General features: G+C 42.6%; 3 protein-coding genes across 27 annotated transcripts; 2 read left to right on the top strand and 1 right to left on the bottom strand.

The window, feature by feature from the left end:
* The first annotated feature begins 133,284 nt into the window (after positions 1–133,284).
* SUPT20H (SPT20 homolog, SAGA complex component) lies at positions 133,285–191,524 on the top strand. Of its 22 annotated transcripts, none has more exons than XM_039498649.1 (25): positions 133,285–133,422; positions 134,850–134,946; positions 139,551–139,586; positions 140,708–140,766; positions 140,846–140,912; positions 159,969–160,095; positions 162,344–162,447; positions 163,165–163,281; positions 163,475–163,528; positions 164,415–164,554; positions 166,238–166,394; positions 166,503–166,559; positions 166,962–167,033; positions 168,385–168,542; positions 170,980–171,012; positions 172,248–172,365; positions 174,766–174,871; positions 175,127–175,285; positions 177,331–177,400; positions 178,994–179,148; positions 182,265–182,320; positions 184,177–184,323; positions 189,366–189,471; positions 190,047–190,174; positions 190,977–191,524. In XM_039498649.1, the coding sequence occupies exons 2-25, from the start codon at positions 134,944–134,946 to the stop codon at positions 191,112–191,114; spliced, it is 2,367 nt and encodes a 788-aa protein (XP_039354583.1). In that variant the 5' UTR covers positions 133,285–133,422; positions 134,850–134,943; the 3' UTR covers positions 191,115–191,524. The 22 variants fall into 22 exon arrangements, with proteins under 22 accessions (XP_039354583.1, XP_039354595.1, XP_039354492.1 ...); XM_039498661.1 differs by having other exon boundaries at positions 174,763–174,871; positions 184,177–184,305; XM_039498558.1 differs by having other exon boundaries at positions 174,763–174,871; positions 177,088–177,400.
* Positions 191,451–213,161, bottom strand: EXOSC8 (exosome component 8). The gene is made up of 11 exons (XM_039498683.1): positions 212,891–213,161; positions 208,358–208,394; positions 203,662–203,725; positions 201,568–201,641; positions 200,179–200,224; positions 199,554–199,659; positions 199,421–199,466; positions 196,132–196,228; positions 195,033–195,153; positions 192,267–192,373; positions 191,451–191,664 (listed from the first exon to the last, which is right to left on the bottom strand). The coding sequence occupies exons 1-11, from the start codon at positions 213,136–213,138 to the stop codon at positions 191,549–191,551; spliced, it is 1,062 nt and encodes a 353-aa protein (XP_039354617.1). The 5' UTR covers positions 213,139–213,161; the 3' UTR covers positions 191,451–191,548.
* ALG5 (ALG5 dolichyl-phosphate beta-glucosyltransferase) lies at positions 213,076–260,384 on the top strand. Of its 4 annotated transcripts, XM_039498701.1 has the most exons (11): positions 213,126–213,209; positions 216,109–216,170; positions 223,524–223,695; positions 230,810–230,856; positions 231,650–231,718; positions 233,229–233,321; positions 236,667–236,780; positions 238,219–238,278; positions 241,596–241,747; positions 258,082–258,167; positions 259,025–260,384. In XM_039498701.1, the coding sequence occupies exons 3-11, from the start codon at positions 223,557–223,559 to the stop codon at positions 259,135–259,137; spliced, it is 873 nt and encodes a 290-aa protein (XP_039354635.1). In that variant the 5' UTR covers positions 213,126–213,209; positions 216,109–216,170; positions 223,524–223,556; the 3' UTR covers positions 259,138–260,384. The 4 variants fall into 4 exon arrangements, with proteins under 4 accessions (XP_039354630.1, XP_039354642.1, XP_039354643.1 ...); XM_039498696.1 differs by lacking the exon at positions 216,109–216,170 and having other exon boundaries at positions 213,076–213,209; XM_039498708.1 differs by lacking the exons at positions 216,109–216,170; positions 258,082–258,167; positions 259,025–260,384 and adding an exon at positions 257,232–258,028 and having other exon boundaries at positions 213,076–213,209.
* Positions 260,385–288,358: the final 27,974 nt, after the last annotated feature.

The raw sequence follows: 288,358 nt of genomic DNA, 5'->3' as shown, positions 1-288,358 counted from the left end.
AGATATCCTCCCAGGTTACTGTTTAGATAGTAAAGTTAAGTTCTTTTTCCCATTTTTCATTGAGGCTGAGATTGAGAAGGTACTGTAAAGCATTAAGTAATGTTGACAAAGTGACTTTTGGTTCCATAATTCTTAACATGCTCCTCTAGAGATGAAAGCGTTTAAATGGACCAATTGTCCCCTATCCTTGCATACCTGCTGAAAGAAGGAATTGTGAGACAGTGGTAGCTGATATTTGTTACGCATGTAATCGAAGGAGGTCAGTCCCTCAGCTTGTATTATATATTTACATTTTGTTAATCCTTTATCTGTCCAAATTGTCTTAAGCATGGAGTTGGCCTTGATCCCATAGTGGTACAAGAGTAGAATTAGTAAGATCAGATGCTGTAATTGTCTTAATGGGTTGCAGGATACCCCATGTGAATGCAAAGACTGGATTTTTCCTTAAGGGTGTGGATAGCCTTTTAAAATATATAAAAGAAGAGAAGGAACCAAATGGCATAGCTTAAGTTTCTCCTATCTCAAACCAGACCAGTTTGTACACGGAGCCACTGGCTGGGAACCACCTTACAATAGGATGCATTTGGAACCTAGATAACATAGATACAATATGGCAACCCTATACCTCCAGTTGCCCAGGATTTTTAAGGGCAATTTACATGGGATAAAAAACAGCCTTGCTTGTCACAAAAGACTAGCAAGGCTGTTTTTTACTCCATATAAATTGCGTGATAAATCCATTTATTGGAGCAAAGAGTGAGAGACCTTGAGAGGCAATAGGCTAATGATATAAGTCATTCTTTGGCAGATATTCGTTTTGGTTATTTCTATTCTCCTCAGTAAGGATAGAGGGAGGAGATGCCATCTTTCTACATCTTTGGAATTTTTTCTCATATTAGCAGCAGCCAATCTTCCTTTAATGGAACCAACCTGTTCTGCATGTAGAACTGATGGCATGATGGCATTTAATTGTGTCACTAACATTTTTGCAATTATTTTGCAGTCCATCTTAAATAAAGATATGGGTCAGAAGTCATCACAGTTGTGACCATCTTTGTTCTTCTTTAATATTAAAGTAAATTAAAGAAGTTCTCATATCATGAGATATGGTTCCTTTTTTGGAAAGTTTCAGGGAAGACCTTTGAAAAAATGTTTTGTAAAAATCTGCCGGAAAGTCATCCATCCCAGAGGCTTTGCCAGAATTTATATTTTGTATAGCTTGTTCAATCTCTTGTGTTATGAAAACTTTGTCCCTAAACAACACTTATTCTGAAATTGGGGTATTAAAAGGTAGACTTTCAAATTCATTAGAGTCAAATTGGTTTTCTGATTTATATACAGCTTGATATAGTTGCTTAAATTGATTATTTATACCTATTGGTTCAAGGATGGCACTCCTGACTTCTTGTAATAAGGAATAAATATTGTCCTTGACCAGTTCCATCTTAGGTCTTCTGGCAAGTAGTTTACCTGGTTTACCTTCCCATTCATAATATCTTTGTTTGACCCAGTTGAGTGTAAATTCAACTTGGCTAGATAAGTGTTCATTATATTTATATTTGGCATTGATTAGAGAACATAGGAGGTTTTCATTATTTGAGTCACTCTTATGCATTCTCTGCAAATCATCTATTTCCTTGGCCTGAAAGTCCAGTGACTCGAGTCTTTCTCTCTTCCTTTTGAGAGGCATACTTTATGCATTCACCCCTTACAGTAGCTTTTAGAGTTTCCCAAAAGATGGTGTTTGAGGTTACTGAGTGTTTATTTTCTTGTAGGAAGTTAGAGATGACTGAATCAACTGTGGAACCAAATTTTGCATGTTTTAGTAGCAGAGCGTTCAGCTTCCACCTAGACTTTAATAAAGTCTAGCCAGGGTCGATGGTAGTATAATTGGGGCATAATCTGAAATTAATATATTATCAATAGTTACTTCTAGGCATGCTAGAATCAGTTCTGAAGACATAAGAAAAAAATTAGTTCTGGAGTAAGATGAGTGTTCTGTAGAGAAATATGTATAGTCACACTCCTTGGGGTGTCTCAGTCTCCATAAATCTTTAAAGTCAAGTTCCTTCATTAATAATAAGAGTTGGCCTATTGTGCTCTGATATGGCTCTGGATGTGACTAGGTCTTTGGTGGTGTTATGAAAAACTTTCCTATGGTACTCACACGTCTTACAGGGATCTATCTACAAGGCTACACATGTTTATCTCACTAGACTGGGTCTCAAGAGTTTTTCCTTCCTAAAGTTGATTAAGGCTGACTTTAGAAGACATAGTTATAGATCCTTTGAACTTAAAATTCTTTTATTTATTTGATTATATTATATATAAAACTCAGCAGGATCTAAGCCACATAATTTTATACACTCAACAAGAGATCATTTATATTCTAAACAGACTAGAATTTTTGCTTGATAGGAGTCAGTCAATCAGCAATAATATGTACAAACATTTTTTTAAGCACAGCAGGCAGGCAAAGATCTGACTGAATTAATTTTATCAGATCTTGGATTAAGCTGGTTCTAGATAAAATATAAATCAGATTGACATGTCACTGTTTGAATTACAATTTGCTTACTAAGAATCTTTAGCCATGGCTTAGCACAGTGTATCAATATTGGATTTTGAGTGCATAGATGGTCCAGCTGTGAGACTTTAAATTAATTTCAAGGTCTGTAGAGAAAAAAAATGTGAGGAGGGAAACAGTTGGAAGGAGTCAATGCTAGCTGGAAGGCCTTTTATATGTTAGCAGACAAGATGCATTAAAAAGAGAAAGTATGGTAGGCTCATCAGTAAATGAGGAGGAGAAATCTAATGATGAATCAAAAATTACTAAGATATTGAACTCATTTTTTAAAGATCTGTTTTTATTAAGAAAAAAGGAAAGAAGTCTGGAAAATGAGTAAATAATAAATTGATTGTCCAAACAGTTATTTATAGCGAGCAGGAAGGGGGACACTTGGAAAATGTGAAGACATACAGATCAGCCAATGTGAATGACCTGCATCCTAGAGTATTAAGGGGAACTGGCTTGTGAATTTACCAGAAATCTGCCAACTTGGAAAATAATTGAAACTTGGGAAGTATTGGGAGATTGAAGAGAAAAGCAAAACTTAGTACTGATTTTTTAAAAAGAGATGAAGAATGTTCCTGGCAAACAGGTTGATTTAATTTAAATCCATAGAGTAATAATGAAACAAATAATACAGGGGATGGGGGAGGGAACCACTAAATATCTAGATTAGGCATTGCAAATATTTTCACTGTGTGGACTATACCTCAACAGAGAGATTGTGTCTTGGAGCACCTCCGCTTCCTTTTGTGATTCCATAACTTCTCTGGGCTAGCTACTACTTACTTAGCAACAAATCATGTTAATGTTCATACGCCTACCTGCTTTAATATGTGTTTTGTCCTTTTTGTAAAAAGTGAATCACATCTGTTCATTTTATATTCCTCCTTCTATCCATTCTATCTCTTCCTCTACCTCCCTGCAAAAACTTCTTTACTGTCTGGTTCCCTCTGCACATGCTCCCCTATTTCCGGTATGATTCCATTCTCTCCTGCACATACTGGCCAGCCACTTGTTCCTCTTGGCCTTCCTCACATTCCCCTCATGCTGGTGACTCTTATTTTCTCTCCTCCTCCTCTTACAGCAATGCCTAATAGACACAGTTACACTAGACTTCTTTCTCTGTGGCTTTTTTTAAACGATCCTAGACACTTGTAGCAGCTTGAAACAATGGAAACAATGAAGAAAGCCAAGATCATGTGGCCTGACATCTCAGTAGACCACCGGTGATCTCTGGCCACAATTTGAGAACCACCAGATCTACAGGATCATGTGAGAATGTGAGTTTGTAAATATCACCAAACAGACTTAATTCCTTTTTTTTTTTGATAGAATTACAAAATTAGTGGATGTCATGTGTTAGATGAATTAGACTGTAAGCTCTTTGGGTCAGGGGCTGTCAATTTGTGCTGTGTTTGTACAGTGCCCAGCACAATGGGGCTGTAGTCCATGCCTGGGGCCCATAAGCACTACCACAATATAAATAAATAAATAATAATCAAAGTGCAGTAGGTGGTTTTAAATTTGGAATTTTAATAAAGAATCTGAGACAGTAAATCCCAAACTTATCTGCAAAAGTAGTTCAAATTGGGTTGGATATGACCATAGCCTGAAGAACTGTCAAAAAAGGTAATCGAAAACATATAGGCTGTTTCTGTTCAACAACCCTAAACTATATTTCATAGTGATAGTTTCTGCTATTCTGTTTAATTACAAACCTAGAACTGTTTTTTGCACTCTTTTGTATCCATTTAGTGGGTTTGCATCTATCTTGTAACAGCCACCTGTGAGATGATGCCATAAATCAGCTGGCTTCAAAATACTGGTAGGGAAAGCATTAATCTCTGGACTCTTCAGTGTCAGGAAAAAAAAAAGATTTTCTTTTTCCCCCATTTTTGTTTCCTAGATTTGAGTGTCAGTTTTAGAATCTGACAGTTAGCCCATTTGCAATGTGTTTCATTCTCTCTCTCTCATATCTGTAGCAATAATTGCCAGTGTGTGTTGGCGTTGGCTGGTACTACCCAATGGAGCCTATATATAAACAGCAGAATTGCCCATTTATTCTCTCCTGGCCATCAGTGTAGCTTGCATCCCTAAGTGGATTCTTCCAAACATTGCTCATTTTCTGCTAGCCACACTTCGGAAAAGATTGTGGAATAAGGTGACCAATTGACTTGTACTGTACACATTTCCAGAAACAGAGTTTTAATAAATAATCTGGGTGTTCTTTCTGTCTTTACTTTCCTGCATCCTCCAGTGCCTAGGGCATCCAGCAGTTTCTGCTGGTCTGTTCAAGCTTCTGAATGTCATGTGTTAAAAATTCCAAACCTTTATTACTGAAAAAACTTGGTTCTGAACATATTAAACTGAATATTGTATTGAATAAATAGGAACTAAGATAGCTCAAATGAAATAGAGGAAGGTAGTTGTGTAAAGAGATAATGGTCCTTTTAAATAGCTTATGGACTTGATCATATGGAAAACTGTGGGCTTTTGGTATAATATGCCAAAAGGTTTTAAGCCAAGATTTTCAGGTCACTAATGATTTTGCCATCTCAAGTTTTGACACACTCTAACGGGGCCTATTTCCAAGTAATGGGAAGAGGGGTGAGTTTCAAAATCACATTAATGACCTAAGTCTGGAGCACAAGTCCCGTTGAAAGTCAGTGGGATTTATGAGACTTCTGCTCCTTGGGCACTTAAGCACTTTTGAAAATCCCACTGCTCGGGCCCTGCTCTTTCTGAAAAAGTCAAAGAGAGCAGAGAGTGTGGCCTGAAATTTCAATATAAGCACCTGGGGTGAAATTTTGGCCTTATTGAAGTCAATGGGAGTTTTGCCTTGGACTACAATGAGATCAGGATAACACCCATGGTGGTGATAAGCTACTTATTAAAACAACCACATCAACCTGTTCACACGTTTTAATGAACTAATATGTAGGTTCTGAATGGCATTATTTTCCCAACAACAAATATATTTTGGTTGCGTATGAATATTTCCAATTAATTGAGAATATATTGTCTTCTCATTTCCCCCCCATAAAGGGCCAAGTTCATTTCTGGTGCAACTTCTCACAAATGCCACTGAATTAATTTGTCCCAAACTCTTAGGCATGTGAAGGTACACTCATGTAAATAAATCTTCAGAGGTTTCTTTTACGACTCTCTTTTCAATGTACACATATCCTGGTTTCCTTATTTATTTTAATTATGGGAAACCATGAGTACAGTACCACGTGTATGTTTGGATGAAGGATGTATTCAAAGTCTAGGATGGAATAATTCAGTTGCAGAGTTTAAAAACTTTATAATCTCAGCAGCACAACTTCAGCCCTAATATTCTATGTTCTTATTAAACTATTTCTGTGCTTCTACCTACCTATAATTTCACAGTAAGTGATGGTCAATGCAGTATCCATGGCATCTTCCTCCACAAAACACTCGGAATTCCCATGCCACAGGCTCATCTGCAGATGGTATTGATATTGTAAAAGGCTAGGCATAGTTTTTATGAAAATAACATGGCCATTAGCTGCTTTGAAACTGAATATGAACTGTCTTTATACATCTTTATATTGCCTAAGATGAGCAATGATGTGATGCAATCATCAGGGAAATACCCATTAACATATCGTAGAACGAGCGGCACGGCTAGCTATGTAGTTACATCATCCACTGCAGGTCTAAATTGGCAGAGTTCCACAGAAGACAATAGATCTTCACCATGTTACACCAGCAGAGAATTTGGCCAATATCTGTATCATAGTAGCTACCAAAATGGCCTAGGCACTGTTGAGATACAGTCCCTCCCCAAATGGATAGTATTTTACATGTGAAAAATTGGGACACTGTGGTTGAGGGTGTCACATGAAAGCGTTTTGGTGAGGGACAAAAGGGGTTGGTGGAGAAGGGGGCAAAAAAACAAAGGAACATTCTTTTCCTCTCTCACCTCCTCTCCTTCAGAATGAAAACCCTTTACCACATGAATTGTCACAAACTCCTTGGAGGGTCATGAACAGGTTTCAGGGGCTGTAACAACCCTTCTTTTCTTTATGTAATTTATCTTTTGTGCTATTGTCACTTGAAGCTGGTCCTGGAAAGCATGAGCAGAGGCAGCAAAGAGCATGATCGAATTAGCCCAACAGCAGCCTGTATCCCTTGCTCTGTGCCTCCTGCTGTTGCCTGTAGTAATCCATGTGCAGAAGTCCCCCAGAGGCAACAGCTGGAATTGTACCTACACAACTATGATATTATTGGTGGGGTTTGTAGTGTTCAGTGATCACTCAGTACTTAAGTTTATTGTATGTCTGATTCGAACTGGCTGTGAATAACAGGAGCTTTGCAGCACCCCAGCCAGATTTTCGATCCGGGAAGCTCAGACCTTAAAGGCACAGTACACAGTACCATGGAGCTTAGTCCTATTAGCACTAATGACCAGCTGCCCTAATTTAGACAAAAGACAGAAAATACTAGAGATGGGGTATGGGAGTGCAAGGGTTAAACATCAGGAGAGGGGGGTATTTTGAGTGTTGTGCAGGCTTCCTAAGGGATTAAGGTTTTTTAAATTATGTTAGGAGCTAAAGTTGCGCTTATTTGTTCTTTCACAAGTGAGGGCTGGAAAGATGAGTGATGACAGGAAAAACAGGAAGAGTGTGAGGGAAGAACATGGAGAGAGAGGGAAGATGGAGCCAGAGTGAAGGGGAAGTGGAGACAGATGGAGGGGATGAGGAAGATGGTGGCAGCAGTGGCTCTGAGAGCAGTGAGTTGTGTGGTGGGAGTGAAGCTAGGCAGTGGAAGATTCCAAAGTGCAGATGTAAAAGTTCCATTTTGAGCCATGAGCTGATCTCAGGAATGCTGAGTTAAAGGCTTTTGCCTCTGCCACTGAAATTGGTGGCAGCTGTTGCTGTCTTCAGCCCCCTTTCCCCCCTCCCACCCGCAATCCAACTCCATCTCAGAGCCATGATGAGCCTAATGGTAGAAGGTCACACAAAGGAGGGGAAGGGGGGCTAGGTGTGGTGCTCATAAGCAGCTCTTTTGTGGACTCAAGGGAGCTAATCAAGAGGGAGGAAGTGCCCAGCCCACTCCCTGGCTTCTGCTACAGCTGAAGGCTGGTGCCAGTATACATGTATCTGATTAACAGCAAAAGGAAAACTTGTTCAGAGGTTTTGACCACAGAGCTCTTTAATCATTACACCAAGCACCTGTCCTCTGCATTATTACAGGTAAATCAATCCCAAATGCCACACCTGTGGAGGGCCTTTGTGTGAACCAGTGCAGTATGATGGAAGAGGATGAGAGCGGAGGGCATAGGCTGGACCATGTCTGAGAGATATACCACTGCATGGAAGCTCCTATCTTCCAACCACAAGGAAAGGGAGTGTGTGAAAAGGCCCCATAAAGGGCCCCATAAAAGGCCTTCAGTGGGCTGAAGTAGTCACCATGAAGCAGCTTGGCAGCTGCTCCATGGCCCATCTTCCCATTTCTGCAATGCAAGTGTCGGGCTACTTGGGCTTCAAGCTGAGGGCTCTAAATACAAATTGATACCTCATCTGAATAGGGGTTGCAAACCTCTATACAAAATAACTCCATATTGTCTCCATGACACTTATTTCAATTAATTGTCATAAAAAAAATTGATGTGGATTGAAATAACCATTTTGTCCAAGGAAGTGACCAGCATCACTTAAAATATAGGATATTTTGGGTGAATACTAACACAGTAACACAGCACATGAATGCCAACACTTCACTTGTCCTAGAGGAAAACTAATGTGGTTCTTTCTCCTTGGAATTCAGGTGTGTGCCACTGAGATGAGAAAGGACACAACAAACAATATGCTTTAATTTGTCTCAAGGCTTAAAGGCAGCAGACCCCAACGCGGTGCCCGTGAGTGCCATGGCGCCCGCAGGGGCATTTAAATGCACCCGCGTCCTAGCCAGCGGTCGAGCATCCACCGAAATGCTGCCAAAATTCGGCGGCATTTCGGCGGTGACGCCTCTCGATGACGCCGCTTGCCGCCGACAAGCGATGTCATCGAGAGGCATCGCTGCTGAAATGCCACCAAAATTCGGCAGCATTTCGGCGGATGCTCGACTGCTGCCATGGTCCTTCGTCTGGTGCTTGCCAGACGAAAAGGTTGGGGACCGCTGCTTAAAGGGATTCCAGTATATAAAAGTTCCCTATTCCTATTCCTGAAAGCACATTATTAGAGTTATACATATGCATACATGGAAGGGGAAATAGACCACTAAGGGTTAAAAAGAAAGTGTGGTATTCTCTATTTCTTCAGCCTGGAGTACAACCAGAATTTCTGCTGTCATTCAGAACAGCAGATGTTCTGAAGAAGAAGAAAAAAAAGGTAAGGTTATGAAATTGACAAAGATCAGGACACTCTCCAATGTATTGACCTGCTGCCAAACTACTTCTCAGTTTGTTAATGTGCTGTTAGAATAGACCCATAAAATCCACAATAAACAGATAATGAAAAACTCAGGGTTAGATCAGTTTTGTTTATGCTATTTTAGAAAGAAAGAAGACCTGCGTCTTAAAAAGAAATATCAGTTCAAGGGAAGAAATTTGTACATAGGTTTAAAAGGAAATTGAATGAAATAAGCAACTTTCAAAAACATCTGGCTGCTGTTTTTATACTAGGCTACCACTCAACTTACAGGTATCATAAAATTTTAAAGAACATATGACCCTGTTCTTCCAATGAGCCCAGGGAGGTGGACCCCTGGATCCACATGGCACAGAAAGAAGTATTGGAACCTGTAGCCTGACTTAGCAAGGTACTTAAGCGTGCGTCTAACTTTGAAGTCAATGAGAAAATTCACATGCTTAAGCACATTGTTGAATTGAGATCTATATTTGTCATAATATATGTAAAGGTAGCAAATATGGAAAGTCAAATAATTGAATAACACACACTTCATTTTCTCCCATCTAGAAAATGTTGTTAGCGTGGTTTTGGTTTGACATGCTCTACCCTTTGCAAAAAAACTTTTACGTTTCCAATTTAAAATTTTCAATTTTAAAAGAAGATTTTAAATAATTTACAACATTAAATGTGGCCTGTAAAAGTTAAAAATGGGCTTGTGCTTTTTGTTGCTTATTTAAGATGTATGTAGAAGGCCTGAAGGATTTTTGTCCAAAATATATTTTTCCTACATTTTGCTCTCCCCCAGCCCCTCAATTAGAATTTCAGGTTTTAGCTAATCCCAAACCCAATTTAAAAAAAAATCCCTTTGTAGGTCACCTTTCAGAGGTAAAGTCTGGCCTGTCCTCAGGTTAGACGAGGGGACTAGGAAGCTGAATGGGAGCTTCTACCACTAACAGAGCACTATCACAGGACCCTGTTGAAACTGTCATACTAGTGGCTCCTCAGTGTTAGGGGAAGCTGGCTGATTTATCCAGCAACACTCTGGGTAGGTCTGCACTGCAGAGTTAGCCTGGGCATGTACTTGGGTGTTGCCCCATCCTCCATCCTGCGCACACACAAAAACTTCTCACCCAAGTTAAGTGATGCTTTCAATCCATACAAGGGTTGAGGATGTGGGTTAGAACTGGCTACCACTTCACTCGGGCTAGTAAGCCACCCACTTTGCAGTGAGGGCACAGGCTAAATCACTTTCCCACAATTCCCCCCCATGTGCCCAGAAATACAAACAAGTTCTCCCACAATTCACTAGGAAAGTATCATAGAATGGCTCAGCTGACTACAGCACAAAGAACTATGCGATATGCCCCCAAAAGTTCTAGCCACTGACATAGAAGAATTACTGCATCCTCACCGGTGCTGCACTCGAGTGTTGCTTTGTAGTGTCGCTTCTCACACTCGAGAGAAGGCAACTCGGGTGCTGAAACCACAGTGCCAATCACCTGGGCTAACTGCAGTGAAGACATACTCTGCCCATGGCCTAAGAGGGCATAATCAATGTCCTGCACTCACCTTTCCCATTTTTTCTAACATTGGGCAGCAGGCCTGGGGTGGAGGATAATGCATACTGCGCCTTCCCCAGAGGCAATAAAGAATGCTACATATTGTACTCCTATTCCTGTCCTCCTCCCATTCTTTCCTCTACCATATCTTGCTAAGGCAGTCTTCTTCCTCCATAAGCAGAATGTCTCAGACTATCTACACCTCTGCAAAACATCCCCCCCTTAGGTGTTTTGATAGCATGGTAATGGATGTGGTAAAATAATTTAATTGGATAAAATTAACATTCCAGAGAGGACTTTATTTAGCTTACAGTGTGCTATGAAGATCAAAGAAACCATAGGGAAAATTCTGGATTCAGTGGGACTAAGGGCCTCAGGATCTGGGCGCCACATTTCTGGGCACCACATCTCAGGAAGGATGTGGACAAATTGGGGAGAGTCCAGAGAAGAGCAACAAAAATGATTAAAGGTCTAGAAAACATGATCTCTGGGGGAAGATTGAAAAAAATGTGTTTGTTTAGTCTGGAAAAGAGAAGACTGAGATGGGACATGATAGCAGTTTTCAATATGTAAAAGTTTGTTACAAGGAGGAGAAAGAAAAATTGTTTTTCTTAACCTCTGAGAATAGGACAAGAAGCAATGGGCTTAAATTGCAGCAAGTGAGGTTTAGGTTGAACATTAGGAAAAACTTCCTAACTGTCAGGGTGCTTAAGCACTGGAATAAATTGTTTAGGTAGGTTGTGGAATCTGCATCATTGGAGATTTTTAAAAGCAGGTTAGACAAACACCTGTCAGGGATGGTCTAGATGATGCTTAGCAGGGCCAGCTCTAGGCACCAGCAAAGGAAGCATGTGCCTGGGGTGGCACATGCTAAGGGGCGGCAGCAGAGTACGGGCAGCATGCTTGGGGCAGCAGAGTACGGGCAGCTTTTTTTTTTGCTTTGGTTTTTTTTTTTTTTTTTTTTTTTTTTTTGCTTTTTTGCTTGGAGCGGCAAAAATGGTAGCTCTGGCCCTGATGTTTAGTTCTGCCATGAGTGCAGGGGACTGGACTAGATGACCTCTCAAGGTCCCTTCCTGTCCTATGATTCTATGATCTGGCCCAATTTGAACCCATATTAATCTTCCAGATGAAAATTAATTAATAAGAAATTAAAGAGAATATTGCACTCTCTCTTGGATGCGATAGACAATTTTCCCCCAAAAAACCTCCATAGCAGGTTGTTGATTGTTGACACAGGTTAAACAAACAAACAAACAAAATAATGTGAAAAGATAACAGGACACACTGGATCCGAGAGACTGGAGTTCAGTAATGCAAACCATTGAGTGCTAACTACAGAACAAGAGATGACTTCCTTATGCTCCTAGTAACCGCCTCTTTAGCCCCCTGCTAAGAAAGTGACAAGTATTTAAAAGGTTTCTTGCCTGCCTCTTTGAAACCCTCTGTCATTACATTAAGAAAAGCAATTCATATTACAGCTTATGCTTTTACCCTGTCTTCTCTTGCTTCAAGAAAGAAAGAAAGAAAGAAAGCAAGCTCACTTTTTCCATTCTCTGTCTCACATGGAAGGAGAATTAGTTTGAGAACAAAATAAATATTTTTCTCATTATAAAAAATTATCACCATGCTAATTTTCACCAACAAAACTGAAAGAAACAAACCTTGAAGCTTGCTAAGCAAGTGATGCTCACTTGAGCGTAATATAAAGATATGTCTATTGTTCTGTGATGGTAAATCCAGGCACACACATAGTTTTAGACTGAAAGCTCTTTGGGGCAGTGTCCCTCTTTTTATTCTGTGATTGTATAACACTTAGCACAGTGTAGTCCTGATCCATGAGTAGGGCCTTGGGGCACTAAGGTAATAATAGGATAAATGGTCTTTTATTAACAGAGCGCCATCAGTCTGTTTTGTTTTCTAACAGCTCCTGCATTAGCAGAACCACCTAAAGTGCTTGTGTTCTCAGATTACACTACAGTGGCCTAATATAATTATATCCCTCTCTCAATGCTTTGCAAATCTAAATATATGCCTCTATAGTTTTTTTCTTATATTCCTATAAACAACACTATCATTATTGCAATCCTGCAGTCTTTCATTTCTGGCCACCTTCTCTTTACTATTATCACATACAAAAGATGCCGTTTCTATTTGTATTTGCAATAATATCTTTGCAAAAGGTTCAGATGGATGATTTGGAGCCTTTTCATCACTGACAGTCTTTCCAGATTCTTTTTGGCTTTGTGAAACTTTTTCCTCTTTAAAGAACTTCCTTTTGACTTCTTTGGTGTCTTTGTATGACCCGGAATGGAAGACAGGGTGTATAGGTTGAGGGCTGTTCTAAAAAGGGCAGTGATCAATTGTTCTCCATGTCCACTGAAAGTAATGGGCATAGTCTGCAGCAAGGGAGATTTAGGTTTGATATTAGGAAAAACATTCTAACTATAAGGGTAGTTAATTGGCCTTGCCACAGTGCAGAGGGATGAACTCAATGACTTCTCGAGGTCCCCTGCAGCCCTACATTTCTATAATTCTATGATATATGTCTTTCAGTTCTGCCTTTTCTCTGTCATGCTTCCAGTGCACAGTGAGGGTTCTCCATTTTTCCTTCGTCTATATTCTCCATCTCAGACTGTCTGTATTTACCACCTTCTTGAGACTTGTTCTGTGGAGACCACCTTTAGCAGACACACAGGATGTACAATGTTTTCCATTCTCAGGATCTGTGACCCCACCACTTCCATAGCTCATCCAATGGCCAAAAAACAGTCCAACTTAAACTCGAGATTATTAACAAAGTTCTCTGAAACTTGACTGATAATGTTGCCCAATTTGCATTTTGATCTCACAAACCAAGTCAACACATTCACATGAGTGCTGATTGGCATAATCTGGCATAAAAATTATCATTATCTTGTCTTGTTTGGCTGATGATAAATGCTTTATATATTACATTCTTTTGGGGGGGATCAGTGGTCAGTCAGAACTAAGAGCTTCTTCCAGGCATTTTTTTCTCTGCTGGGTGTTTTGTTGTGTTTTTACTTCCTTAACCACAAAGGGACAGATTTTATAAGATGCTCAGCTCACTGCTGGGTGATGAATATTTTAGAAAATCCGTCTCTTATTTACTTGCCTACATGGGAGCTGAGCTCTTTTCATCTGGCCCCAATTATGGGTACTGAGTAGAAAAATGCCAACAAAACTTTTTTCTGTTGGAATTTGCTGATTTATCAAAATTGAACTATTCCACGGAGACTTTGAGATTTCAACACGGGTCCAATAGAACCCAGGCAGTTTTTGAAACCTGCCAGATTTCCTGCCAGCTCACCTACCCTGCTACTTGGCAGCCCACCTGCTGAACTGCTTCAGAATCAGGGACCCCAGGGCTTCCAGGTTCCACGGCCTCAGGCCGGCCTGCCAGGCAGACTCCCTCAGAGTCAGGTACCCAAAGCTTCCACAGTCTATATTTCGGGGGTAGCCCCCCCGACAGACTGCCCCGGAGCCAGGGCTCTACCTTTCAGGGAGAAATTAGACATTTTTGTTTTCATTCTGAATCAGAATTAAACCAATTTTTGAAATATCAAAATATCAAAATCCTTATGAAACAGAATTACATTGTGTTGCACTGCTCTAGAGCCAAGCACTTGAAAATCAGGCCCTGAGGTCTTTGGAAAAGCTAGTCTGTACTGCAATGGAAATGAAATTTGTTTGGACTTCCAGTTTCAAATGCAATCAGCACAATTCTGAATCTGCATGTTCATTTCTGCCATTCCTGAGCTCATGGGTATCAAACGCTGGAAATATAGGTGATACAAATGTCATGTAGACTTTTTAAAACCCTTTTTATCATTCTTTTCCTAGTTTTGTCTTTCTATTGTTTTCTTTCAACTTTACATCTCAGTTACGGGTGTTTTTTTCTCTGTACCTTTGTTACTGCAGATTTTATTCCAATGCCACTGTTTCTAATAGCATTAAACTGTGATTTTCAAAGCCTCCTAGATTGGAAGTTGGCATCCAATTCCCTTAGTCTGAGGTACTTCCATGGCCCCCAGCACTGTTGTGTCTGAGCTTCACACAGCCGTTAGTGTATTTATCCTCACAACACCTCTGTGAGGTAGGGCAGTGCTATCCCCTTCTGACAGGTGGGGAACCGAGGAACAGGCAAACTACATATGTCTTACCTAAGGTCACACAGGAAGTGTGTAGCAGACCAGAAAATTGAACCCAGGTCTCCAGCTAGACCTTAACCATGGCACCATCCTTCCTCTCTTTTCTACAAACTGTTGCTCCCAAGCTTCTTTTGCTCTCAACACAGATGGCCGCTGCCACTTCATTTCTCCAAATCAACAGTGAGTGGAATGGTGCTATAGGAATGCAGAACTGAGGTGCCACTAAGTACTGGATTTCTTCTGGATCTTTTTTTCTTTCCTTCATGTTAGCCTCTTTTCTCTTTCAGTTGTGAGTTGTGCATAGGCCTGGTTTTGCACCCAAAAGAAACCTAGCTAATGCTTTTGTAACAGCAGAGCTTTGGCATTCTGCTTCTTGCTGGTATATGGACAAATCTCCAGCAGACAGTGCTAGGTCATCCTATCCAGATTTCCCATTTTAACTTATTTGCTGTATTTAGCTACAGTTAGAAAGTCTTACTGAGGGATACACATCAGAGATGCTATGCACCATATAGTAGAGATTCTAAATGTGTTTCTTCTGTTTTCCCTCAGTCTCCTCTGCTCTTTTTCAGGACTTTTACTTTACTCAACTTGATGATATCCATTCTTGGCTTAGCAAACACCGTGTCCTGCCTCCATTCTGTTTTCCATTCAATAATACTTTATTGGCCAACTTGTTATGCAAATATTGCCAAAGTATTTTAAAAAAACAGGCCCCTCAGCTATCTGTCTGAGGTACCTCCTTGCACTCTGACTGATGTAAGCCACTTTCTTACATCTCACCAGCCTTTGCAGATATCTGTTCAATGACACATATTCCCTCCTGGCTGGCTGTTTGCAGAATTTCTTCACCTTGAGCTCTCTCCACTTTTCCATCTGCTGCAATTCTTCATCTGAGCTCCATGATTTCATAATAAGCTTCCTTTTTTTTTTAAGTGATGATGGCATCTTTTGCCACATTAGTGAACATACTTTTCATCTCAAGCCACATCTCTTTTGGCAACTTTCTCCCCCTTACTTTGCAGCAATATATCAAGATGTGTGAGCATCCACTTTTTGCCTCTCTAGCAATGTCTGGTATATAGATCAATGTCTGCCGAGATCATATTAGGAATTTGAGACAAAACTTCATTTTTTTAAAAGGAATTGGTCATTTGAATCAATAGCAATATCAGCACCTGACAAAGTATTTTGCTGGGAAGAAGTCTGGTTTCTTTCTTTACTATATAACAAGACACATGTTTTCAATAATGGTGAAAGGGTGTTTAAATTAATTTATATAGCATTATCAGCAAGCCGCAAGTGCTTTATATAATTACATAGGCATTTGTCAATGCACTTCAGCCACAAACTTATCTATGGGGCTACATTCTACACATAGTAATACAGCCACTTCTGGGGTGGGATACAGCAGCCATTTATAATAAAACCAGCAAAACTCCACAACAGTTTAGGGATAGGTGATGAAGAAGAATTTTTATCTGGATGATGCAATGGTGGAATTTAGCTTCAGTAGGCAAAATTGATCCATATTGGAATTTGACTAAAACCTAAGTGCAAATCAGTGCTCCCAATCATACGAAAAGTGCCATGAAATATTTAATGAGCACTTGCGATCAGGATCTGTTTTGCATATTTTTGCATATTTGCCTCTTTTCTTCTGGTGGGGATTGGTTAATTTCCTACTTAGAAGGAAGCATGACACTACTTCCTGGAGCATATTCCTTGAAGATTTCTCCATCCAAGTATTAGCCAGAGCCAACCCTAAAATAAGGGGATCATAGCCCAAGATAGTCTGAAAGGGATGGATACATGGAAGCTTCATATGTGTACACCTGAAAAAAGTCTAATTGGCAAGAGAGAGTTACCTCAAATAAAACAAATGTCCTCAGGCCTGTGGAAGCTCCTCCCTACACAGGAGCAAGGGGCGGTGTATTCCTTAGCATATGCCCCCACACCAGTTATGATTCTTCTTTTTTTAATAGATGTCTAAGAAAATTTTATTTGGCATCACTAAAATGCATCAGAAAGTAAATAAAGAAAGGCTTAACTTAATATATGTTAATTTGCTTACATGACACCTAGAATATAAGAGCTATATTTGCATAAAATGTCGAGTATGATGATGTAAGCAAGGTTTGAATGAATGCTTCCCTGACAGCTAGCTGAGAGGGAGAGAGACTTTGGGTGTGTTTAATGTAAATACAGTTTTCTCCTGCTCTACTTAGATATCCAGCAGATAGAGCAGTGTTTTGCTCAAAGTAATCAACTTTGGCTGGTGTTGGGTTACAAATCACTTTAGTACTGAATGCAGGGATAGTGAAATTCTGTTACCAATGTTGTAATTATTGTAAGAATACAGGGAAGCAGGACTGTGCTTAACCTGTCCCAAATGAAGGGGGTCACCCTCAGCTGAAAGGACCTTGTTAAGCTAGGAGCTCAAATGCCAGAGCCCTGTGAAAGTAAGAGGGGTGGGGACAGGTGTCTTAGTGAGGAGGTTGTGAATCCTTCACATAAAGCTCCCTTAGTCTGGTTTAATTTGTTCTTACCCAGTGTTCAAAGAAAGCTAAATAGGCTTTATTAGGAGCCTCTTTGTTATTTGAAATGCTCAATCAGAGCTAAAAATCAGATTTGGTGGGACTGTGTTTCTGCTAAAGATCACTGAGAGCTGAAATCACTTGTGGTTGGACCATGTGCCTGCCCAAAATCACTAAGAGACTGACTGGAAGAGGTCACGACGGAGAGGTAGCTGAGCCAATGTCTGGCAGGCATGGCTGACGGGAGAGGGCAACTGACAAGAGGGAACCCAGACAGTGGAACAAGCATAGTGACTTTTACCCCCCCACACACACACTCATGGCAGGAGGAGAATTCATGCAGATGCACCTCTGAACTCTGGGTCTGCACTGACCAGGGACAAAACAACTGTGAGTAGGGTGTTAAGAGGGTGTGGGGGGGCACACTACAGGAACTTTGGTGTTGGATTCAAGAACCTGAAGCAAAATACACTGCCCAGCATACTCTGTGGAGGGTGTCTTGCTCATGCTTTTATGTTTATGAATACTGCTTGTACTGTTTTCTCATATTAATGCTAGGTTAATTTTATTAAAGAAACTCTTTCTACCTCAGACTTTGTGCTTGCGAGAGGGGAAGAATTGTCTCTCAGAGGCGCCCAGAGGATAGAGTGAAATTTTCTCAGGTGGGGGCTCGAGACGGTTCTGGTTATATTGTTGAAGAGGAACCCCCTATATATTGAACCCGGCCCTTCTTGCTGCCAACTCCAACTGGCAGAAGGGTTAAAATTAAATGACTAATATATTACTGCCTCTAGTCACAGGGGAAATTGCCTCTGGAAAACCTTAGGCTTTTTCTTTCTTATATTGTAACTGGATAGAAAGCAGAATAATTTAAATAGGAGGCTAATAAATCCTGAGATGCTCTTGAATAATCTGTTGAGAATGGAGTTCTGGGGAACTTGGATTAATCATTCTGAAGCTCTTTTGAAATGATTTCTGTGTTCTGTAACCTCAGTTTTCCTTTTCATCCCCTGTTCCTCATCAGTCAGCTTGGCTTCAATGCACTGTTACTCACAGTGAAACTTGATGACGAGATGGAAATATCATTCCCTGCAGTCAAGCCCTGCCAAGTTCATTCCTGACTTCAGCTGGGTGTTTTTAAAGAATATTATGTTGGCCAGTCCAATCTTTCTCTTACTCATATGGGTCAACCATGCCTTGTGCTTAGGGCACAGGCAACCTTTTATGTAGTACATAAATGTCATAGAAAAATGCAACCTCTGAGTTCAGTTACTAAAAACAAATTCATAACCTGTATTGTGTTTGAATGGACAAAGAGTGACTGTTAGCTTACGCTGAGCTGCTTTCCCCTTCGCTGCTATATGGGATGTTTTCCAACACTGTTTCCTTTATTTATCCATGTTTCCAGAACCAGTGGATTTCAACAAATTAGTCAAAGAGTCTGGAGGAATTCTCTTTTTTCAGTACTGTGGATGAACACACAGTTGGCACACATCTCCCTGTAAAGTTAATGGCCACTTAAACAGTGATTGAAATGCAAAATGTATGTCAAAATTATATCTTTCCCTTTCCTTGGTTAGTTTAGGAAAATAGGGCTTGCCACTCCAGAATAGAACAATGGGTCATCTTGTCCAGTAACCTTTCTCCAGCAGTGACCAAGACTGGCTGAATCAGAGGGGGTATAAAACATGCCTCTGACCATATAATACTTTACCAAAGGAGAAATTCCTAACCACAACTGCTTTTTCTAGAAATAAGGCTCACAGGAAATACTGCCTTATATCAAAGGTAATGAACACGCTAAGGAACATTAATCAGATCATCAACTCCTAAGAAGTATGGTCGGACACATTAGATAACATACCTATACGTTAAAGGACTAGAGGGATGAAAGTAGAAGCTTGTTAAAGGTCCCCAGGGCAGAAGAGATATGAGAATGTTATTCTCTGATGAAAGATAAAAAGAATGCCTGGGTAACAAATCTATCACCAGGACAATTTTAACTTCCCTGTTCTGATGTGGGACACATTTTACATGTCTAGTAGGCTGGAAAGAAAAGGAGAGTGTTAGAGGAAATCATTAATCAGTTACCATAGCTTATCACAATTACATATATATTCATGATATAGCAAAGAGCTAACAGAATTAAGAGAAATACTGAAGTCACAACCTGGGATTCAAAAACAACTAACATGAGCAAAAACCAAGTTAAGAGATGTTATAATAATACTTTGCACTAAAATATACAGTAATATCTTTCATTCTAGGACCTAAAAGTGCTTTTAGGGCCTTGTTACTAGGAGACAGGGGAAGCCTTGGAATAATCAGAGGTCTAGATTAACCAATGCTAGTTTTGTTCCCTGGGCCTTATGGAAGGATTCACCCCAGAGAAGGCAGACAGTGTCATCCATTGCTCTCAAACACATTATAGTCATAGTGGAGCTTGGATTGAGACAATATGCTGATGTGCAGGGTAGAGCAATGTTTCTGATGGCCCTATTCATTTCTTCTGAACTGAAGATTTCATTTTAAGATATTAAGTTACCCCTAGGGTTGCAGAGACAAACTTTCAAACAGGAACCCATATAGTGCTGCTTTACTGAGTCTTCACACAGACAAAAACAACCAAACTGCCTCTGATCTCACACCACACTGACATTTGTGTAATTCCATTGACTTCACAGGAGCAATTCTTGATTTATACCAGTGTGAAAGCAGAATCAGGCCCAATAGCTCTAAAACGTCTCCCATTTATCTTAGTGAGGTATTGATTCTGAAATGTAATGATGATTATTGAAATGTTGTAAAAGTTACTGGCGACCCCCTCACTAACTAGCAGGCAGCCATTAGGGGAAAGCAGAAGCCTCACGTACACAGTAACCTGAACTTTTGAACTGTCTTCTCTCCTCTGCCTTGAGGCAGAGGAAACTGGCTCCAAACCGGTTTTCACTGACCAGATAGCAGAAGTACGGGGTCTGGCAACCACCAATCAAGTGTTAACACAGCAAGGGTCTATTTCTAAATGTGTATAAAGGATCTGTGAAATTTGTATAAGACAGAGTCTTTTGTACCAAGGTGCAAGGCTCTCCTTTCTTCTGCAGAATAAAGCAACCTTTTCCTTATCCCTGTCAGACTGTTATTGGTTCTCAGCTAGACGGACCCGATATTTCGGTAACAGTTTCTGGCGACCCATATGGGACGCTCCTAGCTCGGACACTGGACTCCGGACAGCTGTGGCGAACTAGGGACGGCGCCAACGGGGTGTTTAGCCCCTCTTCCTCTGCTTCACCACGGCCCCTGGAGTTCGTGTTCCGATAAGGTGAGTCCTAATAGAATAAGAAAACGCTATCTGGTTCTGGTTCTGTTCTGTTCTGGTTAACCGATTACTGTTTTTTTTATTTATATATTTGGGTGTTAGATGCGTGGGCGGAACTGAGCCTCTCGTTCGTAATTCCTTAGGGTGGAAGCCATAGCGTGCAATAAAGCTCTAAGGTCAAATTGGGATCCTTCTGTCCCGTCCCCTGTAGCGGTCAGTGTAAGTAGAAGTAAAAAATCCTGGATTAGACCATAATTCCCTCTGTTCTCTGTTTAATTCTCAGTTTGAGTGTCAGAAGACAGATGGGTGGGTCTCAGAGAAAACCCTCTAAGGATAGCCCTTTGGATTATATGTTAAGTAAATGGCCCTTACCCGGTGTTCAAAAAGGAATGTCAAGGAAGCACTTTTTACAACTTTGCACCCAGGATTGGCCAGCCTTGGGAACTGCATGGCCCGAGTATGGCTCCTTTAATATTCCGACCTATTTAACCCCCTTGCGCCTGACATTGGAAAACCAGGCACCGGGGCAAATGGACTACTGGTTTTTGTGGGATGATGAGGCTCGTCGCTTAAAGAAAGTACAGATTCAGGCCCCTCTATTCCCAAAAGCGTCTGCCCCCCATGAAGCTGATTGTTGGGAGGATATTCCCCCCATGTATTGTCCTAGACCGCGGCCACCTCCGGCGGCAACATTACCAACTGCGGCGGACCCGGTACCTTCCTCTACAGAGCCCGAAGCAGCAGTTGTACCGAGACAGATCCCGTCAACAAAAATTGAGGATGCCACAATTCAAGTCAGTGAACCAACTAGTGGAGCGACCAGCAGTGGGTACACTACTTCCCTGTCTGTTCCCTTCCTTAGTCCGTCCCATACGAGAAAGGGGGCACTCTATGGAGAAGAGGTAGTTAATATCCAGGCACCCCTCCGGACCATCCCAGCTCCCACAACGGATGGGAATGTCGTAGACCGTTATGTTCATGTCCCATTTACCACTGCAGACCTTATGAACTGGCAAACCACTACGCCTCGCCTTAGGGACGACCCGGACGTCGTTCATAGGCGATTCTGCGCCATTTTCCAGTCTCATAATCCTAATTGGCAAGACGTGGGCCAACTTTTAAATTGCCTATTGCGCACGGAGGAGAAAGAGCGGGTCCTAAGGGGGGCACGAGAGGCTGCAGAGGCCTCCAACGATGGCCGCAACTTTTTAACTCTCGCCAACCCTGCCCAATGGAACCCGAATGATTTAACCCACCAGGCAGATCTAAAAAGATTCCTCAACTATATTTTAACAGGTATAAAACAAGCAGAAGAAAGAACTCTAGATTGGTCAAAAGTCCATAATATTGTGCAAGGGAAAAAAGAACACCCTTCCGACTTTTATGAAAGACTTTGTAAAGCATTTTGTACTTAGACTAACATAGTCCCCAAGGCCACGGACACACAGTCCACGGTCAGGCTTATTTTTATCTCTCATTCAGCCCTGGACATCAAGAAGCAGTTGCAGCAACTCGAGGGCGCTGAGGGAAAATCCCTGGAGGAACTGGTAAGCGTGACCACCTGTGTATATCACACAAGGGACAAGGTTCAAGAGACGAAACAGGTAAGAATGCTAGCAGCCCTTGTAAACGCTGGAAATGAAAAACAAGGAGGGTGGCAGGGACCCCCCAAGTGGCAACCAAAAACGGATCACGGGGGAACCCCGAGCCGCACCAATAATATGTGTAACTACTGTAAGCAGCTTGGTCACTGGAAGAGAGAGTGTCCAAACTGACGTACCGGATGACAGACCCGTCGCCCAGACCGACCCCAGCAACAGATGGCTGTGGAAAAAACAAACGCTGTTAATAGTGAGGAATGACGGTGACCCGGGGGTCCTCTTGTCACCTATTCAAATGATTTTACCACCTATGTTTGTTCCTCCACAAACCCCCAGGTTCGCCTAACTTTGGGAAGAACCACTTATTCTTGTCTTTTGGACTCAAGGGCTGCCCTTTCTATTGTTACTGCCAAGCCAAAAAAAGAAAGTCTCACAAATAAGAGCATTCCGGTAATGGGTATAGGTGAAAAGCCATTTGACTGTCCTGTATTACAGGAGGCTGCTGTAGAAATCTCTGGTGTCTCCGCCTCCCGTGCCTTTTTGCTAGCTCCTGACTCTCCAGTTAATCTTTTGGGCAGAGATCTGTTGTGTAAATTGCGTGCTCAGATTTTCTTTTCAGATGACAAAATCATCCTTCGGTTGCCTCAAAATCAACAGGCGTTCGTTATCAAGAGCAGTGGTTTCCCTCATTCCTCCCATTAGGCCCCATACATAAAACACATGCGTATTATATGAATATTTACTCTGGCGTTCTGTTGCCTCACCCATCCCTTAAAAGAATGTCTGGATGCCCAAAATCCATGGGAACGCTCGCAAGTTTCACAGCTAACTTATTTGATGTCACGTATTGTGAGGGCATCCTAAATACTACCCATGCCCTAGAACACTTAAATGTGTCCCATTGAAGGTGTCAGGACCGCATAATGGGTAACTCCAAGCACTGGGATGTGTGGGTGGCCTGGCGCCATCAGGTTGCGGGTAATACCTTTACCCTCTATTTAGAGGCCCCCGGCTTGTATTTTATCTGTGGCCATAGTGCCTACAAAGCTCTCCCTCCAGGTTGGCAAGGTCGGTGTGGTGTAGCCTGGGTGCTACCAAATGTCCAAATAAATAACACGTTAAATTCTAGTCAGATCCTCAACCTGGGAAGCTATACTCACAAGCTCTTCACCCCCTCCATAAGAACTCGAGCAAAACACTCCGAAAATCCCTTAGTAGTCAAACAAACGGGATTTCATTCCTTTGTTCGTGCGCTCATTCCTGGGTTGGGGGTAGCTGAGCTAAAAAAAGCAGTAGTAAATATTTCTGCAGAACTCAAGAAAACAGCTAATGCATCAATAGATGCTTTCCAAAAGCTGCAACAGAAAATTAATAAGGTAGCAGAAGTAGCTTTGCAAAATAGATGTGTGCTAAATGCCATAAATGCTGAATTAGGGGGGGGGCTTGTGCTCACATCAGGGAAAAATGTTGTTTTTATGTTAATCACTCTGGCTTAATTACAAAAAATTTACAAGCTATTAAAAATGCTGCTGTCGTTTTTCATGCTGTATCTCTTGATCACACCTTTAGTTTTGAGGACCTCCTCCCAGACTTGGGTCATGGTTTACGGGGCTCTTCCAAACAATTGTTAAATGGATTATTTTCCTTCTTTTCTCTCTATGTGTTATTTGGGTAATAATACAATGTGCAAAACGTCTGTGTAATGCTGTAACCAGAAGCTCTGCTGTCCATAAAAAGACCCAGTATCTGTCCCTCCAGCTTGATCGCAAATTGCGTAACGGGCCTGACAATTTGGGCTTGTCAGGCCCAAAAGGGGGGCTGTAAAAGTTACTGGTGACCCCCTCACTAACTAGCAGGCAACCATTAGGGGAAAGCAGAAGCCTCACGTACACAGTAACCTGAACTTTTAAACTGTCTTCTCAAGGCAGAGGAAACTGACTCCAAACCGGTTTTCACTGACCAGATAGCAGAAATACGGGGTCTGGCAACCACCAATCAAGTGTTAACACGGCAAGGTTCTATTTCTAAATGTGTATAAAGAATCTGTGAAATTTGTATAAGACAAAGTCTTTTGTACCAAGGTGCAAGGCTCTCCTTTCTTCTGCAGAATAAAGCAACCTTTTCCTTATCCCTTTCAGGCTGTTATTGGCTCTCAGCTAGACGGACCCGATATTTCGGTAACAATGTCAACATTGTTAACTGATTAATTGCTGATCATTTTAGCAGAAGCACCCAGCTGCTCTTAGATTGGGGTGTAAAGTTGGGTAGTTAGCCAATATCCTGGTTCTTGTGGATTGTTTTCCTTAGGAGGAAAAACTGATGATGGAGTCTGGTATTTCTTTGATGTAATCCTGTTTATTTACAAAGACTGTACAAAGTCCTGTTTCCTTGAACACAGTCAGAATCAAACTGCAAAAAACAGTTTTTGTTCACAGGTCAATGTCTCGTCCAGCCAGCACTTAGCCCAAATCACTGTCTCTCTCTCAAGATCATGGTACAAATATTTGACTGGCTGTCCTTGCAGCTTCCTTGCTGCCTTCTCTGTGTGCTTCTGTGGTGTTTCTGCAGCTTCTTTCTCACACAGCGCTCCATCAAACAATACCAAGTTTACACTAGCCAATAATCTGGGACAGAAAGTGCTAAATCACTGAAAGTATAAATCTGGAGTAACCATCAAAATCAATAGAATTACTCCAGATTTACATCAGTGGAACTGAGATCAGAATCTTGCCCAAATGTTCATAAATTAGTTGATTTTTGGAGCTTTTGTGTCTGGCCATCAAGAAATCCTGACTGGATTTCTAACCCTGCAGTCTGCATTGAAATGGAGCAAAACAAAGACAAATAATAAGGAAAAGATTGTGAACAATATTTTCTAATGTGGAATAGTCAAGCAGTGATTAATAAAAGTGCTGTGCATGCTAAGAACAGGGGAATGGAGCATGACAGAATTAAATCATCCATTAAACAGGAGGACAACCCAAACCCACCAACAAAAAAATGTTCATAGAATCACAGAGGTGTAGGACTACAAGGGACCTCAATAAATCATATAATCCTGTCCCCTGCACTCAAGGCAGGAATAAATATTGATTAGACCATTCCTAAAAGGTGTTTGTCTAACCTGCTCTTAAAAACCTCCAATGACAGAGATTCCACAACCTCCCTCGGCAATTTATTTCAGTGTCTAACTACAGTACCTTGACAGTTAGGAAGTTATTCCTAATGTCCAGCCTAAACCGCCCTTGCTGCAATTTAAGCTCATTGCTTCTTCTCCTATCCTCAGAGGTTAAGGAGAACAATTTTCTCCCTCCTCCTTGTAACAACCTTTTATGTACTTGAAAACCATTGTCCCCTCTTGGTCTTCTCTTCTCCAGACTAAACAAGCCTGATTTTTTCAATTTTCCCTAGTAGGTCATGTTTTCTAGACCTTTAATCATTTTTGTTGCTCTTCTCTGGACGTTCTCCAATTTGCCCACATATTTCCTGAAATGTGACACCCAGAACTGGACACAGTACTCCAACTGAGGCCTTATCAGTGCAAAGTACAGTGGAAGAATTACTTCTCATGTCTTGCTTACAACACTCCAGCCGCTAATACATCCCAGAATGATGCTCACTTTTTGCAACACTGTTGCACTGTTGACTCACATTTAGCTTGTGAGTCACTGTAACCTCCAGATCCCTTTCTGCAGTACTCCTTCCTAGGCAGTCATTTTCCATTTTGTATGTGTGCAACTGATTGTTCCTTCCTAAGTGGAGTACTTTGCATTTGTCTTTATTGAATTTCATCCTATTTATTTCAGACCATTTCTCCAGCTTGTCCAGCTCATTTTAAATTTTAATCCTATCCTCCAAAGAACTCGCAACTCCTCCCAGGTTGGTATCATCTGCAAACTTTGTAAGTGTACTCTTTATGCCATTATCTAAATCACTGATGAAGATATTGATCAGAACCATCCCAGGACTGACCCCTGTAGGACCCCACTTGATATGCCCTTCCAGCTTGACTGTGAACCACTGAAAACTACACTCTGGGAATGGTATTTCCAACCAGTTATGCACCCACCTTTTAGTAGCTCCATCTAGGTTGTATTTTCCTTATTTGTTTATGAGAAGGTCATGCGAGACAGTATCAAACACCTTATTAAAATCAAGATATACCACATCTACTGCTTCCCCCCTTTCCACAAGGTTTGTGCCCCTTTCAAAGAAAGCTATTAGGTTACTTTGACATGATTCGTTCTTGAGAAATCCATGTTGACTGTTACTTATCCCCTTATTATCTTCTAGGTGTTTGCAACTTGCTCTATTATCTTTCCAAATTGGTTGGTCTGTAATTCCCTTTTCTATAGAGTAGCATTATATTTGCCCTCTTCCGGTCCTCTGAAATCTCTCCTGTCTTCTGTAAGTTTTCAAAGATAATTACTAATGACTCAGATATTTCCTCAGTCAGCTCCTTGAATATTCTAGGATGTACTTAATTGGGCCCGGCTGAACTGAAAACATCTAACTTGTCTGAGTAATTTTTAACTCATTCTTTCCATATTTTAGCTTCAGATCCTATCTCATTTTCTCTGGCATTCACTATGTTAGACATCCAATTGCTACTAACCTTTTAGGTGAAAACTGTAACAAAGCACTTCTGCGATTTCCACATTTTCTTTTATTGTCTTTCCCCCCTCATTGAGTAAAGAACCTACTCTGTCCTTGGTCTTCCTCTCACTTCTAATGTATTTTTAGAATGTTTTCTTGTTACCCTTTATGTCTCTAGCTAGTTTAATCTCATTTTGTACTTTGAGTCTTCTAATTTTGTTCCTGAATGCTTGTGTTGTTTTCTTTAGATTCATCCTTCATAATTTGGCCTAGTTTCCACATTGTGTTGGACTCTTTTTTGAGTTTCAGATCAATGAAGATCTCCCGATCAAGCCAGGGTGGTATTTTGCTAAACTTCCTATCTTCCCTATGCAGTAGGATAGTTTGCTCTTGTGCCCTTAATAATGTCTCTTTGAAAAACTGCCAACTCTCTTGAACTGTTTTTTCCCTTAGACTTGCTTCTCAGAGGAACAAGCTTGCATTTGTGTTAAGAATAAGAAATCCTTGTTCTCTCAGGATCTGAGGCTAAAATAGGGAAAGAACAAGTTAAAAATTATTTAGACAAGTTAGATATCTTCAAGTTGGCACGGCCTGATGAAATACACCCTAGAATACTCAAGGAGCTGACTGAGGAAATGTCTGAGCCATTAGGGATTATCTTCGAAAACTCATGGAAGACTGGAGACAGGAAGGGGGCAAATATAGTGCCAAGACTGCCACCACTAGAGGATACAGGAGTAAAGGGTCACCTCCATCCCCTCTCCACCAGTCACTTCCACAAGCCTGGGTGGAGAAGAAGTGAGGCCTTGGCCCTCTCCACCCCATGTCTCCCCACCCCTTAGTGGGGTCCTAGATTTACCTATTGATTTAAATAAATCAGGGTACAAGGAGGTAGCTCTCTCTGGAGCCTAGAGACTCGGATGGTATCTGGTGTCAGGTGGGGTTTCAGGTGGGAAAGCCTTCTTGTGGCCTCCCGCTGCCTGCACACCCACATTAGGGTCAGACACAATCTACCCTTTAAGTGTTCAGTGGCATATTTCAGTTAAACATGAATATGATCAGCAGTGATAATTTTCTGAGGGCCAGATTGTGTCTAGCAGAACATGACCATGCAGGGCATTAGGAGCTGTGCAGATTCCCTGTCTCTTGTGTGACCCACATGGCAGCCCTGGGTGCTTGGGAGAGGATAGGAACAGGCACATGAAGCCCCCAGTGGGAGCAACAGGGCGAAAACCATGACAGCAGACAGAATTGTGACTCCACCCCCTGTACATGCCAGCCAGCAGAGTTGTCTAGATTCATGGAGGAAATATACTGCACCGCATAAAGGGGTCTCATAAATCCTTCCCTCCATTCCCCACAATGCAATAGGGAAGCCCTGGGAGAGACTGGCATTGGTGAGTCACCCTAGGCAATGCACTTGCACACTGCTCCTTACTACTGGCAATATGCATGTGACAGAGTGGTCTGTCCCCTTAAGGGTAGTGGAGCCTAGGGATCAGCCTACCCTGGGCATGTGGCATGCCCTTTTAAGATTTTGGAGGTCTGATGTATGCAAGGCCCTAGGAAGCACTGATAAAGTGGTCCCAGACATAGGTAGTGTTTGAAAGGCCTTCTTGTTACTGTTTCTTTAAGGGCCTACGTCCAGGAGTCTTGCAGAGTGGGTAGGGAAATAGTCCCATCTCTCACAGCCAATTGAGATGAACTTTGGGAATGGAATCAGCATATAAGCTGTCTTCTCCCTCATAGCAGGAGCCACCAGTGAGAAAAGGTCTGCTTGCTGAGTTCTCCGAGACTGAGGACTAATGGGGGAAGAGGCCAGCTGAAAAAGAAGCTGGCTAAGGCCCTACAGCTGGCCTGATTTACAATCCCAGCCACAGGAGGATGGCTGGGGGACCCCGTCTTAAGGAGGGAGAGACACTGCCTGCCTGAAGAGGCTGAGAGTAGCATTGTGGAAGCTCCTCGTTAACTGGTTGGGGAGAAACTGCATGAGGAGACAAGTCCAGAATGGGAACAATGGAAACTGTAGCTCTCTGAGATATGCTGACAAAAGGCAGGCACAGCCCAGAGAAGCAGAAGGGTGTTGTCAGGAGTAGTCCTTAGCTGCCAAATGCAGGGTCCCTGGCTGAAACCCAGCAATGAGGCTGAAGGCTTGTCTACACTACCTGACAGATCTCCAGGCAGCGATCAATCCAGCGGGGGTTGATTTATCGTGTCTAGTGTAACTCCTTTGGGGTTTAGAGAGCATGGCCCCTTTAAATCTTTTTCCCAAGGGGGAGGGAGAGAGTAAGAAAAAGGAGGGAAACTCCAGGGGGCAGCGCTGGAGCTCCAGGGAGAGAGTGGGAGGCAGCAGGGCTGGCCCTGGAGAAGGGAGCAGGAGAACCTGCCTGAGGCCTGAGCAGGACAGGCCCAATCGGGGACAGCCCAGGACAGGAGCCAGGAGGAGTCCTGTGCCGGGGGGAATCACCCGAGCAGGACAGGCTGGATCTGGACCCAGTATCATGGCTGCCCAGAGCTGCCTGGGGCTGTAAGTACTGGGGCTTGTGACTCTGCACTGGGAACAAGGAGGGAGGCTGCTAGCTAGTTAAGTGGGGAGGTGGTCGCTCTGTGGGACTTTGCACAGAGCGGCAGGAGAGGGCACCGGAGGGGTTTGCTGGGGAGAGTTCACTGGTGCCGAAGACGACCAGGAGCACCCCAAGACTCACCACCGGACTGGAACTTTGCTCAGGCCTCCTGAACTCTGTGTGCAGATGCATTGCTCAGTGTCTGCCATTCCAGACTGTGCTACCACTGGGCCCGTGGGGTTTTGGTTTGGATGCAGCCTGTTTTACTGCTCCCCCTATATTTCCCCTTGTTGTTTTTCTCCTCTCAGCCCTCTGTAAATAAATGTCTCCCTTTGTTATATCCATTGTACTTTTCCTGTGGGTGGGTGTGTTCACTCTGGGGGGTTTGGAACAGGTGCCCCAGGGGTGGAAGGGATTTCTCCTGCTGCATTCCTGCGCGCGCTGACTCTTGGCCAGAGCTGCCTGCAGAGCAGACTCCATCTTGGCCACGAGGGCGCTAAAGTTACACTCGTATAGATGCGATAAATCAACAGCTGATCGCTCTAGCGTCGACCCCGGTACTCCACCTCAATGAGAAGCACAAGGGGAATCGACCTATTCACACTGCAGCCAAAGGTGCATAACTTAGCTCGATTCCCCCACCCCATAGTGTAGACCAGTCCTGTGACTGGGTTCTTCTATTCCTAACTTAGCAAGAGGAGAAGTACAGGCCCTGGAACTTAAAAAAGCAAAGATAAATGAGTTCCATGTGGGGGCTAAGGGCCGAGCATAAAGACCACGAAACTCTTGCGTTTCTGATTTGGACTTTCCTGTTACCCCTGTTAACTGAGAGATGACCTAGCCAGAAGGCCAGGCCATGAAAGCTGCAGATTGTTAAGAAAGCAGGAGGATGGATGAGGAGGTGCTAGAATAGAGGAACCCCTGCAATACTGCATGCTGGGTCAAGGGGGTGCTCTGGTGGTGAGTGTGTCCTGTGACAATGCACTTAGTGGAATCTAGCTCAGTAATGGATCGCTTCCTCCTATACACAATAGCTAAAAATTCAACTCATCTGCAGCTGAAATCTGTTATAGATAAACATGAAAGGAAGGAGAGAGACACTAGTCAGCACTACTAGGGAATGGAATATTTCTATGAATGTATGAACAGAAGTTGATGAATAATTCCAGAAATACAGAATGTGGTGTCCTTCACAAAGTGCACTCATTAGCATGTGTATACACAATGACTATTGCTATAGCCTCTGTCAGTTGCTTCAGTGAGTAATACTAGCACTACAAGGATGAGGTACGTTTGCAGTCATTTGTATTATGGCCAAATACACACCACAGGGCTGAGACCTCCCTGGTCTCTGAGTTTCTGAACTGTTTTATTTTGGGTTTTAGAACCTCATTCCCAATACAACTACTTATTTCCCTCACCATATGGACCCCATTAAGAATGGAAATGTTTAATTAACTTGGGACGTTTCATAAGAGAGAACTCCTGGCCAGAACAGGAGTTGTAGCCAGAAAGCTGGTTGAAGGAGGATAGAAGGAAGGTAGTATTGAGCCCCTAGGGAGATCTCAGGTCCAACTCAGCTGAGTTGAACAAAGGCTTCAGCAGGGGCAGCAAGGGTAACCAGATACCACATAACATCCCTCTCAGCCTATAGGTTGGCAGGGAGCCAGTTTGCCCTACAGTATGATTTAGAGCAGCCCTAGGGCCACGTGCAAGCCAAGAATCACCAAAGTGCAGTAGTGCTCTGGGCATGGCTCCTTTCCCTGATCACACCTGTGCTGGGGCAGCTGGGAATCAGCTGCAGATGAGTTGAATCCAGTGATACCCCAACAGAAGGGGAATTGTTGGGTACCTAGCCAAGGCCAGCTTCATTATGGACTTATGCCTATGGAACCACAATGGCCAGGATTTGGCCTATTGTGCCTAAATGTAACTAGGACCATACTGGGTCTGAGATTCAAAACACCTTTTTATAAAAGGACTGGGGGAGCTGGCTGAAATGAGGAAAAGGAAAACTAGGACATGTTATAACAAAACAGTCTGCTACAAAAAAATCCACACCAGCTACAACAAATGGTGATTTGTCAGTCTTTGCAGGTGTAGCTGCCGTTTAGGTAGACGGAAGCCCCTAATCATGTCCAAGAACAGAATTTGGGCCCTAGAATCTAAATACATCCAGGCTGTGTCTACACAGAGTTTTATGAAAATCCCTCCCTGTTGCAGGGTTTATAACAGTGGAAGTAATAGTGTGTATTAGCCAGATGAGCATTTTTCTCATCAAGTTGTTTAATCCCATTCTGAGCAGATGCAGACAGCATGGTGAGAAAAATACCAGTGGCAGGTCTATGCTAGCACTTCCACTGTTGCTAACCCCACTGGAGTAGCACTAGTTCCAAGAAATCATCTCTGTAGACAAGACACAGTGTGATGGGGCTTAACCCCCATCACCTGCAACACTAGATAATGTACCCAAGTAGTCATGCTCTGCACCTGGGAAGGTGAGTAGCTAACTGGCTTCTGGCCAGAGGGGCCACAGCCAAGCCATAATAAATAGACTGAAAGAGTAGCTCCAGCAGAAAGGAGCCCAGAGCTAGGGTTTAATAGGAGAATAAGAGTGGGGCATGCTACAGGGGGAGGGTAGGCTCCTACAGGGGAAGCCCTGAGTTAGGGTTTTCAAGCAGCAAGAGAAGCACTGGAGTTGAAGATACCAGTAACAATATACCCAAACACAAGGGAGTGCCCCAAAGGTTAGTGTGCCCAGCCACAGACTGGAAGTTCACCCATTTGCCTACCCCAATAGGATATGAAGCAGTGATACCCATTAATAAAATACAGAAGTAAGGGGTAAGGTTTAGGACAACGTTCTCAGAGGAACAACATCTCTAGAGTGTGTGCTCACTATACAGAATTAGCAGTGTTGGTCACGTTATTCCACTAGTTGCTTAAAACAACTATCCTGCTTATTTGAGCAGACCAAAGAGGAGGTTGAGAGATGCTGTTACATCTCTTCCAGTTATAACTCAGACTAGTACACCATTATTCGTGTCACAGCACAGGGCCAGTGGGAGGATTTGGGGAAAAGGTTAATGAGATGCTTCTTTGGGATACACCCCAAATTTAACAGACTAATTAATTACATATAAAAAGTATGTGGGGAAGTCATCTGTAGGTCACTTCCCCCAGAAGCTCCAGCTGCAGAAATGGAGCCCAGCTGATTGTATTTTAGGAACCAGTTTACACTTTCAAAGCTAAAATTAACCTGTACCCTCACCTTCTGCTAGGGTTGCTAGGTGCCTAGAAATTCTGATAGAAAAGGGGACCTGGCAGTGTCCGGTCAGGTGTACTTAACCAGACACCAAAAGTCCAGTTACCATAGGCGGGGGAGGAGGTGCTGGGTCATCAACCCATGCCAGTCCTTGCTCAGCTGAGGCTGCCTCCTGCCTGCATCTCATGAGCAGGCAAGAGGAAGCTCTGGAGCAGAGGGAGCCCAGAATGGCTGGGGAGGCAGGAGGGAGGTGGAGAGGATCCAGCTGTGAGGAAGGAGGAGGAGGAGAGCAGTGAGCGATGGAGGGAGGGGGAGAGCAGTGAGTGGGGTAGAGATGGGACCTGGAGGAAGGGCCTTGGGGAGAAAAGGCGGGATAGGGGCAGAGTCTCGAGAGAAGAGACAGGGCAGGGGCAGGGTCTTGGGGGAAGAGGCAGAGCAGGCCAGGTCTAGTTGTCAGCAATTAGAAATTTGGCAGCCCTACCATTTTCCCTGAGTAAGGGTCAGTTGGTAGCTGCACTGTCTCAAGAGTCACATTTCATTCCCAACTTCTGTCCTTGCTCCAGGAGGGAAGGAACCTGCCACTGCCCTTACCAGCAACAGAAAACCTCCCTCTGCACACCAGCTCCATTCTGCTTGGTAACAAGTTGTAGGAACAGGGTAAAGGCTCTGCCTGTCCCCCACCAAACCCACCTATGGCATGCCTGCTTGTATGTATCAGTCCTAGAGTGAGTTGGGACTGCCAATGTGAGTAGTCCACGTAGGAGAGTCGAGGGGGTTGGATGGGGTGTATAGCTCCCACACTGCAACAGGCACCAGTGGGTTAATGGACAGAGCAGCCACTTCCCCATCTGCAGCTAATTATTTGACCAGCAATGGTTGGGATAAAAGTCTCCATCTTAGGCAGAGAGGGGAAGCTGACAGAGACTCTGCACTGTCCACAAATGGGGAGGAAGCGGTGCCAGCAGCTGGACCCTCCCAGGGCAAAGCACTGATATGAGCTGCTTTTTTAAAGTAGCCTGGAGGCAAATGAGGCCCAGGGAAGCAGCAATGAATCTGAGGGAGCAGACGAGAGCTGGTGAATACAGGGTCCCTGTGCTGGAGCCCAAAGGAGTGGGAGGGCCTGGGTTCCCCTACCTGCCTCCAAGGAAGGGGATGTAAAGTTTTCATGATGCAAAGAGGGTGCGGCTGAAGACCTGGCATAAGGTTATCAGACTATTTGTTTGTTGACCACTTCGACCCCTGGAAGCGGTGGAACTAAGAAACCTGGCTGGAAGGATGAGATGTAAGATGGGGCAAGCCACTGCAGGCTTGTACTGGCTGTTGATAGGGGATGTCAGAGCTGGACAGGCTGCTACACCACACCTGGCCATGAGAGTGTGCACTGGTCAGTGCGTGACCCCTCTTTGGGGTCCTTAAGCTCCTTTTCTCCCTTATGCTGATGCATCGCACAAGTAACACTCTTCCCTTTTCTTATAAGGGAAAGGACAAGCACTCTCCTTTAAATGTCTAGTTCCCGCAGTTACAGCAGCGGCCTGCTACCACAGGCTTCCAGGGCCCAAAGGCCAGCTCTGCTAGGACTGCCCAAACATAGTTCAGCACTGGAGGGAAAAACAACAGATCAAACCTCCAGAAACGTGCATTTTACTTCCGATACTGAGGTGTCAGAGTAGAGCCCAGGTGGATTACTACAAGTACTAGGATTGCAAAAAAATAATAATGATTTAGATAGTGGAAAGTAGACACACAACCTTTTCAGAAAGAATGCGTTGTCATATTGACTGAGACAGTACCCTGTAATATACAGATTGCAAAGTAAGGAAGAAAAGTTTGAAAATATTTTAAATCTGCTTATAATACTAGTCAGAGCCTGAAGAATAGTCCTGAATGTACTCCTTCCTTACCTTTTATATCCACTCTGTTTACATTCTCTCATTTCTCTTTTCCCATAAAAAAGTTAGTCCTTGATAATTTGACATATTAAAAAGTTGCTATAAACATTTTTAAATATAGTTATTTATAAAAATGTCCAGTGTTCATAGGTAAACAGTAATATAAAATGACTGTTAGCTGAAACTGGTGTAGAGCATATCTCAACTCAAAACTAATAAATGTTCCTCTACATAAAAGATTTTATTGTCCAACAATATTTTCCCAAGATCTCTGTATTTACTCATCCAGATATGATTCAGCATGCTCATACTCAAGTTACTGTTGTTTATGAAGTATATTCCTGAAAGATATCTTATGCTGACACTTAACAACTTGCCATATTATTTCAATGAACTCAGGGCCAGACCCTTGGCCCTGCTTCTGGCTGCATTGTGGTGCAATCTGGAGGTTCATCTAGCATAAGGAAATTTTCCAGATGGCATAAAAATGGCATACGTAGCTCTACATCGGCAGCTTTTCCCGTATCTCACCTCAGGGTGTAGGATCAGAGAACACTGTGATCCAGCTGATCTTGTCTGGCAATATGGCTCCTTATTACAAGGCAGAGTAAATGAGAGCAGCCCAGTGGTTGCTCTAACTTGCACCCACTGGCTGATTTAGTCCCTGATTGGCCCAGGACTGGAAGATATGAAAAAGCCATCTGTTTCCCCAACCTCACCAAATGCATTGAACTGGATCATGCCCAGAATTTGGATATTGATCTATTTTTAGATAGACAAACTCCAGAATATAAACCATTATGGCAGAAAGGGCATAAAATAAGGAAGTTGAATTGAATGGTTTAAGGAAAGCTCAGTAACTCTCTAGTATGGGATAGGCTTCTATACGTCTGTCTAGCTAGGTATTTATCCTGTTCCCATCACCATGTTATCTGTGCATCTCAGTAATATAGGGGCACCTTAGCACTTATTGCCAAGGTATAAATCAAAAACTCCCTGGGAAAAAAATTCCTTTAATTTGTCCCCCAACATTTTTAAGCACAAACAGATGGTTTTCAGACTCTACAGGGAAAAGTAATTTAGCTCATGCTTCCAAGTTTTTAATCAGCTATCACTGAGTGATAGTTCCATTATAAATGAGCAGTGAAGGTTCAGGAGGAATTAGACTGTCATCCTTTTACGGCAAGGATGCTCTGGTATGGGGCCCCTATGAGCACAACACTTCAATTTTGAATAGTATACTCAGCATAAAGAGAGACAATAAAAAGCCTTTCCTTTGAAAAGTAAATACCTGGGAAATTTGCCCCTTGTGGGGGGCATGGGGCATTATGACCTGGGCATAGGGAAGGTTCCATTGGCAACCAGAGAAACTAATCTGAACCTGTAGTTGGGAAAGTAGCCCATGTCTTATTCACTTGGAAACCAAGGTAGCCATGACTTGAGGGGGTTTGGTGCATCTTTTTCTCCCTATTGTAGAGAAGAAATAGGAGTTCAACCTCCTGAGATGAAAGGGGAGTGGGGGAGGACCTTGCCATCAAAAAATAACTAGATAAATTCATGGAAGATAGGTCCCATCAATGGCTATTAGCCAGGATGGGCGGGGATGGTGTCCCTAGCCTCTGTCCCAGAAGCTGGGAATGGGCGACAGGGGATGGATCACTTGATGATTACCTGTTCTGTTCATTCCCTCTGGGGCACCTGGCATTGGCCACTGTTGGAAGACAGTATAGTAGGCTAGATGGACCTTTGGTCTGACCCAGTACAGCTGTTCTTATGTTCTTATGCCATCACTAGATGTGAAATCAAATCTACCCATCACTACCTTTGGTTCAGTTCCCCCAGCACACTTCCAATCCACTTATTTGTGTATTATATGCACTAGTACAGTAGAACCTCAGAGTTACAAACCCCAGAGTTATGAACTGACCAGTAAACTACACATCTAATTTGGAACCAGAAGTAGGCAATCAGACAGCAGCAGAGACCAAAAATTTAAAAAAGCAAGTACAGTACAGTATTGTGTTAAATGTAAACTATTAAAAAAAATAAAGGGAAAGCAGCATTTTTCTTCTGCATAGTAAAGTTTCAAAGCTTTATTAAGTCAATGTTCAGTTGTAAACTTTTGAAAAAACAACCATAACGTTTTGTTCAGAGTTATGAACATTTCAGAGTTATGAATAACTTCCATTCCCGAGGTGTTCATAACTCTGAAGTTCTACTCTACTAAAACAACAATCAACACCTAGATCTCCTCCTTTATGTCCGTTTTTGTAAAACATACCAAACATTTAAGGAATGAAATTCCAAGGAAGGCATTTATATTATGTAAAATAATTCTGAACAGCTGTAGTTAATTCTAAGAAGGTCTCCCCCACCCCATGGAAGTGAAGATTACTCAAAGCATTACACAATTTGGAAGAACCAAACTTGTTTAAAAATATCACTCCCACACGCCTGAAATATTTCATGCCTGATATCCAATATCCCAGAATTGACCTACTTCTTCCTTCTTAAGTATCCCCCTGATATCCACAGGGTATAGAATCAGTATTTTGGTGGATAAAGAGATCTAGTTCTCATCCCCGAACAACTGGTGGACTTCATTAAGAATGCAGCACTGAGAAATGTATTTATTTATTTTATTTATTTTTGCCCTGATGGCAGAGGAACTGCATCACTGTAGCATGGGTCCTGGTCCAGCAAAGCACTTATGCACATGTTTACCTCTAAGCATGTGATCAGTTGCATTGATGTCAGTGGGATTACCCATGTACTTAAAGTTAAACATAATCTGAAGTGCTTTGCGGAATCAAGCCCTAAAATCTGACCATGAGCTACTGTTTGGTGATGATCCAAACCCCAGAGAAGTCAATGAGAGTCTTTCATCCGTGACATCAAGCCCATATGTCTCAAGGGAAATTCCCCTATAATTTAAAAACCTATTTCTCTGGGCCGAATCTGCGAACGCGGCAGGTAAACAAACCGGCCCGGCCCGCCAGGGGCTTTCCCTGCACAAGCGGCAGAACAAGTTTGGGAACCACTGCTCTAAAGCTATGGCCGGCAAAACCCAATAAAGTTTATAGTTATCTATATGCCTCATTCTTTTCCCAGCAGGCAATGGTGCAGGGATTCAGAGTCAATCCCTCCATTTCTGTGTGCTGATGGGACAGAAACCCAGCAGATTTCTGTGGGGAAAATATGAAAAGGGAAAGTCAATTATCTGTAGTATCTTTCCTTTCTCTGCAGGGTTTGGATCAGCAGCTGTGAGAGCAAGCTGGTGAATTTTCCCATACAGTCCCTGTCACAGTTCCTGAGTTAACTGCATATTTAACCCTTTTCTGGCCTTCTAGAAAGCACCGCACTTAGCTATCAGGCCATTAGCCATCACCTTTTGCTGGGCAGGGTCCCATGACTCTCTCTCTCTTTAGAGCAGGGATGTAGGCTATGATTCCTCATGCAATTGACTGGTCACCTTAGCAAATCTGATTTTTAGTTCAGTACCTGCTATCCTGTTCTGCCGGGGCAATGACAGGATTAGTCAGTAACCAGCCAGCCTTCATAAATCAGTTTACGGGCAGGTCATAGCCTACCAGGTTGTCACCCACCTTCCACAGAGAGATCCTGATAGGAACAAAGTACTTCAAACCCTCCATGCAGGGTCTGTCCCTCTGGGTCATGGTGTCATGTCAGTTCTTGGATTCATAGACTATTAGGATTGGAAGGGACCTCAGGAGGTCATCTAGTCCAACCCCCTGCTCAAAACAGGACCAATCCCCAGATTTCTACCATAGTTCCCTAAATGACCTCCTCAAGGATTGAACTCACAACGCTGGGCTTAGCAGGCTAATGCTCAAACCACTGAGTTATCCCTCCCCCACACTGTTCTCCTTAGACCCTGGACTTGGAGGGAGTGAGAGTGACTCCCTCCCTACCTCAGGGAGGTCACTTCATACAGTTCTCACTTTGATTGGTAGCCTTCTTCAACCAGTTCAAACCAGTACATGCAACTTCCCCCAGGGAGGGAGGCTTCTCCACACTTGTTACCTGCCTAAGGATTTGTATTAATTACCCCAGAGGTTTGAATTCCTGCAGGAAACTCCTGTTACTCCCTCATGGAGCAAAAATACTAACCTTCACCCATGCAAATCCATAAAACACATTAAAAGATTGATTCAATAGTCTACAATATATTCCATGTGTCCCTAATGTTTGTCCCAGTCCCCACATCTACTTTGTAACTCAAAAATTAATACCAAAGGAGTCAGTAACTTTTATATACACCCTCACCACATTGTTGAATGCCCTCAGAAGAAGGGAGAGGCATCATGAATTGAAGCCAAATTGTCATTCACCTATGGCAGTGAGGAATCAATCAGGGCTGCCCAGAGGATTCAGGGGACCTGGGGCAAAGCGGGAGAGCTGAGGCACTTGTACTCACCCGGCGGCGGTCCGGGTCTTTGGTGACATTTCGGGGGGGGCCCTTCAGTCACTCCGTGTCTTCGGCAGCACTGAAGGGCCCCCTGCCACCGAAATGCCACCGAAGACCCGGACCACTGCTGGGCCAGGGCACCCAGGGCCCCTGCAGGGCCTGGGGCCTGAGGCAAATTGCCCCACTTGCTCCCCTCCCCTCCCCCCGGGAAGCCCTGGAAACAATACCAGGAAAAAAGTCCCTTACACAGTTTCCTAAATAATGACCAACTCACCCATAGCTGGAAGGGATTTTAATTACAGCCAAAGACAGTCCATTGCTAAACACTTCTGAGACTGTCATTGAAATTATTAATGATGGTGATAGATGTGTATAGTTCTGTCTAAATCAGAACAATGTTTTCTATTAAAATGAAATTGTACTTATTGTTTAATGGGCGTCAATCTGGAAAAAAATAAAACAGTGCAGAGTGTTCTTGGTATGGTAACAAACATCCCCCAGGCCGTTCTCCTTGGACCCGGGACTTGGAACAGAACATTCATTTAGTCCAAGAAGAAACAAAACATCTAGCACATCATAAAACTAATATAGTGATTGAAAGCAGTGAAAGTCAAGGGGTTAACACCACATCTTCCATTATTATTGCAACGGTTTCACGGCAAAGCCATTGTCCTTCTCACTATAATGGTGAATGTGGAAGTATTTGTGTTGATAAGAAACACTCATCCTAACACAAGCCCTGACCCTCCAATTGATTACAAGTCACTGTGCCTCCACGGAGTCCATTGCAGGATGGGAGACATAATAAGCATTCCTGTAACATTACCATATCTGAACACCTTACAAATATTAACAGATTCATACAGTATGATGCCAGAAGGGACTATTGTGATCACTCTAGTCTGACATCCTGCGTAAAGCAGGACATACAATTTCCTCAGAATAATTCCTGTTTGAACTACAGCACATCTTAATATAGGATTAATCCTCCAATATCCTTATGATGCAGGTAAGTAATATTTATAGAATCATAGGACTGGAAGAGACCTTAAGAGTCATCTAGTCCAGTCCCCTGCACTCATGGCAGGACTAAGTATTATCTAGACCATCCCTGACAGGTATTTGTCTATCCTGCTCTAAAAATACCCAATGATGGAGATACCACAACCTCCCTGGGAAATTTATTCCCGTGATTAACCACCCTGACAGTTAGGAAGTTTTCCCTAATAACCAATCTAAACCACCCATGCTGCAATTTAAAACAATTGCTTCTTCTCCTATCCTCAGAAGTTAAGGAGAAAAAATTTCTTCCTCCTCCTTGCAAGAACCTTTTATGTACTTGAAAACCATTATCATGTCCCCTCTCAGTCATCTCTTCTCCAGACTAAACAAACCCAATTTTTTCAATCTTCCCTCCTAGATCATGTTTTCTAGACCTTTAATCATTTTTGTTACTCTTCTCTGGACTCTCTGGGAAAAGTTTTCCAACCAGCTATGTACCCACCTTACTGTAGCTCTATCTCAGTTGTATTTCCTTAGTTTGTTTATGAGGTCATGTGAGTGTGATAGACTCAGGCCAGTTGGGTACAGCAGAATAGCTGAAGGCAGATATACTGGCCACTGGATTAACAGTTTTCTGTTCCCTGACTGACCAGAGCAATGGCTGCTCCAAGCTAATGAGAACACCTGACTCTAATTAACCTGTAAAGAGTCAGGTGAGGCCATTCAGTTAATGTGACCACCTGACTCTAATTAAGGCCCTGCTGTTACTATAAAAAGGGCTCACGCCAGTCTGGCAGGAGAGCCAGAGGAGAGGAAGTGCAGCTGAAGGGCTGGGTACTGAAGACACCCTAAAACATCATTGAAGGAGCCCTAAGGTAAGGGTGAAGAAGGGAGAAGCAGGAGAGCTGTGGGGAAGTGGCCCAGGGAAATGTAGCAACTCTGGCAGTGAAAGGTTGGCTGCCAACAACTGCTACCATTAGGGTTCCTGGGCTGGAACCCGGAGTAGAGGGTGGGCCTGGGTTCCCCCCAACCCACCACTACGGGAACAGCTCCTGGGAGGGGAAGTCAGGCCCCTGTCAGGACAGGAGGCTGGACAGAGATTGTGGGAGTTCTCTCACCAACCTCCTTGCAGCCTATGATAAAAAGGGCTCAGTAGACTGTAACCCTAGCGAGAGAAGGGCTACATGGAGGGTCACAGTGAGCCACTGAGGCTAAGCATAAACCGCCTAGAAGCGCAGGACCCACAGGAGCAAGGTCAGAGCTCTGCCACATGAGATAGTATCAAAAGCCTTGTTAAAGTCAAGATATATCACAAGATATGCCCCCCGCAGCTTGCTGTGCCTTCCACATGCTCCTTTTATACTAGGTTGCATAGTTTATTTCCCATGCATCTGCTGTAATTACTGCCCGTGCAGGGTGCCTGGGATAACTAATGGTAGCTGTGAAGAAGAGTGAAAGAAATATTTCCCTCCTAAATTTGCAAACTGCAGTTGGAGTCCCCTGTTACACAGTAGCTGAAATGAAACAATGTCCTGCTTTGAGGGGCATATGTTGTTTCACACTTGGTTTCCAAGGAAATCACAGTTCTTAGGAAAGGCAGAAACATTCTCAGATCTGTGCCTTGATGTGTTCAGAAAAACAAAAGCTGAGTCTGACACAAGCTGATTAATGAGACAGTGCTGTTACTAACAGAGCAGGCTAATGACATACTCTCAAACTAAGATTCTCAAGTGTCCAATAATTTTGTGTAGCAAACTTGAAACACCTATGGCTGGATTTTTTTCAGAAGTGCTCAACTCTTCTGAAGTCAATATAATTTGAGGGTGCTCAGCACCTCTGCAATTCAACCCTAGTTGTCCCAAGCTAAGCACCCAAAAACGGAGGCAATTAGTGGACACCTAAAAATTTTGCCCTAACTACTTCTCTTAAGTGTTGGTGCCTTCCCAGAGCCTCCATCAATCCTCCAGCTCACCGATTCCTGACCAAAGGTTATGATGATTCCTGAGTGTGCTCATTTCCCTGTGAGAAGTAGTTCCTTCTGTCCACCTAGTCAAGCTTAGCATTTTTAATCACTTGGTGTATGCATGGTCTGATCTGCAGTTCAAGGGGAGTTAGAATCCCTACTACAGAGCATTCCTGTTTGATAGTTTGTATTAATACTAATATGAATAGTAATATTAATACTACATATAAGGGTCTTGTGGAAATAAAACAAAGCCCATGGTAAGAGGCAGTGCAGAGGTACATTTCCCTCTGTGCTTTCCCCTCAGCAGGAACTCAGGCCAGAAGAATTCTGCTTCAGGCAGGTGCAATGGCCCCAGAAGTAGAGGGAAGTATGGGCTCTCTGTGACACAGCAAATGCTTCTCCCCACGTCAGGCTCCACAGATCAGTGTGAAGGAGGTAGAGGAGGTGATGCCATGACCCAGCCTTCCCAACATGTCTGGGATGGTTCGTACCAGTGACAGACTTTGTTCCCAGGGGAGGAAAAGGACTGTCACTGTTACTAGACTATGTACAGATACCAAAGGGAAGAAGTAGGGTCCCTGAGCCTTCTCACTCCTTGCACCTCCATGCAGCACCAAGCAAAGTTGACCCCATAGCCTGCCAAAACTGTACTTGGCTACTTGGGAAAGAAATTCCTTTGGATGGGTGAGTAAAATATCAGTATATTTTTATTAGCATCTCCCTTAGGTAGCAGGTTTTATCCTCCTGCCCAGCACTGTAGAATCTGAGCACCTTTTATGTAAAATCAGCAGCAGCAGTGAAGTCCCTAGTGCACTTCATGGAGTCGCTGACACTTCTCTCTTTTCAGGATCAAAACTCTGCTTGGAGAGAGGGTTTGTGGTTTTGATTTATAAGACTTCATTTCTTTCCTCTTTTTTTGTTTTGTTTGGTAGGGGTTTGATGTCAGTGTGGGGAGTGCCTGTCTTCTGCTGGAACGGCTTTTTTGAAGAGCTGGTAATGTTACAGGAGGGAAAAACAGATTTGCACTGGGACTGGAGCACAAGGCTAGGCATTTTCAAGGCTGCAATAGCATTTGAATAAGGCTTGTAACTGACAACGTGGGACTGGTTTGTTCCAATTCTGTAAGAAGGAACCTTTTACCCACAGGCGCTGACTTTCTTCTTTCCAGGTGCGTGTCCCACTCCCACTCTCACTCCACCCCTTCTCTTATAGGTAGTGATCTAAATCAGTCCTGTGTCAGGAAAACATAGGTTTGTGTCTCTCACAGAGAAACACTGGGGCCACATCCTCAGTTTGCATAAATCAGCAATGCTTCATTTCAATGGACCTATGCTGATTTACACTGCCTGTGTGGCAGTCCATGAATTGCTCAGAGGACACCCCCTTCTGCAGCAATCATTATAAAAACACATGATGTTCATAGTGCTCAGTTTTGCATTTGGATCTCTGGCTTAGCTGAAATGTGTTTTTAAAAAACCCTATCACTGGAGAGTTCCCTGCTGTCTATGCAAATGGAGAAGCTTGAATGCAGAAGCTACTCCAGCTAGAGGTCAGCAGTAAGTTGCGCTCACTGCACTGACTCAAGATCCCCCTGTGCCAGACAGCAGAGCTACATGCCTGGCTGGTTTGCGGACTCCACCTGCTTTTGGCTAAACTATTCCCCTTTGGTGCTCTGCAGTCACATGCATTGCAGATGCATAGATTTGGAGATGTGCGGCCTTTAGGGGCTGGTAAATAAGCACGTTCTCCCTTTGATAAGTCCACATACAGAAACGGTCGTTGACATCAATGAAAGCAATGTGCCTGTATGCAGGAGTTAATAGACCTGTAAGTAGTGAGGCTGCTATTAGTCCCAATACATGTAATTTATTCCAAATTCCTAAGATCCACAGCATATATCCTAGAGGCAGAATCTGACTTTCTGAACTGAGAGTAAGTGATGCTAATGACTCACTGCGGACTCCCGCACTCCAGCAAACAGCTCAGATAAGCTGCTCTTGGCAATCTTGCCAGTTTAGCTGATTCAGATTCTTATACTCAATCATTTTACAAGGAAAATCCACCACAAGAGTTTAAGAGCTCATTTACAAGGATATGCCTTAAAGTCTGAGTTTTGCCACTGACTGGCTCTGTGCCCACCTTGGAGCCAAGCTGCAGTCCTTGGGTACAGCACATGCTGCCTGGGGGTCTGACAGTGGGGGAATGGAAACAGTGACTATCCATAGTTCCCATTTGTTCTGTATTACAACAAAGATGGGGATTTAAACATTAAAGATTTTGTGAGTCATATCACTGTTTATGGGGGATGGCACCAGCAGCTCTTTCTACATATTAAAACTGACCTATTACTAGCATGGTTTAAGCACTTTCAGGCTGATCCTGAAAAGCCTCGCTTGTAGGAGTTGTACTTGCAGATGCAACTATTCCCAGTGAAGTCACTAGGAGTACTTGGTGAGTAAGTGTCTGCAGGCCCAGGTCCTATAAATCTAGTGAGTAATGGGTGCCCCAAAACCTATTACCAGTGATTACTTGACTTTGTTTTTGCTGTACTAATAACAAATGAATTTAAGCCAGTATTAATTAATTTTAAAAATCAAGAGTGACTGAATTCAAATGACCTTTATTACATTGTATGATTCTATACTAGACAGTTTAGCATAAAAGAATCAGAATCTGGAAGAAACAACTACATGAGAAGCAGTGTTATCTAGTGGGTAGGGCACTAGCCTCAGAAGAGCTTGGTTCTATTCCAGGCTCTAGCACTGACCTGCTATGACCTTAGACAAAACCATTCTGGGCTTCTGTTTCCTGTCACTCTGTCTGCATTATCTGTTTAGACTGTTTAGAGCACCCATGGGAAAAAATAATGGATGCTTAACCCACTGGCAGCCCTGCTGATCAGCGCCTCCCTCTCCCCCCTCCCACCCACCCACCCTCTGGTGGCCCCACTAATAAGCTCCTCCCCCTCCTCCTAGCACCTCCCATCCACTGTGATCAGCTGTTCAGCAGCATGCAGGAGGTGCTGGGGGGAGAGGGCAGATCTAGGGTGGGGAATGCTCAGGAGAGGGGGTCGGGTAAGGTGGGAAGAGGCAGGGTGGGGTGGGGCCTTGGGGAAAGGGTGGGGTGGGGCAGAGTGGGGGTTGAGCACCCCCAGGGCAATGAAGAAGCCGGCACATGTGTACAGTGGGGCACCACTTGGTTGGGGACTCTAGGTGCTGCTGTAATCTTAACAGTGAAGCAGTAAGATAAAAATTAGGCTGTTTTCGTCCTACAGTTAATGGATGCAAAAAAGGGTTTTGTATTAGGGAAGGGTTTGAATATACCTGTGGCTTGCATACTCCCATAGCAGGCAATGCATGCAGCTAGCTTAACAGCTATTAGTTAATCCACACAGCTAATGTGCACAGCTCTTAATGTTCGTAAAGTCATTTTGAAAATGAAAGGATAAGTGCTATGTATTGATATTTAGATTCTTCATTAGAGGACTTAAGTACTAGTCTTGCCTGGTTGTTTGTTTTGGTTGGATGGTTTTAATGCTCAATAGTTACATTCTTGTTGCTTGCAACTTATATAATTAAGGTGGCTATTTCTTTCCTTGAATCTTCTGAATGCTATGCTGTTGTAGCTATGTCAGTCCCAAGATATTAAAGAAACAAGGAACAAATACAAATATTTAGCTGTGACACTCTGAGAACCTTTCCCAGCCCTGCGGAAGAGCTCTGTGTTGCTTGAGAGCTGGATGGATGGATCACTTCATGATTACCTGTTCTGTTAAATGAAATTAATAGGCAGCAGGTCTAAAACAAACAAAGGGAAATACTTCTTCACACAAAGCTCAATCAACCTGTGGAACTCCTTGCCAGAGGATGTTGTGATGGCCAAGACTATAATAGGGTTAAAAAAAATAGACAAATTTGTGGATGACAGGTCCCTCAATGGCTATTAGCTAGGATGTGCAGAGATGGTGTCCCTAGCCTTGGTTTTGCCAGAAGCTGGAAATGGATGGCTGGGGATGATGGATCATTTGTTCTATTCATTCCCTCTGAAGTACCTGTCATTGGCCACTGTCAGAAGAAAGGATACTGGGCTAGATGGACCGTTGGTCTGACCCAGTATGGCCGTTCTTATGTCTCTCTCCCCAACAGAATTTGGTCCAATAAAAGATGTTACCTCACCCATCATGTTTCTTGAATCTTCTGGCATTCAGGAAGGCAACAGAACTGGAGGGGTTATATGAAGGAAGTTGACAAGCCACAGTATATCTATTTGCTCTTGATTTCAGCAGTAAGTGGATGCCATGAAAGGGGGAAAGTGTAACAATAAGGCTGAGAGCTTGATTGCACAAAAGTCAGGACAACTGGTGTTAAGGTCCCCAGATGAAATGTAACTCTCTCATTTTAGGAAATGCTCTTTCTCCCCTATTTCTCCTCTGTGCAACTGCAAGAGTCCCTAAACCCAGCAAAAATGCTATGAGTCTGTGCAAATGGATCCCACATCCCCTATCTGTTATGGAGCACTGATCCATGGAACTCCTGTCCCAACTGTAGAAAGGGAATTGGGCATAAGTCACACATCCAGTAGGTCATGAATTATTCAAAATCCCTGTGTAAAACCAATGAGCTATGGCTGCTCTATCTATCTAGGCTTTAGGGTAGTGTCCACAGTGTGGCTGTGTAAATGCTCCATGTTTTGGCCTCACATTAATGGAAAATTCCATCTCCCTGCCAACTCCCATATAATTCCCAAGTGCAAAGCCCATTTATTTAGGTAAAATTCACCTGTGGTTCAAAGGGTCAGTGCAAGGCTGTCTGTTTTATTTAAGTATCAGAGGAGTAGCCGTGTTAGTCTGGATCTGTAAAAATCGACAGAGTCCTGTGGCACCTTCTAGACTAACAGATGTATTGGAGCATAAGCTTTTGTAGATGAATACCCACTTTGACAGATTCAAAGTGGGTATTCACCCACAAAAGCTTATACTCCAATACATCTGTTAGTCTAGAAGGTGCCACAGGACTCTGTCACTGTTTTATTTAAGACCCACATAGGAGCTTCTTAGGGATGACAGGGTGGTGACTGAACACCCTAGTAAGGGCTCCTTAATGACATCTTGGTACAGTGGAAGGTAGGCTACTCAGGCTGGTGCAGAGGATGGCAGTAGGGAGGCAAGGGGTGGGACCATCGGATCTGCATTTATGTTTATTATATGGCTCTACCACATGGTGTAAGTGTCAGAGGCATCTACTGATGCTACTCTAATGCACTTGTCCTGCATGGATTCTGAATATTCTGACTGCAGTTGATTTCACCCTGCAGGACTAAATAGCACTATGCAAGAACTATATATTCATTTAACTTTTAAAATGTCCCAAAAATTAATACAGAAGCAGCAGAAGCACCTTGGGGAGGATCTAGAAAATTCTTGAGTCTTACACTATTTGATGCTTCCAAATAGGGAAGATCTCTAAGTGTGACCAGCATGCCAAGCAGTTTCTGAATGTACTTATTGATGACCACAAGTCTGGCAACCTGGAATATTTTTCTGGACAAGAGGAATCTTTTTAAAAATAATATAAATAGTCTGAATAGCCAATTTTTTCTCAAAACAATTTCCGCTAGCTAAGAATCTGTTCTGTGTTTATTGCTTTATGATTTATGATGGTCTTTATGATTATAATTGATGAAAAAAATTAAGGCTCAAAGTTAACATCCAAAGTGTCTTTGTCTAGTGGATATTCTCCATTCTCTTTTCAACATTCCTCTAGATAATAAAATCCACCATGAAAAGATAGAGGAAATCAAAGGGAAATAGCCTAGTAATGATAACAGGCCAGGATACAGTTATAGCTATGAATGTATCTCCACACCATAACACTGTTCTGCTGAAGCAATGGGAGGATGGATAAGGAAATGAATAGAAAGTTTACCTAGTAGGCATATCACTCACTATATGATTAGACCTCAGTAATCCAGAGACACGATGTACAAAACTGATCCAAAAAACTGTTCAGTGAAAACAATTTGTTCCACAGGAAGGACATGTTGCAAAATTTGGAAACATCTATCCAAACTAAGGAACATTGTAATTTTTCCAAGTAGAGTATATCAAATAACAGTGGTCTGCTCAAAGTAAGTGGAGAGCCAACCATTCCTAGTGGCCCATATTGTTAACACCAGTTCCCAAAAGAATGCAGACCAAGGCTCCTGTTATACCAATATTTGTAATGTGAATAGAACCATCAGAGTCATAGGCAGGGTCATCACAATGGGAACATTTTTATGTTACATTAAGATATGAAAAAAGCAAACCAGGAGCCTGATCTGTCTCCCATTGAAATCAATTACTTACATAGGATCAGATCCCAGGAGTTTCATTCTCCTCTTACCTACTCTGGCATCAGGCAGAAAAACTGGTATGAATGCGGGGAGAATTACTCTCCAAGTTCCTTTTGAGAATCAGCATTTGTTCTATCATTCCATGACTCACAGACAAATAGAGTTTAGAGCCATTTTCTCTTTTACTATCCGAGGGGTAGCCGTGTTAGTCTGGATCTGTAAAAGCAGCAAGGAGTCTTGTGGCACCTTATAGTCTAGACTAACAGACGTTTGGGAGCATGAGCTTTTGTGGGTGAATACCCACTTCATTGGATGCATCTGACGAAGTGGGTATTCACCCACGAAAGCTCATGCTCCCAAACGTCTGTTAGTCTAGACTATAAGGTGCCACAAGACTCTTTGCTGCTTCTCTTTTACTGTTAGTTTTAGCAGCTGTATCTGTCACCTAAAATTCTTGGGGAAACTGGCAAAATAATAAAAGCATTCCGGGTTTGCAACCACCTACAGCCCAAGTCTGCTCTCATCTACACGGTATAAATCAACAATAACTTAGCTTAAGTCAGTTGAGCTACCTGGTGATCAAACTAACATGAGTGAGATCAGAAATCAAGACCATGCTATTTTTCCCCCTTTGCACTTTTTCTCTTTTTTCCCCCCACAGCAAAGATCAGCTGAGGACAGGGGCACTCATATGCAAACAGATCACACTAAAATATTTTGCAATTCATTTATTTGTTTTTGTTCTTTATTTGCTTAATTTTGTACCCATTGTACTTGTTATGCTGTATTTGTCTGGCAGCATGCAGGCACAACTGCCAGCATGCTAAGACGGAAGCCAGATGCTTCCAGAGGAGGCCAGATTTTTTTAAACTACATCCAGAGGGTAAAGATGTCAGACTGGCAGTTACCACTGCAATGGGGGGTGGGGGTGGGAAGGGGAGGGAGGATACAGAGAAACCAGAAGTGGCTTTCTAAACTTTCAAGTCTAACACTATGGAAGTCCTAAATATAATGGAGGACATTCTTGAAAGTGCTGGTAAAAGAATACAGTGATGTTATTTTGAGCTGACTATGGGCATATGTTGTGAGATGCTGAGCCACTGCAAAATTTTGAGCAGCCTCTACTACCAGAGATTGCACTTGGGATTGAGGGCACTTTGCAGTAGGCACTCAGCACCTTGCTTTATTACACCTTACGGATAACTTATATACTCCTTGTGGTGGCATTGGCAGTGGAATGTGACATGGATCTGTGCATGAGGACATTTGGATTCCTTTATTAGCTTTGCCACTGACATATTAGGTATCCTTGGGCAAGTCACAACCCACCCCTACTTTAGTTTAGCCATCTGTAAAATAGTTATAATATTTACCAACAGTACTTTACCTTACAGGGTGAAATGAGTGTTCAGGTACTTTAAGATCCTGAGCTGGAAGGCATTATGTTAGTTCAAATTATAATTAATAAAGACAAACCAAAAGTTCAAAAAAGTGAATCTTTCATTAGTATCATGACCAGTGCCAGCTAGATGAATGTCACTTGTAAAGGTGTTCCACTGAATGTTATGACATGGGGAAAATATATTTTATTTTGACTTTACAACTCCAAAGGTGTCAGGAGAAAACTTTAGCAGGGTTTTGTCTTAAGTTCACTGAACTAATCTCACATTCATTATGCTGCTCCTGAAAGTTTTGGTTTGTCATTATTTCCCCCCCATTTCTTGGTTTCAGTGTGTTTTTGTACAATGAGATCCTGCAGATATGTGCTCTTGTAAAAGAACAAGATGAATAGTAGAACTTTATGCCTGGCAGAATTTTCACTTCCTTGCATATCCGTTCCAGCCTTTCTAATTTGTGCTAGAGATCATTTGGCAATACTGTCTCTGGGTAAAATATTTTTAATCTACAACATTAATAACCTTCTGAGGGCCCACCCAAGATGTTGTTTGCATATTTACTGCCCATTTATAAGGCCAGATTCAAAATGTTGAAATCAATGGGAGTTTTCTCACCGACGTCAAAGCGCTTTGGATTAGGCCTACTACAGGGATAGTTACTGTGCTGGCCGGGTCCGTGTTTGTTCCACATACTCAGAGAGCCCCTAAAGGGTCTGGCCTCTCCCAGTCTTAGGAAGTAACTGAGAGGAAGTTGAACATATGTGCTTCCTGCCTTAGAAGCTGTTTCTACAACAGCAGGAGGGTGGAGGCTACTTTTGTCCCTTTGTCCATGAATTAATAGATAGTATTAAACTAATTGGGCCCCTGCAGGAGCACCAGAACCTGGGTAGAACCTAGGGGGTGTCTGGTGCTGGAACTGTGGCCCTGCCCCCTGTTCTTCTTCCCCCGTAACCCCACCCCCAGGACAGGCTAGAAGCTGGAGCCAGGCCATGGTAAGAGCTGCTCAGGGAGCCCAGGCCACTGTGGGGAGCCCCGGACCCTCCGTGTGCCTTGGGCAGGACTCAGCATGCCCAAGAACAGTCCCCAGTCATGTCCCCTCCCCGCCCCAAGGCATGCCCCTGCCAGTGGGACCCAGAGCAGGGGCTCCAGTCCAGCCTCCTACCCACTCCTTGGGACCTGCAGACATGCTCTGCAGGCAGAGGAGGCCCTGACCTGGCTGGAAGGCAGCGGGGAACCCCGGGAAAGTCACAGGCAGGGAGAAGCTGGGCACAGCTCTGGCACAGCTCCTGTTGCTACTAGCCAGGCCTCAGCAGCTGCCACATTCTACCTGGATTCACTCAGTGCCTGAGCCCAGCTCCCACTGCCAGGCTGTCCCTGCCAGGTCCCTCCTGCTCCTGGTGACAGGCTGCCCAAGGCAGCAACCACATGCGGCAATGCTCCTCCTGTCACCTCTGGCCTGAGTCTTGCAGTTTGGGGTGGGGGGAGGACAAAATTATGCCCATGCTGTTGCCGCCACTCAGCACCTACTCAAGGCTACTACACCCATGTTAAAAAATGGGATGGCATGGTCCTCCCACTTTTAAAAGTGGGGGGCATGGCTCCTTGCCCCCCCCCGGTTCTGGTGCCCTGGACCCCTTCAGAGTGTGGGGGTCCCAAATGTTCTTTGTGCCCAAGGCCCCAATAAATCTTAATCTGCCTCTGGTAGAAGGCATTTGCTGCACCCCACTCCAGAAAGCGGCTATTTAAGAAGAGAGAGGCAGTGAGTGTGAACCTCTGGGGTTGCCTAGAAAGGCCTCCTTGGGTCAGGCGCCGATGGAACCAGTGAGACTCAGCCCTCCAGTAGCTAGCATGATTGGACTCAGGCAGCAGCCAATCAGGGTCCAGGAGGCCAAATAAAAAGGGTTGGCTGCTTCTATCAAATGGCAGTTCCTGGGTAATTACCTACTGGAGGCGGTGCAGCTCTCTCTTTAGTCTGCTTTGGAGATATCTGTCAAACTATTATCCTGGGTTTTTTTTCTATGCTAGACTAACAGCGTTTTACTACAGATGACAGAGAATAATTTGTCATCTGAACCATAATGTTCACATTTCCTGACTGATTTCAGGAATCTCGGATTAGATGACAAAATGTAAGGGCTGATTTCCCTTCCACTAAGCATATTCCAGGCTGCTGGCCCTCAAGAGAGCTAAATCTGCCCCAATCACAAATGCTGCAGTGCAAGCTCCATGAAACTCCCCCACTGTGACAGAACCTGGGATCCACCCAACCCCAAAAGTGAATAGGGCTGGCCTGGGAGGGCTTCATGTCAGGTCAGCCAAAGAGGCACTGATTCAGCATGTTCTCTGGGTAGCCTCCACTGGCAGGGCTCCCAGGGAATACCCGCTTGATTTAAAAACTGCCCTCATCCTCCAGACACCTAGTGCTGCTGTCAGCCTCTCAGAGTTGAATCTTCCTTCCACCCCTATATTTACAGGGATGAATCTGGCTCTAAATATTTTTAAAACTAGAATTTACTCAGCTTGCATCATAAACACCACTTTAATAAAAAAAAATCCAGCAAAATTAAGAGTAACCCTAAAGGAATGCTATAGAGCAGGTAGATGCCTCATATATATGTGTATGTTATACCAGTTAAGGATGAAGCTAGCTTCCAAGCCTGATTTTTCAATACCTCACACCCAGCTCCCAAAAAGAAGATTGTGACAGTGGCAGACCAGGTGCCAGCTTAGGCCAAAGCCCCGGGCCCATTTACTTGTGTATTGGTATAGATCAATGTAACTGTTAAGTGTATGAGTGTGTTTGATGTTTAAACTTCATGAAAATTAATGGGATGTTACTTGCATTGTTTTCACTTATCTGTATCCTGCTATAATGTAATGAATATTTACATTGTGTATACCCCTGTAACTAAAAAACCCATCAAACGAGCTGTCAAATGAGAGAAGCCTTGTGGAATGGAAATGAAGAACTTTAATGGAAAAGTGCTAATTTCAAAACAAGTGGTCATTTTGTGTGATGATCAGCAGTCAAAGACTCTCAATGCATTCCTCACTCTCAGTCAAGGAAAAGCCCACATGGATAATGACCCTGTCATAGCTTCTTCTCACAGAAAAGAAGCTAAATATGGATTCAAGGAAAGATCCTGCATCTCTGGATTGTTTGTTTGGATTCTAACAGAGCAGAATAACTAAATGAGAAGACTGAGATCCCCAGTTATTCTGGGGGACCCCTGAGAAACTTTTGGAAAACTCTGCTAGCATTTGGAATTACAAACTCACTCACCTGTGCATATATTTTACTTGCTTTAACCTCTCAATAATTCTCCTTTCCTTTTCTTAGCTAATACACCTTTAGTTAGTTTACTATAGAATTGGCTACAAGCATTGTCTTTGGTGTAAGATCGAGACTACTAATTGATCTGGGGTGAGTGACTGGTCTCTTGGGACTGGGAGCAACCTGCTGTGGTGCGATTTTTGGTTCAAGTGACCATTTATCACTAAGTCAAATTGTCTGGGTGGCAAGATAGACTGGAGCATCTAAGGGAACTGCCTGTGACTCCATGGTAACACCGGTATAGTGATAGGAGTTCACATTTGGTACTGGCATGGTGAGCTCTAGTTATAGAACACATCGCCAGTTTGGGGTGTTTGCCCTGTTTTCTGTCAGTCTGCCTTGAGGTAGACAGTCACAGTTGTGAGCCACTCCAGACAGCATAGCAATGATAATACCTTTGACTTTCACACACTATCTCATCCCAGGGTAATATTTTGAGACATTTAGGAAAAATAAACAGTTTTCAAGCTATGACACCTGATTCTCCCGTACCTTGTGTACACCTGAGCAAAGTGGGCATATAATGCTACTAAATCAGAATGGTGGCATCTCACACCCACTTTGCATTGATGTAAATAACATCACAAGGGACAGGGCAGTAGAGAATCAAACTCATAGTAAGGAAGGCACCTGGCTTTATGGGTGGAGAGATACTAAATACAAGTAACATTTTTTTAAAACTAGCTAAAGCATTTTTAAAGTAGTTTCCAGAATATATGGCATGTACAGGACATGTGAGTGTGGAGAGCCTTAAAGATTTTATCTGCACTCATTTGATGACCTGCATAACTCATTTGTGCTTCCCACAAATATGAGTAATGCAGCTGTCCCATACTCACACCAATAAAATTTTCTACCACACTATACCATCACATATTGCCTATATACATTACATAACATACAGCAACACTGCACTACTATATTCTTAACCAATAAACGTGTTTACACAAAGGTCCAAATTCACTGGCACACTCCAGCTTCTTTCCACCAATCCAGTGATGAAATGAAGCTCTCATGCTGGCTATGTGTACACAAGGAGCTAGGGGTGCAATTCCCAGATCACAGAGACATACCCACACTAGTATTAGTAGCTGAGGTAGCATGGGCAGCCGCAAGCCTAGGCATGGGCTAGCCACACCATGTCCATACCACAAAGTGCAGCCGGGTCTGTTTCCCCACACACCACTGCCCATGTTACTGTGACTACACTACTAATCACCGAAAGCTGTCTCGTACTGTATGATGTTCCTTGCAACTACAGATCTGCCTACACCAAGCAGGCACATCATTTCTTAGATTCCAAGGCCAGAAGGGACCACTGCGATCATGGAGTCTGACCTTCTGTATAACACAGGTCACCCTAAATAGTTCTGTGATGGGATGTCTACAAGGGGTTAAGGGATTATTTTGGACCCAGCCAGCCCCACCCCACCACCCCTGTTGCAAATATTTCATCTGGGGAGTAATTGAAAGACAGGGAAACAGCTCATTTGGTAGCAGAGCTGGAAGACAGCAGACCTGCTCTTCACATCTCCAGCAGCGCAGTGCAGAGGGAAGTCTGAAATCTGACACAACTGCCCCAAAGGGGTCCTCCCAGAAATAGAGAGGGAAGTATTCCCCTCTCCTCCTCACGTACATTGGCAATCCCCTCTTATTTTCTTGATTTGGACACCTCCAGCAGGGGAAAGCCTTGGACTAAGCTGACCTGGGAAGGGTGAGGGGGAGAGATAGGAAGTGGCCCAGGGACAGTAGTCTTAAGCAGCCTCAGTTGCCTGACCACTGGTAGCCCAAAGGGCCCTGGGTCAGAGCCTGGTGGAATGTGAGGGCCCAGGCTCCCCTATCAGCAAACCCCCTGCCAGCAATGGGTTGCAGCCTTGACCACTAGGCCACACTTCCCAACCAAACCCCGACTGAGGACTGTCACAAATTCCTAGAGCATATCTTTTAGAAAAACATCCACTAAAAATTATCAGTGATGGAGAATCCACCACAACTAAGTTGTTCCAATGGTTAATTATGCTAATTAAAATTTACACCTTATTTCCAGTTTGAATTTGTCTAGCTTCAACGTCCAGCCATTGGATTGTGCTATACCTGCTAGATTGAAGAGCCCATTCTTAAATATTTGTTCCCCCTGTAGATACTTATAGACTGTAATCAAGTCATCCCTTAACCTTCTTTGTTAAGCTAAATAGATGGAGCGCCGAGTCTATTACTATAAGGCAGATGTTCTAATCCTTTAATCATTCTCTCAGTTCTTCTCTGAACCTTCAATTTATCAACATCCTTCTTGAATTGTTGGCACCAGAACTGGGCACAGTATTCCAGCAGTTATTGCACAAATGCCAAATACAAAGGTAATATCACTTCTCTACACCTACACCTACTTCAGATTCCCCTTTTATGCCTCTGTAACAGCACCACCACAGCACCTCCTGCTGGCATCCTGGGAATCAGCTCTTGTTTCACCATAGTGCCCTCATCTAGTGGTGTCTTGCCCATCATCACTCTCACCTCCACCTCTAGGACCCACATCACTCCCCAGATTGTGGCATCCTCTTCTGGACACAGACCTCTGCCTGTGCCCCACAACGATCTTTCCCCACTTCCAGGGGACCCGACAGTCCTCAGTCCAGCCACTTGCCTCAGTGGCAAACTTCAGTCTCTGGTCCAGCCATTTGCCTCAATGGCAAACTGCAGTCCATGCACTGGCCACTCCCCTCAGTGGCAAGTGGGTAGGGCAATGGGGGGGAAACCCAGACCCACCCACTACTCCAGGTCCCAGTCCAGGGACCCTATAGCCAGCAGCCATGTACTGCCCCTCCTCCTACTCTGCCATCTGTTTCTCTGGGCCACTTCCCAGCAGCCCTGGCATCTTCTTCACCCTTGCATCAGAGCCTCAGTCTGGCAGCTATCAGGCTGGAGCTCCCTCTTGCTCCTCTGACTCTGCCCTGCCCAGCACTGCTCTCTGTCTGTCTGTCTGTCTGTCTGTCTGTCTGTCTGTCTGTCTGTCTGAACCCTCCTACAGGGCAGCCAGTCCTCCTCCCTTGGCCTCACAGGAGAGACTGCCTCTGTTCTGCTCAGCAGCCCTTTTTATATGGGCCAGCCTGACTGACTGGCTGTGCCACTGAGCCTTCTCCCTATTGGCTGGCTCAATAAGCCCTCTTCTAATTGGCTGGGTTCTACACAGCCTCCCCAAGGCTGCTTTAACCCTTTTTCTGCCTGTATGAGGCAGCCCTCCCACCACAGCCTCCAAGGGTGACTGTAGCCCTTTTGGTCACAGCATCACAGTGGGAGTGCATGTTCAGATGATTATCGACCACGACACCCAAATCCTTTTCAGAGTCACTGCTTCCCAGGGCAGAGTCCCCATCTTGTAAGTATGTCCTACATTCTTTGTTCCTAGATGTATACATTTACATTTAGCCATATTGAAATGCATGTTGTTTGTTTGCACCCAGTTTACCAAACATTCTAGATCCCTCTATATTAGTGACCTCTTCATTATTTATCACTCCTCCAGTTTTTGTGTCATCTGCATACTTTATTAGTGATGATTTTATGTTTTCTTCCAGGTTGTTGATAAAAATGTTAACCAGCGTAGGGCCAAGAACAGATCCCTGTGTGACCCCACTAGAAACACACCCGTTTGATAATGATTCCCATATACAATTACATTTTGAGACCTAACAGCAAGGCAGGTTTTAACCCATTTAATGTGGCCATGTTAATTTTATATCATTCTAATTTTTTAATCAGTCTAACTGAAAACAGTGGGAAGTGGCAGACAACTTTATTTGGGGCAGCCTCACTTCCAGTGCAGATAGACTATGAGGAAATGGCAGCCATATTGCTGACTTCAGTCCATTGACAGTAATAGGAGATGGTGCCATTCTGAATGATGGAAAATTTGTGAGTTGGCAGCTTTTCATCCTATTTTCAAGGGACAGGCTTTAAAACAAACAAAATCACTAGAGTTGTAATAAAATCATGAGAGTTAGCAAAACTTTCATTCCAGGCATTCTGAAAGGCTGTGCTAACCCCCTATTAAGGGGACCACAAGGTCATGTAACAGCATCTGTAAGGATGCCTAAGCACTGCACAATAGGTATTGGTGTGGAAAAGTTCAAAGCCATGAAGGTCAGCTACAGACCTCCCAACAGTCCCAGGTCTCGCAGGACTGTCCCACTTTAACCCACAAAACTCCACAAAGCTCCTGTCCCATGGGGCTGGCTGGACTTGGCTCATTGCTCAGGTGTGGTGACCTGGCCCCTGGTTCATGGTTCACAGTGCTGTTTAGATGTGGCCTGGCTCCCTTGAGGGGGACATGGCCAGGCCAAATTTGAGTGAGTGGGGTTGTAACCCTGCATTCCAGGAGCTAGGTCGCAATGCCCAGAGCAAGGAGCTGAGCCCAGCCAGCCCCATGGGACAGGAGGCACCACTACGATGTGAGTACAAGGCATGGTCACTCTGTGACTCCCCCCTCTCTCCTGTGCTCTGACTCTCAAGGGGCAGAACCCGACACCCTCGGGGCCTTCCACATTCCAGAGGAAGCACCCAGGGGCAAAACCCATCCCACTTTATCCACTTGAAATGTTGGGAGATATGCAATTAGGTACCTTTTGGTAGCTCTTCATACAGAACTATCCTGGATTAAGACACCCAACAAACCGGAAAAAAAGAAAACAATGGAAACAAATTAGTGATCAACCAAAGTTCCCTGTAAACAAACCAATTACATTTAATTGTTTGAGAGGAATTGGAATTGTACGTGTTTTCTTTGTTTTCACCTGTTTGCCACAGAAATTTATAAAGAATTAATTACCTCCAAAAATGCAAAGGGAAGCTTAGTGGACCACCTGCCACTTGTTGTGTAATGTAATTCTACAAGATTAATTAAAGAATTTGGTTCAGACTATACACATGAAAACTGATCCCTCCACAGAGGCCAAATTCAAAGGACATCTCAGTAAAAGAACAGCTCTTTACTTGTCACAATACCCTAGAACAAGGGAACATACTGAAGCTGAAAGGCTACAAATTTAAAACTGAACCTCTTTTTGTGACATGCATTTAGCCTGTGGAACTCATTGCCACAAGACTTCACTTAGTTCAAGTGTTTAGTAGGATTGTAAATAGGATTAGGAGTCTGTATTTTCAATGAGAGCATCCACAGTTATGTTAGACAGGATAAAAAAGTCTAAAATTGTTCATACCTCAGAGCATAAACCAACTGCTACCAGCCAGGGTTAGGAAGAAACTTCTCCTATGGGCATGTTTTTCCATAATTGTTCACTATGGCATTTCTTGTATCTTCCTCTGAAGCATCTGGTACTGGCCACTATTTAAGATCAGATACTGGGTTGGATAAGTCAGTGGTCTGAGCTCCCCCATAGACGATACTGGAATTCTACCTCTATCCTTGAAGATCTCGGATATTTGCCAGGAGAACAAAACCTCTTGCCTACACATTGCTGTCTGACCCTCCTGCAATCAGCACCACTCCCCGCCTTGACAGCGTGGCTCCTAAATAAGTTATACTTCCAGGAGCTTCCCCACCTGCCCACAGAAGAAGAAGCTACTGTAGAAGAAGCAGTTTTAAATACTGTAACAGACGCTCATTTCCACCCCTTTTGTGAGGGAAGAAACAGACAGATTTGTTTGTAGTCCTGCCCCACTCTCCCTACATACAGAATTGGAACTCGGGATCAACTCAGAAGGGCTTCCACAACATTGGGTGGATGTATGCTACAGAAGTGGCTTTTTGTCAACATCTACAAGTGCAGACTTCCTTCAGGTCAAGAAAGTGGTAGAGAGCATAAGAGCATCCCGTGTAGTGGAGATGCATCCAAACCAAAACCCCAGATTCAAACATCTCCAAACAAGAGATGACTAGAAACCCAGCTCAGGAGTCATTTGCAAAATTTGGATTTATCTTTATAGTGGGCTAAATCAAATGCCCTTGATCTGAACACCTTATAAAGTGGAGGATGTTCAGAATAGGTCCAAGCTTCAGAACTTGAATCTGGATCCCGATCTCTAATATTTAGGCACATTACACTGACTGTGTAGCATCTCAAAGGTCAGTGTTTCCTTAGGGAGCTCCTTTTTAAATTGTTAAGTAACGCAATGTCATTTTGGAAACCAGTGTTTTAATGAAACTGGGGTCTCTGCCTTCCAAAATGTCTTTTAAAAAATCTGAATGGTCCAGCAATAGATAAAGTAATGTTTTCACTAAGCAAACAATCAAAATGCCAAGTTTATATGTCCCTGAGAAACCAGTGCCTGGCTCTCTAAAGGATGTAGTCACTACTAGTAACTTAAGCAACTACCACTACACATAGAACAAACAATTTTTCAAATAGGTCTCTATTTCTGCCCAGTGTCTATCCTCTAGAGGAACTCAGGCAGAGAGTGCCAGCAAGACTTTCCCAGAAACAAGTTGTTCTTAGGAATAGTGCTCACACTAGAGGGGGGATGAAATCAGGAGGCCAAAGGAAAATGAGTACAACATCCCATGATTTATAGCATCTGTCAGGAGGGCAGTGTTATTACAAGAAAATAAACATGGAAAATGGTAACCGAATGCACTCCAAGCACTTACTGAATATACACACATTAACACCTCATACCCTGCATGGAAATCTGAAATTTTAAATGATGGAAAAGACAGAAAGGAATCCATGACAGGACTGCGAGGGAAAAAACAGACGCCATATTGAGCAAAAGTACCAGTAGTCAACTACAAAAAGCTGGTCAGGACTTTGGTTTGATTTTGTTCTGCATATTGTTTAAAAAATGTGACACCTTCCCTCCTCCTATGGAATAGTGGTATAATAAAATATGGACTGTCTTGGTAATGGAAAAGTTCCTTCACCAACTACATATGCAAAAGAAGCACCAAAAAGAGGATAGGTATATAGAAATTTGGTCATCCTTTCTAGCACACTCCAGGGAAGAAGACTTTCCAGCCAGCAAGCCACAATCTGTAGCCAGGTTCTTTGACTATTAATCTGATCCTGAATAAGTAGCATACAATGTAATATGATGTATTATTGTAATTTTGCCTTAATAAAAAGTTTCCAAAAGAAAATCTGGTCAGGAAATCAAATGAAACCAATTCTGAATACACAATGAACTGCTTCCTAAACGCTCCATGCAGCTTGGAATGAGCTTGCTGCGCTGTCTCTGTTCCCTAGCTAATTCTTAGTCATTGGCACCAACAAGTGGCTTTGTTGACATAAGCAGCAAGGTTTTAGAATATATATTTTTTAACTTGCTTGGGGTGTGTGACGATGCTGCTTGAATTCAGTAACTCTGCTTTGTTGCATTACAGGAAAACTGCTATTTCTCTGCAGTAAAAAATATGCCCCCTAAATAAGAAGTTTAGGGAACTTCCTCAAGCCCTCTGTCTTTATTGACTAGAAGGAGACCTATTGCCCAGCCAAAGGAAATTATTTATGACTGATTGCACTAGAAGACGGTCCTTCTTGCTCTTTGGCGACTTGGATAAGCAGACAAAGAAGTTGGTGTAGAGTGGGTAAAAGGCATAACAGAAACACTAAGCTCTTCATGAGAAAATGAAGGACAACAATACCAATCTAAATTTAGAGGCAAAGCAGAGGCTGTAAAATAACAACACTAGAAGTCCCACAGCTGCCTTCAAGTTTACTGCAGAATTTGACACAGACCATAAGAAAGGGGGCAATAATATTGAATAATACTGTAGCAGGGTGCTGGTGCAAAAGCACCTAATTAGCCCCTGCCCAGTCAGCTCCAATCAGAGGAAGCAGATTGGGGCCGATGGAAAAGACCTGATTCTGGCCTGACAAGCCAAGGGCTATAAAGGCTGGGCCAGAAGACAGGGGGCAGCCAGGGAAAAGTCAGTCAGGAAGGGAACTGGAGGCCTTCTAGCCAAAGGCTGATTCTACCTATAAAGGAAGTGACTAATCCTGTAAAGTTTATATATAGATAGACACTGGTGGTGGGATCACCTTAAATAAATAAAGGCGCGGGTGTTGCACAACCCTGAAGCCTCTCTGAGCCTTATTGGGGCCAGCAAGCAGGCCCCAGGAAGAGGGGCGGGTCATGAACCCTGTTACAAATACCATTTTTAAAGGCATCCACTGCTTGTAATCATTGCCCATTGATAATGATCATGCATGTGTTGTACATGCCACCATTCAGGCTGCTGTTTGAAAGAAAAGGAAGACATAGTACTGAAATTGTACTGTGTAAAGTACCCTGTGGATGCCACTCTCCAGAGACAGGACTGCTCAACAGTGTGGGTCAAAGTTCTAGCATAGTTCAGTAAATTTCTGGTGCAGCAGAAATTCCAGTTGGTTCTTGAGGTTCAATGGCAGTGCAAATATGCTTGGTCCATCTTCATAGCTGACCCATCCATTCAGCAATAGGAAGAAGAATGACCATTAGCAGAAATCTCTCGGGCATAGATTGCCAGATATCCTCCACAAGACTGGAAAGCCACTTCTCTTTTCCATGCTGGTACCTTAACAATTGCTGTGTTCTCCAAACGTAAGACAGCTTTAAAGAAGAAATTGCAAACTGGTAAGATAGTCCTTGGAAGGAACTGTCATCTCTTCCACCTGCCCATCTGTGAAACATTATGAAAATTTTCACTTTTTAAAAACCATTAGTACATGTTGTCACACTGTCTGAAGTGTCACACTACTGAGTGCCTACCTTAGGACAGGCTGTCAAAAACAGGGGAGATACCATCAGTTTGGGGTATGTTCTATAATTAGATTTCATCAACACAGTAACAAATGTGAACTCCTGGATCACTGTTATTCTTACCTTGGAGTCACAGACAATCACCTTAGACTCTCCAGTCTATCTTGCCATCCAAGCCTCATTAAACAAATACTTTGCCTCAGTCTTTAATGAGGCTAATGAGAAGGTTAGGGATAATGGTAGGATGATAAATAGGAATGAGGATATGAAGGTAGATATTACCACATCCGAGGTAGAAGCCAAACTCAAACAGCTTAATGGGACAAAATCAGGGGGCCCAGATAATCTTCATCCAAGAATATTAAAGGAACTGGCACATGAAATTGCAAGTCCGTTAGCAAGAATGTTTAATGAATCTGTAAACTCAGGGGTTGTACTGTGTGACTGGAAAATTGCTAACATAGTTCCTATCTTTAAGAGAGGGGAAAAAAGTGATCGGCAACTATAGGCCTGTCAGTTTGACATCTGTAGTATGCAAGGTCTTGGAAAAATTTTGAAGGAAAAAGTAATCAAGAACATTGAGGTCAATTGTAATTGGGACAAAATACAACATGGTTCTACAAAAAGTAGATCATGCCAACCAACCTGATCTCCTTCTTTGAGAAGGTAACAGATTTTTTAGACAAAGGAAATGCAGTGGATCTAATCTACCTCGATTTCAGTAAGGCATTTGATAGGGTTCCACATGGGGAATTATTAGCGAAATTGGAAAAGATGGGGCTCAATATGAAAATTGAAAGGTGGATAAGAAACTGGTTAAAGGGGAGACTACAACGGGTCATACTGAAAGGTGAATTGTCAGGCTGAAGGGAGATTACTAGTGGAATTCCTCAGGGATTGGTTTTGGGACCAATTTTATTTAATCTTTTTATTACTGACCTTGGCACAAAAAGTGGGAATGTGCTAATAAAGTTTGCGGATGACACAAAACTGGGAGGTATTGCCAATACAGAGAAGGACCGGGATATCATACAAGAAGATCTGGATGACCTTGTAAACTGGAGTAATGGTAATAGGATGAAATTTAATAGTGAAAAGTGCAAGGTCATGCATTTAGGGATTAATAACAAGAACTATTGTTATACGCTGGGGGGGCATCAGTTGGAAGTAACAGAGGAGGAGAAGGACCTCGGAGTATTGATTGATCACGGGATGACTATGAGCCACCAATGTGATATGGCCGTTAAAAAAGCTAGTGCGGTCTTGGGATGCATCAGGCCAGGTATTTCCAGTAGAGATAAGGTGGTGTTAGCACCGTTATACAAGACACTGGTGAGACCTCAACTGGAATACTGTGTGCAGTTCTGATCTCCGATGTTTAAGAAGCATGAATTCAAACTAGAACAGGTTCAAAGAAGGGCTACTAGGATGATCCGAGGAATGGAAAACCTGTCAACCAAAAGAAGGCTGAGGGGAGATCTGATTGCTCTCTATAAATATATCAGAGGAATAAATACCAGGGAGGGAGAGGAATTATTTAAGCTCAGTACCAATGCAGACACAAGAACAAATGGATATAAACTGGCTATCAGAAAGTTTAGACTTGAAATTAGACGAAAGTTTCTAACCTTCAGAGGAGTGAAGTTCTGGAACAGAAGACATATCTGGCTTCAAGACTAAGCTTGATACGTTTATGGAGGGATGGTATGATGGGATAGCCTAATTTTGGCAATTAAAATATGCCCAATGGCATGTGATGGGATGTTAGATGGGGTGGGATCTGAGTTACTACAGAGAATTCTTTCCTGGATGTCTGGCTGGTGAGTCTTGCCCACATGCTCAGGGTTTAGCTGATCGCCATATTTGGGGTCGGGAAGGAATTTTCCTCCAGGGCAGATTGCCAGAAGCCCTGGGGGTTTTTCACCTTCCTCTGCAGCGTGGGGCATGGGTCACTTGCTGGAAGATTCTCTGCACCTTGAAGTCTTTAAACCATGATTTGAGGATTTCAATGGCTCAGACACAGATTTGATACAGGAGTGGGTGGGTGAGATTCTGTGACCTGCATTTTGCAGGAGGTCAGACTAAATGATCATAATGGTCCCTTCTGACCTTAAAGTCTATGATTTAATGATAAACAGTCACTTACACCAAAAATCACAAAATATTCAGGTTGCTTCCAGTCCCAAGAGACCAGTCATTTACCACACATTGATTTGTATCTCAGCTTTTGTCCTATAATGGCCCACTTAATTTTTGATGGGCAGGAGGGATGATTCCCCTGCCTGGGTTCACAAGTTCAGAGCAAACATTTTCAAAGTTATAAAGCAAAACTTACATATTTCCTTATAGAATGGAATATAAACATTACAAATTAGATTAATGCACACAGCAACATACAAGTATTGCATAGAATCTAAACAGTAAATACATTCTGATAAGACTAATATGTATTTTCAACAAAACTAACATATAGGTGAGCTGGTTTAGCTTCCAGCTATGAGTTTGTCAGTTCTTAGCTAATGCCTATGGCTGTGGCCAGAGCTGGCACTTGGTTTAGCCACGTCACACATGTATCTTACCATTAGCAGCCTCTGCTCCTTCCACAGGAGCTGCAAAAGTTGTCTGAGAACCAAGGACACATTAACAGTCACATTCCTGGAATGCTGAAAAGTATCAATATTGTGGCCTTCTTCAAGAACAGTTTCGCCTCCATCGTTCCCCATGGTCAGGGAAAGAGCAAGGAGATGTTTGCAGAGACATTAACATTCGGCTGTGGTTCACAGACTCAGTCCTGTTATGTTATGTTGGTCTACATTTCTTTTTTTAAAATTGTATTTTCATGTTCCATATGGTACTTCTAATCAATGTTATAGTTTCCTTGACTTGTGCGTGGACCCTCCTTCCTAAATATGATGAACCTGAGATTTTTTCAAGTTTGGGATGGGGCCTCACAATTCACAGCACATGAACTGGAATGGTGTAACCATCTGGTGCCATCATATTACAGCCACTTTTCTGTCTGTCCCCAATCCAGAATGCCACATTCCCCACTGGGTAAGAAATTCCCAAAGTCACAAGGATACAAGGGAGGGATGGAGAAAGTGCAATTAATGTTATGTGCTCACAGAAAGCATCGCTAATCCTAAATGCAGCAGAACTCACAACACAGAAAATGGGTAGATAAACATCTTTATGGCTTGGTTCACATGCAGAAAGATGAAACACGATTCAAGTAACAATATAGGCATCTGCCACTACCCAGTGATTAAACAGCCATTCCTCTCCCAACCTGGACCAATTTCAACCAGGGGCTTAGTGCACCATAACAGCCACTTCATAACAGCCACTAAGTGCAGTTAGCATTCCTGACAAAGAACTGTTTAAAAATTAAATTGGTGCACACACATGGGTGCACACCCACTCCCACAAGTGAATGTTGATAAGTTTGTTGAGAGAGATTGAGTGCTTCTAAGAAGAGAATTTTTTGCTTCAAATGTGAACCGTTAAAGCAAAAGCACTGCGCAATGACCATATTACACCACCCTCCACAGCACAAATCCAGCCCTTGTCAGAGACTGGGACATGGGCAGTCATTCCTCATGGTTAGAGCAGGAGTCAGGTCTTCTGGTAGAGCTGGAGTTGGCAGCCAGGAATAGGAGCCCAGGGCCAGAACCAAAGTGGGAGGCCAGGTGCCAGAGCCCAGGGTCAGAGCTGAAGTCAGACATTCAGAACCAGAGTCAGAGGCCAGATACTGGATCTAAGGGTCTGAGTCATAAGTCAGAAATTAGAAGCAGAGGGTCAGAACTGGGTTACCTAGAGTGAGGCAAGGCTGGGACCAAGGCAGGAGCAGGACCAGAACAAGGTGGGAGCAGGAGTGGGAACAAGCAGGCACAGGCTCTGTCACAGCCATAGGCAAATGTTGTAGCAACCGCTGAGCATCTGCTGCTGCTGGGCTTAAGAGCTGGTCTGCTGGCTCTTGCCACCAGTAAGGCAACCAGCTACAGGCCAACTGTGCCCATTAGTCTAGGCCTGGTTTGGCATCAGTAATTGGATATGGGTGAGATCTCATTTCTTGGGAGACGGGATTAGGGAGGTAAATGGATCAGCAGGCTAAAAACAGAAAGTCTGTATTAGCTAAGATAAAAGGGAACACTCAGGGAGCCATTTATAATGGACAGGATAAACCTAGAACATGAAATGAGGTAAAGAGTAAGTTGTGCCTGGACAGAACATGAGGTACAGGGATTGGTTCCTACAAAGCAGCCAATCTGAAAATGTATGATGCAATGTATAATAGAATCTAATCATAGAATATCAGGGTTGGAAGGGACCTCAGGAGGTCATCTAGTCCACACCCCTGCTCAAAGCAGGACCAATCCCCAAACAGTTTTTACCCCAGTTCCCCTAAATGTCCCCCTCAAGGATTGAACTCACAACCCTAGGTTTAGCAGGTCAAAAATGCAATGCATAAATGAATATAAAGGAAGAGGTTTGCTGTGTAACTTTGGATGTATAGTATGCCCTATACCCTCACCAACGCCCATGTTTGGTTCTGATCAACTCAGCTTAGCTTTGCCCTATGCCAAATAAAGGAACCTGAGTGACAAGACTGGAGTTGAACTGAGTTCCTCAGGAACTAAGTGGAGGCCTGGAGGGAACACTTGGCTCATGAAACAGGTTGGCCAGAGATTGACTCTGGTGCCAGCCCTGATTCCTGACAACCCTAAGGTTGATAACCCAGTGTAAGTGCCCTGTTCTAATTGTCTGAAATGTGTGAATTGCCACAGGAATGAGTGGCTAATGATTGTTGGCTACAGGGGAACAAAACCTTCACAAAGCTATGTAGCCCCACAAGTATGTGCCAATGTTCCCTCATGCACTTTTCCAGCAGCTACATGGGGTGTGAAGGTGTCCCTTAGCACAGGCAGATTGCACTATCTGCTTCCCTGCTATGCTAAGACGTGTGCACATATGGCAGCCCCGATTTCCCTTGTCCGCTGGGAACCAGGACCAGTGTGCGCATGGGTGGGATCCAGTTGCTAATACAAAATTTGTTAACCAGACATAGTGTGTGTCTATTTGGAATGGAACCACTCCCCTTTACCCTCACAAACATTATAGGCTGTGTAGCAGGTAATGATTATGCAAATAGCATTGGCCACACTGGCATCCAGACCGATGTTTAGGCAGCACCAGATTTCAGCCTACCAAAGAGACACTACACTGCCATTCTGCAGCTACACAGTTTGTCACTGATTTCCCTTTTTCCTGGGTCACTGATGTCAGGGTAGGGGTTCATAAGTTAGGAGCAGGTAAGCAGGGTCCCCCAAAATAATGGTTATCAGAGACATACCATGGAGAACCACATTATTCCTAAGGAATAAAATCCTTCCTTCCCCTTCAAGTACAATCCTGATCTCCTCAGCAACCTGTCATCATGAACCCTTCCAGTGTTTCCCACATTGGTATTAGTGAATCTGTCTCTATGGGCCACTAAGCCTTGCAGAACGGGTGAATAGTAATCTTTTCAGTTTACATACTCGCTCCTTTTGGAGAGCAAAGTATTGGGATATGGGTTCCATCGATTGTCCCTGCACAGTTCAGAAACCCTATCTTCTGAAATCCAGCTATTATTTCTGGAACTTTTCCTATGGCAGTCACCCATGGACAGATTGGTGTTAATTTCCTTGCAAACCTGCACAACCATGACCCTGTCAGTGGACTTTCCAACCCGGAAGTGGTTTGCAAGGGACTGACAGCTGTCTGGTGTTACCAATTTCCACAGAGCAATAGCCACCTGCTTCTGAACCATATGGATTCCCTGAATCTAATGTTCTGATGTTGGGAGTGGCATGCAAGCTCATCACCCAGCTCTGTGAAGGTCTGTTTTCTCATTCAGAATTTCTGAAGCCACTGCTGGTCATCCAAGGTTTCCAAAACAATGTGATCCCAACAGACTGAGCTAGTTCATCTGCACCAGAAGCAAAGATCCCATCTCAAAAAAGAAATATTAGAATTGGAAAAGGTTCAGAAAAGGGCAACAAAAATGAATAGGGGTTTGGAACAGCTTCCGTATGAGGAAAGATTAATAAGACTAGGACTTTTCAGCTTGGAAAAGAGATGACTAAGGGGGGATATGATAGAGGTCTATAAAATCATGACTGGTGTAGAGAAAGTAAATAAGAAAGTGTTATTTACTCCTCCTCATAACACAAGAATTAGGGGTCATCAAATAAAATTAATAGGCAGAAGGTTTAAAACAAACAAAAGGAAGTATTTCTTCACACAGTGTGCAGTCAACCTGTGGAACTCTTTGCCAGAGAACGTTGTGAAGGCCAACACTATAACAGGGTTCAAAAAAGTACTAGATACATTAATAGAGGATTGGTCCATCAATGGCTATTAGCCAGGATGGGCAGAGATGGTGTCCCTAGCCTCTGTTTGCCAGAAACTGGGAATGGGAGACAGGGGATGGATCACTTGATGATTATCTGTTCTGTTCATTCCCTTTGGGGCACTTGGCATTGGCCACTGCTGGAAGACAGGATACTGGGTTAAATGGGCCTTTGGGCTGACTCAGTATGGCCGTTGTTACGTTCTTAAGTCCACCTAAGGGCATACCGTTATAATATTGGCATATCTGTTCCATGGGAGCTGAATGGATTGTCATTCCCCGTCAAGGTCAGCCATATTCAATGTGTCAGAAAGTTCTGCCCAAATTCCATCCAGCATCTTGCTGATTGTCTGCTTCACTTCATAAACATTTGTCCTGCCATATATACAACTGTGTGAAGGCGGAGGACAATATCAACAACACACAGCAAAGCAGTTCCTAGAGTATCTCTGTGACACACAGAACCCTGCAATACACCCAAAATGTTGTGTAACAAAACCAGCAGCGTGGATGCAGATATACATGTGTATACTGCTTTACACTCATGTTCAGCACAGCAAATGTTGGGACACCGCAGAGGTATAGGGAACATGCGCAAGCATGTACACAATTGAGTAACATTGGCCAGTGAAGACCTAGCCAAAGAGCAGTTAATTCCATAACGTGAGCTAGCATGTTGTCCTTAGTTAACAGCATAGTAAGCATGGCAAAGGGTCAGTAGCAAAGGGGTTAACCTGCAAAGATAAGAGGGTTTCTTATCAAGATTAAGTCTCAACGATGCATTTAGCTGCTGGTTTACATAATTTGAAATGAACCATAGTGCAGAAAGAAAGAGCCTTGATCTGCTCTTTTTTTCCCCAACAGAAAATGAGTTACTATAATAACTGATGTGCTTCAGGGATCTGATGTCACTGATGGAAAATTAGATAATAGGAACTAGTAAAGAAACTCAGCTTGGATTTCAAACACTTATCTGCAGTATTTTGGCAAAAAAATATATACATATATATTAAATCTGTACTCTAACTAAAGACTGCACAGCCCAAGGGGATTGGTAATGGGATATTATGCACAGCCTTTCTCCTCTGGACTGCTGGTCTACGTCCAGCCAAGATCAGTAGTGAGTGAAAGTTGTTATCATCTGGTGGCTATTTAGTAGCCAATGTGACACACACACATGCACACACACATTAGGTAGTCTTAGGCCACTCCCCAAAAGACAAACTTTCATATCACATATGGACTTAATCTCTGCACAGAAACCATGCGAACCAGCATGGCCCAGATTGTGTCCCCTAGACCTGTGCATGTGGCGTCCCACAGAAAGTTTGCAGACGGAGAGGTCAGCTGCCTCTGCAGCAACATTCCCCTCACTGGGAACCCACAGAAGGCACCCAGGAGCAGAGAGTTGAGGGCAGCACCCTCACCAATCCTACAGAGATTATCCGGAAAAGGCTACATGGTTTCAGCCTGTTCTATGGAGCTTCTCCACACTGGGGAATCCTCTATCAGTGGGGCTCTAGGGTCAACAAGTGCCAAGAAAAGCCCTTGAAGTGCAGGACCAATGGAGCAGTGCTACCAAAGAGCTGGGGGAGAGATTCCTGTCGAGGCCCATAGCCAATGTGTGTGGTTTTGTGTCTCAGGTATATCCCCTGGACTTGGGGACAGAACCACAGCTCATTTTGCGGACACACCCCTCCAGACAGGATAAATTGGGGGATGCTTTGAATGGACATCTGAAGGAGCTTTTCTCCCCTCCAAACTCTCCAGTATTTCTGTGGGAAGGATGATTTAGTGCCAGCGACACTAGGGCACCTAATGGTACTTTGTTGGCAGTCCCAGTAGATAGGCCAAGGACTGAGTGGATACAGAGCCTGAACTCTCATCCCTAGAGTAGAGCTGCAACACATTGGCAGAGCACAGTATGAAGATGCTTGTAGTGCCACTGCTTGTGATGTGGATAAAGAAAGAACTGTAGTCTGTGGAGCTATCAGTCTAGCACCTTTCATGAGCTCTACAAAACAATTTGCACCTTTAAAAATAAGTCAAATCTGTGACTGGGCTGTCAGAAAAGGATAGCATCCACACTCTCAGTGTGGATGTGAGATTTGATTTCTAAGGCTCCAAACTGCTCGGGTGAGAGATGCTTAAAGCTCCTAGTGCAGTGTGATGATATTTTATGTAGAAATCTTCTCTACTGAGTGAAAATTCTTTAAAATCATCAATTTTGAGCACTGTGATGAAAATTGCCAGCTGTGATGAGGTGTACTCTCCACACTGGCCCTGCAAGAGCTAAATTAGGCCAAGTGGGCCTAATCAGTCAATCAACCTACAAAGGGGTGGGGGGAGAGGGAGGATTTAGGCTGTGTAGAGGTTGCTAATTAGGAGGAAGCTCACCTGAGAGGGAACAGGTGTGGCTTCTATAAGAGAGTGGGATCTGACTAGGAAGGTTGGAGAATGAAAAGCTTGGAGAAGCATGGGGCAAGAGCAGTAAAGTAGATGTAACCAGGGGTGACTGACCCTTCCTAAAAGTGGAGGGTCACAAGGCCCTGCTCCCTCTGCAGCCATGGCCCTGTAGGGAGCCAGGCCAGGAAGCCTGGGCCCTCCACCAGCTTGGAGTTGCCCCACCCCCCAAGAGCAGCCCCCAGCCTGTATCCCAGGCCCTCTGTCCAGGGCAGGTGGAGAGTCTATGCCATTCCACAGCTACCTGGGCTCCCCAGGCAGCTGTTAACAGGACAGGCTCCAGCTTCTGGCCTGGCCAGGGGTCAGAGCCATGTTGGGAAGAGGAAGTGCAGGAGTCTGGGCCTGTGGCAGAAAGTGGATGGACCAAGCCTGTCCACTTGCAAAAGTAGGAGGGACTTCCCCCAGGTGTTCTGGCACTCTTGGATGTACCTGTAGACCTTAACTGCTCGCTGTAGGGCTCTGGACTGGAACCCAGTGGAAGGCTGCTGGGAGTGATATAGTCAGGGCAGTAGGGTGAGGACTGCCTGATGCTGCTGGTGCAGAAGGACCTTGAAAGACTCCCCTGGAAGGGGAAATGACTGCCCTGGCCAGAAGGCTGAGTAGGCTTGCCAACCTTCTACTCTCACAAAACTGAACACCCTTACCCTGCCCCTTCTCTGGGGCCCCACTCCCCCACTCCATCTGCCCCCCATTGCTTATTCTCCCCACCCTCACTTGCTCATTTTTGCCAGGCTGGCTCGGGAGTTAGGATGCAGAAGTGGGTGAGGGCTCTGGCTGGGGCTGTGGGCTCTGGGGTGGGGCTGGTGGTGAGGGGTTTGGGATGCAGAAGGAGGCTCCGAGTTGTGGGGGTGAGGGGTTTGGAGTATGGGAGGCTTCAGGCTGAGGCAGGGGGTTGGGGTGTGGGTTCTGGGGTGGGGCCCAAAATGTGGGATTCAGGGCGCATGAGGGGACTCTGGGTTGGAGCTGATGATTTGGAGTGCATGAGAGGGCTCTGGGCAGGGGTTGGAGTGCAGGGGGTGAGGACTCTGGCTGGCCATGCAGATTCAGGGGTGAGGCTGGAGATGAGGGATTTGGGGTGCAGGAGAGTGCTCTGGGCTGGGATCAAGGGGTTTAGAGGGTGGAGGGTTGGGTTAGGCGGTTGGGGTGCAAGAAGGGGTCAGAGTGCAGGCTCCAGGTGGCACTTACGTCAAGCGGCTCCCAGAAACAGTGGCATGTCCCCCCGCCCGGCTCCTAGGCAGAGGTGTGGCCAAGTGGCTCTGCACCATGCCCTGTCCACAGGCTCTAGCAATTTCGCCGCCCCAAGCGTGGCAGCATGCCGCGGGGGGCGCTCTGGCGGTCGCCGGTCCCACGGCTCCGGTGGACCTCCCGCAGGCACGCCTGTGGAGGGCCCGCCGGAGCCGCGGGACCAGCGGACCCTCCGCAGGCACACCTGCGGCTGCGGGAGGTCCGGCAGAGTGCCCCCTGCGGCATGCCGCCCCCAAGCACGCGCTTGGCGTGCTGGGGCCTGGAGCCGGCTCTGTCCACAGGAGCCACCCCCACAGCTCCTACTGACCGCAGTTCCTGGCCAATGAGAGCTGCAGGGGTGGCGTTTGGGGCAGGAGCAACTTGCAGAGCCCCCTGGCTGCCCCTACGTGTAGAAGCCAGAGGTAGGACATGCTGGGAGCCACACAAAGCCATGGCAGGCAGGGAGCCCTGCTGCGCCACCGACCGGATTTTTAACAGCTGGGTTGGCAGTGCTAACCGGAGCCACAAGGATCCCTTTTTGACTGGGCGTTCCAGTTGAAAATTGGACACCTGGCAACCTTAGGGCTGAGTCATGAAGTAGCTGTACTGTGCTCCTATGAGTGGAAGGAAAGCTATGTGTTGCAAGAGACCAAAAAGAGGATACTGAATTGGGTGGAGCTAATCCCCAGAATCAAAGGAGGTGTCACCCAGCAGTGAGCAGAACAAGAGCAGAGTACCCCATGACACCCGCTAATCTCCTTTTCCAAAGTGTTTCTCTTGGCAATGATTGTACATGCAAAAATAATTAATGGTGTATTATTTAGCCCATTATCTTGCAGCCCTGTCTACTCCAAAAGGAATGCAGTCTAGGGAGAAAAGCACTTTACATCTTTAAAAAAATGAATGCAGTAGTCTAGGTCAATACAGTATTTCTGGTAATTTCTAGAAAATCAAGAATCCTCCCATTGGCAGAATTTACCATTCATTATCACAATAGAACACAAAAGGGGAAGTCTTTAAAAGCGTTACGCACAGTATCATTTATATGCATTTCTGTTGAGAAGGCAAGAAAAGCCGAAAGGGCTTTGGCTTTGTGCTCCTACTATCTGATCACAAAACAGCTGGCTCAGTTTTTTCCATTTGATTGAACACGGTCCCGTGAAGAAAAGCAGACAGATAATTCATGAGGGCTCCTCCCAGGAAACCGCCTGTAAAGTTAGAAATGTTATGTAGAGACATACCACACACTTAATTTAAACTGAATGCCAAAAATATAAGAAAAAGGGCACTATTGCTGAGTCTCTGAAGCAAGAGTTAATGCAATTGGGATGAAGTTCATTGTGGGGTGGTGGGTCAGTGCAGGCTCTTAAGCCCTGTGTTGGGGCTGTCTATCTAAGGTACTTCTGTGGCCTTACACACAATCTTTAATGTAATTATCCTATGAGTGTTATTGTGCTCATATAACAGATGGGAAACTGAAGCACAGAGACTGTGTGACTTGCCCAAAGGGAAATCTGTGTCTGCCCTAACCACTGGACCATCTCTTTCTGTGAGCTGTGCTCAGCCTCCACGCTCCTTGCACAACACAGAAGGGGTTGCCAAACCAGGCTCGTGCACTCCCTTGTGGAGTGGGCTGATGCAGGAAGATCAAGGGTCGGGCCATGTGGTCTATATTGAAATAGTTCCAGTGCCTCACCAAAGTACACAAGTGGTGCAGAGGGGCTGCAACTGCTGCTCCCACCTATACGGGGAGCAGCATGTGAGGCAATGCACTGTATCTCCATGTCTGGTCCCAGATTTGGGGATAGATTTCCCCATCCCAGCTCCTTCCACGTACATCACCTGCATAGACTTCAGTTACCTGAACTGTATTTGGGTTAAATTAATTTCACACAAAGGCCTGATCCAAAGCCTATTGAAGTCAATGGCAGTCATTCCATTGCCTTCAATGGGCTTTGGATCAGCCCCCAGGAGAACAGGGGAGATTTTATGTAAAAGAATCATAGAACTGTATGGCTGGAATGGACCTCAACATTATCAAGTCCAGCCTCCTGTGCTGAGGCAGGACCCATGAAACCTAAACCATCCCTAACAAGTGTCTTCCAACCTGTTACTAAAAACTTCCAGTGATAGGCATTCCACAGCCTCCCCTGGAAGCCTAGTCCAGAGCTTACCTACCCTTATAGTTTTTGTCATATCTAACCTAAATGTCACTTGCTGCAGATTAAGCCCATTACCTCTTGTCCTACCTTCAGTGGACAGAGAACAGTTGATCATAATCCTCCTTGTGGAAGTGGAGAAAGGGATAAAGGGAATTTGAACATAGAGATCTTAGGGTACGTCTACACTACGGGACTATTCCAAATTTGCATAAACCGTTTTTGTAAAACAGATTGTATAAAATCGAGTGCGCGCGGCCACACTAAACACATTAAATCGGTGGTGTGCGTCCACGGTCCGAGGCTAGCATCGACTTCTGGAGCGTTGCACTGTGGGTAGCTATTCCATAGCTATCCCATAGTTCCCGCAGCCTCCCCCACCCCTTGGAATTTCCGGGTTGAGATCCCAGTGCCTGATGGGGCAAAAATCATTGTCGCGGGTGGTTCTGGGTAAATGTCATCAGTAACTCCTTCCTCTGGGAAAGCAACGGCAGACAAGCATTTCGCGGCTTTTTTCCCTGGATTGCCCTGGCAGATGCCATAGCATGGCAATCATGGAGCCTGTTTTGCCTTTTGTGACTGTCACCGTATGTGTACTAGATGCCGCTGACAGAGGCGATTCAGCAGCGCTACACAGCAGCATGCTTTTGCTTTTGCATGACAGCAGAGATGGTTACCAGCCATACTGTACCATCTACCAATCCATAAATTGGTAAAAAGATGATCATGGTTACCAGTCCTTTTGCACTGCACCATCTGTTGCTGTCATAAGTGCCCCTGGCTGCTCTTAGCCAGGGGTGCAAAAGCCAAAATTGGGAATGACTCCCTGAGTCAATCCCTCCTTTTTGGTATCTAAAAATAGAATCAGTCCTGCCTAGAATATGGGCAAGTGTACTAGAGAACCACTGTATCATAGAACCAGAGAGCACAGCTGCTCTGTGTCAGATCCAGCAGAAATTATGAGCTGTATGCTATTCACAGGGGGTGCTCCTGCAACAACCCCACCTGTTGATTCCATTCTTCCCCCAGCCTTCCTGGGCTACCGTAGCATTGTCCCCCCACTTGTGTGATGAAGTAATAAAGAATGCAGGAATAAGACACACTGACTTGTTAGTGAGAAATGAGTGGAAGGCAGCCTCCAGCTGCTATGATAGTCCAGACAGGACATTAAGGAGTGTGGAGGAGAGGAGCCCAGCATCCCTCTGCTAGTCCAGGGGCAATTGAATATTTTCTTTACACATGAAGGGTGGGGGTTGATGGAGCTCAGCCCCCTGTTGCTATGATGAGGATGGTTACCAGCCATACTGCACCATCTACCAGGAAAAATTAGGGCCAGGCGCCCTTGATCGACCTCACGGATGCTAGTCGGCATGGTTACCAGTCCTTTTGCACTGCCCCATGTGCTAATAGGCTGATGATGACAATGGATATCAGTCATATTGCAGCCACCCATGGCGGGGTGGGAGCAAGGATGTTGGTGTTGAGTGCTGCAGCATCGCGTCTATCTGCAGCATTCAGTAAAGATAGGGTGACATGTAAAAGAGTCAAGAGAGGATTGTTTTCCCCTTCACTTCTGGGGGTGGGTGGGGGGGTGCGTAAATTGCCGAGCTTTGCCCTGACCCACCGCGGACACTGTGTTTGACCCTAGAAGCATTTGGAGCTCAGCCAAGAATGCAAATGCTTTTCGGAGACTGCAGGAACTGTGGGATAGCTTGAGTCCTCCAGTCCATGAGCGTCCATTTGATTCTTTGGCTTTCCGTTACGCTTGTCACACAGCAGTGCGCTGAGTCCCTGCTATGGCGTCTGTCTGGAGATTTTTTTAAAATGTTTTTTAATTCGTCTTCTGTAACGGAGTGCTGATAGAACAGATTTGCCTGCCCTTACAGCGATCACGTCCGCATGGTCCATGCGGGAGCTCTTTCTTTATTTTGATTTTTAACTGCATCACCACACGTGCTGATCGGAGCTCCACGCTGGGCAAACAGGAAATATTCAAAAGTTTGCGGGGCTTTTCCTGTCTACCTGGCCACTGCATCCGAGTTCAGATTGCTGTCCAGAGCGGTCAGTGGTGCACTGTGGGATACCGCCCGGAGGCCAATACCGTCGATCTGCGGCCACACTAACCCTAATCCGATATGGTAATACCGATATTAGCGCTACTCCTCTCGTTAGGGAGGAGTACAGAAACCGGTTTAAAGAGCCCTTTATACCGATATAAAGGGCCTCTTAGTGTGGACGGGTGTGGCGTTAAATCGGTTTAATGCTCCTAAAACCGGTTTAAACGCGTAGTGTAGACCAGGCCATAGTCTCTAGGAATAGAGCAAGAGTCAGGCTAACAAAGTCAGGCTGACACTGACTCTAATAACGCGAGACTTGAAGGCAGGGCCTAGGCGGGTGGAAGGCGAGTGGGAACAGACTGTAAGAGATACTGTTACTAGGAAGAAATATGTATAACAAAATGCAGCTGTTGTTCATTATTGTATGTAATGAAAGGTATAAAAGCTTGCCTAATTGTTTATCTAACGGAGACCTGCCTCAGGAGAGGGAGACCTGCCCATGTGTACTCTCCTGTGCATATTGCAATTGCTCAGAATAAACCTGCCTCCAGCTTGTTGCTCCAAACTCAGAGTGAGGACTCGTTTTTCTCCCACATCTTTATAATAGCCCTTAACATACCTGAAGGCTATCATCAGGTCCCTCCTGTTTTCTTTTCTTGGGACTAAATATGCCCAATTATTTTAACCTTTCCTCATAGGCCAGGTTTTTTAAACCTTTTATCATATTTCTTGTTCTCCTCTGGACTCTCTCCAATGGATCCACATCTTTCCCATAGTGGGGTGCCCTGAGTACAGGACACAGTACTCCAGCTGAAGCCTTTCACATTGCCAAGTAGAGTGGGACAATTACCTCCCATGTCTTACATGCAACACTCCTGTTAATCCTCCGCAGAGTGATATTGAGCTTTTCCACAGCTGAATCACACTAACTCATTCAATTTGTGATCCAGTATTGCCTCCAGATCCTTTTCAGCAGTACTACCACCGAGCCAGTTATTCCCCATTTTTAATTTTGTAGTTGTGCATTAGATTTTTCCTTCCTAAGTGAAGTACTTTGCACTTGTCTCTATTGAATTTCATCTTGTGCACTTCAGACTAATTCTCCAGTTTGTCACAGTTGTTTTGAATTCTAATCCTGTATTATAAGTGCTTGCATCCCCTCCAATCTTGGTGTTATCTGCACATTTTAAATCATACTCTCCATTCCATTATCCAAATTAATAAAATTATTGATTAGTACTGGATCCAGGACTGATCCCTGTGGGACCCACTCTATGCTCTCCAAGTATGACTACGAACCACTGATAACTACTTTGAGTATGGTTTTCAACCAGTTGCACACCCATCTTATAGTAACTTCTAGATCACTTTTCCCTAGTTTGCTTATGAGAATGTCATGTGCCAAAAGCCTTACTAAAATCAAGATATCACATCTACTGCTTCCCCCACCCACTGGACCAGTAATCCTATCAAGGAAGGAAATTAGGTTGGTTTGGCATGTTTTGTTCTTGACAAATCCATTCTGGCTATTTCTTATAATCCTATTATCCTCAAGGGGCTTACAAATTGATTGTTTGATAATGTGTTCCAGTGTCTTTCCAGGTATCAAAATTAAGCTGACTGGTCTATAATTCCCCCTTTTAAGGATATGTACTATGTTTTCCCTTCACCAGTCTTCTGGGACCTCACCCATCCTCTAGGCCAGGGATCGGCAACCTTTGGCATGCGGCCCACCAGGGTAAGCCCCCTGGGGGGCCAGGCCGGTTTGTTTACCTGCCGTGTCCACAGGTTTGGCCGATCGCAGCTCCCACTAGCCACAGTTCACCGTCCCAGACCAATGGGGACTGCGGGAAGTGGCACGTGCCAAGGGATGTGCTGTCTGCTGCCCCCATTGGCCTGGAGTGGTGAACCGTGGCCAGTGGGAGCTGCAATCAGACGAACCTGTGGACGTGGTAGATAAACAAACTGGCCCGGACCCTGGCGGACTACGTGCCAAAGGTTGCCGGTCCCTGCTGTAGGCATTCTCAAAATTGCTAACGGTTCAGAGATTGTTTTAGCTAGTTCCTTAAGTACCCTAAGATGAATTTCATCAGGCCCTGCTGACTTGAATATAACCAACTTATCTAAATATTCCTTGACCTATTCTTTCTCTATGTTGGCATGCATGAACAGTCTGCCAAAAGCAAAAAAAAGAAATATTTCAATGGTTTCCATGACTAAAATGACATCCTAGATTTCAATCTAATACTTTTAATGTTAATGAGTAGTCTTTTCAAACAAGAATATGCAGAGCTGTGAAACAAAGTAAAAAGGGAAACCTTTTCCCCCCATTTTGTGGCAGAAAATCTAGTGTATTCCAAGGAGGCCCTCTGCAGGTATCTTTTTTAAGCTACACTCACTAGCTCAAGCATTACCTTTGTATCCCACCCCAGCTGAGATGATTTAAGGGATTTTTCCCCTCAAAACAGGCTAAAGTTCAATGCATAAACAACTGTCTTTGCTATCTATATGTTAAAGAAATTATGATTCAGTTCAGGCAATAGAAATGGTGTGGCTTTTCCTTGTCATTCAATTCTGTTTATTTTCTTGACAAAGTCCAAACCACAATATGTCTCAGAGGAATCATCATCCTTTGAGACTAACAGAGATTGGGGAGAGGCATAATTAAATATTCCCTCTAAAAGCAGTTGTATTTTTTTCCTAGAAATGTATATGTAAAGGCACAGGACTCACCCCTGCAGCACCTCCTGCTGGTTGCCTCTTGGAATTAGCTCATCCAGCCTCCAGAGCACCCTCTGCAAGCCAGTGTCCTGCTGCCACTGACTCCTATGTCCCTCCCAGGACCCAGTGCCCCTTGCCTTTGGGGTGCTTCCCCCTGGCAATACCCCCACAGTCTCAGGGTCTCCCCACCTAGGGGAATCCCCAACCCTCTATCCCGACCTTTCCTCAGTCATGGGCTACTGCCAGTCACCAACTAGCCCCCATTCCCTGGGGCAGACTGCAGTATAAGCCACTCAACACTGGCAAGAAGGGTTTGGACCTGCTGCCTCTGCCTATCCGTGGGCTTCCCTCTGCAACTCCCCAGTACCCATTGGCTTTCTGCTAGGCTGCAGCCTGGGGCTTTCCAGGCTGGAGCCCCCCAGCTCCTCTGCCTTTCCCCAGTCCTGCTGTACTTGGGTACTCTGCTCAGGTCCCTCCCTCTCAGAAGCTAGAGGGAGTCTGTGCCAGCACCTGGCTCACTAGCCTTTTTATACAGGCCAGCTGTGGCCTGACTGGGACATGGCCACAGCTGCAGCTGCTTCCCCAATCAGCCTAGTAGCTGCTTTCTTCCAGCCACAGCCCTCCCCAGGGCTACTTTTAACCCCTCCCGGGCAGGAGCGGGTGATCACCCTGCTACAGTATAATGTATGCTGGGATGAGGGCAGCTAAAGACAGTGTGTGACTTTTGATAAGTGCCTGTCTTCTCAGAGAGAAGAAATATTGTGTATCATAAAAAGATTGACACATGCTGTAGATCTCCTCCCGCAGGGAAGAGTGCAGAGAAAGCATCTTCAAAGAAAACCAAGCATCTCTCTCACGCAAGAAAAAAATCAATCCACCTTTGCCTTAGTGAATCTGAATTGCCTTTGGTATATTCTAACGCTCACTGCTACCCACAGAGCTCTCATGACAGTGAAATACCTTCTGGCTCTGATGATTGACAGCCCAGGAGGAGACTGATGACACTAAGTGATGGGGGAAATGGCAACTCACCTACTGCACTGCAGTGATTGCTTGCCTGTAAATAAAATAGACACCTGAGATACAGTAAGAACATCCAGGGATATTGCTGTTCTATTATAGTATTGGATGCTGTTTTCCCATAAAAAGAGTATTTCGGCTTCGTTTTATGTTTACTTGGCATTTCCTTGAAGTTTAGCTGGAATTGATAAATTAAATTATTGCTAATTCATTTCCCCCATTGAGCTATGATGACAAATCACTGAAAGTTAATGGCAATGATCCTCAACTAGTGTAATGCCATAGCTCTGACTTCAGTTTAAACAAGCTGAGGATCTGGGGCAATAAATTTCAAGAAGAATGTATCAATGTCTTCTAGGAAGACAAGATAGGTGAAGCAATATCTTTTATTGGACCAACTTCTATTTGTGAAAGACACTCTTCCGAGCTTACACAGAGCTCTTTATTGGATTTCAGATATTACTGCAAAGAAAAGAAAAATGGTTTTATGATTAAAAGTGATTTAAATAAAATATTTCCCATGTAAATCCTGCCCTTTTAGGGCTACAGTGGTCTCGATACAGCCCTCTACCTAAGCAGAATAAACTGGATGGATATATAGGAAAGATAGAGTAAATCAAATAAACTTCCCTATCTTAAATTCTCAGCTGCAGAATAGGCTGAATGAGCCACTTCAGCTTGAGGAAATCCATTGCAGCTCAAACAAGACAGCTCCCTGGATCCAGATGGGCTTGGGTGAAAATGTATAGCTCTTTAGTACCAGTCCTCTTAAAAGTGCTCAGCTAGTGGTCTGAAAACAGCTTCCTTCCCAGGCCCTCTAATCTAGTCTTTACTAACCTTCTTCCTAAAGCCATGAGGGATCCTCAAGTGTGTGACTTTCACCACCCTGTCCCCTCTTCCTGAAGCTAGGCATCGAGATTCTTGCTAAGATAATGGCTGATTGACTCAACCCATTTCTCCTCATCTTGATGAAGCAGTTTTTATTTCTGACAATCATTCACGCATCACTGTCAGGTGACCATTGCATTTCCTGGCCTCTCCATATACTCCAAATGATACTGGTGTAGTGGCATCCCTGAGCTGCAACTTCAAAGTGCTGTCTATGCAGCTACTTTTAGAGCACTAGTGCAATCCCCACTAGCCCAAGTTTATCAACCTGGACTGGGAGGCTCACTCCAAAATGCAGTGTAGACATACCCTGCCAGGTGGGAGATGAGGCCTGGAAAAGCCAAAATTCAGATGAAAACAAATCAGTAAAACCCAAATACTGGCTGTTTTAAAACCCAGGAATGTTTTGGAGAAAACTGGTAAATACCAAAAACAAAGGACCCTAGAATCATATGGTATCACATTTTTCGGCTGCTCATAACTTTCTTAAGCATGTTCTGTTTTGCTCAGAAATTTTTCCTGCTTTGTCTCAGTCCGAGGATGTGGGGGGATTTGTGTTTGTGTTTGTTTTGAGTGGGGAGGGCAGGGCATGAAAGTTTGCCAAAATCTGTTCAACTGTTTTTGAGTTCTGCATCTGTATACTTGTCCCACAAGTTCCAATCAGAAACATGCATAATGGAGATCCAAGATAGTTCACACTAAGGGTATGTCTACACTACGGGATTATTCAGATTTTACAGAAACCAGTTTTTGGAAACAGATTGTATAAAGTCGAGTGCACGCGGCCACACTAAGCACACTAATTCGGCGGTGTGCGTCCATGTACCGAGGCTAGCGTCGATTTCCGGAGCGTTGCACTGTGGGTAGCTATCCCGTAGCTATCCCATAGTTCCCACAGTCTCCCCTGCCCATTGGAATTCTGGGTTGAGATCCCAATGCTTGATGGGGCAAAAACAGTGTCGCGGGTGATTCTGGGTAAATGTCGTCACTCAATCCTCCCTCCATGAAAGCAATGGCAGACAATCATTTTGCGCCCTTTTCCCTGGATTGCCCAGGCAGACGCCATAGCACGGCAACCATGGAGCCCGTTCAGCCTTTTTTCACTGTCACCGTATGTCTACTGGCTGTTGCTAACAGACACGGTACTGCAGCACTACACAGCAGCATCCTCTTGCCTTTGCAAGTTAGCAAAGACGGTTACCAGCCATACTGTACCGTCTGCTGCTTTGCAAGTTGACAATGATGGTTGCCAGTTATACTGTATCATCTGCTGCTGTCACGGGTGCTCATGGCTGGCCTCGGTGAGGTTGGTCAGGGACGCCTGGACAAAAATGAGAATGAATCCCCAGGTTATTCCCTTCCTTAAGTTTTGACTAAAGGGAGAGTCAGTCCTGCCTAGAGTATCAGGCAAGCCTACTAAAGAACTAGAGAGGCAAACGGCCGCTCCAGGTCAGAGCCCCAGACATCCCGCAGAAATGATGAGCTGCATGCCATTCTAGGGGTGCCCCTGCAATAACGCCACCCATTGCTTCCCTCCTTCCCCACCCCTCCTGGGCTACCGTGGCAGTTATCTCTCCATTTGTGTGATGAAGTAATAAAGAATGCATGAATTTGAAACAACATTGACTTTATTGACTCTGCAAGCAGTGATCAAAGTGGGGAGGGGAGGGCAGCCTCCAGCTACTATGGTATTCCAGGCAGGACTGAATCTCCATTAGACAAAGCTTAAAGAAGAGAATGACCTGGGAGTCATTCCCATTTTTGCCCAGGTGCCCCCGGCCGACCTCACTGAGGCCAGCAAGGAGCACTCACAGGATGTCAATGACAGATATCAGTCATACTGTACTGTCTGCCATCCGCAAGGCAAGGGAAGGGAAGGGGATGCTGCTGTGTAGCGCTGCAGCACCGCGTCTGCCAGCAGCATCCAGTAGACATACGGTGACATTGAAAAAAGGCGAGAGAGGATTTTTTTTCCCTTTGCTTTCACAGAGGGAGGGTGGGGGGCAACGACATATACCCTGAACCACCCGCGACAATGTTTTTGACCCTTCAGGCTTTGGGAGCTCAGCCAAGAATTCAAATGGTTTTCGGAGAGTGCGGGAACTGTGGGATAGCTACAGTCGTCAGTCGCCGCTCCCTCCGTGAGCGTTCATTCTTTGGCTTTCTGGTACGCTTGTCTCAGCTCCTTAAGTTTCAGCACTGTGTCCCTGTTGTGGCCTCTGTCCATCATAGCCTTGGAGATTTTTTTCAAATGTTTTGGAATTTCGTCTATTGGAATGGAGTTCTGATAGAACAGATTCATCTCCCCATACAGAGATCAGATTCAGTATCTCCCGTACGGTCCATGCTGGAGCTCTTTTTTGATTCTGGGACTACATGGTCACCTGTGCTGATCAGCGCTCCACACTGGACAAACAGGAAATGAAATTCAAAAGTTCACGGGGCTTTTCCTGTCTACCTGGCCAGTGCATCCGAGTTCAGATTGCTGTCCACAGCGGTCACAATGGTGCACTGTGGGATAGGTCCCGGAAGCCAATACCATCGAATTGCGGCCACACTAACCCTAATTCGAAATGGCAATATCGATTTCAGCGCTACTCCCCTCGTCAGGGAGGAGTACAGATATTGATATTACGAGCCCTTTATATAGAAATAAAGGGCTTCGTTGTGTGGATGGGTGCAGCGTTAATTTGGTTTAACGCTGCTAAATTCAAAATAAACTAGTAGTGTAGACCAGGCCTACGCTTTGTTTGTAGATTTCACTGAGATCTAGGAAAATAAATCAGGTTTCAAGGAAATTGGTTCAGAGTACTTTTGTGATTATGAGGGATACACTTTTTCATGGACATGCAAGGCAGCTTTATTGCAGGGTTTGGGGTTTTTTTCGCTCCATTTAATTTAGATCACACACTGCCCACTTTTGGAAGGGTGAGAACACTTTACAGTAAAGAGATTTTTATAATGCTCAGTGGGATACCAATGTGATTTTCTGTTTGGATTTTTAAATGGAGAGCAGTGTATTTTTAAAGGATTAAGCAGCAGTTCTGCAGAAAAGGACCTGGGGATTACAGTGGACGAGAAGCTGGATATGATCAGCAGTGGGCCCTTGTTACCAAGAAGGCCAATGGCATATTAGACTGTATTCATAGGTGCATTGCCAGCAGATCAAGGGAAGTGATTATTCCCCTCTCGTCAACACTGGTGAGGCCACACCTGGAGTATTGCATCCAGTTTTGGTCACCCCACTACAAAAGGGATGTGGACAAATTGGAGAGAGTCCAGCGGAGGGAAACAAAAATGATCGGGGGCTGGGGCACATGACTTATGAGGAGAGGCTGAGGGAACTGGGCTTATTTAGTCTGCAGAAGAGAAGAGTGGGGGGGAGATTTGATAGCAGTGTTCAACTACCTGAAGAGGGGTTCCAAAGAGGATGGAGTTTGGCTGTTCTCAGTGGTGGCAGATGACAGAACAAGGAGCAATGGTCTCAAGTTGCAGTGGGGGTCTAGGTTGGATATTAGGAAACACTATTTCACTAGGAGGGTGGTGAAGCACTGGAATGGGTTACCTATGGAGGTGGTGGAATCTCTATCCTTAGAGGCAGGGCCGGCTCCAGGCATCAGCATTCCAAGCAAGTGCTTGGGGCGGCAATCTGCAAAGGGTGGCAGTCCGTGTGTTTTTGCCCCCAAGCAGCACACCAAATTGCCACCGCGGACGGCGGGGGCAGTCCGTGTGCCTTAGGGCAGCTCGTGCATTTCTGCAGTGGCAGCAATTTGGCGACAGCTTCTATGTTCAGCTGTCCGCAGCAGCGCAGCTTCTATCTTCCAGCTGAAGACAGAAGCTGCCGCTGAATTGCCACCGCCGCAGAAATGTGCGTGCCGCCCTTACGGCGCATGGACTGCCCCCACCATCCGCGGCGGCAATTCAGCGCGCTGCTTGGGGCGGCGAAAACAGTAGAGCCGGCCCTGCTTCAAGGTTTTTAAGGCTTGGCTTGACAAAGCCCTGGCTGGGATAATTTAGTTGGTGTTGGTCCTACTTTGAGCAGGGGATTGGACTAGGTGACCTCTTGAGGTCTCTTCCAACACTAATCTTCTATGGAGTCGCATTTTAGCACTGCAGTAAAGATATAGGTGTCTTCTCATTACAAGGGACCTGCTGATATGACTGGTACCCTAGTCTTACATATACAATGGTGTAACTCCATTGACTTCGGTGGAGCTCCTCCTGAGTCAGATCAGTGTGAATGGGTAGAGAACCAGGCCCCTTGGTTCCTCAAGGCACTGAAAGCCTTGTTTTGTTCTTGTTTGTATAATTCCTTAATTTTAATTTGCTGCCATAAACTTGTGCCAGATTGCTCACGAGATTTGAACTTTTGCCTGCATTTGATTTAGTCCAAGAATTCCTGTTCCCGGAGTGTAAACTGTTTTTTTAATTAAATTATAAACTCTTCAGGCCAGGGACCTTCTCTTTGTTCTGTGTTTGTACAGCACCTAACATAATGGGAGCCTGATCCCTTACTCTGTCCATAAGTGCTACTGCAATACCATTTGACAACAAAACATGATAACCAGGCAGCCTTTAATGTGTGTAATGTCTTATTTCACTTTCTTCAGCCAACTTTTATCACAGGCAGCTCACATGCTTCTCAAGTTTTCCAAAAGACAACTCAGTGTTAAAGTGCATCCTGCTAGTTTTGAAATGTGAGAAGTAAACTATTTCATTACCTTTTCAATTTCTTGCATCAGATTATAATCCAAAACATCTTGACACCTTAAATGACTGCTTCTTGGTTTAGCTAGTCCTGGAACCCACAAAAGGAGAGGCAATTCTTGATTTAGTCATACGTGGAGCACAGGATCTCATCCAAGAGGTGAATGTAGCTGCTTGGTAATAGTGACCATAATATAATAAAACTTAACATCCCTGTGGTGGGGAAAACTCCACAGCAGCCCAACACAGTAGCATTTAATTTCAGAAAGGGGGATTACACAAAAATGAGGAAGTTAAACAGAAATTAAAAGGTACAGTACCAAAAGTGAAATCCCTGCAAGCTGCATGGAAACTTTTTAAAGACACCATAATGGAGGCTCAACTTAAATGTATACCCCAAATTAAAAAACAAAGAGAACCAAAGAAGTGCCACCGTAGCTAAACAATAAAGTAAAAGAAGCAGTGGAAGTTAAATCCGAGTGAGGAAAATAAAAAGGAGCATAAATCTGACAAGTGAAGTGTAAAAATATAATTAGGAAGGTCAAAAAATAATTTGAAGAACAGCTAGCCAAAGACTCAAAGTAACAGCAAAAAAAAAAAAAAGTACAGAAGCAGGAACCTGCTAAACAACCAATGAGACCACTGTACAATCAAGATACTAAAGGAGAACTCAAGCACAATAAGGCCATTTTAGAGAAACTAAATGAATTCTTTGCATCGGTCTTCATGGCTGTGAATGTGAGGGAGATTCCCAAACCTGAGCCAGTGTTTTAGGTGACAAATCTGAGGAACTGTCTCAGACTGAAATTTCATTAGAGGAGGTTTTGGAACAAATTGATAAATTAAACCATAACAAGTCACCAAGTCCAGATGGTATTCACCCAAGAGCTCTGAAGGAAATCAAACGTGAAATTGCAGAACTATTAATTCAGGTATGTAACCTATCATTTAAATCAGCTTCTGTATGAGATCATAGAATCATAGAATATCAGGGTTGGAAGGGACCTTAGGAGGTCATCTAGTCCAACCCCTGCTCGAAGCAGGACCAGTCCCCAACTAACTCATCCCAGCCAGGGCTTAGTCAAGCCTGACCTTAAAAACCTCTAAGGAAGGAGATTCCACCACCTCCCTAGGTAACCCATTCCAGTGCTTCACCACCCTCCTAGTGAAAAAGTTTTCCCTAATATCCAACCTAAACCTCCCCATTCTGCAACTTGAAACCATTACTCCTGTTCTGTCATCTGGTACCACTGAGAACAGTCTAGATCCATCCTCTTTGGAACCCCCTTTCAGGTAGTTGAAAGCAGCTATCAAATCCCCCCTCATTCTTCTCTTCTGCAGGCTAAACAATCCCAGTTCCCTCAGCCTCTCCTCATAAGTCATGTGCTCCACTCCCCTAATCATTTTTCTTGCCCTCCGCTGGACTCTTTCCAATTTTTCCACATCCTTCTTGAAGTGTGGGGCCCAAAACTGGACACAGTACTCCAGATGAGGCCTCACCAATGTCGAATAGAGGGGAATGATCACGTCCCTTGATCTGCTGGCAATGCCCCTAATTATACAGCCCAAAATGCTGTTAGCCTTCTTGGTAACAAGGGCACACTGTCGACTCATATCCAGGTTCTCATCCACTGTAACCCCTAGGTCCTTTTCTGCAGAACTGCTTCCTAGTCATTCGGTCCCTAGTCTGTAGCAGTGAATGGGATTCTTCCATCCTAAGTGCAGGACTCTGAACTTGTCCTTGTTCAACCTCATCATGTTTCTTTTGGCCCAATCCTCTAATTTGTCTAGGTCCCTCTGTATCCTATCCCTACCCTCCAGCGTATCTACCACTCCTCCCAGTTTAGAGTCATCTGCAAACTTGCTGAGAGTGCAGTCCATGCCATCCTCCAGATCATTAATGAAGATATTGAACAAAACTGGACCCAGGACCAGCCCTTGGGGCAATCCGCTTGATACCGGCTTCCAACTAGACATGGAGCCATTGATCACTGCCCGTTGAGCCCAACAATCTAGCCAGCTTTCTATCCACCTTATAGTCCATTCATCCAGCCCATACTTCTTTAACTTGCCAGCAAGAATACTGTGGGAGACCGTATAAAAAGCTTTGCTAAAGCCAAGGAGTAACACATCCACTGCTTTCCCCTCATCCACAGACCCAGTTATCTCCGCATAGAAGGCAAATAGGTTAGTCAGGCATGATTTTGCCCTTGATGAATCCATGCTGACTGTTCCTGATCACTTTCCTCTCCTCTAAGTGCTTCAGAATTGATTCCTGAGGACCTGCTCCATGATTTTTCCAGGGACTGAGGTGAGGCTGATTGGTCTGTAGTTCCCCAGATCCTCCTTCTTCCCTTTTTTAAAGATGGGCACTACATTAGCCTTTTTCCAGTCATCCGGGACCTCCCTGGATCACATGAGTTTTCAAAGATAATGGCCAATGGCTCTGCAATCACATCTGCCAACTCCTTTAGCACCCTCGGATGCAGCACATCCGGCCCCATGGATTTGTGCTTATCCAACTTTTCTAAATAGTCTCGAACCACACCTTTCTCCACAGAGGGCTCGTCATCTCCTCCCCATACTGTGCTGCCCAGTGCAGCAGTCTGGGAGCTGACCTTGTTTGTGAAGACAGAGGCAAAAAAAGCATTGAGTACATTAGCTTTTTCCACATCCTCCATCACTAGGTTGCCTCCCTCATTCAGTAAGGGGCCCACACTTTCCTTGACTTTCTTCTTGTTGCTAACATACCCGAAGAAACCCTTCTTTTTACTCTTAATATCTCTTGCTAGATGCAACTCCAAGTGTGATTTGGCCTTCCTGATTTCACTCCTGCATGCCTGAGCAATATTTTTATACTCCTCCCTGGTCATTTGTCCAATATTTCACTTCTTGTAAGCTTCTTTTTTTTTTGTTTAAGATCAGCAAGCATTTCACTGTTAAGCCAAGCCAGTCGTCTGCCATATTTACTATTCTTTCTACACATCGGAATGGTTTGTTCCTGCAACCTCAATAAGTATTCTTTAAAATACAGCCAGCTCTCCTGAACTCCTTTCCCCCTCATTTTATTCTCCCAGGGGATCCTGCCCATCAGTTCCCTGAGGGAGTCAAAATCTGCTTTTCTGAAGTCCAGGGTCCGTATTCTGCTTCTCTCCTTTCTTCCTTGTGTCAGGATCCTGAACTCAACCATCTCATGGTCACTGCCACCCAGATTCCCATCCACTTTTGCTTCCCCTAATTCTTCCCGGTTTGTGAGCAGCAGGTCAAGAAGAGCACCGGGTTCCTCCAGCACTAGCACCAAGAAATTATCCCCTACACTTTCCAAAAACTTCCTGGATTGTCTGTGCACTGCTGTTTTGCTCTCCCAGCAGATATCAGGGTGATTAAAGTCTCCCATGAGAACCAGGGCCTGCGATCTAGTAACTTCTGTTAGTTGCCGGAAGAAAGCCTCGTCCACCTCATCCCCCTGGTCTGGTGGTCTATAGCAGACTCCCACCACGACATCACCCTGGTTGCTCACACTTCTAAACTTAATCCAGAGACTCTCAGGTTTTTCTGCAGTTTCATACCGGAGCTCTGAGCAGTCATACTGCTCTCTTACATACAATGCAACTCCCCTACCTTTTCTGTCCTGCCTGTCCTTCCTGAACAGTTTATATCCATCCATGACAGTACTCCAGTCATGTGAGTTATCCCACCAAGTGTCCGTTATTCCAATCACATCATAGTTCCTTGACTGTGCCAGGACTTGTAGTTCTCCCTACTTGTTTCCCAGGCTTCTTGCATTTGTGTACTGGCACTTAAGATAACTTGCTGATCGTCCCACTTTCTCAGAATGAGACAGGAGTCCTCCCCTCTTGCGCTCTCCTGCTCGTGCTTCCTCCCAATATCCCATTTCCCTCAGGGCTTTGGTCTCCTTCCCCCGGTGAACCTAGTTTAAAGCCCTCTTCACTAGGTTAGCCAGCCTGCTTGCGAAGATGCTCTTCCCTCTCTTCGTTAGGTGGAGCCCATCTCTGCCTAGCACTCCTCCTTCTTGGAACACCATCCCATGGTCAAAGAATCCAAAGCCTTCTCTCCGACACTGCCTGCGTAGCCATTCGTTGACTTCCAGGATTCAACGGTCTCTACCCGGGCCTTTTCTCTGCACAGGGAGGATGGACAAGAACACCACTTGCGCCTCAAACTCCTTTATCCTTCTTCCCAGAGCCACGTAGTCTGCAGTGATCCGCTCAAGGTCATTCCTGGCAGTATAATTGGTGCCCATGTGGAGAAGCAGGAAGGGGTAACGATCCGAGGGCTTGATGAGTCCCGACAGTCTCTCCATCACATCGTGAATCCTAGCTCCTGGCAAGCAGCAGACCTCTTGGTTTTCCCAGTCAGGGAGGCAGATAGATGACTCAGTCCCCCTGAGAAGTGAGTCCCCGACCACCACTACCCGCCTCCTTCTCTTGGGAGCGGTGGTCGTGGAACCCCCATCCTTAGGACAGTGCATCTCATGCCTTCCAATCGGTGGAGTCTCCTTCTGCTCCCTCCCTTCTGGATGACTGGAGGATAGCTAATGTGAAGCCAATTTTTTTAAAAGGCTCCAGAGGTGATCCCGGCAATTACAGACTGGTAAGCGTAACTTCAGTACTGGTCAAACTGGATGGAACTATAGTAAAAATAGAATTATCAGACACATAGATTAATATAATTTGTTGAGGTAAAGTTGACATGGTTTTGTAAAGGGAAATCATGCCTCACCAATCTACTAGAATTCTTTGAGGGGGTCAACAAGAATGTGGGTATAGTGTACTTAGATTTTCAGAAAGCCTTTGACCAGGTCCCTCATCAAAGGCTCTTAAGCAAAGTTAGCTGTCATGGGAGAAGAGGGAAGGCCTCCTCATGGATCAGTAACTGGTTAAAGATAGGGAAAAAATGGGTAGGAATAAATGGCCAGTTTTCAGAATGGAGAGAGGTAAATAGTGGTGTACCGCAGGGGTCTGTACTGGGACTAGTGCTATTCAACGTATTCAGAAACGATCTGGAAAAAGGGGTAAACAGTGAGGTGGCAAAATTTGCAGATACAAAACTACTCAAGATAGTTAAATCCAAAACAGACTGCAAATAGCTACAAAGGGATCTCACAAAAGTGGGTGACAGGGCAACACAATGGCAGATGAAATTCAATGTTGATAAATGCAAAGTAATGCACCTTGGAAAACATAATAAACATATCAGAGGGGTAGCCGTGTTTGCTGCTTTTACAGATCCAGACTAAGAGTCCTGTGGCACCTTATAGACTAACAGATGTATTGGAGCATGAGCTTTCGTGGGTGAATACATGCATCCGATGAAGTGGGTATTCACCCACGAAAGCTCATGCTCCAATACATCTGTTAGTCTATAAGGTGCCTGTGATACAGCATGGCCAGAGGGCAGCAGGAGAGTCCTGGCCCCGAGATCAATGGTCTGGTATTCCTTGCCCCATTCCTGTGTGGGGAAGTCCAGAAGGTCTACTACGATATGTCTGCAGAGGCCGCAGCAGATTATTCCCAGCTGAAGGCAGAGATCCTGGCCAGGTTCAGAGTAACGACGGCATTGCAAGCCCAGAGGTTCCATGAGTGGCGGTTTATGGAGGACAAGACACCCCGATCACAATTGTTTGACCTGATACACCTGACCTGAGTCTCTTAGCTCTGAGAAGATGATGGAGGTACTGGTATTGGACCCATATATGAGGGGGCTACCACCAGGTCTCAGGTCTTGGGTTGGCCAGAATGATCCCTCTACCTATGATGAGTTGGTCTCCCTCGTGGAAAGACAGCTGGCAGCCCGCGAACCGTTCCAGACCCCAGGCGGGGAGACACGGCAATCCAGGAAGCCAACCCCAAACCCAAGGCCCCGGGCTGTCGAGACCTATAGGAGAACTGTAACCGGGAGGAAAGACACCGAGGAATGGCTCGAGGCCAGGAAGGGACCTGGGGGTTTGGGAAAAGAGGTGGGGGGCCGGCCAAATAGCCCCAGGCAGAGGGTGACAACCGGAATAAGGGGGCGGTGTTATGAGTGTGGGGAATTGGGGCATATAGCAGCCCAATACCCCAACAAGGAAGAACCTATGCAGTGTAATCTGGGGAATTATGGGGAGCAATGTGGCCTAATCGGCCTGGTTGGGGTCACAATGACCTCACATGGATATACCAGACCAGTAAAAATGAATGGTATAAAAACCATAGCATTAATAGATTCTGGGAGTGCTGTCACGCTGGTCTCAGGGAAGTTGATGGGAACAGACCAACTAACCCGGGCCAAAAACATGAGTACATGGCACCATGAATTTTTACCCTACAATTCCGGTACGGATTGAGATCCAGGGGAATACTACCAGGGTTTTTGCAGGGGTAGTCCCCAAGCTCCCCTACCCTGTTTTAATTGGTAGAGACTTCCCCGGGTTTGAGAGCTTACTTACCCCAATAGAGCCAGGGGAGGGTAGCAACCCCCAGGCTGAGTTGGAGGCAACTATAGATAGCCTCACCCCAATGTTTGCCAAATTTGCTCCAGAGTTATTCTCATCCCCTGGGAACCCCCAAAATCTAGGCGAGAACGAAGGGCAGATAAAAGATTAGGGACCCAGATTCTAGCAGAGAATCAAAAAACTTCCCTTGTGGGTAAGCGAACCTGCTCAGGAGACCAGGAGATAATTCAGGCCAAGGAAGACTCGAAGGCGGTTCCTAGCCCAAGTGGGAGCACCCCAGGGGGAAGAGTAGAAATAGGCCCCCTAGAATTAGGTCACTTTGGTACTGCACATGAGACTTTGGGGCAGGACCAGGCCGATGATCCGTTATATGCAAACGTGAGGGAGGAGGTAGTGGAAGTAAATGGTGTGCCTGTGGAAGGAAAGATCAAAGGCCCAAGGCCATATTATGTGCTCAAATGCAATCTTTTGTACAGAATAGAGCAAATACGAGGGGAAGAAGTAGAGCAACTCTTAGTCCCACGGAAACACATAAGGGCAGTACTAGAGTTAGCTCACAGCCATTTATTTGGGGGACATTTAGAGGTAGACAAGACACTGGATAGAATCCTAAGGAGGTTTTATTGGCCAGGGATATGAGCAGAAGTCCAGCGTTATTGTGCCTCCTGCCCTGAATGCCAGTTGCATAGCCCCCGACCTCACTTGCGGGCCCCATTAGTACCTTTGCCTATTATTGACATCCCTTTCGAGAGGATAGCCATGGACATAGTGGGCCCATTAGAAAAATCGGCACGGGGCCACCGAAACGTACTAGTCATCCTTGACTATGCCACACGGTATCCAGAGGCCATTCCTTTAAGAAACCCCACATCCAAGGCAATAGCAAAGGAACTATTACAGGTATTCGCCAGAGTGGGCATCCCTAAGGAGATCTGACAGACCAAGGAACCCCGTTCATGTCAAAACTAATGAAGGACTTATGTGCCCTGCTCCGCATCCAGGCCATATGGACCTCAGTCTACCATCCACAAACAGATGGATTGGTCGAGCGATTTAATCGTACCCTTAAAAGTATGATCCGGAAGGAGGTAGCACAGGATGGAAAAGACTGGGATACCCTTCTACCATATCTAATGTTCGCTATACGGGAAGTCCCCCAGGCATCCACGGGTTTTTCTCCCTTTGAACTACTATATGGACGCCACCCACGCGGGATATTATATATCGCCAAGGAAGATTGGGAGGAACAACCCAACCCAGGAAAGAATGTCATTGAGCACGTGACACAGATGAGAGAGCGAATAACTCGAGTAACCCTGATAGTATGGGAACATTTAGAAAAAGCACAAGAGTCCCAGCGGACGTATTACAACCGTCAGGCGAAAGTACGGAGATTTCAGCCGGGGGAACGGGTGATGGTGTTAGTGCCAACAGCAGAAAGCAAACTTCTAGCCAGATGGCACGGACCATATGAGATAGTGGAAGCCATTGGGGAGGTGAACTATAAGGTTAGACAACCAGATCGCCGAAAGCCAGAGCAAATCTACCATGTCAACTTACTGAAGCCCTGGCGTGACCAAGAGACGTGTCTGGTCATTCAAGGAGCTCCATCTCAGACAGACGACCCACAGGGGCAGGTAAAGATATCTCCTGAATTAACCCCAGAACAACGAACAGAGGTCATTGAAATGGTCCACCGGAACCAGGACGTATTCTGTACACAACCGGGCCGAACGACACTAGTCCAACATCATATTGTCACCAGCCCCGGAGTAAGGGTGACGATAAGACCATACCGAATACCGGAAGCTAAAAGGGAAGAAATTAGGACGGAAGTGAAGAAGATGTTGGAACTCGGGGTCATTGAAGAATCCCACAGTCAGTGGTCCAGCCCGATCATCCTAGTCCCCAAGCCCGATGGCACCCTGAGGTTTTGTAACGACTTCTGGAAATTGAATGAAGTATCCCACTTCGATGCCTACCCGATACCACGCATTGACGAGCTAGTTGATCAGTTAGGCAAGGCCCGATACCTAACCACTCTGGATCTGACCAAAGGTTATTGGCAAATTCCCCTGGCCAAGAATGCCAAGGAAAAGACTGTCTTCTCTACACCCGATGGCCTTTTTCAATACACTGTCCTCCCTTTCGGACTCCATGGGGCCCCTGCAACATTCCAACGACTTATGGATAAGTTACTACGACCCCATGCCAAGTATGCTGCCGCCTATCTAGACAACATAGTCATCCATAGCCCTGACTGGGAAACACACCTAGGAAAAGTAGAAGCAGTGCTGGACGCCCTGCGAAAGGCCGGTCTCACTGCTAACCCTCTCAAGTGCGTGATAGGACTAGCTGAGGCCAGATACCTCAGGCATGTAGTAGGGAGAGGTTTGGTAAAACCCCAATGGAACAAAGTGGAGGCAATACAAGGTTGGCCTCGACCAATCCGCAAAAAGCAGGTCAGAGCATTTTTAGGGATAGTAGGGTACTACAGGAGATTCATCCTTCATTTTGCCACAAGAGCAGGGCCATTGACGGATCTGATAAAAGCTCGGGGCCCCAAGATAGTTAAGTGGACTGATGCAACAGAAGAAGCATTTGCAGATTTACGGACAGCCCTATGCTGCCATCCAGTACTCATAGCCCCAGACTTCGAGAAGGAATTCATCCTACAAACAGATGCCTCAGAGGTGGGGCTTGGTACCGTCCTTTCCCAGATAGTAGGGGAGGAGGAGCACCCCATCTTGTACCTCAGCCGGAAGCTCCTCCCCAGGGAACAAAAATACGCTGTTGTTGAAAAGGAATGTCTGGCGATAAAATGGTCTATGGAGACTCTCCGCTACTATCTCCTGGGGCGGCGATTTACCCTCGTGACAGACCACGCCCCGCTCCAATGGATGCGCAGGAACAAGGAGAAGAACGCCAGAGTGACGAGGTGGTTCCTCTCTCTGCAGCCTTTCCATTTCCAGGTCCAGCATAGGGCTGGAAGCCAACATGGCAACGCTGATGGCCTATCGCGACGACACTGCCTCTCGTCCCAAGTAGCCCAACCCCTTGGTGTTGAGCAGGGGGGTGGGATATGTGATACAGCATGGCCAGAGGGCAGCAGGAGAGTGTTAGCAGGGAGCCTTATTCCCTGCAAGGGGTGGAAGGTTTGCTATAGATTAACTAGAGCACCTGAAGCCAATTAGAGTACCAGCAGTGAGTCACATGATAAACCCCTGCTTCAGGTCAGACAGTGTGGGTTGTTGGAGCAGGAAGGTTTGGTTGGAGCAGAGAACAGTTTGAAGAGAAGCAGAGGAAAGTTTGGAGGAGTGCTGCGGTGGGCTAAGAAGTCCAAGACCCTAGGTAAGGGGCACCTGGCTTGTGCAGAGGGAGGGCAGGAAGCCCCCCCCCCAAGCTGAAGGGCAGGAGAGGGAAGTAGCCCAGGGGAAGGAACCGCCAGTTCAAGTGGTTCACCACTATCCTCAGGGCCCCTGGGCTGGGACCTGGAGTAGAGGGCGGGCCCAGGTCCCTCCCTCTCCACTCCCCTCCTCAAAGACACTAGTGGGGCAATTAATATTCCGATTCAGGGGCAAGAAATGGTGCCCTGAACCCCCCCCTCCCTCAAAGAAGAGAAAGCGCGAGACCCATCATAATAGTGCCGGCAATTTGCCACAGTACCACAGGACTCTTTGCTGATTATAATAAACATAACTATACATATAAAATGATGGGGGTCTAAAGTAGCTGTTACCACTCAAGAAAAAGATCTTCGCATCATTGGGGATAGTTCTCTGAAAATATCCACTCAATGTGCATTGTTAGTCAAAACAGCTAGCAGAATGTTGGGAATCCACAAGAAAGTGATAGATAAAAAGGCTGAGAATATCATATTGCCTCTCTGTAAATCCATTGTATGCCCACATCTTGAATACTGCATGCAGATGTGGTCGCCCCATCTCAAAAAAGATATATTGGAATTCGAAAACATTCAGAAAAGGGGAATAAAAGTGATTAGGGGTATGGAACCACTTCTATATGAGGAAAGATTAATAAGACTGGGACTTTTCAGCTTGAAAAAGAAATAACTAAGGGGGGATATGATAGAGGTCTACAAAATCATGACTGGTGTGGAGAAAGTAAATAAAGTGTTATTTACTCCTTCTCGTAACACAAGAACTAGGGGTCGCTAAATGAAATTAATAGCAACAGGTCTAAAACAAACAAAAGGAAGTATTTCTTCACACAAAGCTCAATCAACCTGTGGAACTCCTTGCCAGAGGATGTTGTGAAGGCCAAGACTATAATAGGATTAAAAAAAAACTACATAAATTCGTGAATGACAGGTCTGTAACGATGCTGGTTCTGGCAGGACCCAACTGAAAGTGCCAATTAAGAACAAATTGCTTAAAACAGGGCAGTTACAGCCCAAGGCTGGGGTTTTTCTGCCTCTAAGGCAAACCAAACCAGCCAGACAAAGAGGACTTTGGTCTCACCCCACTGGCTAACCACAAGTCACCCAAGCAATTCCGTTAGACACTCCAGTTTCCCAGTATCACCACCAGTGCCGCTCGTTATGGGGACAAATGGTTATGAAAACCAATACCCCAGCAAAAGAAAAAAAGGGTTTTCTTGATCCCAAAGGACCAAGCCCCAGACCCAGGTCAATATACAAATCAGATCTTACCCACAAACCATGCTGTTGCCAATCCTTTAGAATCTAAAAACTAAAGGTTTATTCATAAAAGGAAAAAGATACAGATGACAGATAGAATTGGTTAAATAGAATCAATTACCTACAGTAATGGCAAAGATCTTGGTTTAGTCTTGTAGCAGTGATAGAATAAACTGCAGGTTCAAATCAAGTCTCTGGAGTACATCCCCAGCTGGGATGAGTCGTTCAGTCCTTTGTGTAGAGCTTCCATTTGTAGCAAAGTACCTCCAGAGGTATGAAGCAGGATTGAAGACAATGGAGATGAGGCATCAGCCTTTTATAGTCTTTTCCAGGTGTAAGAACACCTCTTTGTTCTTTCTGTGGAAAATTACAGCAAAATGTAGTCTGGAGTCACATGGACAAGTTCCTGCATACTTTGCTGAGTTACAAGGCGTATCTGCCTTCTCTCAATAGGTCAGTTGCATAGCTGATGGTCCTTAATGGGCCATCAAGCAGGCTAGGCAAAGCTGACACCAACTTGTCTGGGGTGTCACCCAGAAGCATAGCAGAAGTTTGAAATACAGACAGTATAGAGCCAATATTCATAACTTCAACTACAAAATGATACACATATACAGATAGAACAGGAATACCTGTGGCACCTTAGAGACTAACAAATTTATTTGAGCATAAGCTTTCATGGGCTACAGCCCACTTCTTCGGATGCATGGAATGGAACATATATTGAGGAGATCTATATACACATACAAAGAGCATGAAAAGGTGGGAGTTGCCCTACCAACTCTAAGAGGCCAATTAAGTAAGGGGAAAAAAAAACTTTTGAAGTGATAATCAAGATAGCCCAGTACAGGCAATTTGATAAGAAGCGTGAGAATACTTACAAGGGGAGATAGATTCAACATTTGTAATGGCTCAGCCATTCCCAGTCCCTATTTAAACCTAAGGTGATTGTATCTAGTTTGCATATCAATTCCAGCTCAGCAGTTTCTCCTTGGAGTCTGTTTTTGAAGCCATTACAAACATTGAATCTATCTCCCCTTGCTAGAAGCTGGGAATGGACGACTGGGGATGTTGGATCACTTGTTCTGTTCATTCCCTCTGAAGAACCTGGCATTGGCCACTCTCAGAATACAGGATACTGGGCTAGATGGACCTTTGGTCTGATCCAGTATGGCTGTTCTTATGTACATAGCTCCTAAAACCCTAATCCTGCAGTGAGCTATGTGCAGGAGAAGCCCTTCACCTGTGGAGATCATTTCATGACTGAGACCCAAGAAATTACACTTGGTACAACAGCAAATGTTTGCTTTCCCCAGAACTGCTTTTAAGGATTACTTTCCCTCCATAATGTCTCTTTATATGGGAAAATAGACTATACAAAGAACTAATTCTGAAACAGAATTCTAAGAATATTGGGCACTGAGGAGGGCATCCCAGGAATAGAAATAAATACTGGGAATTTATGATTCACTGAACACTATTTTTAAACTAAATTTGAACCCTCATTAAGCATTGAAAAATGCAGCTGCAGCTCTCTTTAGGCTGCTTTGGAGATATTTGTCAACCTATTACTCTAGAGGGTTTTCTGTCCTAGACTAACATAGTGTTTTATTGCAGATGGAGAAAAGAATAATTTGTCATCTGAACCATAATGTTCACATACTTCCCAACTGATTTCAGCAGCCACGGATTAGGTGACAAAATATAAAGGCTTGTTTCTCTTCCACCAAGCATATTCCAGGCTGCTGGATCTCAGAGGTGTGAATGCCCCAATCACAGGTGCTGCAATGCAAGCTGCTTGCAACTCCTCCACTATGATGGAACCTGGAGCCATGCAGCCCCCAAAGTGGGTAGGGTTGGCCAGGATGGGCTTGGTGTTAAGGCAGCCAAAAAGGAACTGATTCACTGGGCAGCCTCCACTGGCAGGGCTCCTGGAGAGTACCTGCTTGATTTAAAAACTACCCTCCCCTAGCCAGACCCCTAGTACTACATTCATCCTCTCGTGGAGTTGAATCATCCTCCTACTCCTACAGTTACAGTGATGAATCTGGCCCTAAATGTTTTTGCCATTAGAATGTACTCATTTGGGGCACACATTCTTAAAAAAAAATCCATCAAAATTCAGGGTAACCCTAAAGGAATACTATAGAGCTGGTAGATGCTTCGTGGTTAAGGATCAATCATAGAATCGTAGGACTGGAAGGGACCTCAATAAGTCATCTAGTCCATTCCCCTGCAGTCATGGCAGGACTAAGTATTATGTAGACCATCCCTGACAGGTGTTTGTCTAACCTGCTCCTAAAAATCTCCAATGATGGAGATTCTACAGCCTCCTTAGGCAATTTATTCCAGTGCTTAACCACCCTGACAGAAAGTTTTTCCTAATGTCCAAACTAAACTGCCCTTGCTGCAATTTTAAGCCCGTTACTTCTCATCCTATCCTCAGAGGTTGGAGAATATTTTTTTCTCCCTCCTCCTTGTAACAACCTTTTACATACTTGAAAACTGTTATGTCCCCTCTCAGTCTTCTCTTCTCCAGACTAAACAAACCTAATTTTTTCAGTCTTCCCTCATAGGTTATGATTTCTAGACCTTTAATCATTTTTGTTGCTCTTCTGTGGACTCTCTCCAATTTGTCCACATCTTTCCTGAAATGATAACTGGACACAATACTCCAGTTGAGGCCTAATCAGCACAGAGTAGAGCGGAAGAATTACTTCTCGTGTCTTGCTTACAACACTCATGGTAATACAGCCCAGAATGATGTCTGCTTTTTTTTCAACAGCGTTACACTGTTGACTCATATTTAGCTTGTGGTCCACTCTGACCCCCAGATCCCTTTCTGCAGTACTCCTTCCTACGCAGATATTTCCCATTTTGTATGTGTGCAACTGATTGTTCCTTCCTAAGTGGAGTATTATGCATTTGTCCTTATTGAATGTCATCCTATTTACTTCAGACCATTTCTCCAGTTTGTCCAAATCATTTTGAATTTTAATCCTATCCTCCAAAGCACTTGCAACCCCTCCCAGCTTGGGATCATCCACAAACTTTATACGTTTGTGTTAAACTGACTCATTTAGCTTGTGATACACTATCAGACCCCCGCCCCTGTTGCATCGCAGAAGAGCAGGAACAGAGTTCAACATTTAATGTGATCCCAAACAGAGAGAGAGAGCATGTGTGTGTATGCATATGCGTTTATTCATTCCCAGCATGCTCTTATATACAATATGGTAAGCAATCACAATTGCTAATTAATTAATTAAACCCACACAGCCGCAGCTGTAACCCATAGGGTAATTATCATCCTACACACCTGTCTAACTTATCATCCTATTTACAATTAGTTGGCCAATGAGAACAAGCCCAAGGCCAGCCCTTCACACACAGTTCCCAGCACAATCAGCTCATCCCAAAAGCCTAAACAATCTCAGCATCTCACATTCTATTCCCACATCTCCCCCCTTTATTCACAATCAAAAGAAGAGAGAAAAGGAAAAAAAGGATAAAAACATTCACCAAACATTTCCAACTTATAACAACATAACACCACAATCTATCACAAACCAAAATTAAAACTTTATAAAACCAACCCATATAACCATGCAATCCTTAACATATAACCCCAATAACACCAAACAAAAACAAAGCACAACAAATAAATAGTGCAAACTCTACAGGATTCCCCCCTTCCCAATAGAAACATCCCTCAGATGTCAGGTGATCAGACTGACACTGAGGGAGGGGGGGTCCTAGAGAAAATACATAAAAAACCACATAAAAATTTTACCAGAAGACATCACAAAACAAAACAAAAACACAAAACATAACTCTTAATAATAATTGCATGGTACACTAAATGCTATGCAACCAGCACAAAATTTCTTGCAAGCACAGCAAAATTATCTCAAACAAATAAATCAGTCACGGAGGATCAAACAGGAAAAAATCCTGGCATAACTAACAAGCAGTTCTCCTCCAGGGGCTCGGGTTCCGCGGCGTCCGGGCACGTCTCGTATGGCTCGTCTAACTCTGCCTGTTGTCACGCTCGAGGACGCAGCCAAGGCCGGACCCACTTCGCCGGTATCCACCTGGGACCGCCGAAAAACTCTCTAGCTCCGCTGGCCTGTACTTTGATCTCTCCAGCAGCAAAATAACAAAATTTCAAATCCTTCCTGATTGTGCAGACTGTTGTATTCTACTGAGACTCAATTAAAGGCAACTCCACTCTCACAGTAACATTCTCTCTGTCGGCAACACAAAGAAGCATTCCGAGCATTGGGCGGCAGAGCTCAGAAAAGGCCACCTGCACTCTTGCCTCAACCGCGAAAGTTTAAGTTTTCAACAGCAAAGCAACCAGTGCAGCCGCCACCGCCACCGCGGCTCCTCCTCCTCCTCGCCTCCCCCTCGCGGGGGAGCAGCTCGGACATGAGGGGCCGAGGCCGGGTCTCCTCCGCCGCCTGCCCTGCTCCGCGATGCATATCACCATCCTTTCTTCCGCTGATACAGCGGTTCCATGGTAGCTGCTCACCTCTGAGTTCAGGTGTGCCTCCCTTTTCAGACGCCCTGCAGCTTGCCGCTCAACACTGAGCTCAGGTGCGCCCTTCTTTTTTCAGACGCCCTGCGGCTCCCAGCCGCTCGACACTGAGACTCAGGTGCGCCTCCTTTTTTCAGGCCACCGATACTATTGCCCGCAGCTTCTCCACTATTTGTTGCATCGCAGAAAAGCAGGAACAGAGTTCAACATTTAATGTGATCCCAAACAGAGAGAGAGAGCATGTGTAACCCATAGGGTAATTATCATCCTACACACCTGTCACCCACACAGCCGCAGCTGTAACCCATAGGGTAATTACCCATAGGGTAATTATCATCCTACACACCTGTCTAACTTATCATCCTATTTACAATTAGCTGGCCAATGAGAACAAGCCCAAGGCCAGCCCTTCACACACAGTTCCCAGCACAATCAGCTCATCCCAAAAGCCTAAACAATCTCAGCATCTCACATTCTATTCCCACACGCCCCCCCCCCCCCGGATCAGTTAGGAAGTTAGCTTCCAAGACTGATTTTTTTTTTAATATCCCACACCCAGCTCCCCAAAAAGAAGATAATAACTCACACACACTATCTCATCCCTGGGTAATATTTTTTGGAGACATTTAGAAAAATAAGTACAGTTTTCAAGCTATGGCACCCGATTCTCCCCTGCCTTGTACCTTGTGTACACCTGTGCAAAGTGGCCGTGTAATGCTACTAAATCAGAATGGTGGCATTTTGCCCCACTTCATATTCAGTTTGCTGGTGTAAATTACATCACAAGGGTCAGAGCAGTAGAGAATCAAATTCATAGTAAGGAAGGCACCTGGCTTTATGGGTGGAGGGATACTAAATACATAAATATCAATAACATTTTTAAAAACTAGCTAAAGCATTTTTAAAGTAGTTTTCAGAATAGGTGGCATATACAGGACATGTGATGGTGTGGAGAGCCTTAAAGATTTTACCAGCACTCATTTCAGATGATCTACATAACTCATTTGTGCTTCTTGCAAATATGGGTATGGGATAGCTGCATTACTCATACCAATAAAATTTTCGTACCACACTACACCATCATATATTGCCTATATACATTATATCGCACACATAGCAACACTGCACTAATATATTCTTAACCAATAAACATGTTTACCCAAAGGGCCAAATTCACTGGTGCATTTCCACCAATCCAGTGATGAAATGAAGCTATCATCCTGGCTATATCTACTCTAGGAGCTGGGGGAGTGCAATTTCCAGCTCACACAGACATACCCACACTGGCTCTGCTCAAGCTAACATGCTAAAAATAATAGTAGCTGAGGTAGCATGGGCCAGCTACCCTGAGTACATACCACAGGTTTGTACTCAAAGTGGCTAGACTGTTTCCCACTCACCGTTGCCCATGCTACTCTGGCAACAATAGTATTTGTAGAATGCGAGTTCAGTGACCGTTAGTGTGAATGTCTACTTGAGCTGGGAATGACACTCCTACCTGCAAGTGTAGTCATACCCTTTGATGGCTTAACTGGCCAGTTTGAGGCAAAGTATCTCACAACAGCCAGATTATACCAATGAAGCTTGCCCAGAGTATGTAATAGGTGTATATACACACAACCAATGCTTCTCAATGTGCCACTCTTTTCCCCTCTAGTGGCTGGGCTACACACACAGGTGATCAGGCTGCTACAGCGTTAGCTTCACAGCTCCATCTTGTTTAGCTCAGGCAGTATAGGCCCATGTTTATAGAACCGGAGGTCCTGGGCTCAGTGACCCACCCATGGAAGATTAAGAACATAAGAACATAAGAAAGGCCGTACCGGGTCAGACCAAAGGTCCATCTAGCCCAGTATCTGTCTACTGACAGTGGCCAATGCCAGGTGCCCCAGAGGGAGTGAATCTAACAGGTAATGATCAAGTGATCTCTCTCCTGCCATCCATCTCCATCCTCTGACTAACAGAGGCTAGGGACACCATTCTTACCCATTCTGGCTAATAGCCATTTATGGACTTAGCCACCATGAATTTATCCAGTTCCCTTTTAAACATTGTTATAGTCCTAGCCTTCACAACCTCCTCAGGTAAGGAGTTCCACAAGTTGACTGTGCGCTGTGTGAAGAAGAACTTCCTTTTATTTGTTTTAAACCTGCTGCCTATTAATTTCATTTGGTGACCCCTAGTTCTTGTATTATGGGAATAAGTAAATAACTTTTCCTTATCCACTTTCTCAACATCACTCATGATTTTATATACCTCTATCATGTCCCCCCTTAGTCTTCTCTTTTCCAAGCTGAAGAGTCCTAGCCTCTTTAATCTTTCCTCGTATGGGACCCTCTCTAAACCCCTAATCATTTTAGTTGCCCTTTTCTGAACCTTTTCTAGTGCTAGAATATCTTTTTTGAGGTGAGGAGACCACATCTGTACACAGTATTCGAGATGTGGGCGTACCATGGATTTATATAAGGGCAATAATATATTCTCAGTCTTATTCTCTATCCCCTTTTTAATGATTCCTAACATCCTGTTTGCTTTTTTGACTGCCTCTGCACACTGCGTGAACATCTTCAGAGAACTATCCACGATGACGCCAAGATCTTTTTCCTGACTCGTTGTAGCTAAATTAGCCCCCATCATGTTGTATGTATAGTTGGGGTTATTTTTTCCAATGTGCATTACTTTACATTTATCCACATTAAATTTCATTTGCCATTTTGTTGCCCAATCACTTAGTTTTGTGAGATCTTTTTGAAGTTCTTCACAATCTGCTTTGGTCTTAACTATCTTGAGAAGTTTAGTATCATCTGCAAACTTGGCCACCTCACTGTTTACCCCTTTCTCCAGATCATTTATGAATAAATTGAATAGGATTGGTCCGAGGACTGACCCTTGGGGAACACCACTAGTTACCCCTCTCCATTCTGAGAATTTACCATTAATTCCTACCCTTTGTTCCCTGTCTTTAACCAGTTCTCAATCCATGAAAGGACCTTCCCTTTTATCCCATGACAGCTTAATTTACATAAGAGCCTTTGGTGAGGGACCTTGTCAAAGGCTTTCTAGAAATCCAAGTACACTATGTCCACCGGATCCCCTTGTCCACATGTTTGTTGACCCTTCAAAGAATTCTAATAGATTAGTAAGACACGATGTCCCTTTACAGAAACCATGTTGTCTATTGCTCAAGAGTTTATGTTTTTCTATGTGTCTGACAATTTTATTCTTTACTATTGTTTCAACTAATTTGCCCGGTACCGACGTTAGACTTACCGGTCTGTAATTGCCGGGATCACCCCTAGAGCCCTTTTTAAATATTGGCTTTACATTAGCTAACTTCCAGTCATTGGGTACCGAAGCCGATTTAAAGGACAGGTTACAAACCTTAGTTAATAGTTCCGCAACTTCACATTTGAGTTCTTTCAGAACTCTTGGGTGAATGCCATCTGGTCCCGGTGACTTGTTAATGTTGAGTTTATCAATTAATTCCAAAACCTCCTCTAGTGACACTTCAATCTGTGACAGTTCCTCAGATTTGTCACCTACAAAAGCCAGCTCAGGTTTGGGAATCTCCCTAACATCCTCAGTCATGAAGACTGAAGCAAAGAATCCATTTAGTTTCTCCGCAATGACTTTATCGTCTTTAAGCGCTCCTTTTGTATTTTGATCATCAAGGGGCCCCACTGGTTGTTTAGCAGGCTTCCTGCTTCTGATGTACTTAAAAAACATTTTGTTATTACCTTTGGAGTTTTTGGCTAGCCGTTCTTCAAACTCCTCTTTGGCTTTTCTTATTACACTCTTGCACTTAAGTTGGCAGTGTTTGTGCTCCTTTCTATTTGCCTCACTAGGATTTGACTTCCACTTTTTAAAGGAAGTCTTTTTATCTCTCACTGCTTCTTTTACATGGTTGTTAAGCCATGGTGGCTCTTTTTTAGTTCTTTTACTGTTTTTCTTAATTTGGGGTATTAAACACACCGTGTCAACAAAGCTTTTCTTATATATCATTGAGCTTCACGCCACAGTGCCAGCTTGACTGGTGCTTTTGCCATCTAAACCATAGTGCTAAAACTGATACAGATACTTTTGCATTTTTTTAAATTATCATCATTGTTTATCAGACATAATTTTATGGCATCAATGCCATAGCTATCTCAGTTTCATACAAGAAGACACTGCAGACAGGATTGTTATGATATATACACACACACTGTTTTATGTTGTTCATGACAAATAGTCTCTACAAAAGGTTCCCCTTCTAAGAGCAGAGGACTGAAGTAGATGGAAATAGACCAGAAATGTTCGAAGAGAATTAATAGATTCAAGGTTATAAAGTCAGAAGGGACCACTATAATCATCTAGTGTGACCTCTTGTATAACACAACCTATAAGACTTCTCTGAATTAATTGCTGTTTGAAATACAGCTTATCTTTAAGAAAAACATTCAATCTTGATTTAAATATTTCCAGTAATACAGAATCCACCCCATCCCTTGGGCAGTTGTTCCATTAGTTAATCACCCTCACTGCTAAAAATGTGTGCCTCACTTCTGATCTGAATTTGTTTGGTTTCAACTTCCAGCCTTTGGATCTTTGTCTGCTAGGTTGAAGAGCCCCTATTATCAAATTTCTGTTTCCCATGTAAGTACTTATTTAATTGAATTTGCAAATCTTGTATTTTATTGGCATGCAACCTTGAAATCTCTACTGGCTGTTAGAGTTCTAACAGCTACAGCCTGACAGTTGACAGTGAGCATAAGTCAAGTACCAACAGAATAGCTCGTGTTAAATCCAAGTTTTTAACTCCTGGCAAGAACTCCCAGCACTGGACCAAATTCAGAACCTGTCAGTTAGACTCAAGAGACACATAACTAAGTATTCTGTGCCTTAGCTTAGAGGACAGGAATGATATTCTGACTTTATTAAAGCAGAAAAGGCATATAAAGCAAACTAGGCATAAAACAGAAGGAAATACAAACTTAGCAGTGATATAACTGTATAGAATATTGGGGTGGGGGTGAAGAAAGGAGAAAATTAAAAGCATATAGCAAAACTACCTAGAACCTAGATTGTTTCCATAATGCAACTGTTATTCATTATGAATTTGAGACATGCTTCTATGAACTGATAAAATGCAGTTGCATTGTCTGATATATTGACTATTAAAAAACACTATTGGATTACTCTAACTATGCAAAAGAAACCTAGTGTCATGCACAAATCACAAACTGTAATTGGCTCTATTCTTTCAGAGTCCCATTGCAACCTGGGTTCAAACCAATGAGTAACATTTCTATTAATCAGGTGGCCAATGAGAATAAGAACAAACCTTTTAAAAAAAACCTTGAAATTCATGCCACTAAACTAGACAGACGTTCAAATGTTTTCAAGCTTAAGAGCCAATGCTATGACTAAAACAGAATAGAGTGGGGCTGATTCGGATCTTATTTACACTGGTTTCATATCTGTCATTTCAATAACTTCAACTCCTGCTGCACACCTTTGTAAGTGAGATCAGAATCTGTCCCACTGTTTGTTCTGGTTTACATGACACTAGAAATAAAAATTATACAGTTGAGAATTTTATTGATGCATTAGCCTGAATAGATTTCAGCAGGCCCTCCAATGGGAGGGGGGAAAGGGAGGTAAAGGGGGCAATAGCCCAGGGGCCTGGGCAATTTAAAAGGGCGGGATTTGGGGGGGGAGGCACAGGCCAACGTGATTGGCCAGTGTGCGCAGGTGGTCCTGGAAGTGACCCTAGATTCCAGCTCTCTCCCCAGAGGTATAGTGGCTCTTCAGCGAAAAGTAATCAACATGGGGTTTTTTTTATCCTCAAAGAAAGCAAATATGAGTCAAATTCTTTCTTTCTTCTTCAAAGCCCAACAATGGGTCAGATCCTCAGCTGATGGAGATCAGCGTAGTTCCATTGACTTTATGCCAGTTTACACCTGCTGACTACCTGGCCAAATAAGACTGTTCCTTAAAGTAATGGGGCTAGAGGAGAGATTTTTGGTTACTTTTCATGGAAAGCCTTCAGCTTCCTTGGTGATGAAGAATTGTCTCCATGAACACTTGCTGAGCAGCAAGCTGGGGTGTAAATCTACAGTGCTCCAGCTTGCCATGTACTAACTATCCATGTGGACCCTGCTGCTGAGCACTAAAAGTTCCCTAGGTTATGACCACACTACAGCTTAAGTCGACATGAGTTACATCACTCACGGGTGTGAATTAGCCCCTGTGAGCTGCTGTAAGCTCTCTATATAGCTGCTCTAAGCCAATGGGACAGAACTCTTCCATTGGCTTAATTACTGCAGCCCCCGTGAGTGGCAATAACTATATCGGCAGGAGAAGCTCTCCCGCCAACATAGCGCTGTCCACACCAGGGCTCAGATCAGCATTAATTATGTTCTCTGAGAAGCGGCTAATTCACAACCCCAAGCGACATAATTTATGTCAACTAAAGCTGTAGTGTAGCCATAGCCCTAGTATGCTTTGACCTACTCTGTTTCAAACTGCAGTAATAAAGTTCATGTTACCTCATATGCACTTTAAAAGGCAATGCAAAACTGCAGGACTTGATAGGTGAATGTGCCATCTCTCTACTTTTCCTGTTGTGAGTTGAAGAGGAAAAGAGCTAAGACGTTGCAGCAGAGCACCACTGTTTCATCATCCGAGCACAGTGTACTAGAGCCTTAGCTGGCATAAATCGGCATATCTCCATTGAAGTACATGGACCTGACAATTCTCATTTCTTTGGAGGAAGAACCCTAGGGTTTTTAAGTAAGTTATAAACAGTTTTTAAAGGATTTCACTTATGGGAAGAGTTATGCTGACCCTCTAAAACTGTAAGAGTAGTCAAAGAATCCTAAGTTGAGGAAAATTCTTCTTAATATGAAAACACATTCTTAACTAAATGGATAGTGATGACCCCAAAATAGTTTAAATATCCACTATCATCCTAAAAGAATTGTTGCACCTATCTGATCACCCATGTGCAATCCAGATGAAACAGAACAGATGGAAAATAAGCCCTGAATATTTTAAGTTCTAAGGCTTCTATCTTGGATCTGTTTACAGATATGTAGCTTATCTTACATGCATGGAAAGAAAAATGGGTTCATGGTACTGCAGTGTGTTCAATTTAAAACATATGCATGTGTCACCTCACTAATTCCTGAAACTCCACAGTCCTTGGTAAGTCATGAAGAAATGATAATGATGATGATTATCCACGGACCATTTATCCATTTTTATTTTTTGAAAGTAGAGGAAGCACAGAGGAAGAAAGAGGAAAAAAGAATGTTAGCAAAAAAACAGAAGAAAAAAATCACATAAAAATGTTCTGATTCACATGAGCTGTAGTGTCTAGACAGAAAATATGATAAGTTATCGGCAGCCCATTAACTTAACATATGGAGCTAATGTAGTCAGATGTGAGCAATGATTTTTTTTATATTTGCACCTGGCATTTTCACTATCATTATAAGCCAGTAACTGTAGACAGACATCAGGTTTGCAAGTAGCCTACACTCTTTGTTTAACCAGTCATCTGTTTTTCCCCCCTTGTCTGCTTTTCATAACTCTTTGTCTGTGAAACCTATGTACATTGACAGCTTGCTACATGAACTCTTCCATTTAATTCAGACCAGATCCAATTGAAGAAGCTATAGCGTAAAGCTGCTTCACTAGAGACTATAAAACCCCATTGAACTCAGAAATTGTAAGAAACTTTCCTTGTTGCCCACCTCTGGCTTTGGAGTTTTCCTGACTGAAAACAGGCCATTGGGCAGGATTCATCCCTAGTGTAACTTCATTAGGTCCAGAGGAGATACACCAGGGAAGAAATTGGCCCATTATGTGTCAATGGAACAGAGTATAGAATCATAGAAGGTACCAGCGATGGAAAAGACCTAATTCTTGTGACTGAAGCCTACGACAGTGAGATCTGGGCTCTATTCCTGGCCTTCCCACAGACTTCCTGTTTGACCTGGGGGTGGGGGGCAAGCCATCTGGGCCAAAATTTTCAAACTTGGGAGCATTAAAACAGGCACAAAAAGTCATATTTAAGTATGCAGCTTCATTCTTGAAGGATCTGAGCACTCAGCTCCACCTGACTTCAACTGAAAGCACCTTTGAAAATCAGACCACATATTTTAAATCATAGACTGTCAGGGACCTCAGGAGACCATCTAGTCCAACCCCCTGTTCAATGCAGGACTAATCCCCAACTAAATTGCCAAATGGCCCCCTCAAGGGTTGAGCTCACAATGCTGAGTTTAGCAAGCCAATGCTCAAACCACTGAGCTATCCCTCTCCCTCACTTTAGGTATCCATGTTTGTCCTTAACTTCCCTATAACTCAGTTTCCCTACCCATAAAATTGTATTAATATTCATCTGCAATACCTCATGGAGGGGAGAAAGGGAGAGTTGAGGCTTAATTTATTCATGTTTGAGATTCTAGGATGAAAAATGCTAAAGATCAAAGTTTTATTATTGCATATTATTCCTCTTATATTTTTTCTAGTGCTTTATGGAGTACAGTTTTTACAGTCTTAAGCAATGTGGTTGTTTACATCAAGCGTTTAAAATGCAGTGCATCTCTATTTTCTTGCCAAACCCAAAACTGCTAAATCACACTAAGGCATTGTCTACACAGGGTGGGGAGTTAGTTCACAAAGTGGGTTGACAAGCATCAGTGCACAGTACACAACTCACATTAATAGTGGGTGCACGGGACAGCTGTGCTCTCTTTCAGTTTGCATCGTTGTGTATACAGGGTGGGGGCTCACTACATACTAACCATGTGGCATTCTCAGAGGGTATCCCATGGTCCTTTGCTTCACCGCTGAGCTCTGTGTATTCTGGGATTTTTTATACTGTGCATTGTGGGATGCATAGTGGAAGCCAGGCAAAAGCCAGGGGGATTCTGGGACTTGGGGAGCAATTTTTTTTAAAATGCCATGATTCTGCTCTCTCCAGCCCATGTGGCCTCTCTTTCTGGGTGGGCTAGTGCCATTTTTGAATTGCTGTCAGCCTGCATGGACCCAACAATGCTTCACACTGATATGCTGGAAACTGTGAATAGGCAGAGGCTGCTTGAGTTGTACTGGAGGTCTTGAAGCTAGCTGGCTTCAGTTTTGGACTTCACCCACCTCAACACTGAGCTGATGATGTAGCTGCAGCAGCAGCTCCTTCTCCAACAGCAGCAGTTTCAGCAACAGTAACAGAAGGGGGACAAGGAAGACGAGGACAACACCACTACTACAGGAGCTTTGCCCCAAGCAGCTTCACACCATGCAGCACTGTTTCTGGGCCCAGGAAACCAGCATCACTTGGAGGAATACAGGAGTGAATGCACAAATCTGGCCCCATACCAGTTTTTAAAGTGGGGAAGCAGACATCCAGTCAACTTGCTCCAAAAGCAATGGAGGTCACACAGGTAAAGAGACAGTATTACTAGAAAACACAACAAGGAGTCCTTGTGGCACCTTAGAGACTAACAAATTTATTTGGGCATAAGCTTTCGTGGGCTATGAAAGCTTATGCCCAAATAAATTTGCTAGACTCTAAGGTCCCACAAGGACTCCTCGTTGCTTTTGCTGATACAGACTAACATGGCTACAACTCTGAAACCTGTCAGTATTACTAGAGAAATTCTCCAGTCTCTACCTTGTTTTTCTAATCTTTATTCTGAATAAGCAAAAATCACTCCCTGAGGTGGACGTTGCGGACCCTCCACTTGCTCAGTGAAAACCTAGGATTTCTAAAATGATGCCCTGGCAAAAAGTGTGTGTGTGTGTGTGTGTGTGTGCGCATGCACACGCGCACTAGCAGAATCATACCTATGAGGTAGACAACAACAGTGAGCATGTGCAAGATTGGCTACTGAGCATACGCAGTAAGGGGTGACACAGCTGGTCATACCCCAACTCATACCAGTCACAACTTGTTTTAAAGGTCAAAGCTGTCAATTATAGTTCTGAGATAATAGTTGATACTGAGCATGTGCAAAACCTGCCCACACAAAGAGCTGACAGCCAGTTGCACAGTATATAAAGCCAGACAGAGCAGGGCAGTCAGACAGGGAGAGAAGAAGAGCTGTACTGGAGAGAGAGAGAGAGAAATTCAATCAGAAAAAGACGACAATCAGCAAGAGGAGCCAAAGAAAAGCTGCTGCAGAGAGAGAGAAGAAAACCGGAGCAGAACAAAGCTGACTGACTATGAGCTAAACAGCAACAGTGATTAAAGATTCACAAACCCTCACCGGGGAGGGAGCACCACCTAGCCCTCCTCTGCCCCCAGCTCCACTCCAGGCCCTGCCACAGGTCTGGCCTCAGCCTCTACCACAGGCTCCTGGTCCAGATCCCAGCTGCGACTTTGCTCCCATCTGTGGCCTCCGGCTCCCATACCTGACTGTGGCCCCACTCCCAGCTGAGGCCCCAGCTGCAGCACCAGCCCTAGCTCCCAACCCTGGCTCCCACAGGACCAGGTAAGGGGTGGGTGGAGGGCATGGACAAAAAAGTTTGGGGACCACTGTTTTAAAAGGATACCAATAATTTATAAAGTAAACTTGCCAGTTTTTAATATAATTTTTAGTGTAGTATAGTTTAGCATAGTATTTAATATGCTTGAAGCGTGTGTGATTTAATTGTATCTTACTTATGTAAAACTTAGCAGTTCTTAAATTATACTTTATCAGTGATTTGTGACAAGTTGGCCACTCGTAACAAAGCACTTCATCTAGAATCATTTAAACTATATGCTATGGCAGTTTGAATACTCTTTAACTTGCAATAAAGGATTGTGTAAGGGATTTTGTGCATTGTTTAGGATTTTTAGATTACCCTTGAACTGAGTACATTTTGAAATAGGATTCCAGCATTCACAGAAAATGCGGAGTTAGTGCGCTGTAATTAACTCAAGTTAATCCAGAGTAAAAATGCCCGGTGTAGACAAGCCCTTAGAAGCAGACAGATGATGGTTTTATAATTAGGAATCAACCTACTTAGTCAGTTAGATAATCATTTGTACCAGAATATGTGGTTTCATGTTCATAAAAATTGGCATCTGGATTAATCTTGGCATTTAACTAACAACATTCTTATTTAAATAGCAGTTCACTCCCACCTTCCTCCTCCTCTACTGTCTTCTCCATTTCCTGAGAAAGCTCTGCTACCTGACCTGTTGCTCATTGTCCCCACTGACTGAGAGTTTGTAGCTGTAAAAAAAAAAAAAAAAAAAAGCAATTGGAAATGCCTGGGATGGTTGTTTCATTTCCCTTCCTTAAGAAGGTTTGTTACATAGGCAGATAAATATCATAAGAATGCAGACATGTGCTTTCACTAACTGAAATTATTTTCAAAGTCAGAAGATGCAAAAGAAATCATGTGAGGAAGCCATAACACAAAATAAGGATGATTCACACTACTTTGAGAAGGTTTGGACAGTCATCAAACCAAAGTATTCCCCATTGGTAAATATTTTATTGTTCACTCCACTTTCGCCTGTCATAATAAAGTCAAACTATCACATCTATGGACCATGTTCAGCCTTTACTCACAGCCCATACATCTTGGAATTTGTCAGAATTTTAGAACAGCCACTAGCTGCAATTGTCATCAATAGTAAATCTCCATGAACTTGGTATTCTGTTCTCTTTTATGTGAAGAGAAAGTGCACATCCTTCAACCACATACAACTAGGTGGAAATCTAAGGAAAGTGAGCCACTTACTTTATGGAAGCAAATTGGAAAAAGAGGCACATAAGTTAAAGCTGCTGCTCATATCATTCCTCATCCACTAAATGTAAGTCCTGTCCCATGATTCAGACATATACAGCTATATTATTTTTATCTTTAGTGTTGGTCCAAGTATTTTTAAATAAATATAGGCTAGATTGACTGTAGATCTTATTACAGCACCAATAAAGGGTTAGAATCCTGCAGAGATGAGCAGTCTAGGGTGATTTTGGATTCAAAGCCCTCAAGAATATCTAATATCTCAGGAATTATGTTTATCCCAGATTCCTCTGTGACTATTCTATTTGTGTCTTTACAGTTGCTTCTCCCTCTTCCCCTCTACCTCACTCTGGACCTTAAGAATTTCTTTTCTTAGGGTAGGTCCATACTTAGCCGCCAGGTCAACGCGGAGAGTTCGACTTCTCGGAGTTCGAACTATCGCGTCTAATCTAGACGCGATAGTTCGAACTCCGAACGCACTCCCGTCGACTCCAGAACTCCACCACCGTGAACGGCGGTGGCGGAGTCAACGGGGGAGCCGCGGAGTTCGATCCCGCGGCGTCTGGACAGGTAGGAAATTCGAACTAAGGTAGTTCGACTTCAGCTACGCTATTCGCGTAGCTGAAGTCGCGTACCTTAGTTCGACCCCCCCCCCCCCCCCGTAGTGTAGACCAGGCCTTACTCAGCATCCCATGGAATCATAAAAGTGTAGGACTGGAAGGGACCTCAATTGGCCATCATGTCCAGTCCTCTGCACTCAAGGCAGGACTACATAATAGCTAGCTTGCTTCCCCCACACAACACAATTGGCACTGAAAGTGTGGTGTTGGGCAGCTGTTAGCATGAATTCCTACAAGAACAGATGTTCTCACAGAATTTGTGTTTGGATTGTTGAAAGGATCCACTCCCTCAGTTATTTGCAAAGAACTGGGAAAGCAGTGTTTGGAAGACATCCTGTCCTAGATTGAATTTAGGTGAGGAAAACACACTTGAGTCAGCTCCGCAGAGGAAGGGCCACTCCCAAACCCTGCTTCTTAGAAAATATCAAACTAATGGAATCTGTTAGTAGTGATTACCTTATATAACACTGTACAAAAGTTAACTGGTTAATTTATTGTTACTTGTAAGACGGTAGTACTCACAAATCCCAACCAAAGTCAAGGCCCCATCATGCTAGGTACTGTACAAACACAAAGTGAGAGAAAGAGCTGGCAGTCTAAAGAGAAGAGCGATAACTAACAACGGATGGAAGTGGAACAGAAGCACAGGAGGTAGAGTGATTTTCCTGCAGTCGTACACCAGGTTAATGGCAGAGCCAGGAATTAGAATTCAGGCTCCTGACTCCCAGACCAGCTCCCCAAACCACAATGTTCCCCCAGATCATGCTCCATCCTCTTCAATCAACTGAGTTTAATAAGACTTTTCACTTAGTAAGGACAATAAATAATGTAGGTAAGTGATGCATATTGTATCAAAATACAATACATATTGGAACTACATAGGCTTGGCAGAACTTGATTTTTATTCTTTTTATAATTTTGACAACATATATTTAAAGCATTTTTTCCAATTTTATCAATTTAAATTTTCACAACTATGGGAAATTATGGGTTTTAAGCAAATTTGTTGGTTTTATTTATTTAAATTTTCACAGTTAGAGGAAATGATGGGGGGCGGAAGTGTAAGCAGGTTCCCCCTCCAGCCCTGAAATCCCTGGCTGGGAAGCCCTTCTGGTGATTAAACAGCACGCACACTCCACCAGGGTATCTTCACCAAGTGTTTTTATTATTTCTTGCCTTATACTCCAGGTACAATGCAATAGAGCACCAGACAGAAGGGGCCTCCTTCCTGTTCCCTGGTTCAGCCTTTTATACTGCTTAATTTCTTCTCTGAGCTATCCAGCCAGTGAGCTAATTACCTCCTTAGCTCATCAGACTCCCGACAGGTACAAGTGATCCCCTGCTAACCTTCAAAACCCGGTAAAACTACCTACCTTTTCCTACTCTAACTAACCAGTGCTTGTTGTGTTCTAAGTGACCAGGGTGCTGGCTCCCAAAAGGGATTCTATTTATCATTATCAGGCTATGATAGATGGCTTTTAGCAGCTACAAATAGAGCCCCTTTGGGAAGTCACACAATAATTATTTGATAGTAGATGTTGACATTCCAAAAGTTAGTTTTATAACTGGTAAAACACAAATTGTTAACATCATAGGTGAAAATATACAAAGTAAATGTCCTTAAATCAAATTCTAATAAGTTCTCAAGCAGCATTTTTCTTATTTTGCCTCATTGTAAATTTGATTACCGATGGAAATATTTTTTTCATCAGTTTGTGTGTGTATGGTGCAATTGAGGTTTACCAATAAAAATCGAATCCTTCCAAGCCTATACGTCATCTGGCCTTTCCCCAGCCCTGCTCCACTTTAGGTACTTGGTTCAGCTTCCCAGCAGCCAGGCCCTTCTCCCTCTAGAGACAGAGAGAGACTCTGCTCCTGGCCCACTGCCCTCGTATAAGGGCCAGCTGGGCCCTAGTTGGGGTGTGGCCCCAGCTGAGGCTGCTTCCCCAATCAGCCTTTCCCCAGCTATAGGGCTGTTTTTTAACCCTTCCGGGCAGGACCGGGGTGACCACCCCGCTACAGTAACAAGTAAATATACATGTGTACATTAGGTACCCTTCACTTTATTTCTTTTTGTGTCCATACCTTACAAATTAGTTTAAAAAAATCAAAAGGAACCTACCATATCAGGCTTTCAGATAGACACCACTGAGACTGGATTATGTCATGTTTCTATTTGTTTCACTATTGTAACAAAAGAAAATGTAAAGGCTCTCTTTCTAAGCTCTGATCTTAAACTAATGGACCTTGATATTGCAAAAGCTTCAGTAGATTGTGATAAAAAACATTACAAGCCATATAAGGCCTGATTTTGCTCCAATTGAAGTCCATGGCAAAACTCTGATTGACATCAGCAGTTCAGGGTCAAGCCCTCAAGGTTTATAGGCACCTACCCATGATGGAATTCTGAGCACACAAGAGGGATAGTATATGGCCATACATGTGTTGCTATTTTCAAGGTCCATTAAGGATAGAGTTTCAGCCTTAACTTTAAGAATATAAGAATGGCCATACTGGGTAAGACCAAAGGTCCATCTAGCCCAGTATCCTGTCGTCCTGCTAGGTGCCCCTGAGGGAATGAACAGAACAGGTAACCATCAAGTGATCCATTCCCTGTCACCCATTCCCAGCTTCTGGCAAACAGAGGCTAGGGACACCATCCCTGTCCATCCTGGCTAATAGCAATCGATGGGCCTATCCTCCATGAACTTATCTAGTTCTTTTTTTAACCCTGTTATAGTCTTAGCCTTCACAACATCCTCTGACAAAGAGCTCCACAGGTTGACTGTGCGATGTGTGAGGATGTAAGGATGGAGTTTTATCCTTAACTTTGCATTTCTGAGATTAGGAGTAATTTAAGTCAGATCATAGAACATAAAATAGATTTAATCTGGCCAAATTAGGAAAATTATAAATATTTTTGAACTAGTGAGACTGGGGATCAAAACTCCTGAGTATACAGGTCACCCCACCCCTAATGCTATCTCCAGATAATATGAATGCTGCATCTTCAGAAAGTATGTAATCAAAAAGCCCCTTTCAGGCACTAAAAAAATACAATAATAAAATAATTATTAATAACATGCTAATTGTGAGGAATTATATTACAGTGTCAAAAAATGCTCATTGACTCACAGGATGACAATGTAATTCCCAGAAATACTGTGTTCCCAAAAAGGACAGATCCAAATCTTTCTTTAATACAGTGCAATTAAAAAAACAAAGCTGTAACTAACAACATCATCAGTTATCCTCAAACTGTTTGAGACTGTAAAGAACATCTCCTTGTCATTCATTTGCATATTCAGCTTGTTTATAAATAACAGATTTCCAGCTAGCTTGTTTAATACAACAATCTAAATGTTTCCATATGTGAGTGACCTCATCTAGTAAACCCAGAAAAAGGCAAGGGATGCCAATGCATATTGTTAAGCTTCTTCCATAACAATATTTGTGCAGAGCAAATAATTAAACACTGCAAAAGAATTATTAGAGATCAGTAAAAAGGAACAGCTGTATGGTTCTACAGTTCAGATCTATGTGCAGCTAATTTCTGCACCTGTACTAACTTAAGTAAAACTAAGGAGCAGCGACCTGCTCACAAATGAGTCAAAACTGGTAAATGAGATCCTCAGGTTTCTCAAACTTTCTAACCTGAGTTCACTGCTGTTTAAAAAGTATGTAAAAAGTGAGTTTACATCAACCCTGCTAGAATTCTCACCATTGCTGTGCCAGGAAATATAAAATTCTCCAGGTCTGGGAGCCAACAGAGCTGCTAGAGTTATATGGTAACATGCAGAGTAACGAGATCACTGATTCATAAGCTCATTGGGCCACATTCTCAGCCGATGTAAACCAGTGTTGTTCCATTGGCTTCACTGGGGGCTATATCAATTTACATGAGCTGAGAATCTGGCTTTATTGTGTATTGATTTTTGAGGTAAATATGAACATCAGAGAGAGAGAGAGGAATGATCAAACCCCAACAGGATGGAGCTTCAGAGAAACTGAGAGAGGACTGTGCCCCCAAAGAAGTTGGGATTTGGGTGGGTTGTTTTGTTTTGCACGTGAGCTTTAGACTAAAAGATGTGGGGAAAGAGAAATAGACAAGTATGATAATGACTCCCCACAAAAAAAAACATATTAGAGATCTGGATAGGTAGTGAATTATCTGACACACCTTTTTGTTTGTAGGTTTTTACCAATACCCAATCAATTGTCTGAAGCCAAGTATATCAAATACACACGTGCTCAATGATACCACATCCAAAAGTGCCACTATAGGAAGCAACATGTCCTGGAATGAAGTCACCACATCAGTGATCAGCCACATCACTGCTGTCCCTCCCAGATGCACTACTGTCAGGAATAGTAACTATTTAGAGTGGTTGTATTCAAAGCTAAATCAAGTAACTAACCACTCAGCCTGCATTTTCCCAGAGAGGCTTAAGGGCTTTTCTTCTGAGGGTCAGAAAAACTGAGAACAGGGGGAAAGAAGTGCACCAAATACAGATCCATTTATATGAACAATAAAGGAAGAGAATAAATGTCTTCTTCATAACAGAGAGAGAACATTAATTGTTTGTATATTTTATTCTTTAGGATTTATTTTGTTTTATTATATTGGACACAAGTTCGTACACAATACAGTAGAGAAAACCTTACTGGTGATTACAGTGTAAACTTACTGTACATGAAGGGCCAAATTCAGACACGGTGTAAACAGATGCAGCTCCATTGACATGCAGACAAGACCTAAGAGGAGTCAATGAAGCAGCACTCTGCTGGACCCACTCTTTCATCTCAATCAGATTCCAGAAACACATAATGAGGGGCTACTCTACTGCCCCAAGGTCCCTCACATGGCCAGACTCACAAGGTTCAACGCTTTCACCCCCCATCTTCAACATACGTATATGAAGCTGCTGAGAGAGCTAGACAGACACCATGGATTCCATTATTCTCAATATGTGGATCACACTCAACTATATGTCTCCTCAGCTGAATAGCCTCAGCTATTACCAAAATGTCTCAGTGGCTGGAAGAAAAACAGCTGGATGAAAAACAGTTGGCTCATATTTAATCCAGGAAAAACAGATGTGATGGTGATAGGAAGAGGCAGCTGGTTGATACACTAATTTCACACTGTAACAGAGACAAGGAATGTCTTCTTCTGTCTTCTGCTGGCTAGGAGAATCCAATCCTTCGTTTCTGATGAGGTCTTTGCTACAGCGTGATCCTTACAGTCATCATCTCTGGATTACACTATTGCAGCTCACTCAACCTGGGGCTGAAAGTGCCTGCCACATAGACAACTCATTCTATACACGGCAGTCCACTTGTTAAATGACAAAGGCTGACATGAACACATCATGTCTGTGCATACACACTCCATGGCTCCTTCTGCACCAAATTTGTGGTATTACTGCTAATTTAAGGGCCTCAAGGTCATGATCCACTAAAACAGATGCCACTCCACATAAATACTGTGTTGAGAGAAATACCAGAAATGAAGACACTATGGTCAAATGGTTCTCAGCAGGAGGACCCCCACTATGTGAAACAGCCTAAATCTTACCATAAATGATAAAAATGCAAGATCCACATTTTTGCTCAAGCTTTCCCCAGTAAGAAAATTAGAGTATAAGAGGGAAGAGAGGAGGAGGAGGAGGAGGAGAAGACAGGTGTATTAAATAAAATCAAAAATTAAAAGCTTGGAATTGTGGAAAGGCAAAGGGACAAATTCTTTGCTAATGTAAATCAGCAAAACTCCATTGATGTTAGGGGACCTGGAATTTGAATGAAAAAGCTAATTTCCCTCCCAGTTTTGTTAATTATTGTTGCAATTATTATTCCAGCAGTGCCCACAATGTGCTAGGAGCTGTTCACACAAACAGGAAGATTGTACCGGTCCTGAAGCACTTACACCTACCGGTTTACATTTGTATTCATACACTACTTTAATGGAGTTCTGCCAACAAAGCATTTTGGCCCTGAAAAGACAAGCCACACACAAATGTGTGTGGCATAGGGATTCCATCAACATATATACATTTTCCTACACATTATACACATTTTTAAAGACAGTTGTTTTGTTTCATATCAGCAATACCTGGCTGCCCCTCAATCTATTCTTCAGCTAATTTCCTATAGACACCACAGGAGAGGTAGGTCTTGGGAAGAGATGTGAAGGAAAAGAGGGTAGTGGGTTTATGGTTCAGTGCAAACTATCTAAATTGATGGGGTCAGATCCTGGGGCCAGATCCTCAGCAGTAATTACATACCTAACTCAGATTTCAATGGAAGTTATGAGCCTGAATACCTTTGAGGATCTGGCCCATGGAGGGCCTAATCCTGTAACTGACAGCCGACACATGGACTGCTGTCCATGTTGTCAGTTGCAGGATTGAGGACATAAACACTACAACAAGTGTCTTATTATTAGGCATTATCTCTTGAATATCAGCGATATTCTTGGCACTGTACAAGACATGACCTGAAAACAGTTTATAATCTAAAAGACAAAATCAGAGAAGACAGGGCATGCTGGGAAACCTAGAGGAAGGAATTAATTTACATTTTTTTTCTTTTTAATGTGTGGTTTGTTTCATTCATGAAAAGGATTTTAAATTATGCCTACTGCTGTTCTTACCAATGCACCCCATCTCCTCTGTTTCCCCACCTCAGATTATGCCTGGAAGCATGAAACGAACACTACACTACTATCGTAGAATCATAGAAGATTAGGGTTGGAAGAGACCTCAGGAGGTCATCTAGTCCAATCCCCTGCTCAAAGTAGCACCAACCCCAACTAAATCATCCCAGCCAGGGCTTTGTCAAGCCAGGCCTTAAAAACCTCTAAGGATGGAGATTCCACCACCTCCCTAGGTAACCCATTCCAGTGCTTCACCCCCTCCTTGTGAAATATTTTTTCCTAATATCCAACCTAGACCTCCCGCACTGCAATTTGAGACCATTGCTTCTTGTTCGGTCATCTACCACCATTGAGAACAGCCTAGCTCCATCCTCTTTGGAACCCCTCTTCAGAAAGTTGAAGGCTGTTATCAAATCCTCCTTCACTCTTCTCTTCTGCAGATTAAATAAATCCAGTTCCCCCAGCCTCTCCTTGTAAGTCATGTGTCCCAGCTCCCTAATCATTTTCGTTGCCCTCCACTGTACTCTCCAATTTGTCCACATCCTTTCTGTAGTCGGGGGCCCAAAACTGGACACAATACTCCAGATGTGGCCTCACCAGTGCTGAATAGAGGGGAATAATCATTTCCCTCGATCTGCTGGTACTGCTCCTACTAATGCAGCCCAATATGCCATTAGCCTTCTTGGCAACAAGGGCACACTGCTGACTCATATCCAGCTTCTCCACTGTAATCCCGAGGTCTTTTTCTGCAGAACTGCCCTTAGCCAGTTGGTCCCCAGCCTGTAGCAGTGCATTGGATTCTTCTGTCCTAAAAGCAGGACTCTGCATTTGTCCTTGTTGAACCTCATCAGATTTCTTTTGGCCCAATACTCCAATTTGTCTAGGTCAGTCTGGACCCCATCCCTGTCCTCCAGCGTATCTACCTCTTCCCCCAATTAGTCCAATTTAGTTCCAGCCAAAACAGCCTCCCACTCAGAGATGGAGGCAGTTAGAAAACTGGATAGTGACTCAGTGAAAGGAGGGAGAGGAGAGAGAGAGACAGGGGGATGTGAGTCAGAAGCGGAGTCTGGTATACAGGCAGATTATTGACAGCAAACTTCTGCCTGTCTCTCTGGTAACAAAAGAAAAGGGATGTTGTGTCAAAGTGTGGGTTGCAAAACAATCTTCACTTCATGCAGCAAATAAAAAATGAAGTGAACATATTTCAGCCATGAATCTATCTTCAGTCAGGATCTGAAAAGGGAACTGTAAAGTTAGTGCAGGGAACTGTGAACTTAGTTAAAGCAAATAGTAATACACAACTTTCAATGTATAAAAATGGGAGTGTCCCAGATAAAAAGGCATTCAGATATGAGCATAGAAATTAAGGTTGAGGAATGCCACAAACCTATTTGAGGCATAGTACTAAGAAATAGAGCTTGTCAAAAAAAAATGGAAAAACAATTTTGTGGAAAATGTCAAAATTGGTTCCATTTAACAGGGTTCAAAACAGAATATATTTTTCTTTTTAAATTTATTTCTATAAAGTTTTTGTTGAAAAATTTTGAATTTCCAATTTTTTAAATTTTCTGTTTTTTCCCCACCACCACTTTTTTTTGCCCCCGAGAGCAATAAAATGGATGAAGTCCATGGTTTCCCCCCCCCCCCAACTTTTTCATTTTTCTTTTTTTCATTTTCCCTTTTGCCACTTTGTAACTTTTCCAAAGTTGAGGGAGTTTTGAAAATTTACAGAGGGGTAGAAGAAAAAATGGAGAGGAAAAAAAAAGTAAAACCTACAGAGAATAAATCTACCCATTCTATTGTGCTCATTGACAAAGAGGAATAAAGGACAAAAGAAAGGAACAGGGGGAGAAAGAAAACAAAATCAAAACTATTTAGTCCACCTCGTGCCAGGATTGCTGGGTTATTCTATTTGGAAAATCTGTCCAGTCAATCTCCTGAGCAAATAGGCATCTACCACTTATCTATCTGCAGTGCAACTACAATACAAGCCATATGGCATTTGCTTTTCTTGATGTGGGCCAGAAAGGGGAAAGTCTATTCAGCAGTAAAGTGTACTAGCAGAAACATTGCTGTTTTCCATCTAATGACCATTCCTCAGTAGCAGTAATTATATCCCTTCTGTAATGTATTTACTGTCTTTTGAAGCTATTGCTTTCAATTCTGTAGAGCTATATAAATAATTCTCTTTAATAAAACTCATCTTTTTATGACATGCCAGTTCTTTGTTGCTCAAAGACAGCCTAGTCATACCTCTCAAAATAACAAGGCCCAAACATGAAACGCAACGTGGGACATAGACCCAAAATAAGAGACAGAAAGATAATATTCTTGCAAGAAACTTCAAATACAGTGGGATTTGGTCCTTTAGTATAAATAATTTTCTATAGCTCAGTTTCATGAATAATTTTTACTGATGTAAATAATGTTTACTATTAAAAGTAAATGTCCTATTGGTGTGGGACAAGGGGAAATTTGGAAATAAAATGAGTGGTGTCCATCAAATTGTAGGATATTTAGACATTTGAGCCTAGGCCTCTATGGAACACTGCATTTTAGGCATATTTATACAAAGCAGCCTGGTACCTATAACAGAATGTGCTGAGCCTCTAAGGGCATTCTACACTGCAATCAGGGCAATCTGTGTAGGCAAAGCCAAGCTAGCTCACTAAAAATAGCAGTGTAGCTGCAACAGCATAGGTGGCATCATGGGCTAGCCATTCGGGTATGTACTCAGAGGCTTGGGCAGAATTGTACTTGGGTGGCTAGCTCATGCTGTCACAGCTATACGGCTATTTTTAGCAAGCTAGCTGAGGTATGCCTACCTGTGCTGCAATCAAACCTCCCGATTGCAGTGTAGACATACCATTAGGTTTACAAGGGGAACACTCCTGAGCCACTACTCCTCCATTCCAGGAACAATACCTTTTGGATAGAGGACGCAGTCACTGAGGGAGTGAAAGCAACCTCATGTGTGGAAGTTTATTACATGTATTGCAGTAATATTTAGTGGCCCTAACCAAGATTGGGCCCCTGCTGTGCTAAGCATTGTGCACACTTAAGAGACAGCTTGTGCTCAAAGAGCTTGCAATCTAAACAGACAAGACTAAAAAAGGGTGGGAAAAATGGAGCATTATTATTCCCATTTTACACACAGGGAATTGAAACACTGAAAGATTATAATGATTTGCCCAGGATGTCTGTGCTATAGCTAGAAATTGAACCTACATTTACTGACTCCCAGTCTAGCTTCTTAACCATAAGACCATCCTATCTCTGCACTTTTAAGTCTTTCTTGCAGCCATGGTAGCTTGGACTGTGATCTTATCTGCTCTCATAACCTAAGCAGGATTGGACCCACACAGTATTTGGATGGCCAATCTCAAAAAAACCCAACCAAACAAAAAAAGCCAAGTGCAATACGGCAAGTGGAGCTGGTGATTCAGTATTGAACCAAATGCTTCGAGATTTCTAGTTCTGGAGGTGTCACCATTTGACTCAGATAAGATATATAATAACCTAGGTCCTGACCATTTGCCCCTTTCATTGCATTTTATAGAAATCTAGGGGCATTAACCATAGGGTCCTGACCAAATTTCAACTGAAGTAATAACGTTCTGCATATGTTAATTCCCCTCTCTTTCAAATGGATGCTATATTCTCCAGCACTTACTGTCTTAAACTCTTGTCACATACTGTTGTCATGTGCTGTTAAATAAATGCTGCATTTCAACACAGAGGCAACTGCCATTCTGTGCTGCTTGACACTATATAAAAGTAAGTTATTGCAGGGACCATACATTTCAGACAGGAATGTTAAGGGACTATGCCTGACTCCTCCAGCATACAGCTGGACTAATTTCAAGAATTTTAATTTTATGTCTAGTGATTCAGACCAATGTTTGCTGAGGAGTGGAGAGATGTTTTATAATAAAGTCTTGTCACAAAACTTGCAGAACAGGCTGGTTACTGGAAACAGCTGAATTTTTGCTGGAGAGGTTGAGAAGGTGAGGTCATCTATTCAGAGATGGGCCATCAAGAATTTATGAGCTCTACAGCACTAAAATAATCAAGTTTTTGCTAAATCTTTATTTGTATTAAAATAACAATGACATATTTGGCTTAAATCTTTCCTATAGAATGATCCTAAAGCTCATTACAAAATTATGATTAATAATCACTTTATACACAACTGAAATGGAGCCTATGGCGAAATGTATAATAAATCATAAATCATAATAATGAATAGTTTTATTATTACTATTTTATAGCACCTAAAGATGTGCTTGGCACTTTGCAGAAGAAGACAAAAAGACACAGCTTGTCCTCCAGCAAGATGGCTGACCATCCCTGGGGTCAGGATCTCTCCCCAAAGACAAAGTGCTCAGTTCCTTTGTCTCCTTAGATAACTTGGGATTTTTTGCCCCTCTCTTTTATAGTCCAGTGAACCTTTGAAATGGGTCCTTCTAAAGGTTACCCCCCAAAATAAAGTTCATTCAGGCTGTGAGGAAGGAGACATAGAGTCTGGTGATGAAGGAAGTTCCATGCTGGTTTCTTTCCCCACTGGTGTTATAATGCAAATTGATCAGTTCCTGTCCCTCCAAGGCAAATGATGAGCACTTGACATGTGTGATGCTGTATGACTGGAACATGACCATTTATATCATTAACATTGCTACTGTTAGACAATTGCAAAAAATCTTGTAGAAAGCATATCAGGTGCAAATCTTGTAGAAAGCATATCCAACCCATGGACTGAGGACCTTCCAATCTTTTGGAAGTTACCAGAGACTTTACACGCCAGAAGTTTATTCCATCACTGCTTCAAACCTGATATAAGAACTCTGTAATGGTTGTGTTATTTGATTTCCTTAACCATTTTAACTCTCTCATCTTTCTTTTCTCTTATAAATAAACCTTTAGATACTAGATCAGGAGTGACCAAACTTATTGACCCTCCGAGCTGCATACAATAATCTTCAAAAGTTTGAGAGCCGCAAGACACACACAACCTGCCTCACAGGGTGGCACCTGCCAGGGCACAGGACTTCTTCCCCAATATCCCTCCCTGAGGCTAAAGCCCTTAGACCCTCGTCCCTGCAGGGCAGAAGCCCCCAGCCCCACCACCCCAACGCAGGGCAGAAGTGCCAAGCTCCCACTCACCTAGTCTGATAGGTGCAGAATGGGTGGGGGCGTGCATGGGGAGCTCCATGAGCCACACTTTAACTGTAAGAGAGCTGCATTCTTGGCCATGCCTGTAGTAGATACTAAAGGATTGGCAACAGCATGATTATTGGGTAAGATCTGAGTTATATATTGACATGGCTGTGTAGCTGATCTCTTGGGATAAGAAGGACCCTTTGTTTGATTAAGTTGGTTTTAAATAACCACTCATCATTAAGTCTAGTGTCAGGGTGGTGAAACAGGAGCTGGGATGCCTATGGATACTTCAGTTTGGACTTCTTGTTAACCAATGTGGTGAGAGAGAAGTTTACTTTTGTTTCTGGCTTGTTATGTCTAATAATAGAATAACCACCGGTTTGGAGTGAGTTCGCCCTATTTCTCAGCAGTGCATCCTGAATTTGACATCCTCAGCTGTGACCCACTGAAGCACAGTGACAACATGTGATTGTCAATCGATTCTGATGACACCTGGCTGGAGTGTCAGTTTGTCCAACCTGCTTACCCACTGCCCCGACTTTTCTGGTAAATACATTTTAGTACCACATTTCCTTCACATTTGTATCATCCCTTGGTCATTTATTGTACATACACCACACAAAACTATTAATTATCACTGTGTTATTAGTATTCTAAGGATACTTTACATAATATATATCAGATACAATGTATTACATTAATGAATTGAGGTACACTGAACTGGTCAAGCCAACTGAAACTCTCTACCAGATATCAGAGAGCCTCTTGCCTTCTGGCATTGGGATGCTCTTAGGGCACATATCTCCCCTTACAAAGCTGCAGGAGGGTTAGCCACTGGCTGAGCTAGAGAAAGTAGGTCTGAACCATCTCTATTGGATAGAGAATCTGCCACCAGATTTTCCTACCTCTTCATATGTACATTCTCCATGTCATATTCTTGGCACATCATGCTCAATCATAGTAGTTTCGAATGAGATCCTTTAGTTGTATGCAATCAAACCAATGGAGAGTGATCTGCTCTTAGATTACAATTATCTCAGTTATACATGCAGTCTGTCCTCCAATCATCCATCTAATCTGACTGAATTACAAGGTCATCCAGAAGCTGATGGGTCATTTTCCAATGGAGACCACCACTTCTGCCCCACATACAGGGCCGGCTTTAAGCCTATTCACCCGATTCTCCGGAATCAGGCCCCGCACCAAAGAGGGCCCCATGCCCGCGCCTAAGGGGGCCCCGCCCCGGGCGTCTTCAGCGGCATTTTGGCAGCAGGGGGTCCACTCCGGGGGTCTTCGGTGGTATTTTGGTGGCAGGGGGTCCGCTCTGGGTGCCGCCAAAGCCCCAGACCACCACCGGGTATTCCAATCGGGCCCTGCGGGTCATAAAGCCGGCCCTGCCCACACAAATACATTTATATTACAATGGCTATGCTGCAAGATTTGTAGTAGTTGTCCATATCGTCTCTGTTATGATAATCTATATCATTTTGCCCTGCTCCATCTGTAGGTAATTTAATTGTCTCCATATAACTTCTCTTAAATTTTGTCCCCTGGGAACAGCTTGATATACTGATGATGATAAAGCTCTGAGGATGGACATAAGGACTTCTTATGCTAGGTAACCTACTAAATGTGCAGACCGCTTAAATATTATTTCAGCCCCCAAAACATTATCATTAAACTGCCTAGAAGCATAACTACAACTTACACCATTACATTAATTAACCTCCATCCCTCATAGCACTTCTGCAAGAATAGTTATAGCAAATATTATGAAAGTTCGCTGATTTGTCCTGGTGGGTATGAGTTAGGGTTTTTAAGTTTTAAATTATTAATATTTAAAACATTAGGAAGCAGAAAAATCTTATTGTATCCAGCATTTAAAACACTTTTAGACATTTAATCATAGGGATGAAACCAATAAGTTTCAATAAGACTGAATCAGGGACCTATAGAGACACTAGAAACTTTAAAATGTATTAAAGGCTCAACCTTCCTCTACTTTTTAAATTGTTCTGCAGAATTCCATGGCAGGGATATAATTCTCTATTAAGTACTATGTGATGGTAAAAAATGGAAAAGTTATATTTTTCTATTAAATTCTATAGGATATTTTCATAAGGCAAAGTTATTTCTTAGACATGAATGTAATACGAATTCTTCAACCTAAAAAGTCTATTTTGCCATCATGAAACTGTTGGGGCTATTTAGTACTAACTGAATGAAACAGAACATTTTTACTTGTCTCTAAAATTTATAAACTGCTGATAAAATTATCACCTGCTGTGACAGCTTTTTTAAAAAAATTAATACAAATCGCTGGTCAACTGTACCTTCGTAGTACCGCCCTGACCTCTAGTGGGTTGAATGAGTTAGCTGTAACCGCAACAGTAAATGTTAGGTAAGATTCTTGAATATTTTCCTTTCAGATTGGAAAATACAGCAGTCACAATGCAGGCAAACCAGAAGCCAAAAATCTGTGTGTTGAATTACATGAAATGAAATTAACAACAAGACAACAGCATTTCTGCCCATGCCTTATGGCAACATCCAATTGGTTAATGAGATCTTTATGAGAGTCAACACATGAATGCTAATTCCCATTCTGAATTCTGTCTACTAGATAAATTAGCTACTTCATCATTCTATTTGCTTTCTACAGTGGTAGCACTACCTCTAGTTTGATTTGCTGATCTTTGACCAAGATTGGATTCAGGGGAATTAAGGCAGGGTAGGGAGTAGGATACACTGCAGGTTCTTAAAACCTTATCCCATAGGAGATGTGAAATAATCAATTTTCATTAACTTCAGTGAGAGTTGACAACACTTTGCATCTCCCAGGATACACCCCATTTTGCATAGTGACCCCCAGAGAGTACACCACACAGTTTTCTTACAGTTACTGCAGAACATAAGGACCTGTGGACTAGAACCCGGCTTGGCAGAGCCTATAGTGGCTTGTCTGTCCTGTAACCCAGTCCTCCTCCTATCTCATCTGCTGGTATGCCAGTGACATGTCCAGTTGATTGAATTTTTAACCTCCACCTAGCACTGCCAGTCTTCTGTTCACAGAATGAGGTAACTGTCTAGCTTAGGAACTTGATTCACTGTTACTTTATAATCCCCACAGATGTGTATGGTCTTGTAGGGTTTAACCACTAGTACTATAGGATAGCCCATACCAAAAACTGCACTAGTGAAATAATGCCCTCCTTTTCCAACCTGTCCAACTCGTCTCGATTTCTCTGACAGCATGAGGTGTAATGCTGAGCCAGCTAAGGTTAAACAATCAGCAAGCTAGGTGACCTGTAAGCAACCCTTAAGGACATATCAAAAGGGTATTGCAATAGAAACCAGGGACATTCCTTGCAGATAGTCATCAAATCTATGTTAAGCAGACTAGAATCCTTAAAGTTCTCTTGTATTGTTAGAGAATCAAAGGGTGGATGCTAAATGTATTTGTCTGTGTTTACCTATATATTATTAAAAGTTTACCTATATCTTATTAGAAAAACAATGTAACCAGAATAGCTTGTAGATGCTAATTCCCTTTCATGTCTTAATTGCCTTATATTATGCATGCAGATTGTTCAGTTAACCTGAGGATTAGAGATGTAAAATACTGCAGGAAACTCTTAGTATTATTTACATAGTTAAGATTAAGACAATCTATGCTGTAATTAAATAATGGCTAATTGCCTGATGTGAATGAATGCTCACCTTAACTGATCACTCTCGTTAGAGTGTGTATGGTAACACCCGTTGTTTCATGTTCTCTGTGTATCTGTATATCTTCTCACGGTATTTTCCATTACATGCATCCGATGAAGTGGGCTGTAGCCCACGAAAGCTTATGCTCAAATAAATGTGTTAGTCTCTAAGGTGCCACAAGTATTCCTGTTCTTTTTGTGGATACAGACTAACATGGCTGCTACTCTGAAACCTAGTTTATCTGTGTATGCATAGGAAACAAAAGATTAGCTTCAAAGCAACCATCCACAGACAATATTCTTCCTTGGGGGTGGGGACGGGGAGGTCCTGTTGTGACAACAGGCTTATCAGCTTGCTTGAGAGCTATAAAGAAAAGCCCCAAGCCTTATCCTGCCATCTGAGGTTGGCTTAACCCAGGGGTCGGCAACCTATGGCACGCATGCCAAAGGTGGCACGCGAGCCAATTTTTGATGGCACGCGGGGTGGGCTGAGCCGCTCAGCCCGCCGCTGCTCTGGGGTTCCCACTGCTGGCCTCTTGCCAGCTGGGGTCCCACTCAGCACCTGCTGCCGGCCTAGGGGAAGGAAGCCCAGGCTGGCAGCGGGCTGAGACCCCTACTGGCAGGAGCCAGCGGCTGAAACCCCAGAGCAGGGCGGGCTGAGTGCCGCTCTGGGGTTCCCGCTGCTGGCCCCTTGCCAGCTGGGGTCCCGCTGCTGGTCCCACTCAGCACCCGCTGCTGGCCAGGGGGAAGGAACCCCAGGCTGGCAGCAGGCTGAGACCCCAACTGGCAGGAGCCAGCGGCCGAAACCCCAGAGCAGGGCGGGCTGAGTGCCGCTCTGGGGTTCCCGCTGCTGGCCCCTTGCCAGCCGGGGTCCTGCCACTGGTCCCACTCAGCGCCTGCTGCTGGCCTGAGTGAAAGAACCCCAGGCTGGCACTGGGCTGAGACCCCAGCTAGCAGAAGCCAGCGGCCGAAACCCCAGAGTGTGGCGGCCTGAGCGGCTCAGCTCACCGCCAAAACCCCAGAGCTGGGAGGGCTGACCGGCTCAGCCTGCTGTTGCTCTGGGGTTCTGGCTGCTGGCCCTTGCCAGCCGGGGTCCCCACCGCAGCCCCACTCACCTTGCTTCCAGTTGGAATTCCAGTGCAGGCCCCCTGCCAGATAGGGTCCAGGCCTCCGGCCCTGCTCAGCCCTACCAGCCGCCAGCTCCATCCACCTCAGCTGCCAATCTGGTGTTCCAGCCGGTTAACAACTGATCACTCAGAAGCCTCTGAGCAAATATGTGCCACCAGACATTGGAAAACTCAGCAAGGAAAAGCAAGGGCAAGGATCACACTAAACTAATAAGATCTGCATTTTAATTTAATTTTAAATAAAGCTTCTGAAACATTTTGAAAACTTTGTTTACTTTACATATAACAATAGTTTGGTTATATATTATAGACTTATAGAGAGACCTTCTAAAAAACGTTTAAATGTATTACCGGCACGCGAAGCCTTAAATTAGAGAGTATACATGAAGACTCGGCACACGACTGCTGAAAGGTTGCCGACCCCTGCTCTAGCTGCACCCCTTCATCACCTCTCCCCTCCCATTTCCCTATACTGATACACTCCCTTGTACTGAGGCTGGGATGAGGGCTAGGGGAGGGCTGCCCTTAACGGCTCTGTGCTGGTATAGGAAGCCTCCATATGCAGAGGGTATTCCCAGAAACCACTTCCTCTGGTGACATAAAGAATCCTTAGTGCAATAAAGAATCACTCTCTCTGTTCCCCCATGTATAAAATGGGGATAATAATACTTACCTATCTCATAAGCATGTCATGGTAATTATTTACCATTCGTAAAGTACTATTTATGTGCTAAGTACAACCACATTATTTTATTGGCTGTATATTATGAAGGAATGATTACTCCATAGTTGAGGCTGGAGCTATCCCCCCAACCTACACCTCTATTTTTGATTTATTTATAAGACAAAATCTTAGGAAGGGACTAAGTTTTGATTCTGAATAGCATGTGGACTGAGTTGGGAAAGACACCTCCTCCCACTCAGCAATTATAAAGCAAAATTTTAGACATTTTTAACTTTTATATATTCCTGATGAATTTACTATTAATTTGTAAGATCTACTAAATATAGAGTCTTCAACCCCTTTTTACTTCAGGGGGCATGGGGGACACCAGCACTTTGCAGGAGTAACTCAGGACCTCACAAGAAATGACCCTCAGCTATTACATTTGGAAAAATACATTATCACAAGATATTGGCTGCTTGACAGAACCTTCATTATTAGACAATGGAAAAATCTCATATAGACAATGAATGAGATGGAAAGATTAACATATTCAGCGAATAACTCTATTCATAGGTATTATAACATATGGGTTCCTTGGCCAGATGCTTACAGAATTGCTGCCATTAATCAATGTTGCAATGTTACTAACACAGTTTAAACATTTTTTACAATTCTTGTGCTTTAAGGGGTCCAATTCCTACCCCAAAATCTGTATTGCTTGATTAATAAATTGATATTTAGGCAGTAAGGAGTTGTTTTCACTCTTCATTACATCATTATTTTATCATCTAATCCTGGTAGATACTTATCTCTAAATATACCATTTTACATTTGTATCTTCATGCTCCTATCTTACTTGTTCTATAATTCATAGAAATTTTAAATGTGCACAGGAATATACATACACTAATCTGTGTCTGTGTTTGTTGTCTTCTTTGTTGTACTCACATACTTTCCACCTATGCCATCAGTAGATTTGTAATGCAATCTGAGATCAGCCCATTGCCTCTGACTCCTGCAGGGATAGTGTCAAGCACCACAAAGATCCTCATTGTTTGGAGCACCTGCCTGCCAATAAATATCTGCCACCCAGGGCCGGCTCCAGGCACCAGCATTCCAAGCTGGTGCTTGGGGCGGCATTCTGCAAGGGGCGGCAGTCCCCCTTGTTTTGCCACCAAGTAGCGCGCCGAATTGCCGCCGCGGGCGGGGCGGAGGGGGGGGCAGTCCGTGTGCCCTTAGGGCGGCAGGCGCGTTTCCGCAGCGGCGGCAATTCGGCGGCAGCTTCTATGTTTAGCTGTCCGGGGCGGCTTCAGCTAAACATAGAAGCTGCCGCCGAATTGCCGCTGCAGCGAAAACGCGCCTGCCGCCCTAAGGGCACACGGACTACCCGCCCCCCTCCGCCCTGCCACGCCCAGGGCAGCAATTCGGCGCGCTGCTTGAGGGCAAAAACTGTAGAGCCGGCCCTGCTGCCACCCTTACCAACACACACACTGCATCTAAGTAGTGATCAGAATGAGTATTAGCCTGAATGTTGCATCATGATGAGGCCTGCCCTTGAACTGCCACCTCCATTGGCTGCACCTGTTGGTTTAGAGATGGCTATTTGTAGACCCCTGCAAATCCACGGATATCCACTTTATATCTGGAAATATTTGCCTCTGTGGATGCGGATAGCCGTGGAGCATTTTTGCAGATGCAGATGGATGCAGATCCAAAATTTATATCTAAAGCCCTGCAAATCTGCAGATATCTGCTTTATATCCATGGATCGTTTTTGCAGATTGCAGATCAGATGCAGATACAAATTTTATATCCACGCAGGGCTCTAGGTGTTTGCAGGTTTTGTACTGTACAATGTATAGAACTCTGCAGAAAGCCATCAAACATTTATAGAAAACCAGCCCTCATACCAAATTTGTAGTTCTAACAATGAAACAAAATTCATCCCACCCCATGCATAGAACCATTGCCACCCCGCACCAGAGACACCACTGTGCCCTTCACAATTCATAGATTCAAAGGCCAGAAGGCCATTGTGATCATCTCATCTGACCTCCTGTATAACACAGGCCAGAGAACGTCCCCAAAATCATTCCTAGCACACATCTTTTAGAAAAATATCTAGTCTTGATTTAAAAATTGTAAGTGACTTGGTAATTTATTCCAAAATGAATTGCTGCTACACCAACCAGACATGGACTTGCCCACTAGCACTGAAATACCTGTGCCCCCCAGGAATTTCCACTAGCATGGGCATCAAGCCGTATCTATCTCAGGTACTGAAAAGGTCCTCATTCCTGTGATAAGCACAACCTTTTGCACAGTTGGCCTAACAACATGGATAGGGAAGTACTATTTTCCCCATTTTAAGTGTTCCCCAGGATGGCTAAGTGAGGTACAGAGGGTTACTAGGGGCCAGACCCTCCAAGGTATTTAGGCTCCTAAGCTCTGGCCATAGGCGACTTGCCCAAGGTCACACAGGAAGTCAGTGGCAGAGCCGGGACTCAGGGGCCAGGGACTGTGGGATCCATGGCGGGAGAGGCTGCAGGGGTCAGCACCTGCACTACAGGCTAGATGCACATGTAGGGAACTAGGCGACGCCCCCAGAACTGCCTCACCCCGCCCCCCTGCTCCCGGCCGCTAGTGGGGACGGGGGACGGGGAGTCACACAAGGCTTGATCACCATGGCAACACGGCAGACACTCCCCCGCCCCCGTCCCGTCCCTAGGGTAACTCTTCCCGCCCCTTCCGGGCCGCACCCGGAAGTTCTGCGGCGGAAGCAGCCGCGGGCTGGCGGGGGCGGATGAAAGGGCCGCGGGGGCAGCTGTGCGGGGGGCAGGACCCGACATGAGGCTGGCAGGTAAAGGGGCGGGGGGCGAGGTCGAGTCTAACCCTCCGCGTGCCCCTCCCCCGGGGCCGGGCCGTGAGGGCCTCCCCTCCCGGCCTCTCCGCGGCTGTGGGGTCGCCCCGGCCCTCCCCGTGCTGTCTGGGCGGCTCTAGAGCGTCGCTCTCCCGGCTGGGATCTGCGGCTCGCTCCCTGGCCTGCAACGGCGACGCTGTCAGTGGTGGCCGCCGCTGCCGCATCCCCCAACGGGACCCTGGCAAGGGCTGGGTTAAAGCTGCCTGTCCCGTCTCCCCGCCCGCGATCCCGGCGTCATGCCCCCGTCAGCCCCCGGCAATCCCGCGGGTCCAGCCCAGAGCGTGGCCGGGCGCTGCCCTCCTCGCCTCTGTCTAGCTGTGGGTTGCAGGGTCGCTAGGCCAGGGATTGTGCCTTCGCTGGCTTGGAAAGCGCTTAGCACATCCTGGTCACTAACTAAAGGCCAGAGCTGTAGCGTCCTTGTTGGAGACTCAACATCACTTAGCAGCCCCACAGTGCGTCGCTGGAGCTGGGACCAAAAATAAACAAACAAACAAAGGCTGGACAGATTTCTAAGGAAAGAGGTTGGCTAGCATATAGCTAATAACAGAGACATATCTGTCCATTTAAACATAATTTGTCATTTAAAATGTGTATTAAAAAGCTTTATAGAGCCTAAAACCAGTAGGAATGTTTCCACATTTCAAAATAAAACTCACCGGAAATGGTAAAACTGATCTCTTTGACTTTCAAGTTTCCTCATTGAGAGGCTGAAAGGGAAGAGCATGATTAGTAAACAGGATTTAAAAACTTTATATTTCAGTAGTTGTATTAACCTGAAAATTCTGTTTAGTTGAATTTAAAAGGGAAACAGTACTGGACTTGGTTGATAGCTGAATGAAGAATGTCTAAGGAGCACCTATGTGCTGAGTAAAATTGTTAACACCTCAGTAGTTAATACCCCTGAGTCATAACTGAACGAACATCTCAAAATGGTGCAAGGAGGTGTAGTTGGTGGAGCTGCTGTCCTTTGAGTATTATATAAAATCAAAGCCATCAGCACTGGCTCTTTGATACATAAAAATAAATGTTCTAACCACTTACTTCATTATATATTCCATTTTACTGTATTATCAGAGAGACGGGTGATATTGGTAGTCTGCCAAAACACCACAGGTATGGGTAATGGCATTTGGCCCTGTAATTTATTTTGATTGTTTATTTTCCTTCTCCTGGCTAGTGGTGTTGATGCAGAATGGCTATGGTTCACTTGCAGGATAACAGTATTCAGTGGTAACTTCTGTATTAGTGGATGAAAGATGCTATGTAAAGTCAATATAATCTGCCATTAAACATCCAGTTTAAATAATTATAGTGTTTGTTTAACATAGTTGGTGATTTGTATTTTTTTCCTCCCCCCAACTTTACAGTATCTCTTGTGAACCTAAAAGTATGACTCTTTGCCTACTGCACCAAAACTCCTAAATATTTCATCTGCCATTTGGACACCTGACTTCAACTACAATGGTAAGATACAATTCATGTCATGTTTTTAATAACTCTTGCCTTTAGGGCGGTGGGTATTTGGCAGGTGAAGGTGGAGAAGGAAAAGTCCTTTGTGTCTCTGACATCCTCAGAAATGTGACTTAACAGTGTAACACTCTCCAGTTGATGGTGAGGCTCTCTGTGGAGCTTGTTAATGCTGTGCCTAAATCAGTTAGTCACTGCTAATAGGATATAGGAATTGGCATATAAATCCATTCTTGTGTCTTGTCTCCAACAGTGGCCAGTTCTAGATGATCCAGAGGAATGTGTAAGCCCTACTCACACATCTATAGTGGGCAGTTAGGCAGTAACATGCCTATTGGGTATTTTCTTAATGTCAAGCAGTCAGTGGATGAGTTATGCCTAAAAGCCTGTGGCTTGATATCCTTTATGCACATCTATCCTAGAAAGTATAACTCTCTGTATTCATATAAATATTTAATGTCTAAATATCTTGAATCCTGTTACGTTCTGTCCCAATGTTTTGTAGCAGCGGTTTCCACAGTTGAAAGGCACAGCATCAGCTTGAAAGTCAGGCTTCTATCTGAAAACTTCATACCTACTATTGTTACAAGTAATTTCTAAGGTTACTGTTGCTGAAAGATTAGGTGGGGGGGGGGGGAAGTATTTTGTTTTTTACCGCACTCTTTTTCTAGCCAGTTTCTCTTCCTGTGCACTGCACTAACATAATGAAATCATATGTTTGCTCAGCTCTGGAGGGAACTTGTATGGACATTCTTCCCTGGGAATTGAAAGAGAGTATTTTTAGAGCCCTGCACAGATACAAAAAGGCACCAGGCCCACACTGGGAAGGAGCGTGTTATGGATCCTTCTAACCAATCCACACCGCCAGGTCTGGCCTTTCACCTGGGACAGTCCAGCACCCAGGCCTTGCTGTGTGAGCGGCTCCCAGCCAGCAGGTCCTGCTCGCCGGTAGGGAGCTTCCTGTCCAGCAGCCAGGCTCTGCAATGCAGACTGGGCATGCCTGCTGGCTCCGGCTGGACTGTGCAGGCTTTTGGGGGTCTACCCTGCTCCCCAGTGGTAATAATTGGAGATATACCAATCTCCTAGAACTGGAAGGGACCTTGAAAGGTCATAGAGTCTAGCCCCCTGCCTTCACTAGCAGGACCAATTTTTGCCCCAGATCCCTAAGTGGCCCCCTTAAGGATTGAACTCTCAACCCTGGGTTTAGCAGGCCAATGCTCAAACCACTGAGCTATCCCTCCCCCCGTGCAGCTTTGGCTCCGAGCAGTCTCTGCTGCCCACCACCTATAGGACCTTGCCTGCCTCACTGGAGCCGAGCCGCCTTGGACTGGTGCAGAAACCAGGCTGATCTTGGCCAATAGGGGTGGGGGGGCTTGGGTAGGCCGCGCCAGGCAAGTGGGTCCTGAGTGAGCCTGGCCTGGGTAGGCCCCACTCCTGTTTCAGGGGCCAGAGCGATCCCCACGCTGCTGGTTCAGCCCAGTGGACACGGTCACCTCCCAGCGGGGCCAGTAAGTGCGAACGAGGGACAGGGTGCAGGGGAGTGGGTCTCTTTGGGGGGGCACTGAGTAGTGGGGGGTAGAAGAGGTTATGTATTTTGAGTGTTGAACATAGAAGGGATGGGGGGGCGCTGGAAGGTGGGGATGGTCTGTGTGTTGTGGCACTGAGTAGTGGTGGGGTCTGGTGGCAGGGGGTGGTGGTGTGCAGGGAGCTGTGCAATTGTGGTGGTGGGGTCTCTGGGCTGGGGAGCGCTGGGCATAGTGGGTCAGAGGAGTGCTGAGCGCAGGGATCTGTGAGGGATCTCAGTGAGGGATTCTGTCCATAGGGGTCTGTGGGGAGGGGTTGGGGGAGGGGGGCACTGGGCATAGAGGATTGGGGGGAATTGTGGCATAGAACCACCCCGAGGGGAAGGGGCACATTTGCAGTGCAGGGCTGGGTGGGCCAGTGTGCATCTGGCAGCTGCTGGTTTGTAAAGAGTGTCCGTGCTTTGGGCTGGGCAGAGCGGGTCCACTGTGGGGGGCCCACATATGTTTGGCGCTGGGCCCACAAAATGTTAATCCGGCCCTGGGAAGAAGAGCTAATAACTGATGGCATCAAGAAAGCTGAGGTGCTTAATGCATATTTTGCTTCAGACTTCTCGAAAAGGGTTTATGATGACCAGGTATTCAACCCAATTAATATTGGCAGTGAGGGGAATGAATGCAAGCCAAAATAGGGAAAGAGCAGGGTAAAGAGTATTAACATGTATTCAACTCAGCAAGGCTTGATGAAATTCATCTTAGCTCACTTTTGGAACTAGCTGAAGCAATCTTGGAGTCACGAGTCTTCGAGACCTCTTGGAGGATTGGAGAGGTCCCAGAAGACTGGAGAAGGGCAAACACAGTACCTATCTTGAAAAAGGGAAACAAGGAAGACCCAGGGGATTATAGACCAGTCAGCCTGACTTCAATACCTGGAGAGATACTGGAGCAAATTATTAAAAATCAATTTCTAAACACCTGGAGGATAATAGGGGTATAAAGAGTTGTTGGCATGGATTTGTCAAGAACAAATGCAAAATCAACTTAATTTCCTTCTTTGATAGGATTACTGACCTACTGGTTAGGGAGGAAGCAGTAGAGATGATGTACCTTGATTTTTAGTAAGGTTTTTGACACCGTTCCACATGACATTCTCATAAGCAAACTAGGGAAATGTAGTCTAGATGAAATTACTATAATGTGGGTGCACATCTGGCTGAAAAACCGTACTCAGAGTAGTTCTCAATGGTTTGCTGTCAAATTGGGAGCGTGTATCTAATGGGGTCTCTCAAGGATCAGTCCTGGGTCTAGTACTAGTCAATATTTTCAGTTAATGACGTGGATAATGGAGTAGAGAGTATACTTATAAAATTTGCACATTATACCAAGCTGGGAGGGGTTGCAAGCACTTTGGAGAACAGGTTTAAAAATCAAAATGACCGTGACCAATTAGAGAATTTGTCTGAATTCAAAAAGATTAAATTCAATAAAGACAAGTGCATTGATTTTTTTCTTCCTAGTGCACAGCTACAAAATGGGGAACAATTCTTTACGTTATAGCACTGCTGAAAAGGATCTTAGGGTTCTAGTGAACCACAAACCGAATATGAGTCATCAGTGTGCGGCAGCTGCAAAAGAGGGTAATATCATTCTGGGGTGCATTAACAGGAGTGTTGTATGTAAAACACAGGAGAAAACTGTCCCATTCTACTCGGGGCTGGTGAGGCTCCAGCTGGAGTACTGTGTCCAATTCTGCGTACCACAATTTAAGAAGGATGTGGACAAATTGGAAAGAGTCCAGAGAAGAGCAACAGAAATGATAAAAGGTTTATAAAACCTGACCTACAGGGACAGTTGAAAAAACTAGGAATGTTTAGTCTTGAGAAAAGAAGACTGAGGGACGAACTGATAAGACTTCCAATATGTTAAGGGCTGTTATAAAGAGGACAGTGATCAATTGTTCTTCATATCCACTGAAAGCAGAAGAAGTAGTAAGGAGCTTAATTGGCAGCAAGGGAGATTTAGGTTAGGTATTAGGAAAACATTTCTAACTATAAGGGTAGTTAAGCTTTGGAATAGGCTTCCAAGGGAGGTCATGGGATCCCCATCGTTGAAAGCTTTTAAAAAAACAAGTTGGACAAACTCCTGTTAGGGTGGTCTAGGCTTACTATGACTTCTCGAGGTCCTTTCCAGCCCTACATTTTTATGATTCTGTAAATCAGCTACAATAAGTATTATCTGGTGAATTCTGCTATCAGATGTTACGAACAATTTGCAGGACTTTGCATACTAACTCAATCATGGGCTCTGACATAATTTTCAACCCACCTCAAAGGGAATCTTTGGGGGAGGAACTCTGCCAAAGCTCAGTTTTTGACCAAATGGCTGCTTCTATGTCTAGGGAAGGGGCCTAGACCACTTCTTCTTAGTGGCTCCATGTTGATAGGAGAAGTGTAATGTACTGAATCTGAGTGATGGAGGTTTGCGTCTTCGTTCCCATCTCATGGGAAGATGACCTACTTTAATGCACACTCTTTGGTATCAGTGGCTGTGGGCTTTGATCTGTTTCTTCAAGACTACTCTGCTTTACAGTTAGCTGTTACTGAGAGTCTCTCTCTCTTTCACACACACATCCTTTATCCCACTAGGGCTACTCTTCCTGATGTAATAGATGCAAGCAGGCAGTTGTGCTAAAAGATGTTGTATTGGCAGCCAGGGTAATGGCAAAGAACAGCCTTGCCTACCTGTTTTTTCTCATTTTTTTTAAAATCAAGTTTTGATTAAAACTTGGTATTGCCCTCCTTACAGTTTGGCATCACTGTCCTTCTAACACTTAATAATTCAGTCAAATCTACACAAATCCTGTAATGGAGTTAATTAGTGTTAATGCAATTAAACGGAGTGCTGAATTTATTGGTAGAATTCTGTACATGCTAAAGAATCCTACATTTGATCAGCTAGTCCTGTAAAAATAACAAACTAATACTACTTTGAGTCCTAGTCATAGAGTTTGGGTGGTTGTTACAGTACAAGGTTTTCATCAGTTAACACATTTTCTAAGAAAGCTGTTTATAATTTTTGCAGCAACAAGCTTTAGAACTGGCATTGGATCGTGCAGAGGTAAGGAGTAGCTAAGTTGCCTATTGATATGTAAATAATGTACCAGGCGTAAATTTAAATGTCTGTTTACATTTTGTGCATTTATATTACATGAAGGTGTTTTTGTATAAACTATGTATAGAACAGTAGCTTTGCAAAATTGTCACTAAAACTACCAGCCCAGGCACAGAATCTATTTGCCTGGTCTTTCCCATGATGAAAATAAAGTCTTCAATGTTTTCCTATTTTTAAAACTATTATGTATCCTGGTCAAGAAGAATCCTACAAGGATGCTATTTATATAGTCTACATAAACCTAGTGTGAGCAATTTAAGTCATCCCTCAGCCAACAAAGAATATATCAGTCATTTTTCATATACAGGTTCTATATAATACTGGATTCAAAATATCTGGGGGGAAAAGAGGGAGAACCCGTCTCTAGTTAAAATAAACCAAATGAGCAATCAGCACTTTGTCAAGAATGGCAATATTTCCTCCAGAATTTGTATTTTGTGAAAGCTTGTCAATGTAAAATCTAAATCGAGGGCTAAATTTGACCCGAGAGTGTCTTAACTAACATTTACTAAAACATTGTACACATCTTGCATTTGTTTAGAATTGCCCTGCTTTCTAAAAAAATGTTAGAGAAACACAGGAACAAAGTAGGCCTTCTAAAATACAGTTGGCTGCGTTCAAAGGTAGTGAGTTGTACCAGGGCAACAGCATTATATCTGAATGTTGCAATTGTCTTGGTTCAAATACACTGAAATTTCAGGTTTCTTTAAGGTTTTGTTACTGTAAATATAAAATGTTGGCATAAAGCGTCGTATACTTCAGAAACTACTTCATAACTGCAATAGTGATAATCATGAAACATACCACTTTATTTCATAGCTAAAATTAAAACAAACCCTTTGTTAGCTGGTGGTTGGAAGTAAGCACTCTTTTGTAACTACCACTCCTATAGACCACTCTAGAAGTGAGAGTATTTACTCGTTTAAAAAACTGCAGTTTGACATGTTGTTGGCTGTGTAATACAGAATAACTATTGTAACCTACATTTGCTTTAATGATACTAGGGCTCTTACAGGTAACTTGTACGTTGCTAGAACTTTTGAGTTTCATGCACCTTTCTCTTCCAGTATGTCATTGAAAGTGCCCGTCAGAGACCTCCCAAACGAAAATATTTATCCAGTGGAAGGTAGCAAATATTTCAATTTTTAACTTTTTATTGTATTGATTTAACACAATTTTTATGTTAACATTTTCCTTAATTTCAGAAAATCAGTATTTCAAAAGCTATATGACTTGTATATAGAAGAATGTGAAAAAGAGCCTGAGATAAAGGTAAGTGGAATTTATTTGTTAAGTAGCCATTCAGTGCAATCTCTAAATAGGTATATAAGCAAGTTTAGCAGGCTCTTTAACGATGAGGAGACGGCAGCAAATGGCACAAGAGATTTGCAGAAATCTTTTGACTGAAGCACTTAGATCTGGGCTAATGAATAGCCTAGAAATCACACATCATTTGTACAGACTAAGTTTATAAGGTAAGTGTCTTTTCAGTTCAGTATGAAGTAGAAAGAATAATAGGACTGGTCCAATAACTAATCAGTTACTCTAGTGTAATTTAAAAGAGGCCAAAATAGAATTTCAGCCAGAGAAAGTAGATGGCTACTATCCTGGTGCTGTGGTGTGCACCCTTTATTGTAAATGAGCTACTTTGCTATCCAACGGAGTACCAGAGAGCCATAAAAGTGTCTAACAAGTTCACTGTAATAATAGTATCAATACAGTAGGAGCCTCAGTGTCTGGGGCTTACTGAGAGATCTGAGTGTTAGTGCTAGAACTTATACCATCAAAACTAGTGAGAGCATGTTCAGGGCCAGTGTTTGTACCTGGAGTCCAGTCCTACTAATGTTACTACTGTCAAAGGACCTGCAGTGTTGTTTCTGCTTACCTTGGCTACTAGTGAAGAAGTAGACTTGACTGTCTTCTCTTTTAAATTGCCATCTTGTTCCTGGGATAACTGCTGCATTGTTGTCAAATACACCTCTACCCCGATATAACATGAATTCGGATATAATGCGGTAAAGCACCGCTCCGGGGGTGGGGGGCTGCGCACTCTGGTGGATCAAATCAAGTTCGATATAATGCGGTTTCACCTATAACGCAGTAAGATTTTTTTTGGCTCCCGAGGACAGCGTTCTATCGGGGTAGATGTGTATTGAGGCTCTTTTCTTAGCTTTGAAAAAGACTTCACATCTGACCAATTTAAGGCTTAAAAGCCATGGATGAAATGTCAGTACTGTACACTAAAATGTACTTCCCTTGGCATGTCTGCTAAAAATAGCATAGGGAACCTACTTCAACACCACTCTCACTTAAAAAACAAAACAAACCTATTGTTGGGGGCTGGGGAAAGGGGGAGAGGGAGAAACTGTAGGAATGATGTATATATGCCAGTCACTGAATTGCTGCTGTTTTGGTTTGCCTGATAGTGGCTTTGGTTTTGTGGTTTTGAGTGCTGATTGTAGTCGAGATTATTTGGTATCACAAATTCTAGTGAATACAGATGCCATTTTAATCTCCTCTCCTGCACTTTATTCACAACTTTAATTTCATCGGGGCAGTGGGCTGGGTGAATTAGGTTTTAGCAGCAGGGAGAGGAGGAGGAGGAGGATTAGGTTAGTTGCAGCAGCTAGTTAGGGGGTCTAGAGGAAATTAGGAGGATTATGGCAATAAAGCAGGCAGCAGTAGGTTTTTTTGTTTTTGTTTTTTGTTTTTTTGCTGTAAGTGTACTAATTTCCTAGAGAGCTAGGAAGGCACTGGTGCTCTTGCACACTTGCAGGAGAGTAGGGCTAATATGTAGAAGAAGGTGTGAGGCTCAACGTTGATGGGAAGGATGGGATGGTCCAGAGGCATGGAGATGAATTGTAATATTCGTGTGAGGGGGGGAATCGGGTAGGTTGTAATAGCTGGAAGCTAGGTAGGGAGGAGCTTTTGAGAAGGTTGATCAGTAGACTGAATCATCATGGAGGGTTCAAGTAGAAGTCAACTGTATAATCCAAGTGTGGCAAAAGAGGAAGGCACTCAGCAAACCAGTTTTTACCCAGCAATTAAGATGCATCACAAGTGGTGAAATGGAGTGAAGGATTAAAATGAAACCAGGAATACGGTTGTAAACTCCTGGTCCATAAGAATACAAAGGGGATTATTTTTGATTTAGAAGATACCTTAGACCATGAAGCTCTGTTTAGTGCCCTAATTCACTAAATTAAAATGCTGGCTATTAGAGTAGGCATCCTGACCTTATTTTCAGTAATGGATCTCCACAGTACGGGATGTTGGTCAGGACCTTTGGAAGATATTTTCCCTTAATGGGAAGATAATGTTGGAAACCATTTCGACCTCTACACATATCAACTTCAGTATGTGTAAGGTGCTGCCATCAAATATGGATGTGCTAAATACTATATTGGTAGGCTTGGAAGAGTTAGATTTTTATTGGTAAATGTCTGTTTCACCGTACACACACAAACTGATGGAAAAATATTTCCATTGATGATGATCAATTCACAGATAGACCTAGTAAGAAAAGTGCTTCTTGAGCTTTTATTAGCGTTTGGTATAAGGTATATTTGCTATTTATATTTTGACATGTGATGTTGACAATTTGCGTTTTAATGGCTATAAAGCTTTAACTATTTGAATCTCAACATCTATTGTCATTAAATAATTGTCTGAGCCTGCCATAACTTCCCACAAATGTGAAAATTTGAAGAGATAAAAAGAGAAAAAATGTTTTAAAATAAATATTGATATCTGTTGGAATATCTGCCAAGGCTATATATTGATAATGTATCTCTTTAATTTCCAGAAATAAAACTAAGTTAGTGTGGTTGGCAAAACTGAATAGCTGGGGAAGAAAACAATATTCTGAGCCAATGGGATCTGCGCTTTGATCATATAAGTGCTATATAATGCCAAATACTCTGAAAAATCAGGTCCTAAATATCTCAAATTGGGCACCCAAAATCTTTTGAACCTTTAATCTCTGTGCCTCAGCTCCTGATCTATATTATGGGGATTATATCCTTCAACTCACAGGAGTGTTGTGCAAATAAAATGAACGTTTGTGAAGTTATGAATGTTTGGATACTGTAGTGCTGAGTACAATAGAAAAGTCTATGAAGAAATTAATAATTCTGTCTTCGGGGCAAGGTTTGAGTACCATGAAGTAAGAATGCCTAGGGCCACACGTTAACGTTTTGATTTTTCATCCCGTCCCCCAGCTTCTGGTGTGATTTCTGTGTTCTTCCATCACCAGTTCCTGGTCCCAGTTGATCCATGCCCACTAGAATTGAAGTCTCTGTGTGCAAACTTTTTGGATTCCCCCCCCCCAAAGTCTTAACTTGGCCAAATTTGGGAGAATTTCATGGGGACAACAAAAGGTATATCCGTGCCTCCTTCTGCCACATATCAAGTCCTAGATCGCTTTTCTAGGTGCACTAAAGCATTAGGGAGAAAAGGTCACCAGAACTTAACACTGGCAAAACATATTTTATCCTAGCCTTATCATTGGTTATTGCTGAACTATTTAATCTGGAATTCTCTGGAAAAAAAAATAAAAAAATTTCAGCCTGACGCAGACACCCAGCATTGAAAACTTCAGACCGAATGGTTAAAGTTTGGTAAAGTTATAAGGAACTAATATAGTTTTGCAATGGGAAGTGTTGAGCAACCTTAATTGGTGGCACCTATTGATATCACACTACACTTGGTTATTATTAGGGCTGTCAAGCGATTAAAAAAATTAATGTAGTGATTAATCGCACTGTTAAATAATAGAATACCATTTAGTTAAATATTTTTGTGTTTTTCTACATTTTCAAATATATTGATTTCAATTACAACACAGAATACAAAGTGTACAGTGCTCACTTTATATTTATTTTTTTATTACAAATATTTGCATTGTAAAAACATGAGATAGTATTTTTCAATTCACCTAATACGAGTACTGTAGTGCAATCTTTGTCATGAAAGTTGAACTTAAAAAATGTATAATTATGTACAAAAAATAACTGCATTCAAAAGTAAAATAATCTAAAACTTTAGAGTCTGCTAGTCTACTCAGTCCTACTTCTTGTTCACCAATCGCTCTGACAAACAGGTTTGTTTACATTTCTAGGAGATAATCATACAACTGGAAGGGACCTCGAGGTCATTTAGTTCAGTCCCCTGCACTCATGGCAGGACTAATTATCTAGACCATTTCTGACAGGTGTTTGTCTAATGTGCTCTTTAAAATCTCCAATGATGGAGATTCCACAGCCTCCCTAGGCAATTTATTCCAATGCTTAACCACCTTAACAGTAAGGAAGTTTTTCCTAATATCCTACCTAAACCTCCCTTGCTGCAATTTAAGTCCATTGCATCTTGTCCTATCCTTGGAGGTTAAGGAGAAAAATTTTTCTTCCTCTTCCTTGTAACAACCTTTTTTACATGTCCCCTCTCAGTCTTCTCTTTTCCAGACTAAACAAACCCAATTTTTTTCAATCTTCCCTCATAGGTCATGTTTTCTAGACATTTAATCACTTTTGTTGGTCTTCTCTGGACTCTCTCTCCAATTTGTCCACATCCTTCCTGAAATGTGGCACCCAGAACTGGACACAATACTCCAGTTCAGGCCTAATCAGAGCGGAGTAAGAGCGGAAGAAATCCTTCTCGTGTCTTGCTTACAACATTCTTGCTAATACATCCAGAATGATGTTCGCTTTTTTTGCAACAGCGTTACACTATGCTATGACTCCCAGATCCTTTTCCGCAGTACTCCTTCCTCTTTCCATTTTGTATGTGTGCAACTGATTGTTTCTTTCTAAATAGAGTACTTTGCATTTGTCCTTATTGAATTTCATCCTATTTACTTCAAGTCATTTCTCCAGTTTGTCCAGATCATTTTGAATTTTAATCCTATCTTCCAAAGCACTTGCAACCATTCCGAGTTTGGTATCGTCAGCAAACTTTATAAGTGTACTTTGTGTGCCATTATCTAAATCTTTTGATGAAGATATTGAAGAGAACCAGACCCAGAACTGATCCCGGCGGGTCCCCACTCGTTATGTCCTTCCAGCATGACTGTGAATCACTGATAACTACTCTCTGGGAATGGTTTTCCAACCAGTTTTGCACCCACCATATAGTAGCTCCATCTAAGTTGCATTTCCCTAATTTGTTTATGAGATGGTCATGTGAAACAGTATCAAAAGCTTTACTAAAGTCAAGATATACAACATCTACCGTTTCCCCCCCCCCCCCCCCCCATCCACAAGGCTTGTTACCCTGTCACAGAAAGGTATCAGGTTGGTTTGACGCTATTTGTTTTTGACAAATCCATGATGACTGTTACTTGTCACCTTATTATCTTCTAGATGTTTACAAATTGATTGATCAATTATTTGCTCCATTATCATTCTAGGTACAGAAGTTAAATTGACTGGTCTGTAATTTCCTGGTTGTCCTTATTTCCCTTTTTATAGACGGGCACTATATTTGCCCTTTTCCAGTCTTCTGGAATCTCTCCCATCTTCCATGACTTCTCAAAGATAATCGCTAATGGCTCAGATATCTCCTCAGTCAGCTCCTTAAGTATTCTAGGGTTCATTTCATCAGGCCCTGGTGACTTGAAGACATCTAATTTGTCTAAGTAATTTTTAACTTGTTCTTTCCCTATTTTAGCCTCTTCTGTTCCTACCTCATTGTCACTGGCATTCACTATGTTAGACATCCAAACCACCACCACCAGCCTTCTTGGTGAAAACCGAAACGAAGAAGTCATTAAGCACCTCTGCCATTTCCACATTTTCTGTTATTCTCTCCCCCCCCCACCTCCATTGAGTAACGGGCCTATCCTGACCTTGGTCTTCCTCTTGCTTCTAATGTATTTGTAGAATATTTTCTTGTTACTCTTTTTATATGTCTGGCTATTTTGATCTCGTTTTGTGCCTCGGCCTTTCTAATTTTGTCCCTACATACTTGTGTTATTTTGTTTATATTCATCCTATGTAATTTGACCTAGTTTCCACTTTTTGTAGGACTCTTCTTTGATTTTTAGATCATTGACGATCTCCTGGTTAAGCCAGGGTGGTCTCTTGCCATACTTCCTATCTTTCCTATGCAGTGGGATAGTTTCCTCTTGTGCCCTTAATAATGTCTCTTTGAAAAACTGCCAACTGTCTGCAATTGTTTTTTCCCCTTAGACTTCCTTCCCACGGGATCTTACCAATTCCCTGAATTTGCTAAAGTCTGCCTTCTTGATATCCATTGTCTTTATTTTGCTGTTCTCCCTCCTACCATTTCTTAGAATCATTGACTCTTATTTCATGATCAGTTTCACCCAAGCTGCCTTCCACTTTCAAATTCTCAACCAGTTCTTTCCTATTTGTCAAAATCAAATCTAGAGCAGCCTCCCCCCTAGTAGCTTTCTCCACCTTTTGAAATAAAAAATTGTCTTCAATACATTCCAAGAATGTATTGGATAATCTGTGCCCTGATGTGTTATTTTCCCAACAGATGTCTGGGTAGTTGAAGTCCCCCATCACCACCAAGTCTTGTGCTGCCCACTTCTTGTTTACAGTGTCACCTGGCAACAAGTACAATGGCACAGTTGTAGCTGGCGTTGCAAGATATTTACATGCCAGATGCGCTAAAGATTCATGTGTCTCTTCATCTTCAACCACCATTCCAGGAGACATGCGTCCATGCTGATGACGGGTTCTGCTCAATAATGATCCAAAGCAGTGTGGACCAACGTATGTTGATTTTCATTATCTGAGTCAGATGCCACCAGCAGAAGGTTGATTTTATTTATTTATTTAATTTTATTTAATTTAATTTTATTTTTTTGGTGGTTTGGGTTCTGTAGTTTCTGCATCGGAGTATTGCTCTTTTAAGATTTCTGAAAGCATGCGCCACACTTGTCCCTCTCAGATTTTGGAAGACACTTCAGTTTCTTAAACCTTGGGTTGTGTGCTGTAGCTATCTTTAGAAAACTCACATTGGTATCTTCTTTCCATTTTGTCAAATCTGCAGCGAAAGTGTTCATGAAATGAACAACGTGCTGGGTCATCATCTGAGACTGCTATAACACGAAATATATGGCAGAATGCGGGTAACCAAGCAGGAGACACAAAATTCTTCCCGAAGAAGTTCATTCACAAATTTCATTAACACATGATTTTTTTTAATGAGAGTCATTAGTGTGGAAGGATGTCCTCTGGAAAGGTAGTTGAAGCATGAAGGGGCATACGAATGTTTAGCATATCTGGCACATAAATACCTTGCAATGCCGGCTACAAAAGTGGCATGTGAATGCTTGTTCTCACTTCCAGGTGACATTGTAAATAAGCAGGCAGCATTATCTCCCGTAACTGTAAACAAACTTGTTTGTCTTAGTGATTGGCTGAACAAGAAGTAAGACTGAGTGCACTAATAGGCTCTAAGGTTTTACATTGTTTTGTTTTTGAGTGCAGTTATGTAACAAAAACAATCTACGTTTGTAAGTTGCACTTTCACGATAAAGACATGGCACTATAGTACTTGTATGACATGAATTGAAAAATACTATTTATTTTGTTGCTTTTACAGTGCAAATATTTGGAATAAAAAATAATATAAAGTGAGGACTGTACACTTTGTATTCTGTGTTGTAATTGAAATCAATATATTTGAAAATGTAGAAAAATATCCAAAAATATTTAATAAATTTCAATTGGTATTTTATTGTTTAGCAGTGCTATTAAACCAGCGATTAATCATGATTAATATTTTTAATTTTTCTGAGTTAATCACATGATTAACTGCGATTAATCGACAGCCATAGTTGTTCAAAAACTCAACCATACTTTCTTATTAGACAATCCTTGTGCTTGTTTGTTTGAATAGCGTGACCCTTTGACTGTGTTGGTGTTTGACTGAAAAGTGTGAATTCAGAGTGCTTTGTTCCAGGTGAGCCTTGAGTGGTTGATTGGAGGGAAAGCTTTGAGCCGGGCCACCTGCTTCGAGCCAGCAGCCTTATGAAAAGGCAACCAGTTGCGAACCGAGTGAGCAGTGAACAGAGGACAGGCAAACAGAGGGAGTTTGCACAGAGTGTTTTTCCCTTTCAGGCTCCTGTGAGCAGTACATACAACATCTGAGGAGCCTCTTGGAAGGAAGACATGGATAGTGAGCGATTAGTTGTTGTGGCCTGCTCAGAATGTGCCATGTTTGTTTTTCTCCCAGAGGATAGAAGTGACTTTGTCTGTATGAAGTGCAAACTGGTTTGCATATTGGAAGAGAAGGTTAGAGGACTAGAGAACCAAATATCAACCCTGCGTTGCATCAGAGAAAATGAAGATTTTTCGGCTAGAAGTCAGAGTTTGGTTCTGGAAGCAAAACGTGCTGAAAATTCAGAGAGTACAGTGCGGAGCAGGGAAGAATATTGGCAGCATGTGACCTCCAGATGAAGAAAGAGGAGAACCTAATGCAGATAGAGGTGTGAAACTGTTTTCAGGCTCTCTGCGCTGGTACTACTGCGGAGAAGGATTTAGAAGAGCCCTTTGAAGGAAGGTATCAGAAGGAGACCCCATCAGCCGGAAGGCATGGGATGCATTGTCTTAGGGATGGGGGTTCCATGACCACCACTCCCAAGAGGAGGAGACGGATGGTGGTGGTCTGGGACTCCCTCCTAAGGGGTTCGGAATCATCCATCTGCCAACCGGACTGGGAGACTCGAAGTGTGCTGCTTGCCTGGAGCTAGAATCCAGCATGTGACGGAGTGTTTTTCCGAGACTGATCAAGACCTTGGACCGCTACCCCTTCCTACTTCTCCATGTGGGCACCAATGATACTGCCAAGAATGACCTTGAGCGGATCACTGCAGAGTATGTGGCTCTGGGAAGAAGGATAAAGGAGTTTGAGGCGCAAGTGGTGTTCTCGTCCAGCCTCGCTGTTGAAGGAAAAGGCCCAGGGTAGGGACCGTCAAATTGTGGAGGTGAATGCGTGGTTATTCAGGTGGTGTCGGAGAGAGGGCTTTGGATTCTTCAACTGTGGGATGCTGTTCTGAGAAGGAGTGCTAGGAAGATATGGGATCCACCCAACGAAGAGAGGGAAGAGCATCTTTGCAGGCAGGCTTGCTAACCTAGTGAGGAGGGCTTTAAACTAGGTTCGCCGGGGGGGTGGTGACCTAAGCCCAGAGGTAAGTGGGGGAGTGGGATACTGGGAGGAAACACAAGGAGGAGGGTACAAGACAGGAAGCCTCCTGATCCACACTGAGAAAGTAGGGCAATGAGCTAGTTATCTTAGATATGTGTACACGAATTGAAGAAGCCTGGGAAACAAGCAGGAAGAATTGGAGGTCCTGGCACAGTCAAGGAACTGTGATGTGATTGGAATAACGAAACTTGGTGGGGCAGGTCAAATGACAGGAGCACTGTCATGGGTGGGTATAAACTGTTCAGGAAGGACAGGTATGGGAGGAAAGGTGGAGGAGTTGCATTGTACGTAAGAGATGCTCAGAGCTCCAGTTTGAAACTGGAGAAAAGCCTGTTGAGAGTCTTTGGATTAAGTTTAGAGGCAAGAGCACCCAGGGTGATGTCATGGTGGGTGTGTGCTATAGACCACAGGATCAGAAGGATGAGGTAGATGAGGCTTGCTTCAGACAACTAACTGAAGTTTCCAGATCACAGGCCCTGGTTCTAATGGGGGACTACAGTCACACTGACACCTCCTAGGAGAGCAATACAGCAATGCACAGACAATCCAGGAAGATTTTGGAGAGTGTTGGGGATAACTTCCTGGTAAAAGTGCTGGATGAACAGAAGAGGGGCCATGCTCCTCTTTACCTGCTGCTTACAAACAGGGAAGAATTGGTAGGGGAAGTAGAAGTGGGTGGCCACCTATGTAGCAGTGACTATGATATGGTTGAGGTCAGGATCCTGACAAAAGGAAGAAAGAATAGCAAAATATGGACCCTGGACTTCAGAAAAGAAGACTGACTCCCTTAGGGAACTGATGGGCAGGATCCCCTGGAAAGCTAATATGAGGGGGCAAGGAGTCCAGGAAAGCTGGCTATATTTTAAAGAAGCCTTATTGAGAGTGCAGGAACAAACCATCCTGAAGTCCAGAAAGAATAGCAAATATGGCAGGTGACCAGCTTGGCTTAACAGTGAAATCTTTGGTGAGCTTAAACTCAAAGAGGGAACTTACAAGAAGTGGAAATTTGGATAGATGACTAGGGAGGAGTATAAAAACATTGCTAGAGCATGCAGGGGTGTAATCAGGAAGGCCAAGGCACAATTGGAGTTGTATCTAGCAAGGGATGTGAAGGGAAACAAGAAGGGTTTCTACAGGTATGTTAGCAACAAGAAGGTGGTCACGGAAGTGTCGGACCCTTACTGAATGAGGGAAGCAACATAATGACAGATGATCTGGAAAAAGCTGAAGTACACAATGCTTTTTTTTGCATCGGTCTTCACAGATAAGGTCAACTCCCAGACTGCTCCACTGGGCAACACAGTATGGGGAAGAGGAGAAGAGCCCTCAGTAGTGAAAGAACTGGTTAAGGACTATTTACAAGTCCATCGGTCCAGATTCTAATGCATCCAAGGGTGCTGAGGCAGTTGGCGGATGTGATTGCAGAGCCATTGGCCATTATCTTTGAAAATTCGTGGCACTTGGGGAAGTCCTGGACGATTGGAAAAAGGCAAAAATCATGGAGCAGGTACTCAGGGAATCCATTTTGAAGCACTTGGAGAGGAAGGTGATCAGGAACAGTCAACATGGATTCACCAAGGGCAAGTCATGCCTGACCAATCTGATTGCCTCCTGTGATGAATTAACTGGTTCTGTGGATATGGGGAAAGCGGTGGAGGTGATATATTTTGACTTTAGCAAAGCTTTTGGTACAGTTTCCCACAGTATTCTTGCCAGCAAGTTTAAAAAAGTATGGATTGGATGAATGGACTATGAGGTGGATAGAAAGCTGGCTAGATTGTCGGGCTCAACAGATAGTCATCAGCGGCTCACTGTCTAGTTGGCAGCTGGTATCAAGCGGAGTGCCCCAGGGGTTGGTCCTGGGGCCTGTTTTGTTCAACATTTTTATTAATAATGTGGATGACGGAATTAATTGCACCCTCAGCAAATTTGCAGATGACACTAAGCTGCGGGGAGAGGTAGATACGCTGGAGGGTAGGGATAGGGTCCAGAGTGACCTAGACAAATTGGAGGATTGGGCCAAAAGAAATCTGATTTTAAGTGCTAAAACTCTGGTGGCACAGGGGACTAAGTCAGGTTCCCTGCAAGCCATGGCCCTGTGCCGCTCCCAGAAGTGGCCAGCACGTCCCTGCGGCCCTTGGAGGGGGGAGCAGGAGGGGACTTAGCGCACTGCCCCCGCCTCCAGCACCAACTCCGCAGCTCCCATTGGCTGGGCATGGTGGTCGCTTCTGGGAGCTGTGTGGAGCCAAGGCAGGCAGGGAGTGTCTTTAGCTCCCTGCACCACCAACCGGGAGCCGCTCGAGGTAAGCACCTCCTGGTCGGAGCCTGCACCCCCTCCTGCACCCCAGCACCCTGTCCCAGCTCTGAGCCCCCTCCCAGAGCTTGCACGCACACCCCTGCACCACAACCCCAGCCCCAGGTTCAGCCTGGAGCCTCTTTCCACACTACAAACCCCTTGGCCCCAGCCCAGAGCCCGCACCCAACTCCCTGCTCCAACCCGGTGAAAGTGAGTGAGGGTGGGGAAGAGTGAGCGACAGAGGAAGGGGGGATGGGGTGGAGCAGGGAGCATGTTCAAGGGTGTTTGGGTGCGTGTGAACAGACAATTGGCAACTCTACCCCAATCAGAAACGAGGGACCCCTAGAACTATGACATTAGTTGCGGGACCACCCTATCCCCAAGCAAATGCTTTCTTTACTTAATCTTTTGTGGTACTCCTACCACCACTGTCATCTTTTCTCTGCCTCCTCTCAAGGACTAGTATTGTCTTCTGGTGAGCTGCTGCTGCTTCAGATGTGGCAGGGAGAGAACAGGCTCAGTTGATGCAATTCCCAGAGCAGTTTGCTCCCTCTAGACTTTGGCCTGCAGCATTCCTGTGTCTGAACCCTAGAAGAATCATAAAACAGAATATTTAGTTCATCTTCCAAACTGGGCCTATGTGAGGTGGAAGATCAGGCCTACATCAAGTAAAAATCCCAGGATCACCACAGCCCTGAGATGAAAATGTTTGTAATGCAGGCCGCAAGCCTATCTATGGAGGGGAGCCTCCTGGCAACTTGCCCATATGCAATTGTGAAAGCATTTCATGCCTTAGGTGAGGCACAGGGTTAGTTATTGAAAATCATTTGAATAAGTCTTTGAACTTCATGTTAGAAACTATGCAATACTAGGTACAAACATGGTAAACAAAAAAACAGCTTCTAGGCAATAGAGCTGCTTTTAGGAGCTAATGCAGGAGCTATGAGGAAGTGTCATAACAGTAGCAGAGGTTGGAAGGACCTCTTTGGCTTGATGCATTTCCCCATTCTACTAAAAAAACAGGCTGGTAAATGGAGACAAACTAAACTGCTGCAGGAATAAATAACACTGAGCCACAATTATCTGCAATGCTTATCCTTGAAAGCATTAAACTTAAGACTTTTTTAAATCAGCAGGTCCAGATACGTGTGTACAAGTGTTTTAAAAGAGCTGCTTGGGGAGCTGGACTGTTAATGTTGATTTTTCAGTAAGTGTTGGAGTACTATGGAAATTCCAGAAGACTGGAAAATTAATCCTATGCCAAGATTTACAAAGGTTAAACGGTATAATGAGGTTTAATTTAAGCCTCTCAGCCTGACATCAGTCAATCAGAGAAAGGTATAACATGATCTAGTGGCTGGAAGTTGCAGCCAGACAAATTCACACGGGAAATAAAGTGTGAATTTGACTGTGAAGATAACTTAACGTTGGAACAATTTATCAAGGGTTGTGGTGGATTCTCCATTACTGACAACGTCTAAATCAAGATTAATGTTTTCTAAAAACTATGCTCTAGGAATTATTCAGGGGATGTTCTATGACCTGTGTTATACAGAAGGTCAGACTCCATGCTCACAGTGGTCCTTTCTGGCCTTGGAAATAAGAAATGATGTGCCTGCTTGGTGTGGGTAGATCTGTAGCTGCAATGAACATCGTACAGGGCTAGGCAGCTTTCTGTGATTAGGTAGAAGTTCACTCTCCATGCCTGTTTATCTGGCTATAGAATTATGAACTACTGCTAGCATGAGGAAGAAGTTGGATGAGAATACAGTTGGTTACAAGAATGTATGTGTGGAAATATATTCCCCCTAATTTAACTCTCGTAATCAGGCAAATGTTGTTCAGCACATAGGATTTATTTTGAGTTTATTCTTAGAAAATTTAGCTTTAAGATTAGCTATAAAACTAAAACATTTTGTCAAACATTGCTCCTTTATTATACATTTAGGCAGCCTCAACATTTAAGAAGTCAGTTGTTTTAAATTAAGAATATTAAAGCCTGTCTCCTTTTACTTAGCATCTGATGTTCTACACACCAAATTAATCTCTGGAGGAAGCAAGCACAACTGTAATTGCAGTCTGTGTGAGTTGTACACTCTCTTTCAGTAAGGCTTAATTGGGTCCATTTTTCTCCTCCCCTATTATCTATGAGGCTGGGTCATCAGCATCTGAAGCTTCAGCCTCTTGGTTCTGTTAGTTTCTATGACCTCTATCATTCCAAAGTCATAGAATCATTGGGTTAGAAGGGCCACGGGGTCACTGAAAAAATCATTTGAAGTCCCTCCAGAAGAGAAACTGTGACTTGATATTTCTAATGACTTGACCAAAAAGGGCAAGCAAAGAAGAATCCAAGGCAAATAAATGCAGGAATTTGAAGCAATCTTTATACATTCTAGAAGCATAGTACATGGCTCTACCTTTGTGGTTAATCTTTAAAGTGTGACAGGCTCAGAGGAGGTCTCTTACAGGAAGAATGGGACTAAGCCTATTCTTGTCACTATTGGTAGGAAATTGTGGAGAAGGGCATGAGATCACTCTTTTTACACACACACACACCTCTCTCATAGAACTGGAAGGGACCTTGAAAGGTCATTGAGTCCAGCCCCCTGCCTTCACTAGCAGGATCAAGTACTGATTTTGCCCCAGATCCCTAAGTGGCCCCCTCAAGGATTGAACTCACAACCCTGGGTTTAGTAGGCTAATGCTCACAGCACTGCGCTATCCCTCCCCGCATTGTCCAAACAATAATGTTAATGATTTTTTAGGAGTGTTGGATCCTTACTGCACAGGCAATTCCTTATAAAGAAGAATAAATTAAGCTTTAAAAACAGACTTTTATCATGGAGAGAGCCTTTTAAACTTCTGCTAATCTGCATATTCTAGTGAAGTGGTAAGTGTAATTAATAGATAAATATTTACCATGCTAAGTAGCCCCTGGATGCTTCATAGTCTGTGGATAATGAATCAGATCTTGATTACTTTAGGAAAACAAAAACTCTAGATAAAACTCTTCTGCCATTTTGATCAGTAGTTTTCAAGACTAGAAGGGAAATGTATAGTCTAATCCTCCTGCATAACACACACCACAGACTATTACTCAGTAATTCCTGTATTCAGCCCAATAATTTGTGGATGAACTAGAGCATATATGCTATATTGTTACAATGTCTTTCGACATGTAGTCTCTTCAAGATTGGAAAACCAGTTAAAATGTAGTTAAGGGAGAATTCTAAACTTCTCGGTTTAGCTACTTTGAGCCATCTCCCCCCCGCCCCCCAACTGTAGACTTCATATAGAGCAACACAAGTGACTTATTTTTGGGAAGGAAGACGGTATGTGAAGACCTCAGCTCTCCATTGCACAAACAGAAGAAAATCTCTGTCACCACCTGAAGAAATAAAACAAACGTGTCAAATAATTAAAATGGAAACAAATTATTAACTGCATGTCCTGAATGAAGTACTTTTGAATATAGAGAGCATAAAAGAATTCCAGGATTATAAAAACTTATGGAAAAGGTCCTGGCCTATAAATTGCTTTCTGTCTTAATTATGCTGCTCTCAGTTATTATGGGATATAGGTCAAAGCACAGCCCTTGTGAGGAATCAGTTTTTAAACAAAGATGCTCTTATGGTTTTCTTTCTATGTTCTATCCCCTTTACCTCTTTAAATATGTTAATATTTACATATTATTTTAATTAGAGCACTTCATTAGTTGTGTTAATATGAATTCATATTTTGCATAATGTCTTCTGCAGTGTCACAAAAAAATTTATTGGGAACTGTTGGATTCTCATCTTTCTGTTACTAACTTGTATGACTGTAGGCAAATCAATTGCCTGCTCTGCCTTATCTTTATCTTTCTGCAGAAGGGATATAAAAATGCACAGGCATTGTATGAGGCATAATTGATGTTTCAGAATGCTGTATAAGTGCTGACTATTATGACTGCTTGAATAACATGTATTAATAAAATTTTTAAAATCTTGTATACAATAAGCCATATAAAAAATGTTTGCAGATGTTTCAGTGAGATTGCACTTCTGTATAGAAAATAACATGGGGTTAGGAGGTCCTTTGCACTATGAAATTAGAAAGTGATGAGGTAATCTCTTTGACTTTTTTATAACTACAAAACATTGTGGAAAATAATCCAGCCCTCTATCGTTTATCATCCTAATCAGCTCTGGAACAGACTAAGCCATTTGGTATAGCTTTGCAGTAGGTTTTTGACACTAAAAAAGGTTAGTCTTCAAGGCTGAGCAAGTGACAGGACTAAAATTGTGGTATGTCCAGAGGTTGACATAACTACACATCTATTCAGGGCAGATCTTCTGCTATTAATTTCTGTTGCCAGTAGAACCAGGTATAAGTTTGCTGGGCTTTATATAAAGATTTTTCTAAACGTGATAAACTGAAAGAGAGAGAGAGAGGGTTTTTTAGGCCCGTTACTGAATCTAAAATGTTCATGATGGAGTTTGCCTGTGTTTAGTTTGAAGCAGTAGCCTTGTGTTTCAGAAATAGCCTCTAGAATGGTAATTGTACCAATTGATCTCTGTAAAGCTGTGACTATCAGCCCAGGAAAAAAATGAAACATGACCTCAGAGGGATGGCAGCACCATTTTTCTATATGTACGTACTACCAAATAACCTGACGCCTGATAAGCAGCAAGAGCAGCTTTTCAGAAACATTCACTTTAGCCATGTTAAGAGAGATGGCCAGTCATAAAAATAAACTTTGACAGTGTAAATTTAAATTATTTATGTATGAGCCCAGGAAAAGGACAGTAACAGATAGTCTTGGAATTAATCTTATTTGTCTCCAAATGATGTTCCGATGGGCTAATAAAATACTTGACTGAATGCTCTACTGTTAGGCAGGGATAGGAGAAATACAGACATACAAAAATACAGGGATAGGAAAAATAAACACCACTTCTCCTAGATCTTGTTGGAGACAGAAAAAGGATCGCTATCCTTTATAGTATGGAGTAGTTATTGGGCCCCAGCAAAAGACACGGGAGGGAAAAGAAGCAACTCTCTACCTCTTGCTTGCTTCTGTAAGTGGCCCCTCACACTTGGACCAAACATAATGAAGCTCTCACTCTCTACTCTTGCTGAGTGCCAAGTGGAGGTAGGCAGGGGAAAACAGAAAAGGCCCTATCGCCCCCAAATCTGGCACATATATTTTAGCAGCAGCCAGCGGGCCCACTAGGACCAGTCCTGAGCCAGCACTCCTAGCAGCCAGCTCAATGGAGAAATTGATGTTTTTACTGGAACTGATTCTGAAATCTTGTACTTACAAGCGCCAATTCATATTGCAAACTCACTTTAGGCTTCAAAAGTTCAAAAGTGAACTGTTTAGTTCAAGCCAGAATGGATAATCTAAACCTGATGTCAAAAATATCTTCTTATTTTAGCCTCAGAGGGCCGAAAACTATAAGAAAATGTAACTGAACAACTACTTACTGGCAAGAATATATTTGGAAAAAATAAAACTCATTTGTCATTCACATACAATTGCATGTGGTTAGGTGAATTAAATTAGATTTACAATGGAATTACCATTATAATTGTACTCATTTATTAGGGGACAACTCCCTCCCTTAAAAATATAGATCCTTTTTTCCATTATTAGTGGGACACTTAGATACACTTCTGAAGTGAATTATTCTGCCTGCATTTAGTAATTCTGTTAGAAGAGGTCAGTTGATGAAGTTACTCACTTGCCCATGCTTAGCATAAAATAGTGCTTTTCACTAGATGAACTGAGTCGCTGCTGCATGGTATTTACACACCAGAACAGAATTAGAAAATGCATTATGTTCCCTTAACACAGAGATGGAGATCTTGTTTATACTTTGAGTGCTTTAGATCATTGTGACAAAATATAAAAGACTGTGGTATTGAGTATTATAAAATCCAATTCATTTCCTGTTGATCTCTGTTAAAAAACAGCAAAGACCTCGTTCCTGAGTTTAGTCCTGCAGAATTTGAGTGCTCTCAAGTTAAAATGCCTTATCATGTAACTGGAAATCTTGAGCTATACTATTACCAAGAATGAAAGGAACATAATTATCCAATACTGAAAACACCTTTTCTTGAAAACAAGATCAACGTTTGATAAGAATTCCTCCCAAAGGGAAGCAATCCTAGGTTGATCCAGTGTCAGAGACAGGATACTGGGTTAGATTGACCATAGGCCTGACCCAGTATGGCCATTCTTGTGACTGTGGGAAGGTTTTTGTTTGTTTGTTTGTTTTGTTTTTTAAACAAAGCACTACACATAAGGAAAACATTGCTTGAGCTAGGTGAATGGGTTGGATTGAGACTGGGGATCTGTTACATGTTCCTCTCAAGCACACAAACTAAGTGTGCCATTTCGTTGCTTCAGTAGGACAGTTCTTGTGCTCCTACATCATTCTTAGGCACTCAACTCAGCTGAAGGGATAGCAGCCTCATCCCCAATTCTGTAAGCACTGAGCTTCTGTGGAAGCAATATATGTGCAATCTGCTGTTCCTACTTGGAGCTGGGGTGTGATGTGAGTCTGGTAGATGGAAAGGTTTGCATTGCTGGCAGGTTATGTCTCCAGTGCCACAGGAGAAGAGTCTGATCTCTTGAGCAGCCTAGCCCCTTGCATGGCTGGCAGGAGCTGGTTTCTTCCCTGTCTCTTTTCCATGCAGCAGAAGCACTATGCTGTTTCTTCTTTTCCTCTGCTGTTGCCTTCATGTCTCTCTCCAGTGTATTAGATAGGGGAACATGCAGTTGTTGCCACCATTTATGAGTTTGAGATGCATGGGAAAGGCTCCTGGCAGTCAGCCCAGGGCTAGGCAGCGAGAGAGCCACAGTTTTCCCCCATTCTTCCTGCAGCCCTGTTAAAATAGCCTTTTGGCTTAGCAGCAACACTCCTTCCTCAATCTGTTGTCCCTTTCCCCTCAGAAATATTTCCCCTAGAAAAAGTGGAAGCACATTGATGTTTTTTCCCCCCAATCCTCCCACATCTGATGTGTTGGGTCCTTGTAGGAGAAGACAATGGTTGTGAAACTTTTGTTTACTCCCTCGGTGTGACTCATGATGCATTTTATTTAAGCAGCACCTCTACCGAACCTTAGCCTGCAACCATAAAATGAAGATAGAAGAAGAAAAAGCGAAATCTCAGACTTACAAAATTATTACTCTTTTGTTGCCAAGAACTTTGAATAGCTGAAAGTGTAGTGGGCATGGGGCGGGGAAGAGGGAGAAATAGGTCATTCATATCTAAAACTGTTGTTAGTGAATAAGAACCTCCTTACAAATAATAGTGAAAAGTTAATGTGGCACTTGACCCAGATTTCAGCAAATTTAGGCAAGGCAATGCAACTAGAAAAGCTTCCAGATTCTACAGTCATACTGTAAATCTTGAAGGAAACTTTTGCTGTTTAGGATTTCTGAAGGCCTGTTTGTTCTTTGGTCAAAAAGTGCCAGTTGGTTAAATTTACAATTTATAAAATAAATGTACAGAGTAGGTTTTATGGGGTTATAGCATAGGAGGTATTCTTAGATTATAACCATATTAACTGTGGACCTAGGAGTGAAAAGGATTAAAAAGACCCAACCAAGTGATTTTTCTCAAATATTTGTATTTTAAGGTATGCAGTTTGCATTACTTTACTTCATGAATGTACCCTACTGTGTGTTTGTTTAAATACTGGGCTTCTTTAAATCTATACTTTGACACTGAGGTAGACTATGTTCAGCGTTCTCTAATAATTTCACCTTTTGGTTTATTTATTTATTTTGGTTAGCAATGTCATATTATTATTTACTTGATTTTATTGATTATTTTCATGAGCACACTTTACTTTTAAAGCAGAAGCTGAGGCGAAATGTGAACTTACTTGAGAAGCTGGTTATGCAGGAGACGTTGTCATGTCTGGTAGTGAACCTCTATCCAGGGAATGAGGGTTATTCGCTGATGCTCAGGGGGAAAAATGGATCAGGTAATATTCCTGCTGCTTAACTATTTTCATCTTCAAAGTGCTTTATTAGTGCTAATTAGTCAGTATGAGCCATGCTGGCTGCTTGCATTTGGTGCTTGTTGCTGTTCTAAAGCAATCTTCTATACAATTCTGTTCTTGAACTAAAAATGTCCAAGCACCTGATCATGGATGATGCTCATATGAGCATAGGAATAAACTCTAAATTAGCACGCTCTAGCCCTCTGCATAGTCCTTATTTCTGTATATAACATTTATTTATCCAGAGACAAAAACATCCCTATTCAAGAGTGTGTGGCCTCTGCTACTTAAATCCACCCTATCCCAGTCCTTCATCCCCTGCCAGTCTTCCTGTCCCAGTCTTTCCAAGTCTCTTTGCCTAGCCAGACCTAGGTCTCTCTATTCAAGTCCTAGTCTTCTCCAAGGTCCCTTGCCCAGGCAGTCCTAGTCTCTGCTGCCCCCAGCTCCTCATCCAGTCTCAGGCACTTCCCTCTCTGTGCTCCTCATCCTAATCTTCCTTCTTTCCATGGTCTGCTAGTCCCTCCACTACTCCTCCACACTCAGGTCCAATTAATCCCCTCTGCACTCAAGTTAAGTTGCTTCCTACATGCTGCCTGAATGCCAGCTGGGCGAGCATTGAGGGCACTGGAAAGACAGTTGTCCTGCTCTCTGTTCTGTGCTGGGTGCTACAATGGCCCACAGCAGCTGGGTGCAGCAATGGCAAGGGAAGATCTTCTCAGCCCATGTAGCCCTGGGCTGGAACATGCCCAGTCAAAATGGACCCTTCAGAGCATTTAGCTGCCAAATTCTACTGAGTATGTGTGAACTAAAAATTTTTTCTAAGTTTTATAACTTGGCCAAATTTGGGAACTTTTCCAGGGGAACAGCAAAAAGAAATGCCCCTGCCAAATTTCAAGTCCCTGCTTCAAAGCACAGAGGCACTAGAGATTCTCAGTAAAACAGTTGTAAGATTTTTTTTTTAATTTGGACAAAACAACAATTTTTTCTCTAATTTCATTTTTCCCTAATCTCAGTGAGCCATTTTTAAAAAAATCTTTCTAGGAAAAATCAGCCTTAGGCAGACACAAAACATAGGCAATTTCAGCCCACATGGTTAAATTTGGTAAAATTATAAGCAGCTTAAAAAAAAGGGTCTGAAAATGGGAAATGTCAGGTAACCTTAATTGTAGGTGGTACTACCCACTCTGTGCTTATAATTAAGGAGGAACGTTTTCAAAAGTGACTAGTGATTATATGTGCCCAATTTGAGACACCTAAAATGTCCTGATTTTCAGAGGGCTGGCTCTCAGCATTTCATGACAATCAAGCCCTTTTAAGTTTTATCAAGTTGGACACTCAGAAACTGAGGTACCCAAAATCACTAGTCACTTCTGAAAATGTAGCTCTAATTAAAGCTATTTTGTACCTTTTAGCCAGGAACAGGAATTTCAGAATATTAATCATATTCTAGTGCACCCTTTGGGAAAACAAGATATTTAAATACAAATTTCTACAGTAAAATACAATAAAATAATAGACAATTTCTAGGTGATTTCTTAAAAAATAAATTAGCAATTTCTTTAAGACTTTGTGTTGTTTGTGTCACACAGATCAAGGCAAATATCAGGTGAGACAGATTTGGAAAGCAGCTTTCTGCACTTCCTACAAGAAACAGGAAATTTAGTTTGTCTATATAAGAATTGTGTTATTGTTGAAACACGTAACCCTTGATTCTGCAAACCCTTATGTACATACTTAACTTTCAGTGCGTGAGTAGTATCATTGAAGCCAATGGGATTACTTATGTGCTTGAAGTTAAGCATGTGCATAAGTGTTTGCAGGATCAGGGATGAATACTTTAGGGTTGTTTGCCTTAGTTTGCTTGTTTTTTAATCATTTCTATCATTTACTGCTGAATTAGTTCTACTTGCTGATACCGAAAGAGACAGGTTTCCTGTCTCCCTATAGTTTAGGTTTACAGAGAACTTATTTTGGGGCCAAATTCTGCTCTTACAGTGATAAATAAGAGTTTTGCCATTTACTGCAATGAGAGCAGGATAAAGCCAATATTAAATGGCTTGGAAATACAGTCAAAATCATGATAATGGCTATTATGAAAAGAAAATTGGGATTTGGGATGGTTTTCAACAGCCCCACTTTTTCTTTTTAACATGCTTATAATTAGCATTTTACTTTTGAAGCTGTAGTGGGAACAAATAGATAAGACATTGCATTCTTTTTTTTAATTCAGATTCTGAAACCATTCGAATGCCTTACGAGGAAGGTGAACTCCTTGAATATTTGGATGCAGAGGAGCTGCCACCTATTTTGGTTGACCTTTTAGAAAAATCTCAGGTAAGAAAGTCTTTACAATGAAGGGTTATTCTTTTAATCAATCAGTCTCTTGATCAGGTGAAGGGCAACCTCGGGGCGGGGGTGGGGGGTTCTGTGCACCTGCAATGAGCAGTTTGAAGCATCAGGGTCATAATTCTTTTAGTGTCCAAAATAAAATATCTTGTTAGAATCCAAAACAAATAAATCCATGCACATTTTGTGTTTTTGCCATGGTTTAGTCTAACATGACAAACTACTCTGGCTCTTATGCACCAGAAAAGTGCACTTTAGTGAAATGTTTGAGACTGGAATTTCATAAATGTAGGTAGTCAAGTTTTCTGTCTTAATGTTAATATGCTCTTTTGGAGGTTGGGTGTTGGACCTGTCTGGGTGTGTACTAAAGATCACTACACTTGACTACGACTAGTGGTTTAGAACTCTTTATTGGTTTAGCTATAGTAATAATAAGCACAGAAACAAGGACCATATTATGCAAGCGGAAGCAACTGTACAACTCCCACTGACCTCAGCGGAAATGACACCATCCTGTGCTGGGGATGAATTTGATTTTATGTCTGGATAGGGTATATATATCTACAGAGTGAAAACATAGCAGGCATTCACAATTAGCTATAAGAGCATTGCATGAGTGGCCAAAAGAATCAATTACAATGGTGGGTCCTGAGACAATTCTATAATATATATATTTACAGAAATATTTTTGTTTGTTTCAAACAGGTTAATATTTTTCATTGTGGGTGTGTCATAGCAGAAATACGTGACTACAGGCAGTCTGGTAATATGAAATCTCCAACATACCAAAGCAAACATGTTCTTCTGCGTCCAACAATGCAGGTAAGAAATACATCAAATTAAATGGTTTAAACTACCCTGAGTGGGAACTCCTTTTTCTCACTCTTTAAGATAAATGTTATAATAGAAATTAGCCATCACTTTTAAATATTTTATATAATTTATATACAAATATATTACAGTTATATTATCGTATTTATTTGAAAAGTAACCAAAAATTTGCCTATTTTTGCAGACTTTAATTTGTGATGTGCATTCTATAACGAGCGACAACCACAAATGGACACAGGTGAGTTTCCTTGTAAATTTAAATCTTACAATGATATAAAGGATGGAACAACTCAGTTTTGCAAAATATATTAAACTGACATTGTACAGACCTTGGATTGTTTTAGGGTGATTGAGAGTCTGTTTAATGATACAGAGACGTGCCAAATTAACTCACTAGCACATGATCTTGCGAGATGCTGAGCACCCTCAACTCCCACAGAAGACAATAGGTGTTGAAGATGCTCAGCACTTAATTTTTGATTATATAGGATAGTCTAACTAGTCTACCCTCCTCACCCTCCATCATCTTTATCATGTAGGCCCAGTTGGCATCTGAAGAAGGGCTCTATAGCACTATAATACTCTCTTGTGTAGAAGCACTTCCCCACTGGTACTGATAGCAGAGTGAAACTGACTAGGATTATGCAATTCTAGTTGGTTTAATACATCAGAAGTTACTAGTGGCAAAGTACATCTGCTGAGAAGCACAGCCATATTCAAGTTCTTTGCCACAACCAGTATCTGTTGTCTCATATGTATCAGTTGTGATAAAATAAAACTCTGCCACCTCATCAAGATATATCGTTTGACAGACTACTGATTTGCTTATTTCTTGTATTGTCTGTGTGTGTGTGTGTCTTTTCAGTATTAGTCTTTTTTTGCTATAAAAAAATCTAGAAGTTCCTCAACCTACAAAAGAGCATAATGATTCAATGATTTCTAAACAATAAATATTATATTTTCCTGGGTTAACAATCCAAAACAAAGTTATCAAATTGTGCGTGTATGTGTGCATATGTATACACACAGTCAGATACCATGATGATTAGCATGAAATAAAAGTCTATATAGATATACAAAACTTCCAGGGTTTTTTACATTATTAAAATTTACATATATTATAGGAAGACAAACTTCTACTTGAGAGCCAACTTATTCTGGCTACAGCCGAGCCTTTGTGTCTTGATCCTTCAGTAGCAGTAACCTGCACAGCAAACAGACTCCTCTATAACAAGCAGAAGATGAACACTCGCCCAATGAAACGGTAATAATTAATCTGTGATATGTCAGGACATATATTAACTTGTTTAGAATTGTACAGATTACTTTATAGAAAAAATAAGAAAAATCATGCACTAACATGTTGTTTGTTCATAACCATGATAAAATTCATTTAAATTAAACAAACTTTGAAACTCTTTGGAAATTGTTATTTTACTTCTAATACATTAACATTTTAAGAAGGACTCTTGGAAAAAATGTTTTTAAGGAAAGTCAAAAGTTTGTTTTATAACCGTATCAGTTATTACTTGTAATCTGAATCTTATTAAGTACTTGTTCTGTGTAAAGCTTTTGCAATCTCTTCCAAATAGGAAATGCTCTAAGGTCTAGTAAGCCATGGATTATACTAAACTGCAGCTGGTAATATATTACATGTATATGTAATGTGTATATATATAATATATGCACATGGATTATTTTCTTACAACGCCATACTGAATTAATACCAAATTGTATTGCTCTCTTATGGTCATGTCCATATTTTTGCCATGGCTTATAATCAAAATGTGAGCTGAGGCAGACGGCAGCTCTGAACAATGTTAAATATGAGTATATGGTGTTAAAAATGTTTCATCTTAAACCTTCCCTGCACTTCTTTGCCAAAAAATTAATTAAAGGCTGTGGTTCACCAGGATAATATTTCACAAGTTTTATTTTATAAACATGGGATCTTATTTTCATGATCTGACTTTAATTTATAAATTAGAAAAAAATATTCAACTATATAACAGTTTAAAATCCAGCAAAATTAATGTGATTTTCTATTGCTTAAATGGTTCAACAAACTTAGAGCATCAGTGTCATGCAGAAGGTCTCGATCCTGTAAACATTTATGCACAAGCTTAATTTTAAACAACCAGTGGAATTGTTCATGTGCTTAAATTTAAGCATGTGTATAATTGTTTGGAGGATTAGCGTCTGAATGGTTTTAAGAGCAGTGTGGTGCCAAACTACTATACAATCTGTTAGAATAGCTTCATTTTTGAGTATGGTTGTATTCACAACTATTTTACAGTAGCCTGAAATGGTTCACTGTTATTTTACTAAGAAATATATATATGTATGCTCAGTAATATGTGAAATTTATGAATGATCTGCTAGAATTAACAAAGTAGGTGTCAAAATGGATATTAGGTGCTCAGGTGTGCAGAGATTAGCTATATAAATTCATATGCTAGCTTAAGTATGATTCTAATTAGTAGCCTTCATAACTACAAGTGTATGGTATAATACTAACATAGTTAAGGATCCTGTCTGTGCTGGAGAGAGTGGCAGCACTGTCATATTTTTTAATGTAATTTTAACTTTTTGTAGGTTTTGCACAAAGGTTTGGCAAGATGAAATAAATCTGAACAATATTCAGTTTTTAATACGTTTTTTGTAATATTTTAACTGTTGTCAAAATTCACAAAATTCTTCCATCCTAATTTTTATTCCAAGAATATTTGCCACAAATATTGCTCATAAGAACAATAACATGTTTAAAAGTAGATGGATCACAATTATGTGTTATGCAACAGCATAAAAGATGACCATTTAAAAAACATATTGCACAGCACATCTTTTCGTTGCAATGTGACTGGCCTTTTCCTGTGTGTATTAGCACACATGTGGTAGCATGTTTCAGTCCTGTTGTTTTACACGCACATTTCTCAATATGCCATAGGTGTTTCAAGAGATATTCCAGGTCATCTCTGAATCGGCAGCAGGATGTGGCACATTATCCAACTCCACCTCAGCTCAGACTACTTGACTACTTACAGAAAAGAAAGGAAAGGAAAGGAGCCCAGCAGTATGACCTCAAAATTTCTAAAGCTGGAAATGTAAGTACATTGCAAGTTAGAATGGGGAACATTATTATTCATTTATTTATTGTTAATCATTAGAATACAGATGCTCACATTGTATTGTACTTTTTCCCTACCTCTCAGTGTGTAGATATGTGGAAACAGAACCCTTGCTTCTTGACTGCACCTTCTGAAGTTGATGTAAGTTCAATTGTTTCTAATCACATTTGGGTCAGTAAAAATTTCACTCATTCACCATTTTGTGTATCAAGCAGGAAGATAAATGATAAAGCAGTGAGCAGTGATGGCCCTCTGTGGGACATTGTGCTGGGGTTGGGCACAATGCCTTTGGGAGCAGCTGCTAGAATGCAATTGCTTCACTCTCAGTGTGATGGGATCCCACACTCATCCCACAATGTGAGCCACACTCTTAGGCAATAGATTTTTCACAGCTAAATAAAGCTCTGCTAAATCTATTTAAAGATTATGAGAATTCCTCAATGAAAGCATTAGAGCAAAGTAACAGACGTATGAAATCATTAAGTCTCTTTTCTACACTTGTTTCAAATGCATTATATTCTGATATCTGCTTTTTCTTTTAAGGTGGAAAAATATGCCAAAGTGGAAAAGTCTGTCAAACCTGATGACTCTCAACCTACTGTCTGGCCAGCACATGTGAGTAATTTAGACTTCTGGCCAACCTTTTCTCCCCCTAGTTAAGATGCTGCTTCTGTCAACAAAATGTAAATGAGATCATAAAGGTCATTTTTTCTACAATCTCTATAAAAATTTGGAAGGGAGATTGTCATGGGGAAGTGTAATTTCACACATTGGTGCATTGGGGTGATTATCAAGCTAAAAGAATAACTATAATTTATTACTCATTGCCACACAAAATAGTAAAAAAATAATTTACTCTTAAATTCCAGTCCTTAACCTCAGTTTTGTAGTGTGAGTATGATGCAATGGAATTTTGGCTTTGCCAGCACTGCCTACCCACATTGCAATAATCAGCTAGCCAAAGTACTGTAATTTCCCTGTATAATAGCAGGACACTGGGAATCTGCTGCCACTACTGTAATAACAAAAATGTAATAATTTACAGGAAGCAGTGTTTCTTGCTTTCAGTACACCTTTGTTTTGTTTCTAATCCTCATGTAATGGGTGAGTCTGGAGAGCTGCCTTTACAGTAATAACTCTTGCAGTAGATTCTGGAAGGGAGGTCATAGAACCATAGGGTTAGAAGGGACCACAAGGGTCATCTAGTCTAACCCCTGTAGCACGTTAACACATAGGGCTATTTTAGGCAGAATGCTCTACAAGTTTTTTTCCTTCACTATCCCAGTGAAACCTATAGATCAGCTGCAAATTGCATGATCCAATACACAAGAAAATGCTTAAGTTAATTAGAAATCAGTTTATGGATTCTTCATAATGGAACCACCAACATACTGTGCCCTCTTTATCTTCAGCATCCATCTCTTTGTCCTTGCAGGTTACTTTATGTTACCAAAGTCTACCATCTTGGCAGTATGCTTTTCTTGTAGTACCTAATTTTCATCCCTATGGCATCCTATTCAATCATTGTTCTGTGCTGTGTATATAACTACTTTTAGATATTTGCAGTGTTGTAGCTGTATTGGCCACTAGATATCAGAGAGACAAGGGGGGTGAGATAATACCATTTACAGTCGGTCTGATAAAAGATATTCCCTCACCCACCCAGTGTGTCTACTTTTAGATGTGTTTCTTCTGTCTGCACTTCCAGTATCTATCATAAATAGTTATGGGTTCTCTGTATTTCTTGTTTTTTAAGTAACTTATTTATCTCTCCCATCCTATTCTGTTAGCTAGAGAATTTCTTCTGGAAATCATTTTAAATTCCTGCTGAGCAAAGTGACATTTAGGGACTACTAGACGGTGTTACTTGCTATTTGTATTTTGAAGACTTCTGACATATATTGATCAGCCTTTCTGTTGACTTGTTTTGAAAAGATTCTACGTATAATGTTGTTCTGTCTTTTAGGAGATAAGAGATGATTATGTGTTTGAATGTGAAGTTGGTAATCAACTTCAGAAAACAAAACTGACCATTTTTCAGTCCCTTGGTAATCCGCTGTACTATGGAAAAATACATACGTTCAAAGGCAGTGAGGAGAATGACAGCCCAGTAACTCCATCACAGTAAGTAGCGTGTATATTTAAAAAGGTTTATTCTATGATAATTGAGGAAAAACCAGACGAATTTACCTGCTTAGATCATACTGACAAATGTGTAACTAATTACACTAGAAAACTAAAAATGTGGTTTAAGGATTTCATTTCAGAAATTTAAAAATATCTAACTCACATGTGCTAATGTCATCTTAAAAAGAGAAGTAGTAAATTGTGTAATGCACAAATTCAGATACAACCACAAGAATCTCAAATCTTCCCACATTAAAGTTATATTGGAACAAAATCTCAATTTGGAGGGACAGTTGAAGACATTTCCATGACACATTTCCAGTGGTGTTCCTATATTCAGTACTTACATTGTGGTAGTGCTGAAAATGTGTCTGACACTGTACAAACATATAGGAAGGGACACAGTCCTTTATCCAAAGAGTTTTACAGTCTACATGAAAAAGGATGATGACTGGTACATATGTTCATAATTCTGTTTTAAAATATATTGACTATATATAGCTGGCTGCAGCGGTCCCTTTACCTACCCGTTGTTAGTTCTTATTTTAGGCTCCAATCTTGCAAGGTGCTCTGGATGCTTTGCACCTGCACAGACTTCCATTGATTTCTGTGGGATGTAAGGGTTGCTCACTTGCACAAAGCAGCTAGCATGATCAGGTTTTGTTAACGGCTACTATTTTGTATTGTTACCTAGTGTTTAATCCTTCTCTCTTACTTTTTAATTTGAACCATTTCATACTGCCAAGTTTTAGTTATTTTTAACCCTTGTCTCCATCTATGCCTGTTTATTTTATAGAGCTCTATGCTAATCTTAAAAAGTCACTAAAGGTTGTGCACTGGAACTGGAATTTTCAAAGGCACCTAAGGGAGTTTTTGATTGAAATTGGCTCCTTTGAAAATACCAGTTTGATGCACAATATTAAGAACTTGTTTGGATTTGGTTCCCTAAGTCTCTTTGGCTCCATTTGAAAATTCCAGCCTCAAAAGTCAGGGATGCAAAAAATGTAGTCTCCTTATTTTCCTGTAAAGTAGTTTGCTTTTTGAATCCATGGAAACAACATGAATAATTCTGAAGTAACCCTAACAATTCTCATTGCAAATGTCTAATCAGAATGTAATGAAATACATTTTTCAGTAAAAAGTGAACACGAATAACAAACAAGAAATATTTATTTAGAGCTACATCTTGTGAGAAAGCATGATTGGGATAATGAGAGAAATCAGGAAAACTAAACATTTCCTTTAACATTTTAGTGCTTTGGTGTTTCTTGATATACACGCAAATCATACTCTCATTGCATCTGAAATCCTCTCCACACCATGAATCTGCATGAGCCAGAAGAAGCAATAGATTGGTCATATTTCCCAGGAGAACTGTACAAAGAGAGAAAAAATAGTAGATTACTGGGAAAAACCTGGGAGATCTATAATCCTTGATTTATATTGGTTATAATTTCCATGCTAATTTCCTAAATTGGTCTGAATTGGACCAAAAAACTTCCCTTAAGGGATATGGGTATACATTAAAATGATATTAGTGAAACAGATTTCATGTTCTATTTTTAAAATGTATTTACTTCAAACTGAATCCTTCTTTCTTAGCAATATGAATAGCTAATTGCTGGAGCTCTTACATTTTTTCCTTATATGAGCAAATCGTTACATTTGTTTACTAAATGGTAAATCAAATGTATAATGCCATGGTGCTTAATACAAACAATATGCAATGCTACTTTTAACAGCATAGAATCTATAGCAAACTGCCACTTCCTGTTTTTAGGTATATAAAACGGGTATTATTTTGTCTTTTACACTGGTATAGATCGGGGTCAGCAACCTTTCAGAAGTGGTGTGCCGAGTCTTCATTTATTAACTCTAATTTAAGGTTTCGCGTGCTTGTAATGCATTTTAATGTTTTTAGAAGGTCTCTTTCTATAAGTCTATAGTATACAACTAAACTATTGTTGTATATAAAGTAAACAAGGTTTTAAAAATGTTTAAGAAGCTTCATTTAAAATTAAAATGCAGAGCCCCCCAGATCGGTGGCCAGGACCTGAGCAGTGTGAGTGCCACTGAAGATCAGCTCGCGTGCCGCCTTTGGCACACATGCCATAGGTTGCCTACCCCTGGTGTAGATTCGCTCTTAAAAGGATGGTATCACAGTAAAACTCTCAAATCCTTGTCAACCTTAATTGTGTCCCTCTAAATATATTGTATTAGTGCTTATGAAGCAGGGTTAGTGTTTTATACTTTCAGAAGTCTCCATCCCACCAATTAAAACTCAAGTGTTAACTGTTCTCGTCAATTAGCTGGCAGCAGAGAGTCCCGTTCCAAAAGAGAGTGGTTTCTTTGCTGTTTTTCAGAGTTGTGATCTTTGAGGGAAGCTCTTGAATTCCAAAAATAATAACTACATTGTTTTATGTTTTACATTTAGGTTCCTTATTGGTTCCAAGACTGATGCTGAAAGGTAAGTAGTTCATATCTTTCTTTTTTTACAGCCCGAGTTTGTCCCTTTCAGCCATAATGTACCTTACTTTCATTACCATGGAGGTAATGGCATGTGACATGGATATTAAATAGAAACAGTCAAGATCTGCAACAAGACTAAAAATGTCGCACCTCTTGCACTTTACATTTGTGGGAAGGGTGGGGGAAAGAGAGTAACTCCACACACCTTGTCTCATTTTTCTGTTAAATTCTGAAGACCATACTGTGCCTTTGGATGAACCCATCAGCAGTAGCCTGGTGAGAGCATTCAAGAGAAGAATTTGGCCCTGAGACTTTGTACAAGTAAATTTGCTATCAAGTATAGCTTTAAAGAGAGTGGTTCTTTTGAACTTTAACTGTAGTGTCAAACTTCTTCTAGAAATCAGTTAAATATTTTTTATTCAGGCAATATTGATTTAGCATTGTGATAAGTATTCTGTCACTCCTAGAGCAAGAAGAAAAATAGTCCCCCCCAAATATATTTTAGCTATAGAAGGTTTATGGTTGTCTGCTGTGGTTCATTATAAAACATAAAGTAGACTTCTCCCATACTCAGTGGATTTCTCCAGACCAATGTTTCTCAACCTTTTCAGGTTGGTAACCCCTAATTCAAAGTCAAAAAATTTCACAGCCCCCTTACATTTATTATAAAAGTAGGAGTGAAAAATGTAACAATGATAAGCCTATATAATTTATTTGTGTTTCAAGAGACTGACTGAATACTTGACCTTGAGGGGTAAGGGTGTCATGGCAGTACTGGGGTGAGATTTTCTTTGCTTTAGGATGTAATGGGATTTTCAGTGGCTCACAACAGCCCTGATTGCCTTTGGTGACCTCACTGGGGATCGCAACCCACTGGTTGAGAAGCACTGCTCCACACGAGTGGATATTTTATTCTTCAAACTGATAGAAAAAATTAAAATATTGTGGTATCAGCTGTCTCTGTAAGGGAGTTTATATTTCTATACAGTGTTATTATGTTGCAGATCAATTTACTGAAGTTTAAAGTAAAACTGAATCACAATTCAAACCATTTTATCTAAGTGCTTGCAGTTTACATTTCAGAATAGTGAAACAGTAGTAAGTAGGCAAAGAAAATGTAGAATATAATAAAGTTAATCTACATCTCGAACAAACAGTGTAATGTTAAAAATAGTGCAAAATTGTTAATGCTTTTTCAAATCCTGTGCTGAAGTCTTTAGTGGTGTATTTCAGGGTAGTGAACCAATACCAGGAACTAGTTCAAAGTGAAGCTAAATGTCCAGTGAAGATGGTTCATAATTCAGGTGGATCAGTCAACCTAAGTCATCTTTCTCCGGGGAAGGAAATGGAAGTGAGTTTGCTCAATGTTTCTTTCTTACATTTACAATTGCTTATTGAGTAATTACAGTTCCCTAAAGGGACTCAAAGAACAAACATCTGTCTGAAGTTTTTAAACCTACTATTATTACAAGTCTGTAATGGAAGAGATTAGAGAAAAATGTTTTTCTGAGATTTTTTTTTTAAATGTTGGGTCTTTGAAATGCTATGTATAGTCAGTTTCAGTGATTTGCTATAGTCCATTTTTTCAGTTTATCTAGGTCTTTCATACAGCAGCAGAGCAGAGAAAAGCATTTTTAAAGACAGGAAAATACAGTTCTAAAACCAGTCTAAAAATTGGCAAGGGAACTTGGAGGCAGGCATAGTGCCTGAACTGTTAACTCCTCATAAAAATGGTTTGGAGTTTTTTTTATTAGATTTCAAAATGACAACATCCTTCTAAGGCAGGGGGTCAGCAACCTTTCAGAAGTGATGTGCCGAGTCTTTATTTATTCACTCTAATTTAAGGTTTCATGTGCCAGTAATAACATTTTAATGTTTTTCGAAGGTCTCTTTCTATAAGTCTATAATATATAACTAAACTTTTTGTATGTAAAGTAAATAAGGTTTTTAAAATGTTTAAGAAGCTTCATTTAAAATTAAATTAAAGTGTAGAGCCCCCTGAACCGCTGGCCAGGACCCGGGCAGTGTGAATGCCACTGAAAATCAGCTCACGTGCCACCTTTGGCGTGCTTCCCATAGGTTACCTACCCCTGTTCTAAGGGATATGTGCTCTTGGGGTGTATTCCTCTGTGCATGTCTGGCAGGAATTCCCATAGCTGAAAGTTTGGTGCTGATGGACCCATCAGGCTATGTGTTTTGTTATCTCTGCTGAGCATTTTAGATTGATCCCACTACTCTAGTTCTTTTTTTACTTCAGCTAGCATTTGCTGCTTTTTTGGTCCATTCCTCCTGGCTATCTATGTTCTCCCCTATGGCATCCCTTCTTTTTAAATAGATAAATAAAGCTGTCCAGTTTGTTAGCCATGAACTAAGTTCTGCCAGAGTCAGCAGAGTCATAGCAAGGAAGCAACAGATCACCTTCTTTTTTGACTATCTAATCCTCTGTGGATGGTAAAGCAGTTATCTTGAGTAGTGAAGAAAAGAGTTTGAAAAAGTAAAAATAAAAACTAAGTCTTTAGGGTTATCATCAACGGGCACTTAAAGGATTTTTAAAGAAAAAAATAGAAGCGCATAAAAGGAGAATGGTGTCTGTTTGCTTTTCAGAGCCATTAAAGACCACACAATTGTATACTCTGTAAAATACAAAGAGCTAAGCATCAGCTCTTAGCATGTGTGCCCAACTTGAAAAGAACTTCAAAGGAACCATAATTCAGCTAAGAAAACTTTTGAAATTACTCTTCTAACTTTTTGTAGTGTTGTGGTTAATTTTATTGTTAATTAGGTGTTTTTTCTAGGGCACTGAAGAAGGCTGACTTAATTTCCTCTGTCACAGTCTTTTGACTCCTTTGACAGGGAAGGAAAATATCAAGCACTAATTTTATTAAGAATAAGAAAAATAAATTTGCAAATAATAAATTGAGTTTTTGAAGTTGTATATCTGATATTGTCTTCTGTGTGTTTTGTCATCTGCCTGAACCTGAAAGCATAGACACTATGTTTATAATACTTCTTTTATTCTGAATTTATACTCCAGGCATGTAAATTAAATATTTGGCCTTTACCTGTAAATGTGTTTTCCCTGAAACAGATTGTCTGACAATCTGAATTAGTAGTTGCATGGATCTAGAGGCAATTACAGCCAACTTCTAGGTAGCCTGCCATTTGTAATTCAGGACTACACATTTGAATAGCTGTAAGGCAATACTTGAACTTTATTAATTCATCTTAAAAAATTCTGTTTGTAATTGGTAAAAACAAAAAGCAGAACACCTTCATTCTAAATATAATAGTGCAATCATCGCAAAACTTCCATCAGTTTCAGTGGAGCCAGGATTTCACCCAAGTATTTATATTCATGTTCTCATACTCTGATTCTGTACCCTGAATCCCGAGTGGGTCAGGACTGACAGATAAATTTATCGGTAAGACCAAGTTTTCCTTTCTCTCAAGAGTATGTCTGTCATTCTTCTATTCCTGGGATGTCATTAGCAATGAATTCAGGATAGGGAATGAAACAATATAATTCCCATTGTTTGTTTTATTTTAATTTTGCCAGCGGTTTGGAGGCCTCTTCTGACAAAAACTGCATCTGAAAAGGATCACAGATTGTGTTTCTAATGTCTCCCACAAAGGGAGACGACTTCCTGAAAATTGCTTTACTTTAGAATTCTAATAGTTACTTATTTCTAGCATGTATGATGTGATCTCAGATTGGACTAATATATCTTGAATTTCTGTTTCTTCTTAGCAGCCAGAGAGTCTATCAGGGTCCGTGCAGTCTTCAGTATTGGGGAAAGGTGTAAAACATCGACCTCCTCCCATCAAACTACCTTCAAGTTCAGGAAGTAGTTCTTCAGGTAAATACTTTTTAGCTTTTTATCGTCTCCCTCCTCCTGTCTGTTTCCCTTATTTTGAAGTGTGAGGTTTAACTACTTAATGTAATAACTTTAACTATAATGTAAAAACTTTACCTCTGTAGGTCATGGAGAGCGTTTTTCAAAGCTGATCTTACTGCTTTCTGATTAAACAGTATTGTTCAAGGATGTATATAATGGAAAATATTCTAACGTTCCTCCACAGAACCATAACGTCTGTTAATTGTGCTTTTTCAGGTAATATTTTTAGTCCACAGCAGTCAAGTGGCCACCTAAAATCCCCAACTCCTCCTCCTCCTTCTAAGCCTCCCAGTCTTTCTCGGAAACAGTCTATGGATCTTAGTCAAGTTAGCATGCTTTCTCCAGCTGCCATGTCTCCTGCGAGCTCTTCACAAAGTGAGTCACGAACTAAATTCTCCATTAAATCTTAGGCTTTTGCATAATGCTTCTTGAGATAAACTTAACCAGTGGAATAGTGAAACTTAAATGTACAGTGTACTCTAAATTGTATAAGTTGTGCAAAGCTTCAGGCAGGTCTCTTGTTGACTGTATGTATTTTATGTTTACTGTAATTGTGTTTGTTTTTCTGTATATATATATATGTATGCACCCTTTGTGTATACGTTTTTATACATTTTATGCGACCAGTATGATTCTCTTTTTTTAAAAAGCCTGATAGCTAATGTGACAATATAAGATTCCAAAGTGTGGTTCTTTCCTCCAGTGTAAAAATAACAGTATATGAGACCAATTTGCATTTACATAATTTAAGCAACTGATTCTTTTTAAATGTCATAGGAGCTGGTACAGTTGTATCTCTATGTATGTATATAACCTGATCAGTCCCAAGGTGGTGATACAATAAACTATGAGATGATTTTTTAAAACACTCCAACACTGTTTTACAAATCATTGCTGATTACTAAAGTGTAATAATGATTATTATAGCACCATAATGTAAGGTGTTAAAATGTAATTTTCTACAATGAGTGACATCTAAGTTTGATTTTTTTTAATTAAGGATGACAGGATTATTGTAATTATAGATCATAAACAATTTTTAAAATATGCGTCTTGAGGCCTTTCATGAACAGATTTGTACAGCAAAAGAAACCACAGCTATAGTTTTCCATTTTTTTAATGAATAATTGCACACTGAACATTTCCATATGCTGCACAGTGATATACTTTGTTTTTTGCATTAAATAGTTTAAAATCTTCTGGATAGCTCAAAAGGTGTAAATTTTTCTGCCTTCTTGTTTTGCACAAAGAAAAACATAAGAAAGATTTTGTAAATTTTCTAACAGTTCTATTCACACCTTTTTTATGTTGCTCGTATGGATTATGTAAATCTACTGCACACAGTTGTTACTGTAAGTAAAGCTCTGGTCACAGCTTTTGGACATTCACATTTCTTTCCTTTCTTTCTGCAGGACATGAAAGCTAAAAAAGAGAACACCTCAAGAGCTTTTGGGTTTTTTTACTTTTTCTGTTTTTTGTTTTTTCTATTGTTAAACTGTGCATACTGCATTCACAACAAATTTATCTATACATTCTACATTAAGCGGAAGGAATTACACAGTAACTTTTAAAGATGCAGTATTATCTCCTGCAAAAAGCATTTACTTTATTTTCTCTTTTGGGATTTGACTGAAATCTGGCAAATACAGTTATCGATATCTATTTGATAGAATTTAGATGGTTACCTTTGACCCCATTTGATCACTGAAGCTGTTATCTGTTGTTTGTTGAATCTGTTGTTTTCCATATGTTTTAGCATGATGCTGTTGTACAGACAGTACATACAACCTATGTATTTGACATTTTAGAACCAAAACCATTAACTGGGTTAAAATGGTCACTCAAAAAATTGTACTACATTGACTTAAAAATATTTCCAACAGAGTCATGATTTAGTGCACTATAAATTTTAAAAGGGCTTAATGGACGATACAAATTTATGTTTTGGTTAAAGAGTTAAGCATGGCAATGGGCTGGCTGTGTGATATACTGCATCTTTAATAATGAGCGAGTGCAGCAACACTCGTGTGTCATGTGTAGAAATTAACACTTGCAGTTTACTGCTTTAAAAAACTGGAACAAATTGTCAGTGCTAAATAAGATTCCATTAACCTTATTTTACAAAAGGACTGGCCTTTTATAACAAACTAGCACTTTTTATTTTTCTCAATGAGCAGGGTCTGGAACTCCTAAACCATCTACTCCTACTCCAACCAACACCCCTTCATCGACCCCACACCCTCCTGACGCTCAGAGCTCAACTCCTATTACCCCTTCTGCCACCCCTACTCCCCAAGATTCAGGCTTCACCCCTCAGCCCACTTTGTTAACCCCGTTTGCTCAGCAGCAAATGTCTCTGAGCCAGGCATTGCCTGTAATGACCATTCCTCTTTCCACCATGGTAACATCCATTACTACAGGAACCACCTCCACCCAGGTCATGGCAAACCCTGCAGGACTTAACTTCATCAATGTAGTGGGCTCTGTGTGGTAAGTTCACTTTATTTTAGTGGCTTCTTAACAACCTGCCTTATGTTGATTTACAGAAATGTTCAATATTCGTTAAGCCAGGTTTTATTCAAGATGTCCAATGGAAATGTATCGTTTCACCCTGTAATGGCATAATTCAGTTAATGCAGTTTTGGGAGGTGCTCAAACAGAAGAAACCCAGTATTTGAATGCTGATGAAGTTGAATGAGAACCACTGAACTGTGTACTTTCAGTTTGAAAGATGTATAGGGTTTAATTACACTAGTGCTTACCTAGCTACAAAAACTATGATAGCTCTTGAGATTTTGTTCTTACAATTTTTCCACTTGAATGTTATCTTTTTATTAATCATTATGAGAGGAGATGGAATATGCAAACCATTCCAAATTAAAAATAATTAGACAAAATTCTGTGTAAAAGCCCCTGTGAGTGAAACACTGTGTGTAAAATTTTTATAATAAGAACTTAAGAATGGCCATACTGGGTCAGACCAAAGGTCCATCTAGCCTACTATACTGTCTTCCGACAGTGCCCATGCCAGGTGCCCCAGAGGAAATGAAGAGAACAGGTAATCAGCAAGTGATCCATCCCCTGTCGCCCATTCCCAGCTTCTGGCAAACAAAGACTAGGGATACCATCTCTGCCCATCTTGGCTAATAGCCATTGATGGACCTATCCTCCATAAATTTATCTAGTTCTTTTTTGAACGCTGTTATAGTCTTGGCCTTCACAACATCCTCTGGCAAAGAGTTCAACAGGTTGACTGTGCGTTGTATAAAAAAATACTTCTTTTTGTTTGTTTTAAATCTGTTGCCTATTAAATGGAACATCAGTGAATTTGATTTATGAGTACTTAACTTTATTAAGCATTTTTACACTTATTCTGAGACTTAAATTTTATTCTGTATTTTTTAAAAGCACTTCTGCCAACAGTGGAATTTATTCTGTTATAACCAAGGTAGATTTCTATTAACCTAAAGTAGCTTTCGCTGTCTGCTGTGTAAAACACAGAGTGCACCCTAACCATGTCAGATGTGTGAATTACTCATATGAACTCTCCAGCAGCAACTCATCACTCCAAATCCATTAAACAAATTTTTTCAACTTGCTGAAGGAAAACATGAGCCTGCTCTCCAGCTTTTATGTCCTGTCAGAGCTGCTGTATTTAAAGTTGTGTTAGTCTTTGTATTTGGAAACACTGCAGGCTTAGAATAAAAGAACCTGTACACTTTATTCTTCCCGTGATCATTGATATCACAGTGAGTTCTGTGCACAGAACAAGGGTAGGATATGGACCTATATATTCCAAATCCTAGGTACTTTATGATACTCCTTTATGTGTTTTTCTAAATGTCCGGGTTGTGGAGAACACATAGCACGTTTCACACTCAGCTGTAACGTTCATTTAATGTTAGTTTGTGATGAATTAATCAATAGGGTGACTATAAATGTTGTTCTGATCAGTCACCTTAAATATAACCTCATTTAGAGTGAACTGTTGATTGTGTTGTCAAAGACTGGAAGGCAAAATTCTAGTTGTTCACACACATTTGTACCACTTGGATTTAATGTGTTTTCTTTCCTCTTCTACAGTGGAGCACAGACATTGATGAGTGGCTCAAACCCTATGCTGGGGTGTAATACTGGTGCCATAACCCCTGCAGGTATAAATCTGAGTGGCATTTTACCATCAGGAGGTCTGGTGCCAAGTGCACTGCCAGCTGCAATGCAGTCTGCCTCTCAAGCAGGTTAGTATGAATCGGCTAAAAAGCTGTCATGAGCAACATTCTGATCAGGTTAAATAGCAAAAGCCCTTTAACCACAGTGGGCAGAAGAGTTCAACAAGAATTTCTCTGCACCAATGAATGGGTAGTGTGTACATTCAGGCTTGAATCCACAAAGGGACTTAGGCATTGCAACACTCAGGTGCCTAGCAAATCACAAGAACAACATTGAACATCCACAAGGCCTAAGTTAGGCACCTAGACTCCCTATGCAATGAAGGGGGAAAATAAGTGCCTAAGAATGGGATCCACAAAAGCCAGCATACTAGATGGGAAGCTGCCTAACTAGCCAATGGGAGAGTCTGATGAGAGGAGTTTGTCTTAAACCCCTCCCTGGAGGGGAGAAGAGGTGGTAGCCCAGTGGAGATAACACTCATCCAGAATGTGGGAGACCCAGGTTCCATTCCCATCCCAACTGATGGGGAGAAGGGATTTGAAGAGGGGGTCTTCCATGTCTTTAACCACTAGGCTTTGGGACGTTCTGCTATGAGTCTGCCTTAGTCTCTCCTGTCAAAGCTGTTTCACTGTGGATAAATAATTATAGAGTCATTGGAGCATGGGGACTGGACCCAGGGTTAGCCACCACCTGGGTAAGTGTGCTATCTGCCAGGCAGTAGAGTCATTCTCTGGCCCAGTGACTATTTATCCAAAGTGAACAGCCTCAACTGGAGAGACTGAGGGTGAGCCCACATCAGAATAACACAGTTCTCTGGTTAGAGCACTCTCCTGAGAGGTGGGAAACCTGTGTTCAAATCTTTTCTAGCCCTCAGGCAGAGAGGAGAATGAACCCAGGTCTCCCACATCCCAGGTGAGTGCTGTAACCACTGTGCTAGAAGTTATAAGTGAGGTGGCCCTGCCACTTCTGGATTCTGAATGGAGCCTGATCCGGCAGGTGTGTTCTGAGTATGTTTGGATCAGGCCCAAAGGCAAGATAGGCATTTGCTTGCCTCTCTTTTCCTGGTTTGCAGATCACACTGGGGCAGAGGTGTGCAACATATGTGAGGTCTGCATGACGAGAGGCAGAAACTTAGATGCCTAGGCAACTTTTACGTTTAGATGGCAGCTGACAGGGGCTGGTGTTGTAGATTGCAGTGGCACCTAAATCTGAGCTGCTGGCACCTAAATTCCTTCTAGGATGTAGGCCTCACTGAATTTGGGGATAATCTCTACATTCGTAGTCCCTAGGTCAGCTGAGGTTGAGTGTGTCTGAAGCAGTTATCTTAAGGGACTAGGTTAGGGTTGCCACCTTTCTACTCGCACAAAACCGAACACTCTTGCCCTGCCCCTCATCCGAGGCCCCACTCTTTCTTCACTCACTCCATCCCTCCCCCTCCCCCCCCCGCATCGCTTGCTTTCCCCACCCTTAGTCACTCACTCATTTTCACCGGGCTGGCTCCAGGGGTTGGGGTGCGGAAGGAGTGAGGTCTCTGGCTGGGGCTGCAGGCTCCAGGGTGGGGCCAGCAGGAGGTCAGACTAGATGATCATAATGGTCCCTTCTGACCTTAAAGTCTATGAGTCTATGAGGAGTTCAGGGCGCGGGAGAGGGCTCCAGACTAGTGCAGGGGGATGTGAGGGCTCTGACTGGGGGTGCAGGTTCTGAGGTGGGGCTGGGGATAAGGGGTTTGTGGTGTAGGAGGGTGCTCCAGGCTGGGATGAAGAGTTTGGAGTATGGGAGGGAGATCAGGGCAGGAGGTTGGGGCGCCGGGGGGTGAGGGCTCTGGGTGGGGGTGTAGGGGCTGGTGAGGAGGGGTTAAGGGTACAGGAGGGTGCTCTGGGCTGGGATTGAGGGGTACAAAGGGCGGGAGGGGGTTCAGGGCTGGGACAGGGGGTTGGGGCACAGGAGGGGGTGCAGCTTCGGGCATTGCTTACCTCAGGAGGCTCCCGGAAGCAGCGGAATATCCCCTCTCCGGCTCCTACACTGAGGCATGGCCAGGCAGCTTTGCGTGCTGCCCGTCCTAAGGCACCGCCCTCGCAGCTCCCATTCGCGGTTCCTGGCTAGTAGGCGCTGCGGAGCTGGTGCTTGGAGTGGGGGAAGTGTGTGGAGCCCCTGGCTGCCTCTACACCTAGGAGCCCTGAGCGGGGACATGCTGCTGCTTCCAGGAGCTGCGCGGAGCTACAGCAGGCAGGAAGCCTGCCTTAGCCCCGTGGTGCTGACTGGTGTCACCAGGGTCCCTTTTTGACCGGGCGTTCCAGTCAAAAACCGAACACCTAGCAACCCTAGGCTAGGTTAGGAAGATGCATTATATATCTGGTTATACATTTGGATCACCCAGCGGGGGAATTTCTGAGGTAGGTTACGTTGCAAGTTCAAAAGTGACTATGGCAATCATCACTACTAGAAGAAAAGTAAAATATGAAAACATCCCAGAATTTAGGAAGAGGACCCACACTTTAGTGCTTCAGGCCCTTATTCTTTTACTAGACTGTGTTTTAATTTAAGTATGTTTTTAGCTTCTTACCTGCCATAAAATATTACCGTAGAAATCAATATGCTTCAACATTCATAAATGAGAAGTGTTTAAGTTCTTAGGCTCCAACCTTTTTGAAAACAGGACAGAAAAACACCTAATGTTTGTTAGATGTTTATCCTCTCAGAAATGCTTTTGGACTTGGAGATTTTCAAAAAAAGCCATTATAATTTGCAGCATTTCAATATTTTCCTTTCTCTAATGCAGCTATCAGTAACTGCTGTTTCATTGGGATTCCAGACATGTCCGTGTTTGGGATGCAAACTGTAATGTATTTTAAAAATAGAGGAAGAACTACAGAACATCTGGGAGGATGCTCTCTGCATACTTTATCTTGTCCAAACACAGTAGTAGTATTTGCAGTGTACCATGTTTAATACTGATAGAACTTCCTTTCTAATCAATCTGTTCCCCTGAGCTGCGTCTGTATAATCGTGCAATTTACAGCTCTACAGAGAAAATACAATATTCTGTTTAAGTGTAAAACTTAACCTTGCCATGCTGCAAGCTTGGAGTATTTAGAAATAATCCCATTGGCATGGTGTGATGTGATGTATTTGATTTGATGATGTGCATCTAACTAAGTAATGGTTGCCTACTTTTAATTAACAGGCAGCCCTTTTGGTTTAAAAAATGCTTCAGGTCTTCGACCCTTAAATCTACTACAGGTAATTAATGTATTTGGACACATTAATAATTGTTTGCATAATTCTATATGGATGTGTTGATTAGTGCTTTTGGTCACGTAGACCTCCAGTTCCTTGGAGCCAGGTGTTCCGAGACATGCCACTTATTGTAAATGTTTCGTTTTATTATTTTAATTTGAATGCATAAGACAAGAAAAGGGCTATGCTAAGAGAATAGGTGCCTTAAAAGATAACTAAAATCAGTCTATAAAACAGCAAACCTGAGGCCATCCTTCCCCCACTAACAAATCAACCAGTCTTCAATGACATAAAATAAGCTGTAGAAATAGTGAAATTTTGAAACTTGAATTCAAGTGGCTAATTGCATAATAAAAAAATCCCATTTTTCAGCCTTTGCTTTTGCTTTCACTGAAAAGTAGTTTTCATTTTTAGTTACGATTGTTTGAAAACTGCAAAATTAACAGTGCAATAGAAATCCCCTGTAAATTAACCAGCATAGGTCTTAAGAAAGATGAACTATGCGTGTGCAGCTGGTTCACTAGTTGATACAAGGAACTTGCAGTCTCTACTATCGGAAATAGAAAGCTATGCAACACAAATAGTTCCAGACAAGGAGTTTACAAACTCTGAATAAACCTCTTTAATTTAAACAAAAAATAAAACCCAAGGAGGAAAATTGTTGATTGCATCTGAGCTCTGATCAAATGCAGGGCGGGGTGGGGGGCAGCTGTCTGGTCCAGCACAAGTTAGAGCTGCAGAGGGGCAGCTCTAAATTACACCAGTGGTGCAAGATCCTTCAGGAACCTTAGAGTAGGATTGATCCCCCATGCTGCTTTCCTGTACTCCCTGCTGCCCAGGAGCATGGGGTGTGGGTCGCACAGGAGACAGCTGTGTCAGAGGAGAGTTCCTCTGCCTAGGAGGGAATTCTCCACTGACTGTAGTCAGCTGTTTTAAGTCCACTTTGTGCCACTTATACAGAATATAGTGGATTTAGTAGACATGGGGATGTGCCACTGGGAAATGAAATGTAAGAGTCAGGTTGCACAGGTTGCAATTAAGAGTCATGTTGCACAGTTAAACTCAATGCAGTTCACAAATGCACAAGTCAAATTTATATCTGTATATGGACTCTGGTTAAATGTGCAGCTTGCTATCACACTGTTTGTTTTAAAATATATATTAGAAACCATGGAGGATTTTGTATGCTAATTTAACTTTGCTGTTGGAATCTTAACTTTTTTACATTTCTTGTCTTCCTTGAGAGTTTAATTGTTTAACCTTCATATTGCAGTAACAGTTTTTGGTATGTGTGTGTGATTATGAAGGTATTAGTGAAATGCTTGTATTTACATTACACCTAAGGCTGTCATTTCAGGCTATGCTCTTGAAGCTCCTCTCTCTTACACTGTTATAAATCAAGAATAATTCAGCTGAAATCAGTGCAGTTGGTAAAACTGATGTAAGCAAGAGGAAACAGGCCCCATATTTAATTAATATCTGTTGCATCAGATTCTCCACAATTTACTACTAGGAAGCCTTCATCCAAATAAAATAAAATGGTTTAAACATGGAATTAATGAAGTATTCTGATGTTACAGGTATCCATTAACCTACATTTTTATTAGCGATGTGTAAAATCTGCACAATTGTATTTCAAAAGAACAATGATAATAATATACTTTTCTCCCTAGGAATGTAGGGCTACAACTTATGCAGACTCTATTTCTGAAAAATGAAGCCTTTTCAAAAACAGCCGCATTTTTAAAGTATCTGCAAGAAGTAATTTAATATCTAGATCTTTATTTGTGCTCATCCCCGGAGAATGGCAGGCTCATGAATGTGATTGAATTATGTCTTTTGTTTTTAATCTGAAACAGCTTCCTGGTGGTTCACTTATTTTCAACCCACTTCAGCAGCAACAGCAGCAGCAGCAGCTCTCACAGTTCTCTCCACAGCAGCAGTCCCAGCAGCCTGCAACCTCTAGTCCGCAGCAACAGGGAGAACAGGTGTGCCAGTTACCCTCAGTAAGAGTTCAGAAATACATTGGAAAACTGTTGAGCCGCATAGTTTACTCACAAATGATTATACCAGGGTTTCTCAAACAGGGGTCGCTGCTTCTGTAGGGAAAGCCCCTGGTGGGCCGGGCCGGTTTGTTTACCTGCCCCGTCCGCAGGTCCGGCTGATCGCGGCTCCCACTGGCCCCGGATCGCTGCTCCAGGCCATTGGGAGCTGCTGGAAGCGGCGCGGGCCAAGGGACTTACTGGCCGCCACTTCCAGCAACTCCCATTGGCCCGGAGCAGCGATCCGCGGCCAGTGGGAGCCGCGATCGGCCGGACCTGCGGACGGAGCAGGTAAACACACCGGCCCGGCCCGCCAGGGGTTTCCCTACAGAAGCGGCGACCCCTGTTTGGGAAACCCTGGATTATACCTTTCAGGTGGTGAATGGTTGATTGGAGTAGTTGTTTAAAGGAAGAGGAAATGAACAATTCTAGTTTACTAAATAGCGAGGATCTATTTTTGGATGGTAAAAGTCATTCATAATTTCTCCTTTTACAAGATCTAGGAATATAAAAATAAGTTGTGTTTCCCAGTTAGTCTACTGTCCTTTCAGCTCTGTAGTCATTCCAATACTGAAAAGACCATTATGGTTTGCTTCTAACAATTCCTCTATTGCTTAACTTTGTTTTAGTTAGCAAAGAACTGGCAAAGAGAGTGTAGCCCTCTGGTGGTTCATATTATGCCTTACACATTTACTAGAGGATGTCAGCTGCATAGGTTTGTATGAATTCGCTAGCCTTAAATTGAAATAAGCATTCATATAGTATAATGAAAGTGGAAAGACCCATTGCATTCTAAACTCCACTTTGACTCCCCTTTTAACTTTGTCAGAAACATTTCCTCTTTGGCCTAAAAATTGTTCGTTTCAGATCAGAAGAGAATTTTGTTTTTTAACATTCACATGCATGTCGGGTAAGCAGGCTTTTAGTTACAGAGTATTGGAAACTTAGCATTTTAAATAAACATAACTTTTTTTCTATGACTTAAAAAAGAGCTGATTTTAAGGTATCGGATTTCTCATCCATTTATTTCTCCATGAAGACAGGGCTAATAAAATCTTATTTAAAACTTTGTTTACTAAACATTTCATTGACAACTGACAGGTTGTTAGTTACTTGTGAGGAACGGGATCTCTGAATGTTGTAGAAATTTAGATATGTCTGAGAGTCCTTCAAAGGTTACAGGATCAGTTGGAAGATTGTAGCAGTTTTCTGTGTCAGTTACAATGCATGGATTAAATGGTATCTCTCCTTTTCTCCAGAACAACAAGTAAATGGGCCTTTACACAAAAGGTCTCAGTCAGGTTAAGGAGAAAGGAAGCCTCGTGAAGAGTGCAGTCACTTTGTTGCCACTGCTATACATAGGTTGTAGTTATAGCTGGCTCCTCTGTCCCTTTGCAGACTGGTGATTTTTTGACATGGCAGATAACCTGGCCTTGCACCATCCTGCACTAATGTGGACAGAAGCCATTCAGTAGGTGAGGGAAGAGTGTTCTTGCTCCTCCCTACACAGAACCACAGCACAGGAATTGCCATGCTGCATCAGAGTAGTGTTCCAGTTAGTCCACTGTCCCCATTCTTAGGGCATGGCTACACTTGCAGATGTAGAGCGCTGAGAGTTAAATCCGCCTTCGTAGAGCGCAGTAGGGAAAGCGCTGCAGTCTGTCCACACTGACAGCTTCAGCGCACTGGTGTGGCCACATTTGCAGCGGCATTGGGAGCAGTGCATTATGGGCAGCTATCCCACCATGCAAGTGACTGCAACGTGCTTTTCAAATGGGGGATGGGGTGGAGTGTGACAGGGAATGTGTTGTGAGTACGTGGGGGGAGAGAGATTGGGTTTTTGGGGTGCTGAGAGTGTGTCAGCATGCTGTCCTGTAAGTTCAGACCCTCCTCTTCACCCCACTTCTCTCTCACTCACTCAAAGCAAACAGTAAATGTTTGCTTTTCTCGGCACTGATAAGCAGCCGGCTTCTCCGAAATGGAGCTTTGAAAGGGCATTTCCGCATTCCTGCAGCCAATTTCACAACAATGACAAGAGTAGCCACTTAAGGGGATTACGGGACGTTTCTGGAGGCTGATCACAGCGCAGTAACGCAACACTTCGTTCACACTGGCACCGCAGCGCTCCAGCGGGGGCGCGCAGCAAACATTCCATTCACCAAGGTGGAGTACCAGCAGCGCTGTAGCTGCGGAGTCAGAGCGCTCTATGTGCCTTGCCAGTGTGGACGGGGAGTGAGCTAGGGCGCCCGGGGCTGCTTTGTTGCGCTGTAACTCGCAAGTGTAGCCAAGCCTTAGTGACCAGTACCAGCTGCTTTAGAGGAATACACATGAAACCCGCTACTGTAGAATAACCGAAGTTTCTTCCTAACCCTGTCAGTCAGCGGTTGGCTTATGCCCTAGCCGTTTCAATTGAGTTGGGATTTTTGTGCTAGCGAAGGGTAGGGCTCCATTTGGCCCTAAAATTGTAGATTGTAATCTTGGATGATTGTAGACAGATGGAAAGCTGAGGCAGCAAGTACAATCACTGTGAAAGGCATTAATCTTTATAGATGATTTCTTTGTAAAAGTCTGCAACAGAGTTCAGCAGTTAACCTCAGTCCATTCTCATATGCCAAATCTCCTTCCCTTGGGGCATCTAGACCTTCCCCTAAATTGTATCTATCTGGTACAGTATTTAGTTCTCACCGTGCCCACAATGTGGCCAATTTGGGAAAGGAAAAGTACAGTCTGCTCTACTTTGTATCCCATCTGCCAGTGTAGTTACCAACTCCTTTCTAGTCTTCCTGCTGAGGCCAGAGGCCTCTTGAGTGTGCTAGTTAGTCTCTGCCTTCAGCCCAGATACCTAGTTCAGTTTGTCTTAAAATAATTTTATTTTGAATAGTATGGAAGAACCATCAGTAAAGTGGCTCCAGGGGTGAAAGTAACTTAAAAGACTTACCGGTACGCTGGAGTCCTGAGCGGGGCTGTGGCTGGGAGCTCCAGGGCCTTTAAATCACCCTGGATCTACCAACTGCAGAGGCGGCTGGGAGCCCCAGGGCTCAGGGGCGAATTAAAGGGCCCAGGGCTCCAGCCGCTGCGGAGCCCCAGGCCCTTTAAATCACCGCAGTAGCCCTGCCGCCGCAACTCCGGGGCGGTAGGGCTCGGGCTAAGGCCAGGGTAGGGAGCCCTAGGCCCTTTAAATCTCTGCCAGAACCTGGCTCCCGGGGCTCTGGTAGCTGAGGTCATGCGGGGATTTAAAGGGCCAGGTGCTTCCTGCAGCATCTGGCGCCCTGGGCCCTTTAAATCACTGCCAGAGAAGCCGGTCCAGTCCGGCACAGCGTACTGGCTCTTGCCGGTACGCCATACCGTACTGTACCGCCTTACTTTCACCTCTTGGTGGCTCTGAATACTACATAAAGTATTAGACTGACAAAAGCTCACTTACGAGGTAACAGGCCCCTCTGCCTTGAATGGTCCCTTACAATATGGGCTAACTACTTGTGCTAAACAATCTGTTCCACCATGGGTGTAGCTGTGATGCTGGGAGTACCTTTCCCAGACCTGAAGAAGAGCTCGGTGTGGCTTGAAAGCGTGTTTCTCTCACCTACAGAAATTGGTCCAATAAAAGATATTACCTTACCCAAATGCTCTTGTATGTGGTAACGGCAGTTTCCTGGAATCCCACATGGCAGAAAAGTTTTCCTACAGTGTCATCTCTGTTCACACAGGTCTTTAAGGGTGTTATGTGTGGTGGTGTGACAGCAGACCGCTGTAGATGTATTCTAAAGGCACTTGGAATCCAACCATCGAATCTCTTGTTATTGTTTGTAATTACTTTGTTCTTTGATCAGTAAGCCAATACTCTTAGGATTTCCTCGTACAGACACTGAACTATGAACTTAATTTTTTCAAGCATGTAAATTAATTGAGCTGAAATCTAAGTGCTTAGTGAAGAATTAATCAAAATAACACTTTTTATTCCATTATGCAAAATATACATACATTTATCACAAATTTCTGTAGGTTTTTGGTGAGAGGTTGGTACCATCATTTTATAGTATCCTCAGCATGTCCTAACCTTATAGCACTGTTTCTTTAGTACAGTGATTTTTAGCTGAATTCTTTCTCTGTTTTCTTTTCATGTGATTATTTAACATGGTTATCTTAAAGAAATCTTGCATAACTCATGACAATTTAGCAGCCCAGTCACAAGTTCTGCCTTCTTACAATTTTTTTTTTTTTTTGGCCTGGTGTGTTACAAGTCTGTTTGAATTATGTAAGATGTACTCAGACAATATTTTCATTCCATCTGTGTACTTAAAGAATTATGCATGTGGGTACTCGAGTATAGCGCATGATCCAGTACACATTGATTTCAACGGACATTTGATCAATCCCCTCATGATCCAATCTGTGTAAGAAATGAATGGAGGTGGGGGGAGTTATTTTGTTCTTGAGTGAAGTTGTTGCTTTCACAATATTATTGGGGTGGGGTTTTTTAAGATAAAGGATGGCACAATCTGAAGATGTAAATATCTTCACTTTTTTTCCCTGAAGTTTCGGGTCTATAGTGATTAGTATTCTTGCCTGTGGACCACCATTTCAGGTGCAACACAGATTCTTGTGGAATTAGGAGATGAAGTATCACCTGATTGGATCTAAACTATAGTTATTACTACTAGGTTGCCTGTGGTGCCGCCAGAGATGCCATGGGACTTCTGTTAAAGAACAGAGATAATTCTAATGTCCTGGAAAACATTCCCTATCTATGTAAAACAGGTTATAAAATCCAAAATTATAGAAGAGCTTATAGTATACTATAAATTATAGTGTAGAGCACATAATGGCTGCTCTACATATCTGAATAGTCACGCCATTACCTGTATTTAACACTATAAAAAGCAGAATGCATTTTTAAAAGAGAAATAAAAGCAATACTCGTATCTTTTCATGTTGATTTTTTGAATTTATTCATTCAATGGCACAAAAGTTCCACAATTAAGTATCAAACTTCTCATTTTTGCCAGAGTGCTGAGCAATGTCCAGCCAATCAAGACCAAGCCTTATCTGCCCAGCAAGCTGCTGTTATTAACCTGACTGGAGTAGGGAGCTTTATGCAACCTCAAGCAGCAGGTATGTGTTGGCAGAGTTTCCTTCTGTTTTTTTTAGTGACATTGATAAATTTCATACTGGAATGAAGTTTGGTGTTTAATATAAGCCTTCCCCTTACTCTAATTAAAGCAAATCACATACCAAGTTATCATGACAGTGTGTGGATTACATAAAAGATGCTACACTTAATTTGACTTGCAAATTAAAAGCATGCACTTTCCTACTTCTTTGTCTTGTGAATGGTAGTTTCATAAACTGAATAGTCTCTAAATCACATGGAACAATTCCTGCCAAAACTGTACAAAGCTTCCATACCAAACTTCATTAAGGAGTATTTCTTTAAACTGTCTGCTTTAAAGTCCAGTATGAGAAATTTGTTTCATGTCCACAAGCTCTTCATAATCTAATTGCATGTTCCAACTAACAGTGTCTATACAGTGTATACTTTATTCTGCACTGTTTCTGATTTTACTCTTGAGATTAATTCTACTGATTCCCTTTCTGTTACACTCTATTCCTATGTCTTCCTTTCCTAACTCTGACAACCTCCACCCAACCTCTTTGACCTGCCTGCTTTCCCCTTCTCCTTTTCGTAGTGTTGTCTCAGCTTGGCTCTGCCGTGAACAGACGTGGGCAAAGCCTTCCTCAGCAGAGACTCCAGCTCTCCTCTGCCTTACAGCAGCAACAACAACAAGCCTTGCAGCAGCAGCAGCAACAGATACAAGTAATCCAGCAACTTCGCTCTGATTGCATAAAAAAATACAATTCTCAGCTCCAAAAACAAAAATGCTGCCCTTTAGCCTTTTACTAATACCATATGGAATTTTAAAAATGCTGCAGTGTGGCAAACTAAACTGAGAGATCCGATTCCTCTTGTTCTATCAACTTGGAGCACTGAATTTATTTTTATACATTAAAGCCATCCACTTTCCTGATTTGACAACATTCAAGGAGTGCTTGTGGCACGTTACTAAATAAGCTTGGCCAGGTGCCATTAGGATTTTGAAGCAACAGCATGTCGAGTGCCTAGTTAAATTCAAACACATTGCACAGCTACCGTTAATACATTAAGAAGGAAGCTCTGGCAAAGCGTTCTTTTAACATAGTAATGTTATCCATCCTGATATTTATATAGGGAGTACATCATTGCAATATTAGGACAAAAATATATTGCATGAATGAGGGAGACTTAAATAGAGAAATCATATTAAGTATTATGCTGAATATATCATCTGAACTAAAATGTTTACTGAAGTTGCTGAGTTACTGCAGTTACTGCGACAGACACAAAGGGCAAAGTTTAACTGTGAAATGTTAGAAACGCCCTCAGCAGGCTTCTGTGCCACTGGTGCTGCTTGACTGTACTCATTGTCCCACTATGTGGTATTCCTTTTTTATGCCATTTCAGTGCTTCCTCAGTTTAATTACCCCATCTTGTTCTTTCCTGTCATTCTTCCTGCGGTAAAAGGTAGCGTTAAATTTAATATAACAAGCTTTTTTTCCCTTTCCCTTCTCCCCCACGGCAGCAGTTGCGATTCTTGCAGCATCAAATGGCTATGGCAGCAGCAGCAGCACAAGCAGCTCAGCTACGACACCAGCAACGTTCAGGCAGCCAGTCCAAAAGTAAAAGGAAAAGAGGCTCACCGACCCCTCCGAAGTCCTGAGTCTTGGGGGGTTTATATTTTAAAAAAAATAAACGCAGAGGTGATTTTTAAAACTTGTCTTTTTTTAAAGAAAGCTCAAAATAAAATTTTTTTAAAAAATCAGTGTTTGAAATGGCTGATGGGAAAATGAATTTTTGAAGTAATGCTGATATGTATAAACTGTATCGGGAATCCAACTCTATGGAGAATAGGAATTTCATCTAACAAAAAGCTAGGGTTTGGTTTTTGCAAGTCACTTCATACTTTTAACAAGATGTTTACCTTGTATTTTTTACCATTCAGCAGCACTGTACATAGTATAAGGGTGATACATTTTAGAAAGATGAACTTTGTAAATGTAGTATTGATATCTGTTTATTTAGTATAAAAGGTTGGTGAACACTCTAACAAATACAGTTTTTACAAATCCATTTTGAAGAGCCCTTGCCTTACGTTTATTTTGGTTTTATACTTTTTATCACTTTATCTATCAGCTTCTTCACTTCTTTGTGTCTTGTAACGGCCCGGGTGATACAGTCTTGAAGTTTTGCTGCTGCTAGGCCACTTCCACCTAAAAAAGAGGGGGGAACCCCCCCCCCCCAAAAAAATTGAAAGTAATAGCTTGGTTTTCCAGTTTGTTTTCTTTAAAATGTTTATCAAATGGAAGCATTAAAACCTTTCAGTCCTGGGGGTTACATTACTGTTTAAGAATCAGGGTGGTCTAATTTGCAATTCTCCGTAAGAAAATTGTTTTACTTTAAATATCAAATCTTACTAGCACAACAGAAGACCTAGGTTCAAGAGCCCACCTCTACAGCAAGTCTGGCTAACCACGTCATGAAGACAGTTTATGCAAGGAAAAGGTTATTTCTTGCAGCAGCCACACCAGCTCTTGCAAAATGCAATACTGTAGATTATTTTTAAGAAGACTGCAGTATTAACATTCATTTAAGAAATAGTTCAACTAAGAGTGAAGAAAAACATTACTTGTTTTGAGAGCACTGTCGGACACAGGTAAGGTATTAAGAGGGCACTACATGCTAAAGGCCAATAATGTTACTGTGCAGCATGTACTACTGAAATAACAGCCATCTGTAGGTAGAATTTGATTCCAACTGTTTAATTTTAAATGTGTTGCCTGTCAAATTAACTTATAGTAATTTTGCAAAGTACCTGGCTTATGAACAGAACATAGTTTGCCTTCTTCATCCATTACAATGGTTACAGTTCCAGTTGCCAGGTCCTCCTCTTCTGCCGTCGGATCAACAATGAGTATTGTGCTTTAAAATAAAAGAATCCAGAGGTGGCTGAGATGTTTGTCTACAAGTTACTGGACCTTCACATACAAAACAGTCAGCTAGGAAAAGGTTAATCTAAGATGAATTTGTCCAGGGTCATTTCGGCTAACTTTTTTAAAGGTTTTATTTATAGTGAGTATTTTTTTAGCTGAATATAGCACTTCTGGAAGCATTCTATAAACATCCACTGTTCTGTCATCAGGATGCCCTAATTTAAAGAACATGGGGAGAAGCAAACCCTTACTGAACTTCAATGTTGAACTCAATTGGATGTTTGAAGGTTTGTAAACAGAATTAAAATTTAAATGTAGAGGTTTTAAAAATGTGTGCCCTCATCAGGAAACTACAATTTGCAGCACTAAAACAGCTACTACAGTAACACTCAGACAGTAAAACAAATCTTTTAAAACTGACTACATGCTGTAAGATTGTTTACTGTTAACAGAAAACTAAGTGAAAACACCATTATTTCCGTTTGCTGTAGATGTACTTATAAAACCCATTTCTGTTATTTGCATGTATATTTATTTTTAGTGAACCCTTTGAAAGAGAATCAAGGACAGTATTTTGATCTACTACACTGTTCAATCAAGGAAGCAATCAAAAATATTACCCCTGCGATGAAGGCTATTGATTTCTCAAGACCCAAAATTAGTTTTTTCCACAGCAAATAATGCAACATTCATAATATTTAAAGGGAAAATTGACTAAATATCGTTTATTCCACAATAAAAATTGTTGGAACCATTTAATAATATCAAATAGTTTAGTCCTTCAGAAACCTGTACTACAATGGACAGATACAGAGCCAAATAATAAACGTTCATAAAGGAGTCAATGGGACAGGATGACAAAGACCTCAACTTTTACTAAAACCCTTAAACACGCACAGTTTCTCTCAGAAATCGTGGTCATTGTATACAGCCTTATCCATATCTTAGTATAACCTTTTTGAACGTGCAAAATGTTTATAAATAACAGTGCAAATTATTATTGGGAATGTTTGATGTGAATTCCCAATTCCACACTGTTCAAAAAAAGTCTATTTTAAAGTCCAGGTAATTAAATTTGATCTACTGAATATAGTGACACTCTGCCAAGGGAATGCATTTATCCTACATGTTACTTGCAACTCAGTTTTAGAAAGTGGGGAGGTCTCTGATTTGGTAATGCCTTTCATATGATCTGCAGCATAAAAAGTGGGCAGTTGCCTCAACTTTCACGAAGTAGTGAACAGAACAACTCGATCTCAGTACATAACCCCCCAGCCCAGGGTACCCGCTCCTTCCCTCCCTCCCCACCCCAGGTTACTGATAAAGGAAACCTGCAAAAAACATTTTCTTGTTCTACATGAGACAATTTCAGTGAAGGGAAGGAAGCAGGTTCTTTCATTGTTCATTTTTCCAGTGCCACTTTTCCAGTTGCTGATTGATGTTTTTGTGCCATAGGCACACACTCCTACGTGTTACTACTGCTTTGCACACACTGCCGTTCATCCAAAGAGTTCTTACTGTTTAGGTATTTGTATACCATGTTTTCCAATCCTCTCTCCCACATTAATGATATTAAAGAGCTGCCTGTAAATACTTTTGAGAGGACAAACAGAAAGATATCTTCCTCTTGACTGTGGCTATTGAAAAGAGCTGCAGCATACTATCAGCACTGCTCTGCAGCTAGTTTTAGAACCTCTTAGCTGGCAGTTATTATACTTAGAAGCTTACACACTTCCATTTTACTATTGACAAAAAGATACTAGGGCCTGAAGTAACTGAAAACTGTCTACAAGCAATTTATAGCAGATGAATGAATCCCTGAAGAGTGAAACAGACTTTACATTTACCCTTTGGGAATTAACAGCCTCTGTAATTCTGGGCTTGCCAGAAATGTTATAGCCTGGGCTATAACAATTAGGAAGTGCTGGTGACAACAAAACTCTTCCGCTCAAGAGGCAAAGTCTGGCCTGGGGAACCACTTGTACCTCAATCCTGCTATTTTAGTGGAAAAAACAAGAAAGATTTCAAGTAAGGAGCCTTTCAGATAGTTTTCAAAATAAAGAGCCTGACAACATGCAACCCTTTTAGGTCTAAGGATGTTAACTTGGAGAGTAATGACATTCCATCTATGTCAATCCCTGGATGAGTTCTTTACTTTCTGTTCTGAAACTGTTGTGAACTGTTGCTATGAGGTATTGAAAAATTGTCACCTTGTAGGCCAGAGGTATTTGCATTTCAGTAGTCGATGTAGTGATTTGTACATGTTAGTTAAGCTCTTTGGGATGAAAGGTATATAAATACAATAACATCATGAAGCTACACCTCTCAAGTACCTTTTAATATTAAAATACTTTCCATATGGCTAAGCTGTGAAATCTGGAGATCAAATCTGCTTCAGTTGCAGGGAAAAGTTTGGTAATATTAATTCTGATCTGGTGGTCATTTGTTCATATTATAAAACTATGTAACAGTTCAAAATAATCAGCCCTGAATTAGAGTAGCTGAAAAGTCTGGCTGATCCATGAGGTGCACTGACATAACTGCATGAGGATTTTGCCACAACAGCTTCTTGGCAACACTGTCAGTTTTTCACCAGTTTTTCACAATTTTTTTTAAACAAGTATACATTTTATCAGTTACCAACTTACTCGTCAAATACAGCAAACGATGTAGCAACTGGATGCTTTCTGATATTCAAAGGATTTGTCTGTTTTAAATCGACTTCTGCCAAACCTGTTTCTTCATTTATAGTAACTTTTGGCAACTGTACTGAAAGGGAAGAGGCTAATTAATTTTATGATATTAAACTGGCTGAAGATAATTTGGGCTTTATCCCCAAAGGAATACTTTATGAACTGTTCTGTTAACATCCACCCATTTCTATGGGACTGTGCAACTGCAATTCCTATTGACCGCAGGTCCCAAATCAGACAATATGGGACACTTGTTTTAAAAATAACAGATGCCACTCTTATCCTTTTTGAGCCCATTATTTTGTTCTGAGTCAGTCAAGTATAAACGATCAGTTGTAAAAAAAATACATTTGAAATTAAAAAAAAAAAAACACTCCATACTGGCACTTTCTACATTGCAAGTACATTATCTGTACAACATTGAACAAAAAAAATCCCACAATAGCATGTCTTTTCCCTATCACTACATCGCTTCTCTCTATTCCTCTGTGATCCTGCTTTTGTGATCTCTTCAGTGATAAATGTGAACAAGTCATAAATTCTAAATATTTTTCCTGTTTGCATCACACAAAATATAAGTGATTAAATAAAAACTTAGTTTTCTTACACTAAATAACACGAACAGGTAACACTTCACTTAGGTGTTGGTGTACTGAATATTACAATTTTGCTTATGATCAATAGTGGAGTGTCCAAACTTCTGGTACGCTGAAGGCAAATACCATTGCTCTGAAAAACTAAGGTATCTGGTGGAATGGCTAGCAGTCCTATAATAGATTAATACAATGTGCAAGAAGCATATGTAAGCAAGGTAGCCCACAACCTGATCAATAACATGTATACAAATCTATGACATCAATTTAGTGACATATTTCTTCTTTGTATTATTGCTTCAGTAGTTCAATAAAAAGATGGGGGTTTTAACTGCTGAAATATTCTGTTCTTGGGGAAATTAAAATCAGCAACAGACTGTTCACCATGATTCAGATTCCTACTAACACATTTATTCCATGAATGTAATGTGCTTAACAATTGTGTGTTATAGGACACTTACCATTCTTTAAAGCTGCTAACAAAGCAAATGTGCAGGCATCCAAAATGTTTCCATCATAGTCCAAGCATATGAAATCGCAGTATAGAACCCAAGCAAGCTAAGAAACAAAGTTTGCATGTGTGAGATCTGATATAGCCTTTGAACTGCCGGTATCACACTAATTCAGGTTACAGGCCAATGGTAATACACATTAAGCTAGAGAACCATCCTGATCCTTTAATAACAAATATGAATACATAGCCCTTGAACTACTCCCAACCCAATTCCCTAAGCATAGCACCAGATTATTAGGATTGATGTTGCTAAGAAGTGGCTGAGGAAGCAATTGTACCGAGTGGGCAGCAAAGAATATCACACACATTTATGCATTATGGTCATGTCAGAAAAAATCTTTTTTTTTAAAAGGAGTTATTTATGTGCAAATAGCAGTCTGTAGTCAGCCACTGTATTGTATTTTATCAACAAAAAGAATGTCTTCTACCGCCACTAAAAAAACATGGGTGAGAAATTCAATTAATATTTGGTATGTCAGAAAAAAGTATATATGGACTTTTTACACTTGAGCTATTAAACATAACTAGGGCCCTAAGAAAAATTCACGGTCCATTGTGGTCAATTTCAGGGCCATAGGATTTGAAAATTGGTAAATATCACGTTTTCAGATGTTTAAATCTGAAATTTCAGGGGGTTGTAACTGGGGGGGGGGGTCCCGACCCAAAAAAGAATTGGGGGGGGGAGCTCACAAGCCTGTTGTAGGGGGGTCATGGGATTGCCACCCTCACTTCTGTGCTGCCTTCAGAGCTGACCAGAGTGGGGATGAGAGAGTGCAGAGCTATCTGCAGCTGGGAGAGACCCAAGAGCAGCCCTGCAGGGAAAGAGCAAGTCCTATCCTCCCACTGCCCTGCCCAGACTAGCAGCTAGGAGCCCCCTTTGCTGGGGTGCTCCCAGCAGTACAGGGAAGATTGGATGCAACTCCATAAGCCTCCTCCAGCTGCAGGAACCTCTGGGGCCGCTGCCCAGTCCCAGGGTGTCCTGCAGCAAGGGGAGGCACCTGGAGATGGGTCTAGTCCCCCCCTCAGCAATGCAAGGATGGACAAGTCCTGTCCCTCCCCAGCCCAGCCGGAGCTAGAAGCCCCCTTTGCTGGAGTGATCCTAGGAACATGGGGACATTGGATTTCACGGGGAAGTTCTTATTTCATGGTCCATGACGTGTTTTTCACGGCCACGAAAACATAAGAGTCCACAAGCCAAATCCAGCTCGTCAGTCCTCCATGAGCATTGGATCTGCAGTTTGAAATAAAGTTTGCTGTCCACTAGTGTGAGCAGCAGTTAAACATGGCAAGAGGCATTGACAATTCAGTTTAAAAAGTAGGATAACAGAGAGAGGACTTCAATACAAAAATCTGAACTGAAGATGTGTGGATCAAAGCTGCAACATGGACCTCTTCTGTTCCCTATCCAAAATGCCTCCTTATTGTCAAAGGAAAAACAAAACACACACCTTGGAATTCAAGGAGGTCTTTGTCATTCCTCTAGGAAAAGTAAGTGATACTCAGGTTTAAAACTGGCTGGAGAATTGTAAGTATTTTTAACAAAACATATTTTTTTAAAATGAAAAACTGATTTTTTCCCCAAAAATTTTCATGAAAATTGTTCAGGTTTTCAATGAAAAGCAAAAAGCCAGGGTTCAACTTGACCAGCTTAGCATGTTTTAAACATCTACACTGCCTTGTCCAAACTGGAGTTTTAATTAACATTAGCTAACACCTTCTGACAACACACCTTTAAATCCTAGTCAAAACAAACTCCAAAGGGTGAACAGACCGTTGCGTGCAGCGAGCATGGCAGGCACACCACAGGGGTATCCTTTTCACCTCCCTGCAGCTTTGCTAAATTTGGCCATGTGACAGGGTGTATCAACACCGCTCTGGGCCAAGGGGGCTGACCAATCACTGTGGGCCCAGGAGACGATGCCTCCTTGCCCCTGCTGCGCATCCTCCAGGTGGAAGGGTCAGATAAAAGGAGGCAGCCCAGTTCAGTCGGGGCTGACTGAGGAAGAGGAAGGATGTTTGATGCACCAAGACCTTTGACTGCCAGGACCCTGGACCCAGATCAGCTGACGGTGGAGACTGATGGGAATGCAGAGCCGCTGCCAGCCGAGGAAATGCCTGAGATGGGCCTTATGGTAAGAAGTGACTGAGGGAATGTGTTAGAAGCCAATGCTTGAACCCGTAATAGGGAATTTACTGCTTCACAGGTTGGAACCCGGAGGAGTAGGGTGGGCCTGGGTTCCCCTGCTTCCCCCCTCCCACCTTGCACTTGCCATTAGGCATGGCTACCAGGCACTCCCAATATAAACCCAACTGCTATTGTTTGCCCCAGCCAGGAGGCTCAAGGGCTACAGACTGAGCGTTTGCTCTGCCCTCCCAGAGGGTCCAAGCCTCCCACTGCTCTGCCCCACCCCAGGGTCTACGGACTGCTTGGTTGCTCGGCCCCGCCAGGGGTCTTGAGTCCTCCGACCACAACTGTTTGACTCGACAGGGAATCCCGACGACCGTGTGATGGGGTGCACCAACCCTGCACTGACTCACCTGGGGCAGCCTTTTTGAAGCAACGTCCAGTGCTTCAAAAAGACAGTCAATTCCTAGTACAAAAGCAGGGAAGCCAAAGTAGTTGTATATGAACTCTGATGATAAACACAGGATTGCCATACTGGATCGGACCAGCGGTCCCCCAGCTTCAGTAGCCTGTCTCTGAGAGAGCTCAGCATCAGATGCTTCAAGGAAGGAACACAAATCTCACAGTGCACAGATGTAGGATAATCTGCCCCTTCTGACGATCTCATCCTAATCCCTAATATTTAGGGACTGGTTTAAACCCTCCAAAATTTGTTTTCTGCATTTGCTATTTTATCTCTGGACATTCGAGTTATCCATATCATCACCTGTTCCTTCTTTGAATCTTACTAAGCTCTTGCGTTTAAAGACACTGTGGCAATGAGTTCTTGAATCAAACACTACAAAGCAAGAATGTACTTAGCATTCTAGGAGTTGCATAAACAGCATAATGTTTTCAAAAATATAGTTGATACACCCATCGATATTGATTTCAGTAATCAGATCACGTAAGCCTTATACTTTGGATGTAACCCAAAGAGTGTGCAGGTACCAAAATTAACAAAAAACAAGAATAGTAGCCCAAAAGCCCAAGGATTTTCTTGAAACCTGCTAACAAATGATTATCCCCCTTCACTCTGAGACATTGGCATTAACACCAAACCCTTTCTTACCTTGCCATGTGCAATGCACAGATCTTCTTTCATTATTATTTCTGAACTAAAACAAAATGATACAGAAAATTAAGAAATAAAATTCTTCCCCATAATTGTGTTCATAACTGAACTGTAGTATAGTGGTTCTCACTTTTCAATCACATCTGCAATGAACTGGCTAGCTGCTTGAGCCTCTTCCCCGGGAGGTCCGGGACGAAATCTTGATGAACAGAGGGGTGGTAGATCCACATTAGGAACTAGAAATCAAAAATATTTAGTTATGAACTAAACAAAGAAAAAATACACAGTCTGTTATAATAATAAAAATAATAAAAATGTATACAGCAGTTTTATGTTCTTTCTTAGTACCATGCATCTCAAATGAAAGCCAACATCATGAATTGTTAACATTAATCAACATAGATGCAGACTTGATTAAAGTTCCCTGTAAACTGTGCAGCCACGCAGCTGCCTATTAAGCCCTGCTCAGGACTTAATCCCACCTTGTGCCTCTGCCTTGTGCTGCTGCTAGAAACCTTCAATCCCATAACTAGTGCTCCTTAGCTAACCTGTCACCTACCTCTAAAAAGGCCATCCCCATGTGTCATCTGCCTAAACTGGTTCTGTGCATTGTAATGCTATTATTTAATGTGATTTATTTGTTTTAAATGTTTACTGCATCGGATTCTTCCCACTCACTAAAAGCATTTAACTCAAATAACTAATGCTATTGTTTTTCTAAAAAAGGAGAAAACTGACATGGCTCTAAAACTTACCAATATATCCCTTATTAGTGGACTCTGCTGGGGGTTCTGCAAACTCCTGTAAAAGCAAAAACAACAACAAAACTCAGGGGGAAGAAAAAATTGTATCTACAAACTGGTTTGAAAAGACTTTTTAAAAGATGTTCAATATAATTTAGAAATCCTATTTCCATAAGGGCTCAAAGGTTTGTCTGGCCAAAATGCTTTTATAAACCAAGCTAGATTTTCCAGCTACTCTACTTATGATCATTTCTTCAATGAATTGCTTGTTGTTTTATGTTAGACTATTATAATTAGATTTTCCACAGCTATACTTATTAACATCTCCCTCAAGAGAAGAGGATTTGTTTCATTATCAATGATCACTGATCATCACAAAAACTAAATAATTAGTACACAAAAATAAGGTCTTTGTTTTCTTTAAGAAGAGCCAAACAAATCTTTACACAAATAATGCATGCACACACACACACTCTCTCTCTCTATTGTACCCTAATTCCTTTGTGCAATTCTACCTGTAATTTTCAATCCTCAAAATAACTCCTGTGAAAAAATGTACGTGTATTTGACAGGCATATTAATTTCGACTTAATAAATAGGGGTTTTATCAACTAAGTTAAATTAACTATTATTAAGGCTGCGAGTTTGTCATGAATTCCGTGACTTCGGCAGCAGCCACTGGCCTGCCTCCCCGGCCCTCCAGAGGCAGCAGGGGTTGTGGGGAGAGGCGCTCAGGGCTGGGGCATGGGAGGGGGTGAGTGCTCTGGGCAGCACTTACCTTGGGGGGGAGGGAGGGTTCCCCAGAAGCAGTGACATCCCTCAGCTCCTAGAGGGAGACGCGGCTAGGGAGCTCTGCACGCTGCCTCCACCTGCAGGCACTGCCCCCTGCAGCTTGCATTGGCCGCAGTTCCCAGCCAATGGGAGCTGTGGAGCCAGCGCTTGGGGAGGAGGCAGCATGCAGACCTGTCTGGCCTCACCTCCGCCTAGCAGCTGAGGGATGTCACCACTTCCAGGGAGCTGCAGAGTCGGGTAGGGAGCCTGCCAGCCCCGCCAACCTCCTCCCCCCCGCCCAGCACCAGCAGGGGTCCCAGTTCCCCTCCCCTGCACTCACAGCACCCCCCTCCCGGGCACCCGCGGCACCCGCCCAGACAACCCCAGAGCACTCACGGTGCCCCCCGGGCCACCCCCCGCCCCACCCCACCCCAGAGCACCCACGGCACCCCCAGGCTGCCCCCCTCCCCAAGATTTAGTCAGGTGTATATAGTAGAAGTCATGGACTGGTCACGGGCCGTGAATTTTTGTTTACTGCCTGTGACCTGTTCATGACTTTTACTAAAAATACTCATGACTAAAACATAGTCTTAACTATTATTTCTCAGTCTCTAAAAAAAGTAAACGTACTGCTTTAATGCCACAAATTACAGTAGTATTTCCCAACTTCACCAGGGCAGAGCCATCTGCAGTAGTAATTGAACCTGAAAAGAGAAAGTGTATAATAAAATCTCAGTCTGCTCCCTCAGAAAGCTCTTTAACACAATATCCATCTTCACATTGACAGTTACCAGTTTTAGCTTCCATACCACTCACTTAGATTGAATGACATAGTATATGGTGTGTTTTAAATGTTTGGAAATTCCAAGGGTGAGTGGAATACCAGAGATTCAAAGTACTGGATTACCCAGAACTTTTCAAATCTAATACGAAGACTTTTTTTATGCTGCTTTTCTACTTGATTCTGTGAGAAACCATAATATCCTCACAGACTGCTGAATTTATATTATACATTAAAATGCACATACCAGCATTTTCCCCTATCTTGACTGTTTTACAGACAAGGTTACCTTGTATTTCCCCTCTGGTCCAGTTCCCTATCACCTAAATCCCTTCCAGTTTTGTGAGGCAAAACGAAGATCTTTCAGCAGTCTGCTAGTGAAGTTATTAGGGCTATTCTTATGAGGAAGGACATTTGTCTAAGTAAGGGGTTGCAAGATCTGTTAGTTTAGCACTGCTGATTTGTTTTCCATTCCCTGCCTTATCTAATCTTATGGGGAAACTGCTGTAGCCTGGATGTTATAAAAAATCTGATGACGTACTTATTAAAAAAAAAAGCACTTTCCATTCCAGCTGATGTTAGGACATCAGAGAAAAGTGATGAACAGAGCAGACTCAGCAGTATAGGAGTTGCATATATAGCAGGGAGACTAGAGGAGGACTGGAAGGAGAACCACAGAGAAGAACTGGGTGAGAGAGCAAATTCATGAAAGGAGGGACAGAAGGTAGGGGAGCACCCTCCAAAGGAGGTGTAACGAATAAAGGAGAAAGTAGGTAGAAGTGTGTAAGCCATTATGGAAACAGAGCAGGTAGAGAAGTGGACAGAGTGCATGCACACATGCGCATCCAACATGGATTAAAAATAAAGAGAAAGTAAGTGAAAGAGACCATAGGGGTGAAGCCAGATGGCCAGAAAGGAGAAACTGGCAATTTTGCTAAATGATACAATTTGATTTCCACCATCGGGGAACCACAATTTGCTTTAAGCACTACGATTTGGCAGGAGGGACATATTGTGGGGCTTAATTTGCTTTTTGCCAAAGCAAAGTGCAAACTTCTCACTACATGGAAAGAATGGGAAATGCACCACTAAATAAATATATTTTTAGACTTGTCACTTGTTAATTATTTAAGAAGCAAGACAACAGATCCGGTGTAAAAATACATAATGATGGAATGTCCTATTTGGTTTTTAGCACTTACCTAGCAAAAGCTTCAGTTCACCTTGCAAAAAGTAAGGGCTTTTTCTTTTTTTTGGCTAAACTTATTTTTGAATGGTTATATATACAGAAATTATATTTAATCATGTTTTTAATTCACTAATGCATTTTTTATATTTCTATTTTAATTAGCAGGTTCTGAAGGATTCATTTTTTCTAAATTAGGAATAGTCAAAACTTTATTAGATGAAAATTTACCTTTATGCCAGGTAAAATGGCCAAAGCAGCATAGAAGGGCTCTAAATGCCCTGGATTTGGTCATGAAGAATTCCCCCAATGTAGGAACTGTGAAAGCCATAATGCACCTTCTGACATACCCATGCAAGTCCTGATATAGAGGTGTCCTAGAAGCAATGCTGGAGGCAGGAGTGGCACATTGGAAATGGGACCACAGTGATTCAGGGAAATGTTGTGGCCCAGAGGCAGACAGGGAAGCTACCTTATTTTAGACAGCCACCCATGGCTGTTTAAACTATGCTTTGAGGGTGCAACGGGGGTGTTCACTGAGTAGCCCCGGAATGAGAGGATGCAACAATGGCTTAAAACTATCCCTGGGCTGCAGAGTCTGTATTGTGCCTCTCTGAGGTGAAACACAGAATGTCAGCCCTGGTTCTTCTGAAATCAAGCTCTGTGGAAATAGATCAGCCATTCATTAAAGACTCCAGGAATAAAAACTGACTCCATTCGATTAAGTCACCAGCACTTCCCAATATTAAACACTTACCTATGTTGACAGTGGTTGTTCTGAATTCACCTAGCTCCCTTCCATCAGGTCGGCAGTTCTCTTTCTAAACATAAACATTACACAATTCAAGTTAAATGACATTTTCATGGTGTTACACAATCAAGAGTATATAATGATAAAGTTTTTGTTGATCTTCAAATGGGAATTTGCAATGACAAGACCAACAGGATAAACTCAAAGATTTGTATGCTGGTGAGCTTTTTGGTCTAATTTAGTGTGATCTGGGTTACAGGCCCAAAAGTTAGTTACTTTAAAAAATGTATAGTCCAGTAGGAAAAAGCATCTCAAGGCTCAGTACTATATGCCTTTCCTACAGCTATTTAGGACATTTAGCAACAAAAGCAATACCTCATATCAGTGGTGCAGTGACAAAGCAATCAGTAAATTGCTATGAATATAGTGGCAATCTGTGATTTTTGTGGCACTATAAGAAACTGACTCACAGGTGTGACATCATCAAAAAGGCCAACTAATTTTTCAGTACCCAGAGCCAAATTGAGAAGAAATATTCATTGATAACCCTGAATGAATACTTCCAAATGTCTGCATTGTTTAATTTTTGTAACTAACCGTTTTTTTCCATTGCTCATCTTTTAAGATGGAAATACTTTAGAAATCTAAATAGGGCCCAAGTCCAGAAAAGCCAATCAACATAGTTATTCAGATGTTTCACAACATAAACACAAATTCAATCAGAAAGGGTGTTGGTTCATCATCTACTTAAATCTAGACTGTCCCTTGTAGTGGATCATCATTGAAGATCTGTCACAGATTTACAGTGTCCATACTAGGCACAGGCCTTCAAACAGCTAGGCCTAGGACTAATCCCTTTATTGTAGGGCCCAGAATTTTCCACAAGGGGAGGCCACATGACCTGAACACTTCCTACGCTGAGCCTTCAGGCTCTAGCACACAGTTCCTCACCAGGCTCTCCAGAGCAAATCCAACCAAGATCAGACTCCAGAGAGACTTTTTTCTTCTTAGGGAGCAATGCAAAACAGTGAGTAACTGCAGTGAAGCAAGGCACTTTTTCCCAAACCAAGATAACATTTATTGGTAACCTGGAATACAGCATCTGGAGTCTTTAGGTTCGTATGGGAAAAGTAAGCTTAAGACAGAGTATATACCGGTGGAAGCAATGGCTTTGCCATGACTGGATACTGACGTCCATCTCCATTCTCTCTATCTATGTGTCCTCTGTTCACAGTAGCAACCTTAAGACCTGTTTTGTTCAGACCTGTCTATCCTTTGTTTCACAGCCCCAACTGTATGGCTTCCCAGGCATTAAGTGTTAATGTCACTGTCATTGAGGCTCCCATTGTCTCTCCCAGGCAGCAGTGAGATGACATTTAGCAGGAGTGGTTTTACCACATAAAAGCAGGGGTTTTACTGCCCCAGGAAAAACTAGTTAGTCCCAGTTAAAGGCATTTTCTATTTTCAAACTGGTATAATTAATGCACACTACATTACACTCAGCGTCAGTTACATATTCAAATTGTCACATAATACAGCAAATTCTAATAAAATAAAATAAAAACAAATAAAAAGTAAAACTGCAGTGGGCATAATACTAATATATGTAATTGTAATACTGAACATTGGAATGTCTGCATGCCTTTTGGCTTGGCATTTTCTCAAGGAAGTTATACATGTCGTGACTCTCATTTCAGTTTTCTCTATTATATAAATAAAAGTCAAAAACACTGGATTATAAGAAAATGAATCACGGAGAGCTGTAGGTTTGAAGCATTAAGAAATCAGAAGCATGCAGGGTAGCAGACTACCAGTCCAGGTCCATTTGGCTACACAGCATTCTGTAGCAGAAGACCAAATTTGACATAGGGAATAGACCAAATCTATTTCTCAATTTTGAATAGATGTAACCAAAGTTGAAAAGGGTTGTTCTATGCTTGCTAGACTTGCTGGATGCTGATGCAATTGCACCACCAGGTCTATGAAGTCAGATGGAATATCAGCATTCTTCAGATTTTTCCACCATGTTACAGTGGAAGCTGTTTCCTTCATATGGGATGAAAACATTGATTTTGGATACGGAGCTGCTTCTATTTTACATGCAAGTAAACATGGCAGAAAGCCTTGCAATTTCTTCTTGTTCAGTTGACAATTTCTTTCCTGCATATTTTAGATGAAAGAGGTTGGTCAACATGTGTTCAGGAGTAATTGCCTCATGAAATCTCTATTGCGCTTTTGTTTTGTGTGGTGCAACAATACTGCAAACGACAGTGGTAAATATTTCTTAGTAATTTTTATTTGTATACTATAATAATTTTACATTTCCCAGTTTTCTGGTCTAAACAGGTATTTATCAGAGCCCTATCCTAAACTAGTTTTTCCTGGGAAATTGCTAACCCTGCTTCCAAATAATACAGTCACATATGTAAGTTCTATTCAGTTTATGTTAATATATCTGGTCTCCAACCAGACAACTACGCGCTTCAAACACCTCATGCCTTTCCTTTTATGTTCAGTGTATAGCAGCACAAAGAACACAAGAAAACTGATGCACACTTTTGGATTGTTACCAAAATTCTCACATTCATCATAACCTCTCACAATTAAAGAATTATTGGCTTGATTAATACATATATCACTTTAATAGTATTTGTTTATAGTATCATTCCCAAGTTATCTTACATTACTTCTGTAGCCACATCTACAGGGGTTGAAACTGACCACAGACATCCTGGACTTACCTGTTACTTGATGTTGCTGCAGTGGTGTATATAGTCACAGAATCATAGGACTGGAAGAAACGTCAAGAGGTCATCTAGTCCAGTCCCCTGCACTCATGGCAGGACTAAGTATTATCTAGATCTAGACCATCCCTGACAGGTGTTTATCTAACTTGCTCTTAAAAATCTCCAATGATGCAGATTCCACAACCTCCCAGTGCTTAACCACCCTGACAATTAGGAATTTTTTCCTAATGTCCAACCTAAACCACCCTTTCTATAATTTAAGACCACTGAATCTTGTCCTATCCCCAGAGTTTAAGGAGAACAATTTTTCTCTGTCCTTCTTGTAACAACCTTTTATGTAATTGAAAACTGTTATCATGTCCCCTCTCAGTCTTCTCTTCTCCAGACTAAACAAACCCAATTTTTTCAATCTTCCCTCATAGGTCATGTTTTCTAGACCTTTAATCATTTTTGTTGCTGTTCTCTGGACTTTCTCCAATTTATCCACATCTTTCCTTAAATGTGGCACCCAGAACTGGACACAATACATCAGCTGAGGCCTAATCAGCATAGAATAGAGCAAAAGAATTACTTCTCGTGTCTTCCTTACAACACTCCTGCTAATACATCCCAGAATGATGGGTTTGGGTTTTTTATGTTTTTTTTTTTTGCAAGAGTGTTACATTGTTGACTCAATTTAGCTTATGATCTATTATGACCCCCAGATCCCTTTCTGCAGTACTCCTTTCTAGGCAGTCATTTCCCATTTTGCATGTGTACAACTGATTGTTCCTTCCTAAGTGGAGTACTTTGCATTTGTCCTTATTGAAGTCCATCCTATTTACTTCAAATAATTTCTCCATTTTGTCCATATCATTTGGAATTTTAATCCTATCCTCCAAAGAACTTGCAACCTCTCCCCGCTTGGTATTGTCTGCAAACTTTATAAATATCTAAATCATTGATGAAGATATTGAACAGAACTGGACCCAAAACTGATCCCTGTGGGACCCCACTCAAGATGCCCTGGCAGCTTGACTGTGAACCACTGATAACTACTCTCTGGGAACAGTTTTCCAACCAGTTATGCACTCACCTTATAGTAGCTCCATTTAGGTTATATTTCCCTAGTTTGTTTATGAGACTGTCATATGAGACAGTATCAAAAGCCTTATTAAAGTCAAGATATACCACATCTACCACTTCCCAAAAGGCTTGTTACCCTGTTAAAGAAAGCTATTAGGTTGGTTTGACACAATTTGTTCTTGACAATCCATGCTGTTGCTTTCATCTTATTATCTTCTAGTATCTTTTGTTTAACATGCATTATTAATGTAGACTTAGAATTTGTCTTTTTCAAGGACACTGTCAGTGATATTATTTATCATTTGTATTTTGGTAGTGCCTAAAAGCCACCACCCTGGTCGGGCACCCATTGTGCAAGGCACTGTACAAACCAAGGCCTCAATCCTGTACGCACTTAAGCACGTTTAACTTCATCCACTTAGCAGTCCCTTTGAGGCCAATGAAACTAGTCACATGTACATAAGCACTCACAGGATCACAGCCATAGAATAGTATCAGAGGGGTAGCCGTGTTAGTCTGGATCTGTAAAAGCAGCAAAGAATCCTGTGGCACCTTATAGACTAACAGACGTTTTGGAGCATGAGCTTTCGTGGGAGAATACCCACTTCGTCGGATGCAAGCCTTGCATCCGACGAAGTGGGTATTCACCCACGAAAGCTCATGCTCCAAAACGTCTGTTAGTCTATAAGGTGCCACAGGAGCCATAGAATAGAAAGTTCCTGTCCTGAAGAGTTTGAAAGATTTTCTTTTACGAAAGGCTTTAAGAAAAAGCAAAACCCCATTGGAGTTTATGTATAATTTAAAGAGAACAGCAACAGAGGTACAGTAGCTCTATGAGAAAAATATATTTTAAGTCTATTTAACTTATGTATATATGATGCTTTACTCACCAAAAATCGCCTGTAATATTCCAATGGTTCCACAGTTCTAAAATAGACACAAAATTTACAATTCATATGCATCATCTGTTTTACAAAGTACATGGCTAAGTAAAGTCTAGCAGAAAAGCAAGTGTTACTCAGTGGGCATCTGAGTTTCAGAGTCAAGCTCTGTTTTTGTTCCTTGGCTGACAATGCTATGGAGACAGCACATTAGCCAAGTGAGTGACAATTTCAGAAGGATTAGAGCCCTCTACAATGTTCTTTCTGATCATTTTGACATCAGAACTCATAGGTTCCGGAGGCATGGTTGCCTTGTGGCAAGGGCTTTGAAAAAGGGTTAGAAAGAGTGAAGTTTGAAAAATGGGAGAGAAAGAGAGATACTCTACTCCATCATCCCACATCAGAACCCACCCTTTACAGCAGGTTATGTAACTGCATAGATCAGTGGTTCCCAAACTTGTTCCGCTGCTTCTGCAGGGAATTCCCTGGCAGGCCGGGCCAGTTTGTGTACCTGCCGCGTCCGCAGGTTTGGCCAATCGTGGCTCCCAATGGCCGCGGTTCAGGGCCAGGCCAATGAGAGCTGCTGGAAGCCGCATGGGCCAAGGGACGTACTTGCTGCCGATTCCAGCAGCTCCCATTGGCCTGGAGCAGTGAACCGTGGCCACTGGGAGCCGCGATCAGCCAAACCTGCAGACGCGGCAGGTACACAAACTGTCCCAGCCCGCCAGGGGCTTTCCCTGCAGAAGCGGCAGAACAAGTTTGGGAACCACTGGCATACATAAAAAGCCCTAGCTTGAAAACTGAGAATCTGTAAAAGCTAATATTATGATGGAGTTTGTAACAATACCATAGTTATGGCTGCATAAGAGATCTGATTGAGATAGGAATGTTAAATATTTTTTAAGAAATACTGCTGTCATAAACAGTTAGTTAAGGGTTAAGGTTTTTGTCTACCTGTAAAGGGTTAACAAGCAGTACCTGTGGACACCTGACCAGAGGACCAATGAGGAACAAGATATTTTCAAATCCCTGTGGAGGGAAGTTTTTTTTTTCCCTGTTCTTTGTTTTCTTGGAGAGTCTCTCTTGGGAATTAAGAGAGTCCAGACATCTTAATCAAGTCCTCCCAGGTTTCTGCAATAAATTCTTCTATTCAAGCTAGTGAGTATTAGCAAGGAACTAGTATTCTTATACTTTTATTTCTGTATTTGCAATTCTGTGTTTTGCTATAGAATTTCTTTAAGTCTGTACTGTTATTGCTTTTGCTGAGAAAGAAAGGAGGGGGAATTGTCTCCAGAGATTGATAAGTTTAGACCCTGTATTGTTCCATCTTGGTTACAGAGACAATGACTTTGTTTTTTATTCTTTAATAAATTCTTTTCTATTAAGGACTTGGTTGGTCTTTCCTTGGGTGGATTCTCAGGGAAAGGGGAGGAGGAGGTATCCCTCTGTAGTTAAATCCCGGTATCTCTCCTAGGAAAAGGGAGGGGAGAGGAAGCAGGGGGGAATGGTTTATTTCTCCTGGGTGTAAGAACTCCATGGATTTGGGGCTCTTGGGATCCCCAAAGATTTTGGGGAAGGACTGTGTCCCAATCCACGTATCTGATTGGGTGGTGGCAGCTTTTACTAGATCTAAACTAGGATTTTAGTTTAGAGGGAAACCAAGGCAGGTCCCCACATTGGAACCCAACAGCTCCAAGTGGGGGTGAGACCTATGACAACTGCAAATTAAAATTGATGTAGTATTTGAATTTTTCAGGTTAAAGTTTGATGATTAATTGGTTTATGCATACACAACATGACTGCTTCAAAAATTACCACTTTTTAAAATTTTCAGTGGGGTGTCACCTTTGTATTATTATTTGGTACCTGAAGAATTTACAATCTAAGTTCTCCGAGCCCTATTGTAAAATGTGTATAACATACTGAAATCTGATTTTTGATTCACACATTGCTCAACTGTTGGTATTAATACTTTAAATTATTAATATGGGAAATCAAAAACCAATTTAAGCATAAATTCCTTTATTTAATCCAAAGGCCAATATGTAGTTGCTCTAAACATGCCCCCAAAGCCTAAATACTAAGCAATTTACCACATCCAAACAGTAACAAAAGATTTATAAGCATTTCATCAATATACTTACAAATGAGCTAAATCCAGTGCTTAGACCCACATTGGTCAGCTGCAATGGCATCAGGCAGGTATTAGCAATGGACCCTTTAAAAGCTTACTTTTTATGCCCTTTAACAAAGTGATGTCATTGCCAATTACTGGTTTTCAGCTGAAGTCAAATCTGAGACAGTTCACCCTTATTTTCAGTCTTCATTCAAATGAAATGTACAACATCCTGTCTTCCCGAGGGCTTTCTTCCCCTCCTCCTTGCTCTCCCAACAATTTTCCCATTGCACCTGGGTTCACGTAGGTTTGAACACTGGTGTGAGAGTTGGTGAAGGGCCATATTGGCTCATTTTAAGACAGATTCTCTTTATTTTATTTAAAACCATCTGCAGTCACCCCTATTGGTCAGAAGCCTTCTTTTTAGAAATTTCCCCTTATCCCACTAGTTAGTCTTTGAACCACATATCTTCCCTACTTTATTCCTTCTGGCCTTCCCTCTACTTTGCTTCTCAGGGCCTTTCTTTACAACACAAATATATTTCCTTAACCAAATTTAAAATAAAATTAAAGAATTCCAGTTATATTTAGCCTACATCTACCTATGTTTATTTGGAGCATAAATAAATAATCCTTTTCTTCAAAGAAGTTACAAATACACCAACGTATGTAGTATGACAACAGCATTTTTAACAAAGAATTTAATGCTGCAGGCTGTTTCTGCATATCCCTTATGGTGACACAATTTTTCAAATCAGAGAGTTGCTAAGACAGCGAACATAGAAACTAAAACAGAATATTCCACAGCCAGAAATTGTTGACACTGCAGCACAGACATTAAAATGACATTTCCAGGAGAGAAGGCCTTCTCAGGTTTTGTTCAAACAAATATTTTTGGAGAAAAGTCATGGAAATAGTAACTCTGAGAACTTTTATTATGTTTTCCAAGACAACATAAACCTGACATAGTTCTGACAATTTACGAGCACAAGGGTAACGTTAAGCCCTGTCGGCGTTCCTTGAGATATCCCCAACTAGCATGGACATAAGGGCTATTCCTCACTGGCTCAGGCAATCCTGTCTACTATGCCCCCATTTAATTGATTGAGAGACACAGGGGAGAAGCAAAAGATAGTTGGGTCAATGCAGAAATAACCCTCCCCCAAATCCAGATGGATCCCTCCACTCCAGCAACTAATGCCTGGGCCTTATTTTGATTAGGAAGATATTATAGTTACTATGACTTCCACCAAGACTTTTCCTCTGGCATAGACAGACATCCACGTGTTTCAAAATACCTTAGCTCGTTAAGGTTAGCTCTCATTTAAAAAAAAAAATCCTTAACCTGCAATCTCACTTTACCCAAAAAATATTTCACCTATCCAGGGGTCAATATTACCGGGAATGAAATGCTTTTTGGCAAAAGTATGAGACAGCAGTTACGGGTGTGAGTTACACTACAAGGCTTATGAATGTGGGAAGAATAGTGTATTTCTGTAACTCCTTGAAGCAGAAGGAACTTTTCTCTGGTAGACTGCAATGTTGCATTGAAAGTGGATAATTTGAGAGGGGGTGTAGCGAGGTAAGGGGCTGGTCTCTCCCCTTCACTGGACACTGAAAGGGCACTTTCCTATTACTAACCTAAAACCTTAATAGCTTTAACCGCCTCTGAACTAAGTTTTTAGTTTTGGACTATAGATACATTTGGATGTAATGAAAAATAAACTAAGTTGCTTTTTATATGTTGTGTAGGAAGAGGGGAAAATAAAATGTTGATTTTCTAATAGACCGTAAGGGCCATAAATAGCATGATGCTTGTGCAAAACTGTAATATATAGAGGGAGCCCCAGTGAATTCACCGGGATTACTCACATGCATAAGGTTACACATGTGCCAAGTGCATGCAGGACACGTGCCCAGAGGCTCTCGATTTCCACGATCACCAGTAACCAGGAAAGGGCGGCTCACCTCTGCCTGGGGGGGGTCTCCTAGGCGGTGTGTTTCTCTCCCGCCCCCACTGAGAGCAGGCGCAGCAGATACCGGGGGGCGGGTCCCAGCCGAGGGGCCTGGCGGAGCTCTGGGCACGGCACGAGCAGGCAGCGGGTCGGTCCAGCTGAAGGCTAAACCCGCCCACAGCCTGGCACCGGCGGCCCCGCTGCCACCGCCAGGCCTGAGGGCTCGGCAGCGGCCTGGGCAGCTTCCAGGCAGCCGCGTTCCCGGCTCCTCGCGCGGCCGGGGCTGAGAGAGCCCGGCTGAGAGAGCCCCGCTGAGGCGACTGGTGGCGCCGGGCCCGGCGGCTGCACCGACCCCCCCGGGACCAGGCCGAGCCCGGCTCAGGGCCCAGCCGCCCGGCGCAGCCCGGCTCCCGGGCGGAGGGGGAGCGAACGCCAGGCCGGGACAAGAAGCTGCTTCGCCCCGTCACTTACTTGAATCCGGCCGCCATAGCCTCACTTCCGCCCGTGCGCGATCTACTTCCGGGTCGGGAGCGCACTTCCTCTCCCGCTTGGCACGCTGGGAGCGCGCGCTGTCTGCGCGGGAGTGGCCGGCAGGGGGCGCTGTGGAGCGCGGCCGCTCTGACAAGGGACCCCTCTCGCCGCAGCGGTTTGCTGTCAGCGCCGCGTCCGGGAGCCGCTTCCGCATCGCTGGAGCTGCCCCATAGGGCCGCGCCGGGCATGGACCATGGAGCCGCTCCTGGCTGACGCGGTCGCGGCGCTCGCTGCCTTGGCGGCCGCAGCCCTGAGCCTGGTGAGTGCGGAGCCCAGCGGGCCCCCCCCGCCCCCGAGAGTGGGGCGAGACCCCCCCGCGGAGAGAGGGAGCCCCCCGCCCCCGAGAGTGGGGCGAGACCCCCCCGCGGAGAGCGGGAGCCCCCCCGCCCCCGAGAGTGGGGCGAGCCCCCCCCCGCGGAGAGAGGCAGCCCCCCCCCCCCGCGCGTGGGGCGCGCCCCCGCGGAGAGGGAACCGCCCCGCCCCCGCGAGTGGGGCGAGCCCCCCCCCCGCGGAGAGAGGGAACCTCCCCGCCCCCGCGAGTGGGGCGAGCCCCCCCCCCGCGGAGAGAGGGAACCTCCCCGCCCCCGCGAGTGGGGCGAGCCCCCGTGAGAGAGGGAACCTCCCGCCCCCGAGAGTGGGGCGAGCCCCCGTGGAGAGGAGCCCCCGCCCCCGAGAGTGGGGCGAGCCCCGTGGAGAGAGGAACCTCCCGCCCCCGAGAGTGGGGCGAGCCCCCCCGCGGAGAGAGGGAGCCCCCCCGCCCCCGCGAGTGGGGCGAGACCCCCCCGCGGAGAGAGGGAGCCCCCCCGCCCCCGAGAGTGGGGCGAGACCCCCCGGCGGGAGCCTCCTCCCGGCCCACACCGGCCCGGTCGGGGCCATCGCACCGCAAACAGGGCAGCCCCCGAGAGAGCCGGAGCCCTTGGCTATGCGGGGCCCCGCTTGTCCCTTCCCGGGGGGAGCAGCCCGGAGCCCCGGCGGGGGGGCGGCTGGACCCCAAACGGGGGAGGAGGGGACGCTAAGGAGGAGCTGGTGTCTGGGGAAGGGCCACTCATCTCTTCGTAACACCCCTTGTGGTATTTGCAGACTCTCATCTGGTCCCGCCTTAGTCGTCTTTTCTCAGCACTAAAGCCCAGTGTTTTTAACCTGTCCTCATAGAGCAGGTTTTCTAAATCCTTTATCATTTCTGCTGTTCTCTTCTGGACTTAATCCAATTTGTCCATATCTTTCCTAAAGTGTAGTGACCAAAACGGGGCACGGTGCTCCCGCTGAGGCCTCGCCAGTGCTGAGCAGACCAGGACAGTTACTTCCCCCACCTTGTATCTGACGTTCCTGTTAACAGTAGCCTTTTTTGCACCTGCAGCCTATTTGTTGGCTCAGGTTCAGTCTGTCATCTGCTATAAATCCCGGATCCCTTTCAGTAATACTATCAGCTAGCCAGTTATTCCCCATTTTGTAGTTCTGCAATTGATTTTTTTCCCCAAGTGTAGTACTTCACATTTGTCTTTATTGAATTTCATTTTGTTGATTTTAGACCAATTTGTCAAGATCATTTTGAATCCTACCTTTGTCCTCCAAAGTGCTTACAACACTTTGCAGTTTGGTGCCATCTGCAAATGTTATAAGTATACTCTCCACTCCATTATACAAGTTCTTAACGAAAACATTGAATAGTTCTGGACCCATGACAGATCTCTGAGGGACCTCTCTAGGTATTTCCTCACAGCGAACCATCGATAACTACTCTTTGAGTACGGTCTTTCAGCTGGTTATGTACCCACTTTATAGCAATTTAATCGAGACCACATGTCCCTAGTTTGCTTATGAGACTGTCAAAAGCCTTACTAAAATCAAGATATATCATGTCTGCCACTAGGCTGGTAGCCCCTTAAAGAAGGAAAGTAGGTTGGTTTGGGATGATTTGTTTTTGACAAATCCATGTTGGCTATAACTTATTGCCCTAGGTGCTTACAAGTCTTTCCAGGTATCAAAGTTAGACTGACTGGTCTATAATTCCCTGAGCTCTTATTTCTCTGCCCTTCCCCTCTTTTGAGGATAAGTACTATGTTTGCCCTTCTCCAGTCTTCTGGGCTGATAATCACTTCCAGGATTGCCCCCAACTAGTTCTTTAAGTAACCTAGGATTAATTTCATCAGGCTGTGCCATCTTGAATATATCTAATTTACCTCAATATTCTTTAACCAGTTAATTCCCTATTCTGGATTGTGTTCCTTCTCCCTTGCTCTTAATATTGTGTTATGTATCTGGTCACCAGAAAAACTTTTTAGTAAAGACTGAAGCAAAATTGTCATTATACACCTCAGACTTCTTGATTTACCTATTATTAGCTCTCCTTCCTTGCTAAGTAGTAGGTTTCCTTCATCTTTCTGTTTTTCTTAATGTATTTATAGAGCCTCTTATTGCCTTTGCTAGGTGTAACTCATTTTGTGCCTGAGCCATTCTGATTTTGTCCCTACATGCTTGTGCTATTCTTTTGTACTCTTCCTTAACGATTTGTTTATATTTTCATCTTTTGTAGGATTCCTTTTTGATTTTCACAATGGTCATTAAAGAGCTCCTAATGAAACTATATTAGCCTCTTAGTATTTAGTCCTGTCTTTCCTTTGCATTGGGATAGTTTGCTGTTACACCTTTAATATTGTCTCTTTGAGAAACTCTCTCCCCTGAACTCCTTTTTCCCTTAGATTTTCTTCCCATGGGACCTTACCTACTATTCCCTGAGTATGATAAAGTCTGCTGCTTTGAAGTCCACTGTCCTTTTTCATCTGCTCTCACTCCTTCCTTTCCTTAGCATTAGGAAATTTATCATTTTATTGTCACTTTCACCAAAATTGCCTTCAACTTTCAGATTTGCAACTCATTCTTCCCTGTTAATGAGAATCAAGTTTAAAGTGGATGTCTCGCTGGTTACTTCCTCTACCTTCTGAAAAAAGAAGTTGTCCCCAGTACAGTCCAAAATTTATAGGACACTTTGTGTTATGCCACTTTACTTTTCCAACAGATGTTTGGGTGGGTCTTGTTTTGGATATTTCTGTTATTTGTTCTAGAAATGACTCATCCATTGCCTCTGATGTGGTGGTTTATTGTAGACCCCTAATATGACATTGCCCCTGTTTGTTTTTCTGTTTTTATCTTCACCCCAGGACTTTAAACTTATGTGCCTCTCACCATCACCTGGACCTCAGAACAAGTGTATATATTCTTGGTGTGTAATTCAACATCTACTCCCTTTTTTTGTCTGCCTGTCCTTGCTGAACAAGCTATACTCCTCTATACAGTATTGTAATTGAGATTTATCCAACCCACTTCTTAAATCATAAGTTAGCTATTGTACTAGTACTTCCAATTTTTTTTGTTCATTTCCCATACTCCTTGCATTTATGTATAGACATGTAAGATGTTGAGCAGATTTTCCCACTCTTTTTACCTCTTGCTGCTCCTATGACCCTAGACTGGAAGACAGCTAATATTCTTCATTCCATCCCAAACATCTTGCCCTCTGGTAAGGGCACATTTCCTTTATATCTACATCTTTTGTCACCTGCCCCCTTTGAACCTAGTATAAAGACTTTCCCACTGGGTTGGCAAATTGGTGTGGAAAGGTGTTCATCCTTCATCTCATACAATGTTATCTAATCTCAATGAAGTGCTTTCTCACCTGAGGTTTTTCGATCTAAACAATACAGTTTTGTTAAAATACGAAACTGGACAGAATTGTGACTGCAACTGTTCCAGGTTTTTTTGAACTGCCGTAGGTATTCCATATATTATGGGTTATGGTCTGTTATAAAATACCTGTTGTAAAACCTAATTTAACTAAACAAACCTAGCTGGCTTTGTAAATGAGCTGCAAACAGTGTTCTATTTCTTTTCTTTTATAACACAAACAAATTTTGTTTTTGTCTTGTTTTTTGTTTAGCTTTTTAATCATTTAGAAACATAATGTTCTCAGCTAGAACACTGGGAAGTCTGTAGCATGTGGAAACCCAGATATCTCTGGTAGTCAACGGTGTAGTCACATCATTCCACAGTCAAGGCACTTTTTTGGAGGGGGGAGTAGGGAAGGGGTAAAATACAATTTCATTTTAGATTTTAGAAATGTAATTTAAGCCCCAATCTTGCAATCACATTTGTGGCTAATTTTATGCACATGAATACTCTTTCTGACTTTAATGGATCTGTGCAAGTGAGTAAAGTTCCATGTGTGCATAAATGTACATAGCCAACATGGATGACTGATTTCTGGGTTGTGCTAATATTTTAGGTGACTAAACTTTGGGGGGAAAAAAAGTCTTTAAACCAGTCTTTTCTAAATAGTCCATAACATGATCTAATTACATTTGGCATCCTTTTTTAAATTGCTTGAATATATTGATGTACATACAATCATTTTTAACATTTTTAAACCGTGACACTAATGTAACATTAAGATTGTAAGATAAATCTCAAAAGTTGAGAAATTCCAGAAGTGATACTAATATATGTTGATAAATATAAACCTTAATTACTCTTATTAATGTGGTGAATTGAAATTTAACAAGTGGAAGGAGCAAAAAATACTACAGGTTTGCACTATAGCTAAGGCTAAGATTTTGTCTCAGATATTTTTAGTAAAAGTCACAGACAGGTCACGGGCAATTTAAAAGGAAAAAAAAAATTCACAGAAGCTCGTGACCTGTCTGTGACTTTTACTAAAAATATCCGTGACAATTTGGGGAGCTGCAGAGTCCCCACACTGTTCACGGGGGCTGGGCAGCTGTGGAGGCCCCGGCTTGGAATTCCGGGGGTCCCCACCGCCCATCGGGGCTCAGAACTCCAAGGTCCCCCACGGCTCGGGGCGGTGGAGTTAACTATAGCTGAATTAGGGTTGTCAGATCAACTTTATCTTTGGAAATTTCATGATGATGAGTGGTTGAACTTGCAACCTTAACACAGTATTTGAATTAGCTGTGCATCCATTCTCCCTCTCCTTCCCCCTCCCCCTTAATTTTTTAGTGGTTCATCTGGAGCAGAGGGTCAAACAAAAAGGAAATTAAATAAAATATGGAGGAAATAGATTTGCACACTTTAAAATTCTGCTGGCTTCACAAGCAGACCATGAGCTGAATCAGCTGGATGGAAGAATTAAATCAGAAAAATGTGAATGATAATTGGGAGTTATTTAAGAACTCTTTACTAGATGCCCAAAAAGCCACCATTGAGAAAAACGGTTAAAAAACCAACCTGGGGAAGCAAAGGTATCTCTATTTAAAAAAAAAAAAAGTATAAAAAATGGAAGAAAATAGAAGTTGATCGTTATTAATATGAATCAGAAGCTAGGAACCATCGAAAATTGATAGGAGAAGCAAAGGACACAAGAAGAAATCTCCGACCAACAGAGTTAAAGACTATAAGGAGGGTTTTAATTATATTAGGAACAAAAAGAATCTTGCCAATTGATGGATGGAAGTTGTAGAATTGTCGATAATCAGAAAAGGCAGACGTGTTCAATAAACATTTCTGTTCTGTATTTTGGGAAAAAACAAGATGTTATATCATATGGGGGGAGGGGATAGCTCAGTGGTTTGAGCATTGGCCTGCTAAACCCAGGGTTGTGAGTTCAATCCTTGAGGGGGCCACTTAGGGATCTGGGGCAAAAATTGGTCCTGCTAGTGAAGGCAGGGGGCTGGACTCAATGACCTTTCAAGGTCCCTTCCAGTTCTAGGAGATTGGTATATCTCCAATGATTATCTTTATTACCTTAACTCTTTCCATTCCCTGAATATCTCTGGAGGATGTTAAACAGCAGCTACATAAGTTGGACATTTTTAAATCATCAGGCCTAGATAACGTGCATCCAAGAGTTTTGAAGAGCTGGTTGAAGAGCTCGCTGGTCTCTTAAACATAGATTTTTCAATAATTTTTGGAACACAGAGGAGTTTCCAGAAGACTGGAAGACAGCTAATATTGTGCCAATATTTTAAAAGGTAAATAGGATGACCTGGTAATTATAGGCGTTTTAGTCTGACATTGATCTCAGCAAGCTAATGAAGCATCTGATATAGAACTTGATCAATAAAGCATTAAAGGAGGGTGATATAATTAATGCCAGGCAACATGAGTTTATGGAAAATAGATCCTGACAAACTTAACTTGATTTTTTTTATAAGATTACAAGTTTGGCTGATAAAGATAATAGTGTTGATGTAATATACCTAGACTTCTGTAAGGTATTTGATTAAAATTAACATGGAACACATTAAATTGATTAAAAGCTATTAGGTCTCAGAATGTAATTATAAATGGGGAATCATCATCAAGCACAGGAGTTTTTCTAAAGGGGTCTGGCAGGCAGCAGTTTTTGGCCTAAGATATATAGTAAATTTTAGTAATGACCAGGAACATCACACAATCATCACTGTTAACGTTTGCAGATGGCATGAAAATTGGAGGATTGATAAATAATGGAGAGGACAGGTCACTAATACTGAGCAATCTGGATTACTTGGTAAACTGAGTGCAAGCAAAAAATATGCATTTTAATATGAGTAAATGTGTACAAAGAATGTAGGCCACACTTACAGCATAGGGGACCCTATCCTGGGAAGCAGGGACTCTGAAGAAGATGTGCTGGTCATGGTGGATAATTGGCTGAACATGAGTTCTTTGTGCAACACTGTAGTCAAAAGAGCTAATATGATCCTTGGATCCATAAACGGAAATCTTAAGTAGGAGCAGAGAGGTTATTTTACCTCTATATTTGGCACTGGTGCAACCACTGCTGGAATCCTGTGTCCATTTCTGATGTCCACAATTCAAGAAGGGTTTTGAAAAATGGGAGTCCATTCTGAAAAAAGAGCCACAAGAATGCATAGGAAATATGCATTATAGTGGTACACTTAAGGTGCTCAATCAATTTAGCTTAACAAAGAGCTATAACACACAGGCCATGGAACTTCCCCAAAATTATTCCGAGTGTGTATCTTTTAAAAAACCCAACCATTTTTTATTTGAAAATTATCAGTGATGGAGAATGCACCACAACCCTTGGTGAATTGTTCCAATTACTCTATTTAAAATGTATACCATATTTCCAGTCATTGGATCTTGTTATACCTTTCTCTGCTAAAGAGCCCATTTAAAATATTTGTTCCCTATTATAGGTACTTACAGGAAGTCATATCAGATGATCACAATGGTCCCTTCTGTCCTTGGAATCTATGAATATTCTCTCAACTGACAAGTGCCTGCCTATTTGTGAACATGTGAATAGTGTTTCTCTGTTTAAGGCTCTGATCCGACAAGCTAACCTGCAAGGGTGGACTTTTGAAAACTTAAGTCAATGGGGCTCCATTCAAAGGTTTGCCTGCTTTCCTTAGTGTGTGGTATCAGAGCCTGAAAGTTAGGTTGACAGAGCTAAAGGTACTTTAGTGTGTGAAAAATTCACACTGCTGAGTGCTGTAGCTCTGGCGACTCAACCCCCAGAGTAGAAGTAACTAGGCTGATGATAGAATTCTTCCATTGACCTAGCTATTGCAACTCGGAGAGGTGGATTATCTGTAGCAACAGAAAAACTCCTTTCATTGCTGTAAGAAGCATCTGCACTACAGCACTATGGTGTCATAGCTGCCACAGTGTATTCATGGCCTAAGGATATACCTGTACATCAGGGGTCAGCAACCTTTCAGAAGTGCTGTGCCAAGTCTTTATTTATTCACTTTAATTTAAGGTTCCGCGTGCCGGTAATACATTTTAATGTTTTTCAGAAGGTCTCTCTCTATAAGTCTATATATTATATAACTAAACTAGTGTTGTGTTGTAAAATAAATAAGGTTTTCAAAATGTTTAAGAAGCTTTATTTAAAATTAAATTAAAATGTTGATCTTACACCGCCAGCCCGCTTCTGGCCTGGGATTCTGTTCACCGAGGCCGGCAGTGGGCTGAATGGGGCCTGCGGCCGGGACCTCAACTGGCAAGGGTCTGGCAGCCAGAACCCCAGACCAGCAGCGGGCTGTGCGGGGCCAACGGCCAGGACCCCAGACCGGCAGTGGGCTGAGCCGCTCAGCCCACTGCTGCTTAGGGGTTCTATCCACCAGCTCCTGCCAGCCGGGATCCCGGCTGCCGGACCTGCTCCGCCCACTGCCAGTCTGGGTCCCAGCCCTGCCCACATAGAGTGGGTACCGACCTTCTCCCTGATTCTGGCCCATTCTCTTCCTCTCTGCACTGAGCTGAGAGTGGGAGTGGACCAAGCACAGGGCTGGGGGTGAAGGGTCTGACCAGGAGCTAGAATGAGGGAGGAGGCTCAGGGTTGGGGCAGGAGGTTTGGATGTGGGGCACTTACCTGGGCAGCTCCTATTTGGCGTGAGGGGTGCAGGTGGGAATGTGTGTGTGTGGGGGGGGGGGGGGGGTAGGATCACCCGTTTGGTGTGGTGGGGAATGTGGGGGTGCAAGACTAAAGATGCAGGGGTGCATGGGGTGTGGGGGCTGGGTATGTGGGGGTGTGTGCAAGAGTCAGGGCAGAGGGCTGGGTATGTGGGGGTGCCAGAGTAAGGGCTGGGGGTGGGGGGTGAAGGAGACAAGCAGAGGGCTGGGTGTGTATGAGGGGGGTACAGGGTTCAGGGCAGGGGCTTGGGGTGTGTGTGGGGCAGGGGCCTTGGAGGGGTGTGCGGCACTACAGGGCTTATGGCAGAGGGCTGTGTGTGGGGGAGGGGGTCAGGGCTCAGGGCAGAGGGCTGGGTGTGTGTGAGGGGGAGTCAGGGCAGAGGGCTGGAGGGGGATATGCCCCTCTTCCACCCCCCAAGGCCCTGCCCCCGCTTTTTCTCTGCCTCCGCGGGGAGCAGCTAGCACGCTGACTCTGCTCCTTCCCAACCCCCTCCCTTGCAAGGGCCATCAGCTGATCGGCCAGCAGGAAGGGATGGAGATGTGGAGGAGGGGCAGGAACCCAGCACACTGCGGGAAGAGGCAGGGGAGCCGGCAGGACCAACCTTCTGCCCCTGTAGGGGGAGGGGGCAGGGGAGCAGAGAGCGGAGAAGAGCAGGACGGGCTGGGCAGGATTTTTAATGGCACGCTGCTGCCTGCCAGGACTCCGGCAGGCAGCAGCGTGCCATTAAAAATCGGCACGCGTGCCGTAGGTTGCCAACCCCTGCAGTAGATTAAAGGAAACTTTCTGAAGTGTATGCAGGTGTTGAGTGTCTTCAGCTACCACTGAAGCCAATGAGAGGGAGGTCACAATGCTCTGTAGGATCAAATTCTATACAATTTTCAAAACTTCATCACTTTGTGAAATTTAAAACCAATTTATTTCAAACAAAGTACTGAAGACTTCCCTTGCTAACTTTCAGACTTCAACCATTTTTGCTGTGATCCAGTTTTAAAAGGAATGGTGTTATTTAGAATTTAAGATATAAATAAAACTTAAATTTAAATCTAGATTATATGCCCTGGAGCCATAACAGTATTTAGTTTGAGGATAAAAGCACACTTTTCTAATGTTAAGAAAATCTAAACCACAACTTCATTTAAGTATTTTATTTTGTTCAAAGAACTTGGAAGCTCTGTTGGAGAAACCAGCAGGACTTATTAGTAAGTGCCAGCGGTGTGTCTGGTGTTGCACAAGACACAGATGTCAACAGTCCCTGTCCCAAATTCATTACAAATAAGAAGGTGAAAATAAGACTTTAGACACACTGGAGACCCAGAAATAGGATTAATAAGACATGCAAACTTATTACCTATATATTTAATTGTTTTTTTTTTTTCTCCTCTTTCCCTGTTCAGTTATGGTCATACTTCTGAAAGCCCTAAGACATAATTCCATAGTTACTGAAGTTTGTGGTTACTGAAGATTATGGTGGCCCATCTCTTCTTTACTAGTTAGTCTGTTCATAGAGATAGTGATATGTGGGATATTCATGTGTGTGTGTTCTACTCTGTTTATGAGTATGTGGCATTTTTAATGGTAGATAAGTTTTTACACTTAATTATAGTTTAATATCAGTTTTACATGTGATAAGATTTGCTTCTTGTATGGAATTACTTAATATTATAGTTGTTTCTGCTAATGCTTGCTACACTCTATGATTTTTAGTGAATAGTTATCAATAAATACAGTGGACATAGCTACAAGGTTTAGACCTGGCAGGCACCATGGTCTAGAAAATGTTCATTGAGGCAAGTTTATGGTAGCTTGGGCCAGTGCCTTATCGCAGAGCCACTCAAACCTTTTCCAGTTGAAAATTTCACTGGCAACTTGCCAGGAAACTTAGGCCATGCCTTGTCTCCATAAAATAGAACAGTTTAATGCCATATGAAGACTATAAGTCCTGACAGGTAAAGTTCCTTTTTGATCTGGGCAGTGGATAAAAGAGCACTCCTCAGTAGACCACTCCACCATGTTTGTAATAGGAATGGCTGTGGATTAGTGGGCTGTATCAGTGAGCTACATTTGATCCTCCCTTGTTCAGCCAATTAGAATAGTTTGTTTAACTCTTAAACAGAATCCTGTTATGCAAACAATGAATGTAGACTTTGCTACTGAACCATTGTCACAAATACCATTTGTTTTTGTTTTTTATCACAGATTACTATTGTTGCCCATATAACTGCCACCAAAATGCCAAATTTTCATCGCCATGAAGACGAGAAGTTCTTTGTAAATGCTGAAGGGAAGAAGGAATCTATACCAAGCATACATGACCCTCCTACAAAGGAGCTCTCGGTTGTAGTGCCTTCATACAACGAGGAAGACAGGTGTAAGAATACTTCCTTCTTTTCTTTTTAAAGAGTTAAACTTAGCTCTGCATTATTGGTGAATGTCAGCAATATAAAATTGCAGGCCAGATTCTGTAGCCGTTTTGCATACCCAGTTCCCAGGTCACAATCAAATAAATGGGAGTTCTTTGCACATAGAGCTACTGTAGAATCTAGCTCTGTGCTTTTTTTTTTTTTAGCAACAGAAATTAAGCTACTTTCTGTAAGAACCCAGTGTCACTAAAATCTTGTGACATAAGGGTAGATGTTTCTGTCAGGAGTACTAGTAACAATTCTGCTCCCCTGTGGAAGCACAGAATTCATATGGCCCGCATATTTCTGTGTCCCCCACGCAGAAAAATGCAAAAGACATCTGCAGGGGGACATGTTCCTCTTCCCTGGCAGTGCCTCTGTTCCAGTGTGCTTGGAGCAGCCTCAGAGACACAAATCACTGCGGGGGAAGGGGGCTGGGCGTGTGTGCCTGCGGCGGAGACATTGATCACTGTCAGGGAGCGGGGCGTGCCTACCTGCCAACAAGCAAGAGAGACTCTGTCCCTCCTGCTTGCTACTGCAACTCGCTGGGCATGGAGGGGTAGGGCTTTTATTTATGCAGAAGGAAGGCTCTGTCTCAGAGGCAGAAATGTAGCAGCTTGCCTAGTAGTAATATTGTTAATGTTCCTATTGTTAGTTAACTGTTCCCTTTCTCAGTCAATTCCCCCAGGAGCATAAAACCTGTAGTAGTTTTAAGGCCCCTACATTGCCAGAGTGATGTAAAACCTTAAGAGGCCCCATCTGCACTGGCAAGTTTGTGCGCAGTAAAGCAGTTTTGAGCGCTGTAACTCCGAACGTGTACACACTGCCAAGCCACTTAGTGTGCAGAAACTGCGCAGATGCAGCACTCTTTTTTTTAAAACACCTCAACAAGACCTTTCTGCGCCATGGCTACAGTGCTGCGGTGCCAGTGTAGACACGTGGTGATTACAGTGCTGCAGTTGGCCTCTGGGAGATGTCCCACAATGCCTGTTCTCACCTCTCTGCCCATCGGTTTGAACTCTACTGCCCTGCCTTCAGATGACCAACTGTCAGCCCCACCTAGAATGACCAGATAACAAGTATGAAAAATCGGGACAAGGGGTGGGGGGTAATAGGAGCCTATATAAGAAAAAGATCCCAAAATCGGGACTGTCCCTATAAAATCAGGACATCTGGTCACCCTAGCCTCACCCCATACATTCCTTTGCAAATATGAAAGTCCCCTTCCTGTTTGCTCGGTGATGCATGCAGTGGTTTCAGCACATCTTTCCAGGTGGCCATGCCTGCTCTACATACCAGGTGATCCCCTGCTTGGAGCAATGCCAAGCTGCTGGACCTCATTGGCATTTGGGGAGAGGAGGCAGTGCAGTCACAGCTGCGCTCCAGCCGTCGGAATTATGATACCTGTGGACAGATTTCTAGATGCATGATAGAAAAGGGCCATGACCGGGACACATTGCAATGCAGGGTCAAAGTGAAGGAGCTGCGGAACGCCTACCATAAGGCACAGGAGGCAAACCGCCGCTCCAGTGCTGCGCCCACGAGCTGCCGGTTCTACAAAGAGCTGGATGCGATACTCGGTGGTGACCCCACCTCCATTGCAATGTCCCCTGTGGATACTTCATTGGCGTTGTTGCCAGTCGAGAGTGGACTGAGCCAGGAGGAGGCAATCTTGGATGAAGAGGCGGAGAGGGAACCAAAGGCAGAGGATGACTCGGAGGCCAGAGATGCATGCAGTCAGGAGCTCTTTTCTACCCCGGAGGAGCCTATCCAGTCACAGCAGTCAGATCTTGGCAAAGCGCAAACAGGAGAGGAGGCCCCTGGTAAGTGGATCTGATTTTGGGAATTGCTGAAGCGAGTTGCTGGGGGCAGGAGGGTTGCAGAAAGCAGGCTTGTCTCCAACCTCCTGCCTAGTTTGAGTAGCGGAACGGGCTGTTGATACACTCCCTCACTTCATGTGAATCTCCCTCAGAGATCTCCAAGAAACTCTTGTGGAGATGCTGGGAAATCCACTCCTGCAGGTTCCTCGGCAGAGCTGCTTTGTTTCTTGCCCCATTAACGGTAACTTTCCTGCGCCATTGTGCCGTCACGGCGGGGGGGCGGGACCATAGCTGCACACAGGCTAGCCGCATAGGGGCCAGGGCAGAAGCCGCATGCTTGGAGAAGACTCTCCCTGGATTCCCTGCTCACCCTCAGCAGTGAGATATCTTCCATAATGATCACATCCTGTGGAAAGTGTGGGGACAGGAATGATTATCAGGCCCCACCTACAGTGCTGGCTCGCCCCGAGACCCACGTGCCCATGTACAGCAGGGTCCAGGAACAATGATTTACCCTGCCCCTACTCACTATTTTGGGGGCCTTGTGGCTTATGGTGTGCTTGTCTGGGGTCAGCCAGTTAGTGTCAGGTGTGAGAGTACTGGCTGTGTTTTAAAGCACTGAAACAGTGTTGTCTGTGTTGCGAACAAAACTGCTTCTGTAAAATGTTGCATTTAAACTTCACAGAGATGACCTTGGGAGGCCAGCCTCCCTTATCGGCGGCAGAACGGTTGCAAAGAATTAGACAACATCCAAGAAGAACTAAGAATGACTTTATGCGTGAGGTTATGATGCAGTCTGCTGCCGAGAAAAAGGAATTGAAGGACTGGTGAGACAGCGAGAAGAGGGAACGAAAGGAGAGCGTGGCACACCAGAAAGAAGCCATGGAGCGTATCTTAACAGTTATGGAGCGCCAAGCGGACATGCTCCAGGAGATACTAGCTCTTCAAACCAAGCAGCTCCGCGCCCACCCTCCCCTGCAGGCACTGTCGCAAAACTCTTTTCCACGTGCTCCCACGCCTCCCCACACACCACCAACACACTTTTCAACCTCCTGGATCTGCTCTCTACCTGCAGCATTCCATTCCTCCGTCCTCACAGTCCAGCAGTGTGGACTCCCAGTACCCACTGTACTCAGCACTCATCCATCTGCAGTTTGGCCCTGCTGAAGTACAGCACCCGGTGCATCATACTCCAAAGGAGAAGGTTGGGTCTGATCCCTGGACATTCCCAAATCTTTAGCCATCCTGGGACCCCTCCTCTTCTTGAGACCTTCCATTCTCCTAGCCCCCTCCCTGCTGATGAATTTTTCGTTTGATTCTCTCCTCTCCCTGATCTTCATGGCCCTGCGCTGTGCCCCTCTAATAGCCCTGGTCTCCAGCTGTTCAAACTCAGCCTCCAGGTGCTGAGCCTCTGCGGTCCAGCCCTGAGTGAAGCTTTCACCCTTCCCTTCACAATTATTATGGAGCATGCGGCTGTTAGCATAGGAATATTTGTCATCGGCCATGTCCAGCTTCCCATACAGGCATCGCCAGCAGGCTTTTAAACAGCCGAATGCATGCTCCACAGTCATTCTGCACTTGCTCAGCCTGTTGTTGAACCGCTCCTTGCTGCTGTCAAGTTGCTCTGTGTATGGCTTCATGAGCCACGGCATTAAGGGGTAGGCAGTGTCTCCCAGGATCACCATGGACATTTTGACTTCCCCCTCTGGTGATCTTCTGGTCTGGGAAGAAAGTCCCTGCTTGCAGCTTCTTGAACAGGCCAGTGTTCTTAAAGATGCGTGCGTCATGCACCTTTCCAGACCAGCCTGCGTTAATGTCTGTGAAACGCTCACAGTGATCCACAAGTGCCTGGAGAACCATTGAGAAACACTCCTTGCGATTAATGTACTAGTGGCTAGGTGGTCTGGTGCCAGAATTGGAATGTGCATGCCGTCTATCGCCCCTCCGCAATTAGGGAAGCCCGTTTGTGCAAAGTCATCCACAATCTCCCATTGCCCAGAGTCACGGTCTTTCGGAGCAAGATGCAATTAATGGCCCTGCACACTTGCATCAACATGATTCCAACTCTCCAAACTGGTTAGTGACCAATCGGTAGCAGTCTGGAGGAGCCAGCTTCCACAGTGCAATCGCTATGCTCTTCTGCAATGGCATGGCAGCTTTCATTCTCGTGTCCTTGTGCCGCAGGGCTGGTGCGAGCTCATCACACAGTCCCACGAATGTGGCTTTCCTCATGTGACAGTTCTGCAGACATTGCTCATCACTGCTCGTGATCCCACCACTCAGTGCTTGTTTCCTGAGCCCAAAAGTGGCATTCCACAGTGGTCAGCACCTCCGTGAATACCACAAGTATTCTCGTGTCATAGCTACTATGTGTGGTGAGATCAATGTCACACTCCTCTGCCTTTGTAGTTTAAGGACTGTCTCCACTATCACCTGTGACATGTTGGTCAGTGCGAACAGCATTCTTGTCAACAGCTTGGGATCCATTCCTGAAGCCAGAAAGAGGCGAGGCAGGGTAGAGCGCGCAGTACACAAACCATTGAAAGATGGCGCCAAATGCAGACGGAAGCACAAGGATTGCTGGGATGTGAAGCAATGCATCACGTGGCATTGGGACAGGACCCAGGATGCCCTGTGACCCCTTCCGCCTTCCCACAAGTCTTAGCAGCAAAAGAGAAAGAGGTGTTCTGTGGGATAGCTGCCCAGAGGGAACTGCTCCGAATAGCTCCACAAGTGTGAATATGCTATTGCGCAGGCAGCTGTCAGTGTGAACACACAACAGCGTGTGTGTTCTGTGCTATCTGAGTAGCGCTGTAACTGCCAGCGCTGTAACTTTGCCAGTGTAGACATGCCCTAAATGACAGTAAGAGAATCAGCTTGGAAGATCTTATGTGCTTTCTCACTCTTTTCCTGTGCCGAAGTGGCACAGTGGGGTTAGATTATAGCTCAGGATTTATTTTACTTACCTATTTAAAAAAAAAAAAAAACTTTGAGGGCAAATAAAACATGTACCAAGCAGTCAATAAAATGTCAGGACAATCAGAAGCAAGCACTTCCCAAAGTACCCAGCCAGGTCCAGGCCAATGATTAGCAAAACTATGATTTTCATGTGTGAAAGTCTGAGCAGTTTAAAATGACATTCTACTTTTTTTTTTTTTCTCTCCCCTATTTGGTGTTCTGTAATGTAATTTAAATGAAAATCCAGGATTATAACTGGAATGCAGGGTATTAGTTACCAAGTGTTTGTAACTTTACTTTCATGTGTTTAGGAAATTCTGAATAGTTATTGTGAAATTTCTGTATTATAGTTTAAACAAATTACCAAAACAATTGAAACTGGTGTGATTATATTGCATTATTTTGACAAAATATGCGGAATTTTGCAGAATTTTTTTTTTTTGGCACAGAATCCCTCCAGAAGTAAACTAGGTTGCTTAAAGATTATAAAGGCCACTTTTAGCTGGTCTTTAGTGGCTCTTAAAGTCAGCATGGAGGTTAGGAGTAAAAATGTATCTTTATGGTTTAATTGTTTTAGAATTTTGCATGGTGGAGCCCGTACCAGTGGCTTTAATCAGGCGGAAGGAAGGAAAGAAGAATGGTCTTGTTGTTTAGGAGATACGGATTATTTTCCTGGCTTTGCCATGCACTTCCTGTGTGATCTTGGGCAAGTCAATTAACCTTCAAATGGAAAGATCCTTTTGATGTGAAGGAGCTGGATGCTGTCTACTTATTGTTGGCACTTCAGACCATGTTGTTTTCTTTTCTGTCTCTCTCTCTGCAGAGAGAGCCACCAGGATGCCGTGTATGTATGTCCTCGTCTATGTACAGATCAGCCACAAGAGCAATCATAGAATTCAAGATCAGAAGAGACCATTATGATCAAAATGCAATAAGTGCTGTCTCAGGGTATGTCTAAACTGCAGTGAAAAAACAGGGGCTAGTCCACGCCAGGCGACTTGGGCTCGTAGAACTGGTTCTGCGGGGCTGTTTCGTTGCAGTGTAGACTTCCCAGCTCGTCTGGAGCCTGAGCTCTGAGACCCTCCCACCATACAAGGTCCTAGAACCTAGGCTTCTGCCCGAGCCCAGAAGTCTGTGCTTTAGTGAAACAGCCTCGCAGCCAGAGACCTGTGAGCCTGAGTTGGCTGGCATGAGCTGCTGTGTAGACATACCCTCAGTCGCATATCCTGGCCTGAAACCTTAATAAGAGTGATCCAGGGTACTAGCAGCTGACAGATAGTGTTACTGACATATTTTGCTGTCTTCCGTTAGCTTGCTTAGAAAAAAGGTTGGAGAGCATGTGATGGTTTGCAAGGTCACTAGTGTAGAGTGGTGTTTTCATTAGTATTGGTTGGATTATTGCTTTTTTTCAGAATAGGTAGTAGATTTCCCTCCTCAAAGGAAATTTTACTACCCCCTGATATTGGGGGAGGGAGGAGAGTGCCCCAGATGTTCTGTACTCTTTCTCTGTCTAGGAAGGGCAGGGATTGGAGTCACAGATGATCACCCTGTTTGCAGAAATCAACACTTTTTTGCTGAGGCAATTTGCTCTACCTGACTAACCAGTTGCTGTTAGGTGGCTCATGCTGGTAATATTTAGTGCTCAGCCTAGTGCCTCGGCTAATATACTTTTCCTAATCATATTTCTTTGCATAGTTATTTTGTGCCTGTAATTTAATGTAACCATTTTATTAAAAATTATGCCCAATGTTAAGTACAAACCAGAATTTAAACCCCATAATACTTGTGGTTTTCACTTGTAGAAGTCAAGTCTTTATATTAACAGTAGCACCCAGAGGCTCCTGTCAGGCCCCATAGTGGTAGGCTATGTAAAAACTCGTGAAGAAATGGTCTTTCCTCCCAAAAGACTTTACAATACAAGGCTCCAGTTCTTTGAAGACTTAACATGAGTTTAACATTACACACTGTGAGTAGCTCCAAAGTGCACAAGTCTTTGCAGCATCAGAGCCTGTAAAAATAATTTATTATCTGGGAAGAGGGAAACGGGTATATAGAATTACATAGTGCTAGAGACTGCATAATGATTTTGGTGGCAGAGCTTGGGAGTAAAATACAGATAACCTAACTTTTAGTCCAGATGGGATTAAATTTATAACTGTAATTTTGTTTTTTTGTTTCCATATTTTCAAGTCAATGATATTTTTTTATCTTAAGACCTGACTTCTTTGGGATGTGAAAATATTTTAAATATGCTTTTACTGATGCTTTGGTTAAACCAGCTTTTGTGGTATTTTTTTCCTTCCAGTGCCTCTTATGATGGATGAAGCTTTAGACTATCTTGAAAAAAGACAGGTGTGAAACTTTCATTTTCTCATTGAAAATATAGTATCCTTGTAAGCATATGAAAACAAACTGCCTGTTTGGATTTCTGTGATCTGCCTAGAAGCATTATAGAATTATCCAAATAAAAGATAAGCACTCTATCCTGGCAACATCTTTTCATGAGTTCTTTTCAGACTGTGTGATGGAAGGCAATTTTTACTGAAATATAAAAATTAACTGTTACATCTGGAAGAGACTTGTACCCACATGATACCTATCCGGGATAAACATATAGGGGAGTAAAAGTTAGCTGACGATATTATTTAGACTATCTATTCCCACAAGGTTTTTAAAATCCTGTTTTTCTAACACTGTTACAGTTGGTCACCTGCTTATGAGGCAGCAAGTTTCAGAAAATATGGCATAGTTTGAACTCTTTCTGATCTTTAACGTAAAGGCTACTCAGAGCCTCCAAGTTCACTTCATAGCAATATTGATTTTCAACATTTTATAGTAGCTTAAAAATAAATAAGACTATCCATGATAGAGCAGTTAGCATGTAATATGACAGCATTAGAATAGCATATTGGTAACAGACTGTTATTGCTTTAAGGATGTTTATCATCATAGCAAATTTACAAAATGATATTGGTGCATCTGTTCAAATGTATATTATGACATGAATGAGGAAGAAGGCTCCAGGGGCAAAAAAACATTCTGGTGGCTGAAATTTTGCCCATTTGAATGAGGGCGTGAAGGGAGGTGTGTATGTGTGAAAGACAGAGATTGGACCAAATGCACAATTTCCATTTTTATTTTTAAGAAACGAGATCCTGCGTTCACTTATGAAGTAATAGTTGTTGATGATGGCAGTAAAGATCAGACCGCAAAGGTAAGAAGAGAATATTAAAGTTTCTCACCTGGCAGTCTAAGGGAGCAGATGTGTATCACACTGCTTTAGCTTTTCTAAAATGTATCAAACCTTTACCTTTTGTTCTACACATCTGCTGCTCATTGTTTTTTAATTACCGGTATTTATTTCTCAGATTCCTTCTGCCATTGTTGTCCATGCCATTCATAGGATGACATTCCTATAGCACAGTTATCTTTTTAAGAGATATTGTAACTTGTTCAATTTCCCTCCACAATTCCCTCTGTTCATCCAGTGTGTCTCCTTTCCACAGTCTCACCTCAAGAGCATTGTCCTGTGTGATTTCTGTGATCTGAAACAGCATCACTGTGTCTGCTTCTTCAAATCTCCCCTTCTCTTTCCAGATCTTATCTGAGACCATAATTCTTTCCCATCTAAGCCTCTTAATCTCCCCCAATTCTAAATGTCATTTTATTATTCTGTAAAGTATTTTGGCACAGTTTGTGTAGAACTTGTTATACAGCATAAAGTTTTGTATTAGTTTAGAAACATTAATACTGAAGTATTAAGGATAAGATTTTCAACAATATTCTGCTTTCCTCTGCTTCTGTTGAAGTTAATGGGAGTCTTACCATTGACTTCAGTGGGAGCAGAGTCAGTCCAGCTCTGAGCAGCTTCTGAAAATACCACTCTAGATTTATGTCTAGGTTAGCCACTAGCATGCCTACTTCTGTTTCAGTTTTTCCTTTCAAGCTTTCCTGATAAGGTTATGTGTCCTTTTATGCATATGTGTTCAGTAGCTTACTAACCTGTTTACTACCCCCAGTGTCAATGATGGATGAATCATATTATCTCTTATGTAGTAGTGTATAAAGATTGAAAAGCCCTCAAAGTAGTAGCCATTGTCTGTCTTGTACAGTGATGAACATGTCTAGCCTTCTAAGACAGAGGTGATCTGCACTTTCATGCCGGACTACTCGAACACTGACATTGCTTTGAGCTGATGCTCAACTTTATTAAATATTTATGACACTGTAGTCTCTTAGGGCCCCATTATGCCAGAAGAAAAATATGATGACAAGCACTATGTAAAAGCAATTCATGTCTCAAAGCACTTACCGTTTTAATTCTAAAAGCAGACATAGCAATGAAACAAATGGGAGACAGGTAACAGTAGTGAAAGCATGTTTTTCATAGACTAGCTTTGTGCACTGGTATAAATACGTGTTGTATGGTTTTCTAGCTTTATCTTTGGCAGGTGGGGTGAAGGGGATTTAGGACAGCCATAGCTATCCTCTATGACCACTACCTGATTTTATTCTTCTTGTTTCTTCAGTTTTCTGGCTGTTAACCTTCTTACTCTTTTTAGTTTCCTAAACAGACTTCAACTCTGCACTGGACAATATATTTCCATTTTATGCAGATTGAAGTGGTAACAATGCTATTGAAGAAAAAGGAATGGAAGAATAAATCTCTATCTTCCACTTGAGGTTCTAGTTTTGTTTTATTTTGACTTTCATATGTCTTACAGGTTGCAATGAAGTACTGCAAGAAATATGGAAGTGACAAAGTACGAGTCCTAACATTGGTAAAAAATCGGGGAAAAGGTGGAGCTGTCAGAATGGTAATGAATACTTTCAATCCTTCTCTGTTTTGAACTAATTCTAGTCTTGCCAAAATAAGCAGATCTCGTGTGGATTTAATTTAATTTAAAGATTTTTAGATTAATAAAACCATTTTGAAAAATATTAAATACATCTCTACCTCGATATAACACTGTCCTCGGGAGCCAAAAAAATCTTACTGTGTTATAGGTGAAACTGCGTTATATCAAACTTGCTTTGATCCACTGGAGTGTGCAGCCCCGCCCTCCCCGGATCACTGCTTTACCACGTTATATCCGAATTCGTGTTGTATCGGGTTGCATTATATCGAGGTAGAGGTATACTTCCATAAATCTTCAGTGCAAAAATGTACAAAATATAAACTCATTGCAAGGATTTGATAACACTTTGAGTAATAACACTGAAGAATTTTTTTCAGATGAGAATTTAAATTAAAGCCAAACTACATTGATTAGTTAATTTAGAACTAGCTCTTCAGTGCAAAAAAAACAAAAACAAAAAACCCCTTATAAGATTAAAATCAAGCTCCAGTAATAAGATAAGTAAATATAGATATTCCTCTCCAGATTATAGTTTTGATATTTAGAAATTGAATAAGGAATTAAGGCCAAGGTCCAGCAAAGTTTTGCTTAAATGTGTGTAGTCCCTCTGAAGTCAGCTGGGCTTGATTTTGATGGGGCATAATGTGTGTATTTCATATATTAACTTACAAATAGATATTTCTCTTCACAAGAGAAAATATATTAGTGTGTGTAATTATGTAATTGTTCAGAGTGAGTGAATGATACTTCATTGCACTGTATTGTTTTGACTTAAAAGGACTGCATCAGTCTTGGGTTGTGAGCCGTGAATTCAGATAATAGGTGACTATAAAGAGTAAAAATAAAACTTTTCTCTCATGTTGTCAATACACTTCATTTATTATTTCTAGAATCTTTCTTCATGCATTTATTTTTTTCAAAGATCATCATACAAAAGCTACATCTATAACTTATCTGTCTAGCCTAAGGTTTTTATATGGTGAACGTAAGAATGGCGATACTGGGTCAGACCAGTGGTCCATCTAGCCCAGTATACTGTCTTCCAACAGTGGCCAATGCCAGGTGCTTCAGAGGGAGTGAACAGAACAGGCAATCATCAAGAGATCCATCTCCTGTCATCTACTCCCAGCTTCTGGCAGTTAGAGGCTAGGGACACTTAGAGCATGGGGTTGCATCCCTGACCATCCTGGCTAATAGCCATTGATGGACTTATCCTCCATGGACTTATCTAGTTGGGTTTTTATTGTTATTATTATTATATCCCTGTTATAGTTTTAGCCTTCACAACGTCCTCTGGGAATGAGTTCCACAGGTTGACTGTGTGTTGTGTGCAGAAGTACTTCCTTTTGTTTGTTTTATACCTGATGCCTATTAATTTCATTGGGTGACCCCTAGTTCTTGTGTTATGTGAAGGAGTAAATAACACTTCCTTATTCACTTTCTCCACACCAGTGGTTTTCAACCAGGGGTATGCAGAGGTCTTCCGGGGATATGTCAACTTATCTAGATCTGTTTCTCAACTGGGAGGGGCAAAAGGGGAGTCACAAGTAGAGGGCAGCCATTATGGAGTGGCAAGCAGGGCAATTGCCCAGGGTCCCACGCCACAGGGGGCCCCACAAAGCTAAGTTTCATGCTTCAGCCCTGGGTAAGTGGTGGACGGGGCTCCTGAAAGGGTTATGGTAGTCTGGAAAGGTTGAGAACCATTGCTCCACACCAGTCAAGATTTTATAGACCTCTGTCATATCCCCTCTTACTCATCTGTTTTCCAAGCTGAAAAGTCCTGGTCTTTTTCATCTCTCCTCATACGGAAGCTGTTTCCATACCCCTAATCATTTTTGTTGCCTTTCTCTGTACCTTTTCCAATTCTAATATCTTATTTAAGGAGGGGTGACCAGATCTGCATGCAATATTCAAGATGTGGGCATACCATGGATTTATATAAAGGCATTATGATATAGAATCCATGGTGCCTATGATTATAGTATTTAGGTAGTACATGGAACAAAAAAGCAGAGAAGTTCTTTGGTTTTGTTTTGTTTTCTCAATTCTTCCAGGTGAACGAGCATGACTTTGTGTGGGATATTTTAATATTGAACTGCAGGGAATGTTCTCATTCACTAGTGCCTCTGCCCACTTGCTTGAGAGAAAGAGAGAGAGTTTATTCTTTGTGTAGTGCATATGTGAGGTGTTTGTACTGCTGTATGTAGCAGGCAGGAAGAGTGTGAATGGTGCATGACCACCAGAGAATATACCCCCATCAGCATTATACTTTCCATCAGCATTGTGGAAAAAAGATGATTATGGTTTACACTTTGCATAGATGATAGAACTGCGGCAGTGCTTTTAATTGGCTTTAGTACATAGCTGTTGGTTTGAGAGTCTTAGAAATTAATTAGAAGGTCAGTAAATCCAGGAAATCTCTGCTTTTATATTTTTAAAAAAACATTTAGACCCTCTGTTTAATTTTACTTGAAATGGAAGATTTCATGTTTCTTTCTGAGTTAGAGCATACATCATCTTGGGTAGGACAGTGAGGGTATATTCTGGATGTATCGTCAAGAGCCTGCAACACACTCTGTACAGAGTTAAGCATGTATGGTGGCAACAAGCACAAATGCCCTTGTGCATCTGCACATGTCATATAGCACCTAGAATATGATGGAGCCAAGCTCCAGGTCTGCTGCAGTTGTTGCCCCAAGCTAACTGCAGTTATGTTGTACTTTATCTTTCTCAGATACATTTTAGAGATTTGGCTCTTGAAGATGTATTAGGAGGTAGCATCCCACATCCTATCCCAATGCTGCATGCTTTGTCCAAGGAACATGGATCAAGTGACGAGGAAAAACTGTACAGTGATTAGGCAGCTGGTGTGCTTTGACAGCTGTTTATCATGCTGACCAGTACTGCCTCATTGTTTCCTTCTGCTCCCCCGTCTGTTTATTGTATCCACTTGTCTCTTGTCTTACATACTTAGATTGTAAGCTCTGTGAGTCAGGGACCGTCATTTTGTTATTTGTACAGTGTCTAACACAATGGGGCCCTGATCAGTGGTTCAGGCACCTAGGCACAGCTGTATTACAAATTAATAACCTTGAACACTTGTTTTTTTATCAACAAAATGTCAACATAGGAAATTGCAGGTTCACCTGTTTGTTTAGTTTAATTCCTTTCTAGATTTCTATTCAGGTTAACGTTTTAGGGATTTGCTTTCTTAATTTAGACTCCTGGGGCCTGGAAGCTAGTTTATCATGATGAAAATTTATTTGTATTAGTGCAGGTTTTAACTTGCTGTTTCATCTGCAGGGTGTCTTCAGCTGTCGAGGGGGAAAAATCCTTATGGCTGATGCAGATGGAGCCACAAAGTTTGCAGATATTGAAAAAGTAGAAGAGGGTCTTAGAAATCTCCAGCCATGGCCAGTAAGTATAAGCTTCTGTCACTTTAGCTGAAGCAGTTTGTATGTGGACTCATAGTTGCATTTCTCTTTATTAACAAGTTTCTTGCATACATACTGAGAATCTTTAAGATATGCTTAACTTTAACTTGACATCAGTGGAACTACTTATAGTGCATCAAGTTAAGCATGTGCTTTTTTTTTTTCTTTTTCTATTCAGGATCAGGAGCCTTAATTTGCACATTTTGACACTTGTGCTATCTCTTTCATCGAGTCTTTAAACTTTTGTGGGATCCATGTGTTTTATGTTGAGCCCTTTTTTCTTTCCAGTATCATAGCTCACTGTGCTGCCTACTTATTTAAAAATTTGCTTTCTCTACCCTTATTAATTTGATATGTTGCTTAACCTAATTTCCCCTCTCATTATTTTGAGAATGACTCTTTATTTTATTCTAATTGGTCTATTTCCTGTTAGCAGATGGCTAACTTTTAATTTGCAGATGTCAGTTCATTCAGACTGTGTCCTCTCTGAAGACCAAATAAGTCATGTCGGATCACAGTGTATTCCTGAATAGGGTAACAGTGGCACTTAGAGTTGCTTGACTTGAAGAAACTCATTTTCAGTTACCATGGTGCTTAAAGACAAGTTGATGTGGAACCTGTAACTAGCCCCAAAATGGAGGGAGCAATATGTAACTTCTATACTTAGCTTTTTTTCCTCCCCGATTTGTACCCCCTTGTTGTTACAAAGCAGTCACTGAATTATGTTTAAAATAACCATTTGGTCAAACAGATAAAGTTCCGACCCCACTAGATGGCGCTAATTGATTAACATACCTTTTAAATTTGTGTGCTATTGAAAAGGCAGCAAGCCTTAGTTCTTCAGAATTTTCCTAAAGACATTACAAGAATCATTTCAAAAGTAGTAATGTGAGTAATTTTAATACAGGCCATTGGAAGTGCCTCTTACAGTTTAACTGGGGCTTAGAGATATGACATTCCTACACAAATAAAATATTGCCATAACAGCAAAATCAAGTCTTCTGTTCTGTTACCCGTTCCCTATTGCAAATCTTAGGCCAAACATACCCATACATATTAAGTGTAACTAGATACTTTGTCTGCACTGTGAAATAAATTCTCTGTCTGAAAAGCTCAGAGACATTCTTATTCCTGAACAAGACCTGAATCTGAGCTTTTCATATACAAAATGTAATAAGCTTTAGAGAATCCATAAAATGTAGAAAGGCTTCATTATATCTACACATTCAAACAATAAGATTTGTGTAACGTGCCAAACGCAGACATTTCTATTGCTTTGACAAATTTAGTGGACAAGATTAAGCTATCATGATGCTTTAAGATTTCACATAAAAACCTGAATAGAAGAAGCCAGTGATTCAGAAAACACTAGTGGTGGTGTAGTTAGCTTCCAGTTCTCTTATGTGTGTGCTCCTTTGCAGGACCAGATGGCTATTGCCTGTGGCTCTCGAGCCCATTTGGAACAGGACTCAATAGCACAGGTAAGTTTCTCTTTCCTCGTCTGAACTAGACTCCTAGAACTGCTGTTTTTTCATTAACATTCCAGTTTGTAAATTAAATCAAGACACACAAAATGAATGATAGTTGGGAAGGCAGTTGCCATGAGCCTAGCAATAGTCCAACATGACTGAAAGCTCTCTGTTCCCAGAGTTCAAACACCACCAGCAGGAAGTGTGAGCTAGATTTCAGCTAACAGGGATTTAAATCAGTTGCTCCAGCAGAGGATGGGACTTTTGGTCCCAAACGCAACCGACAGCATGTGTGTACAAATTTGTCCAACATGAAACCAAAAAGGGCATATACTATAATCATTGAGTGGAGAGCTTTAGGCACAGTACATTCAAGCAGATGCTTTGGAAGCCCTGTGGTTCTACAATTGCTCTGCAGCTCATAGGCTGGAACAGTCTCTTCACACACATGCACAGGGTCTTCAAGTACTGGGATGACAGGGAGAAGCAACTGACAGCTTGACTTTAATTTCTTTCCTTTCAGTCCAACAATTTGTTACTCTTCAACTCTTAAGACCTGAGTGAGTGGTAAACGTTTTGTTATAAGTAGTAATAAAATGTTTGAAAGGGTATCACAATTCTCTTGCAATCAACATTATGAAAATTAATTTCATGTTAATGAGTGAAGGGGAAGACCTCACCCACCACTCAGACTTGCCCCAGCAAATGTACATTTGGAATTCAGAACTTCTAGCAAACATAGCCAATTTGGAAAACTTGCATTTCTTTGCCTGCCTTTAATTGAGAATCACTTGCAATGCAAGTGCCTTCCTAAAGCTCCTTGCTACAGCTATGCCCTGGAAGACTCTCGGATTAAAATTGGAGAGGCCAAGACTGCCTCACGGGTCTCATGCTTGCACGTTTCCAAAATTACTACAAATGACAAGAAGTGAATGTTGCTTCTTCTGGTGGAGTATGCATACAGGGGAAATGAGCATTGTGTTTAGTCTTGAATGAGTTCCAGGCAAGGAGCCTCTGAAAAGATCCTTGAGAGAAGTCTACAAGGTTTGTTTTGTGGAAATATCGGTAACCTGTATGAAAGCAGAATTTCAATATGAACAGGAAAACGGCAGTAGAATAGAGTATTGAATACACACTAGACAAAACAACTTAGTATGTGACTGTTATGCAACAAACTTGCATCAGCGCGCAATCTCGTCTTACATCAGTTTTACTGATGTTTTGGCAGACTGTAGTTGACATAGCACAGACATTGCACTTATATTGCAACAAACACATTGCTGGACTAATTTCTCTAACATCGTTAGATGAACTCATAATGCTGGATTTTCTCTAGAACAAGCTATGTTTACACTAGCGCGTGATACTTAAAATCATTCTAAAATGTATACAAAATACTGAAATAGCTGCAAAAGTCCAAGAGGAGATAAAATGGAGTTCAAATCCTGGTATATCGTCTACTTTTCCCCAGTGCTTAATTTGTAATGAAAGAGCTGCTGGGGCTCAAGCTATTTTTTTACATTCATAACTCGTGCAGCAAGCCCAAAGGTGCCAGGGCTATGAACTGCTAAGCCTAGAGGTACCGGGTCTCTGCCCTGGCACAAATTAAGCACTGCTTTTCCCTCTGGATTATCTAATAGTGTTAGGGATCTAGTCTCCTATCAACGCGTGGGCATAGTTTGCATCATAGTTGACAAGAAACCCTGAAGCTCTCTCAGTAATGGGACTAAATCCTGGACCCTGTGTTGACAACATGAATGGCTACAGAAAACCATTACCGTCTACATATGCTGTCTTTGCACCAGACCAACTAATCCTGGGGATGGTTGGGCCTGATGACTATAGAACAGTGGTCGCCAAACTGGGGTGAACCCCCCCAGGGGGTGTGCGGGGAAGGGCACAGTGGGGCTTGGGCCAGCCCCCACCGGGGGCAGGGATAGAATGCCACCCAGACCCACTCTGCCCCCAGCCGCACCCGGCTGTGGCCCCAACTGCTGGCTTCTGCCGCAGCTCCACTCCCAGCCTGGCCCCAGCATCAGCCCCTGGCCGCAGCTGTGGCCCCAGCATCGACCCCTTTACCCCTATCTGCACCCCACCCCCGGGAGCCACGGCCCTGCTCTCAGCCCCAGCTCTCAGGGGGGTTGGGGGCACAGACAGGGCAAGGGGGGGTGATGTGAAACATTTGGGGACCGCTGACATAGAGGGTGGAGGGGCTCTCTGATTCTGTGGTCATGTGATAACCTGCTGAGGTGAGGGATCATATACAAATGAACTCCCTTCAAGTGCATCCAGCTCCCTCTTTCCGTCACCAGGTTTCTGGTGGGAGATAGGGGAGAAGAACTGAGCTTGAATAAAAGAAATCCAGCAATGAGCAAATAAAAGGATACTGTTTTGGTGATGGTGGGGTGGGGAGTTGTTGTTCTTTTAAGGCCTGACATAAAGCTACCTTTAATTTACATATTAAAATCTTTTTACACCTTAGGTAAACTTGTTTTAAATTTTTTAAATCTTCGCTTCCAAAAACCAATTTTAAACGTGTTTGTATGTTCAAAACAAAAATCATACTGTGATGATTATGTCCTAGTATGTCTATGTAATTCTACTTCAGTGATCTATACCAAGTTCTGTATGTGTGTTTGTTTAAATTTGAGTAATGGAAACAAAACTTTAAAATACATAGTTGCAATGTATGTTGCACGTCTGTTAGTCTATAAGGTGCCACAGGACTCTTGGCTGCTTTTACAGATCCAGACTTACACGGCTACCCCTCTGATAGTTGCAATAAGGATCCCCTTCTGTACTGTAACATACACCATTATTGTAAAGTTACATGTGTAGCCTAAAACGATTCAAATTTAGAGCTGGCTGAAATATTTTTGCCTAAATAAAATTTCAGCAAAATATGGTGGTTCATAAAAGCTAAAACATTTTGTAGAGACATCAGTTTCCACAAAACTTTTGTTTTGGGGTGGCGGAGGAAGGAGACCCTACAGATGGGTGTTTAGGGTCTTGGCCTGGGATTTGGGACACCCAGATTCAAGTCCATGCTCTGCCTGATTTGGCACGATCTGGGATGAAAAACTGTTCTGAATCAGGCAAAGCATGGACTTAGAGCTGGGTCTGCCACATCCCAGGGGAGATCCTGAGTGTGACTGTCTGACACACCTCCCCCCCACCACAATTCTCCTTTTGTTCCAGTGCGGAACAAACACACGTTTCTAACCTCAAAATTGTCATGAAGTGGAATTCTCATCCTCTATTCAAATCCATTCAGATGTTCCTTTTGTCATATAAATGAAAACATCTAATTTCTTGGCTTTTGTTCACAGCGCTCTTACTTCCGAACTCTTCTCATGTATGGGTTCCACTTCCTAGTATGGTTCCTCTGTGTCAAGGAAATCAGGGACACTCAATGTGGGTTTAAACTGTTAACCAGAGAAGCGGCCTCACGGACTTTCTCAGCTCTTCATATAGAACGCTGGTAAGTTCTTTCGTTTAGCTTAAATTATTTTTTCTATTTTTAATTTTTATAGCAGTTGATTGAAGTTGTGAAAATGTAACTCCCACATGGAAACTGCAATAAACAATTCGTGCGGATATAAAAACAATTGCTCAGTCAGTTTTAATCAGTTCTAGTACTTGCTTTTTGTATTGCAGTTCACATTTCTTATTGTTTTAAACTATTACATGTTGCAAAGCAATTTTATATTAAGAACTACATTATAGAATATAGTTGGATATTTGGATGTATTTCTATTAACTCCATTACCCTTCTTGGGGTACGTTTACACTACCCGCCAAATCAGCGGGTAGTGATCGATATATCGGAGATCGATTTATTGTATGTAGTGTAGACATAATAAATCGATCCCTGATCGCTCTCCCGTCAACTGCTGAACTCCAGCTCGGCAAGAGGCGGAAGCAAAGTCAACGGGGGAGCCGCAGCATGCCGCGAGGACGCAAAGTAAGTAATTTTAATTTGATCTAAGATACGTCGACTTCAGCTACGCTATTCTTGTAGCTGAAGTTGCGCATCTTAGATCGACACCCTCCCCGTGTAGACCAGGCCTTAGAAATGTAGCACTGGAAGAGATTTCAAGAAATCAAGTACAGCCTGTATGCTGAGGCAGGACCAAGTAAATCTGGACCATCTCTGATAGGTGTTCCTCTAACCAGTTCTTAAAAACCTCCAATGATGGGGATTCCACAACCTCCCTTGGAAGCCTATTCCAAAGCTTAACTACCCATATAATTAGATTAGATTAGGTTAGATATTTGGAAAAAAAAAATTTGTAATTCTCTCTTGCTTCAGATTAAGTCCATTACTTCTTGTCCTTCCTTCAGGGGACATGGAGAACAACTGACCACAGTCCTCTTTATAACAGTCCTCAACATATTTGAGGACTGTTATCAGGTCCCGCCTGAGTCTTTTTCTCAAAATTAAACATGCCCAGTTTTTTCTCACAAGTCTGGTTTTCTAAACTTTTTATTGGTTTTGTTGTTCTCTGAACTCTCACCAATTTGTCCACATCTTTCCTAAAGTGTGGCACCCAGAGTTGGACACACTACTCCAGCTGAGGCTTCACCAGCACAGAGTAGAGTGGGACAGTTCTCTCCTGTGTCTTACGAATATTACTCCCATTAATACTCTCCAGAATATTAGCCTTTTTTCCAACTGCATCACATTGACTCATATTCAATCTGTGATCCACAATAACCCCCATATCCTTTTCAGCAGTAGTACACTCTACTACTGCTGAAGCAGTGTATTCCTCATTTTGTGGTTGTTTTTAATTTTTCCTTCTTAAGTCTAGTGCTTTGCACTCATCTTTATTGAATTTTATCCTGTGGATTTCAAACCAATTCTGCAATTTGTCACAGTCATTTTGACTTCTAGTCCTGTACTTGTAAGTGCTTACAACCCCTCCCAGCTTAGTGTCGTCTGCACATTTTATAAGCATGCTCTCAAGTCATTAATAAAAGTATTGAATAATATTTGACCCAGGACTGATCCCTCTGGGTCCCCAGGAGATACCCCTTTCCAGCCTAACAGCAAACCATTGATAACTACTCTGAGCACAGTCTTTCAACCAGTTGTGCGCCCACCTTTTAATAATTTCATTTAGACCACATTTCCCTGGTTACTTATGAGAATGTCATGGAGGATGACAAGCAGAGAACAGACCAAGAAGGATTTTACAGCTAACTGGCTGGCTGGGTGTCAAACCCCTTACTAAAATCAAGATCCACTGCTTCCCCCGCTCCACTACGCCAGAAACCCTGACAGAGAAGGAAATTAGGTTGTTTTGGCATGATTTGTTGTTGACAAATCCATGCTGGCAATACCTTGTAACTTTATTATCTTCTAGGTGCTTACAGATTGATCGTCTTGTGTCCAAAAAGCATGTAGAAAACACAGTTTTATTTAATTTAGCATCTCATGTAAATTATGCCCCAAAATCAGTTAAATAATGCAGTTACGCAGAATTTCTCTTCCTCGATACTTAAGAGGCATACAGTATGCAAGCGGGGAGAGATGTTAGCTAAGTTTTAATATTTAAATGGAGTATCTGCGATAAAGATACAAGAAGGCTCTTGGGCTACACTGATGAGACTCCCAATGAATGGTGATGTCTGGAACCCTGCAATCTAGCCTTACTCTGACATATGATATGATAAGAGATATCTGATAGTTAGAAACTTCATCAGCCCGTGTTGCTGTCTAGTACAATTTTACAACTCATTACTCGTTAACCAACCAACCCTCCCTCAAATCATTACCTTATGAGTACCTTAAAAGTACACCAACAAGTGCCATTAGAGGAAGCCTAATATGTAAAGGAAGTTTCTGATGTACTCTGTCCATGCTGTTCTGTTTCATAAAAGTAGGCAGTAAAATGGCTCTCATTAGTCTGGAAGGAAGGCAGTAAAAAAACCATGAATACAATTTGAATTGTTTTAGAGCTGCCTTTCATTGTAACTTAGCATTAGAGAGGGCGATGGAATGTCCATTATTAGATTAGCATGGTGAGGACAGCTACTGTGATACATGGGGGAGGGGGGAGGAGGAGTAGCTCCCTTTGATGGACACCCAGCCAACCAGTTAGCTGTAAAATCCCTCGTGGTCTGTAATCTGCTTGCTTTACCTGTAAAGGGTTAACAAGCAGAGAACAGACCAAGAAGGATTTTACAGCTAACTGGCTGGCTGGGTGTCCATCAAAGAGAGCTACTCCCCGCCCACCCCCCTTCATGTGTCACAGCTAGGATGGGTATGTCTACACTGCAATAAAACAACCACGACTGGCCTATGTTAGCTGGCTGAGGCTCGCAGAGTTTGGGCTGTGGGGCTAGAAAATTGCAGTGTAGACATTCCGGCTCAGGCTGGCTCCCAGGCCCTGAGGTCATGTGACAGTGGAGGGTCCCAGAGCCCAGGCTCCTCCCCAAGCCCAAACATCTACACTGCAATTTTATAGCCCTGCGAGCCTGAGTCAGCTGAGCCGGGCCAGCTGCAAGTATTTTACTGCAGTTTAGACATGCCCATGAAACTGAAATGCTGTTTCCGCATTAAGTGTCATAGTTTCTGTAGACTTTTTGCACCACCTCTCTTCCTAAATGGACACTGTCATGTCTGACAGGCCCAAGTTTAACTGAGTATAATCTAATCTTTTCAAACTGTCTTCATCTAGGAAAACCTCTCGTAGAAAGAATTTTTTTGTCTCATTAACCTACCTGCTCACAAGAATAGAGTACAACATCCATGCACATGCTGAGAACTTTTGTCCAATTGTGCTAACCTAATCAAAGCCTGTAAGTTTAGTTTTAGGTTGAGCTTCAGCAGTTGTGGCCAAGCCATGTTGCTTCTAGGATGGATATGCAAAAATGGCTGGGGGGGGCACTTCAGGGATCAGGGATATGAAAAATCTGGCATTGAGTTGGGGGGAAATACACACTGCAAGAACTTTAAAGCCTATTGCAAGCTATGAGGTCTCCTCATCGTTTAAAGATGAGGATATGAAAGTACAGAATTTAAGGACCCAATTTTCAGAGGTGCAGAGCTCCCACAACTGCCATTGACTTAAACTGGAATTGCGGTGCTCAGTATCTCTGAAAATCAGTTTCTAGGCGAGTGATTTGTCCAAGGTCACAAAGGAAGACTGTGTAGCAGAGCCAAGAATAGAACCCATAATCTTAGAGCGTAAGACTACTCATCTGTTCCTAAGGGGGAAAAAAAGTAATTAAATTTTATAGACCTATTTCTATTAATTCCTTTGCATTAATGTTAAGGAAATGTCCATGATAAGCACAGCCCTAAAATGTACTCCCTCAGAATATATTATTTTCTGACAGTCCCTTTAACTTCAAGAAGTATCTATTACTTCAGGAGGCTGACACAACAGCTGTGCTGCAAGCGTGAGGAAAGCAATGAGTATAGTTGCTGTCTGGTCTTTTCAAAGAAAATACAGGCATCCTTAAAAGGGAAATGATCAATCTTCTTTTGTTTGAAATTCATCAGTTTCAAATAACTCCACTTGCTGATACCCTCTAAATAGTATGTAGTAAATAGTATAAATTCCTTTTAAAAATATATGAGGATTTTGCTGCTCCTCTGACTGTTTGAGGGACTCTTCAGCAAGAGAGAAATCAGAGAGAAAGTGAAAATGACTATACACATACAGTCAAATATGCAGAATAAACTGGGGGAGGCGGGAGTGTGGAGGAAATAGAGAAATATGACTTCACTTTAATAGGAATTTTGGGTGACGTGTGTAACTGTAATAGGTACCAAATTTTCAGGAACAGGTGACTTTTTCAATTTGGTGTCCTAACCTGCTTTAGTCAGAGGTACTGCTGTGAAGTTAGCCTTATGCTGTAGCTTGCTTTATGGTAATTTACAGAGTAATACCCCTAGGGCTTTCTGATGTTTATAAAACTTGGAACCCCTTATCAAGAATGCTTGCTGTATTCGTGGAGAAAAGAGAGACATATTTTTCCATGACTCTGCAAATATTCCAAAACGGCAAATTTGTCTAAAACAAGAATAATTCGTTTTTTTCCTTTGATATCAAATGTAGCTTTCAACAAATTTCTCTTCTAGTTTCACTGTGTATATTTGCATCCAGTCATTGCATGTTTTATTAATAGATTTGCCCTACTTAGCTATTTGGAAGCATAATTCACCCTTTAGAAACAGCATTAATTATTAAATAAAACAATTTCTGCACAAAACTATGGGGCTCTTACAATCCAGTAACTGAGACTCCCTTTGGATAAATCTGGTCCCTGATGCATTTGCCATGTGTAACTTGGCTGGAGCTGAGCAGCCAACCTGGCTGTGTACCATGGAGGCTGTATGCATCTCCTGAGAGTGAGTGGAGATAAAGTGGGGGGGCAGGGAGAAAACCAGCTTGTTCCTGCTGCTGCCCAACAAAGTCAGTGATTCCATCCCAGCAGGCCTCTTGTCAATATTAGGGAGACAGTTTGTATTCATGGTTCCTCCACAAGGTCCCTGCAAGTGGGGGAGGGGCATGTTCATTCTGGCTCAGAGCAGCAGGGAATCCTTAATGGACTCATATACCACTCCCGGCTGATGATCTCATTCTGAGATTGTCCACTGGGGACTGGAGAGAAGCTGCTGTCGGAGAGGAAGGATAGTCTTGATGCTGCATAGGGACTCTGGGATCTGCATTGTATTACCATCTTGGCTCTGGGTTTCCTGCAAGATGTGGCCAAGTTACTTAATTTGTGTGCCCTATTTCCCCATCAGTAAAATGGGGAAAGTACCTCCCTAGTATTAATGAATTTATCCTCATGACATCCTTTTGAGTTAGGAAAGCGCTCTAGTACTATAGCGATCGGGGGGAGGAGGGGTAGCGGGGTGCTGTAGAAAAGGCAACAAATAAGAGCCTATTTCAAGAGCACACCTATCTGAGGACACTGATCCTGGCCTCCCTACCCACCCTTCATCAGCTCAACTCAGAGGAGAGAGGGCTGCTCCGGAGGATGCGGAGTCCTTTCATATGCGCACTCAACTTCTGCAGAATCTTCCCCTCCCCTCTCTGCTGGGCTGACTGGATTCAGGATAATTTGGCACAGTGTAGAGGAGGGAAGGGACTAATGTGTCCTTTCCTTCTGTGTAACTGGGATCCAGGATTTGGCCCTTGACTCTCAATTTGAGAGAATAAAAACTAAAGCTGGCATCAGTCTCCACTTAGAACTTCCTTTCTCTTGTTAGATTGTCACAGCCAGAACATTAACTGCAGCTTTGCATATTGATTTTTAAAAATACCCACTCTGCCCTTCTTTCGCAGAATGTTCTAGCCTTTCAGATGAATCTTTAAGTAGGCTAAAAATTAGGAAATAATGTATTTTATCTCATGTCTTTTTGGTAAATAATATTTTATAGATATTTTGTTGTCAAAGGCCTGAACTAACAATGGTGTTGTAGTGATTTGTCTAGAAAAACGTACATGACGGGTACACAATACATCTTTTACACTTTCAAGTTTTTCCTCAGTTTTTAACTTTTTTTTTTTTCAATATTCTAAAAGCATTAAGAGGCTAATCCTGCAAAGTCATAGTCAAAGTCAGAGATTAAGGATAAAACCACCAGATCATCTAGTCCACCTTCCTATATATCACAGGCCAGCAGCCGCACACTAACCCAACTCCCAGTGACATCAGGAGGAGGATGTACAGCATCTGGCAGGACAGTGTCCTGACATTGCACAATCACTCTTATGGCTCTCACATCACCTACACATCATATAAATATGATCTCTCCTCTCTTAGAGTTCAAAATTATTTTACATCAAAAATAATCACAACTAAAGTTCTAGAAAGTAACTTGGACTAAAGGAATGAAGCCAACATAATTTTAGTTTTCTTGCATGAATAATTTTTTGTCCCATATTTTTGGAGCTTCGTTGCACATTTGAGCTTCAGTAAATCAAGAGATATGTCATGCCCAAAACTAACTTCTTAAAGCAGAACAATCTTCACTCCAAAAAGTTAGAGTTCATCATTTAACACTATTCAAAATTAATAGGTTTTTTTTTAATGGAAGTCTTCATTATTATCGACCTGTATTCTGAGTTGGTGTCTACAGTGAGCTATCACAGCTGAATACTTTATAAATCCTTTAGATGTTTGAGATTTCTAATTCAATTAGTACCAACCCAACTGTAACTGTGCAAAGTGCCCCTCTAATTGTAACTTGAATTTCTGTCATATCAAACACAAAAAGATGAACTGTTGAGAAAGTCCTGAGAGGAGTGGAGTCGGGAGAAACTACTGAACCAACATCCAGTTTTGTAGTTAAAAGTGACTCCATGCTGAGCTTCTTGCATATATGGAGGAGACCAGCTGCTCCTGCAGGCAAGGCCCCAGGAATTCCTCCCCTCAGATAAAGGGAGAAGCAGCCTTTTGTGCATGCTAGAGAGAGCAAGTGCTGAATTAGCAGGGCAGCAGGAGAGAGTGCCGCGTCTTCCTTTGGAGCACTGGACCCTGTCCGTGCTGCTCCTGAAAAGACAGAAGCACTTATCCAAGAGAGAGTTAGATTTTATTTTTCTCTCTCTCAGCAGCCTGTTAACATACCTCACTGAAGGAATGAGTGTTGCGAGCACATTCTCTCTCACTTGTGAGCCAAATATCTTTTACTAACAATAAATGTGGCAATGTAAACAGTGTAGATGTCCTGCTGCTAGACTGGACGGGAGTGTAAGGTTTTAAAACATTAGTTTTCAAGTAGCTAGCAAGCCACCAAAAACGAATGGCTACAGTATTTTCAGTGTTTCTTCACCAACACCTTTTAATTTGGAGCCTTCTGTTTCTGTTTTCTCATCCCATGCCATGGGTGGGGAGGGCCAGGGGGGGCGGAGGGATGTCAAAAAATCCTCCTGAAAATGAGATCTAAATGTTAACTTGATTTGATCTCTTTGTGTCTTACCACTTCCACCTTTCTATTTCTGTTTCACAGGTATTGACCAGAGTATCTCCTTCTCCTTAATGTTCAATCTTTCAGCAGTGTGAGAGTACAATTTCTTATTTGCTATATCTGAATTTGATGTATAGGTGCTCATAAAGAGGAAAACATAGGTAGAATTTAAATACATTAGGTGCTCAGGTACTATCATGATGAGGGCCATAGAAGTGCCTAGATAAACTAGCATGGGGTGCTTTTAAACTCCTTTTATTAATTTGTAAAGTGCTTTGAAATCCATAGACAAAAGGTATTATAGACATGCAAAGCCATATATTAGTCTTATAGCATTATAAATTACTATGCATGCATCCTATTTAGAATTAAAGGGGAGAGATTGGGTTGGGATTATTTTTAGAACTGCCTTTTGGATAGTCTTTTGCATACATACCAGTACAAAGCAAATGTTTTTGAAATTTATCTCCGATACATCTAAGTTTTGACATTGATCTGAAATGAGAGCAATCTCCAAACAAAGAGCATATGCTTTATGTTTTAGGCTTTGAATCTGATTAACCACTAATCCATTTCTCAGAATTAGATGAGGCACCTTTTTTAAATTAAAACTTAAAAGAAAGTTAAAAGGCTTACATTAAAAGCGTAACGGAGATAGTTGGGAATTACTTGTTTCCAGATTTAAAGAGAAGATATTTCTATTTCTACAACTACAATCCTAACCGGAAAGATTATTAACTTTTTTTCTTTTGTTTTTCTTTTTTAAAACCATAAACCACTGAAGGAAGTTTAGCCAATCAGATGGCTACACTGGCAGATAGTAAATTTTAAGTCAGACATATTGGCCTTTTCTGACCCGAAGGGATCTCTTAAAAGTTCCTTGCATCTTGGATTTCTTTTCCTGCAGGAAGGAATCAAATATGCCAGGTATTATTTGATGAATCTTGCCTCATACTGGATGCTAGTCAAATGAGGGAAATTCCTAGTGTATTTTTATTCTTCTCAGTGATTGACAGTTAGATGCTTTAACCTCTATGACTGGTTAAATTTATGTTTATTAGGCAACTCACAGCTGATTGATGGGAAGAAACATTATGTTTGTATAATTTTGCCTGAAGAGGGTGCCTCATGTTGTGGTACCAACTGTTTCTTTTTAAATTATGCTGAGCTAGTGAATATTTTAAAAATAACTAACTTACCGGTATATTTGTTTCTCCAGTACAAACACTAAGTGTACACTTTTATCTCAAGTATTACTAGTAAAATGGCACCTTCTTATTCCACAGATCCGAGTCTTGCTGTATCCGCTCGCTTTAGTGACACAAGTTTTGTCTATAAAAGAAAGGTTTAAGTGATAGGCAAAAAGTCAGGTAGTTACCAAAAGAAATAAAATATAAGTACGCAGTCTAAACTCTCAGCCCTATTAGATTGGGCAGCAACTAGATTAAGCAGTTTTTCTCACCCCACTGGATATTGCAGTCTTTAATATACAGATTTGTCCCTTAAATCTGGGCCAGTCTCCTCTGTTGGAGTCTTCAGTCTTCTTCTCAGTGTCTTTGTTGTTTGCAGCATAGGTGGGGGCAGGAGAAAAGGCCCCCCCATGTGGTCACTGTGTCTGTTTTATAACCTCAGTCCCATGTGCTTGAGGAGCACAAGTCCAGGCTTGTCTAGGGGCATTGCTGAGTCTCCAGGCAAGGTTGAGCAATTCCCCTGGTGTGACCTCATGCATATGAGTCGCTGAATTGTAGCTCCCTTGCTGGACAATGGTGGTTGATGGGTTGATTGATACCCTGCCCAGGTGTTGGTTACTTTCCTTGCTGTTGCCTCTGGGGAGCTAATATCTGTCCGATTCCCCAATTTACAACATGTTTCTCCTCCCTTGGGTTTCACACCTCAACTGCTAGAAGAGGGCCTCATCCTCGCTGATTGAACTAACCTCGTTATCTCTAGCCTGCTTCTTGCTTGCATATAAATACCTGCCCCTGGAAATTTCCACTACATGCATCCGACGAAGTGGGTATTCACCCACGAAAGCTCATGCTCCAATACGTCTGTTAGTCTATAAGGTGCCACAGGACTCTTTGCTGCTTTAACATGTTTTAGTGACACCCATAGAACCCAATTCTCATAACTTCATATGCATTAATGATATACATATATGGATAGAGAAATGACTTGCAGGAGATCATAACCTTTCCCCTGGTACCTTACAAGTCATGTTTTATATGTTAGATCAAAATCATACATAAATGAGAAATGAGGGTGCTCACACAAGGTACAGAATGTCGCACACGCTGTTTCAAATTGTGTTCTAACATGTTAACTAAAACAATCTTAAATTGTGGCATAGGTAAAGGAGCACATTCTGAGGGTTAAATACAACCAGGAACAAATGTTTGCTCCTTTGTCTATGCTACAATTTAAGATCATGCTCGTTAAAGGTAATAATTGGAGATATGCCAATCTCCTAGAACTGGAAGGGGCCTTGAAAGGTCATCGAGTCCAGCCCCCTGCCTTCACTAGCAGGACCAATTTTTGCCCCAGATCCCTAAGTGGCCCCCTCAAGGATTGAACTCACAACCCTGGGTTTAGCAGGCTAATGCTCAAACCACTGAGCTATCCCTCCCCTGTGTTAGAACACAATTAGAAAAAAGTGCACTACTGGATCTTCCTAAAGCATTCTTGGCTCTCATAAAACTCCAAGATTATGAACCCAAGTTGCAAATGGCAGGTGCACTCCCTTAACCTGGGTGCAGATATCTCACTTGCCAATTAATAAGGTTACGCCCTCCAAATCCACGAGCGTCACTTTGCTCTTTCCCAGATTAAGCCTCAGCGAGTTCACCCTTGTTCCTACTGTGATTATAGAAAGACTGTAGGTTCCAATGCACCATCTGGCTCTGACGAGATATAGAACTGGTTATTATCAGTTTACTGAATACATTGCAATCTATTTCCTCACTAACTCTAGTAGTGGATGTGCATACACATTGAAATGTACCCCTATAGTATCCCACCCATGAGTCCTTTTCCTTTAGGCATTAAACAGGGAAGGAGGGAGTGGTTCAAGGTTAGGACATGTTCATCATCACATGTAGTGGGGGCACAGGGGAGTACGGTCTCTGATTTTTGCCAGGGATGTTAGTCCTTTACTTTCCTGATCACTAAAATTTACTCATAGTTTTTTTTTTAATGTCAGTCCAGCAGGATAGTGATGTCCTGGCATTGCATTAATCAATTTCTATAAGGTGGTAAAATTTGCAATAGTGTATAGCTGATGATTGAGCTCTGTACATTAGTTCCCTAGGCTGCGCAGCATTTTTAGACCAGTTAGTGCAGTGTAATTCATTGGACAATTAAATGAACGGTCTCTATTAAGATTTCTAGTCTGTTAATACATGTAATGGGTATTATGAGAATTATATATATTAGAGCAGTGATCACCAACCTGTTGATTGCGATAGACGGGTCAATCCTGGAGACTCTCCCAGTTGATTGCGCTCTCTAGCCGCGGCGGTGCAGCAGGGCTGCCTGTTGCAAATGCACCCTCCCTGCCTGCCGCGACCCCACGCCACTCCTGGAAGCAGCCAGCACGCCCCTGCAGCCCCGTAGGGCCAGGAGTTGCGGGGCGGGGGGAGAGAGGCAGGAGTTTCCGTGCGCTAGTCCTTCCCGCAAGCACAGTCCCTGCAGCTCCCATTGGCTGGGAATGGGGAGCTGCGGCCAATGGGAGCTGCGAAGGCGGTGCCTGCAGAGAGGGGCAGTGCCTGTGGGGGTGGTGCCTGCAGGGACCGCAGAGGTGCACTGCTGGCTGGCAGGGTGGCCTGGCTCGTGATGGGGAGGAGGTGCTAATGTGCCTAAGTGGGGCTGGGACAGGCAGGGAGGGTGCATTAGCAGCAGGCAGCCCTGCTGCGCTGCGGCTAGAGATCGCAATCAACTGGGAGAGTCTCCAGGATTGACCCGTCTATCGCAATCAACAGGTTGGTGATCACTGCTCTAATATATATAATTAGCCCCACTGTGCCATTGGCTGGGAGCCACCCGAGGTAAATGTCCCCCTCCGGGAGCCAGTACCCATACCTCAGCTCTGAGCCCTCTCCTGGAGCCAGTACCCCATATCCCCTCCTGCACCCCAACCCCCTGCCCCAGCCTGGTGAAAGTGAGTGGGGGTGGGGGAGAGCAAGCAACAGAGGGTGAAAGATGGAGTGAACGGGATGGGGCCTTAGGGAAGGGGCAAGGTAGATCCTGGGTTGCCCTGAAATTCAAAAAGTGATCTTGGGCATAAAAAGGTTGGAGACCACTTTATTAGAGCTAAAACATTGTTTGCAGCTATTTTGAGGTGAATATAACAAATGAATATATCTTTTCTTACAAATCTAAAATGTTAGCCAAAAATGACAAGTAATACAAATCTAAAATTTCAATAGAAGAAACTGGAGTAATTATGCAGGGTTAATAAACAGTGTTCAGTTCTCAGTTGTTTGTGGGTTGGTGGCAGGGTTTCTTTAAACAATTTTTAAACAGCAACATCACTTGGAACATATTCAGCACATTCAGACAAATTCATTTACTGCAATAATTGCTTTTGTGGTAGATAATAGGTAGCGTGACCAGATGTCCCGATTTTACAGGGGCAGTCCCGATTTTGGGTCTTTTTCTTATATAGGCTCCTATTAAACCCCCCCACCCCGTCCCAATTTTTCACACTTGCTATCTGATCACCCTACTAATAGGCCCTATTCCCACTCAGAAGTCATCCTGATTTGAGATTATTGACCCCTGGTTCCCTAGCTTACTTGACTCTGCTGCCTTCTGCACCTATTGTATTTTTTATTGTTGTACAGGGTAATGTTAATCATTTTGCTTTTTTAATATATATGTGCAATGTGGCTGAGTTACAGTTGCCATGGGAACCATTAGTTTGAATTTCCTATTTTAGTGATGTAGTGAACAGGCCAATGTGTAATCACTTGTGTTTGACTGCGATTGGCGGTATCTGACTGTATGTGGGTTCTGTCTATGTAATCTGTCTGGATTACTACACTAGCACCTATTTTGAGATGTATTCTTACTGCTTCACTAATTGTAATGTATTATTTTTAATTATGCTAAAGTCCTGTAGGTTTTTGTCTGAAAGGAGGGTGGTTTGGAGTGGAATGGGGGAAGCAGCATTTCTAACTCAGCTGACAATCTGCAGAGGTTTGTGTCTCTTGCATGCTACTGACCAGCTTTCTACAACAGCCTCTGTCAAGGTACCATAAAGATTAGAGGAAAGATTCAGAGTTTGCCGTCTAGGGGAGTGGAAACTGCAGTTGCTTTGAGACATCTTTGCACCCTCTTGATCCTGGGCTGTTATGGGGGCTGGAGAGGCCCTCAGCATAATTAAGACAATCTCTCTAAGTTACAGCAGCCTCCCCATGCTGTCCTATGAGTTAACTTGCAGCGCTTCCTGGAATTTCCACAATGTTGTTTGATGCAACTCCTCCCACCTCCAGCAAACCACCTGCACAGGGACACATAAGGGGATCATGGGAGGACAGCTTTATGGCTGCATTCTTCGATTTTTGCACCAGAGAATCCTCCCCATGCCAAATATGGGACTTATGGACCCCTTCACGCTTCTCTGGCCAACACTTTTATATGACATAAAGTGTCTAGAGCAGAGGCAAGTATCTTGCCCTAGATGCGGGGGAGAGGGCAGAAGCAAGGCAGGTATTTAAGAATTTTATTTAAAAGCAAGAGTTTCTTTTAAATCTGAAACCCTTTAATTTCCCCCAATCAAACTCTCGTTTTCAAAGAGGCTGTAATAAAAAGGTAATTAGCATCAGTGGGGAGTGATTTAAATTATTGATTTGCATTGCTTAACATTTTAAAATCTAGTTGAGGTTTTGTAAAACTAATTTCAAAATTTGTGCTATGGCAAATTCAAATGTATAACATAAATGATTTTGTTTATTTTCTTTCAATGTCAGCGCTGTAAGGGTTTGAAAATTATTTACATTTTACAAAACTGCTATAGGCAAAATATAAAATATAGAGTTAAAGCTCTGATCCTTCTAACACTTAAGCTGGTATGTAACTGTCTACCTGAACGATCAAATTGACTTCAGTGGGACTGCTGGTACTTAAAGTTAAGCATGTGCATAAGCATTTGCAGCATCATGGATAAAATTTATTTTTATTACACACTTCTTAGCAACATAAAACCTGTCTCATCAAAATAAAATTGCTTCAGTGTTAGCAATGAAAGTTATTTAGGTTTTAACAGTGATTGACAGGGTTGGTGGAATTAGATTTTTATTGGTAAATGTTGATCAACGTCATTTCCACAGTGTACACATAAACCTCAAAAAAAAAATTCATAAATAATCATCTAAATTTACAAATAGGCCAAGTAAGAGAAATGCTGCTTGAGAATTTAGAGTTTGATTTAAGAATATTTACTTTGTATATTTTGATGTCGTGTTGACAATTTGTGTTTTAACAGTTAAAGAGCTTTAACTTTTTTAATTGCTACTTCTACTGTAATTAAATAATTGTCTGAGCCTTTTCCCATAATTTCTCGTGACTGTGAAAATTTAGATGAAATTTGAAAAAAATGCTTAAAAATAAACATCGATATTCTCCATTGAAATTATCAAAAAAATAAAAATTTAATTCTGTCACATCTAGTTATTGTGAACTCTTCATGCACAGAGGCCAAAATTGTTAAGCCGTATTTGAAGACCTAATGGTAGTATTTTCAAAAGTACCTATGTGACTTGGGAGCACAAATCCCATTGACTTCAAACTGCAAACCCTGATGGAGGAGTACAGCCTGGTTATGTAAAGTATTTCAGCTGTCTTGACTTGTGGAAGTGAAATATATACAGGAAAGTGGTGTTGGTTGCAAATGTAGCTGGGACTATTTGCTTATCAGTCTTGTATTTGTGTATGTGGTATTCTTCCAGTAAACATGTTACAGGCCCTGGACTTTCCTCCTTCAGCACAGATGAGCATTTTAAGTGTGAAACTATTTTTGTAGGAAAAAAAATCTATGTAAAATCTGGAATTCTACTACTAATTAGGAAATCAATTAAGGAACCTGGTACAGAACACCCACTTCAGCAATTTAAGGCTATAAAATAGGAAGAAAGTAAAGAATTAACAACGTGAAAATAATTTTTTTTTAATCGTGATTTTTTTTTAATCCATCCTGGTCAGTAGCAGCTAACACCTCTTATTAGTTTCACATATTGGATGTTAGATGAGAGTTAAAAGAGGTACGCACCATTTAGCTAAAGCTGCCGTATGGCCTCTAAGCTCCTGAAGTTTTCAACAGGTACCCTCTTCCTCCCCCACCCCCAAGAAAACCTTTTAAACTTGAAATTGTCTTTACTTAAACTTTTAACCTCCCCCAACCTTTAACAATGGTTCTATGCCTTCTTATAGAAATATGATGATGTATATGTTGTCTTTTAAATCAAAGCAAGAGTGTACTTCAAATAGGACTATAATGGATATCCTGGTTGGACAGTTGAAGGCACAAATGTCTTATGTAACTATATCTTTTTTATTAGTTAGACAATGCAGTTGCTGAAAAGGAAGTGCTAATGTTTTATATCACTCTAAAAATCAATAACAATTGATTTAGAGCATAAGTGTTTGCGTTCTTTAACAAATTTTTGGCATTTAAAACAAGCCATTGCCTAGAAAAATAGTCAAGAAACAGGGACTTTGTGAGTGACCTATATGAAAGTCTAAAATAAAATTGTCTTAATTCAGATAAGACACTTAATATTCATGAACCGTTTCAAAAAAGACCTCTGTTACTCGTGGCTGTCTTTCTAAGAACAAATGTTGAAGTGTAAAGAGAAACCTAATGACAGGTGAACAAGAAGTCAGAATATTTTGGGTTCAGTACTTAGTATATACATCTAAATATAGAGAAATACTGACTTACTAGAGATTTAAATGTTTCTCTAGTCACCCTTGCAATGCATAAGTTATATGTAGATAGCTATTTACTGAAAATCACGTCCTTGATGTCTAATAGCGATCATCCATGTATCCCATTGACCTCAGTGAGAGCTGTGGATGCTCAGCTGTTATGAAAACCAGGCCTGAAGAATGCTGAGCAGATGAGGAATTTTCGCTGTACACGTGAGATGAAGAAATGAGTGAATCTTCATACTTAAAGTGTAGGTCTTATGATGTTCGTTAGTGCTAGACATAGTGCAATGAGAAGCTGCGTGAACTTGGCCAATGCACCTACTCCTGACTTCTGCTACCCCAACTATTCTAGTAGTGGATCTCATCTAAGCAGAGCCTGCCAGTAAAAATGATAGACTTGAGAGAAAAGGCTCTATGCTGGTTGTTTATATGCACTCCCAGCTGTTCCTCAGCTCCCATTATTTCTCTGCTTCCTCACTTCCCTTCTGCATTGGTTTTTGACTCAAAGAAAACAAGGAGAGTGTATCACATCAGCATACAGCAGCATCAAGAAAGGGAAGAGGAGCTTCTGGTGCATTTGAAATCCGAGAAAGCACTAGAGAAGTAGGTCGGTGCTGCGAGGAAGCTCTGCTGCCCCAATCTTTACAAAGATCTAAATCTCGACTGTGACCAAATGGAAAGTATGAGCGCTGATACGAGCACCTCATCTTTTCTTTTAATGTATGTGGTGTGCAGTGAGGTACTGTAATCTGTGCCCTGGCTAGTTTCTGTCATTCAGCTATATAACAAATTGATCTTACTCTGAAAGTCAGATTCACATGAATCGGTATAAACTTGATAACTGTACACTAAGTGCCTTAAATTACACCAGAACAGAGATTTAATTAATGCTGCAATGTTCTTTTTTCTGAAAATAAATACCAATGAATTTACTATTTCCTGTTTTATTTCAGGGCATTTGATGTGGAACTTCTTTACATAGCTCAGTGCTTGAAAATACCAATAGCAGAGGTTTCTGTCAACTGGACTGAAATTGATGGTGAGTAAATTGCGTACCCACCTCCCACCCCCTTGAGTATCAGTCCAGAAAGCAATACCTTTGTATCGTCCTCTAGTGACTCAAACACTTTTTTCCAAACTTGAGGACTTGTTGCATTGAGCCGTCTCTTCATACAGCCATCCAGTTGTTAAAGACCTGAATGCAGTAAAGCTGGCCAGCTTCCCCAGATGGCTCCATTTCCAATTCTTCCTTTCTCCAGCCCCATCTTGTGATGGGAGTGGCGAGAGTTTTGGAGCCATGTATAAGCTCCCCTGGGGCACCCTCTTTGCTTCAGGTTTCTTACAATGCCTGTTGCTTTCCAGATTGTAGGGAACTCTGCTATGAGATACAGAGAGAGCATAGTCTACCTAGCATGATGTCTAGCCCTATTGAAGAAGGGTTAATTAAATTGTTTGGATATCTTAACTTGCTTGGAGATTAGTGGATTTGTGCTAGTGTTCTTAAGATTGTGTCTAGAGTGATTTAGGAAAGAAAAACAAACACACACTTTCTTCCAATTACCTTTGTTCAGGTTCTAAGTCTAGTTGCCTGAACAAAGTTTGATTTATTGTCCAGTAGTAAGTTTGTGTACATATGCTACCATAGCATATGTTGAGCCACTATCTATTTCTGACCTAGAATGTCCCACTCTCAGTATAATTTCAAATATAATTTAAATTATAAAGCATTAACTCTTCAAGTGGAAATTAAAGTCAAGGGCTAAATCAGGGTGCAAATAAGCTAACCATGCAGATGTTCTCTGGTTAAATCTCTCTTACTGATGCTAACTTTATTTAAGGTGAACACTTGTTTAAACATTGTCCCTCTGTTTTTTTTGTATCTTTTATTAATCACAGGTTCGAAGCTGGTTCCCTTTTGGAGCTGGCTGCAGATGGGCAGGGATCTTCTTTTTATACGACTGAGATATTTGACTGGTGCCTGGCGTCTCGAAACAAGCAAATCTAATTAGGTTATTTACATTCTCCAAATGCATTATTACACATAATGGAGCATGGGAACTATTTCAGTGAACTAAAATGTTGAAGAAAGATGAGGTAACTCTTCATTGCTGCTGTTATGTACCGCATTTTTGCAATATACATATATTTTATAAAATTGGCAATAGTCAAATGTTTCTATAATCTGAAAGAAAAGACATCTTTAAAAGACATAAGTTTTGTTCCCAGCATCTGTTTTTTCTTTTGTTCTGTAGCAGCTTTAAAGGTTCTTGCACAAATTCACCCAGATTAAATAAACAAATCTGCTTTTGTCTCACTGTGCACTTGGAATTCCCGTTTAATGCACTTAAATGGAGCCCCAATCCCATGATGTGCGATATTGTGGATGACCAAAGCCCTTTTTGTTTCTGTGTATTTGAACACACACATACGTTGTGATTTGGAACTGGTAATAGTGGTATTAAATTACTTGTATGTATTTAGGCTATTATTTTAAATCTTTAAATGATATAGCTGGTAATAATGGATTTTACTGTGTTATACAACTAATGTGCTGTTTTCCTGAGAACTTTCAGTAATCTCATAACATTCCAATTGTAATCTGTCTTGATCTGCAGTTTATAACACTTAAGTCTGAGATTTGACTTCATATTCACTCCCCATGGACCATAAAATTTCCAAAAGAAAGTACATTTAATTTTAAAATGCTGTCTTTTACAATTAGATACAATCTCTCGTGTGTGTTAAGTATGTTTGGTTTTTAGCTGTGAAGCTCATGAGCTTTCAGCTTTAAGGGCTTGGCTTTCTATTGATAAAGTATTTCAACCTATCATGCAGCATAACTTTAACATGGCTATGTCAAAAATACTCATTTCCGATTGCCAAACAAGTAAACCAGTTTCCTGAAGCTACCATAAAGGGTAATACATTTCCCACTTTGGGAAGAAGTTGTTCCCATGAGCATGTTTAAAGCAAAGAAAATGGATAAATGTGGCAGAAAGTTTTGTAAAAGAGTAAGTTTTAAATGAAAAACTGTCAACTTTATCAAAAGTTTTTTCACTGGCCGTTTTCTGGAGAAAAATAGCCTTTCAAAAAGAAAACTAAAAATTTTGACAAGCTCTAAAATTCATCTAATCCTTTTACTCCTTCCACTGTTGTTGAATAATATGAAGCAATGGTGGAGTAGAGACTCCATCATTAAGGATGTGTGTAGATATCCAGTGTAATGCAACTTCACAATAAATTGTTTTCCCTGAAATTTTCCATTTGTTGTCTTTTAGCACACTCACCTTATAGATAATCTGATGACATTTGGAACATGACTGCTGGAGGAAAAAAACCTCAGTAGTAATTCTATTAATAAAATATTCTCAGGTTTTTTCAGTGGCTTGACCTGGAAATTACAAATTCGGTCTGAAAAATGTTCATATGCAGCATTTTTGGAACAGTTGGAGAGTTAATTTTGAAACTGTTCACTACAGTTTGTCTGTCTTGAGTGTGCCACACATTTTCTGAAGTCCACAAAGCTCCTGGTGGAGTCTGAAGTCTACATGCTGTCCTGCAGAGAGGAGATGGGGACCGGAGGGGAAATGGTGGCTGTAGATCTTTTCTACTCACTCCTGATACTGTGTTCTGCAAGACAAGTACAAGAGCAGCCATTACAGTATTTAATTGCTAAACAGTTCCAAATGTGGCTCAGCAGAAGACTCCAAGAACTCCCATGACAAGTGAATAACTACCTATTTACTGTATTTAACAATAAAATGACATCATTCTGAAACTTTGTGGGAGGTTTGGGTTTTTTTTTTTCCCAGTAAAGGACAGTGATTCAGTTTGATCTTTTTTGGTAATCTTTTCTGCAGATATGCAGTACATCACAGGCCAAATCCATCATTGCTATAACTCCTGAATTTAGCTCTGTATTCTCAGTCCAGGGGCTCAATGACACTGCAGCATTATTTCAGGGCAATGCACCTCTGCACAAGTAATAAAGCAATTTCAATCAATTTAGAATGTGCAGAGTGAACAAAATCATGAAGTGTCAGCAACAAAAGGCAGGAGATGACTCCAGATCACTCTGCAGAACTGTGTTCAATATACCAGTTACAGAATTCAAAACAAATATCTGAGGACATTCCCATACCAACTGGAAATAAATGCCCAGATTAATTTTACAACTAGTTTGTACACAAAAGAATGGGAGAATATAATTTTTCTTTCCTCAATATTTTTATTTACCACTTATATTTTAACATTAGTCCCTTAGCCTTTGTTTAATGTTGTCATAGAATATCAGGGTTGGAAGGGACCTCAGGAGGTCATCTAGTCCAACCCCCTGCTTGAAGCAGGACCAATCCCTAGATTTTACCCAGTTCCCCAAATGGCCCCCTCAAGGATTGAACTCTCAACTCTAGGTTTAGCAGGCCAATGCTCAAACCACTGAGCTATTCCTCCCTTATGTTAAGTCCCAGCCTCTTTCTTACTGTTGCTATTTTTTCAATATTATATAAAATAAAACATACATGTGATGTCATAGGCTGGCAGCAACCCTCACCTGTGAATCTATTTAAAAGATTGATCGCTGGAAGGGGAAATAGAAAATGTATAGCTATACTGTACATTATTATTTTACATTTCACCGTTTTTATTATCGTGAACCATTTCTGCCTTCTGTTTGTCATTATAGTTATGTGATGGTCAAACTGCTCATTTAGATATGTTTAGACAATTATCCTTGTCTGATTTTTTTAAGACCCCTTGCCTTCAAGCATTCTGCAAACCCTAGTGCTTGCATTCGAGCACTCTGCAAATCCATAGTAATACTTCTGGGGCTAAGAACAAATCCATTTTTAACTTGTCAATATGGTGTGCCAGATTTTTAGCAAGCTACTAATCCTTTCAGCAACTTCATACATGACTATGGACGTTTATCTGTTTTGCATGTTGTTTCGTCAGTCAAATTTTGTCTGACGTGTTCACTTACATGGGCACTGAAAGCCGAGAAAATAATTTGGGAACAGAATGCCCAAGATTTTCAAAGTGGCTCTTAAATTCACATCAGTCCTAAACCAGTGACCTGATTTTCACTCTGGTTTTCAAAGGTGCATTCTCAGCACCTTTGAAAATCAGGTCACTTGTTTAGGACTGATGTGAATTTAAGAGCCAATTTGACTGATGAAACAACATGCAAAACAGATAAACGTCCATAGTCACCTATTTTATTTAATAATTTGGGAAGTTTCACTTTTGTCTTTGGCATGTATCCATTTATAACAATATTTGATGCACCCTGTACAGTAACTATGCAGAAGACCTGAAGAGGAGCTCTGATTAAGCTCGAAAGCTTCTCTCATTAACAGAAGTTGGTCCATAAAAGATATTACATCACCCACCTTTTCTCACTTACATTAAAGTCAGTTGGAGAGGAATCGTGCTAGACCATTATTGCGAAGGGCTTCCCAGAGCAAATAGTATATCTCTTTTCATCAGTTCTCTAGTCTGCCTGAAGCAAATTGTTCAGACAGTCCAGTTAGTGCTAATTCTAGCAACAGGTTTGAATATAACTTGATCCAGTTAATAGTGCTTCTGCCAATGTGGTTTTTACATATAGTTGAATCTAAGCCAAAAAATCCCAATGAACTGAATATATTGCCTATTTGGTATTTCAAGTAGCAAGGATGATTTATTTCCCCAAATTGTACCTGAGCAAGATGAGATGACACATTCCTTAAAGCATTAGGGGTAACTGGCAGTTCTTTATTATCAACCTTGCTAGCACTAGTCAGGCTGGACTAAAGTGAACAATGGTGGGAAATTTTTGAAAAATTCCCATGTAGAGGGTGCTTTTCCTGAGTTTCCTCAACTGGAAAACATTTGCCTACCTCATTCGTGTGGTGTTTGGTGATCCTGGAATGAAAGATACTATGAAAGAGTAATTAGTAGGGAAACTATGCTGTCTTCATCAGCTTTGCCTTCCCTCACACCCACACAAGGTAACAACTGAGGAGAAGAGAGCAAGTTTTCCTGCCCACCCCAAAAAAACACTTATGTGAGTCCCAAAGAAGGTCTAACCCATGAGCCATTAAGAAACTTTTCATTCTCGCTTCTAGAGAAGATCATCTTCCTAAAATTCCTATCTCCGCTGACACCGATGGTCTCACTTCCAGCACCTTGTATGTATCCCGCTGGTAGTTCCAGCAGTATTACATATCGTTCCAGTGGCCAAATAGGAGGGAAGGCATCCACCCATGATGCCAGTTGGTCCTTGCTTATTCCTGAACCCAAAGATGCTAGCAATGGGTCAGAGGGGCACCTACCTGGGCTTAGGCAGCACTGTACTAGCTGCAGTTCTAGTGGTACAATGATTGGATGTGTGTAAGTAAAATATGGGTGTTTAGGGGATAGCTTACAAAACGGCCCTTTTAGCGATTAGAGCTTTTATAAATGGCAGAGAGTTTCATTCTAAATTCTAAGCCACATTACATATAAACATGCTTGGAAGGATTAGATTTTTTATTGATAAAAGTCAAACATTGTTTGTACACAAACTGACGAAGATTTCCATCAGTAATAATTAAAATTTACAACTAAGCACGGTAAGAAAAATGCTGGTTTGAACTTTATTAGAGTTTGATTTAAGGCTACTTGTGTATTTTGGTATGGGATGTTGTCTAATGGTTATAAAGCTTTCAATTTTTGCATCTCAGTGTCTGCTGTCGTTAAGTAATTATTGTCTGACACCTCTCCCCATAATTTCCCACAACTATGAAAATTTAAATTAAAAAAATGCCTAAAAACAAGTGTTGATATTAATCTGTCAATTTTATTTAAAAAAAAAAATCAAAGTTTGCCAAGTCTACATATAAACTTGTCTGTGTCCAGGATTTTATATTTTATAAGGTTACTTCAGGGAAAACTGGTGTGGTATAGTGGACTGAGTCAAGAAATCTGGGTTGTGCTTCAAGTAATTTTCCCCATGGATTCCACTTCTGACATACGTGTGCCCTGTGCCTGTGAGACTGGACTGGAGCATCTGTTGGGGTTGTCCCTGTGCCCTGCATAGCCTTGCACACCCCCCACCTGAGGACATAAAGGGCAGAACAGTCCCAAAATTTCCTTCTTTCTACCCCTGAGAGCAAAGTGGAACCCTGCAGCGTTCCTTTCTCTGCACGCTGTTTCATCTTATTCTTTCTAGTTCTTACTGTTAATTAGCTGTAGTTATTAATGTTGTGTAGTTTGGAATAGTGTAGCTTTACTGCCCATTGTCAAAAAAGACACAGGCAGAAAGAAACTTCAACTTTAGGGAAGTTGCTCCGAGTACCGGAGCTCTCCTGAGGTAGCAGAATCCAAATCTTCAGGTCTTAAACCCTGTCTCTCATGTGAGGCAGCTATTCCTATCAATGGTGGACACTAAGAGCCCTTCTGCCTCAGTGAAATGCATATTCCCAATAAATGCTCGGTATGTTCCTCTTTTTCTATGAGGTCACAAACAGAAAGGAAATACCTCCTTAATTTTTTCCTCTTGGAGTATTCCATGTGGGTCTCCTCTGAGCCCCAGGGGAAGAATACCACCAAACCCAAGCAGACCATCTCTGCAAGTGCTCTGGTAAGCTGCGGTCTACCCTAAGCTCCAGGGCTCACTCATCAAGAAAGTCTCATTGTCGACTATGGAGTCAGTTACAGTTGCTAACCCCTCTTCTGCCTCCTCTTCAGAAGAAAGGGATCAGGAAAAGCACCACATAGTGTGACCGCAGAGACAGGTTTCCCTCCCTGGGACCAGGTAGATCCAAGCCAGGAGGCAGTTCAAGGCCCAGATCAGGCTCCCTGACACCTCGGCACTGATGGATCACCAAATGACCTCAGCGACACCTTAAGGAACCTATCTGTGCCTTTACAGGTTCATCCATTGCTCCTGCCTCTAGAGTCAGGTCTCCCTCTCCACATATACCATCTTAGGAGCGTCAGATGATACATGGTACATCACACATCAAGAGCAGGACATAGATGACCATCCCATCCCAATGAGGATATCCTCCTTTTTGCCCAATGAAGCTTTTCACTGCAGCCATCCCAACCCAGCCAAACAATTACCATATTTCTCAGGAGCTTTTATGGCAAGTAGCCAATACCCTGAAAATTCCAGTAGAGAGCGTGCAGGAAAAATCACACAAACTGTTTATTCCTGCATTCCTCAGTCTCTTATAGACTGGCAATGCCAACAAATGATGGCTTGTTGGAGCCAACTAAGGACCTTTGGCAAACCCCAGCTTTAACCCCCCAGGATCTTTGGTGACTGCAGCAGACCACCCAAAATGATACCATGGGGTAAGGTTCCAAAGAAGTTTGACTTCTCTGGCTGGGAGGCTTATTCTTCAGCCAGTTTATAGATGTGCATGTCAATCTCCAAGTGCTGCTGGCTAAATAGGACTTCCTAAACTGAGACCAATTGTCCCAGTTTGTGGAAAGGATCCCACAGGAGCACAGGGAGGAGCTAAAGCAACTAGTAGCCCCAATCTCTCTGCAGGCTGCTCTCGATGCCTCTGACACAGCAGTGCAGCCTATGGGAACCTCATCACAGTGTGCAGGGCTCCATGGGTGAGTCTGTGGGGATATCAAAAGAGGTACAACCAACCATTAAGTACCTACCGTTTGAATGCTATGACCTTTCCAACACGCACACCAATGAAGCCCTGTACACTTTAAAGGACTTGAAAGCCACCCTACAGTCCCTGGGAGTAGACACACTAGCCCTAAGAAGAAAGCAGTATAGGCCTCAGAGCTACTCTAGATGGAGGCAGACTTCCTTCCACTACTATGGCCAACAGAGGTCTTCAGAGCCTTCCAGAAAGAGACAAATGTTCCAGAAGAAGAGTCCCTCTGCCCTTTCCTCTTCTGCCACACTTTGCATCAATCTTGCATCAGCCATGCCATGGTCAAAAGGTACACAGAACCACAGGTACACCCCCAGCCACACACCCCAGTTTGGGAACCATCTGTGCTTGAGAGACCTGAAACTGGATAACCTCAAACCAATGGGTCCAGGAGACTGTGGACAAGAGGTATTCTAGCCAATGCCAGGCCCCCACATCCTCTTTCCTTTGTCTCTTTGGGGACGCCTCACAAAATATTGCTAAGGAAGGAGGTAGACTCCCTTCTGTAACTCAGACCAGTGGAAGCATCCACTGGAGTTCCAAGGTAGGAGGTTTTACCCACACTACTTCCTAATCCCAAAGAAGAAAGGGGGTTGGTACCCCAATACAGGCCTGTGATGATTTAAAAAATTAATAATTTCAAATTCAGTGTGGTGACCTTAGCTACCATAATCCACACCATAGATCCTCAAGACTGGCTTGCAGCTCTCCACTGACAGGACGCCTATTTCTGTATAGCAATTCACTCAGCCCACAGGAAATAGCTATGGTTCCTGATGGAAAAGTCAAACTGCCAGTGCAGAATACCTCTCTTCAATCTCTTCATGGCTCCCAGAATATTCACCAAGTGCCTTGCAACTGTAGTGCCTCATATAAAGAGACAAGGGGTACAGGTCTACCCGTATTCAAGACTGGCTAATTTGAAGCCACTGATACCAAGGGTATGAAGCCTGATACTGATAGCTCCAGGATGGCACTGTCAGTTCTAGTATTCAGAACTGATTAACTTATCAACACAGGCACTACTCACACTTCCAATTCAGCCCAATATGATTATGCAGCGTGGAGGCCAGAGTCTACACCCACACCCAGCATCGCTGTTTCTGACAGCCTGGATGCTGGCTGGCCACAGACAGAAACTACTCTATTGAAGTCCAGAACATTTTGGCTTGTAGCCGTACTTACCCAGGAAAATGGAAGAGGTTCTGTATTTGAGCACTGTAAAGACCCCACTTCGAAATCCCTATAGTGGCTATTCTAGGTTACTTGTTAAGCCCTAAAACATTTGGGACTCTCCATGAGCTCCATAAGAGTTCATTTAGCAGAAATTTCTGCCTATTGACCTCCCGTGCAGGGTCACACAGTCTTCACACACTCAACAGTTTGGTAGGTTCCTCAAGCATCTCTGTCATGTCTGCTTCAGTCAGAGAGAGTGCTGAACAAATCAGTTCCTGGCTCCAAGGGGCTGTTATGCATGTCGATTACTTTTTGGGGAATACAATCTTTGTATTTAGTGGCAGTTTATAATGTTATAAGACGTTAATTAGTGTGTGTGAGAATGCTTTTATTTTTCTCCATAATCTCCCCCTCCCCAAACAATTAAAATACTTCTGGAAAGTAAATAAATTTGTACAGCAGTAAATATGTGCACATATAACCACCACCGCTGCTTGGTACTAATTACAATTTACAGTCAATGTAGAGCAGACAGAATATTTAAGAATCAAGATGGAAGGGTTAATAGCTGTCTATGGTGGGATTTTCAAAAGCACTTAAGTGACTTAGGAGAACAAGTCCCTTGAATGGTCCCTGCAATAGGTTAACGCTTTCTTATAAAAAAGAACGAGGAGTACTTGTGGCACCTTAGAGACTAACAAATTTATTTGGGCGTAAGCTTTCGTGGGCTAAAACCCACTTCAGATGCATGGAGTGGAAAATACAGTAGGAAGATATATATATATATATAGATATATAGATATAGATATATATTTATATACACACAGATAACATGAAAAGATGGGGGTTGCCATACCAACTCTAACGAGACAAATCAATTAAAGTGGGCTATTATCAGCAGGAGGAAAAATACCTTTTGTAGTGGTAATCAGGCTGGCCCATTTCAAACAGTTGACAAGAAGGTGTGAGTAACAGTAGAGGGAAAAAAATAGCATGGGGAAATAATTTTTAGTTTGTGTAATGACCCCTCCACTCCCAGTCTTTATTCAGGTCTAATTTGATAGTGTCCAGTTTGCAAATTAATTCCAGTTCTGCAGTTTCTCGTTGGAGTCTATTTTTGAAGTTTTTTTGTTGAAGAATTGCCGCTTTTAGGTCTGTAATTGAGTGTCCAGGGAGGTTGAAGTGTTTGCCAACTGGTTTTTGAATGTTATAATTCTTGATGTCTGATTTGTGTCCATTTATTCTTTTGCATAGAGACTATCCTGTTTGGCCAATGTACATGGCAGAGGGACATTGCTGGCACATGATGGCTGATACAGACTAACACAGCTATCACTCTGATGTCTTTCTTAATGAGTGTCATGTTATACATTCACAATGGGAGGCAGATCATGCACTTAACTTTCTGGCCGATCTAGAGATGATTTTCCCAGTTGGGCCTGTTTTTATAATTACGGCATGTATATAGTTGAATGCTGTGCAGTCCTCGTTCTGTGCAATAAGCCAGTGATTCTCAAAAGCAAAGCAAGGTCAGCGTTAGATTTGTTGAGGACCAGGGCAGAAAGCTGAAGCCTGAGCCCTGCTGCCCAGGGCTGAAGCTGAAGCCCAAGCCCTGCCACATAGGTTGAAGCTAAAGCCTGAGCTGCTTAGCTTCGCGGGGCTGCCTGTGGGGTCGGCCCCAGGCAATTCCCCTGCTTGCTACCCCCTAATGCTGGCCTTGGATTTTAATCTACTGGATATGCAGAAAAAGTTATTGTACTAAAGGTGAGTCGTGGAATTTTTATAGCATGTTGGGGTGGGGAGGCTCAGAAAGAAAAAGGTTGAGAACCCCTGCAATAAGCATTGATCTAGCTGTAAATGCGGCGTGTGCCCAAAATTTGTGTTGTCCTTGTAGATTGTCAGAAGCTTAACAAGCTTAGGAAAACTAATTGGCTCCAGTTTCCTAGTGTTTTGCATTAGATGGAGGTTGTGCCTTAGTCAAGTAACATTTTATACTATTAGTCTCTGGATCTTGTAATCTGATCTGTGTGGATGGACCACTGTACATATGCAGCACTGCACTGCTTTCTGTGGGACTCTGCTCAGCATTTAGAGCTAATCCACACAGATCAGACAGGGGAGTCCTAGCAGCGCTTTGTTTACCATTGCAGAAGAATAATACATGAACATAGCTTTTGAATCCAGATGCCTTTTGGAAGATTAATTATATGATTACATTAGTACAGGGATTCTCAAACTTGATGAGGCTCTGGCTCTTACCCAGTAGCAGTGAACAGTGTGAGAACCTCTTACAGATACAGTATGCTTTTAGCCCCAAAGTGAAAGCTGACAGCTTGAAATATGAATGCTACAATAACATACATGATCATAGGGCTACTGATTAATAAAAACGGTGGCAAAATATTTCCAGCACAAAGTTTAAATCTTCGGGTATCTGTGATGGGGTTCACTCACCACTAGGGGTGCCTGGGCCACGTCTGGGGATTAGCTCCACTCAGGTCTGATGCCCCCTTCCTTGCACCGTGGCCCCTCTCTTTCCAGGAGTCGAGGTGCTCCTTTGTGACTCAACCCTCCAGCCAGGTCACTACGGTCCTCCCCTTCTTCTGTCAACCTAGCTGTGTCTACACTGGGGCTTAGGTTGGCTTAATTATATCACACAGGGAATGACATTTTTCATAGCCCTGAGTGATGTAGTTAAGCTGATTTAACTTTGTAGTGTAGACCAGCCCTTTAATTAGCTGTTTTAGAGCACCAACCCTCAAATGGCAATCCATGCACCACCAGTGGTCCACAGAGAGCCAGCTAGTCACATTTTGCTGGCTTGCTCTCTTTTTTTCCAGCTGCTAAACTGCATTTTTTTCAAAAGTTAACAATACATCTAATACTTTTCTAATTATTTGTCCATCTATCAACTGCTGTGGGGATTTAATACAGCCACAAACAAAAACGGAAGAGATTCTTGTGATCATAATTGCCTCATGGATCGCCTCCTTTCCCGATATCTTTATTAATATATAAAAGCTGGAGAAGTATTGCTCCAAAAGCTGGTGACTGTTGAAACAGTAACAGGAGTCTTTCACCTCTTGATTAGTGTGAATCAATCCCACCTAGGCTGATAGTGATGAAAGAGACCTGGAGGCTGTCCTAGTGGCCTAAGGGAAATTAATTTTTTCAATCCAGTTCCTTATGCAGAGGCACCCTCATCACAATAAAGAAACATCACGGAAGCAAAGATGCTTAAGGAAAAATACAGTAAGTGTCACACTGATCCGGTATCATGGTGTTAAATCACTTCTAGAGAGTAATTTCTTCCATATTGCCCCCCAATACCAGTCCATGATATTCAGTTGCCGCACACACACACACCCCAGCACACACACACACACACACACACACACACACACACACACACACACTAATACCTTTTGCTGGGTCCTCTGTGTCTGTTTTCTAGACTGCACATTTTTGGGGATAGAGAATGTCTTATGTAACTTGTGTAGGGATGAGCTCATCCGTATTTTATAATAATCACATAAATTCATTTTGAACAGTGCAACTTGGCTAGGATAGCTGTGATCCCTAGTCAAGTTGCACTGTCCAGAATGAATTTCTGTGATTATTATTAGGGCTCCATATCTGTCACAGAGGTCATGGAAGTCTCAGATTCTGTGACTTTCTGCAACCTCCGTGACTTCTGCAGCAGCTGGAGTGGCTGACCCTGGAGCTGCCCAAGCAGCTGGCCCCGGGGACAGCCACACCGGCTGCTGTTGGAGCAGCTACGCAGACAGCCCCGGGGCCAGCCGCACCAGCCACTGCTCGGGCGACCCCAGGCAGCTGGCCCCAGGACCGCCTGAGCAGCAGTCCTGGGGCTGGTGGGAGCAGCAATGTGTGAGCATTCCCGGGGGTGGCTGGAGCAGCTGCTGCCCTCAGTGGCCCCCAGCAGCTGGTGCCGCTGACCCCTGGGCCCCCTGTAACCGTGCCTTTGTGGGTCACAACTGAGAATACCTAAATTCAGGACAAACTGCTGAGAAATAGGGCGGCCATCCCCCAAAACTGGAGGTTATTCTGCCATGAGGTATACCAAATCAGCAACAAAAGTAAATTGTTTCACCACACTGGCTAACAAGAAGTCAGAACAGCAGTTTCCTTAGGTATTCCAGTCCTTGTATCACCACCAAAAACACTAGACTTCTAGATGAGTGGTTCTTTAAAACCAATTTAATCAAACAACAGGTTCTTCTGATCCCAAAGGACCAGCCACACACCCAAGTCAATATACAACTCAGATCTAACCCAAAAATCACGCTGTTGCCAATCCTTTAGTATCTAAAATCTAAAGGTTTATTCATAGAAAGAAAGAAAGCAAGAAAGAAAGGTGAGAATTAAAATTGGTGAAAGGAATAAAATACATGCAATAATTGCAAAGTTCTTGGTTCAGACTTGTAGCAGTGATGAACTAAATTGCTGCCTTAAGTTAAGTCATTGGCTGCTTCCAAATCATTGGAAGGTCCTCAGTCCCTTGGTTAGAATGCTCCCATTAGTATAAGTTCATAGTCCAGAGGCTTGAGCAGGAAAGAGACAAAATGGAGATGTTTCCAGGGCCTCTTATAGCTTCTGCCATATGGAGGGAAACCCATTGTTTCAAACAAAGCCCTCAGCACAGCCAGTGGAAAATCACAGGTGACAAGATGGGGTTTGGAATCACATGGGCAAGTCACCTGTCCATGCATATTTTTGCTTAGTCACAGTAGGAAAGTCCATTATCTGTAGATAGGCATCTCCCATGGTGAGTTAAGTATTCTTTAATGAGCCACTTAATTTGAATAGTCCTTTCAAGATGTGCAGGCTAAATACCTTGTGGGCGTACGCCAGGGGCAAACATTTGAAATACAGGTATAGAGCCAATACTCATAACTTCAAATACAAAAATGATACATGCATACAGATAGCATAATTATATTCAGCAAATCATAACCTTTCCATAGACATCTTACTTGATGACCTTTGTACAAGATTTGTTGAAGATGTATAATCGTGGTTGCAACAATGAGCTATATGATCATATTTTAATCAGATAACGTCATCGCCCCCCAAGGCAGCAGCCCCAGCCCTACCTCCCAGGTAAGATTTAGTCAGGGGTACATATTTCAAGTCATGGACAGGTCATGGGCCATGAATTTTTGTTTATTGCCCATGACCTGCCCAGGACTTTTACTAAAAATATCCGTGACTAAATCGTAGCCTTAATTATTATCAAATACTGATATGCTCATCCGTATACAGTGACTAGCTAGGAATTGCACACATCCTCTTATATTTGTTCCCATCCTTTTCTGCACCAGTCTGAACCCCACACTAGCCCATTTGCTTGCCTCAACAGCTGTAACATCTTGCCTTTTAAACTGTAATGTCTTTGGGCCAGAGACTGTCATTTATTATAGGTTTGTACAGCACCTTGCACAATGAGGTGCAACCTGGCTGTGGCCTTTTGCCTCTACCTCAATATATACATTAAATAATAATAAAGATCATGCATCTCACCCTGGAACTTCATATTTTACACTTTTGTAGTTTGTTGAGCCACTCAAAGGCAGAGATTCACTCACTTTGTCATAGCATCCCTATCATAAGGCCAAAAACAAAACAAAACAAAAACAAAAACAAAACCCACCTCTGGCTTCCCTAGTTTTAAAAACTGAGGTGCTGAGGAAAAATAGCTTTTGATGGTTGTGGGAAGATGTAATCCATTTGGGCCGAATATTTTAATTCTGTGAATCTTAGAGCAGGTTGCACTTTTTTTCTTGTTGAGTCACTTCCACCTGGAGTCGGCAAATGTGGAACCACTGAGTGAATGTTTAAGTGCGTTAAGTAAACTATTCAATACGGCACTTTAGTTATTACTCCTGGGGGAATTCTGTGCCAAAAAATTAAAAATTCTGCAAAATTTTGCATCTTTTAATTGTCAAAATAACACAATATAATCACACCAGTTTCAATTATTTTGGTAATTTATTTCAAAATACCTGTCAGCAAGTATGCCTGTACAGTGGAGTCACATCATACGCACATTTAAGTTACGCGAATTCAACTATGCACGGTCTGGGGTTCCGTATGCCAGCTTCTGCCAGCCGGGGGATGTGGCCCCGCTCAACCCGCTGCCGGCCCGGGGTTCCGTCCATCGGACTGAGCAGGGCCAGCAGCCGGGACCCTGGCTTGCAAGGGGCCAGTGGCCAGAACCCCAGACCGGCGGCGGGCTAAGCAGCTCAGCCAGCTGATGGTCTGGAGTTCCGTCTGCCAGTTCCTTGCAAGCCAGGATCCCGGCAGTCAGCCCTGCTCAGCTGGATGGACAGAACCCCGGGCCGGCAGCGGACTGAGCGGGGCCATGTTCCCCGGCTGGCAGGAGCCGTTGGCCAGAATTCCAGACCGTCAGCTGGCTGAGCCGCTCAGCTCGCCGTCGGTCTGGGGTTCTGGCTGCCAGCCCCTTGCAAGCCAGGGTCCTGGCTGCCGGCCCCGCTCAGCCCAATGGACAGAACCCCGGGCCAGCAGCGAGCTGAGCTAGTCTGGGGTTCCAGCCGCCAGCCCAGCTCAGCCCGCTGCTGGTCTGGGGTTTTGACTATACGCGATTTTCGCCTTATGCGCTGGCTTTAGAACCTAACCCCGCGTACGATGTGACAGTTCTGTAACAGTACAGACAATGAAAAAGATTCAGAAAATGGTTTTTGACAAATAGATTCCTTATTAGACATATTAATACAGAACATTGAGTAATAATTCACGTAAAGTACAATACAGAAATGTATTTCCCACACCCCTCAGAAGCAGTGCAAAGGCTTGAGGGGAGTCAGCAGTAATGGAGGAGCTGAAAGAGAGGGAAGTAATTGCTGGGAAGGAGCCTGGGTGTGAACTTGGAGTGTTATTAGGTGTGGGTGGGAGAAGTATGGAACAGGTTTTGTGGGGAGGGAGGGATTGTTAGGGAGCCTCCCCATGCAGACCTTGGCTGACCCCCTAGCCTCTCCCAGTCAGTCAGGCACATCTGCCCATGTCCCCATGTGTCCCTGCACCCTCACTCCCATTCAGCCTCCACCCTAGTCCCCCAGTCTGTCCCCTCCACTAGCCCTTCTGAACCCCAGTCTGTCCCCCGCACTAGCCCTTCTGAACCCTGGTCTGTCACCCCCCACAGAACCCCCATGTGCCCTACACTGTCACCCCTCTCCCCCATATACTGTGTCTCCAGACCTGGCCCCACAGGCAGGTTGCTGTGAGGAACACAGCCTCTTCTCTTCCCTATCTGCAGCTAGGGCTGCTCCCTCCTGGCACCAGATGCTCTCTGCTCTGGTGCCACAACAGCCTCTGGTGGGCAAAAGGAGTAATTGCAGCACTTCTCCAGCAGAATGTATTTTCTGTGGAGAAAACAACATTCTGCACGGGAGATGAATTCAGCACATGCACGGCGGTGCAGAATTGCCCCAGGAGTAACTCTGTTATGGTGAGTTCTAACTCAAAAAGAAAGATAATTTCTTTTCTTCTGAATTTCCCTGAGCTTCTTTGGTCAGCCTCTGGAAGAGGCTAGAGTGAGTTTAGCCTATAACATGTGTGATGGGGTGCACACAGAGGTGAAAGTAAGCTGGTACGGTACGGCGTACCAGCAAGAGCCAGTACACCGTGCCGGACCACACTGGCTTCTGCGGCGGGGATTTAAAGGGCTCAGAGCTCCCCGCCCGCAGCTGCGGCAGCTGGGCTGGGGCTGGGATTTAAAGGGCTCGGGGCTCCCTGCAGCAGCAGGAGCTCGAGGCCCTTTAAATCCCGGTCCCAGCCCGGCAAAGCTCAAGGTTCCCATGGTGGCCGGAGCCCCGGGCCCTTTAATTTGCCCCTGAGCCCCGGGGGGCTCCCAGCCACCTCTTCAGCTGGGAGCCCCTGGTTGATTTAAAGGCCCTGGGGCTCCCAGCCACAGCTGGTGCCCCAGGGCCTTTAAATCTTGAGAGGCCCCGGCTCTTCTGCTTGAGGCCACGCCTCTTCCGGATGAGGCCATGCCCCCCTCAGGACTCCGGCAGTACCGGTAAGTCATGTAAGTTACTTTCACCCCTGGGTGCACAACCTCACCCTGGGCCCAAAAGGTTTAAACGGCAATACTGAGCCCATGCAGTCCCACCCCTCCAGCCTGTTGAGCATGCTCCGACTGGAGAAGCAAGTTAAAAGGATCTCAGAAGCTCAGGCAAAGGATGGTGGACAGGTTGTAGGAGAGAGGAATCCTTCGCCAGGCAGAAGAGTGAGCCTGAGAGGAGGCCACAGAGTGGGTAAGACCCTAGGCAGTGCCTTCTCCTACCACTACCCCCTTTGTAAATCAACAGGTCCTATAGGATCCTGCTCCTTTGGACTGTTTTGGTTGTAAGGTGATTGACTGTTTGTAGACACCTATGGCTGACCTGTGCCAGCTGACTTGGGTTTGTGGGGCTCAGGCTAAGGGACTGCTTAATTGCCCTTTAGGTATTTGGGCTTGGACTGCAGCTAGAGCTCTTGGGCCCTCCCACTTCTCAGGGTCTTAGAGTCTGGGCGCTTGCCTGAGCCTGAATGTCTACACTACAGTTAAACAGCCCCTTAGCTTGAGCCCTGCATGCCTAAGTCAGCTGGCACAGGCCAGCTGTGGGTTAACTGCGGTGTAGACATAACTTTAGATTTACTGCAGGGAGGACCCTGCTGGTGTCACTACCCACAGGGCCCTGGGCTGGGATTTGGTGGAACGGGAACAGAGCCGGCTCCAGGCACCAGCATTCCAAGCTGGTGCTTGGGGTGGCAGTCTTCAAGGGGCGGCAGTCCCTGTTGTTTTGCCCCCAGCAGCGCGCCGAATTGCCACTGCGGACGGCGGGGGCAGTCCCTGTGCCCTTAGGGTGGCACGTGCGTTTCCACGGCGGCAGCAATTCGGCAGCAGCTTCTATATTTAGCTGTCCGCAGCAGCTTCAGCTAAACATAGAAGCTGCCACCGAATTGCCGCCACCGCGGAAACGCACCTGCCGCCCTAAGGGCACATGGGTTGCCCCTGCCGCCCGCGGCGGCAATTCAATGCACTGCTTGGGGCGGCGAAAACTGTAGAGCCGGTCCTGAACGGGAAGGCCCAGGTCCTCCTGCTGCACTCTATTAAGGGCCTAGCTCCAGATGTGAGTGAAAAGCTGAAGATCTCTGGTGTAAGGTTAAAAGAGGTACCCCACCACCCTGACTGAGAGACATGGGGCTGGAAGTTGGGTGCTCTAATCACTAGGCTGCCTGGCTCTCCAAGCCCCCCTCTCTCCACATGGCTCTAAAAGCCCATTCAATTAGACCATTCCACCCAGTTCCCAGAAGCTGGGAATCTCTGAAGTCTCCTCTGACTCCCTCAATTGCCATTTTGTCTGATTTGTATATAAAATATGTACATATGAGTCATGTTAATTTCTTGCTCTTTGGAGGAAAACCGGATACCTTGTGCATACTTGTGGTATTTCTATACACAGTTTACATACTTGTCACCAACCTAGTTTATTTTGCCTTTGATTCTTTTCATACATAAATTGTTGTTCTGCAGCCTCCTGCTCAATGCGGTGTTTATTCAGCATCTATGCCTTCTAAATATTTAGAAATAAAGATAATTTTTAGAATTTTTTCCTTTAGTGTTTTCACTAGCCAACATATCTTCTTCCATTTCTTTGATTCTGCAATCCTCTCTTTTTTTAATGATTTTTTCCCAGCTGCCAAAGAAACAATGTGGGGCTATTTACAAAAAATAAAATAAAAAATAACCAGTTAAAAAGATATTGGTTGTACACCAAAGAACCCTTCTGAACTATCTGTTTCCTATGCAGTAAAACCTCTGTCTCTGGAGTAACCAAGTTTGTCTTCATTGTACATTCAAATAAGATGTTATTACAGTAGTGACTTTAATTACATTTCTTGCTATTACATTAGTGCATAGTTACATGGGGTTTCACTGGCTCTAAATGTGTTAGTTTGTAGAACATGGTGCCTTTAAGTCTTGTGATAAAGGGAGGGCAAACATCAAAACACATTTGGCCCTAAATTTATATGCCATTTTACTCTAGATTGGCAATGCATCTACCTAGGGAATGTGGTCCTAATCCTAAAATATTTTGTGCTAAAAGATTTGGAAAATGGCAAAATATAAAGTGATAAATAAAAAGAATAGCTTTTATACATGTATACATCTGCATAATACAAGAGTAGCAGGATTCTAGAAATGTGAGACTGTTTATATTATCAGTGTAAACAAACTGATTTGTTCCATGTTAATCCAACGATCTACCTAGAGGTAAGTTTTAGTGACCCATGTCTAAAGTTGGATCCGTTGTCCTCATAGTGAAAATTATCTGGGCTACCAAAGTTAGGAACATTCTTTGGGGATTACTATAGTCTTCTGCTCCATTTCTTCTGTCTGTATCAGTTTCTTTCCTCTTCAGATCAATGCCTGTAGAAGAAAACTAGCTCTACGCTCTGGTACTTTGCCTTTGGTTCCTGTTATGTGAAATTGACTTTATGTGTACAATCCTAAGCAGTTGCCCTCAGGAATGAAGAACAACGGTACAGTGATTTTCTACAGAAGTACAGTATGGCTATTCTGGCTGTCTAGCAAACATCAGCTAAGAAGTGATTCAGTAAAATCACAGAAACATCGGGCTGGAAGGAACCTCAAAACATCTAGTGTAGTCCCCTACACCGAGACAGGATTAAGCATACTTAGACCATCCCTGACAGGTCCGTGTTTGAAGGTTTTTAAGGACACACTAGACAATGATAGGGATCCCCAGGTAACTTGTTCCAGTACTTAACTATCTTTATAGTTGGAAAGATTTTTCCTAACAGCTAACCTGGGTGGCCCTTGCTGCAAACCAAACCAATTACTACTTGTCCTACCCTCAGTGGACATGGAGAAATTGATCACCATCCTCTTTATAAGAGCCTTGTACAATTTCAAGATTGCGTCCCCTCTCAGCCTTCTCTTCTCTAAAGAGAAACATGCCCAATTCTTTGAACCTAAAATCAATAGCTTAGTCTTATTACTTACATTTAGTCTGATATCTATGAAACTAAGAGATGATAGTTAGTATGGTATCTGGCTATTCCTGAAGGCGTGAATTTGTCACATCCATAAATGCCAAATCCTGCAACCCTTACTCATCAGAGCCTGATCCAAAGCCCACTGAAGTAGGTGGAAAGACTTACTGACCTCAAAAGCTTTGGATTAAGTCTTAACTATGTAAACACATTTCTTTGGAGGATCTTAAAGGGCATTTGTGGCATCAATGGTTCTAGAGAATAGCTTTGGTCTATAAAAGAGCAGCTATCATTGTTTGTTATGGGTGGACGGCTATGTTGGGACACACTTTTTGGAAGTCCCTGGGCTAAGTACTTGATTGGTCCTACTTTAAAAACAAAAAAATGCATTGCTTGACACAGCCGGTTTCAAGCACTAAATTTTCACTGAGGCTTTTTTTCCTCTTTACTTCTGCCAGATAGTGTAAACAGAGATAAATTTGCTCCACATAAATCAAGTTTTTAATTAAAAAAATAGTCTTCCAATACAAATGGCATATCTCGCTCCACTTGTTGAATCCTGCTTTGATCCCAGCTCTGAACAGACATGTCATGCTAATGAATAGTGTGTTGCCAAATATTTTTCTTTTGTGTTTTGGGTTTTAATGAATTTATTTTATAAATATCCTTTACGGAGGAAATGTACTGTCCTTGTTGGAAAATCTGCATCTTTTAAAATAAAAAAAATTGATGGCTGCCCTCATCATTAATTGTGATCATACTTGCATGTAGGGGGGAAGGTCAGTATACCATTAATAGAGAGGGTTAAACTAGATGAATGTTTCTCAAACTGCTAGGCTCACATCCAGCAGCAAGTCGCAGGGGGCACCTTGCCGGTCCCTGCGAGGGCGGCAGTCAGGCAGCCTTTGGCAGCTTGCCTGCAGGAGGTCTGCCGGTCCCGCGGTTTCGGTGGCAATTCGGCGGTGGGTACGCCAAAGCCGCGGGACCGGCGGACCTCCTGCAGGCAAGCCGCTGAATCCGCGGGACCGGGGACCTCCTGCAGGCAAGCCGCCAAAGGCGGCCTGCCTGCCGTGCTTGGGGCGGCAAAAAAACTAGAGCTGCCCCTGCTCACATCCCTGGTGATGCTCGTATTTCTTCGGAGAGAGGCTAGTGTCAGCTCCATGAAAAAGAAAAAAGGATTTCTTGCTTACTTTTCCCCCCCATACTATTGTTGTATAAGGCAAAATACACAATAGGAAAGAATACATGGGCACGGTAGACTCAAAAAAACCCCAAAAACACAACCCCAGCATATACACAACAAAGCCTACATGTATATGTATACACACACACTCACAGCTGCTCTGGGGATTTCTAAGCATACAATGTAGTAAGCACCATTAGAGGGCTCACAAACTATTTAAAAGGATAGTGACCTATTCCTATACAGTACAGCTATAAACTCAGCAAAAGCAAAGTCATCTATTATGTACTGAGTATTCTCTAGAATAGATGCTTCTGCCAAGTCTTAAGAGGAAATAAGCCAGGAGGAAACAGAAATTGGCAAGTTGTCCTGTTCATATATTTAAATACTTCCAAAACACGCTAGTCTTCTTTCACTATGTCTCCCTCATGTTTCCTCCTCCAAAGCCCCCCAAAAATTGTGAAGGAAAACATTAATCTAAGAAAAGGACACCTGGACATGTTTCATGCTGCCAGTACTAAACCATCCTTGGAATTTCTAAAAGTTAGATTTCCTCATGCAGAAAAAGGTTGTATCCAACAGAGTTTTAACAGATTAAACAGGAATTGATCACAAAACTAAAAGCTAGTGATTGCTTAGGTGTAGTTGATCCTGATTTGATTACATTTGTTATGTGTAAACAGAATTAAGTCCAATCCAATTCTACTTGGTACTTTTCAAGGGCCAATTTCACATAGCTGAAAACAATTATGAGCCAAAGAGCTGTGTGAGAGAATTTAAACAGAAAATGTGAATAATTGGGAACTGTTGCAGAACATTTTACTATATGACCCAAAAGCCACTTTACCACAAATTGTGAATTAAGACTATGCTGTTTTTCTTTTTCTTTTTCTTTTTCAAACTGCCTGACTTAGAAGGGAAATGAAAGCAACTATTAAAATTGATAGCAATGAATATAAAGTACAAGCCAAGAATTTTAGGAAAATTGATAAGGGAGCAAAAGGACATAGGAGAAATCTATAGCCAGCAGAGTTAAGGACAATAAGAAGGAATTTTGGTACATCAAGAACAAAATGAATCCTAATAATGGTATTGATCCATTACTAGCTAGAAATGGTAGAACTGCCAATATTAACACAGAAAAGGAAGAAGTGGTCAATAAACATGTTCTATATTTGGGAAAAAGCAAGATGTATTTATATCATATGATAAAATACTTTCCATTCCTACAGTAACTAGGATGTTAAACAGCATCTACTAAAGTTAGACATTTTTAAATCACCAGATGCAGATATCTTGCATCCAAGAGATTTAAGATCTGGCCAAGGAGCCATCTGGCCATGATTTGCAATGTCTTATTATCCGGGAGAAGTTCTAGAAAACTGGAAGAAAGAAATGTTGTCAGTAATGAAAAGGGTACCCAGGATGATCCAAGTAACAACACACCTGTCTGCCTGACATTGTTCCCAAGTAAAACAATGGAACAGCTGTGTCAAAGAATATAGCCTGTAGCACCCTCTGTTGGCTAGCATGGCACTACTGAGGCCTGTCTGTTTCCCCTTAACTCTGCTCCCCTTCCGCTTAATTCCCTACAGGCTAGATATTCTGGGGTCCAATGAACCTTCTGGGGTCCAATTTTTTTATGCCCTGCAGAGTCTTTCTAAAGAAAACTAAAATATAAAGCCTTCATCCCAGTTTCAGCTGGGCCCAGCCCCTCCATCCTGAGGACCTATCTTCCTCTCAGTTTCAACACTCCCTAGAGGGAACAGACTTCCTCCCTGTGGGTCTGTCTTCCTGCTCTCCCAGCACCTCCTGCCTGGAGTTTGGCCTTCTCCACAGACCTTCCCCCTGCTGCCTGAATCAAGGCCCTGCAGGAGTCTTCTTACTCCTGGAAGTGTCTGCAAGCATTTCCCCACAATCCATGGCTCTCAATCTCCCACCCTGCACACTCCTGCTTTATAAGGCCCAGATGCCTTCGTTGAAGCCTTATTGGGCAGCAAGTAATTAGTCCAAGTGCAGTGGATCCCGCTCACCCCCGCTCCCTCTTACAGGGCCAGTCACCTGTGGCAGGCTGATATGGAATAATGCCAATAGACAGAGGCTTATGGAAAACGGATCTTGTCAAATTAACTTTTTTAATAAGTTTACAAGTTTGGCGATAAAAATAATATTGTTGATTGAATATACTTAGACTTCTGTAAGGCATTTGAGTTGGTACCACACAACTTTTTGCTTAAGTAACTGGAATGATACAAAATTAACCTGGCACACATTGAATGGATTAAAACTGGCTAATGGATAGAACTCAAAACTTCATTGTAAATGGGGAATCCTCACCGAGCAGGGGGTCTCTAGTGGGGTCCCACAAGGATCAGTTCTTGGCCCTATGCTATTTAACATTTTTCATCAATGACCTGGAAGAAAACATAAAATCATCACTGATAAAATCTGCAGATGAGACTAAGTTTGGAGGAGTGGTAAATAAGGAGGAGGACAGGTCACTGAAACAGAGTGATTTGGATCTCTTGGCAAGCTGGGCACAAGCAAACAATATGTGTTTCAATACAGCCAAATATAAGGTCATACATCTAGGAATAAACGCCATACTTACAGGATGGGGAACTGCATCCTGGGAAGCCGTGGCTCTGAAAGAGATTTAGCAGTTAGGATAATCAGCTGAACATGAGTTCCCAGTGTGACTCTGTGTGGGGGAAAAGACTAATGCAACCCTTGGATGTATAAAGAGGGGAATATCAAACAGGAGTAGGGGGGTTATATTCCCTCTGTATTTGGCACTCATGTGACCATTACTGGAATACTGTCCCCAGTTCTGGTGTGCACAATTCAAGAAGGGTATGGAAAAATTGGAAAGGGTTCAGAAAAGAGCCACAAGAAAAATTAAAGATTTGGAAAACAAGCCTTATAATAAGAGCCCCAAGGAGTTCACTCTATTTCTCTTATCAAAGAGAAAGTTAAGGCATGACTTCATCATGGTCTGTAAGTACCTACAAAGGGAACAGAAATTTGATAATAAATTCAGTCTAGCAGACAAAGGTATAATAAGATCCAGTGGCTGGAAGTTGAAGCTAAACAAATTCAGACTAGAAATAAGGTGCACATTTAACAATGAGGGTAATTAACCACTGGCACAACTGACCAAAGGTTTGTAGTGGATTCTCCAACACTGACAATTTTAAAACCAAAACTGGATGTTTTTGTAAAAGATCTGCTTGAGTTCAGCTACAGCTATTGGACTGGAATGAGAAGTTCAGGGGAGTCCCATGGCCTGTATTATGCAGGAGGTCTGACTAGACAATCACAATGGCCTCTGCTACGCTTAAAATCTATGATTTGATGAATATTGATTTTTTTGCCCTATGGCAATATTTGACAAAACCTGAAGTAAAGGAAACGGCTCAGGTGAATTTGATAAACAGTTTGGAGAATCTTCACAAACACACAGGAAGTAGCTGCCCATTCATATTCCTTTTCCACAATACCATAAATGAAGTTCAGGAAGTAGTAAAGGCAGGGAACTATATTGGTTCTTGAACCAATGTCAGCTGAAACTGAGAAACATAAATATTTCAGCCAGGCCAAGCAACCAGCCGGGAAGGAATTTCTTATAACACATACTTCAGCCAGTGATGGCTACAAGAAATGGAAACCTAATAACTGGAGAACATTACCATTATCTATCTTATCCAAGGGGGTTTTAAAGCATCAATGCCATAGGTCACTAAGTTGTGAACACCATCAAGTAAAAAGCTGGAAAAAAATCCCACAGTAGATATTCTCTATCTCCCCGTGGTTTCTGGTTTGAAGGTGTGGGTTGTTTTTCTGAGGGAGAAGCAGGGAAGGCAAGACTTAATAACACCAGCCTTACATTTCAGTCTCACCTCAGTTATCTTGGGCTCAGTCAGATCTCTTTGGACAAGTGGTTCTTCAGCTCAGGGACCACTATCAGTGTGCTGTCCTCACTGCTTGAGAATCTTATCCTGGATTTCTTCAGCTGCATTTGCCCTGTGGAGGAACAGCTGTCTCCGTTGGTAACAAATAATGATAGGTAGCTGGGCCTTAACCTCTTACCAGCCTTGTAGATTAAGACCATGATTTTGAATTGGGTCAGAAACACAGAATCTGTGGAGCACTGGTAAGATTTGATCATGACAAATTTGATGGAGTTCATTCAGATTTATACCATTGTAACTGAGAGTAGAATTTAGCTCAAAAACTATAATCAGAAATTGTAATACTTCATTCTTGAATAGCCAGTAAATGACAACTGATGCAGAAGGGTACTTAAAAAAACTGAACAACAAAAATCTTCAATAAGCCAAAGCTGAACCAGCGCAGTGTAGAAAAATGCTCTATCAAGTTCTGGAACCTCAAGAAACCCAATAACTCAAGTCATCTTGAGTTCCTGAAATGGTTGATGGTTCATCTTAATTCCCTGCCAAATATTGTGTCCTTTCCATTCCTGCCATCTCCTCTGAGTCTAACAAGAAAAGTGCCACAAAAAAAGTAGTAAAATGGTAAGTTTTAGTTCATTACTGTTTTGAACCGGCTTCTGATCCAGAGGGGACAGGCTCCATGTTCCATTATCGGTATCTTGAGCCATTCAGTCTGGCCACTATTTACATTAACACAATTTACTCTGATAATTACTAACTTGTTGGCTTGAGCCTTGTTTTTTTTGCTGCTGCTGCCCTAACTTTTTTTTTTTTTAAGGTCTCTTTACACCTCTAGAACATTCTTCTATGGTCTTCTGAGATCCTTGTACATCATTCCACCACTGATGATTTCCCTTTTTTCCTTTGCTCCTTAGCTCCCCCACCACTCAACCTGTCCCACTGCCTCTCTTATTGTGCCTTCTTCTTCTGTCTCTTTAGCTTTGTATTTTAGCCTTCAAAAGCTGCAGCAGAAGTTGTGAAACAAAGGTGGTTCCAATCTCCTCGCTATGAGAGAATAGAGAACCCAGCGATTCACTATGACTATAAGCACAGTAGTGCTGAGCCTGTTGAGATGTTGTACGAGTTGGCAACTGCTTCACTTTGCAAAACGTCCTGTCTTTCTTTTAGGAACTGGCTTCTCAAGTCACAAGCACGAAGAACAGATTGATGTGTCTAGGACAGAATGTGTTTGTTGGGAACAAATGTTTTATTGTGACAATTTTAAAAAGGCTATATTTATTTGAAGATTGCTGCTAGTTAAAAGTTATATGGTGTACGTACCTGATCAGGGCCTTGTTGTTTTAAGTATGCAGAGGGAGATAAAGTGCCTGCTCTCAAGAGTTTACAATCTACTGTAACCAGAACACTTTAGTTCACATTATTGTATGGGGGTTGTATTTAGTTTATATCCTAAAAGTAAAGAAAACAGAGCATTCTCTAGAAGATACCCTGCTACATTTACTCTCTGTGTCTCCTATACAGCTTCCAATCTAAAAAGACAAAATACAGACATAAGAGTAAGGGAAGAATTGTTACATAGTTTTAGGGCTTGTGGGAAATGCTAGGTGTTGAGGAAGAATTTGAAGGAGAAGGTTACATGACATGTAGGATCAGGGAGTATGTTCCATACATAGGGGGCAGCATGGGAGAAGCCAAGAACTTGGGTGGGAAAGGACAAGGCATGGAGAAAGGTGGGATTAGGAGAGCTCAGGATTTGAACAGGAGAGTGAAAGATGATGAGTGATGACGTGTAGGTTGGAGCAGAGCTGTGCAGAGCCTGAATGTGAGAACAAAGATTTTCAAATTGACACAGAAGGGGATCTGGAGCCAATGAAGGAACTCAAAGTAGGAAGGGGTGATACAAACAAGGGCTGTGATAGCATATTAACTATATTCATGAGGTGTGCTATTCAGTTGCTTTCCTGGGGATTGAGGCAATGCATATCCTCTCATTGTGATAAAGTGACTACATCAGGTGTGCTGTATAATCTGAACTGTAACTGTGCATGCAACTAAGTGATTGGGCAACAAAATGGCAAATGAAATTTAATGTGGATAAATGTAAAGTAATGCACATAAAAAAAAAAATAACCCTATACATACATACATGATGGGGGCTAATTTAGCTACAACGAGTCAAAAGAAAGATCTTTGAGTTATCGTTGTTCTCTCTGAAGATGTCTACGCAGTGTGTGCAGAGCAAAAAAAAAAAAAAACAGGATGTTAGGAATAAAAAAAGAGGAGAGAAAGAGAGAGATATTATATTATATATATATTATATAAATATAAATCCCCTCCACATCCACACTGTGTGGACTGTGTATGTGGTCAAAATCAAAAAAAAAAAAAGAAACTAGAGAAAAAGAGAAAAAAAAAGAAAAAAATGTTTAGGGGTTTAGAGAGGGAGAGGGGTCCCAAAAAGATTAAGAGAGGGCTAGGACTTTTCAGTTTGGAAAGAGAAGACTAAGAGGGAGGGGGTAGAGGTATATAAAAATGATGTTGGATGAGTGGATAAGGAAAAGTTATTTATTTATTTATTCCCAACATACAAGAGGGTCAAGAACTCACCAAATGAAACTAAAAACAAATAAAAAAAAAAAAAAAGGAAGTCTCTTCACACTTCTTTTCACAAAAACTCTTGTGGAACTCCTGAGGAGGGAGGGGTGAAGGGAGGACTATAAAAAATGTAAAAGGGGACTGGGAAAAATTGTGAAATGGCTGTTAGCCAGGATGGGTAAGAATGGTATCCTAGCCTCTGTCTGGTCAGAGGATGGAGATGGATGGCAGGAGAGAGACTTGATCATTGCCTGTAGGTTTTCTCTCTCCAGGGCACCTGGCATTGGCCACTGTCGGTAGACAGATACTGGGCTAGATGGACCTTTGGTCTGACCCGGTACGGCCTTTCTTATGTTCTTATGCAAGAAACATGCTCACTGTGACAGATATTACAGTCCCACACCGTATCTTTGGGTACCATTGTAATAATGATTTGTGTATGATTGCGTTCTATTGCATGGGCGAGGTTTGCCACAGCTCCTACAGGAACTAAAAATAGTGGGGTCTGAGGAAGGTGAGTCAATAAGACTGTAAACAATTCAATCCCCCTGGGATGGTCTGTGTACACTTATTCAAACTGGGTTTTCTGGAGATCGAGAGAGAGAGAGATGGATATAAAGGCTGAGTTTAAACAGATCAAAGTCTTCTGTTTAGCTTAGCAAATGAACCGGAGCTCTGGTCCTAAAGCGTCCCCAAACCCTTGCTGAAGAACTGGAAGGAACACTGGCCTCCCAGACTCCTCATGTGGAAGGGTCAGAAGGGAGTAGGACATGGGTCCCTGCCCTGAGACAGATGACAGCTGGAGGCCTCTCACCTGACTGAGCACTCCAGGAGTGGACCATGGAGGGAAGATACAACAGGTGCACCTAGTTAGCTCCACTGTTTCACTAAATCAATTTTTAAATCAGTTTAGTTAAATCTGTGCAAGGCTTGTGTGGACACATTTTAATTTGTTTACAACTGGCTTATATCAATTTAGCTTAAAGTCAGTAAAGTAAACAACCCTGCTGCTATAGAACACTGCAGCACCTTTTCTTTACTTCTGCGATGTAATGTTTTAAGTATATAAATCTTTCAGATAAACAGTATTATGGGTGTAAAGGCTCATGTAGCACCTAGGTACTATGGTGACAGCCACTTTATAAATGTTTATAACAGATTTTTTAATAATAGCATCTGTTCAACCACTCTTCTATCAAGAAGCCTCCAAGTAGGTGATGGAAGACAACAATAGTAGGGAAGTGGCAGAAGCCTTGATGTGTAGGACCAGGCAGGGAAGCTGAAGCTGTCCTAGAATTGGATTGTTCTATTATCTCCCCATCCCTACTGCAAACTTTTTATTATGGAGCTATAATTCCATTTGTGGGGGTAGGGGGAGGGATGTTCTAATGCCTACCCAAATCACCTAGCTTTGCTGCTATGTTTTACCACATAGACAGTTTATAATGAAAAAGTTGGCAGATGGAATAAACTGACCAACATTTGGCAGGATCTTTAATCATCCGTGCAGACAGATTTTAGAGGTTTGGGCCCTAATTCAATTCAACTGGAACCCCTCAGTGCAACTGTAGCTCTAGATTTAGCCAGTGCCTGTTATGTACTATCAGTAAGGCTACAATTTAGTCATGGGTATTTTTAGTAAGTCATGGACAATAAACAAAAATTCACAGCCCGTGACCTGTCTATGACTTGAACTATATACCCCTGACTAAATCTTAGCTGGGGGGAGGGGTGCTGTTTAGGGTAGGGGGGAGCAGGGGACCACTGCTGGCAGGGGGGAAAGGGGCCAGCAGCACTAGCTGCTGGGTGCCACTGAGCAGCAACTGCTTCCGCCGCCGCCGGGCCACCGCCGCCCCCAGGCAGCCCACACACCGCTGCTCCCGTTGCCCTCGGGACAGCTCCTCAGCCAGTCCCCAGGGCCAGCCACACGAGTTGCTGCTCAGGCAGTCCCTGGGTCCAGCTACCTGGGGCTGCCCGCTGGCTGCGGCTGCGGGACTGCCCAAGCGGTTGGCTGAGGAGCCGCTCCAGCAGCAACCGGAGTGGCTGTCCCTGGGCCACCTGAGCAGCTGGCCCCTGGGGTCATCCACACTGACTGCTGCAGAAGTCTCAAAATCTGTGACTTCCGTGACCTCCGTGACAGACACAGAGCCCTAATTATCAGTGCCTAGAGCCCTAAATTCACAAGTACCAGTTATTTCTAGGGACTTCAGTTGCCGATATCTGTAGCCCTAGAGATCACTGGTGGCCGTCATTTCTCTTTCACTCTATGTATCACTGCTTATATAATATGCTTTGTTACAAGCTGTTACACTGGGGGCAAATGATTATTTAAATATTTAATAGCTAATATCTAGTATTACTAGGGTGACCAGACAGCAAGTGTGAAATTGGGGCAAGAGGTGGGGGGTAATAGGCACCTATATAAGACAAAGCCCCAAATATCGGGACTGTCCCTATAAAATCCAGACATCTGGTCACCCTAAGTATTACAGATAATATTAGCAGCTATCTCACTTATCTGTTTACAAATTATGATCTTCTCTGGACAATTTAATCTCTTAAATTGATGTAACAATCCAAAACTCCCTTACAAATGTGCTTTGATGTTATTTACAACATATTTTTCATTAAAAGGGCAAAAGGAAGACCCTGAGAGCCTCATGCACACAGCAGT

This window comes from Mauremys reevesii, linkage group 1 (genome assembly GCF_016161935.1).
Source record: "Mauremys reevesii isolate NIE-2019 linkage group 1, ASM1616193v1, whole genome shotgun sequence".
NCBI classification, from domain to species: domain Eukaryota; kingdom Metazoa; phylum Chordata; order Testudines; family Geoemydidae; genus Mauremys; species Mauremys reevesii.
The sequence above is the reverse complement of the archived record's forward strand: the minus strand, read 5'-3'. Positions and strand labels throughout refer to the sequence as shown.

What these genes read in the sequence shown, in the direction of transcription:
- SUPT20H (XM_039498540.1), top strand. An exon ending in AAAAAGAGCCTGAGATAAAG is followed by an intron (nt 140,913 to 159,965) that starts GTAAGTGGAATT and finishes TTACTTTTAAAG; the next exon opens with CAGAAGCTGAGGCGAAATGT. An exon ending in AGGTGTGCCAGTTACCCTCA is followed by an intron (nt 184,324 to 189,365) that starts GTAAGAGTTCAG and finishes CATTTTTGCCAG; the next exon opens with AGTGCTGAGCAATGTCCAGC.
- EXOSC8 (XM_039498683.1), bottom strand. Translation starts at nt 213,138, where the DNA reads ATGCCCGGCGCGGCCCTATGGGGCAGCTCCAGCGATGCGGAAGCGGCT. An exon ending in AATATTACAGGCGATTTTTG is followed by an intron (nt 203,726 to 208,357) that starts GTGAGTAAAGCA and finishes GTTTATGTTTAG; the next exon opens with AAAGAGAACTGCCGACCTGA. An exon ending in TGTGCATTGCACATGGCAAG is followed by an intron (nt 196,229 to 199,420) that starts GTAAGAAAGGGT and finishes TTTGTTTCTTAG; the next exon opens with CTTGCTTGGGTTCTATACTG.
- ALG5 (XM_039498696.1), top strand. Translation starts at nt 213,144, where the DNA reads ATGGAGCCGCTCCTGGCTGACGCGGTCGCGGCGCTCGCTGCCTTGGCG. An exon ending in ACTATCTTGAAAAAAGACAG is followed by an intron (nt 230,857 to 231,649) that starts GTGTGAAACTTT and finishes TTTATTTTTAAG; the next exon opens with AAACGAGATCCTGCGTTCAC. An exon ending in GCTCTTCATATAGAACGCTG is followed by an intron (nt 241,748 to 258,081) that starts GTAAGTTCTTTC and finishes GTTTTATTTCAG; the next exon opens with GGCATTTGATGTGGAACTTC.